Genomic DNA, 278,821 nt, shown 5'->3' on the forward strand with positions numbered 1-278,821 from the left:
ATCTACAAGGATAAAATGAGTGAGATGTTTAAAGGTGCGTGTGTTTGGACTTCTTCATTCCTGCCAAGCCTTTCCATTCTGCTCTCACACACTGGCATCTACACTGAACCTCTTTAGCTAAAGGACTGATGAATGAATAGTATTTCCAGTTTCTTGCATCCATCCACTCGTGGGAGGTCCCGTTAGGCTTAGGAGACACTGGTAAGTGGACGGCTTCACCGAGCTGGATTAGTTCCACTGAGTCAGACTGAGATGTGACACAACAGTTGATTTCCTGATGAGACGTTAATGTCAGATTTGATTGACCGTAATAGGGGTCCTGAGGACTGGATGTCTTCTGCTAGGACTAAAGAATTCAGGGATGCATAGCAACCGTGGCTCGTCCTTGGTTACGGCTGTGAAATAAACAAACATCCATTATCTTCTACTCCCACTCTCTTTTCTGTCTCTCTCAATTCCCTCGTCCCTTTCATGCCATCATCTTTTTTCGGGGGCCAGGAGCAGTCGCCGGCTCTGATGGGGCATCCGTGGAGGATTGAGTTGAATAGCCAGGGAGCTGAAAGAGGCTGGCTGGCTTCACCTGCCTAGCATTACCTCCCATTTACCTCACTTTCCCCCGCCCGGCTCCCCAGCGGAATAGCGGCTCTCAGGCCTTCATCTCGCAGCTCCCAGATGAAGAGTGTTTTGTTCCCCGTGCACCCCCCACCCCCCCGTCATCTGTCTCGCTCCCTGCGCGGGTTCCTTCGCTGATTCATTCTGGGGAGAGGCCTTAATTATATCGCCCGCTCCCCTGCACCCAGCACCCGTCTCATCATATTAGTGCCCTGAGATGAGAATCGGGAGCTGTTTGTTCTCCAGTTATCACTCTCGCCGTTACAAATGCTGTCGCTGGACAAGTGGCCTATATCTGCATGACGGGGCAGAAACGTGTGTGAAAGCATGCACATTTGCGATAAAGATGCTGGAGCCAAGAGTGAACTTTAGCACATGACGTCAGCCTAATTGTTATTCGTCCTCGGCGTCTCGCCTGCCACGTGACCTTTGACCTCTGGAGCCGTGGCCACATTTATCACTGTTCTCGGTGTATGAGTGGGATGGAGAGGATACTAAGCTTATTATGGATCAAGCGTCACAAACACTTCCACTCAGGGTCATTGTCTGACACCACGCACGCCGACACCTGCTCCAGTTTGTCTCCTTGTGCTTGTTTGGAGCTTTTTCAAAGACTCCCCCGCAACAACCGGCCGTTTAAGGTGTTTCGTTAAGGAAGAATCCTCCAATAATATAATTACTGGCGCCGTGATTATGGAGTAGGGACTCAGGTGAGGGCGCGGATTTGTGTGTTTTATCCAGCGAAGGCTGCGGCGCGTAGCCGCAAATGAGTTTTTAACAGCTAGCTGATAGGTGTGCTTTAAAGAAAGAAATGCTGATTGGCATGATTGCGCCGCGGAGGAAATGCGCGGCCCCATGGTGCGAGAGGACTTGCATTTATCTCCGCGCCGCGCGGGAGCACCGAATCCGAGGCTGCGAATTAGCTCCGCAGGTGTTCTCGAGCACTTTCAGAACATCTCATCATCGTCGCTGCTAGAGACGGTCGGGTAGAGCTTTGCGGCACATGCATCAGCGAGGCCTGAGCCCATCCTGCCTCCTGGAGCATCCTCTCGCTTCCAATGAACCTCTGTCACCTCAGCCTTTTCTCCCCTCTCCTCCCTCTTGCCCATCACCTCGCCCCACCCCCTTCTATCATTCTTCCTCATTATCTTAAAGAGGAGCTCCACTGCCTCCACTATCAGCAAAGTGTTATGGATCTGCTGCTAATATCGGCCTTGATCTTGCTGTAATTTATATACGCGTGTGGTCGTGTGAATCTTCCCTGCAAGATCAGTTCCAGGCACTTCGGCAGCGTAAGAGTAAGCACAATAGATTTTTTTTTTTTTTTATGAAAGTCTTACTATTCTCATTTTTCATCATATAGCGGCTTCCCTCATATTCCAGCAATCTGCGGGTGACAATGACTGGAGCACGAACGTGTAAACAGGACATTTGCATACAGGAAATTGCTTTTTTACCGCGCGTCACTGCGAGGGAGCCGAAACGCGGCCGCGTTCCTGCGGGAGGGAGGAAGCTGAAAGAAGGAGCACGAAACGCAAAAAAGCAGGACGCCGCTAGTCAGGTGCAGAACACTGGAGCATTGTCCTCGGATGAAACGTTAAACCGGCGGCCTCGTCCTTTCGCTGGTGCTCAGACAGACCCACCAGCGAAGCAGCTCTTCGATGAGCAACGACAGAAGCTCTCAGGAACGCACAAAGATTTTTCTCTTTTTAACACCGTGGAACATATGTTTCGTAGACGGGAGGATGCAAAAATGTAAACAAGCTGATGCACAGAGCTTTTTCCTCTGTGGTACCATTTCCCATCATTACCCATGTTGCCAACCGAGCTCATAACTAGTGATGTAATGACCTATTCATTAGTCTGACAAGCTATAAACTGTACACATCTCAGAGGTGCTGTAACAGTCCTGCATCATTTGAAGGAATACACTCGTACACGGTTGTATTTTTAGAAATGACAAAAACTACCAACAGCCATTCATCGATTAAGATGTGAAGCTTAATCGTGCTGATTAATCGCAGAACGTGATTCTATTAAGCGTCCCGATGGGTTCATGCATCACCATTGACCACATGCTCGCCTTTGGCACGCACGCGTTATTTGCCAGCGCCGCCTCGTTCAGCCGGCTGCGGTCGCGGGGAGTGGAATCGTGTGGAAATTGATGCCGGGTGCACTCGTCGGCTAATGTGATCCGGGCGGCTGCCCACAAGCTGAGCTCCGCCGCTGCTCCTCAATCGGCCGCGGCGCCGGCGCCATTAACGCGGCCCACGGATCCGCAGAGGCTGCTGCCGTCCGTCCGCTGACGCTCATTTACCGTGCTGTATGGGCGCCGTAGCAGCAACGCCACGGCCCACACGCCTGCCCCCCCCCCACCCCCACCGCCCGGATGCCCAGAACACATGCAGTAATCCTGCTTTACACGTGTGATCTGGTGACTGGTGTGTATTTATGTGACTGCCAGGAAGCTCAGGGTCTGTGATGCGTTCTCATGTTTGTGTGTGATTCAGGGAGACATAGAGATGGTGCATACTGTACATCAGGCTCCCTGCCTCTCATCATGCCCTGTGCACTTGACACGGTTACTTTTAGTTATTTTTGTGTTTTACAACTTGCTCTGACCTCACATTCTGAGCTATACATGACACTGTATTAGATGCTAAAATGATACGGTACCAACAGAAATGAAGTATCTCAGTTTTGAAGTAGTGTTCTGTACTTGAACTGTGATATTATTTTTTCACTATTGTCACAATACTGTGCTTTTACTGCAATGAAACAGCACTGACTGCTGTTTTAGTTTTTGCCCACTGTCTTATTTCATAATTATATACAGATAGCTGCACTTTGTGCTGAGGGGAAACATCTGATCTGTTTCAGTCCAAAACTTCAGAACAATCCCACTGTTTGACACTTTCTGATCAACACAATTTAGCTCGTTTCCTGGTTTCATTTGGAACCTTGTTTTAAAGTTTGCACTTTCCATTAAATTCCTGCAGACTGCACCAGCTGGGCACGGACACGGGAGCTACAGTATAGAAAATAAATGAATGAGCATTATAATTCTAAACATAGTCCCTAATGCCAAACTAGTGAGCAGCCAGTGGTTCATCATCTGTTTCATGTCATGATATGAGCACATGGTATAAATCTACCCTACAATGTAAATGTGACCATGTGTCAAATGAAATGTGTCACGTATTGTTACTCGTAGATTTGTCGTGTTGACGGCAGCGCTGAGCAGCAGTAATGGTGTTACAGCGCGCGGCGGCAGCGGCTCCGACATCCCATGATTCCATTTTTTCGACTATTGTCGTACTGTATCAGCGTATTTCTCTTTGTTTCTCCAAGCAGGGTTAGATTAATGCACTGTACCCTTTTGTTCAGTGTTACACAAAAGGAGCGCCTGTCGCCGGATCCACAGGGAGCTGTGATGGTTTCACGTCTACGGAGCAGATGACAACAGACTTTCATCAAAGCTAATGCTCGCTGCTGCTTGTTAACCGCGGCGCAGTCATCACAGAGACACGCGTATATCACACATGTACACGCGTGTCTTTTATGGTATGAGCCGGGCACACTGTACCGTACAGTATGGGGACTCAAAGCGTCTCGGAGGCTGAGCTGAGTGCTCAAATGCGTGAGAGGAGCTGGGGCCCATTAGGAGGCTTCCACTGTGACTCTCTCCCCGCGTCTTACGCTGCGCTTTCCCCTGAAGTGGCGTCCAAAGCCCTCTTCTCGCCTCCCATCATGCACCTCAGCTCCTCCAGCCAGAAACACCTCCAGCTCACTGTCTCGCACAATGCGTGTGGAGAGACAAGACGAGCAGATCAAAGGGGTCTCTTTGAGGCACGGTCGTCCACCTCAGCCTGCCAGCACTTGTAATTTGAGGAAATGGGAGGTTTTGTGTCATTTATACTGAGGCCGCTAGTATGGAGTTAAAGTGAAAAAGAATGCCCCCCCCCTTAAACACACCCAGATACACAACAGTCATCTGGTGTAATAACTCCCTACATCCAAGGACGTCTGGTGGGGGGGGGGGGGGGGGGTCGTCAGGGTTTTGGAGCTCGCCAGCTGGTGTGATGACACGGGAGGAGGTGAAGCACAGGCTCCTGGACATGTGAATGGAACGTGACATTTCAATCGCCTCCTTAAGAATCACCGCAGGTTCTACATTTAGAGCCGTTTAGGCTCCATATGGCGTCAGAACACGGCGCACCGAGACGCGTCCCGCCGACCGGCTGCATTGTGACATTTTTAAAACAGACTGTTTTCACACGCTGCCTCTCCTCCCCTGTCGCCAGACAACGTCCCCGAGACTGCAGAGGAGCCGCCGAAGGGAGGTGAGTGACAGGATATTTCATGGTTGCCTTTTCACCTTAACACCTCCATTAAAGCACACACAGGCTGAGTGAGCGGCGTAGCCTCGGCTCCTGACAGTGATTCGCCGCGTTTTTTATGCGGCGGATGGAATTGAATGTTTATTCATTCCGGTGACAAGTCGAATCCCAGGCGTGACGCGGCGCAGTTAAAAATACTTAATGTCAGGTGCATTGCCTTACAAAAGCTTATATCCACAGCTAATACCCCGACACCGCTCTCTTCATCTGGCTTACGGCCGCGATGCCTTCAGACCCCCCAAAGCGAGCGACAAAGGAGCTGCAGCGCTCGGCAGCTTGTGCCGCGGCCGCCGCTGTCAGCGCATAATGCTTTTATCGCCGCGCCATCTTGGCACGCAGCCTGTAACTCCCAGATACTGCTTATCAGGATAAACTATTGACATGTGCCTGCGCCGGCGTCCTGAATACGCAACGGCAACAAGGAAAGCATCACAGAGGCGCGTTGTGTGAATGACACAAACAGTCCCGTGAAACGGATCGGCGCCGCCGCCGGCGGGTCGAGGCCCGGCGGGAGTCGGGGGCCACCTGATGATGCGGGGGCGCCGGGGCCAGGGGCTTTCCAGCTTTTATTTCTGCCTCGTAAGTCACTGAGCAGAGAACGGCGTTCGTTTTATCGTCGGTTCGAGAAGGGGTCACGTTACGAATCCGAGGTGCTATCAAAATGTTTTTCCTCCCAAAGTCACCCCGATGATTTGCCAATTACACGCATCTGTGTTTTCAGTAAGGTTTCATTCTGGGTGGAACATAAAAAGGGCCTGTTTTATAACTGCACAGTAAAATGTGATATTCCAGAGTGAAACAATGTAAACCTAATGGTTAAATCATAAAAAGCTGGCAGGGAGGGTCCAGAGTTGCTCCTAATGTTAGCGCCCGTGTGCTGCGCTCACATTCCTCCCCGGCTTTTCCACATACAGTATAATAGCTTAGCACCAGGCCACATCAAGCCAACTGAAATAACCCCTGATAATTTCTAGCCCTGTTGAGTCGCGGTGCCAGCGCCGCCGCGGTCCAGTTTGGCCGTGTTTGATGGGCCTCGGCGCTGGTGCCAAGGAATGGCCTTTTATTCTGCTCCATCAGCCGGAGTTTGCAACAGCGTAGGCTGGAGCCCATTCAAAGCGTCCGACGACTGCAATTCTCACATGGAATAGCGCCTTTGTCCCCGGCTGCGCTCTGGAGTTGGTGTCAAAGCCGCTCATTCTCCCCTTCTGTTCCCGTGGGGGTCATATTTTGTCAGGCAGGTACACGGCAAAACAGGGCGAGAGCCGCGGAGCGCTCCCACCGGCTCTTGTGGCGCGGCGAGCCCAGACAATGCAGCCACGTCAGACTCATCACTGCAACCGCGTGTCTGATTTGCCAAAAGACACGTTTAAAATCAGCTTTTATTTGCCTCGTTTGCAGACGAGACGCCACCACCTGCAAAATCCACAGCCAAGGAGGAGAGTGGGGACGGGGACAGAGGTAAGTGTGCCGGTGAGCGCTCACTCCCACGATCCACCATCATTACTGATATACAGGGGGTAATGAAAAAATGGTTTTGTATGTATGAAGCGTGTTGGTGGTCAGTAATCTCTTGCTCTTTGGTGCCAGGTGCCTCTTTGGGGAAATGAATACAAGATGAAGCTCGGTCTCTTTTAAAAGAATGTTTTCTTAGAGGCAAACTTGTTTAAGAAGCCATTATCTGGCTATTCTGCAGTTTCAGCCCCTTTGGATGTGTAATATTGAAACAATTATAGGCTCCTCCGATACGATGGACCAAAGATAATTAGATTCTTACACTGGAGGGTGTTAGTAGGCAATTAAAGTTGTACACCATCCATTTGTCTTCGAGCCTTAAGGTTGCGGGGGATTTTTGATGGTAGCAGTCATGGTTTGTTTTCCTTGGGAGGAACGCTTCCTGCCGCTGCTTCGGAGAAGCCGGACCCGGCGCCGCAGTCGCTTCAAGGGCGCCGATTTGTTTAGTGTCGTTAAACAAAGCGCGATCAGTCATTTCCCCTCAACTGCTCAACACACCTTTCCACGATCCACAGCAGTAATTCAATATGATTCACAAATTCAATCACCAGCATTAGGAGGCCATAAGTATTTTGTAATAATCTTTATAAATCCTAATTTATCAGGCCCGGCAGCTTAATAGTAACTAATCCATTCACAAAAGGCCTTGGCACAGCTTTCTAGCATGGGAACACTCAGTCCTTGAGACAACCTCTTCCTCACAGGAAAGGAATGAAATGATGTCGTACTGGCTGCACTGTAAAGGTTAGGTCTGGTTCGATGTAGCACCTAGGAAGGATTAATCATAAAAAACACTCAGATGTCAAGATAGCACAGAGCAAAGGCGATGCACACTGCAAAAACAGCCTGTCAGCCATGTAAGGCAGACATTATAAGATGCTTGAGAGTCTCATAACACCTCCGTACGCCTTTGTTGGGTTTTTTTTTTTTTCTTCCAGCGAAAACACACCATATTTCTCCAGCCTGTCTATATGGAGCCAGCAAAGCGGGTCAGCTGTTTAGTATATTCAATATGTGGAGCACTTTTTTAGAATAAATTACGCTGTGCGGCGGTCGGTGAAGTGTGTCTGACAAGATGCCTCGGTGTGATCCATCGCATCCATCACCCTCCCCGGGGGATCGCCCCACCCCCCACGTCCGCGGGTCAGCCGTGAGGGGCTTTCAGCCACACCACCGACGAGCAGAAAACATGGCTTTCTTCGGCGCGGTTTCAAGACGAGTACAATGGTGTGTGGACCGGAGGTGATTATAGGGCTGCTTTTTCCCACGCACACAACAGCAACGGCTGCATTTACAGCTGCGGTGCCGCCACGCAAACACAGAGTTCAGGCTGATGGAAGAAAAGAGTAAAAAAAAACAACTCATAATTAACAGAAATCAGAACTAGTCAGCTTTCATATTTTCTTTAATTGAATCCCGCTTTATTTCTTGTGTTCGTTTTAATCTTGTAAATGTCTAATGAGAACCTAACATGTACATGTTCCTGTGAATGATTAAACACTATAATGTAGGTTCTAATATTATTTATTCAACAAACCTAGAAAGTGGTGAATGAACACACGAGCCAAAAAAACATCTACATAACCCTGGAGTGTGTTTGCAAAAAAAAAAAAAAAAGGCTCTCAGATTAACTGTGTGCGTGCGATGAGCTGTGTCGTGATGTAATCCACATGAAACAGTAGCGCGGCGTCCGCGCGCTGGAGGCTGTGGAGAGAGACACAAAGGGCAGGTGAGACATGCGGCGGCACAGTGGAACCTCTGTGAAGCGCACCTGAGTTGGCCGCGAGCCCCCGCGGTGTCTATTATTTGACATCAGACCGGTATTAGGGAGATTAGCGAGTGTCGCGGGGCACGGGCAAGCGCGGACGTGGAGCCAGGGATCGATGCCTGGCTGGCTCCGCCTTCAGGCGTGCTGAGATTTTTCTGGGAAGGAGCCGATGACAAAGCGAGCGCGGACGGACAGGCGGATTAATAAGGCCGCTGGTGAACACACAGGCCGCAGACAGTAGCTGCACCCTGTCGAGCGTAACACGGCCGCACGCGCGTCGCTCACACGCTAAAGGCCCTTGAATGATAGCCGCCGGTCACCTCAGAGCCCATTTTCCTTTACACGTCTCATGAATTTTTCAAGTTCCCCCCTCTTTTATTTATTTTTTTTATCTTTTGTCGTTTGCTCCAGTTGCCTTTAATGGAAGGAGCAGGAGGCAGGCCTGGGGGACGAGATAGCTGCAGTGCTGGAGCGCGTGCCGCTATACCGTTGTCGATATTGCTGCCGCCGCTGCTCGCCTGGAAAAAGGATCATCTGCGCTGGATGTTTATTCAGCGCTCGTGCAAGCGGAGCGCACGGGGAGAGTTGCATATCAGCATCTGAATACTGAATGTCCATGTGATGCTGGACCCCCAATAACCAATAAATCATTGAAGTGTCGCGTCACTCCGTCAACACAAGTGCAGGCCGCTACTGAAATAATCCTGTTTGTTGTGCAGCGCCGCATGCTAGATGTGACACAGGTCTGGAGGTGTGGACGGCGGTCGGAGCTTCTCTGCGTGAAGTGTGTCAGACACGGTGGAGGACAGTGACGTGGGGCAGGAAAGCTGGGGCGATGCTGCCACCTGCTGGGTGGGAGCAGCGCAGCAAGCGGCCGGACGCCCGCCTGGGTTCTAATTGAAGTTAACGTGAAGCCATTATAAATCGCATCTGCCGTAGTCCAGGATCTTTTGTAGTTTGGTTAGCGCTAGCACGTGTCCATATGTGTGTGTGTGCGTTTACCCACAATCTGCCCCCTTAGCATCCTTTATGGCAAATTGAATACTGCTCCATTCAATAAGCCCAATACGAATGATCAAATAACAGGGAGGAAATTACATTCAGCCTTTTGTCGAATCCGATCCATTGTTGCTGGGGATCACTTTAGACAGATGCAACAGTCATGCATAATTTTTAAACAGAGAGAGAAAAGGTTTAGGGTGACCTCATGGCTGCCGAAGCATTCATCTTAACCTGTTTTTCCCAATGAAGTATTCTTTTCAGCCCCGCTGTCTGTGGCTCCATCTTAAAATGCCAGTCATGATTAATAGAAAGGATTGCCATCTACTGTGTGTCACCAGCATTCTGTGTGATAGACAGAGGCACTTGAGACAAACATGCAGCACTGGTAGAACTGTCCTTTTTCCCATTTAATAGAGGCTGGCATTTTTATTGTTCTGAGTGCAGGGCAAAATTGCATAGATATGAAAAAATGGTTTCTCTCTGCAGCTTGTTAAAAAAGCAATTATGGAAGCTGCACAATAGCCATTGTCGAGCATGTTCTCTTATTGGTGTCATGGCTTTCATTTACTCAATTTGTCCCAAATGTCATTGGTTTATGTGTGTGTGCGCGTGTGTGCGCGCGCACAAACGATGGCGGGGAGGGTTGCAGGGATTAAAGCTGAGTGTCCACTGGACGCCTTCTATCCCTTCCTCACATGCATTTAGCCACACAGCATGAGGAGTGTACAGTTAAACATTTAAACATCTAAAGCAGAAACGTTTTCACAGACGTCACATCAGACACTTTAGCATCACAGTGCTTGTCGCCGTGTGCTAACTAGCTAGCTACGACGGCCACAGCAACATGCCGCTGGCTCTATTTCTAGGCAAACTAATGATGTTTCCATGAGACCCAGGTGTGCTTTAAAAGTAAGACCTCATTGATAAGGACAGGGCTTTGGTACATGGCCACTAACCTGGAACACCTTGACATTTGTCACGTTGAACCTTTTCGGACCGACAAGGAAAATGCGACTCTCGGTCAACTGGGCGAGGCGGGACGGATCTAGACAGGAAGTGGCCGGTCTCATACGCGACACCGGCTCTCACTCCGGAGACGAAGGGTTTGCCATCGCTGCCGCGACCGGTGCCTCTGTTGTTCAGAGTGAATGACTGGCACTATTCCCACGCACGCCTGCAGTTGGCTGATAATTCATTTCCCTCCGTTTTCAGGTAAAGAGGAAGCAGGTGCCAAAGGAAAGAATGACAACGGTAATGTAGCTCTACGGGCCATTAACACATGTTTTGAGCCTCTTGGCTCCACTATCGCGTGCTAATGTCATCTGTCATCAAAAATTGAATTTCGTATTCGCTCCAGTTGGGTTTTCTATCCTGTGTGTCACCACTCTAGCAAAGAAAGAAACTTCGCTTATCACAGAAGCTTGGAACAAAGAAATCCCTCAATTATGTATGGCTTTAGAAGTGACATTCTTTTCCCTTCTTTTTTGTCACTTAATTTATGCATGTCTTTGTGGTTCCATTGCTCTCATACTGCGGTACAAAGACAAAGCTACACAAAGAGATGGAATGAAAAGGCTGTTTGAGGTGATATCGAAGTCAATTCAGCTGCAGGCGCTCGCACTGAACTGTTTTCCACCCTTTTGAATTTCCTCTTCTCCTCCCAGGTTCCGCGGCGAGCGAGGGGAACGACGTGCCGATGGAAAGCCAGAACCCAGGTACGGCGCTCGGGCCGCGGAGCGCGTTGATCCGACGAGCCGCGCTGCAGGTTTCCGCCTCGGCTCAGTCTGATTAAAGATCGGCCATGATCAGCCTTGTTAGCAGCAGAGGAGTAACTGGTACACATAGCTTTAAATGGACCTCATGACACGTCCCAAAGCTCTGATGGGTTTCGCTGCGCTGGCGATGAACTGGGCGCGTGGACGTGTGTGCGTTTTTGAAGGGGGCAGCCATTAACTTTGAGCCAGAACCATTTCTCTTCCTCTGAATATCCTCCGCGCTGCCGGTACATAATTAAGATTCCGCATTTGCATACTGGCAGCGAGCGGCGCCTTCGCCTCCCCTCTGTTTTTGTTTTATTCAAATCCCTTCCCATTGACAAAGATTTGACAGATAGAGCCTCTCGGAACGTGCATTTTGTAGACATTCTGTGAGAGAGTTATAGCGAGCGCAGCCCTGGGACGCCGTCCAAGACCTGAGGTGTGCAATTATTTTCTCATGAGACACAAACAGAGAGGTCGGAACTAGGAGGAGCACAGGACTCCAGTTTAAAGCAACACCTGTGGGCCAAAGCAAAGCATCGGCACCTTCCTGCACTGTGTTTGTATATAATAGGTGAAAACCAGAGACCACAGATCAATAAGTTGTTCAATATGTGGTGTCGGGTACTTTGTAAGGTATAACCTTTGCACACAGACCCTCATTAGCATCTTTATTTACAAGTACTGCTTTTTACTGTTGCTTTGACACTGGATACTGTCTACACACAGAACATTTCCTTCAGAGGAAGCTGCCGGGGTTTTTTTTTCTAACGTCTGGAAGTCTTTGCGTGTCTGACAGCCTTTGAGCCGTCGCAGCCTGTCAATGTGCACATTTTTTTTGAAAGATGTCTGGTATTCGCTCGTTTCGCGCCACGTGCCGTACGATTTGACGACCGTCGTGTCTCTTTCCACTCCAATGTTTGTCCGTCCACAGATGACGATGGAGGAAATGAGGAAGAAGGTCAAGACCAAGATATGACTGAGAGCAGAGATCTCAGCGGCAAAGATGAAGACAAGGATGAAGACAAAGGCACGGACAACGATATAAACAAGGAAGCAGTCAAAGGTATGTATGAATCAGCCACTTTAACGCATGAAATCCTGATTGTTGACAGGCTGGCAGCAAAACACTGGGAAAACGTGAGTCATACACATTTGGTGGATGGATCACTAGCAATGTGGAGGAAGGGTGATTTTCCTTAACTGGGTTTGAATCTATGCGATTGTACAGAAGAAGCAGCTGTGGAGCTGTGCTTGTAAACAGCCTCCCCGGTCCTGTACACCCACATACTGTACGCACCCATACGCAAGAGCAGGCTGATCTGAGGGCAGATGTGTTACTGTAGGTCAAGGCTTTTATTTTGGAGACGCACACGCTCACAAACCGTACCGCTCGGCTTCCTTTTGCAGAGGAAGAGCAAGCCCCTGCACAGAAAGCAGACGACAACCTAGCCGAGCCCACTGTGTCCATGGAAGGTAAGATCTGATTTCCTCCAATTCAATTTCAATCCGACTGACTCTCAATCAATAGGAATTTGGTATATTTCAGCCCCGCTGTATTGGATTAGTGTGGTCAGCATCATTTTTGTCGTCTGCGCTTAGTCAAATTATTTCTCCTTCCGAATCAGTCTCAGTCTATCTAAGGTCCCCGCTTTATCGCTCATATCACTTTGTGCAGGAAGGACTCGGGCAGTAAAGGGGCCATTAAGTGGCTCGACACATCCAGGCAGCCACAATAGTGCTGAGAACAGCCTTTCGCAGCAGAATCTCAAATTATTTTGGCCTCTTCTTTCATTCCAGCCCCTTTCTTCGGGGCGTCCGCGATGAGACCTTCCTAGTGTGGCGTTAATGCGTCTAGATTTGCAAAGGCAGCAGTGACACAGTGAGCAGTCTGGAGGTGTAAAGGTACATTCTGCAGCTCGGTGCCACAGAGAGTGGTTGATGGTGTGAGGACTGCTCAGGGTTTGTGTCTGACTGTAATAGCGACAGTCATGAATGATGCTCGGGAGGCTTTCTCATATGTGCCTTTGTTTCTAGTCGTGGTGTTTTCATGACATTCCACGACTGACCTCTACTCAGCCGCCCGTTTGTTTTCTCTTTTACACTTCGGATAATGTGTCTTTATTCCCCCATTTTTCTCCGTCTCGCATCGTCACTGATTAAGAGCACTGGATGTTGGGAGTTTTTGTGAACCCGTTCCCACACGGCTCAAGCACAAAGGTTTGAGTCACACTCTCACCTCTATTTCACTTTCTCTCTGACTGACATTCAATTAATTTAGGGTGAGAGTGAACATTCCAGATAGATCTATCTCAGATAGCTTTCTCCATCCGCTCTGAAAAGCCATTGGAATACGTCCTGCAAACACTACAGGCTTTCCATCAGTGGAAAGCTTCAATCCGGGCTGTTGATTGTGTCCTGGCTGAGCCCGCCAATGCCTGTCACTGTCTAGGGTTACCGTTGGCTGGGCTCTGGCACTGTCAAGCAGTAAACAGTGGTGTCAGTCCTGATTGCAGGCAGATTGCATTTTGTATAGAGGAGCGGGGCCCTGGACAGAGCGCAGACCCAAACTGTCTTAGTTATTGAATCTCATGGAGGCCAACACGGCACAGCTTAGCCATGTGTAAGCAGTTATTCACTAGACAAGACCGAGTGATTCCAGAGTCAATACCCTTTATTAAAAATAATAACTGTAATCAGGCTGCCTGCTCGCGGTCACACAGGTTAAATCGCTTTCGCTGAAAGGACTAATAAAATGGCTCGTAATGATGATGAGCAGCGAATCCAACGGCCTGTGGACAGACGATGTCATACCGCACGTGCACACGCCTGGTGCCAGTTAGTGGTCTTTGTTTCTCCGGGTCTCACAGAAACAAGGAGTCCAGATTCTAGTTTACGTCTTTGATGGTTCCAATCGAGTGCTAATCTGCAATCACAAATAACACGTTCTTCTGTGTCTTGTCCTTAAGTAGTCGTGGGGCTTCGACTAATTGCCAGTGTGTTTCTGTGAGGCTCACTGTCCAGTGGTTCCAAGATCTCCAGCACAGCACGTTCTCCTAACACGCGTCCTGATGCGCCGCTGGTTAATGCCTCCGCAGCGCCTGTCGCGTGTTTGCATCCACGTGCTCCCAGTTGTCAGCGATGTCTGTTGACACCCCGCTGTTCTCGCACAGCTCGGTGTCGCACATATGGAAGTGTGTATCACAGCTAAGTATCTCAGCCCCAGCTCAGTCACACTAAATAATACGAAGCTAAGGAAAACAGCTTTGCGTTTTATTCATTGGCACTCGTCGTCATTATAACTTGTTAGCGTAATAATTTATTCCGTCTGCAAACACTGCCTTCTATTAGACGAGCACAGGTCACCTGCTGAAGTTTCATCAGCTCCCGTTACAAGACGGAGCCATCTGTTGTTTACGTTGCAGGTCGTTCCGAATAAATATGCAGTTATGTTTAAGTATTTTCCCGTGATGTCGAGAGCCGCATGAGACGAACTATTTCCTTTAGCAGCGATACGAGTGATGCGTGGGGAAGGAGGCTGATGAGAGATTATGTATTTCAAATCAGGAGAGCAGGCTCCACTGTGTGACTTAGACGTATTAGTTATTTGCCTGCACAGGCGTTGAGATCCTGAGTGCGATATTTGGAATCTCATAAAGGTTCCCCAAACCGAATAAGGCTCCAGCAGCCGCTCTTTATGAATATTCATAGCATACTGGTTACAGAGGCTACAGTATTGTACTACTGTGATTGATATATCTACCCAGCATGCCTCGTTCTGATAACTTGAGGGAATAGACGGCCGCTTCAGTAGGCACATGGAAAACCCATAAATTAAAATAAGACTGACTTTGCCTAAAGCGAGGAACGAATAAATCTGAGTTGTGAACAGAAATTGTTTTTCTCTTCATGCACCCTGATTCTCCTATAGGAGTCAATAGTTACAGGCTTTGCTCCAAAGGTGACACTTAATGGCGGCCAATGACTCAACAGCAGCTCGTCCTTCTTCCGTTTCTTGTGCTGCTGAGCATCGGAGCTTCGTGCGGCGCGAGGTTTACGGCGCCGCAGCCGGAACGTCGGCTGCGACCGACGCGAGCCGCGCGTACGAGTGCGCGATGAAGCCAGAGGCCGGCTGCGGGACGACAGCGGCTCCTTGACGATGGAAGGATGCTGGAGAGAATTCTTTAAAAGGGCGGCCTTTAGTGAGCGGAGCCCAGACGAACAGGCAGGGGACAGACTGTAATAGCATACTAAAGCCAGGCAGGAGGGAACCTGCAGGGGAGATGGAGAGAGAGACAGGCCCAGCAGGCCATCACAACAATCTCAGTCTCAACACAGCACAAAGACAAGGCGCTATTACATCAGCCCACAGGCTGCTGGAGCTGACATTCCCGCTGCCTGATTTTTCTTTTGTTGTCTTCTTACACCTGTTGTTAAAAAAAATATCACAACCTTCAAGTAAGTATAGTTACTTGATTGTTTTAACGTCGTTTCCCCCGGAGGCCGGGATGTCAGGCTGCTTTATTTAGCGTCGCCACTCGGCGGATGCGAAGTTGCTGCTGCTGCTGCTACACGACGCCAGCATCGCGTCGTCACGTGTCGGGTACAGGAGCCGCAAACGATATGAGGAGAATCAAAATGGAGGCGCGCCAAATCTAACAAGTGTCATGAGAATTATTTTCACTCTCTTGTTTTCTGGAATTATATGGGGGGAAGTTATTGATTCCTGCCCCGGTGGAATAGGAAACGAGCCGCTGCCATCGGCAGTGGAGCCATCGCGGCACAGTGACCCTGTGCGCGCCTCCCCCCCCCCGCAACGAGCACAACACGTGGACTCTCTTCGCCAACCCACTAAAAGCCGAGAGCTTCATTTCCGCCTTCCTAGCAGTTTGAATAATTTATCCCAGAATTAATTGGGATATCGCTCTCCGAATCCGCAGCCCGCCGGAGTGCGCGTTCATTTAAGCTTCTCCTTCTACAGCAGCGAAAGGATTTGAAGCATGGCTTAATTGGTTGTTGTGTGCCCTTTTGTCTTGGTCTTTAGTGAACAATGGGATATCGGTGATGTAAATCTAATTCTGCAGAGCAATGCGGTCTGTCCTGTGGCTACGACTTGTCAGCACACAATTAACTTTTGGCGTAACATTGTATACTGTAAGTCGTGAGTGGCTCCTCGGGGAGCAAGCTGCCACAGGCTAAAAGCATTAGGCCACGCTTGTGTTTTATGGCTTTTTTATACCGACTGAAGGTCCGGGACCCCCCAGAGCCTCTGCATCGTCCCTAACTAGGCTTTTACGGCCACGTTCCGTTCGGCTTCGCTCCGCGTTCCTCACCTCCATTTGCCTCCTTCTTTTAACTTGCTTTGCTAATTTTCGAGTTATACAAATATGAACCTACGCCTATTTCCTGGTGATTTCAATATGAAGAACTTTCTCGATTCAAAATAATGGTTTTCCGCGGATCCCTTGGAGTCACAGTGACTCTGGTTTCTATGCCATCATTCCCCAGCACGACGGCGCCCTTCATCGTATTGTAATGTCTTCCTTTTGATGAGAAATGCAGGGCTCTGGTCATTTAGCTGCAGATGGAGAACAGACAAATATTGTGCACAGTGTCCATTAAGCTGGTCCCCTCTGGCCCTGAAGCCTGCTTCAGACGGAGGGGGCCTAACTAACCTATCTAACAGGCTACAAGGAACGCAATGTTTCTGCCGTCCTTTGAAGCCGTCTTTTGATCAGCGCTCCTATTCTGTCTCGAGCCCCGTGTTTGCTTCTCAAAAGCAGCAAATGAATCAGCTCTGTGTGGAATCAACCAGCAGAGATGCAACAAATACGTATTTGAGCGCAAAAATACATTTTCAGCCCGCGCCTCGCACACGCGTGAGCGACGAGTGATCTCTGCGTGAGACGCCTGTCTGTTGGAGGCTGCGAGGGAGATGTGACGCGAGCACACGAGCCCACGAGAGACACAGGCGTCTGCAAGACAATATTTAGGTACAATATCTGCCACGTATGGACACCAGTAGTTACTGGTTGGGGCGTTTGGTGCCTTTTAGTGTTTTAATTTAAGCTATGCTTCAAAAGGGATGGAAGCAAATTGATCTGTGGTCGAAAGCACTGGGAGAAAACTCAGCAGTGGAGGAAATTCGTGTTCCAAGGTGTCATGAGAGGAAACTCTGAAGCAACATCTACATCCTCTATAATTATATCTCCATTAGGCCCGCGCCGCACTGCTAACACGCCGTACCGCTGCAGCCGCTCTCCTACTGACCTTTCGCTGATAGACAGCTTCTCAGCCAGGGACCCTCGTTTTCACTGCAGTCTAGACAAGCTCTTTGATTATATTGACCAGTCCCGTCCATAATCGCTGGTGGAAAAACCTCGCTGTCCAGACGAGGCGTCGCTGAATAGCTGAAAGATGCCGCCGCCCCCCCTCCGCCGCGGCGCGTCCCGCTTTGACGCGTTGAAGGGGCTCCTGTAGCCAGATCGCCGGCCCGCCTGCGCCCTGATACAGTCCAGCACAATAGCACTGACGACAGCGGGCAGTTTCCCACAGCGGGCGCAAGGAGAGTCTAAAGATTATGTAAAGTGATTCAGCGAGTGATGAGAGCGGAGCAGGCCACCACTGACAGCAGGTTTAGCAGGTATGTAGGTCACACAGGGGGAGGCCTCCTTTGCATTTTCCCCCTCCGTGTCTATTTTTGTGTTGTCTCCCTCTCTCACTTCATCACTTAATCAGTTATTCACTTGCGCCTTTCATCTCAGTGTCTCCGTATATTCTACATAGTCTGACAGACCACAGCGAGTGTCTCACTCCACCTTGGACACGAGCAAATGGAGATGTTGGGGTTTTTTTTTTTGGCTATCCTCCTTCTTTCCCTCCTGTGTTGGATAAAAGCTTCGCCACTGGTCATTTTCCCATCATGCTTTCTAACATATGTTGTCAACTATGCCCTCTTTTCTCTTGCCACCTCTCTCTGCCTTCTAATCATTTTCACTTTCCCTGAGCTGTGGCTTAACCCCGAACCAGATGGTATCCTGTTCTCTTCTCACTCATTCAGAGCACTTTGTGTTTTTTCTCCTCTTGTCAAGCACGGCCCAGCCTGTGTAATGAGCTCGGGCCCTTTCAGTCTGTTTAGAGGACCTCAACCCGACTCCAAGCTGCCCCTCTACATAAACCGGTGCAAGGTTACTCAAACCCACGGGGGAACAACAATGCTACTTAGTGTCCACAAACCCTTGGCCTTTTCTTTTGGTGGGGAAGAAAGGCAGAATATTAATGAAGATGCTCGGCTCCTCGGGAGGGGAGCGGTGGAGAGGGGCAGTTGCAGTGTTTACCGAGCAGGCTTGTTTTCATCTCCCCAGCCTTCAGGTCACAGCTCAGTGCTCTTTAATTGGCTCGGATTGTCAAACAGCGTTCCATCTCATAGCAAAGAAAACTCCAGCTCTCGACTGGTGATCCGTCCCCCTCCGTTCACAAAATCCTTTCTCCTCTGCTTTGGAGAGCGGCGGCTCATGTAGCTAAGCCATTTCCCCACAAGCCCACAGAACAAACTTAACATTAACATATGAAAATGGGTTGCTTTCTACATTTACCAGCTCATTAGTTCTTTTGCTCGGGCACTTGTTGAGGTCCACCCGCTCTTGTTTTGCTTGAGCAGGGAGATGATTAATTATCTTTGCAGCAGGCATATCAGCCACAAGGCTATTAGTCCATGCATAGCTCAATGAGGAGCTCTTTGATACTTGTTTAATATACATGGCCCGGTGCAGATCAGGCCCAAGTCTTCACCCAGACCACCCAAACTGTTCTCTCAAATGAATTCTGCTCTCATCTCCTGGAGTGAATGGACCGTCTGAACAGATACTGGTCCTGACCTCGACATGTTCCTGTCCTGTTCTCTGGAGCAGAAGCAGCGTCCTCGAACCACAGGATCCAGACATCTGTTGTGTTGAAGTGCTACTGTACATACGCATGCAGGGTTTGTATGTCATCAGTAGTTCTTTGACTGAGACGGTGCCTGGTTTGAACATAAGCATCTGCACACCTGTGTGAGTCGGCTGCAGAGGATCAAATGAACAGACGAGCCGCTCCTGGGGAAATGACACTGTAGAGCGCCATCGATTTTTGTTCTTTAGCTGCTCGAGAGAAGAGGAGCTGAATAAAAACACAGTGAGATGTCCTGTGACTGAGGGACAAAAGGAACCTCCCTTTTCTGCCTGAGGCTCTTGTCTGTAGCATTAAGCAGGGACAGGTCCCATGATGCCTCGTGGGTGACCCGCAGGGACCAGCTCCCTGTGGGCCGACTGAGTGACAAGAAGAAGTGTGTGTGTGTGTGTGTGTGTGTGTGTGTGTGTGTGTGTGTGTGTGTGTGTGTGTGTGTGTGTGTGTGTGTGAAGCAAAGTAATGAGAAAATAAGCAAATGCTAAAGCGGATATCATAGAGTATCTATTTTATTTTCTATCACTTCTTACTGTTCAAGCTAAATTCCCGTCGCGGCTGAGGGTTGTGCTGCACATTAATGCTGACCAACACAACGTTAACTACCTCTTGTCTAATGAATGACTTGAAGGTGGTGGTGGGGGGGGGGGGTCTAATTTTCTGCTTGTCTGCGTAGCAGGGTGACTTATGCCCCATTCTCTTCCTTCCTCTCCCTTTCTCGCGTGTGCGTAAATGTGCATGCACACACATTTCCTCATACTCCCTCATCGTGGGTCTTTTTTTTCCTCCGGGATGATTTCACTGAACTGCTCAGAGGCTGAAGTGACGAGGAAAGTCAAATAACGTACATATTTGGAAAGTGTTTTCAATTTTGATCCGTGAGATGTTTGATCTCTGGGCTCAAATTATTTTATTGAACTTCCTTTACACAGCCAGGCGATGGAAACTGTTTGAGCCCAAAATGGAGAGTAGGAAAAAGCATGAAGGAGACCCTGAGGGTCCGGGCTTTAGGAACCACTGGTGTAAGCTGGGTAGTTTCCTGCTGAGGGAGTCAATCCATTCTGCTGTTTTTCTCCTCCTTTCCTCATCAGCCCTCTGTGGACCATGACTCTGCTTCGCCAGAACCTTGACAGAGGCCTGTTTTTCTCTCTCCCCCTATCTTGTTTGTGCGTTTACCACCACACACTCGCATCCTCCCTTAAATGATTGCCCCGCTACTGTCAGCACACAGGAGTCAAATTAGCGAGCGAGACAGACCGGCGGAGCTGTTCCCGCCGAGCTTGGTGCGGGCGGGGGAGCCTGGGGAAGGGAGGGGGTGCGGGGGTGCTAGCAATCAGTTGAAATTCTGAGCTTTTTTGCTTTGTTTTGATCAGTGCGAGACATTAGAGGAAGCGGATGCAACCCTAGTGCCAAGGCTGTGCTGTTATTACCTGAGAGGGACGTCTGGAAGGCGGCCAACGCTCCAGCGAGCCCCCGCTGCTGCACACGGCCATGCTTTGCTAGCTCGCAGAAGATAAAGGCTCCGGTCCAACATCCGGCACCTTCCATATGTCCCTTCGTCAGCTTTAATAACTGTAATGTGATTAGGTGGAAGAGTGTTATCGGTCCATGCCCATGCATAATTCACCATATTGACCCCGCGCACCTGCCTCTTGTGCATACAGTACACGGGAGCGTTAGCGCATACGATATCACGTTTAACCCGAACTTCGACCCGGTCTGAGGTTGCTGTGGCTTCGTGCTTCATGCTTCCTGCCTTGGAGCAGACCTCCAGTTCCTCCGCTGACTTAGCGAGCGGAAATTGAATTCTGATGTTTTGCGAGAGATTCAATTAGCTTTGTGGGCGAGGATGCTGGGACACGCGTGTTGTCCACCGCTGGCAGCCTACAGGTCAGAATCTGATGAGGCAAAAGTAGTAATTAACGCCCAGGCTGCCTACACGCCGGCAGTAGAGCTCATCCTGTTCCTACCAAACACTCTGCGTTTGTGTGAGGGATAATTATGTCGCAGTTTACATCATGCCGACTGTCTGGGGACTTGGGTTGTTTCTATGTGACGATGAAAGACGTGTGACATCACAGGTAAGGGGGGAGGGGGGGGGGTTGGTCTCAAGCTGCCTTAGAGGGATGGAACTCTGTAATTAATTTTCTCCCATCTCGCATTTGTTTAGCTGCTTTTTGAAGTATAGCTCTTTAGGAAGGTGCTCAGTTCCCAGGCATGAGAGGCTGTTCAAAAACACTGCAAATATACATGTGGGACCATCTGTATATAATTGCTCCCACTTTCCTGGTCAGGCTTTTTAAGCGCCAATTACTGTGACGATAGACTGAACCTGACTTTCAAGATGAGTAACATGCTTGTGTCTCTGTTCCACATTACAGTTGCTGCAAATAACACTGACACCAGCAATGACGGTGAGTAAGGCTGTGATTTTTTTCCCCATGAACGACTCCGGGGATGCGTTGAAGCGTCACAGAAACGCAGCCCCCGCGTCCCCTCCACCGCTCTATGCTTTCCTGCGTCTGCTGGTCACGGTGCAGACGCTCATGTAAACACGCTCGCCCGGGCTGATATGCTACTGTGGATATGCTGGATTAAATATGAGCGTCAGCCGCTCTGGCCAGCGTCAGGCGTCAGGGCTGAAAGGGCCAAGCTGACGAAAAGCCAGAGGGCGAGAGCGACTGTGGCATCGACAGTCGACCGTAAAACCAGCAGGAGGTGGTAGAACATACGATGAAGTATAGTCAGTCAGTTACAGACCTGGAAATCAAATCTTACCTGTTTCACTGTGAATCACTGTGTCTTTAGCAGCTTTACCGGCCTATTAGCCTCAGTCAACCAGGACGCGAGACCTTTAGGGACCCCACAGAGTGTAGGTCATCAGTAATTCCCCTATCAGGGTATTAAGTATACCTGTTTAACGGACATTTACAGCCGCCTCTGTTTAAGAATATGTCCTACAGAAGTAAATGACAGGTGCTCCTCGCATTCACTGATGCTGAACAGTGAAAGGCTTCCAACATGCTGATTCAGCTAAAAAGTCGACATCGGGGTGCTCACTTGGTGTGCCATGACCTGATGTAGACTCTTGAGTTTAGATACAGACATTCGCATCCCGTTCCATGCAAATGTAAAGTGAAAAAAACTCATTTTATCTGATATCTAACTATAAACCCACTCAAGCTTGATTCACCACGGCAGCCTGTTAAGGTAAATTGATGCTTTTCTGCCCTGGATGAGGAGCATTGCTTAATTATGATTGCCTCTCCTCATATTATTCCATTTCTGCCTCTCCGCATGCTCCAGAGGAGATGAAAGATTCTGTCAAGAGCGCAGAAGAACCCGACTCCATTCCGACTGTCAGCATTCAGCCCAAAGGTGAGAGCATGAAGGAAGCGCACTCATCCCGTACACATCTCTGTTTATGAGCGGGCTCTTATTAGTGGCCACAGCTGCTGAATTAAAACTCGCTTCATCCGGAGAATCCTCGGCGCCGTGCAGCCAAGTGTTACTCAGCTTCGCCCTCCTAGTCTCTCTCTCTCTCTCTCTTTTTCCCCCTGCCTGTCTCTATCTCCCTCGCCCTGTAGGGGCAGGCAGCATGCAGCCGCTCCGTACCGGCTCCTCCGGGGCCAAATGCACCCGTAAATCCTCTCCACACGTTTCAGATCTGCAGCTATGACCCTGATATTTTGGTTTAAATGTGTCAGCACGTTTTGCCGATTGAGTTTGATGAATTACCCACACTCTCGACTATCAGACGTTTAATAAATCAAGCGTGCAATGCATATTGCTTTAACATGCAGCCAACACACGGGCAGGGGCAATAATCACGCCAATAAATCATATCTGATAAGGATGCCGCACTTATTATTCTCAGGTCTGCATCGACGCTTAGGGTAATAAGATGGCCTTTAATGTGAAAGCAGACGTCTGTAGCCGGTGCTGAATGTCTATATGTGCACTTGTTCCGGTTTTCTGTCTATGGGCTTGTTAAGCCGAAGCATGGGAGTCAAATTTGGCCATGGAACATTTTCCAGGTAGAAAAAAAAAGAATTCAATAAGCAACTGTTGTGAGCAGATTGTCAGGGTTGAATAAATAGGACAGGCTAGCAGCATATGAAATAACTTGGCAGACCCGAACGGGTTGGTGGAGAAAGGAGGGAGCCTGAACAATGGCAGACAAAGCGCGGGGGAAGAAAAGGCCTGTTGTTGAACGACGGCGTGCATCGGGTGGGATCGTGTGCAGGCAAGCAGGTAGGGGGAGGTTTCAATTAGCCTGATGACGCGGGGCCATGACAGGGGACCCGGTCACTTCACTATGCGTCCTATTCTGAACTATTTCCATCGAATGAGACTCTGAGTGAAGTGACTCTGGTCATTATATTATGTTCATCTTTGAGCTGGTTCGGCTTATTTTGCTTGGCCGATTGCTCAGAAACACAAAACACAGCCTTGAGACAAACTCAGCGAAATGATTCTTTAGTAGGAAGAGTCACGTTCTTCCATTAGGTTTTAATTCAATAGCTTTTGAAAAGTACCAAGGTCACACCTCTCATATGAAATGACCTTTTCCTTTAAAGAGTGACGTCCTATGGTACAATTAAAGCAGTTGTGCCGTTTACATCACAAAACCACTGAAAAAAAAAAGATTTGCTCTGAACTAAAACCAAAATGATGAGGTGCATGGTCCAAATCATTCAGTCATCTAGTGCCTGGCACGGTGGAGGCAGTGTTATACGCCACTTTGTGGAGACCAAGTCAGTTTCCCAGTATTGACAATAAACAAAATCAAAGAATAAATAAAGACAGTTGAGCATACTGGTTTGGATTCATTATTATTGAATTGTGGCTATTATTATTATTATTATTATTATTATTATTATTATTATTATTATTATTATTATTATTATTATTATTATTATTATTATTATGTCTGTAATTGCCTTCATTTCTGTTCTCTCCAGAAACTACTGAGGATGCAGAGAAGAAGGAATGACCGGCTGAGGGGAAGACAATCAACCTCATCTGACAGCCAACAAACTGTGCGAAGGCCAACCGCACTGGTGTCAGTCTGGCGTCTGACACTGGCCCAGGAAAAACCAGTTTCTCACACGATGCTCACATTCCCGACTTTACTTTTCCCGTCTTTGTTAAGAATCGACTCATCCCTGAAGTATGTATGTGCTGTATATGTATGTATGTACAAAAGCTTACTCTAGGACTTGAACATATCAATCAGAAAAGACGAGCCATACCTCACTGTGCGTTAGCGTCATTCGCCCTCTCCCCAGCTGACAATCCAGGTTCTGATCCATTTACTGTGAGCGCATGGCTGCTGCTGCGTTGCCAGGACAACCGCCACAGCCCCTACACGTCGACACCCGAGGCTGGGTGACGCTCCGCGTCACACGTCCTTTCGTTCTCCACACAACAAACACAGTGATGATGACATCCCACCTGACAACACCTGCATTTAGACGCATCCTCAGAGAGTAACACGCCGACACCTGCCATGTCTCCACACGCGCTGCAGCAGCTCGGCCCTGCTCCTCCGTCAGAACCCACGCGGCCCGTGAGGCGGGCGCCTCGGTCCCGCCCGCTTTATCCTAATGGTGTTCCGCCGCCCGCTGCTTCTCTAACCGCAGCAGGAAGCTGTTCTTCAGCACAGAGGATGTGTGGTCTTTTAACAAACACACTCGTTCCTTCCTCCCTCCTCACCTGCTCTTCAGTGCATGCCGGAAAAAAAATTGCTCTGAACGTCACAGACATAAACGGGAATTATGGTCTCCATCGCTTTCGCTTGTCTCCTTACCAGATAATCTATAACTGTATTGAAAGAAAATTTGCCTTATTTCATATCAAACTACAAAAAGCGCGCTCACAGACGTACGGTGATGGTCCAGGTATGAGTTCTTGGTTGGGTTTTGCTTGCAGATGATTTGTAATTTTCATTACATCATATAATGGCTAATACCTGTTGTTAATGATTTGTTTTTCTCCTCGGTTGATTTAGAAATGGGTTTGGCTCCTTTTTAAATGTTGTTATGATTAATGAATAATTTTCAGTGGTGCCACACTAAAGATCAGACGACTTACAGTTCTATGAAAAGATGCCTTCATACTTTGATGTTTGCTTTGCTAAACTATAACGAATAAAGTTTAAGGTGAAAGCTTTGATTGCAACTTGTGCTGCCTCTTGTTTTACTCATGACAATAGATGATATTCGTCTGATTCTCATAGCAGCTACTGTATTGCACCTAAATCCCACTGAATCCACCACATGGAACTGTGTACCACAGTGATGGGTTGTGTGTTCCTGGGTGGACAGGAACAAATAGCCTGCCCTGTCATCTCCAGGATGCTGCCTCTCCTGCCCTCGGGCGCCCTCCTGTAACGAAGACGAGGAATCTCTGCCTCGCTTTGAGAGCCTCTCCATCGTCTGGAGACCTCACACGGAGGATGTCAACAAAGACTCAGCAGCTCCCAGAGCGGAGGAAATGTTACCTTGGCAACTTTACTATATTTGTGCTTGCTTATGCCCAGAGTTCGAAGTATCAAAGGTTGTGGCTTGCTGCTGTACTGTTCTTTGGCTGATGCCCATACGTTCTTTAGGACAGAGCAGCAGAGCAACAGGCAATTAGGACAATTAGGATCCAGTGGTGCTTAATGTAATTGCTGGCTGTGGAGCATCCTCATATGAGACTACCGCACAAAGTATGAGGGTCGTGCGTCCATGACAGGACCGAACCAACCAAGGTACCATCATTAACACACACACAAAGTTCTGTATACTAAAATCAGAATATGCAGAGAAATTACTATAAACAACAAACTCAACTTGTCTCATTATGATGTCATTCACTCTTACCACCAAAATACCAGAAAATATCAGCTTCACATTCTGCGAATCCAGAACAAATTCTGCTAAACGTTCTTTACACTCGTTATCGCTTCAATCATATTTAGGAACAGAGTGCTTCATAGTTATGTTGTCAAGCTACTGGGAACGGCCCAGTGTCCGCAAGGCATCAACAACACGTTTCTCACTGGAAAAACAAGCTTTCCCTCCGCCGTGTTTCTGTTCCATTAACATGTCGCATGCAGGCAGATGTCAGCAGCGATCGTCCCTGGAACAGAGACTGCTGAAATTTTAATGTCTTCATTTAAATGTTGCATGTCAGAGCGGAGGGTTCCCTGAACTGGAGCTGCAGGTAGCGTCGGGGGGGAGCAGAACCGCTCTGCGCGGGCCGGGTCGCATACAAATGCCCCTCCACCACAGCAGCCTGCCGGCCTAATTCACACCCAGTTTCTCTGCGTGCGCTGCATGCGATAAACATAACGTCTGCTGACCCGTACGCAGCCGTGTTTCCGTCTCACAGGTCTGATCACACACCCGTGGGCCGATATAATGACTTCAGTTTATTCTGTTTTTCAGATGAAAGCCCTGCGGACCTCTCCTTACACAAACATGTGTTACATCGCTCTCGCTCTCTCCAGCTTCTCCCACCGCAGACGCCGCTCTGAAAGGACCTGGCACCACGCTGACTGTTAACGCGGCACAAACAGACGCGAAGCTTTAAATCCCAGCGCCAGATAAGCTGTTTTGTTTTTTTTATCTGAAGTACAGTGTTTGTCCTTCATGAAAATTCATCTGCCCCCACAAGAGGCGGAGGCAGCACTATAGGTGAACTAAGCTGAGATAAACACTCTAATTGGGAGGAAAATTGACACCATTCATTATGGAAGCCTGCCTTCAAAGGCAGCGAGAGCCACTGAAAAGCCGGGAGGAAATTGACTTGCAGCGCCGCTAGTTTGCTTTGAACAAATAAGAATATGTCGATTAAACTCCAGCCGCACAAGACGGCGATGCAGATTACATTGTTGTTTGAGGAGAAAGGCACGTTTGTCTCACGCCAGTGGCCCCTCGTGAGGAGAGAACGGAGGAGGAGGAGGATTAATAAACTAATTCGGCGTCTTTCGCTCCCTGTTGTTGCTCTGATCAGCTTGATGATTTGCTTTTTCGGGAGGTAAAGCGTATTCTCACCCTTCATGTAGTTATAGTTGAGGAAAAAGAGGCCGAAACCCTCACCGACCTACAGCACGAAGCCTCTTGAATGAAAGGCGGCTCTTTTAAGCGTTTCCTAATGGCTGAACTGTAAACCGCTGATGTTTTTTCCCATCAACCTGCTCAGAATAACAACTTAGTGATAATTCACCAGAGCGACAGCCACACCTGAATTCATCTGGTCGTTCCCTTCAAAACAAAACACAGCTTGGTTCGGCGTTAAATGAGAAACGTGGATGCGTTATAAAACCTAATGTGTTTTGGAGTAAACTTTATTTTGTATTTTACTGGTTGAACCCCAAGGGCTTTTAAAGGGGCAGCTGGGACCAATATACGGCCCGGTGTGTAATGTGTGTAGAAGCCCATCAACAATGTGTGTTCCATCTTCAGTGTTGGCTCTGAGATGTCCTCATCTCATTAACCAACAGGTCACTGCTTCAAATATCTTAAACTCGGTGGAGAGTACACAGTATTTTTGTACACTACTTTTGCCCACAAAGACGATACTATACTAGACGAGACGAGACTAGACGAGACGAGACGAGACTAGACGAGACGAGAGATACGAGATAGACTATAGACGACACGACACGACACACACATACGAAACGAGACCACACGACACAGACGAGACGACAGACACGAGACGACGACACGACACGAGACGACACGACACTACGACACTACACTATACCACACTATACTACACTACACTACACTATACTATACTATACTATACTATACTATACTATACTATACTATACTATACTATACTACACTACACTACACTACACTACACTACACTACACTACACTACACTACACTACACTACACTACGACAGATTGGGCATTTTAGAGTTGCTGGTTTCAGTTGACTTACGGGTGCTTACTCGTCTAAATTGAGCTCAGGGACATGGATCGCTACCATATTCACAACAAGTCTGGTTGAAGACCGCACAGACCAGTAAGATACTTATAAATAATAAATACTGAATATTTAGAAAACCCATCAAATCTGACTTGGAGCAGCAGGAGGGAGGCAGGAGCAGGCTCATTCCAGACTGGTCAAATTTTTCTATGACCGTGTCTAAACACTAAAACTAAGTACATCTCAACAAGTGAACGTGTCCATGTGCAACATGCAGGATTCAAAAAACATGACACTTTATAGAAGACTAATAAACTGAGTGCAGTTAGGAGAGAAATAAAGAGTCAACGTGTTGCTGCCCTTGTTAATGAATTTACTTCAGAAGTCATTAAAAATCCTTCCATGTTGTTTTTCCTACAGGAGCAAACGCCCAGAAAGCCTAATGAAAGAAAATCAAAAGCAACAGCTCTAAAATGCACCGTAATTAAACAGGACATTAATAAATGCATTAGCCTTATTTAGCCATAACTTTGAGAGCAGTTTTGGTTATGCTGATGTTCTCTAACTCGTTAAAACAAAATGTCACCTGGATCTTTGGTTTCCATGGATGCTGGGAACACATCAGCACTGTGTTTAAAGATCAGGACTCACACTGAGGGAGTGGGGGGCTTCTCCCGGAGCCCTGCTGCTTTCCACTCCAGCCTAATATGCAGCACTTCAAAAAAGTAATAATAATAAAGTGGTAGCAGAGCAGTGCAGCAGCTGGGGTCAGCTGTGCTAATGCTTTCTACTCGCCAACTTCTCGCAGATTCAGAGACAGTCTTTGGACGTAAATGACAAATAAATATGGCACAAGGCGACGCAGACGGCTGCTATACAGCACGTTAATGCTCCATGATGTGCTCAGATGCACTCACAACCAGAACAACACGCCTTCAACCACGACAATAAACCATCAACTAATATTGTTACTGAAAAGTACAAGTCTTTTATTATCTGTTCTATTGACTGATGCTCACTCTCTGGCCCCAACGCCTCCTCAGGAGGCTTTCCACCTTCCTGAGAAAGAAACAAAACTGTTTATCAAAATAAATATAACTATTAATACTGTAATTTCGTGATTCATCGTGACAGTTCAAACACTGGCTTCCTTTTAAATGCCACTTCTGAATCACATGAATCACAATCATGTTCTTACCATTTGTAGTCCACTTAATATCATATAGTTTCCAGAGCAACAGACTTTTCACCACCTTAATTCATTGAATCTTTACTAAATGATCAGTGCATTTTATACACTGCTAATGGTCTTCGATGCGGTAGCTGCACTTTACAGCATGTTGAACTAGTGGAGCCTGTGTTTGAGTTTACTGTGGTAATATTGTGCATTTTGCTGGAGATTGGCAAACTGACAGCACTAATCAGCGACATGAGTCGCCGTAGTAACAGCTATTCAAATTAATCCTGGCAGCAGCCTCTGCCTGTGTGATTAACCTAACCACTAGGCAACGTCTTGGCCACCGTCACTAATTACTGTTGCCAAAAAAGTTGCCACAAACCTAAAGTAACAAATGCGCCGAAACTCCACTAATTCCTGAGTCCTGTCATAATAAATCTGCTAGTCATTCTGATTCTGATGTAAAATACCACATTCACTTGAATATTCCCCTTAACGAAAAAAAATAATAATATTTTTTCTCCATCCTTCCAAAAATACAGATAATCATGATTGCTTTTGCATTTCAGCATCTTGTCTGTCAGCCCTGATGGGCTGTGGGTTGTTGCCGTAGCAACAGGCTGCAGCAGGTGAGGCCCTGGATGCGTTCAGTATGTGCTGTTTGTCTTGTCACTTAAGCTAATCTCTTTTGTCCATTGTGAGAGGTACAGTGGGACTCCGACAGCATCAGGTGGCTTAGTAGCCCAACACACGTCAGCGGTGCAGCTGGGACCCTGCTGCACGTCACGCACGCTCCCTTTCCCGATACTATCAAAAAGTAAATGTCAAAAAGCACCTTTTTGACAAAAGGAAATCAGAGCCAGACCCTCGGGTGGTCAAGGTGACGTGCTCCTCTCTGAATCCCAGCGCGATGTCGTCTATCAGCAATGTCACATACCAGAAAGGTGGTAGTGGGCACGAGCAGCATAGAAATGACATCAAATACATTTATTTAACAAAACACTGTTAAAAAGTCATTAACATCCGTCCATGTGGTATCATGCTTTGATTACTTTCTACTTTTAATCAAAATATTCTTTGACTTTATTTGCATACTTTTCTATCTTCTTGGCTTGCGTGTTTGATGTCAGACTGGAAACCTCAGGGGCTATTGTGTTCCAGCCGTCAGAGGACTTATATCAGCTGCACGTCCTGTACGAGTCGTCCTCTCAGAGTCTGGGCACCGACACAAGTGTCAGTTGTCAGGACGGCCTTGTCCTGCGTGCGTATTAATTCAAAACTAAGAGTGGAGCCGCTCCTTCCCATCAGGATTCATTATTTTCAGTTCCAAACTCCTGCTGGTTATGTTAATGTATCATGAATTTCCATAACAAAATAGGCATCAAAGTAGGTAGGAAAATCACTTCAGCACAGCATGTGATTTAAATTTGCCATTTCGCTACCAATCATTCAGCAATGAAGTGTGGAGGGTTACGCATAGACACAGAGTCAGTCCTCTCTGCAAGCTGCTGTGGGGCAGGTGGAGAGCAAAGGGCGACGCGCGCTCCATTTTGTCCTCTCTGTGCCTTTCATCCTCATTAAGCTGTAAAACGCCACGCGCTTCATTCAAACCCCAGAACCGTCGCACGTCGGCTGCAGCGACGACGGGGGGAAAAAAAGCCGCTCGCGATGCAAAACGCCAGCGTAATCATGCACAGCTGTACGAACTCCATTAATAAATATGATTCATTTAGCATCATTGTCAAATTGCCCGAGCTGTTGGAGAGGCGCTAACGAACGGGAGCGAGCTGACGGAGATCACTACGACGACACTAAAACCCCGCGTTTTAGGATCCGAGAAGCAGCTCGCACCTCCGACTGAAACATGCGGCGATGTTTTCTCATTCACTGTTAATTGGCTCATTTATTCCTGTGCAGTGGGGGGCGAGCATAGATTAAACAAACTCCACTAACAAAGTTTGGAGCTCGTCTGACTGGAGCTGACACTGACATTAATGGAGAGAGGCCACGGCGTCTGCAGACAGTCCGCGCCACCTGTCTCCCGCGTCTCCAGTCTAAACGCCTCTTGTCACAGCTGACAACTCCTGCAATTGATTAAGTCAGTCTCGCTGACAAGAAGACACAAGGTCACGATTATGATGAATGCTGTTTATTCTTTTGATATCACGGAGACTTGGGGGCGGGGGGTGATTTCTGTCTACCTGTCTTCAAGCAACACGGGTCTGTACACATGTGATAATACTCATGGTGGAGAGTGAATTATAAAATATATTACTGTGAGATTCATCTCAAAACACATCACTGAACACTGCAACTACTTTTCCCCTGGCTGTAGCAAGAGGAGTGAAAAATTCAATTTCTGGGGCTGAATCAGTTTATTCATTGCAGCGTTGCATTGTGCATCTATCAGTTCACCGATCTATTAATGTAGCCCGTCAGATTTAGGCCCAGGTCCTTCTCACCTTCAGCTCCTCTGCGCCTCAATATCTCCCATCTCTCCACTTGTTCATGGCCCAATAGGCTCCGCTCTAATATATATATGACCGATCCTTTCAGAAGCCAATTCAGAAGCTAACCACCACATTCCAGACTTCTATCAGGCCCTGATAACGTGGGGTTTGACCATCTGTCAACACGGTGACTGCTGGCTATAAACTTCACGCTCTGTCTTTTTATTCATCGGGCTCTCGGAGGGGAGATGCAGCCGGTGCCTGGGAGCCACAGGCGGAATCAGAGAGGAGAGAGAAATCAATTACTGCCTTTGCCTCTGCCTAAAACAAGCCGTGTCAAAGACCATCTACGGAAAGAAGGACAAAAGGGGTCCGTGGCCCCTCCGACTCCTAAATCTCAGGAGACGGGGCGGAGAGCATCCTGTCATGAGCTCTGACACCCAGCCATCACTGCCACCGGCGCAAAATAGGCCCCTGTCACGACTCAAAATGGAATCTGGCCACTTCATGCGCAATCAGACCTACATCAGTGATTGATGACCACAGAGTAGAATATGAGAGAAGACAGCAAAGAAGTGGCCATTGCAGAAAAGTGAAACCATTTCCGACACTTTCTAACAGTCTAGTGTTCGATCAAAAGTTGGACAATAAGCTGTTGCCAGAGTACAGTTAATGAAATGACCCCTCCAAGGGAGCTAAACAAAATGTGTTTTTGTCTGTTGCTTCTAAAGGAACAAAACTCTCCACGGTGTTTAAGGTATCTGACCACTAGTTAGTAGTGTAGTCTAGTAGAACACTAGTTCTGCACGTCCTGTCTTCACCGCACCATTTCTGACTTGTTACATCGCGTTCAGAGGTCCGATCAACAACACTCATCCCTCACGCCACACATTTTTGTAAACTTTACACCACGTTCATTCTATTTCCTTTTACTTTCCAGTGATGCAATGTGCAGCGCAGCCGCCACTGGACCAATTCCTTTTTGACATAATGGAATTATTTATTAGCCAGAGTTTCAATCAAGTGTTTAAGTGCCAATAGTCCTGTTCATTAGGGGCCTTAAAGTGAAGTTCACTGGCTAATTTGCTCAGGTGTGGTTTGAAAGCGCAAACCACAAAAGGGTTAATGACGTTGGCCTCAAATCAGTGCATCAATAAAAGATTTTAATAAAACTTTAGTGTAACTTATTTCACACTTGGTTCTTTTGTAGGCGACAAAACTATAAATGTGTTTAATTTGAGGTGCAGGAGTTCCAGATGGTTGCGTGTGTATTAGGGCAGAAACAACCCATATAATCAGTTACATTGGAATGAATCCTTGCTTCACAGTGTTTACATTCATCATGCTTAAATAGGCCAATCTCAAAATGATAAGACAGTGTAAGTGTCAATTATAGTGATTTCTGTCTGATTGTTTACTGGTATGTGTGTGGCGAGCGTGTTGTTGATGACGATGCTGATTCCCATTAACGTCGTCCTGTATTTGGGTTGAAGGAACCTTCTGAAGATTACTAATAAGAGCACATTTCTGATTACAATCAGTGCAGCCATTTTTAGAATTAGCAGCCTCTCATCGCTGTGCGTCCGATGCCTTCAGGGACGATACAGAGTGTAGGTCGTCAGCCTTTCGGCCTAAATGGCTGAATATGATCCACCCTCCTGATCCTCACTAGTACAGAATACATAACACAGGACCGAACCTAAGCAGGTCTACCTTGTATAGGTCTTAAGTAATGACTTTTCTGACATAACTTTCTATAAAAGATTATTTAATGGTAACCAATGGTTTAATCAAGGAATTAAAACTGATCAAAAATCTCAACAGAATGATCCGCTAACTGAACAAATCATCATTTGAATGACTAATTACATGAGTCAAATGTCTAGACTAAGGCTTGGCATTTAAGTCACAGCTAGTACTGTTTCATATGATAAGTAAAGGCTCATTTGTGACTTAAATGTCTGTAACAACTTGAACTACACATTCGGCAGAAAACTCACAGCCAAGTCAGTGAAAAAGAATCTTTTATACTGATGATCTGATTACTTAGCACTTTTCAGTCAGGAGGAAACCAGAATGAACGCAGAGCAATTTCAATAATACAAGTCAGACATCTATATTGAATATGAGAGCTCCTATTCCACAGATACAAGCACACGCTGGTGGCTCCAGACACTTTGAATGATGCATGCATCCTGCAGTAACCTCGTCTATAAAGCCACAGTGTGACTTGAAACAGAGCTCTCCTCCACATAGTTCAGTCAGAGATACCAACGCTGCGGTACCGCTCTGCTCCATGTTCTCCTGCCAGCTGCTGAGGCCGAAGACAGAACTCAGCTTCAGGCAGGGGAGACGGTGGACCCCCACCACAGCAGGACTTGCTATGTGTAAATGCAGAAGCATGCGAGCAGACGAGTCAAACATGGCCGCCTCCGTCCACGCGCCACAGACAGCGCGTCCATCGGCTTTGCGTGATTATGGACGTGAGCGAGGCTCTGATTGTCGGATGCCGGAGCGTGAAGTCACTGGAGGGGAACGGAGAGGGATGTGGCACAGGCCAGAGCGAAGGGATGGAAGAATGGGGGGGAAGCCCAGCTGGCGGCTGCTTCTAATTGAGCCGAGCAGGTTTCCATGGCTGACCAGACTCATATGCAGTGCAGATCAGAAGAGAGGGGGAGAGAGAGAGAGAGAGAGAGAGAGAGAGAGAGAGAGAGAGAGAGAGAGAGAGAGAGAGAGAGAGAGAGAGAGGCAGGGGTGGAGGTGGAGGGGTGTGGAGCGGGCAGGCGGGTGAGAGGCTGGTCACACTCCAGCAGTCACAGCCTCTTTGTGACACGGGGCAGAAGGAGCCAGCTGTCGCCCACAAACACACACACACAGACACACACACCGAAAACACGGGCTCGACGACTACACAAAAACAGAAGCACGACAAAAAAGAAAGCCACTTATGAAACAAAACAGCTACTTTAATCAAGGCATCCGGCACTCACTGGCTGAGGAAATGAATAGGGCGCAAACAAAGAACAGCCATGAAAGACAAGAAAGGAACCTTATGAGGGGAACCTGGGAGTGCATTGCAATCTGCAGCCAGTTCCCCCAGCAGCCAGGCATTTACCGCGTGCCACCGCAAACAATTAGCAGTGATTACAACGGAGGTGAACACGCGATTCTCCCACTATGGCTGTCAGGTGGAGCGGCTGCCGCGCCTCGCTCTCCTGGCAGCATCATATTCTTCCTGCCCACACTTTTCTTTTGGAACTTCATCTGTACTTGCATCGACCCCCTGGGGTCCGCTTCGTCACCCGTCCGCCGTTCAGCAGCACAACAGCCCGGATGCACTTAGGCATAAACGCTGACACCAACAATAAATGTAGCAATAAGGATTATAATATTGAAACAGAATATATGTTTGCACGGTACATAAATTCTTGGAGCGTCATTCATAGGTCTTTGTTTTTATTTATTCATTCTCTTTACAGCCAAGCAGATGTCTGGAGGGCAGACCACAATCCTGTTTATGGGAAACGAGAGAGGGGAGTGGAGCCTGGCGCGGCTCGCTGCTGCCCCCTACAGGTCAACACCGAGCCTTGGCCCTGGAGAAGCCCGGATGCTTTCAGGAGGACAGTCATAACTTCCTAATATGTTCTTATAGCCTGAGGTCTCAAATCTCATTTCTGTGCATACAAATGAACTGAAAGTTTGAGCGCATGCAACTACAAATGCCAAGAGTGTCCATAGCAACAGTGCTCTATTGTTAGTTGTGGCTACATCCCACAGCGGTGTTTGGCGTTTCCTTTTTATGTTATTCAAAAGCTTAATTATAGATGAAACACCTGCGCTTCGTCATATTCCTACCCAGCGAACGTATCTGTTTAGGCGCGTCGTTAGAGCAAGTGGAGTGACTGCGGGAGTCCCCGGGGAGCCGCCGGCGACAGTAAACCAAGCCGCGAGAAAATTCAGATCACCTTGAATTTGCATAAACAGTCTTCAAATGGCTGCACGGAGGGTGTAAGTGTTAGCCATCCGAGCCTGAATAACTCCCCGCCGCGGATTAGTATCAGGTTCACCCAGGTCATTTAACACTTAAGACAGGCTCCAGGGACACATGGGGAATAATGAGACTATTCTTCATTTGCTTTGAGCAGAACCGGCGTCTTGGAGCTTATGAAAAGTGGAACACAGACATTAGTGAACTGAAATGGAAATGCTAAAACTTTGCCACCATGTTATGAAGAGATTTAGATAATCACCAAATTAGCAAATACCTACTCTAAGGCCTTGTAAACGCATGAGGGCAGAGAGATCCTGGTTGGTCAGATACATTAGTCTCCACTTCCCTGCTTCGCAGCGACTCCCACAAGGCTGCAGAAGTATTTTTGCTCCCACCTGCATCAGGTGAACCGGCGCCGCTCCTGGTCCAAAGCAGTGATTATTATCCCTGCAGAAAAGCAATTGGAACAAAATGCATCCCCAGCTGAATATACTATGACTGTAAAATAGATTTGTTGTTAACTAATTGTGCTTTTCCCGCGTAATTTATAACACAGCAATGCCTCCAGTAACACTTAACTTCTGGAGTTTGATTAATGGCGCCGTGCTGGAAGCTGGAAACCTAGAAATAGGAGGTGCGGAGACGGAGCTCGCACTGCCGGCATCAGCAGTCTGGACCTGCTCCTTCTGTCACCGCTCTCACCCACTTCCCATAAAAGTAAAATGCAGCAGGTTTGGAAAACAGCCTTGTCCCGTTTGTCAGGGGGCGCGTCGTAAATATGGTGTTTGTGGAGCCCCGGAGGAGAGCGCTGGGGTGACGGCGCTCGTCGCCGCTCCTCGTCTGCTGCTGCCAGCGACGCTTAGTGCGAAGGATTGTTTCAGATAGCGCTAATTTGTTGCACCGCGAAGTGATAATCATTTACTCGCGGCATCAATGAGTTGCATTTTTATATCTGATGCGCTTGTTAATCAAATTAGCTGTAATTATTAATCATAGGTTGTGGGGATGCAGATTCGTAAGTCGCCGGTTTTGACTTGCAGATTAAGGTACAATACGGGCAAGTAGTCAGATATTTAGCAAGCGAAGTGACAAAGCACTATTATTAGCATGACACACTGTCGCTATGTGGATGTTTAATTATGTTTCTCTAACTCTAGTCTGTTGTAAACATAGACTTACTGCACTATTACTGTAGCTCTGTGTGTTTTAAAGTCTCAGCTGCATCAATGTTGATGATGTTCTATACAGTATATACTTAACACACAGGCTTCTTCACATTAAATGCAACATATTCTGCATTATCACTTAGACCTGCACTAGTGTTTCCAGCTTGTGTAAGAAAATGTCCATGGTTCTATACATACTGTATATATTACTATGTAGTCTTCCTACACGTCTGGTCGACCAATCAGAACGCAGTAAGATGGGAGCTGCATTAACGTCACAGCCCAAATGAGCTGTTTTAGTCTCAGGCCCAAAAGGAGGTTGCATAACGGGGCAGCGTTACAAGCATCTGCACTTGAAAATCATATCATTTAGTTTAACTAGCCCCAGAAAAACATAAACCCCAAATTACTCATGCTTTAATCCTGCGGAGGGTGAATCATTACTTGATGACCTTTAATCATTTTCTTTTCCAGAAATCTTGGAACTCGAAGCTCATCAGCAAATATTTAGCAGGCAGTTAATTTTGTCATTTAATGTTAGTGCCGTTGTGCAAATCAGTGACTCACTGATAATGTGGTAAATGTGTTTTTGTACGTTTCACTCAATCCCACCGGAGACACAAAGATGAAAAATCATCACACATCCTGCACGAAAACCTAAACGAGCCAGTAAACCAGTGTTTTGTTCCAAATCTGCCGTCCTAAACTCCTTTACAACTTATTTTATGGAACATGTGAATTCTCTCCGGTTGCGCGGCGCTCATGAATATATGAAGCTGCCTCTCTTTCTCAAACTTATATGGGAGTATAAAAGTAGATCCACCGAGAGCAGCGGCTGATCTGTGCTGATCTCCCGCACAGCACTTCCCCCTTTATTGTACTGGAACGTGTTCAGAAGTGCAGCTTTCCATTGGTTCAATGCACATTCCCTCTGTAAATAAAGCAATTACAGCACAGGAGAAGATGCCAATTAACTGATGCCGGTGATGCTAACCACCTTTAAAGCGGCAGCTATAAATGTAGACAGAACTTTTAAACCAAATCAAAATATCTCATATGCTCAAAAAAACTCAACTTTAAGAAAAACTGGCGTACAATTTTTTCCTCCACCTGCTCACGCAGTTGAGTTATTCTCCCAGGCATTTATACACTTCCAGTTGCCTGTCTGAATAGTCCTGATCCAAGTAATCAGATAGTTGGAAAGCTTGTGAGGGCCAACCCTCGTCTGGGACACACGAGTCTCAGTAGAAGCCTTCACATCCTTTGTAAATACCAGAATTGTCACCGGACCGGCAGAAATGGCAGAAGTGCCAAGTACAGTCGCAATCAACAGATGGTGAGCACTGCTGCCCCCCACGGGGGAACAGTAAAAACGAGCGCGTGACATCTGTCACAGTTCGCGGTGGTAAATGTCTCACGTTCCCCGCAAATGCTAATGAGGCAAAGTCCAAAGCGGCGCAGGGGAAGATGGGCTCCCGTTTTAAAAGTCCTTCTACAGAGTTTCCCCGAGTCCCCCCCCCCCACGGCCCACTTTCCCCACAGCGGCCCGCTCAAACACACCGTGACATTTAGGCCAACGTGGCGTCGCCTCCAACAAACGCAATGGTTGTGGAGATGAAGCCGATGTGCGGTTTCTTTCCTTTTAAATCGGTGGGGAGCTCCACATAAAACAGCGCCACTGCCGCAGAGCCTTCAGAAAGAGAACCCTGATGCGACTTTGGCGGTTATTTATTAATGAACGCACCCAGACGTCCTGCCGCTCCGCATCACACACTCGCACGCGGAACGCTGCAATTACCCGCGCCAGCGTTTCAGTCACTCTCCCAAAGTTTAGGACAAATGCGCAGCAGTTGATTAAACAGCGCGAATCCGCTGCAAATCGAAGCGCGTGCGCTGTGAGCGTAATAGTAACCACAGCCGTCATCCTGAAACGAGCATCGCAGCGTAGTCGAGCTTGAGGAATGTAAAATCGCGTAATGAAGTGACTGGCGAGAACATGAAACCTCAACCCAACTTCACCTGATGCGCGCGAAACGGCACCAGATCCCCAAAACTATTTACTTACACACATTCTAAATCACAGGCTAATGCCCTGGAACAAATAATCTCCTCTTATGAGAGGTTATGTTGCATGATATCCACCAGTGCGTAGGTATGTGAGCTTAAATTGGTATTGGGTGCAGCCTGGTGTGGCGGTAGCGGGGCGAAGAACGGGAGCTCAGCAGTTTCATTGTAACTGGACGTGGAGAAAATATGAATGTGTTCTTATCAGGCCGGCGACAAAAGCCACGAGGACGACACTTAGCAGCCACTACAGCACAATAACGACGGGACCAGAACACGTGCGCGACAACGGTGGTGTCGCTTTCGAGCCCCGGTCTATAGAAGACGCAGATAAATTTAATTGCCACCGAGTCAACAGCGTGAAGATGTCACAGCTATTGTGCCTAAAAGCCAGGCAGCCTAACCTCCGCCACTTCCGGAGCGTAACTCACAATTAACGCCGTCGCAGTGGTGGCACGTGGATAACAGCAGCTCAGCAGAAGAAAGCATCTGTCAGCACGCGCCGCGACGCTGCCAGGAAGGAGGGCAGCAAAAGCGCACACGCAGTGGCGGCGCTGGTGGAGCCGTGGAGGCAGAAGACTTCAATTATTCAGCAGCGCGCGCGCGCACGTTTGTAGCTGTTCTAGAAGAACACGTGTATTTAGTCTCATTCTGAACACGCGCCTCCGACTGTTTTACTCCTGCATGACCTTTAACCGATGACCCTAAACTCTTGGGCTCTTCCTGCGGTGACGTCACCACATTATTACCCCGCATCTGTAAACATCGCCGAGCGCGTGCTGAGAAACAAAGTTTCCCCGTTCACACCACAAAGGTGCTAAAGTACAACGCGCGGCGCGTTAACAGCGTGAGGAACATTAGCATTGGAAGATCGCGCGACGGGCGCCTCGAGCTTGATGAGAGCCGCCGTTCCTTAAACACGCCGCCGAGCCAAGAATAAAGACGTTAACGGGCACTTATCTTGTTAAAGTGTGACAGCGGTCCCGCGGCAACGCAGCACAGAGGACGGCACAGCTGTGTCACACCGTGGGACACGCACTCTCAGCTCACGCATCACAAGAAACGTCAAGCTCCCCCGTCATGCAAAATTCTCTTTAGTCATTTTCATACACCTTTGCTCCGGGCGACCTGTGCACGCGCAGCAAGGAGTTTTGAGGCTGTTGGTGCACATATTGGGCAGTGGCACATTTGTAGATGGTTTAGCGTGAACATTTGTAGACACTTAGGAATATAGGAGCATTAAAGGGACGCTGGACTGCAGGTGGGATGGTGGCACGTGCCATCATTATATAGAACTTAAAAATACAGCATCACTCAGTTTTAAAGTGTCTCAGCACAACTTTGACTTCATTAGATGTTTCTGTCTAGAATGTAGAGAAATCACTTGTGGATCAAACCTGTGCATTTTTAAAGACAACTCGAGCGAATTGTTCGATTTTTAACAGCTAAACGCCGACAGAACTGACTGGGTCACGTCCACACGCTCACGGAGGAGGAAAACAAATTATCCCGTTACGTGCTGTCAATGACGGCGCATATTAGGCCGGAGAACCCAGTGGGAAATCACACAGTAATGATTAGACGCTCGCCGCTTGCCAGTGGGAAGTGCATCTGCTGCGCGGGCGCATGCGTCTCCCTCTCAGGCAGAATGTGCCCAACCAGAGCCTGCATCCGTTCCAGACGCGAACCCGCCCGTGAACGCAACATGAGCATCGGCGACGTTTTCCACCTCGGCAGAAACATTCGACGCGCTCTCCGAATTGCAAAACGCTTGTTTTTTTTCCCTGCATGCACTTCCTCGCCAGTATCAATTATTGCTCACCAGCTCATCGTTCAGAATCGGCTGAGGGCGTCGCACATGGTAACAGCCAAGGCAAAAGGTGATGTTGGCCAAGAGCCTGAGGAAGGAACGCACTCCACAGCCCACAGTCAACATGGTAAAAGCAGGGAAACTTTTAAAATCACCAATAATCAGTGTTTTATTCCACTGGAGGGAGAAGCCTGCTGAACTCGTGTTTGCAAATACTGAGTACCTTTATGGATTTAACTGCAGAACGACACCTGCGGCCTCACACCACGCAGTCTATATTAAACTAATCAGAACCTGCAAAAATATTTGGAATACTTTTAGACTGGTCGTAATCTAAAAAAATGTGAAAATTAGCGAGTGGAAAATTAAATCCATAACTCTAATCGTTTCCCCGCACATAAGGCTCTTTTCGCCCGCGATTCGCCTGCCTTTTGTTTTATTCGCAGGAAGGAGCGATACACAGGAGATGGCTTGAATGCCAATTACCTGTCTGCAGCTAAAGGGAAAAACAACCCTTTCACACCTCGGAGCTCTCTTCTTGGCTCGAAGCTCGCTGATGTGAGAGATGCGGCGCGTTTCTCCGTTCGAGGCCAAAATCCCCGTCCCACATGCTGGAGCAGAAAAGACCGCTGATTGCACCATATTGGCCCCGTAATTTTCCGCGGCGGCCGGGGTCACTGAGCCGAGGAAGCGAGCAGACATGCTTTAGCGCCAGCTCTCGAGATGTGAAGCGGTTCTCATACAATAAACATGTCCCGGAGAGGGCGAACCTGATCCGCTGAGCAGGTTGTTGTGAAGAGGAAGTTCACCTTAACCTCAGACGAGGAGGTCAGTGTCTCTCTACTGGAGAATGGCAATGCAGAATCAAGTAGTCCTAGTGCGAAGGCTCCAAGAACCGAGACATGCGTCCGGACAAATGACAACATATCAGAAAGACTAGTAAATACATCAGGCTCCAGCTCAACTAGCTGTTCTCAATTCTTGTGTGGTAAACAAGACCCCAGGGCGGATTTACCTTGCTTTTATTTATAATTCGTACAAAAACTAAGTGTCATGTATCTCACACACATATTCACGCACACACACACTTACAGTAAGATCATTTGAAAAATAGAGAATCTAAAATCTTCTAAAATATTAACAAATGAAACTGATACTGCACTTTACTGACTGTAAAAACAGATTTCACTTACAGACTGCAAAGCAATGAAAACAAACAAAAGGGACAGTAGTGAGAATAGAAAAAAGAAAAAACAAGGACACAAAAAACAATATGCTTTAAGAGTGGTGACGTCCTTTGAACTGTCTGCTTCGGATGCACTTTTGCCATTGTCAGAGTTTTCATGCTGGGCTGTTCATTACCGGCCGCTCAGCCCTTGATCAGACGTTTGACAAGTGATTAATCAGGCGGGCGGCCTCGGCGGAGCAGCTGAAAGTTAATTTCCACACTTCTGCATCTGGAGGGGAACTGGAGGCGTGTGCAGACGGACCAGCGGTCCGAGTCGCGCCTTCAGGGTGACCCACGGCCTGCGCGTTGGCTAGGATCACATCCAGTCCGACAGCGCGGCGGTCGCCTTCATCGCACGGCAGCACGCGGCGTATATCCGAGCGTGGGCGAAGGGTTAGGCCGCGGAACTGGGGCCGACGAGGGGCCGGATGAAAGACGGCGTCCTCCTGCAAGAGTCCAAGGTGGGTGTCGGTGAGCAGCAGCTGGGCCAGAGACCCGGGGTGGGGGCTGGGGCCCACGCGCACCCCCACACTCACGTACAGCAGCATCTGCACGTCTCCCAGCGCCGCCGCTTCTCCTGACTGGTCCACGCTGCAATGGAGAAAGTCAACCAGATCAGCGAGACTCTGCTGGAACTCGCAGCACACGCGTAAGCCGGCGTCCAGCAGGAGGTCGGGTACCGACAGCTCCCGGCTCAGGGACATCTGCATCAGGTCGCCGTGGAGCAGTGGGTGATGGGAGGTTCCACCTCCAGGGCAGAGGATGCGGAGCAACGCGCAGCACAGGTCTTTGGTGATGCGCTGGCTGTGGGTGTAGACGCCCAGGACGCCCTCCTCTGCAGCGCCGGTCAAACGCAGGCCGAGGCCTGCGAAGCCGACCTGCACCTCCTTCAGCTGCACCAGGGGGAGGCGGCGGAACAAAACCAGAGGCCCTGAGTCGGCGGTCAGGACGTAAAGGTCGGCCTCCGTCAGCAGGAGGGCGGCAGGGCGGGGCTCGGGCCGGCCGCAGTCGGCCACGTTCAGCCGGAACACAGCCACCGGGTTCTGAGACGCCAGCGCCGCGGGGGGGAGCGCAGGCCGCGCCGCAGCCACTGTTCTGGGCAGCGGCAGGTCCAGAAGGACAGCAGGAAATTCTATTAGTGATTGATGGGCGATCGGGACGTTGTTCTGCAGGTTCTGGCCTTCGCTGGTGGGTGGGCCGTCCGTGTGCTGCTGTGGAACCTCTGCCGATATGTTGTCGCCGCCAAAGGCTTGAGCTGGGAGCTGCGTGGGCTGCGGGTTCATGCGGCTCTGGATCATCTGAGCGGCCTCCTGGAGCTGGAGGTGCTGGTTGATCTCCTTCTGGATGTGCTGCACGAGGGGCAGGTCTTTGACCGCGGAGACCACGAAGCTGTCCATCACCAGGGAGAAGACGAAGCTCCGTCTGACCACGGAGAACGCCAGGCTGTCCTTCACCACAGACAGGGCGCTGCTTCTACTGACCAGCGCGACAACGTGGCTGGACAGACGAGCTCCCAGAGGCTGGAACCCCTCCTTCCTCACCTGCTGGAACACGGCGGGCGAGTCCCAGAGCAGGCGCCCTGCGTCTTGGACCATACAGGAGACCGTACGGACCAAGGAGCGCCGCCTTGTGGCCTCTGAGGCCTCGGTCGCACACGCTCTGGGCGTCTCCTCCAAACCGTCAGATTCCTCCATCCTTCCACACCTGGTCCGGCCCTCGAAGGCGCTTTCCTCAGGTGGACAGCAGGCCTCCTGACTGATGAGGGGCTTTTCGCCGAGCTGAGGAGCGGCGCTGGTCTGTGGGAGGATTGGCATGGGGCTAGTTCCTCCGCCGCCTAATGAGCTCCCACCAGAGCGAGGTCTTCCCTCGTAGCAGTCAGCCACAACACCTTGGATCTCATTAGCATTCCCCTCTGGCTGTGTGTCACATCCATCACCCGGGCCCAGGACACTTGTCTGCTGGAGGTTGGCATCCCCCGGCCGATCCTCTCCCTTATAACTTGCAGCTCCGGCCCCACTCAGGGCTTTTGCCTGCGGTTCCTCAGACACGAGCCGCAGCCCTGATTTATGACACGAGTCCTTCTCTTGCTCCTGGCCATCCCTGGTGCTCACACCACCCTGTGGTGCATCTCCATCCAAATCAAAGGTGGTGTTGAAGACGGGATATTTTCCAGGTGTAGCCTAGTTTACATGGTTTGGGGAAAGAAAAAGATTTCAGACAGTAGCATAGAATCCTATTTTGCAGTTTACTGAATAAAAATGTAAAATCATTGCCATTGCAGAGAAGGAACATTAGCACTCTGTTCGATTTCTTTAAAAACTATATCTTCACTTAGAACTTAATTGAACGCTTCAAGTACAAGTAAACTGAGCAAAGAATAAACCATGTGTAACACCAAATATTTCTGCAGTGTTTTTATTGCAATATGCTTTCACAAAGTGATTGTCATTTCCTTTAAAACCCTGACTGGAAACTGTAATAGGGTTTAAACATGTGCATAAAAAACAAATGTAACAAGCCAAGGGAAAAAGTATTTCATGCCTCATAAAAATCTGTATTAGCTCCAACTGGAGAGAGGGACATAAAGACATTTGCTGTTTTGCACAGCCAAGAAAGGGACCAAATATTTGTACTATAGCAAGTCTTACTAGAGTCATACTGTACAGTGTTACAGTTTAGTTCAAACATAACTAGAATAAACTTATATAATCACATATGCCATGTGCTTTAACAATACAAAGTGAATACATACTGCAGCCATGAGCTCCTCTGGTGAAGCACAGGTGAGAAAGGACTTGGACTGTGGTGTGGCCTTCGCATCCACACTGAGACAGAACAGAATACAGTTCATACGCTGCAGGAAGGCAGAAACTGTGACATGTAGGCATGTACAGCTGTGATTATATGCGCATACATGCTGCCTGGCTTTGTTCTCAGAAAGGCAGAATTAATTATTTGTTGCAGTGAAACATTAGAGACCTCAAACCGTTTACAGGCAAGAGACAAGATTGCCTTAACTCCCCCAAACATCCATTAGATTTGAAAAGCAAACAGCCCAAATGGTTGCATGAGATTAGAGCCACTCTACTGGCTGTGAAATTAAATAGATTTGTGCATGTTGATTTGAGGATTTACATACAATACTCCGCACTCTAGAGGGGGGGAAGCCGAGCCCAAATATACAGCTCAGAATGATTTCCGACAGTAAACAGAGGCTTTGACTGAGCCCCGTGTGTTGCAGCCGAAGCACTAAAGCACCGACAACATCAACAAGGAGGGCACGGTGCAGGCCCTCGTGACAGTTCGGGGGATTTTTTGCGGATCCTCGGGATCCCGTACGCCGCGTTTGTCGACTCGCATCAGTAAATGGAAAAACACTGATCCGGGCTCGAGAGTTCAAGCAGCCCAGCAAATCGTCTCGGTACCCCTCCTCCCTGCACTCGCACAACAACCACATGCGGAGATTCACAATATTCCTGCTGCGGAGATACTGACCCACACCGGAACACAAACAGATTTAATGCCGCCCCCCTAATTTACCCTCAGAGTTTCTTCCAACTCTGCCCCCGCTGCTTCTCTTTACAAGGTTTTGATGCCGTGGCACTGATGCCAGTTGCATCTGTTCAAGCTTCCTTGAACTTGCTGCATGTCGCCACCTGCTGCTGGTTCATCCTTCCTTCACAGCATAGATGCACACGCATTTATGAAAAATGCCTGACTTAAGAAACAAACGTTTATTTTTATTGTTTTGTGTTCACTTTACTCCGTTCTGGCTGTGCTTCTTTGCTTTGGTATTTTTTCATGACTAAGAGCCCCTTCTGAAATTAGCGGCGCCTTTAATATTACAATTTTCAACATCTGCCAAACATCAGCATCATTCATTCTTGCTCTGAGTTATGTGAACAGGCTGAGTAAAGATGGATCTGTACATACACCTGTAAGATTAAGCAGCATTTTGAACTTTCGCAGTTCTAACACCACTCTCGTCAGGCAGCTCCACGTGAAACATTAGCATGATCAGATTAAGAGTGTGTCAAATCATTCACTGTTTCAGCAGGTAGTGAATCACTGGAGAATTAATTGGATTTGGACACTAATTTAATGAGCAGCTGACATGACAGATCAATGACCTGTCCCAGATCCAAGACGGTGGTTTAATACTGCTAATAAAACAGTACTGACATTTTATTCCAAGAGGCTAAGGAGCAAACACTGATAAATTAATACATGGAAATGTTTATTAAACCACTGCACAGGAGTTTTAAAACTATCCTAATGACCTTGGGGATAGAAACAGACACTACATGTGAACTGCTACAAATCGGTTCAATGGTAATTCAGCAGTTTTGAACAACCTACATCTGGCGTCAGTGTCTGCATCTGTGTCTATCCATCGTGCTGCTCTCAGTTTAACAGTCATATCAATATTAAATGCATACAGTCCTATGGTCTTAAAGCACAGATGCCGCTCTCAGTCAGTGCTGTTGATTTGGAGTTTACCATGAATCTTACCTTCAGGTGAACTGCAGTCATTTGGAAACGTGACAAGGGGCAGTTCGTTACCGGCCGAGCTCGAGGACGTTTTGTGGGACACCTTCAGTTACAGAACGCTTGCTTGGTGTGATTCCTTCTGGCTCAGCATGAAGCACTTCACAGCTTTTTGAACGTTCCCAACCCTTTCCCATAGAAATGTTGCCATGATGTGCGGCTTTGATTTGCTGTACATGTCTGAGGAATGCTGCTCAGTGAGAAGGCACATGGTGCAGACCGGAGGTGGAGTGGGTTCAGCTCTGCTTAAGTCAGATGGTGCATAATACATAAGACTCACCCTGGATTGTGTAGCATCGCCTTGGACAGATTCTCAGTAGATGAGGACGTGTCAGTCAAGGACAAGCTCGATTCAGGTGGCAGCCCATTCTGCAGAACAGAATGAGACGATGTAAATCAGAGGCAGAGATGTAAATCTCTGCCTATACGAATTGACTGACAGCTCATTCACATAACACTTGACTTATACATGCACCACTACAAATACTGTTCACCATCGCTATTCATTACAAGAGGAGACTGCTGGATCTTAACGTCTAGAGAAATGTTCTAAATATCTGGAATAATCAGAGCTTAAAATGAGCACAAGCTGAATAAAGCCCATTATGCATTCCTAAAATAAAAGGGCCAATAATTTGATGAGCAATAGAGCAGCTTTAATCTGCGTTTCAATATACTTTTACAGTTGGTGCCATACTCCACTTTAAGTGCTTCCACATTTCACTCTAAAACTAAGAGGGAACATGATAGAATTTGTTGCCATTGAAATCAACTATTTAAAAGCCATTTCATTACACACCGGCTACGTGCATTCTGGGTGCGCTAGCACATATTCAGAGCGAGCAAATGTGGAACTCTCGAGAGCATCTCATTTGGAATGGCGGTTAAAAATGAATGGCAAAGACTTTTCTTGGAATCGCAGCGGAGCCTGGATGTCTGCGCTTTGCTTGGCTGTAATGCTGTGCCACTTTTAATAATGCAGAGGGCACAGAGTTGTCAAAAAAACAGAAGTAAAGCTGTGCCTATGAAGCGGTGTGTGAATTCAACAGCATAAAACGCTGAGAGATTCAAGCAGAAGCTTAAAGGGAACCCAATGATGTTGCATTCCTTAGTGTTTTAATGGCAGAGTCATTTCCTTTCCTGTACTAAAAGATGCCAGTATCACATAAATGTCTCATACTGTATGTGGAAGCTAGATGTCCAGGCCTACAGGCTCGCACACTGCAAATATACATAGCTCCATTACCCTTAAACTGAAGTAGCTGGTTCTACTGAGCTATGAAGCTTCACTGCAAACTCACTTCATGTTAAACATTTATGCACATCTACAGATAAGGAAATCTGAAAAAAACAGTGTCTGTGTTTTAATACTAGACTAATTGTAGGGTTTTTGCCCATTCAAACAATGCTTACACACACACACACACACACACGCGCACACACGCGCACACACGCGCACACACGCGCACACACGCGCACACACGCGCACACACGCGCACACACACACACACACAAAGTGAGCATAAACCAAGAGGGAGTTGCTGCAAAATGGATGAAAAGCAGCCAGGTTTGAAAGCCGCCGCACCTGGCCTCCTTTCAGGAACCATGGAGAGCTTTTCTAAGGTTGAAAATTGTTCAACATTATGAAGCGTCAGCTGCTCCGCTGCTTTTCTCTGGGCTAAATAATAAGAATGAAGCAGCGTTTAATGCTAAACAGGCCACAATAGCGGCTTAGAAGCGAGCTGAGAAAGACTCGGCATAGATCACACTAGTGGAGCTCTTGTTGCCCGTCTCGTGGAATTACGTGCGAATATATGAGCAGTGTTTGCTGAAGGTGGCAGGTATTACAGCTGGTAGTTATGGAAACAAAGTGCTGACGGAGCTGGCGTTGACTAAATTACCAACAGGAAATGCAGCGGGGTCACTTTTAAAAGACGCATAAGACGGCAGGCTCAGCGTTCGTACCTGTCGTTCCTCTTTGAGCCGGGCAGCGTCGGATGGATGGTTGAACCGAAGGGTAGCGCCTCTTCCCAGTTTTATGAGTGCACCTGCATGGATAAGGAAAGCATGCATAACCAAGCTGAACTAACCAAGAGCAACAGAGGCTAAATGTGATGCATCTCAAACACGTGCTGGTGACAGTAATGGTGCAGAGCGGCCGCCGGGAAAGCTTGTTGCCAAGCGTCATCTAGAAAAAGGCGAGGAGCTAAATTATTTGCCCATGGTAATGTTGTCTGTCTCCAACTCCATGTGAATTGTTTCTGCACTGGACTTGTGCTGAACTTGACCAATCGCACTAGAAGTTCACCAACATTTTCCCCTGCTGAGATAAAGTGAATAAATTGCTATGAGGAACACAATCTCCAGTGTGATTGGCAGCGACCAGGACCAGGGGGATGATTTACCAAAGAAAATGGACCAAGGAAATTTGAGAAGCTTGTAAAGCTGTAGAATTGAAGTCATATTAGGGTTTATTTATCAGACCCGCGCTCATGCGGCCACATCCACAGATTTTCTTGGGGTCTCCTCTCCTCTCTCTCCACACAGCAAATACTAATCTTGCTGCTACTAATGACTTCTGACGAGTGACAAAGCACCTGAAAGGGATGACTGTGATGGATTCCAGCTGCAGTTGGACTGGAAATTACTATCATTTGTTCAAGAAAATGGCTTCAGATGCAGTCGTTTGAGGGGGATATTGGCTAAATTGAAATGGTTATAAAAAAAAAAAAGGAGACCAGTGTAGCTCAGGCCTGTGTGGCCCGGTTCTGTGTGCAGGTTTTATCTCTGGGAAGCAAAGCAGTGCGAATGAGCAGGGAGCAAGCGGTGAGAGTTCCAGGCCCTGGCAAGCAGAGTATGCTAACAATGCTCAGAGGGGCAGGAGTTTTAACTTCGTTTGGCTCCGTCCTTTGAAAGGTTAATGCTCTGGCCCACTTCAAACCTGCTGGCCCCATCAACTCCATCTGCCAATTAACTGGAGGGCCTGGGGCTTTGTCCGGGGCCTCTTCTTCTACAAAATGTTTAGCCAGATAAATGGCATCTGCCCTATGGAGAGGGCTGTTCGCAATCCACTCATGTCCTGAGTGTGCTGCACCAGGAGGGCCAGGGATATAAACAGGATTTCATTCGCAGATGCGATGTAGCGATTTCACAGAACTCCATTTAAAATGGATGAGAGTGTTATTACCTCCGACGAGCCAGAGACTTCAGAGAGCGAAGTCTTCATTATACATTATTGCGCACCCTGCTCTCCCCCACCAAATGTCACGAGCATATAGGGTCTGCAGAAATGCTCACCATGAGTCAGCTGGCGGGGGCTGGTGACCTCGGCGCCGTTGACGGAACAGCGTGCGCCCTCCTGAGGGACCAGTGCCACGGTCCCCGCACAGCTCTCGAGCACACAGTGCTCACGGAGGACGCCGGGCCCATGAAGCACTGCAAGAAGAAGAAAACCATGCAAAGTAGTATTATTTTTTATTTATTACTTTTGAGGAATGCACGCACACGATGATTGCGACATACCAATCTGCTGACTGAATGAGACTTTGTCACTGCCAATCATGGTTTTGCCATCCTGCAGAAGATCGAAAGCTGTGTGAATATAAAGCTGTGCTCCTTGGCCAAAAGTTTGAGGAAAATACAGAAATGTGCACGCACTTTAATATAATAGAGGACTATCCCAGTGCTGAGTGGATCTTCATCCAGGCTTATCAGATGAGGCAGCCCACAGTCCAGGACCCCTGCACTCCCTTTCTTTCCAAGAGCCACAGTCACTTCCTATAGGACACGAGAGAATATACGGTGACGGCAAAAAAAATAATCTTTCAATTGCCCTTAGCTGGGAACAGCACAATATAAAACAAGAATGCTGACAGACATTTAATGGCAACCAGAAAGAGACTGAATTCTTTACGACTGCTCTTCCTTGCCTGAAGGCCGAGTGGAATAGCAGCAACCAACCATGTGTCGCCACGAAGCAGCCGAGTGGCTAATGGCAAGAGAGACGCCATAAATCATTCAGATTATAGTGGCGAGTCGAAGTCTACATTGTGTTCGGCGGGTGAAACAGACGCCCACACAGGTAGGTTGTATAGCTCGCACCATTGCATTTAGTGATACACTGCTATCAACTCTATGCTACTATTAAAATAGTCTCGAGCCAGTAAAGAGTGTCAGTTTAGATAATGGTAAGTGGCTCGAGCAAGCGCTGTCATTTACAATGTGTCTGAAAGAGGCATGTGCAAGGTCAAACTTTGATAGTTGATGGAAAGTGTGAAGCTTTTTTTCCCCCCCACAAATACGATAGAGAGAAACCCATAAAGTAAGTCTTAAGACCATTTAATCTAGATTCTATGGGCACATAATTGCTCACAACCACTGTAGTGAAACACTTCCATCACAATTTAAAAAAGGTGAAGGGGTCTGGAAGTAAAAAAAAAAAAAAAAAAAAAAAAAAATTAATGCCGGCATGAATAAAAGAGCAATCTATTCAGAATACTCAATTCACTGCTAAATATGTATCTAATGGTGTTGCAGGACCTCTCCACAGAAAAGCGATTAGCAGAGACACAGATTTAATTCTTGAGAGCCGTTCCTAAAGCTCCACACAGATGAAAGCGCCGATCTGCTCCACACACACCGCTTCACTGCCTTTGACGGTCCCACCATCATACAGCAGGTGTCTGTCAACGTACATGCTTTTTTACATTTCACGTCTTGCTATAATTAGGTATAAATTACGATGATACACAGGAGATGGATGAGTTAGTTCAGTGGTTTACTAACCACTTATTCAAGAAGTGATTAAACACTTAGCCTTGGAAGACACGGGGCGTTCAAAGAGACATAATTAACCCATAAAGAGAGACTCAAGTCTCTGGGCAAGTGTTTAAAAATCGCTAACTTTTCCTCTCAGGGCGATGGCTGCGGTTCAATAACCCAGAGTCTAGCCAAGCGCGAGTGGCCCTATCAGGAGTATTCTTCTGCTAAGCTGGTGGACTCCCGCCTCACATTGCCGTGGATTATCATAAGTACCTCCCCAGGAGGCTGAGCAGAAAATCCCGCGTATGGAAGATTCCCAAGCAACACTCTGCATAAACTAGTTCCGCTCTCTTTCAAGCCCCTCCTGCCCTTTGGTAAGACTGGCGCACGGCGAGCCCCACCTCGCTCATCGGCGGCTGCGAGACAGGAGCAATGTTTTTTTTTTTCGCCTCCCCCTAATGAAGGAGAGGCATCGACCCCAGCCTCTACTTAATTAAAAGGGATTCTTCACAGACTTCATTAGGGGTGAGGTGTAGCCTGGTAGATTAATGCACTGTGTCACTTTCCTCTGACACTGGGAACAGATGAGAACCTCTTCCATTCCCCTCACATCCCACGGAGAGCTACTCTTCACCACACCCAGTCAGTCAGTCAGCGCGCGTGTGCTGCGAGGACAAAAATTCAGCTTTCAGGTTGAGGCAGCTGGTGAACATACTGTAATTAACTGTGGCCTAGACCAGCAGCCAGGCTCAGGCAGCATTTAGGCTTCCATTAAAAGCCATCATCTGTGGTCGGGCAGAGTTTAATGGATTTTTCTCTGCGCTTTGATAGTCCAGGTTTCCAACTTGGCTACTGTGAATTTTAAAACACCGCTACACTGGGCCACCTAATCGCTCTTCTCTGGCTGCCCGTCGGCCTCGTCAAGTGGAGCAACTCGCCAAAACAGCGGATAACTGCCGAGGCCAGAACAAGGGAAATAAATCTGCATTCGCATCGCTCTGTTACATTAGCCGCTTAATTTCCATGAAAGAGTCGGATTCATATTCCAGATCAGCACTCCCTATAAAAAAAAAAAAAAAGGTTCAAATGGAACAGAGGGGGAAAGTCGTTATCAAAATGCCAGGAAGCCTTGATTGCAGTGACTGGTTAAAGAGTGCAGAGGTGCCAGGATTTTACAGGAAAGTACCATTCTGCAGTACGTAAATGAAATTAGGTGCGGAGGCCGCTTTAAACACTGACGGAACTGGGGCTAAATATTGAACAGGTCCTCTGACCTCTGATCCTTGTGTTAATGACCAATTTTCCTGCATTCGTTTGAGAAAGGCAATCTATTTTAGACCCAAGCGTTACTCAAAAAGGTCAAGAACCAGAGGCAAGTTGCTGACGATGTAAATGTCATCAAATGTTACCCACCGACTATCTGCTCATAGGAGGCTCTAGACAGAACGGTGAGCGCATGCAGAGCTCAAGCTGCACCTTTGTGCTGATTACATTATGTTTGGCAAACCAGTGACTAGAAGGATCAAAGCAACGCGCTGGGTTCTCATGCATTACTGGGGGGAGGTTCATCCCACCTCGTTGCCTTGGAAGTCGACCTAACAGGGAGGCTGCAGGAGCAGAACGCTGCACTTACGCACAAACAACTTTTCACTTTACGCCCTTCCTGCCTTTTTGTTCTCTCAATCTGTTGCCGTTTCTGTCTGCTGAGAGGCTGCTCTGGAATCCATCTCATATTAATTACTTTCTCTCTCCCACATGCCCTGTAACCAATCTGGGAAGCTGACGATGAATAACTTTGCATTCGAAATCCGCTTTGAATACAGAATTCTAAATTCTGTTTACGTCGCTCTTGGTCATCTCGTCTCCATACAGCCGGCGCAGAAACCTCCTCTGGCAGCAGCTGAACTGAGCGCAAAGCGTGAGGCGCGAGGAGTGGAACACTGACCTTCGTTTAAAAACTAGAAATTCTAGACAGAGACGTGCGCAGTTTAAGGTTGGGATGTGGATGCCATTTTCCAAACGACTGTGTTATAGAGCGTTGTTTGCTTTATCCAACCAGGGCTGAATGTGCTTCTCTGTACTGAACCAAAGCAGCATTCGCACGTCTCATTTTTCACCCAGACAGAATGTAAATGCACAGGAAGACAAATGCCAAACCTACGAGTCATCCATCAAAGCCTTAGTTTGGTTAGACACCAGCCGGCCTGTCGTCACCGTACAGGAGCCTTTTCACCGAGCCGCTCTCTCCTCTGTGTCTACACAGATGATCGCCGCTCTGAATGAAGAGCATTTTTAAGTTACAATGAACAGTTGCCTCAGGGCGCGAAGTCGCTGCTGCTTTAACATGTGTGCAGAATCACAACAGAGTCTATAATTAATATGCTGGACGGTCAGAAACAAAAGCGCCATGTGTCAATAATCAAAGCCTCTTAATTAGGAGGAGTGACAGCTGGTAACGATTCCATTACACTCATGACTGAAGGGCTGCCAAGCCATTAAATGTCACCTGCTAACCACCAGAATAAAGTACAATGTTAATTATCTAGAACAGGCCAAACCTTAACTTACAGGGTATGTTTATAATATTAAACACAAAGAGTTCACTGTAAATCTGTAACCCATACGTCGTAATGAAGGTACTGTGCAAAAAAGGAATATACACATTTAAGCCCAAACTGAATTCTGCTGCACAGAATTCACTGCTACCACATACAGGAAACAAGTCACTCACACTTTTCATTACTCGCACACTTCCCAGTTCAATGCATTATGCAACAGGCTGCTTGGCTGAACATGGTGAGTCCCAGCAAAACAGATGACATTTGGCGTTTTTTGAGAGATCGGGCACACATTCAACAGAGGAAGAGAGGGCATTGTGAAGCCTGGATTGGCAAACAGAATGTTTTTTAGCTTTGAGCTTTTGAGTCTTGTAAAAAATGCTGCTGTTCTGTCCCAACCTCAGAGAATCCCCACTGGGTGGAGAGGCTCTGCTTCTCTTTTTCAATCTTCCTCAACACTGTCACATAGCAACTTCACAATCATTACTAGAACCTGGTTCTGGGTGCCATTTAAAGTCTAAATAGATGGAAAATTTTAATTTAAATGCCAGGTGGACTCTTCTCATTACCCTTTTCACTGCATGAAGTGGCAGTGGCTGTTCACAAGACTTGCAGTGACACCAGCTGGTAGGATGTCCGAACTGCACACAGCTTCATTCATTTAATGTCACAAAGCAAATCTGCGCAACATGTGCTCAGTGGTCTAGTGTTGTCTTTCTTACATCCTGCAAATCAAAGCTTACTTTGGACGCCACATACAAGCTGGATAGATGGGCATTGATGAAACTGAAGATGGGGCGAGTGTAGGCCATGAAGCGCAGGACTAAGGCTGTTAGAGATAACACACCAATATACCTGTAGAATGCGATGAGTGTCCTCCCATTTGCGGGTCCACTCCTCCGTCAGCGCAGAAACCTGTGGGAATATCAGAAAGAGTTGTATTATTTACAGAGGATGGCATCAAAACACTTCCATTCTCTACTTGGCAGAGGATAACTCGCCTTGGCCTCATTTTGATGCAGCTGCTGTTCCACCTTCACAGTCGAAGACAGACCCCTGTGGGAAGCCTGAAAAGACAGCCCAGCCTACATTATAACCTTTGAATAAAAGACCACCAGCGTGCATGTTGAAGTCGCTGCATGGTTGCCTTTAACGCAGGTCTGGAGATATGCGGTACCTGACTGGCTTCTTCCAGCAGCCCCTGAAGCCTGGCAACCTCGGCCTGCAGCTCTCTGATTACCTTCACGCTGCCAACCTCGTTCACCGTGGGAGAGTTCACTATGCTTTTAGCTCGGCTGGCGTAGCGCAGAGTGCTCAGCGTCTCCCCGTAGTTCACATCAGCGGGGGAAACCGCTGCCGTTCAGAGGAGAAGCAGTGAGGGAAACGTAAACAAGTACCTGTACATGGTACATTACTGCTCAAAAACATTCTAATAGAGTGCGTATTCATACTCGCTATCATTGTAGTTATGGAATTGCCACCCAGGCTGTCCTTCAACAGCCACGTCAGCACCGAGTCTCTGTACGGAATGAAGATCTTCTTCCTTTTTGCCGATGGCCCTCCCACGCTTAGATCAGCTGTGAAGTCAAACAAGCACAGGCTTAAACCAAAGTCACTTTATCTACATCAACTCTTAGACCTCTTTTTTTCAAATTCAACAATGATGTATTTTTTAGAAGATATTAAATACCTATTTTACTGGCAACCCAAAATAAACTGTTGTAATAAAATTCTATGATAAAACTTATTTATTGGTCCAGCTGTGATAATTTGCTGCCATTTACCCAACGCAGAGATCACACTGCCCAGGGTGACGAGTGACTTGTTGATGCTGGCGCCTTCTTTCAGCCTGGTGCCTGTGGTGCGCGTGGCGCCAGCTCTCTCGCTGCCCGCTAGGTCAACCAGGTGGATTTTACTCAGCGTCTCACGTGGCAGCGACACATCAAACCAGGCCTATGGCAGAAAATTAAAAAAAAAAAAAAATTTTACCCGTGTATCCACACAGCAGCGTTGTTTAAACCGCTCACCTGGGTGAAGGTTATGGTGAATATGGCGTGGGAGCGGCTGCTGAAGTCGTTCATCCCGGTTCTGGCTGTGGTGCGGTTGGTATTGCCAAGGATGATGAGGTCCTCCATTTCACTGTGGTTATGGACCACGTGCTTGGACAAATCTACACATGTAGCAGTTTGGAAAAAAAATAAAAATAAAAAATCACTGTGCGTACAGTACAGAATACAAACTGAGGCGAATAAAGTCTTACTCTCCACGTAGGGCCCGTCACTGGGATGCTCTCTCACTCTCAACACTCCACCACTCTTCAGAAGATCCTGCACTCGCTCATTGTAAATTTCTAAAAAGCTAGAAACAGAAAACTCAAGTGTAACATTCGGCCCAAGATTGCACAAAAAAGGCACAAATTGCATAAGAGTCTCGGTGTCGGTATGTAAATGGCACCAGGCCAAGAGGGAATAAAACGAGCTCCTACTCACTGTCAACTATGAAAAGACATCCACCGTTTAAAAGCTAAATTGTTGTGGGTGCGTTGGCAAAGGTTTTGGCAAAGCACTTCAATCATTTCTGCAGTGGATGTGTGCAAGAAGTAAAAAGGCCTAAACTGAGTGCTCCATGCCTGAACTGTTCCTAGATCAGCCAGTTGCACAACAGCCTGGCTGCAACCAGCACACTTCTATTAAGAAAAGAATATAAATATTTATGTTTAAAAAAAAAAAAATAGAATGAGGCACCACCACATTTTTGTTGAGGTCTACTCTGGTCTCCTACTGCATATGCCTTGTGTGCATCAATATTAAAGCATTCCTTTCACCAGACCCAGTCTATTAGTACCCCACATCTGTGTCCTCTCTCAAGAACACCAAATCTCTCTATTTTACATGTCAGCTAGCATAAGGCGTTTCCTATTAAGCTTCCAATTTCACTGGCGTTCACACTTTTCGGGAAAAAGAATATTTGAAGGACAATGTGCAATTCATTTTTCAATTCATTTCCAATCAAGGTTTCTAAGGAGAGTCGTTCAAATAAAAAACCAATTCTGGACTTGAATTAAACCCAAATAATGTACCAGGAGCACATGCTATCAAACGGACGAATAGTAGTTTTACAGCAGCTTAAAATCATCATCTCCGAACATAATCGTTTAGGACTAGAGCTTTGACATAAAACTGCTATTGAGGAGACTAAATATTAGATTACAGTAATAAAGATCTAATGCTGTCTTTTTTTAACAGTACAGTTAAGTCAGATAATTTAGAGTTGTAGGACTGATCCAGTTAAATGAACTTTACACATCTTTAACTGCTGAGCATCACGTCTAAATAGAGGTTTGCCTTTTAGTGTTTGTAGTATTTCTCTGTGGGCTGTGCTCCTACCTGACCTCCGTGCGGTACGACACGCCGCCAATTCGGCTTCTATCAGACATTTCCTGGAACAGTCCCTCACAAATCCGGGGGATTAAACCAAGATCTTCCTGGGATATTGAGAAATTTAGAACGCATTACAAAATAATTACACATACTGTACATGTAAGTGACAATTTCATGTTGCTCCCGTTATGCTCTCTTAATTTGGGTATCTTCTATGCTGTAAGGCTGCCGAATAACAAACGGCTCATCTGATCTGGAGTTACTGAAGCATAAAAGCAATTCCACCCTGGGCTGCATGCCCTCTTGTTTTAATTACAAAGTAACAGATAGAAAGCATTAAGAGCCATATATAATTATCTGGGATGTTGACAGCAGCGTTGCTGATAACCTTGCACAAGTCTCCTGGTAGACAGGCAGAAGCCTCATTGGTAATGTGAAATTTCCATCTCCGTGCAAGGTGAGGAGAAAAAAAGCTGCGGGTTGCTGCCCTCATCACATTTTCTGATTAGTGGAGAGAAATAGGGAGGGGAGGGGGCATCTGGCGAGACTGCCATCACTTGGTTTTCCTAATGCAATGGTATGAGGAGTCAGTCCTGCATAGGACTTAATCCATTTTGCACACTTGAGTTGAAGGTTTCATTTCAAAAAGAAAACTTTGCACCCCCGTTTACCCTGTATTTGGCCACATATCAGCTCTTTTAGTCCCCTAAATGCCAACTGAAAAGTGGCACGTATCAGCTGAGTGTAGGTTCTCTAAGTCCCTTTGGGACCCACGTCTGCGCTCAGGACTTTTTAAACCGAGTCCAATCAATTCACTTTGCCGTAGGTGGACACATTTCAGGAATCATTAATGCAGATATGATAAACAAACAAGTCAATGTTAAGATGGAATACCACATTTGCAGCAGCAGGCAGCAGTGGGAGAGTACACAATAATTTAGTATATGGCAGCTTTTAATTATAGTTCACAGAAACATTACTTACTTTATGACCCATCATGGTGTAGGATTTTCCTGACCCTGTTTGGCCATAAGCGAACACGCAGGCATTGAAACCCTCAAACGCTGCTCTGAGGACGTCAGACCCCAAGTCATGGGAGATCTGAAGCAGAGACAAAATCGGTCTGTCGTTGCATCAAGCAATAATTACGTTTAACATAATGGGACAAATACCCGCTCCTGGGACGCAAATGCGGGGCTTCCTGTGTCAGTGGAATCATAGGAGAAGTCAAAGGAAAAGCTCCTGCCTCTGTCCTTCAGTTCGTCTCCTCGAACAAGTGGGGACTGAAAAAAGATTTAGCTTTTTACTAAACTTTTTATTGTAGTGCGTCAGGAATGTTTGTGCAGCTTTCTATATAAAATACCTTATCGATATACGTAGTGTTCCCCTTCACACGAATGACCACACTCGACGCTAACTGCTTTTCTCTGTGGAAAACAAAGGCAAGTGTCGGAGTTCAACGCTCGTTCTGAGAGCGTGGAGGAAATCATTCCACCAACCTTTTGTTCAGTGGACGGACCCGGACTGCTACTTTCACCGAAGCCATTATCAATCAGCATCAGACGGAACACATCCAGCTGTCACTTCCCTCCAGTCTGTCCTCTCCGTCTTTGAAAAACCAAATCTATCTTCCTGACGACGGCATCCGCGTGAATATCAATGCAACGTGCTTCACACCTAATTATTACACCTGGGGCCTGCTTTGTCGATGCACTCCACGCAACAGCCTTTGGGCGGGATGAAGAATCAATAAACACGATGTACCACAAACAAAAATCTATTATCAACTGATTGTCATTTGTTATTTTGCTCTGAAGTGATAAATTTGCTAATTTGTAAAACTGTAGAGTGTAAATGCTCTGATAGTGAAAAAGTATATATCTTTATTTTTTATTGGCGTGTGAATATTGGAAAATTATAAACATTTCATATAATATTAATAACCTTAAGATTTCTTCTAATAATCGATCAATCCAATAATATTGAGCCTTTAAATGGGAACCATGAATGCGGCATTTAAGACACACCGGAAAATACACTGGTAACATAAAAAAGGCAATTTTAAGGATTATTATTATCTATCGGTCTTTGTTTTACGCTTCAAGGAGAAAAACCTTAATGCTAAACTGGTTTTCACTCTCTTTTGGGCTGTTGCATTAAAACACTAACTACTAACTGAACTTCTGAAATACAATAAATTTAAATAGCGGTGGTCAGAATTCAGCAAGCTATACAAATTATGTCTTAGTTATAAACCTAACCTTCACTACTACAACAATATGCGCGTTTGGAGGGTGTATTAGCGCTTATGGACTGGGCAGATATTTTTTAAAATAGGGTTCTGTTGGTTCTGTTAACGTCGAGCCTTTTCGTGTATCTTGAACGCAGCATTGCTTTTCAACGCTTCCCATGATGCAACGCAACAAGGACCCGGCGCGGACATTCAAAAGTATGGCTGAAGTTTCTAACGTAGTAAATCTAACAATAAACTCAGGAAATTCGGTAGACACCTCCACTGGGGATAGCGGAGAGAGCTGGGTGAGGATGCGCCTGTCGTTTTCCGACGAAAGCGACCCTAACACTCTGAACCAAGCGAATACGGTGTGTCAAAACCCGACATTACGAAGTGCTTCCGACTCAAAAAACGCTACGGTCGAACCGTTTGCGGAAATCGCCGAAGGACTCTCGACGTCGACTATAAACACACGTTCAACAGCGAAAAATGCAATCGAGCTGGTGGAAGACGTTTCCAACCAACAAAACAGAAACAAAGAGAACTGTGTGCACAACACAGAGGATAAGAAAAACAGCGCAATGGCCATCACAGCCAACCCTTCAGGTACGTTGTATAAATAGAACGTTGTGGCTTATAATGTAAAACACACAATAGTCAAAATTTGGAACACTGGTGGAACATGTTTATTCTACAGCCTAACATTGCTTACATAACGATTTGGGAGAAAAGGGAACAATGATTTTAGGCATTGCTTGATTACATTAAAAGACAGGACACATCATTGCTCATTTTATTGACATGATTCTAATGTTTATCTGAACAGATGGTCCTCAAGAAGACTCCAACATGACTGACCATGAACAACACAGTCACGCAGAGGTCTGTGATGCTGAGGTGGCCAGGAGAGCACAGGAGGAAGGCTGTGTCAGCGTGGTCTTCCCTGGCACTGTAACTCAGGAAGGCTGCTGCCGCTTCGTCAGTGAGATCCTCAAGTGCATTCTTTATCAGAGGCAGCAGCTACCTATGACTTATGACCAACTGGTGTACTCCCAGAAGAAACAGCAAGCCTCAATGCAGGTGAATAGAAAAAGCGGAAAATCCAATAACAGTGATTATAAACAACACGTGCCGTAAATTTGAGATGATTTTAAAATATTTTTACTTTTCAGGATAAAGACATAGTGAGTCGGAGACCGGTGCAGGCTGCGCATATGGACTGGCGCAAGCGTCAGCAGACCCTGCAGGACTTAGAGGAGGTGTTGCAGCAGTTGGAGGTCCTGTTTTCTCTCAGCAGAGTCCCCCGGGTGTTGCTGCTACTGGGTGGCTCCCTTGTCTTGCCCAAGGAGATGTATGAAATCAACATGGAGGCACTGGTGTTGTCTGGTGGAGCGCAATGTCTCCGGGTGTCATCGTGCTTAAGGCAGCTTTTCCGCACACTTTTTGTGGCTGATCTGTTGTCTGACACCAGACCTGTTCATTTAATGTCCACTGCCGTTCTAGTGCTGGCCCACAGGAATTGTGGAGTGGGTTGGTTCCGCCCTAAACTTCAATATAAAGTGCCAACTCGTGTAAAGAACCAAATTATTGCTCTGTCCACTGATCCCAACACATGTAATGAACAAAGGGCAGATGGGTCCGACTGGCAGGATTATGTGTGGTTTCAGGCACCTTTGTCTATCAAGGGCTTCAGCAACTAACCCAGAAAGTTGCCTGAGATTAGATTTTTTTTTTTCCTGAAAATAATTAAATTTTAATAGTTTTACAACTACATTTTCAACTGACCTGTATATATTTTATTTTATATTTTTTTTACTTTGTTTTCTACTTATGACTATAAATTAAAACAGCAGAGTTAATTCATACAGACTATTAATATTCACTTTTTTATATGAAACTATGCGTGAAGGTATTTAAAACTATTTTACATTTTGCATCAAAAGATTTTTGCAACACCTACTTAAAAACACAATATTGGTGCAATATACTTTTAATGAACATAACTTGAAAGGTTTTCTGAATCGTACTGCTGTCTTTAATCTGCGGAGACCATCAAGTGCCAGTATCATGTGTATAAGTTTACATTATTAAAACTTGAATGCGATTTCAACAATTGTTTGGATTTTGTAGGAACGCTGAGTAATGTAGTGTGCTAGGGATGTTTGCATATGTATTCAAGTTAGACCGAACAAGCATCAAAGACATCAGGATAACAGAATAAATAGCTGAAATAATCATACAAACATGTGGCAAAATACTTCTCATTCACCCTGTTGTTAAGATTAGTCCTGAAGTTCTCTCTTTGTATAAGTTCATTAAGGAGACTATGGAGCTCATGCACATTTATCAAGACATTTACAAAAGCGTTTAAGGTTCAATTCCAGTGAGCAACAGTCTCAAATCCATTTGTCTATACAGGTTTTAAATTATGAACTTGTACCTCTCCTGTCCCCCTTCTGCCAGATCACTGTCCTTCATATATTGATAACCTTACTAAGATTCCTTTGTGACATGTTCATCTCCATTCTCCTTACAGAGAGAATCTTAAACACTCCTTTGTTTTCAGACAAATACAAGCAGCAACAGTGCTATCGAATCCAAGGTAAGGAGGATAGCTGTCTCTGACCCCATTGCCTATTTTAGAATGACATATAATTGAGTCAGATAGACATTTCTTAATCCTTGAACCTTCAGTTTGTGTCTCATTCTGTGAAAATAACACTGCTCCCTTCTGAGGTCAGCCTGAAACATTTGTGGGTGTGTGCAAAAACAACATAATTTACGTGCAAATGCAAAAATTGAGTTAAGTGTAGATGCCATATCCATAGTTTATACTGTGTCCATCCCTGACAAAGAACAGTAGAAATCAGTTTAAAGTAGAATTTTTACTGATGACGTTTTCAGATTGTGAAGCAATTGTGGAAACCCTGACCCTGATGTCAGCTTTCTTACGTGATTACAATAGGTTCATAATAAAATCATTTCTGTTTTTGTTTCCTGATACACTTATGCGTGAATTCCACACTTTCACTCAGAGTTTCGACTCTAAAATCACTGGTATCACCCATGGAATGACTTTAGAAAAGTTAGAAAGAATAGCTGTTGACAGCTGCTGCTATGAAACTGAAATTAATCCATCATGTTTGTTAGAACCTTGTTAGAACTAGCCAGGGAAGAACAGACAAATCAAACTTCACCCTGGTTGTATGGCAGAAGGAGCCAGGCCATCCAAGCGCGAAGGTTTCACCTGATGATAGCCACCAGTAGATTGTATCTGAAGGACAGAGGTCACCCGTTTTTAATAGCTTCATATAATGTATCATTAGGATTACTACTGGAACCATCAGTACTAGGATTTGAAAATTAGAAAACACATTTAGCATATAAAGTATATCTATAAAACTCACTCACATCTAAACATTAGATAATTTGACAGGCGTGATGTGATGGATGGCACCTTTTACATTCCCTAACTGTACCTGCCTTTACTGTATGTTACAGTTTTAACCTATGGTGTCAGTGAAGCTTTTTTAGAAGGTTTGTTAAAGTTGGCTTTTTTGGATAAAACCATTTTATTTTAAACCCACTGTTTTTAAATTTATTTTCTCAGCGCACGCGTCTACCAGATACTGTCTGGCTTGTTTGCGTTGCAGAGTTTTGATTGGCTATCAGGCAGGCCACGCCCACAAGCATAAAGCTGACGCCGTTGTTTATTTGGAAAGCAGACATCGTCTTCGCTTAGTTGTTGACCGTCTGTAGTCGGAGGAAATAGGATGTGGAAGAGCGTTTTGATCGTCTTTTCAGCCCTTTTTGCCTTCGAGGCAGGGGCGCAGTTGATGGGAGGTTGGACGACCATAGATATCTCTGACCCAGGGGCTCAAAATGCCCTGAACTTCGCCGTTGCTCAGCACAACAAAGGCACCAACGACATGTACGTCTATAAACCAACCGTCGTGACGAAGGTTCAGAGACAGGTCAGTAGCGTTTAATCTGCATTTACTCATGGCCACATGATTTATTGCTTTAGCTGAGCCCCATCCAGTAAAACCGAGATAATCTTACTATTGCGTTCAGCTATTAGCATACAGTAGGACGCCTAAACGGTGACGTCACTAAAAAAACAATCGCATTCGAAATAGCTAAACTGAATACACTCGTTATATACTGTGTACATTCTGTTTAAACCTGTACACGGCAAACAGGGTCCCCAGTGAAAACATGGGCCCATAATGTCTTCCGGCTTAATCATGTTTTATAACAGTGGCTCTCACGCCCAATCCGCAGGCATAGCTGAAAAACAAGTATGTGGGGAACCGGTCTCAACACGTGAGTGTTGAACTAATGCCCAGAAAGTGTGTTTATTGAGTTTTTTCTGTCGCCATCTGTAAAGGACACTACCCGAACACAAGCACACACTTTGAGTGCACTTTTGAATACCCGAAAAGTTTTGTTACAATTTGTTACTGTATTATAAGGTTATTATTATTCTCTGTATTTGTAGTAAGTCTGAAACATTACTGTCTACAGTTGGTTGCTGGCTACAAGTACATCATCAATGCTTTAATGGAGAGGACCAGCTGCAGAAAACAAGTTGCAGCCGAAACGTGTGACACCATCCAGGATTCACCACTGGCCCGGGTAATGTCTTCACTGAATCACTTAAAGCTTTATCTTCAGTTTAAATAAAAGTTGTTACACCTGGTTTCCTCTCTCTAATTGTTTTTATATTTCAGTATTCAGATAGATCTTTTATCAGTCTCTGACCCCCGTTGCATATTTTTGGCACAGCATAAAATTGAGTCAGATCAAGATGTTTCTTATTTCTCTAGGAGGAGATAAGACATTTCTTCAGCCTCTAGCCTCATTCTGTAAAAATAACACCATTTTCTTAGGTCAGCCTGAGATATTTGGGCAGCATGTGTCAGGCAAAAATTTAATCAGTCGCAACTATAAATGGAATATCCACAGTAAAATGTTTACTGTTGACCTGTTAAGACTACCAGCTGCTGTACCAGCTGTCAGATTGTGAAACAATTGTGGAGTGGAAAATCTTACTACATGTCAGCCTTCTTAAATGATTACATTAGGTTTATAATGAAATCGTGTTTAGAATTTTTCTGTTTTTGTTTCCGATATACTCACACGCATATTCTAAACTTTCTCCCTCAGAGTATGGACTGTACATTCACTGTGTGGTATCGGCCATGGGACAACTTCATCAAGGTTACAGATCAGTCTTGCCAGACAAGCGAACAGCCTTCTTCAGTCTAAGCATTATTTGCCGAATATCTTTCGTAATAAAGCAGTATTTTCATTAAGACAAACTACCAAAATGATATTTACATTTTGCTCGTGCTATTGCACTGTATGCTAGAAGTCTGACTTTTTAAAGGCACTATACCTCATTCCCAAATAATATCTCATCCCATTTCATACTCTACACAGAATCATGACAATTTGTATTTGACACACATCTGGCCAGATGCAATACACTACTGATCCAACAGTTACAAATAAAACTCAAAAGAGGTGACAATCAATGGATTTTTTTTTTCTTTATGTTGCTACTGCTTTGTAGTCACAGCTATGTCATTTACAACAGCTCAAAATAGTTTAACATTTAATGTCTTCCTAGCTTGTGTAGAGTATGAAAGGGGCTTTCAGAATAACCTCTGCAGTATTGGTAATGTTAAGAAGTAAAACTGCTTTTTAATTCTCTGTAACTAATTGCGGCAAATAACAAAATCAAACTAATTAAAGAAGCATTTGTGAATTTGTGTGCGTGTCTTATTCAACTCAGCATTCAGTATATGGCATTATTGATCAGATTTATGCTTGTGTATACAGTAACAACTGTGCCTTCTATCAAATGTGGCCAGGTAAGTTTTGAATGCTATAGAATGCATAGTTTTGAATGTAGCGACAGTATAAGTCATTAGTAAAAATAATGAGTTTGACTTAATTATGATTTGTGCAGATAAAGTAATATTTCATGAAATGACATTATTCTTCTTACATTGTTTTTATTTATAGAAGGTAACTACACAATAACTTATATGTTCCCATCTAATTATTAGAGGAAAAATATAACATCACCTTTTTATTCTCAAGGTCTAAAATTTTTAAGCTTTATTGGTAACCATTTGACTAGAAAGGTTATATAACTGCTTTCTTTAATATGTGAACACAGTATCATCAGTGTATGTTAACCTTCATTATCATACATCACCTTTGTGTAAACAGTTCCTCAGTTCTACATTAATTAATGTAGTGTGAGGGATTTTTTTGTATTATGGGCAATTTAGTGTGATTCTTTAAACACAAGAACAATAATTAGAACTGAACATTGGTATGAAAAAGCTTCAAAAAGGACTTAGGACTTCTCCACCTTTTTTACAAACTGGAAAAAATCACTGGCCAACAGCTGGGGCTCCTCAAATGCTGCGAAGTGACCACCTCGAGGCATAAAAGTGTAATGGCAGAGGTTTCGGTACCTAGTCTCTGCCCAGGATTTAGGGCAGTGCAACAGCTCTGCAGGGAAAGCTGCCAATCCAGTGGGCACAAAAATCCCTGTCCTAAATCAGAGAAAGGAATCTTATTAGGGTCACTGCAAATAAGATGAAAAGGCTCTCAAATAAAAGGAGGCTCTGCCAGTTCAAGCGTGGCTACATACCTTCCATCCATTCTGTAGCTAGGATCACTCTTGAAGTTCTCTTTGTAGAAGCGCATTGAGGAGACTATGGAGCCTGTGGTCCAGTAGATCATGACATTTGTCAAGAGGTCATCCAGGCTGAATTTCCTGATCAAAAACAGCCACTTGGATTAAATTCCAGTGTGCAACAATCTCAGGTTAATTTCTCTTTACAGGGTGTAGCTTCTGAACTTGTACCTCTCCAGTCCACCATCTGCCAGATCTCTGTTCTTCATATCGGTCCAGGTGGAGAATTTCTCCAATATGTAGGCAGCCAAGCCCACAGGAGAGCTGTTCAATCCACAGCCTGTCAGCACACATTAAGCTGTATTGAGAACTGAGGTATCGCTAAACTCATATTACAAAACAAAAATTAGAAACTAGCATGGGTTTATTTCTAGAGTGTTCATATAAATACTTTGCAGAGCAACAATTTCCCGATTACTGGTGGAACTACGATACACAGCTTGTTTACTCATTGTTTATCTCCCCACCTGCAGTGTCGGGTTTTGTGCTTTGAATGTGCATGTAGCCCGACTCCTTCAGCATGTTCCAGACATTTTTCTCCATATAAGGAAACAATCTGCGGACGTCCTCCCGACTGAAACCCACCAGGAAGGGAAGATAAGGACCAACTATGAGGGACAACAGCAACTTGAACCCTCTCATTACCATGCACATGTTCAAGTGGAGACCCTTCACACACCTGAAACAGAAACAGAAAATAGCAGTTTTCCTCAATTTCATGCATCCAGATACAAGTTCTTATTTCTGTGGCAAAACATTGTTTCTAGCCGTCAGTTCCCAGGAATTTCTAGAGCTGATACTTTGTTAACTAGTGCATTTTTAACACTGCACAGCACTGTTTCACAAGTAGGAACAGCACAATGCCTGCTTTAAAAATAAGCTATTTGTTGGAAATTCCACAGCAGTAATAACCCGTATCAGTAGGAGCTTGTGTTGGCAACCATCTTACTGAGGCTTCATCTGTGACATGTTGGTGGTGATGAGGGAGCCCCAGTCTCCTCCCTGCAGATAGAACTGAGAGAATCCCAAACGCTCCATCAGTGTGAGGAAAATTCGAGCAGCAGCAAGGCTGTCGAATCCTGGAGAGGTGCGGAAAAACAGATCTGTAAACAGGTGCTGAAACTGAAAAACACGCAAACATCTGTTCAGAATATTCCACCTTGTTTGTGAGAGGCTTCTGAGAAACCGTAGCCAGGGATGGACGGACAAATAACCTCAAATGCAACACCATCCTGGCCCTCTGTGAGAAGTGGCAGGATCCTGTAGAACTCGTAGAAGGAACCGGGCCACCCATGCACAAGCATAAGAGGCAGAACCTTCTGGTTCTCCCGGTGCGGTGGCCGCACGTGGATGAAGTGCACATCCAAACCTGCACACACGCAGCTGATTGTAGGTCAAACATCCAAACCACACGCATTCAACGTGGAGCTGCGTGTACCTTCTATTTTGGTTTTGAAGTGTGGATATTTGTTGAGCATTGCCACCTGCTTCTTCCAATCGAACTCGTGCCTCCAGTAGGAAACCACCTTCTTGAGATAAGTGGAGTTGAAGCCATATTGGAAGCCACTATCTTCCAAAGGGTCGGCGTAGCGGGTCTTGTCAATGCGCTCATAAAGGTCCTGTCAAATAAGAACATTGCTCATGAATAAACATTATGCGGTTTTATTAAAAGTACTTTTACTACTTTAACCTTGGTCACAGGTGATGATAAGTATAATAAAACAGCTCAATATGACCTGAATCTCCTCATCTGACGTTTTCACTTGGAAGGGGTAGATCTTTTGATCCTCTGACAGTAGTTTCTCTCCTGCTCCCCACCATCCTTTACCAAGAGGAATAGTCCTAATGGCTTTCCTTTTGTGCAACAAGTATGCCAGTAGCCCTCCTGCAGCCACGGCTGATCCTATCAGAACTTGCTTTTGGACAGCGTCCAAGCCAAAGAAAGTTTCTCTGCAGGATGTGGGAAACATTGGTAAAAAGCTTGGAGATGTTCGAAGCTCTGATAACAATAAACACATATGTGGATGAAATGGTGTATTTAAGAATGCATAAGAATGGAATAAAATGGTGTATTTAAAAGCCGTCTTACTTCAAAACGTTTAGCGCTCGCATGGCGTCCAAAGGTGGGCAGGATTAAACCTGTAGGGGAGAGGTCACCGTTTCATTTCTAGCATTGCAAAACTTTCAAAGTTTTATATACAAAGCGTATGCACGCGCTAAAATACAGTCACTGTGCGTTTACCTTGTAGATGTCAGCTTTAAACCCTTCCTTTAGCTAGAATTCACAGTAACTGGATTAAGGATTATCCCGTCTGCAGGCGAGGCTCTTCACGTCTGCACCAAACCACGCAAAACTGTGTGTGGCGCAGGTTTGTGCTGGGCGGACTTTTGATTGGCTGCGAGGAATGATGACGTCGACGCTTGCGTAATGGGGAAGGACCGTCAGCCGGCGCAGGTGTGTCGTCGCTTGATAGCTCGACAAACGCACCGACGAGCCGCTCGTTCAATACATTTGTATTGACTTGATTTAAAAAATGTTTAAAACCCCTAATTTCTGGAAAATAGTTTTAACTGTGCTCAGTCCTTTCCTCCAACCATATATATTTGGAGTCATGTACAATTCCCTCATAATTTCTGAAGATAAAAGATAAAACACAATGAGAAAATACCACTGAACACTAATCTTGTGACCTTCAGGTTGTGAATCAGAATTCAGTCACAGTCTGTGCAAACACACTTTCAGATGCACTGAGAATTGTCTACTTAAGTGATTACAATGGGTAAATAACAAAACAAGGAGTTTTTCCTATGGTTTAATGTTGTTTTTATCAACAGCACATTTGTCAAGCAAATAAATGAGGCCTTATGTGAATTTCATGTTCTAATCAATTATTGGTAAATGGCATTTTTTTGAAGCCATGAAATCAGTTTTAGTGTTATTTGTTCTTTAGTCTATTTTGGGTTTGTTTGTTATTACAGCATCCTTGTCAGTAAACATTGGCCAATAAACATGTATGACAAAATATTTGATTTATATGATTTGTTTGGATTTTATTTAGATTTTTATTTTTATTTTTATTTTACATTTTTAAGGATCACCAATATCTTATAAAATGCTGCATTACAGCTACATTTTCATACAAAAAATAGAAAATGACAACACACAAATTTGTAACTGAACTTGAACTGGAAACAGTGAAGCTGTGAGCTACTAGACAGGAGTGGCAATAAATCGAATTGTGACACTTTTATAAACCTATTAGGCTACTAGAATAAATGCAACATCACAGTTTTCGTATAACTATACACAACTCCACAAGATTGTTGTTGTAAAAAACAATAAAACCAACAGAGATAGTAATATAGTTTAGTAACATACCTGTGGTGTGTCTTACACAAGTCATCCAATCACAATGTTTTTGTGGTTGTGGAAATCTGACAACCAGATGGAGCCAGCACTGATTAAAGAACTAACATCATCAAATACCTGAAGCATAAGTCACACTATCACACACACACACACACACACACACACACACACACACACACACACACACACACACACACACACACACACACACACACACACACACACACAAACACTACATGCCGAGTCAGGCTGGAATAGTAGAAGCTTTTACATTTCTCTCCAAACGTCAAACTGCTGGTGGCCTGTAGGTGGCGACGTGTCCAGGTACTACTGCTAAATAATTAAGTGCAGAAACAACAAAAGATGTTGTAATTAATTAAATTAATTATTGACATGACATTAAGTCATATATAGATAAGGAATTCTAGCACATCTCACTTTCTGCTACATCACCCTCTCATCACCTTAAGCCACAAAACCCGTCTTTTGTGTGACTGCTGTATTGGAAGATTCAGATGTTGTAAATGAGTGAACCAGCAAAAAGCATACAGAGCTCTAAGTTCAAGCTTAGTTTTGATAGTTTGATTATTGGGGATGATGAAGAAGACAACAAACGAACAGAGGGACGTCCACAGAAACATTAGATCTCGTTTGATCGTGTATCAACCAGCTGCTGCTCAGGCTCCTTCAGGTATGTGTAGCAGCTCATGTGTAGACAGGCATGAAAATAACAGATGGAGATAAGTTCACATTTTGACAGTCCTCTTAAAACAACAGCTGCATACCTGTATGAAACTGTTTTCCTCACTTGTCTCCCTAATGAACCCCTCTCATACTGCAGTTGCCCTGGAGATGAGCACAATTCAAAGTTGCCTTTTGTAAATAAAGATAATGTAGCGCATTAAAGGTTATTAGTAAACACGTTGATTGCAAGACTGTATTTTGTATTAATCATGTATGAAGCTCCTGAAGGGCCGTGAATCAAATGAAACAGATCGGTCGGCTGTCAGAGCTGATTTGTTCTGGATGAGGCGCTCAGATTGTTTAAAGGGTGAATAGACAGTTTCAAACCCCATTAAGCATAACTCAGGCCCAGTTGTGCTACTTTTTCAAACCCATAATGAGCTGTTTTAGTGAAATGCAGTTTTCAAGTGAATTAAATTGTCTGACATTTGTAAATTGAAATTTCCCAAATGAACATTTACGTTTTTATGAGGGCCCATTTCCAAAGCTATCAACATTGTTTCCTATTCACACTCTGAAATCCTGACAGTGTAGAAAATTTTATTCCATTTAAAAAACAACTTATTTGGTCAAAAAATAGCATCACTTTTTACATTCACTTTAAGTCTTGGCACAGTCTTTACATATGATGTCCTACAGTAGGTAACGCTTTTTCACTATTTTCCCTTTGAAACAGAGACATTATGTTGTTCAGCAGTCAGTGTCTTCTCCTCACGCGCCTCCTGCCTCATAAACGCACTTTTCCCTCCACGATGGCATCATACAGTTCATCGGTCACAGCCTCGTAACGTCCGGCGCGACTGTTCAGGAAATAAATCTTCTCACTCGCGTCTTGCGGCTTGTATCCTTTCCTCTGCAGCCGCATCTTCTGAATTTTAAAGGTGCCTGTGGACACAATTCAGTCACAATCAGAGTTTGTCATTCGTCACCCTTGTGTGCGCTTGTGCGCTCGTGTCCTACCTGTAGTGTCAACGGACGGCATGATTCGAAGGAAGACGGGGCACGCGTACGAGGGCAGGGCCTTTCGTACCGAGGACAAGAATGCATCCAGGTCCAACGGGCCTTCATGAGCTATTGCTGCCATCCCAGCTTTCCCCTCCACAGCTGCACACATCCAGACAATAAACGGTGAAAGGTAAAAACTTCCCACCCACAGTGACTGTGTTTTTCTGGCTGTCCTGCCTCAGCGCTCGCTACCTGGTACAGACACTCCATAGACTGCGGCGTCGGTGTGTCCCAGCAGCGCGCTGAGGACTCCCTCCACCTCTGTGGTGGAGACGTTCTCCCCTCGCCAGCGAAACGTGTCGCCGCTGCGGTCCTTGAAATAGATGTAGCCGTAGTCATCCATCACCATTATGTCACCTGTGAAACAGAGAGACTGAATCAATCCCAACCATCAGCCTCATCATCGCGATCCTTAGAGGACACAGATGAAAACACTGATTCACCAGGACAGATTTACAATTATAAAAGTGATGTCAGACTAAGATGAGAGGACATTAGCTGGATACACACAGTCTGTGATGGGGGTTGAAGGGACTTACCTGAGACATATGCAGAGTCTCCCACACTGAAGACATTGTGAGCTACTTTCTGCTTAGTAGAGTCCAGATCAACGTAACCATCAAACCTCCTGAATGGATCATTGTGTCCGATGCGTCCGACTACCATACCTGGCTCGCCTGCACAAGAAGAGAGAAAGGGAAACATGGACGATACTCTGTGTGTGTGTGTGTGTGTGTGTGTGTGTGTGTGTGTGTGTGTGTGTGTGTGTGTGTGTGTGTGTGTGTGTGTGTGTGTGTGTTCGTACCAGGCAGACAGGGGATACAGAGTCCCTGTGAGTCCCTCAGCAGCTCTCCGTTCTCCTGCACCCTCACTAGTCTGACGGGATAAAAGCCGGACATGATGCGGCTGCTGAAGCCACACGCTCCCACCTGGACACAAGGATACGACATGAGAGGATACAGGTGGGGGAACTGTTCAAAGGGATCCTACACTCATACTGTACCTTTCCATCTATGTTGATCAGGCTACAGTTGCACTCCGTGGCACCATAAAATTCCCCCACCTGTTTGATTCTGAATCTGTGGACAAACTCCTCCCACACGGAGGAGCGGAGGCCGTTGCCCAGGGCAACGCGGACCCGGTGAAGGGCCTCAGACTGACGAACTGGCTGCGCCAGTAGGTAGCGACAGATCTCACCTATGTACTGGATTACCTTGATGTACACAAATAGAGACAAATATAGAAATTACTGTCTGCAAAGCATCAGCTGCAAACGTGGACACATTATGGGAGAAACACTCACGGTGCAGTTGTGTTTAACGCAGTCGTCCCAGAAACGACTGGCTGAGAACTTCCTCTTGATTACAACAGTCAAACCGAAGAGCAAGCACTGGCCCACGCCCATGACGGTACCTGCAAACACGTTGTCTAGAGCTTATAGTGGAGCCCAATAATGAAGTGACAGTGATATATAAGAGTGACATTAGGCTCGTACCGGCAGAATGGTAGAGAGGGAGGCAGTTGTAAATGATGTCATCGTGCCGCAGGCCAAAAGAATGAAAAGTACTGGAGACAATGCGATAATACCTGACAACACAAACTGGAATGAACCACTTGATAGAAGTCATTACTCCAGCACAGCTGAAAAGGACTGAGTGATGGTTACGACTTTAAACCTAACACTTGGTAGTAAAATGTGACAGATCATGACTTGCTGACTAGACATGTTGTGGGAGAGCGCCAACAATCTTGGATAAATAAACACACACAAAAAACTGTGTCAGTCGTGTCAGGGCGAAGCCCCACAGCTAATAAAACAGCTCAGGCATTTCGCACCAAAGTTGCTACTGTGTTGTTTTGAAATGTACAAAAGTGTATTTTTGCAAATTCCTAAAATAATTGATTGAATTATTTAGTGAAGTTCCTTTTATAAATCTAATCTAAATAGACTCACCTGCTGTGCACCACCACGGCTGCTTTTGGCATTCCTGTCGTACCAGAGGTGTAGATGTAGAAGAGTCTGTCTGCATGAAAACAGTTACAAAACAGGTATCAGTAAGTGTTTATAGCCGCTGGGACACTTTGTTCACCTCTGGGCTTCGCTTTGGCCTTTTTGCAAGCACAACAATGGACCCGGACGTCCCCATCATTCCTTCAACATATTTCTGTCTCCCCTTTCACATTTCAAGGTCTGACAAACTGAGCAAGCAAAGACTTGAAAGGAATTAACCTGGAATGTTATGTGGGAACCAAAAAAAAAAAAAAAAAACATAAAAATAAGTATAAAAAGCCACAAAAATATCTAATTATAACAAGTGTTTAAATTAGAGTTAATTATGTTATTGAATAAAAACTAGCCCATGTTTTCTGTTTGGAAGTTAATGATGTGTTTGATTTGGATTGAGAATCAGCTCATTAGAAAATCAGTGAAAGTGACAGTGATGGCTGTTTGTCATGTTGCTGTTTACTCCTGCAGGCAAAGACTTGCTGAAGCGACGGAGGTGTTGCAATCGCACCGTAACGGCGTGCGACACGGGGACCGCGCATGGCAGCGCTGCAGCCCTACCGTTGAAGCCCTTCCTCAGCGTGTAGCTGGGCGGCTGTTTGGGGCAGCGGGCCAGCAGCGCATCCAGGCTCTGGACGCGGAGGCTCCAGAGGTTCCCCCCGTCCTCCTGACGCTCGCCACAGCTGAACAGAACCATGTCGGGCTGCAGAGAGCCGCTCACCTCGCACACGGCTGGGGGGACACGCAAAAAACAAGCGCACACGTTGTTCGTTAGTATGTTATGAAATGTCTGTTTGCAGTCTTACACAACAGAGTCCCACCTTCGCTCATCTCTGTCCCGAACACCATCGCCCGAGCGCCAGACACGCAGACGCAGTGCAGCAGCGAGCGCTGGCGGAGGTTGTGGTTGATGAACGCGGCTTCTACACCGACCGTGGCCAGACCCAACCACAGAGCCACCACTGAGGGGTGGCTGTCCATGTACAAGGCCACGACATCCCCCTCGGCCCAGCCTTGGGCCAGAGCCCAGTGTGCCACGGCGTCACAGCGCTCCTGCAGCTCCCTGAAGCTCCAAACCTGGAAGGTGCGACACAGCAGAGCAACGTGACCGATGGAACGGCTCCTCCAAAGCTTTATTCGGCAGCCCCGGTGAGCGCTCACTTCTCCAGTGGCCTCATAGATCAAGGCAGGTTTGTCCGGGTGCAGCCCCGCCGTCTGAGCAAACAGGGCAGGAATGGTTCTTCTGTGTTTCAAATTCCAACACATGGAAACCCTCAGTCGCAGAATAACAGCCAGGCACCTTTCGGAGCAACAAGAAGCCAGAGGAAATTCAAACTGTCCAGCCTGAGAAAGCAATGTCACATATGGCAATGGAAGAAAAACTAAAATACATGCACAATTTTAAGAACCCACATCAAGTCTCTCTTGATGGTGCGTAGAGCGATATAAATCAACCTCCAGGAACCGGTCCAGGCCAAGCAGAGCCCCAGCCCCACTGACATGCTGCATATCCAGTAGAGGGACAGCAGCTTTACAGCCCCCAACACACCGAGGCACAGTATGACGCCGCTCATCCGACGCATAGCGCAGTCTGTGGAAACACAAAGGGGGTGAAATTCAAGACATCACATAGAAAGATGGTCTGTGAGAGGAGGCTTACCTGTCAAAACTCTGGCTTCCGCTCTAAAAAGAAGTAAAGAAATAAACAGAAGCTGGAGACCAAGCTTGTATCCGTTAAAAGGTTCAGTCAAGCCCCCGTTTGAGCAGCAGCTACGTGCTGCCAGATGTTCACAGAGCAGTCGTCACAGGTAAAATTCACGATGAGCATCAGCACGTCGCGGAGCAGGTTCCAACACATTAGCTGCCCTGCGTCAGTGTGATTCATGTCTCTGGGAGGAAACTGTCATGTAGGACCCAGAGATTCAGAACCCACACAAACATGGATCCAGTTCTCCTGATAAGAACATTCTATGGGATATGAACTAAATAAAATGCAGCGCGTCTGTACACATGTGCTGCAGCTGCAGCTGAAGAAAGCTACAATGACAAATGTAAAGAGTTGTTAATTTCTGATTATTGAACATCATATAATAACATAATATTTTATTCATTGGGCCAAATGGGTAAAAGTTTAATTTAATAATAGGTAAAAACAAGAATTATTTGTATTTATTTATTTCTCATTTTTTGTTGTGTTTAGTCATGATTATAAAATTTTGTCTTTTCTAGTGCTTTTCTATGCATTAGTAGATTATAGGCACAGACTGCACTGGGTGGTCCGGTCAGCAGGGAAGATTTTTGGGACTGAGCGTCCTTCCGTAGAACATCTGTACCGGTCCAAACAGGCTGAGTATGACTGCTGACCCCACACACCCCGCACACTGACTGTTTAAGCTCCTCCCATCTGGCTGACGTCACAGAGCTGTGGCCGCCACAAGCGCCAGACACAGAGTCAGCTTCTCCCCCTAGGCTGCGTCTGAGCTCAACTCTCCAATCACAGAACAATGAGTCAGTGCAATAACCATAAATGTGCAATAACTAGAAAAAAATGTGAATGTGATATAGTTTAAATAATTAAACATACATATGTTAATAATTCTTAGTAGAGAGTATGAAGAGATGGAGTAGAACCGAATCATGCTTCTTGCTTGTCCCGTGCAAACTTGACAATAAGTTATATCATTCAGATTCTAATTATTATATGTTTAAATAAAGTTGTTTTAAAAAAACTTCCCCGCCCCTTTTCGTGTTTAAATGGGACCGACACCGAAACAATCGTTCAGTCTGTACGGTTGTCTTGTGCTCTTATAGGATCATGGAACTGACCGGGGATCAGCTGAAAATGGCTGAGAGCCAGCTGAAAAGCTATTTGCCGCGGTCACAGCAGGTCGGTGGAGTCACATGTAACGTTGCAACTTGTTTATAGCGTTTATTAAAGCACGAATAACCCCCGAACTGCTTCAAGTCACAGTGTTGACGTTTCATTTTCAAGGCTTACGGATGTCTGGTTCTCAAAAACAGACTCAGATCGGACCCTGCAAAGATTTTAGTGGACGCATGGCCAAAATTCAGCGTGATTATCTACAAACCACTGCGTGAACAGGTACTGATCTTTGTCTATTTGAAACATACATTTTAAAGAATAAATGTCTTAATATTGAGATTTCTTGCAGGAGGGAGATTCGTTTAAAGACTTAGTAGTTTTTGCTAACGACGACGCTGTGCTGGAAAAAGTCATAAGGACGTCGTCCGTTATTGACTGGACTAGTTTCAACTGTGTGGGTAATAATAATAATTTTTCACTGTTAAATATTAACGTGACTCAGTTTGTCTCCGTTCTTCTATTCTCTCTAGTTCCTATGGTCACTGAAAGTTACCAGAACACAGACACATTGTATTTTTATAGTTTGCTATAATAAAATAATTTGCCATTAAATTTAGGTTAATACATATTTAATAAGAATACAACAAAGCAGATCTGCTTTGTTCAATTCGAGTTTGCACTGTTGCCATGTGGCCATGATTTAATTGTTATATGATGTTCTTTTTGTTCTTTTACAAGGTCCAAAGTCCTTTTTGTAGGTATCACATCTGAAACACAAAACACAAACTTTTTTTGGGCCAATACTAAGTTCAAAGCCTAGATTATTGAAGAAATTATCATAAGAAATACTTTAAGATGGTAAGTATTTGCAAATATTTAGTCTGAAAGAAAAAAGGAAAGAAGCCAAAAGTAGGAAACATTGACAATATTTTATTAAATTACTAATGACTTGTTAAAACAGTGCATATATCTAAAAAAATCACCAAGCTTCTATAATTCTGTAAATAGAATTTTAATACTAAAATAACTTCATTACTTCTGTGCAAGGACTCAATGTTCACCAAATGGAGGTATTTAATGCAGTGGCGTCAGAAATGAATGTGCCCACCAAAAAACTCTCTCTGTGTCGCATAATGACGATGGAGGATGTGTCCAGGCTTCCCACCATAGACAGGTACAGTAGAGCTTATTGTACAGTGATGTATTTGTTCCAATATGAAACAAGTGCTTATTCCAGTTCATCATTCTGCTGTCTTCTGCATCAGCTCAGGGATCTCCTTGAGCTCCCTGGATGAATCACACATTGCCTTGATAAATCGAAACTGGAAGTTTGGAAATAGTAATCACGCCATCAGGATGATCCGCAACATGGTTACAAACTTCCCATCATGCTGTGTGCTGGATGCGGAGGGAAGACCTGTGTCCTGGATTCTGACCTATGCGTCCTGTTCCATGGGGATGTTGTACACGCTCCCAGAGCACAGAGGGAAAGGCTACGCTAAAGCTGTGATCGTTACTTTGGCCAAGAGACTCCAAGCTCAGGACTATCCTGTGTACTGCTTTATAGAGGAGGAGAACATGGTCTCATATAAGCTCTTCAAAAGCCTTGGCTTCACACACGACCCCTCATACAGAGAAACATGGGGGGCATTCAATTATCATTTGAAGCACTTATAAAGCTACACAAGTAACTTGTGGAATATGAGCAAATTGTTGCACAGAAAATTAAGAAATAAGTACAAAACGGTAATTTCAGAAACTCTGAATGTGAAAAACTATTGTTTTAGCCTCCTCCTGCACATGAGCATGGACCTCACACCTTTTGTGAAAAATCACCAGATGCACGACTGGATCTAAAAATGAAAAGGCAGAATTTAATTACAGTAAATGTCTATAATTGTATTGTTATTTAAGAGGAAAAAATATTACATATGACAAAGACTGCACTGTTCTTATTCTTGAAGATGACATTATTAACCACAAACAGGTAATATATTAAAACCAAAGTACAAATGTGTGTAAATCTATTTTTAAAAAGATAAAATAAACTCTTCTGACTGCTTCACCTTTGTGTGAAGTCTTCAAGGCGGAGCAACCAAGTTTGCCAGTACCCCAGCATCATCTCTGAGCTCAGCTGATGAGCATGGCCAGGTGTGCCATCCTTGTAGGCTACAACAATGAGTCCATTTTCCACCTGCAACCAGAAGAAAATGAGCAGAGTATAAAGAGGCTTGTAGATTGTATACACTGGCAACTAAATGTGGATAAATAAAATGTATTTGACCTGGTATTTGTAGTTGCCATCGTTGTTCAAAGCCCCAGCGTAGGCTGCCACTTGAATAGGGTTGTCATATGTGTTGCTCAGGAATGGTTTGGGCTTATCTGAAGTCTTCCAGTCAATAACACATAGCACACCTCTGCGCACAAAGATAGGCGGTGAGCCAAGGAAGTCACAGTCCAACTCGTCTGCTATGAACAAGCTTCAGAATCACCACATTTACCTGTAGCGAGCGACACAATCCACGATTCCCACATAGTTCAGGGTGTCATGTTGTACAGTGCTCTCAATAGCTCTCACTGCACTGACATCCTCCAGTATGTGGGAAACGCTCTCTATGTATCCCTGCACTTCAGGTGGACACGCTGGTGGCTTTTTGTCCTCCCACTTTGCACCAGAAGTCAGAATATCCTCCAAGGCTGAGTGGAAAGCCTTCCCTTGCCTAAATAGATCTGATCAAAAAGAAATAAGGGTCACTTGAGAAGCTGCAATGACAGGTTAGTTACACCTATGATAATAAAAAAAACTTACTCTGACTGTATTCCTTAAATCCATCCTCTCCAAGCTCTGCGATCATCCTCTTCTTCCATCGTTCCAAGTAGAAGGTCTGCTCCGGTGAGAGGGTCTGCTGAAGAATACGGGTCACACTCGGCACATAAGGCTTGCTCTGATTCCTTTTTAGCAAAATCCGGGCTGGAGTTCCTGACTCTGGCTCCTCTGTGTCCACAGTCGCTTCAGTGTCAAAGAAGGGATGCGGAGTTTGGGGAACCCTCCTTTCTGGTCTCGAGGTGGAGGAATGAGCTTTGACAACAGGTCCATACACGTTTTCGTCTTCGTCTTGGAGGGTTTCAGGGGTTTGGGCGCTGACCCTGAAGGACATGACGGACTTCACAAGAGAGGAGTAGCGCTCGCCGTCAACGGAGCTGTATGGGCTGAGCTTTTTGGGGGATCTTAGGCGAAAACATGCTGATAAGTTTCTCACACAGTGGGCGGTGCTTTGAGGGACAACGATGCCTCCAACAGATAGTACGCGTTTAAGACTAAACATTCTGGCGGCTACTGTAAGATACGCTAGAAAACAATAATTTATGAGTGACGTAACTGGACAAAACGTGTACTACTAATATAGTTTAATTTATACTCCATTTTACCGACAGTACTTGCCCCAACATGTCCCACAGTAAAGATCAGACCGGAAACAGTTCCTGGACGATGCACCTTCTCGGTTGCACAAACTAACATAGCAGAGAATTAAAGTTCCGGGTAAGGTCTTATGAATGCAGTCCTTTAAGTAAAAACTACATTACCCATGGGATACTGTGCGTCATTGAAACGCTTCCGTGTAGCAGTTTTTAATGTTACTGATTGCTGATTCTGCATGTGTATATGTGTACATTTACTATTTCACAGCAGCAAACGTTATGAGCATAATTATAAAAATAGTTTCAAAAAGCTTTCGCTGTCCAAAAAACGGTTATAGAAATGTAATATGACTGATTAAGCGAGAAACAAATCCCAGCATTTGTAAATTTCACACTGTCCAATCATCTTGATGTAAAGGCGGGCTCTATTCTTTCGTCATCAGGACGGGGGGGATGAAAAAACGATTTGACAGCTCGTCAGCCAGGCAGGCAGGCTGCGGGGAGACGCTTCCTGCATTTAGTTTGTTTTATATCTTCCTTGGCCTGTTGTTTTTGTTGTTTCGACTCAGTACCATGATGACATCCACACCAGACGAAAATAACAAGGACAAGGTCAGTTAAATGGGTCTTTGCACGTAAACTGCACTAAAGCTGTATCCGGGTAGTAGTAAGACAACGTTAACGTTAGTTAGCTAGCTTTAACACTGACGGTTGTCTTCTCGCAAGTGTTGAGCGCTAACTTGTGTTGTTTCCCTGCTAACATTACACAAGCACACAAGTTAGCCGTAGCTACACTTTAACTTAACGTCGCTGACAAAACTACAAAGGCGTGACTGTCTTTGAGCGAGAAGTGTTAAGTTTAGCGTGGATCTGCACGTCACTGTAGTCGTTAACTATGCAAATAAGAATCCGACGCTTTTGTACAATTGTGACAAGTTAACCAACTAGCTTCACCTAAGTTAGCATGTGCTGTTTCTGAGTGGCAATGCTACCACAGAGCTTAATATAAACTTAATGCGCTTTATACTGTCTTGTCCATGTTTAATGTCCTGACATTACGTAGTTAAACACGGGGAAGTGGTAGCATAATTGAATGGCAGTAGAAGAGCGCTGTGGTACATACTGTATGCCAGTTAGAATTTGCATACAACTTTAACACACTGGTGCCACATCAGTATTTTAAAAGGTGGCGCTATCTGTTACAGAATTGGAATGATAGCCATCAAGTTCTATAGGTCAGTGAAAAACAGCTGCATACCTTTAGCCAGTGCTGTTGTAGTCAGTCACTGAAGAGGAAGGGTGGGAAGAGGCTCCTTATAATTAGAATGCTATGAAAGACTTATTCATTTCTGCTTTACAAGCTAAGACTTTGTTGACTTTGTCATATACGTGAATGGACAACATAAATTGAAAGCATTGTCTGATTATAAATTGTCAAATGGAATTCATAACCTAGTCAAATTGTGACCGAATATCACAGAGCAAAATAACACAGGAGGAGCATTTTAAGATCAGATTGTCTGAGAGTGACTGCATCTAACTCTGTTGTGTTATTGTTCCTCAGATGCGCTCTGTCTCTGTGGATCTAAATAATGATGCCTCTCTTCTCATTGACATTCCTGATGCACTTTGTGAGAGGGACAAAGTGAAGTTCACAGTCCATACAAAGGTGAAAGTTGTTTGTGATCCTACGATAGTTGAAATGTTTAGATGGTATTGTTGACAGAATTTTAGAACCCTGTTTCATGTTTCCAGACCACGCTTAGCTTTTTCCAGAAGCCAGAATTCTCTGTTCCCAGGCAACATGAAGACTTCATCTGGCTGCATGACACTCTGGTTGAGACAGAGGAATATGCTGGCCTAATAGTGAGTTGGATTATTTTCTGAATGACATACATATAGTAAATTTAAGTAGCATTATCAATATCTGTTTTTATTAACTGTTTTCTTGATGCAAGAACATAGAAAATGGAACAGAGACACTGCTTTTGTGTGTTATTTACAAAGGATCTTAAGATATTAAGAAATATGGTTTTAAAATATGTGTAATTTATAATTTTTTTCTTTATTATGATAAGATTCCTCCGGCACCCCCAAAGCCAGACTTTGAGAGCCCGAGGGAAAAGATGCACAAACTAGGTGAAGGTGAAGCTACTATGACCAAGGAGGAGTATGCTAAAATGAAGCAGGAACTGGAGGCGTGAGTGTAGCACTCAAGCAAAAAACAGAATAGTGAAATTTATTTTTTTTATAGCGTGGATCTTGAAGCATAGTTTATTATAATTTATTATTTGTTTAATTCTATGCTGTTTCATTTATTTCAGTGAATATTTGGCAGTGTTTAAGAAGACCGTCCAAGTGCATGAAATCTTCCTGCAGAGACTGTCCTCGCACCCCATTCTGAGCAAGGACAGAAACTTCCAGATTTTCTTAGAGTATGACCAGGACGTGAGTTCCTCATAATGTTGACTTCCTTTTCTGAGTTGTCCGTTGAACAGGGAGGAAGTAGAGTTTACTGGACACTTGTGACTACACAGCTTACATCCTGCTGTGATCAGCAGTATTGCTTATCTGTGTAGCTTTAGACAGTAGCTGTGGGGTTTGTTAATATAGATGACGTACTGGTGATTCTCAGTCATGCTCAGTTGTATCTCATCATATACTAAAATTGGGCTCCATTCAAAGATTAAATTAATTTATGTATATTCTAAATCTTGCCATTTTAGCTCAGTGTGAGAAGAAAGAATGCCAAGGAAATGTTTGGAGGATTCTTTAAAAACATGGTAAAGTCAGCTGATGAGGTCCTTATTTCAGGAGTAAAGGTGGGTGTGTGCTTACAGTATTACAGTATATAAACACAGCAATGGATAAGCAGCATCATAATCACTTTGCCAAATAACTTGCCTTTTTTATACTACACAGGAAGTTGATGATTTTTTCGAGCAGGAGAAAACGTTCCTGCTCGACTACTACAGCAAGATAAAGGATTCCACTGCCAAAGCAGAGAAAATGACCCGCGCACATAAAAGTATCGTTTTTTACCAATGTTCTATACAGTGATATTTTAAGTAGTACTGCACTTTATATAAACTAATTATTTCTGTTCTTATAGATATTGCAGATGATTATATTCACATCTCTGCTACTCTGAACAGTATCTCTGCTGATGATACTACAGCGAGTAAGAAGTGAGTGTAATATGTAATTTAATGATTGTTTATGTAAAAACACAAACTTGTTGATGAAGATTACAAGGGGAGGTTCTCTTTTATTATTGTGAATAGATCACCACATTCAAAATGCTGATGATAATTATATGTTATGCAATTATATGCAAAACCCAGTATTTTTCTGTTATGTTTTCCTTTTTTCTCAGGAACCTAGAGAAGTTGTCAGACCTGTTTGAAAAGCTCAGAGTAAGTAGTCCAACATTCCTTTAGCAAAATAATAAAAACCTGTACTATGACAGTTCATTTCTATGCTTATTTGTGTTTGTGCAGAAAGTGGAGGGAAGAGTAGCATCTGACGAGGAGCTAAAACTCACAGAGCTGCTTAGATACTACATGAGAGACATCCAGGCTGCCAAGGTTTGACATCTTATGGTTTTATTGAATCTATGTAGTTCACTTGTCTTTTGTTTTACTTAAGAAGCTGCTTACTTATCATCTTACGCATACAAACAGCTGGTACCTATTCCTGGGGTTATCTTTCACCATCTTGCCTTCTCATCTTGCTTCTCTGTTGTTTGAGGAATTGATATTACTTTGTCATTTTTCTCCATAATGTAGCTATTCCCTTTCTTCGTGCCACCTTACTAAGCTCAAATCATAAATATTGCTATATAAATGTGTGTGTGTTTTTTCTAAAATTAAAACAAAAGTTTTATGTTTGCTTTTTGTTTCTCTATTAATTTGTTCTTTTGTTGAAACGATCCGATAGGACCTTTTGTACAGGCGAGCTCGGGCATTAGCTGACTATGAAAACTCTAACAAGGCTCTGGATAAGGCTCGACTGAAAAGCAAGGATGTTCCCCAGGCGGAAGAAAATCAGCAAAACTGCCTGCAGAAATTTGACAAGCTCTCAGCGTCTGGGAAGAAAGGTTTGTCCATCCGTGTGTAATGGATGCACACCCATTCTGAACCCGACTTTTGTGTATGTGTGTAAAATGGTTTGCACTATGCACTGTTTTCCTCTTAGAGCTCACCAGTTTCAAGGGCAGACGTGTTGTGGCCTTCAGGAAGAACCTTATAGAGATGGCTGAGCTTGAGATAAAACATGCCAAGGTGAGCAGCACAGTACAAAAACATCCTAATATACAAGTGGGTTTTGTTTGTTGTGTTAGAAATGATGTGCATCATACCCTGCCTTACGCTTAGTGTATCTGATCGTTAGACTTGTTTATTCAGCGCCGGGGAACTAACAATGTTAGGCAGATGGTCTAGTCGTTATGCCTGATCTGTATAAAAGTTGGCACTGTTGAGTGATGATTTTTGTTTTGTAGATGAGTCCACCTTTACTGGTACTTAAGGGTTTTTGACACTACTTCGCTCATTTACATATAGTACACGTACAGCTGCTATGCAGACTCACATAAGCCACCTAGGGGTTCAGTATCTTGCCCAATGACACTTTTATCTATGACGAGAGGCAATAGGAAAACAAACCAACAATCCCACAATTGGTGGGATAATTGATGATTGATGATTGGATAACAGCTCTACAGCTGTCCAAAAGATACCCTCAGCCTCTGACAGGCTTGTGGATAAACACTTCTGCATAACCTGCTGGTCCCGCTACATCCCACACAAACGAGTGAGATAGTTTATGACTGCGTGCCACCCCTGACCGCCTACTTCCTCTGTGGGAGAATAGAATGAGTATTGGCAATGCTATTGAAGCATTAACAGTGTTTTCCCTTTGCTCCACAGAACAATGTGGCAGTATTGCAGGGATGCATCGACCTGCTTAAGAGCAACTGAAATGTTTTCAAGTGTTCACGTGACACAAGGCCTCCCCCTGCCTTGTGTCAACATGAATCCAAACCCTGTTTCTGCTCCCTCCCAGTGGTTTGGTGTGGCTTTAAACCCCTGCACGAGACCAAGTGTCTTGTAAGAGCAATGTCTGCGTGTTTACGTTCATGAGTTCCTGTTTTCCTGTCCGTGGTCCAAATGTTTTCTTCTTTTCATGAAAGCCTAACTATATGTGAATGCCTTCAGATAATGAGCCTGCCAACCTTAAGGTCTTCCATAGTTTTTGCAGCATCAACAAGGTTGTTTCTAGTAATTTGTTGAGTTTCTTATTTTTACATTATGCACATAAATATAATATCTCACCTTTGTAGCATATTTCTGACTCATTTCCTTCCTCATACATACGTTTTAAATACCTATTTTAAAAGGCTTACTGATACATTTTTTTCTGCTCAATCCTTTATTGTATATTCATATGTTTAACTTGTTGGGCCATTTTCTGTTTACTAATGGAATAGTTTTACAGATGCAAAACTAGTGCCTGGAACAAACATCCTCATGCTGTGCATTCCTGGGGGCTGACATGAATGTACACCCAAACTAAGATTCCACTAATGAAAGCCGTGACTGACAAGACAATTCATCTTTAAAGGTTCAAAGATAGCTGTATTCTACTTCAGAAATGGACAGTTACTTTGGTCCCCATGTTTAAGCCTTGGGAGAGGTTTCTGACTTTAAAAAAGGTGCACATTAGGTTTCCTAAATATGGATGGATTACAGCAAAAGCCGCGAGGGTGATTTGTTTGAGTTTTGCCAGTGAAAAATCACCAATACTGATGACTGAGTCTTTATTTTAAAGAACATTTTCAAACAGGAATCATAAAATGTCTACTCTAAGTACTTCACAGCTTCTTCTTTGTCCTTTGTAGTGTCTAATGCTGTTTTTCATTGTGTTGTCCTGAATCCCCCCTTTTTTGACGGGATCCGACTTGAGAGTGTCAGACTTGATATATTTTTCTGAGCTTCAGTTTTAAGCAGGTATAAAAACTGTGAAAAATATTTTACAGTCTTGATCAGGCTCAGCAGAGTGTAATAATGCATAATAGTTTTTTAAGAAACCGAATGTATTTGTAATGGATTCCAATTGAATTCCTACACATAATGCTTTTGGTACAGCATTTTATAAATTTGTAATGATAACAATAAATAAATCCTATATTCCAAAATTGTAATCGGTGCCTTTTGGTATTTAATTCACATAATTCATGTAGGGTTTTCATACATTAATTCTGTATTATGAAAAGCTGTTGAGCCACTAGATGGCAGTATTCCATTACTCACTATTCTGTTTCCATGAGCATTTGAGAGCCCTTGAACTTAAACACAGCTGTATTCATGTTTGTGTTAAATCCATTGACCACTGTGGATTCTGGGATGGGATAGTGGTGTGTATTAGGTAAACTGAGGAAATGCCAGAGTGCTCGTGGGAAACACCACCACCAAAATGCATACTTCCTACTTTATGAGCAGCACTAAGCAACATGACCTAAGCAAACATTCACTGTGAACTGATAGTCTATGAGAAATGCAATTAAATATTGATTGTGGTATCAGAATTTTATAAAAGTCAGTGTTTCTTCAAAAAAAGCATCTAAAGACGAAACATCTGGCAAACAGGCATACACTTGGGAATGGGAACTTTTTTTAAATTTTTGCCTATACCCTGTTTCTATAAAAAAGAAATAAAAATGACAGTGCTGCAAAATCCTGAATGAAACGTCTAGGAGTATGTGCAATAACATTATATTCTACCTGCCTGTGATGGATTAGTCAATATTGACATCACCAGGCACACAGTCACACTGACCTGTATAGTTTGGTTGACTCGCTGATTGGCTGAAATGGCAGCCCTCAACCAATAAGCTCATGACACATTATCAGTACAAACACTTTATTTGCTAAGTGGGATCTGAGCAGTTTGGTTCTGCAAACAGTTTTTGAAAAGCACACCAAAAATCGACTGCTGTGGTGGATCCTGAGGATAAGATCATTTCAGGACCATTTGAAGAGTTCATACACACTTGCTGCTCCCATAAAAATGTAAAAACAATGATCAACACATATTAAAACAAACACACCATATCAGATTTTATAGTTCTAGAAGGGGGCCTTTGAAGCAATGCATGCTGGGAAGTGACTACTATGCTAGTTTTATTTTCTCTGAAAATTGCATTTTTTCAAATAACCACATATAATGTCAACATCAGCAGTCTTTCAATCTTTCTAATTTGTGTGACCCTTAGGTCAAATTCACAGAATCAGCCCAGGAATTTAAGAATGTGACTAGGATGAAGATAACAAGAAAGACCAGTGTGAAGTCAGTAAAATAGGCATCAGTTTGAGTCTCACCGCTATGTTTGCCATCACATGCAGGAGGCCACCTGCAAAGAACCAACATGCCAACATCCTATACATGCAGATGAACCTGACAAAGCAGTAGCTTTATGTTACTTTATGTCACATGCAGACACAAAGCTTTGGGGCAGGCCTGGAGGTGTGAAGCATGAGGACCTCTTTAAACAGACCCAGCGTTTGGGAACCTATTATAAAACCTGCACCTGCAGGGCTTGCTGACGCCACTGAACTGATGGTGCTTCGCTTGTGAAACGGAAGGTGATACTGTTTTCTAAATTCCAATCAGGTATTGTTTACACAAAACAATGCACTTCAGATTTTCGTTTGCTTTCGTTTCTTCATAAGTGAAAAGAAAGTTAATTGGTACTGACACAACACTTCAAAGTTTAAATAAATAAAACATTTTATAACTTGCATGCGTTTCAGCCTAGACAGTCATTTGTTACATGCACCCAATAATAACAATTACCTAATTACCTTTTGATCATTCTGCACATTGTAGGTTTACACTGCCTAAGCAAATAGGCTACAGCCTTGTTGTTATCTGTTTTTGCTATTTGGAGAGAGTCCTTTTTAGATTTTTTAGGTGAAGGTAGAATGATGAAGATTGAGAATTCCCAAGACAGTAATTGAACCATTTGATTGTTGTACTTCTTTATCAGTTGAAACCAACTTAAATGAAGAATGGGGTGTTGTCAGAGCAATGTCCTATTCTTAGTGCAGTAGAACAACATATTTAATAACACATTAATATAATGCTAAAACAATAATGCAAGGTGTGGTAAACATACCTTTCAAGAAATGTCAGAACTTGGACGTCACAACTGCTAACAATGTTATCCTGCTGCTTGAACCTTACTGTAAGTGACTTTCCAGGTGTGGCTAATGACGACTGTTGTTGAACTCTGCTGAAAATCCTTAATCCTCAGCGAGTTTAACAAAGAACAAAAGGGGGCAACACCTATAAGACACAATGGCAGTACAAGTATCTTTGTGTGTGATGAGTATTTGATATTTCAGGCTGACATTTGGTCAGAGTTCCATTTACTGTTGCTGGATACTTCACTTGGACTATAGTCCAAACGGTAGAATGTGACAGTACATGCCAAACTAGCGTCTGTAGGACTAATGGAAAAAATGCAGGGTTCTCCTAGTTATAAAGAAATGTCCCCACAAGCAGCGAAATGCATCAAGACTGGGAATATTAATTCCTATAATTTGTCATAAATGCTCTAATTTACTCAAACAAAACACTTTTGTTTCCCGAAAACTGCCCAACTGAAGAAGCCGGTTGGCGTGAGTAAAAGACTGCATTTCCCAGTATAATTATTTCCGGGTGGAGTGCCTCGCAGCCAATCAGAAGCCTCGGCTGGATTTATGGCAGCTATCTGGGGCACGGGGCCAGCACGTCTAGTCAGCTCAAAGTGCCACGACTTCACAGTAGACCACGGATTCTCCAGTGGAGTGAGGGGGGGAGCACAGGAAAAAAAATACATCAAGTTAGCCTGATCTGGATAGATCTAAGTCGGCAACTTGTACAAAGCACCGCTCATCTGCTAGCAAAGCCTTTTAGTTCCTGTCCATTTCTTTTGAAAAGCCAGCAGACGTAGCTACATCCTTAGTACGGTGAGTGTGGGAATCTTGGAATTTTTTATTCATTGAACCAGCGGCAGCTAGCTTGGAAAGCTACGTTCTCTCTGCTTCTCTGCTAACTGCTATTACAGCGAGTTAAAGTTGTGCGAATTATTTTATTTGTGCGTAAATAGTAGCTACTTAAATCCCGCAGTTTTGCGTCGTGAAGCGACACGTAAGACTATAACGCGTAGGAGGACCACAGCCAAGTTTATTGATTCATAGTATTAGCTGCAATGCTAACATCCAAATATCGATTAAAAGGGTACTGCATTAAAACAAATAGAGGGTTAAAGGGTCTTTCTGTGTATCGATGCGGTTTATAAGAGATGGCGATGATGGGTCCGTGACGTGTGAAGCATGATCATGGTAGTGTTGGCTGGATATGAAACTATTTTTAAAGTCCGTTTCTTTTTACGAAAGTCTTGAAAAAAATCTTTTTTGTGAGAACATTTCGTATCTTTTATCCATTTTATTCACCATCCGTGTGCATCTCATCAACCAAGAATCATAATAGTTGTAATAGTAACCATCCAGTTATTTTTACATGATAGTTTTAGGACTTAAAGACACGAGATGCTCTTCTGTTCTCAGTTTCAACCTGAGCGAGTGTCCATGAAGTAAAGTTCTTGTCTTCGTATGAGGGGAGATGCACTGACGTGTGACAGAACAGATTACGGGGCAGCACACACTCCTGCTTTTCACTCACTGACTTCAGACCCTCCAGTGATCTGGCACTCTGGACCCTAACGTTCACTGAAGTAGCGTCACCGTTTTTATCCACGAGCCCTCAAGCTTGTTTTAATCAACAAAATATCCAAGTTCCTCATTGCCCGTTGCGTTGTTTTTTATGATGACATAAACATTAACAATGCTGCAAAAAGGAAACCAAAGCTGAGCCAACCGAACCCTACAGGCCAAAACCCCAGTGCAGGGTTTGTAACAGTAGCCTTTAAGAGTCTTAAAGGGAAGGTTAAAGGGCCCTTTAAGAGATATTTTTTTCTGAGAAGTGGGAAATTGCGACCAACTTTCAGCCGACTTATGGAAATTTTGTCTTTGTGTTCTTTTTTTCAGTTTTTCCCCTGACTAGCGTTGATATTAAGATCTCAAGTCCAATTGCACAGTACATGCATGTGGATGTTTGTATAAAATATATGTAATGTATATTTTAAATAACAATAGTTAAAGGTTATATAGTGCCAAATCATCCAAAGTAGCATTTTTATTTTCAAAGAAATATACTTTTTAAAGAAAGAAATGCAAATTAGGTTTTAACATGAAGTTAATTCATTAATCACACAGTAATGTGTAATGAAACAGCATGTGTTATTTGGTTTTGTAATGTAAGCTATAACCACAGGGAAGGATGTACTGTATAACTAGGGGTTTGACCAGCTGCTGTTTCCCATACCCCGTGCTCATCTGGTTTGCTGGCTTTTACGTAGCCTCAAGGCAAAAGTTTATGGGAAGAACAGTGACACCTTCAGGATGTGAAGACTAAATGTAAAGACTGTAGTTCTTCCATATGTAGCATTTTCACACTTTTTTATCAGATTTTTTTTGTAATAAGATATTTCTGTTAAAAAAAGTTATTTTGTTAAGAAGTCTGTCTTTCTTTTTCTAGGTTAACTCAAACTGGGAGCAATGGATATCTATGACCCTCAGACCCTTGGGATAATGGTGTTTGGTGGATTCATGGTAATCTCTGCTGTTGGGATTGCTCTTGTCTCCACCTTCTCCATGAAGGAGACCTCTTATGAGGAGGCTCTGGCCAAACAACGCAGTGAGTTGGGCAAGGTCCAGCCTGTTCGTTCTGATAAGAAGAAGAAAGACAAAGTTTCTGAGAAGAAGAATCGTGGAAAAAAGAAAGAAGAAAAACCCAATGGGAAGATCCCAGAGCAGGAAAACAATGATGATGCTGAAGCTGACGTACTTATTGAGTCTACCACTGTCCAAGTTGTAGCTGCAGCTGCTGCTCCTACCACCGAGCCTGCCCCTGCATTTGAGGTCAACCCACTTTCAGCACCAGAAAACCAACCAACCCCTGCTCCTACTGAGCCCTCTCCTGTGCCATCCCCTAAAGATAAAAAGAAGAAGAAGGGGGCTAAGATTGACGAAGCCTCTACCCAGCGAGCCCCCCTTGTGTCTCCACCCGCACCAGTCAAGTCCTCTGTAGACTCTGCATCAACCCAGGTCTCGGTGCCCCCCCAAGCCAAAGCAACTACACTGCCCTCTGCCCCCGCTACAGCAAAGTCTGCCCCTGTCCCAGCCAAGTCCGCCTCAGCTCCTGCTCCAGCTAAGGCTGCAACTAAGGGTGCTCCCGCCCCTGCCCCGGCTAAGGGTGCTCCCGCTCCAGCTAAGGCTGCCCCTGCCCCTGCTCAAGCTAAGGCTGCCCCTGCCCCTGCTCAAGCTAAGGCTGCCCCAGCTCCTGCTCCTGCTAAGGCTGCCCCTGCCCCTGCTCAAGCTAAGGCTGCCCCAGCTCCTGCTCCTGCTAAGGCTGCCCCTGCCCCTGCTCAAGCTAAGGCTGCCCCTGCCCCTGCTCAAGCTAAGGCTGCCCCTGCTCAAGCTAAGGCTGCCCCTGCTCAAGCTAAGGCTGCCCCTGCTCAAGCTAAGGCTGCCCCTGCCAAGTCTGACCCAGCTCAGTCTGCCCTAGCCCCTGCTCCTGCTAAGGCTGCCCCTGCATCAGTGAAATTGTCTGGAGCAGCCAAAAATTCTCCTTCCTCTGCTTCACCCAAGTCTACCTCCATTCTGGAGACTGCCACTAAAGATGTCCCATTGGCCACTGCTCCTGCTGTTGCAGTAAAAGCGCAGGAGCCCAAAAAGAAGAAGAAGAAGGCTGAGGCTGGTAAGCAGCCAGGTTTTAGAATGATCTACTACTTACCTTTTTGTACATTTAACTTCATGCAAAATGCATCAATACAATTAATTTAAGATTTTGACATAGTTATCAATGCAGTGATACATCTACAGGTATGTTTAGCATAGAAGCACACATATCAGTCCTAAATGTCCATTGGCAATATGTGTTTGACAAAGCATCTGGATAACCTGCAGTTTGAGATTTGACCAGTAAACAATCTAATGTAAGTGGAAATGCTCCCAAATGTCAATATTCTTTACTCGAGCTACATTCAGCTAATTGATCTACACCACTCCAAGATCCAAAGCTGTCTATGTTTTTAGTAAAGAATACTATTTTTCTCTCATTAATTGATGGAAATGCAGGTAATAGTTCTAGTTTTAGTATTGGACGGGGCATTTCTCTACAATTGAGTCCTAAGCGTATTTACTACATGAAGTAGTAATACCCTGTCAGTACTAATGAACTCCTTAAATGTGTATGCCATGGAAAGAAGTGCCACTGGCAATAGTGGGTAATGGCTTGGCTCTGGAGTCCATAGCCAGCTAGTCCAAACACCACTGCCCTGTTTTGTTGATTGACAAAGGCTCTTATTTCCACGACACTGGGTTGGGAGGGGGGCTGGACCTCTCTGTTGCCTAAGGCTTGTCTCCGCCTGGTGCCACTGTGCCCAATCATTTTGTCAGCTGAAGTTGCCCAAGTCACAACCTTGTTCTCTTCCTGAAGCAGTGTAGGAATTCACATTACACAATGACCATACGCGTTTCAGGTTAAACATGACAACATAACTTCCTTCATTCCATTTTTTCACTGAAATGAATTTTGTTTTGTGTTTTAGTGGCAGCAGGCGATTCTGCAGACGCTCCACTGCACCTGCCCTACAAGGCTTTGGTGTCCACCATCAGCAGCATGGTGTTCAGTGAGGGAGAGGCTCATAAGCTCATCCAGATCCTGTCTGCGAAAGCTGGCATCATTCAAGACTCTTGGCAAACGGTATGAGGGGGTTGAGCACCAGTGGGAGTCACTGGAGTGTACAGGCCACTTACTGTATACTCACTAAATGCATTTGGTCCTTGAATGGAGAATGGCTCTATTTTGTCTGAATATGTCTGTGTTTGCACTTGCAGGCAACACAAAAAGGAGATCCCGTGACTATACTGAAGAAACAACTGGAGGAAAGGGAGAAACAACTGGCAGCAGAACAAGAGGATTCATCTGCAGCAAAGAACCGTCTGAGAGAGCTTACCAAGGTAAGCCATTCATCTGAAACTGTCTGTAGCTACGCTGGCAGGCATTTTATCTCATTGCTTTTTGACCATGCTGTAGATGCTTCAGTGAATGTAAATGTGCTGTCTTTCTTTTGTTAGGACCTGTCTGTGGAAAAATCCAAGGTGGCCGGTGTGGAGACGAGGCTGAGTTCCCAGCTGAGTAAGAAGGAACAAGAAATGACTGCTCTGCAAACACGCATGCAAGCCAGTTACCAGGACCATGTAGCCCAGACCCAAAGACTCAACGCAAAGGTTGGTTCTCAAGCAGGGTTGAGTCTGAGCAACAACCTAAAGTAAAATTACAATAACAACAATTTTTAAAATGGCAAAAACCCTTCTTTCAGATCCTCAGCCTGCAAGAACAACTGGAAAAGGGACCCAATGCTCAACTTGCCCGTCTTCAGCAAGAGAACTCAATTCTTCGTGACGCCCTCAACCAAGCCACTAGTCAGGCTGAGAGCAAGTGAGTCTTTCCCTGTAACAGAGAATTAGAGAAGTAGAGATTAATGTCACAGTATATATTGTGATTGATAATAAGAAATCAAGACGTGCAGATGTGTGCAGATGTTTTAATGAAGCATATGCCATGAATCCTCACCTTTTTTATCTTTGTCTTTCTCTGTCGTAAGACAAAATGCAGAGCTGGCCAAGCTGCGTCAGGAATGTGCGAAGTTAACCAAGGAACTTGGAGAGAAGACAGAAAGCCTGCAATCTGATGAGCAAATCAGGAAGGGGCTAGAGGCCAAGGCTTTGGCTACTGAGAAGCAACTCTCCGTGCTGCAGGTTGACCTGGTTTAGGCGATCACTACACCATAAATTACAGAGCACATGATCAAGTTTATGGATGGAAACTAAATTATTACATTGACTAATTGGATGCTCAAACATCAAACAATCATTACGAAATAGTTTCAAAATGCAAGTCTAGACCTAACCCACATATCAACACTGGCACCTTGTGAGGACTTTAATAGCCTTGTAATCATGAAAGCCACAGCTTAAATACATCCATAGTATAATGGAGCTGTAGAGGAAGTGAAATGTGTGTCTCTGGCCTTCTTTACATGTCTAACGCGTTCCTGTGTTCTTTTGCTGATGTCATATATACATACGTACATATGTAGACACATGCACCCACCAGCCTGTCCAGTCTCTGGAATGCTGTTGGTATGAATTACGGAAAGTTATGTGGAGCAAGCGAGTCAGCACTTCCTGACAGTCAAGTGCTCATCTAGTTTAATCATTTACTATGATTGCACCCAGCAGTTTAAACAGGTCTATAAACATGTTATGCAATGACTTCATCAGCCAGCGTTCACTACACAGGTCTCTAATTTACTTGACTATAGATGTTACCTTTGTGAAATGTGTGTGTTTTTAAATAATCAATTAATATTCTTATGAAACATATCTCGGAGGCACAAACAGGCTTATTATAATTATTATTATAATATATGTTATAATTCAATGCACTTTCAGCAAAACACAAGGTTCAAATCTAAGCAAACTGCCTGATGTAATGTTAACACCAATCTTACGTTCTCTTATCGTCCCATACATTTGTAAAGGTATTTCCTTCAGAGATAGTTTGGAGCACATAAATGCCCAAGCAGGATGATCAGTGAATCTTTGCTGCCCCCTGCTGACATTTTGTGTCCATTGCTGTTTTCAGGCCAGTCATGCAGAGAGCCAGCAGGCATTGCAGAGGAGACTGGAGGAGGTGTGTGAAGAGCTCAGGACAACACAGAGCAGGAACAGCAGCCTGCAGGCCACTTTGGACAAGGCTCAGCAGGACAGCAGCACACTGTCAGGTCAGACTGGGGAAGGAAGGAACAGTTACCAAACATTGATTAACTGGACCTAATTTTGATAGTAAAAGATACAAGAAACAAACACCGTTACTGCAAGACTTTATTGGCTGTATCATAGAATAGAACATGTGGAAAAAGTTGTGCTCTCTTCACTTTGCTCCTGCAGAATTTCAAGTGCGCATGGGGAGTTTGGAGGCCGAGATCAAGGAGCGCTCTTCTCAGGTGGATGCCCTTACTGCTCAGCTGGAGGGCTCACAGGCAGAGAAAAGCCAGCTTGTACAGCAGCTGGCTACTATCAACTCACTGCTTGAGGCCAGTCAGAACAAAAAGGAGGAGGAAAACAGTCAGGTAGGACACACTCCATGTGACTTGCTGTACTTGACCACACGCAGTCACCCCAATGAAAGCGTATGTTGTGTGTTTCAGCAGGTAAATGCTGCAGAGCTGGAGCAGCTAAAACTCAGGTAAGTGTTGTAAGATCCTTTTTTTTTTTTTTTTTATCAATTCCTTTTTTTCCAAGTCAAAAGTCAAAACCTCATCCAGATTTAAAGACTGGTTTTCCCCTGCAGCCTTCAGGAGAAGGACAGCCAGTTGAATGCACTCAATGAGGAGCTGAAACAGCTGCAGATAAATAAGAAAGCTACCGTAAGTCTGGCAAATATTTGAATCTATTACCCAAGAGTGTATATAACTTATTAATTATTTATTATAAATATTTTATTCACAGAAATATGCAGGAGGTGTAACTTTTATTCTTAATGACTCTTATGTTCTAACAGGAGGAGACTATTGGTGAACTCGAGCAAAGAAATAAGAGGTATGGAGCACTTTTCTCTCTTTGGCTGGGTGTCACACGCTTTTTTTTAAATTACTATTGTTATTATTATTTATGCATTTTTGTTCTCTGTATGAACTGTTCCTTTAGTGAGGATGCCAGTGTCATCACATCACTTCAGGATGAACTTAACAACCTCAAAGAAGAGATGGTACAACTCAAGAGCACACCAGTAAGTGCACATCTCAACATGTTGCATGATCCTGACACTCATAAATCAGATTAGCTCAGTGTGTTTTTTCCATTTCCTCCCTGTTTCAGCAGTCAGATAGTTCTGCAGAGCTTGGACAACTACAGAACAGGTAAATGAGTCTGGGATTTGAATAGATCAGTCTCAACTGTTTTGTCAGGTCTGTTATTTAAATCTTTGTTTTTGTGTTGCTAGTCTGACTGAGAAGGATGCTCTTGTCACATCACTACAAGAGGAGCTGAGGGAAGTGAGAGAAAAGTTGAACAACGATGCGGTAAGATATTTTTCAGTCTTTAGTGAGTCGGCTTTACTACTTTTCAATGTATTGATTTTGCCATTTATTGTTCTAGAAGAACATTATGGCACACCTGACAGCTTTTCAAAATGAAACCAAAGAAACTCTACAGACGCTCTTCCCACAGATACCCTTAGAGACAGAGCAGGTGAGAATGGTGGACTTTTGATTATATCATCAAAATGTGAAAATTTAACAAAACACTAGGTTTGCATTGTAATGTATTAATGTCTGTGCTTTGTGTGCTGATTTAGTCTAAGTGGCTGCAGGTATTTTCACAAAAGGCTCAAGAGACTCTCAAGCAGCAGAGCCAGGAGTCTCAGTCTAGTAAAGCATCGCCGGTATGTATAGCAATTATTCTTTTGCCATGTCTGTATTTGATTTGGACCCGCAGAAGAAGTTCTGAGTCGGTTTTATTTCAGGAGTTGCTTGAGAAAGTGAAGGAGGCTGAGGAGAACCATGCCTCCCTACAGGCTGAATGTGAACAATACAGAGCAGTCCTCGCTGAAACAGTAAGGGAAACGCACGAGGTGGTTTGGGTTTGTTGCTGAGGGGAGTCAGTTTGTACAGCTCATTTAATCCTGTTTCCTTCTGTCTTTAGGAAGGGATGCTAAAACATCTGCAGAAGAGTGTAGAGGAAGAAGAGCTGGTCTGGAAGTCCAAAATGGCTAACTCAGAGGAACAACTTTGTGTGGTAAGTAAAACCACTACTACCACGAAACCACTGTTTGTTTTTTTGGTTCTGCCTTGTGTGTCTCCCTCTATTTTTATTTTCTATTTATATTACTCTACCAGGCTCTGGAGAAGGTCAGCAAGCTGGAGGCAGAAAACCAAGGTGTAGCTCAGGTGGGGATTATTTAGATGCATGTCTAAACTTCCTCTTCATGCAAGCCTACAGGTTTATAAATGTCTTTGATTTGTTGTCTGCAGTTGAAGGAGCAGATGATGCTTCTGGAGGCCCAGTTGGAGAAGCAGTATGACAACCAGGGGATGTCTGAGGAGATGGAGCAGGTATGTTGGCTGGACTGACCTGCTCCAAATAAAATGTTTGGTTTTTTTTTTGATTTATTTATGTAATATTACTGTTGCAAAATGCTTTATTTCTGTCTTACACTGTCTGTAGCTGAAGCAGCAGCTGTCACACTATCAAAATCAACTGACTCAGGCCCAGACGGAGAGCCGGAGACACAAAGAAGAGCTTGCACAGGTGACTTTACTGCTTCAGCTTTCTCGTCCCATCCCCTTAACGATGACGCCTACACATTAATTCACAAATGTAACTGAGGGGACAGGCAGATGTGTTATTTCTGAGACGTTAATGCCCAGGAATTTGTGTAAATTCTTCCTTAACCTACACAAGCAGCTAGGTGAGGGGTCAGGATGGAGAATTCATGGATGGAGCTTGTATAACCAGTGACTAGTGACGACTTCCATTGCAGGTCAGAGAGCAGCTGGGCGAGGTCACAATGCGGGCTCAGCAAGAACAAAATGGTCCCGCTGAGGCGCAACACAGTCAGGTCACGGGGAACCCTTTACTTCCTGTCAGAGAGCACTGGACAGTGACTGGACCTTATGTGCTTAGTCTTTTTAGAAAATAATCAAGTGTTGTTACCTTACTTCCAAGTCCTGATCTCACTAATCTCAGTGTGGCCATTATACATAATTATTTCTGTATTGTCAGTCTGTCCAGTTCTCCTCTGACACTGCAGCTTTCTTCGCTAACCAGTGTTTGCACTGACTGAGTGGACTTGACTCTAACCACCGTTTTTTTTGTTTTGTTTTTTTCTCACGGTTTTACAGCATGCTCTCGCCTTTTTTTTCGTTTTCAGATATTTTGCCGTAAACGTCTTACCGGAAACTGAAACTTTGTTTGTCCTCCGCCTTTTCAAGTGAACTAGTTTGAGAGGAAACTAACTTGGTACACAGGTTGAGCAGCTTTCGTGTGTACATGTGTGCATGTGTTGGTGTGTCACCCTTCTGCGTTGGTGCAAAATTGTTTGCATAACCACACATGTGCATGTTGACTGTTGCTCTGTGTATATTTATTCTCTGCGTGCTTATGCTTCTCCGTCATCAGGTCCAGAAGGAGCTGAGTCAGACAACAGAGAAACTGCAAGCACAGGAGACTCAGAGGCAGCAGATCTCAGAAGAGTTTGAACAGGTACCAGTGCCCTCTGTGGTATTTTCACACTTATGGGTCACAGTAATGGATAACAATATTGTATGATGTTAATCTTTAGGCCCAGAAGATTATAACAGAGCTTCAGGCACAACTGGATCTTTTAAAAGTTGAATCACCACAGACTGACACCGAAGACGTTGTTCAGCTGAAGGTGTGTTAACAAGAAAACTCACTTATGTTGTAATTTTTCAGGCCTCTTATTTTATTGTGGTCTGTTTTGTTTCTGAATGAAAGCAGCTTATAGAAGAATATAGAAGAAGAATAAATTCAGACTAGCAGTAAAAAACATCCACAAACTGCAATGTTTGAACAGGAGCGTCTGGAGAAGGAGAAGAAGCTGTCTAAGGACCTGGGCCAGGCAGCCACCAAACTCCAGCAGCTTCTCAAGGCCACTCAGGAGCAGCTGACCAAAGAGAAGGCCACAGTGAGAACACTACAGGAGTACCTGGAGGGCAAGGTGAGACAGCCGTCCATACTTCGAAATGCAAACCGCTTTCATGTCTTTGTTTTTTTAAGCTAACCTATTTTTTTTTTTTGGTTTTAAAGGGAGAGTACGTGGAGCTAAAGGAAGGAACATCTGTCTAAGAAGTTTACTGTGGACACTACACAAAACTGCCAAATATGCCTTATTACCATAGTTATGCATTCCAAAGCCTGTTCTTTGTTGTACTGTAGCCCATTGCATTTATTGCAAGTGTAGTTTGATTTTATGAACATTTCAGATTAAGATTAGAGGAGAGGCGCCTGTTGCAATCTTTATTGAAACCCACATTCCATCAACCATTCTGACTATGTCAGAATTTATTTATCCCCCTGCCTTGTTATCAACCCCCCCCCCTAGTTCAGTGTTAAAAGGGAAACCGATTGTACGTCAAACGTACAGCAACCTGTGCAATTATGTTTTGTCTTTTCTATGTGGCTGAATGATGGGAACATTTTATGGTTCAACTGTAGGGCCTGGCTACCAGTAACACACATTGAAGTTGTATGAATGAATAAACTACAGTGTAGCTCTATGTAATGGCTGTTCATTGTCTCCGTTATGCACTGATAAATACAGTGGTTCAGGATGAGTACAGAGTCACAATCTCAATCTCGGAGATCTGACATGATCATAACCGTTAACAAAAACCGGTTACACATTTGCTGCGTAGAAAATGCTTTTGGATTCTGACGGGAAGTGTTACAACATAGCGACAGCCCACTGCAGCAGGCATCATCATAAATCAAAATGGAGAGTAAATTTCTAAACATTATCACTCTGCACTAGCTCAAATGTTAATCTTTTCGAACGTTACTCACATTTAGCTCATGTAAAATCGTGGCACTGCTGAAACATTTACACAACATAAGGTTACGGTTGCATCAGTGGTTACAGACACCAGGAAGTAAACTGTTAGGTGGAGTTTGCGTGTGAGGCTTGTTCAAATACCATTTATAGTTTTGTTTCGGGTCTGATTTCTGACTGCGTGTCACCCTGAACACGCCCACGTCACTGAGCGTCTGAAACAAAACGGCTGCATATAAACTAAACTGCTCTCAGGAAGCTGAAATTATACGCTTTAGGTTTGCACAGACGCGGAAATGGAAGTCATGAATGGCAGGACACCTGCCAACACAGTTAACTCCCTATTTGGCTTGAAGGAATGTTTGATACCATGTCTAAACTAGACTGATTAACCCAGATAGGCCTGGTGATGAGCTCAAGACTTGGATTATTGAAAGTTATTAAAACCACTGGATAGAAAAATTCTAGTATTGAGTGTGAAGCACTCCACTCTACAGCCTTCAGTTACATACAGTGCTCAACAGCTGTGACAGTGTTCTTTCCTCCAAGGTCAAACTATGGCTTTCATGTTGCCAACTGTGGACCTTGAGGCTGCAGTTATGGAATATGAATTTAAAGTGGGTTGGGTCAAAAAAATTTAAAATCCTACGCACTCACAGGTTTTAATAATTAATCACTAGTCCAAACTATGACTAAACAAGATAATGGATATGTATGTGCAGTTTGAGGTCTAAAACTCAAACTTTGACTGCAGCAGTGAAGCCAGGTATCAGTTGTGATTGACAGAATATAAGGAGTAAGTAATGTCAGGACTGGTCAAGGAGCCATCCAAAAAAAAAAAAAAAAAAAAAAAAAAAAAAAAAAGGAGAAACATTGTACACATATGGTTGCATTGAATTTATTTGACAAAATGCAGTGCAACAACTGCAAACATTGTTTTTTCTCTTTGTCAAACTACTCTTTACAGCCATCTACGCAGGTGTAACAGTCTAGAACAGATTTGTCATGTTTGTAGGCCCATATATAAACCATAATAACTGTCCAGAATATTTTACAGCATAAAGGTGCATGGAATGAATCAAATCAAGATACATGAGTGGTCTCTGATGGAATACGAGGGTGATTTAAAGAACATGCATTTACAACCTTCCACATATTTTGCGTGGAACTCAGGATGAACACAAGGGCATATAACTGGGCAGCTTAGCAGGGCACTGGCTGAGATTTGTGTTATAGAAATCTGATTCAGAGTCCAAAAACCATCTTTTAAGCTTTGTTTAACCGAGCAGAAAAGACAAAGCCATCATTTTCCTTAAGTGTATCTGGTTATGGAACAGAAGAAAGACTCTGTACAACTCTTACACCTACTAACACCTCACAGGCACACCCTCAAGGTGGGTTAAATTCTTCCCCAGCATTTGTGCAAATTGGTCCCTGTTATTGCAGTCCGCCAATTCATTGATCTGCATCTCGTGTTTCGTACCTGTTGAAGGCACAAGAATTAGACTTAGGTCACAGCTAAACTATCTATTTAAACCAGTTGAAAGTGAAATGCTGGAAAGACGTTTACCTCCTATGGTTTTCTTCAAGGCGTCTTTAGATGAGGCGTACTCCATCTTCTTTTTGATCGGTGCATCTTCAGGAGCCCTGATAAAAAAAGGGGGAGGAACGATTATTTTGACTTTTCATTCATGAACCATCAAAATACTTTAGTCCTTATAACGCATGAAAACTGATTATATCACTAGTTTACCAGTCTGCACATAAAAAAAGGACCTACCACATGACAAAGACAAGCTCCTGTTTTACGCCGGTTTCAGAGGTGTTGAAGTGACAGTCATACAGCAGGTAGCCGCACACCTTAGGTTTCAGCAGTTGCAGGAAGAACTGGTAGATGTCCTGACCTTCCAGGCATTTTTCCCGGTGGATCTTGGCAATTTTAATGTAACCGTCGGCTATTTCCAGCTGCACGAACCGTATTCTCTCTTTTGGGTCCGAATCAGCTTTCACTACCTTCATTTCATTAAAGATGTCCTTCACCTCATCGCAAACTTTCACTCCAGATGCCTGTTGGGGAAAAAGACATGCAAGGGTTAAAACTTGATGTTTAAAATGATAATTTAGTAAATCATTTTAGTCTGGACAGATGCTGGTGCACTAATGAAGATGAACATTTTAAATTTCACAGCAGCTCTTTTCCTAAAACCCTTCATTGAAAGTTACTTCAGCAGCAAGTCAAATTAAAGCTTCGTGGCCAACGTTTGGGCCTCGGCCCCCATTTTGAGCGCCTACTCCTCACTTGCACGTCGGTTTCAAGAAAGCAGAACTCAACAGATGCAGGAACAGGAAGTTCCTCAACTCTAGACTTGAGAAGCGTTGGCGCCATTTAAGCTCATTTCGTGTGCAAAGATTTTGGCTTGGCCCCCAGCGGACGCACCGCGGCTGGAGCCTCTCAGTCGTCAGGGCCTTGGCTCTGTCGCATTCCACACATTGTGGAACAAGTTAGCACAAGAAAGGCTGCCTCAGGGGATTGACTAAGAACAAATTTGAAGCCCGGACAAAGCTCCTTCCATTTTGGAGGCACAACCACACCTTGAACAAGCCCTTTCAAACACAGCCCTGTGTTCACATAAAGCGTTTCCCTCACACCAAACGAATCAACCACCAAATAAAAAGCTTACAGGCAACTTAAACCTGCAGCCTGGAGTCACTGACTTTCAACATTTTCACACTGTTAAACTTCACATGTGGCACCTTTAAAAAATACACCCCGCGAACGTTCACGTCCCCTGGGGCCCACGCAGGAGACCAACAGGGCGCTACTGGACCCAGAGCAAATGAAAACGTACTCACCATTTTGCTTCTGATGTGTGAAGGAAACAGGCGGCGGAGAAAAATGGCAGCAGCAGTGCGACTGCGGAAGAGTAATAAGGAAGGAGAGCAGGTTGACTCACAGAGGAGGAGCGCCGCTAAATGCGCACACCTCCTGAAACCCCCCCTCCCCGGTGCCAGGTGTGACTCAGTCGTAGCGGCGACCTCAGCATTTGCCTATCATCTCATTACACCCGAATCCTAAACACGAGCAGATGTTCACCATTAATTGCGTGGCGTAAAAAAGGCAAAACAAACAAATTGCCCTTTTCGCCTGCTTTCGTTTCGCGGAGGCAGGCGTCTTTGCGCTCGACCAGGTGAGTCGCAGCCACTCACAGGCAGCAGTTGAACGTTACACCCTTGTATGGCGAACAAACCAGTTCCCCTCCTGCTGCCCAGGTGCGTTTAATCGCCTTATAAGGTAAAGCGCGGATGTGACAGGAGCGTTCAGCCACCGCCGGGAAAAGCCTCGGACTCCCCGGTCATAGTTAGACGTGAACGTGACAACACGTCGGAGTCATTTATAGGCGTCATTAAAATGGCCACGATTTACACAATCGGAGGTTTGATCCCGAAAAGCTCCGAAGAGATCAGAGAGAAACAGAGGACAACATGAACAGATCTGTCTGTGTGCAGATAAATGAAATCTGAAACGTCTCTGAAGTTTAGAAACGTAATAACTCATCAAATACACTGTGATGTTGTAAGGTTGTAAACTGGGTAATTGTGCACGCTGAGTGGTTTACCTTTGCATATTTTGTGAGCTTATTCATACACTGCACACTGACCCACCGTAGGTTTGCATCCTGGGTTCTGCCTGGAGTTTGTATGTTTGTCCCACGTGTGCATTGGTTCTGTGATGGACTGGAAAACTGTCCACCTCTTTCCCAATGTCCCCACAAGGACGGTTAGGTGAACCCATGGATGCACGTTGGGTAAGCGATTGTGAAGTACTGATGTGGATTTAACATTTATTAACAAGTGGTGCAACCTGTGGTCTGGATTTTATACCACACACCCGGTCCTTGTTGCTGCTGTGTTCCTTTCAAATGTTGCTATATAAAATCCATACTTATATCCTGCTGAGTATTTTCTGCATAGTGTTCTCCACATAGATCAAGTCCCATTTCAACTTTAATAGAGACTAAATGTTTCTCCACAGAGGCTATTTTTAAATTCAGAAACTTGCTTCCTCACCAGTCACCAGAGTCCCCCACCCCCTCCTCATATCCTGTTCCAACTTCTATCCACGTATATATATAAAAAGTAAAATTTATTATCTGTATGAAGCAAGATTTTCATAAAACCTTTCAGTTTAGCTTGATTGTGGATTTTATTCACTGTTCACCAGAGCTAACGGCAGCGAGGAGCTGCTCTGACAAAGAGGAAACGCAGCTCTGAGCGACACATGACAGGAAATGGCTGCTGCATAGCTCTGAGTTAAAGCCTTTCTGCTGCTGCAAGTCTGGCCACAGCCCAAAAGGCTGTAAAGCCCAGATCTATGACTGTTGTGACATCTACTGGTAAATTCTTGCAGGCACTCACTGTGTCACATCTGATATGGACGTGTGGGTTAGACTGAGCGTCGCCTCTCACATACATTCGGTTTTTATGTCTATTTTACACAGTGGGCTTGTACATTTATATATGCTGTTGTTTCACTGTCTTTTCCTTTGATGCCTCATTCACACCCTCTATGAACACAAAACACAAAAATTCACTATTTTAACATTTTGCCCAATTTTTAAAATTGTGTTTAATGGATGTAAAGAGGCGATACAGCTTACCATTGAGTCTTAGTACTTAGTAGCACTTGAGGCAGATATCAGTAGAAGTGCCAGACAACATCCTAGCATGGATTTAAGTAAGTGCACTTTTATTTTCATAATGCAAAACAAGCTCAGAAAAACCCTTTGCTTTATTATTTTCACTTAATACCTTTAGTCACCACCTGAATCCTGCACTTAAATTCCACACAGATATGATGAATTAACTTTAAATTTCTTCCACCACCATTATGAGCTGCTCGTTATGGGCCACACCTAGTTGCTATGGTAACAATATGAGCGTGCATTCGAGTCAATAGGAAGAATGTTGAAAAATAAAATGTAAAAAAAATTAAATTGACATCTAGATTGAACATTTGAAAATGAGTGACATCACTGCTGTAGTAGTGTCGATGACGGCTCTGATTCGCTCCAGAATTAGTAGATGGCCAGACACAACCACTGAAAAAGAAAGAGGTATTTAATGACTCAGAAAGACTGACAAAACAGAAGCTGCTGTTTTCTCACGCACCTGCTGTAAGTCCAGCTCAATCTTGCCTGAGTTGTTTTTATCCAGAGACTTGAACATTTCTGGTCGAGAGACGCACAATTACAAATCATCCAAACACGCAGCAGCTCTGTGATAAAGCTCAGCGTGAGGCATGAAGTGGTACTGTCATGTTTTTGACACTTACTGAAGAGCATCTCCAGTTTGATGAGGCAACCCACAAAGCTGTCAAAGTCTATGGCGTACTGAGCGTCAGCGTAACGACTGACGATCGCCTCCACCACGGCACTGTTGATCTGGAAACCTGGGAAAGAATAGGAGGCACAGCTGGTCATCACTTTCTGTCTGTCGGGCAGTTTCATACATGTGTAATATTTCCAAAGGACGTATACAGTATATTTAAACATAGAACCAGAGATCAGAAAGGTGAGAACAGAGGATTCAGTGACCACAGCCACACCCAGGCCCCTTGTGTTGATGAAATCTATATGCTGAGATGAAGTCCTCTAACTGCTTCATCAGCCTGCTATTATCACATAAACACTGTACCGACTCAGGTCGTACAACATATAGGCCCAAAGCTAAAAGCTGCCCTACTCAATGTAGGGAACATTAGTACAGCTAATTTACCTGCTTCAGTGACAGCGTCTCTCATCTCGTGTGAGCTCATGGTGCCAGAGTGGTCTGTGTCACGGTTCTTGAAGATCTCCTACACGATGCAGGCATCCATGTGTTGCATTAAAGCATGCATATGTAGTAGAGATTCATGTCAAACAAATATGGCTTACCAGGTATTTCTGCAATTTTGTCCAAAGCACTTGAACCTCCAGTGGTCCCAGTGTGTTATTGTCATCTCTCTGAGGAACGTTAAGGTTTACGATAAAGTTTGTCCCTAATAATAATAATAATAATAATAATAATAATAATAATAATAATAATAATAATAATAATAATAATAATAATAATAATAATAATAATAATAATAATATTCAATTATTCCTGAGGATACATCCAGCAGACTGACAATGAGGCGACATGTCTCCAGGCCGAAGCCATGTGTCTTGACATCAGTCCCTACAAATTGTCACAACACATACAGTATCACTGTGACTCCAGCTGTCATACCAGTTAATAAGCTACACTCATACTATAAAAGGAGATTACAACTATACATTTTGAGACGACCTTGTTCAAAATCTCAAGCAATTGATGGGCAGACACTTCATTGTCCTGTTCGAAAAACAATGATTATTATGTGTAATATTCATCATGTGAAGGTGAAGCATTTCATTAACAGTGGGTCTGTTTCCTTTCTACATACAGAACCAGCAATCTGCTTGAAGAGCTGCTTGAAATAAGGATCCACATTCTTCTCGAAGGTCTCCTCCTGTGAATTTACATTACTGTAAGTCTGCTGCTGTAAAAAATTAAATTTACATTTAAATTTGACCCTTGTTGTTAGAATTTAATTACCTCACGTGTTTAAACCTACTTTACAGATTCATATAGTTTCACATCAGGGACGTGCGCAGGGGGGGGGGGGGGGGGGGGGGGGGGGGGGGGGGCTCGAGTGAAGCGCCCTTTTTCCGATTCTTTTCTCACTCCACTCCGGGTTTTAATTTTCTCGGTCGAGTCCAAACTGTCAGTCACTCCACCTAATCCGTTCCAGTATTTCCCACTTACTCCCAAACACAAGCAGTCAATCAGAAAGTCGCTGCCGCCGGAGCTTTTTTGTTTTGTAACGAAAGTAACGAAATATTGGAGTCTTTAAACGTTCCCTTGTCTACTCAAAGAGCAAGTAAAGTATTATAAAGTAAATAATAATGAAATTGCACGTAATTGCCTTCATTTAATATAAGACAGAGGGCGAGTGAGGGAGTGAGGGATCAGCCAGAGCAGCAGTTACAGGTGAGATAATTATTTGACCAGAGCCCGAGTGTGACTGGATGATGGAAACGTATGCATTTAAATAAAAAGCTAGGCTAAAAACGTATATGTTTAAATATATTATATTTTAATTTATATAATGTTTTTATGATTATTGCAGAAAGGTCCTTTCTCTTTTATTTGGATATTGTGTAACTGCCCTTTTTTTCGGACCACTGCCCTTAAACATGTGTGTGCACGACCCTGATTTACAATAATATAAGACCACTTCTTACCACCACCATCTTAGCACCGATCTCCGCCTCCAGGGGACTAAAAACAGAAATATAATTATGAATGTGAACCTTTTCATTCGACCACTAGATGGCAGCATATGTCCCCATCAGTCAATGTGGAACACACCCTTACCTGGCTGGAGCATGCTTTTCAGAAAACATCCTGAGAGTAAAAGAGCCGTTTTTGTGAGGAAGGAAAGTGGAGGGAATGATGACGTATTCTCCTGGAGGGAGTTTGAAGCGTTCGCACACTTCACGTTCCTTCATAAAGCTGGACATGGCAACAGGGTCCTGCCCCAGCAGGACGTCTGGACCTAGACGCACACTGCTGCTGCCTTTGTACTGAACAACAGGAGGCTGAAGTGTTAGACAGCGAGCCACACGTTCACAATGCAAAGCAGATCATTACTGTAAGTGCAAATAACAAATACAAACCCCATCTGGGACCTGCAGTGAGGAAACAGACAACATTTTATAAACTTCAAGTTAAAACACATTGAGGATTTATTATTAGGTTTTAGGAATTGTTTTAACGTACCTGATAGATGGCGTAGCCAATGGGTTCAAACTCTCGGTTCAGCCTCCTCTGCTGACGTGACTTTTGCATCAGCCCCACCAAAAAGGTGCATCCTGGTTTCCCATCCAGCGGATGATCATCTAAATCCTCCAGGCGCAGCACGAACTGGGGGTTGAATGGGAATGTGGCTGAAAGAGACGCAAACGTGGGTCTGAAGAATTTTAAGAGAAGGTTATCAAGGACAGGACATGAGTTTGTGTTTGCTTTACCTGCGTGATTGCGGCAGCCCCCGGCAGTGGAGCCGGTCCTCCACATGCCTTCAAACTGGTAATAGTTCCAGCGGTGAACATCCTCACTGGTCAGAGTGTCTGGCGTCAGGTTACAGATCTCCACCCTGGAGAAGTTCTTGATGAAGTCTGAGTAGGACATCCTGAGGAGAAAGACAGAGAACAGGGGCGTTTTTTTCCGCACCGTCTCCCCAGTTTGTCTATAATTAAGAAGAGAAATATTGAAGTGAAGTAAAGGTCAAAGCTTAAAGATATAGGTTTTACCAAAATTCTCCATCTTCAGACACATTATTCAACCTTTCTTTCTCATCTTTGCTGATGTTGTTCCATTCAATGGATCTAGTTTTTATAAACAGTCAAGACATCATTATTTAAAAAAACTGTTATCTGATGGTTTATGAACAAAGAGTGTAAAAAGTGTTTACCCATCGCTCCAGGGACCCGTCCACTCTACCTCACCCCACGGGTTTCTGATGCGAACTAGCTGAACCCCCTTGCCTTGGCAATGCACCTGAAGAAGAAAACAAGAGTTGGTGGAGTAACTATCATTTTGTCTAACACAAAAAAAATGTTATTTATGTGATACCTCTTCGGCTCCGGTGACTGAATACCCATGTGCTTTTACAAGTTTGACAGCTCTAAGTGTCTCCATATCATAGGTACTAGTATCCTTGAAGACGAAGAACAAACATGTCAGATGAGTATTTATTTGTTTGCAAACGACTATGCAAATCAGTATGAAAACTAGACTTACATCAATAGAGCAGCCCATCAGCGAGCCCAGTTTCAGGGCCCTCTGCATGAGCTGGAAGAGGTTTGGCGGTGCCTGGCTCAGGGAGTATGTTTCTGCAATTCCCCCTGTGAAATCTTCAAAGCCCTCAGTGGTGCTTCCACCTGCAAGGGCTTCATAGGAGCCGTACAGTCTGTCGGACAGAGATACGCTGGGATGTGAAATAATTCATCAACCACACATTTGCACACACTTAGACTTAGATTTGTATTTTTTGATGCAATAAAACACGTCAGAGGAACGATCTGTACTTAGCGTAGGCCTTCTCCAGCAGTGCGCTCCAAAACTCTGAGCCCTCGGCTGAGTGGACAAACAGCAGCTTCCCATCCTTGGTGGGTAAACGGTCATCAACCACAACGTCCACCCACTCACCGTACTGCCATATCTGAGAAGACAGAGATACAAGCAGCTGCTAAAACCAAAATCAATGAGGCAAAAAACTTAAAAACACCAAAAATAACTAGAATAAGTAATTTCTTGACGTGGTAAAGCTGTTCCATTGCTGAAAAGATGCCAAACACTGATAAGTTTCTGACGTCAAGACATCAAATACAACAAAACAATGACAAAGATTAAAAAGATGACAAAGATTAAAAAGATGACAAAAATTACAAAGTTGACCAAGGTAAAAAGGTAACAGATTGAAAAGATGCATCGTTGCCGACTAAAGCTTGTGGCAACAGTCGTGATTTCAAAATCTGTCTCCCAAACGCCCGCCGAAAAATTACCATTAGAGTCTAAGGGGGAAATTTAGGATCTGTCTGTGCTTTGAGGCAAATAGAAAGTAGAGATCTGGTGGCTTAGCTAGACACATCATTAGAAAGTTAGAAAAGTATGACTACGACTGAATGAAAAAATTATATTGATAGTGTGAAAATTGTGGTTGTAGTGAGGAGTTAAATACAGTTTTGAAAAAAACGTGCCCTTGCACTCTAGCTGTGACATCACACACTGTAGCTCACACAATACACATCAGTGAAAATGCTGAAAATTTACCAAAACACACCTGATATTTGAACGCTCACAAGGTAAGAACTTTAAAAGATACAAGTATGATGATTTACACTGAAAACAATAGGCGCTTTTGAAGTTCAAATGACATTTTTATGCCAAAGTATGACAATGACAGAAGCTGATGAGCTGTGATGTACAATATCACAACTACCATAATAAAACATTATTAATAATGATAACAATAAATGGCAGCAGTACTTACAGCTAAGATTAGGAAGCCTGTTTATTGGTTCTGGTGTTGTGTGTCCCACTACAAGGTTAGTAAAGCTGTAACATAACATTGTTCACCAAAAGGGGAGAGACAGGTGTTAGTGCATGAACAAGGCCACTTGGGGAAGCCAGGGTGATGGGTGTAGGTCAGATGCTACACCCAGTTCAGCAAGCGGTAAGAAGAGAGCCTACATACCTTCAGTTCTTGGAGGGCAAGTGTCATGATCCGAGCCGCCCACACAGAACCCCCCAGCCTGAGCCACAGCAGCCACAGAGAAAACACACGAGGTCAGAATGGACCACTTGTTGGATCAACCTGTGCCCAGAGAGGGACCCGCCCCCAGTCCACCACCCCCACAAGAGCAAATCGGGGCCCACCCCATCAGCCCGACCATATCCCCTGGTGCCATGACGGTCCTGCAACAAAAAGCTGGCAGTTGGTGGAGTCAGCAGAAGAGACCCCTCCAGGCAGGGGAGTCACGCACCCTGAGTGGAGAACAAATCCCCTACCGCACCACATACATTGATACACACACATATATAGACACACACTACCACAAACATCAGTCAGTCGTTCGTGAACCCATGCGCTCTCACCTACATGCTGACACCCACACCATTAACTTCTTCTGATTCTTGGGGAGGGCAAGGCTCGGGCCCGCTGCCTGTGAGGCCCCAGGCATGGCCCGCAGCACCTCTAGAGCCATGACCCTCCCTGCCCAACCAGGGAGAAGCAGAGGACCGCAAGAAAGGCTACCAGAGCCATGGTCAGCTGGCCCTACTGTAAATGTACTGTATGTGTATGTGTAACTTTGGAAGACCGCAAGTTCCCTGAGGTCCCAGAGCCACCCTCCTTGCTTTGTCACACCTGCACATTCTTTCTCAAGCATGCTCACGCTCGCACCGTGTGGTCTTCCTCTCTAACCTATACTGTGCAGCTGTGCAGGGATGCCCAACCCCAACCAGGCTATAAGATTTACAGTTAGTAGGAGAACAGGTAGAGTAGGGTTTTGGCATAAGCCATTGATTTTTATATTAACTGAGCCAAAGATGGGGAAATACATGAGGAAAACAAACCTTGAATTATAGCAGTTACAGACATATCATCAAAGTCAGGCTCAGTGGTTTGATGGGAAAAGTCCCCTGACCTGGAAGTGAAATATTCCAGCATAGTTTTGAGAGAAATTCTGTCCAGGTGGAACCACACGATCCAGGAACTGCTGGTCTAGAGTCAGGGAAGCTATGGCAGCCAGGAGCCAGCAGTCACCTGTACAGTGGGAGCAGATGCACCATCTGACGTTGTGCAACACAATGCAACTGTGCTGTAAACAAGATGAGCCGACAACCCCTCCTGAGAGTTTCATTGTTTCATATAAGAAGCAAAATAAAACACTCCATACGTCATCCACCATCCTTCCCTCCTTCCATCCAAACTTATCTCTCACTTACCCAGAACTCCTTGGCGAATATCGGTCCTCGTGGCTCCATCAGAAATGAACTTTGGGTTAGAACACAGCTCCTACGCAGAGCAGAGATGAGCATCACAAATATTTAGATTCTTAGCTGACGCGTACCTGATGCAGACTGAGAATGAGGAGCTAATTTGTCTCTAAATGCAGCAGAAACAGGTTTTAAATGATGACCGTTCAGTATAACAATCCTTCAACTGTCAAGTCATCATCAGACGTAATAATAGTAACATAATAATGATGTAATAAACATTTTTACTTGTTACAGTATTTTGGCATTAAACATGTTTCTTTTCCTTACCGTTGGCCTTTTCCAAACTACTCCCCTGGTCTTGGATGAGTACGGTCCCAGCTCATTGTAGCCCAGTGACTTGGCTTCTGCTGGAAAGCAGTCGTCTTCAAACAGCCGTTTGCTCTTCACACACTGCTGTTGCAGAGCGTCAAAGTCCTGCTGAGAGTACTTGGTTGCGTTCTGGTTGGTACCGATGCCTTGGTCCAGGTCCTGCTGACGAGCTACTCTGTCTGCCCTGGATGTCATCCCTGCGTCTCAAGAGTACAGGATTAACACTCGCTGCCTGGAGGGAATGGATTTCACCCTGTGTGAAATGAGCTGGTTTCACGTTTCTTTGTCGCGGCTGGTTTTTATACAGTAGTTACAGTACAGGATGGAAAGGCAGGGTGGGCCCTCAGCCAGGGAGGGGCGTGTACAGGTGAGGCGAGCAGGCAGTAGTAAACAAATACTGTACAGATCTACTAGTGAGATACTGTACAAACACAGACACGCCTAAACTGGAACCACCACTCACATTACTCTGCTGTGTCTGTGACTGTTCGCATACAGTACAGTACATTACTTATTTAATGTAGTTAAGCAAATTAATAATACTAGGAATCTAATTTAACAACTACTGACCAACAAGGGATATATTAGTACACAAAACAAATTGTAAAATAGTTTATTAAAAACATTGCATCTTATGATTTATGTATGTGTATGTACTTTAGAGGGGCGTTTGCACGTTCTCCCCGTGTTTGCGTGGGTTCTCTCCGAATTCTCCGGCTTCCTCCCACAGTCCAAAGACGTGCATTAGGTTGATTGGCTTCTCTCCATTGCCCGTAGGTGTGAGTGTGTGAGTGAATGGTTGTCTGTCTATGTGTTGCCCTGCGATGGACTGGCGACCCGTCCAGGGTGTACCCTGCCTCTCGCCCGTAGCCAGCTGGGATAGGCTCCAGCACCCCCGTGACCCCCCACTAGGGAGTAAGCGGTTCAGAAAATGGATGGATGGATATGTACTTTAAAACGTTTAAACTGACTCTGTTTAGTTGTATGCTTATGTGTTTCTTGGCAGTTGTTTACGCCTACTGAGCTTAACATTGAATGCTTTTTAGTACCTAGCAGTACTATCAGCAGATATCAGTAGTGTGGCAATTGGCCTTTCACGCCACTAGGGGCACTCCTGTGTTTTCCTTTTTTTTTGTTGGTCATTTCCTGAGCCCATTTCCTATCAGTGCTCTGTAATTAGGTGATGCTATCCACCTGTTTATTGAGTATTTAAGTCATGCCTTTTGGTTTCATTGTCGGTGGTGTGTACCTGGTTGTAAGCTTGGAAGCTACGCCAACATTACAAAGTTAAAGAGAGGAGTTTTTTGTGTTTTATCTTTAGGTTTGTTTGCCAGTTGTAACAAAGCCTATTTAATTTATTTAAAGTGTCAGGTTTGGCGGTCAGCTTGACAGAGCGAACGCACTTCCCCGGCACAGATGTCAGCAGGTTTTGGTACAGAGTCTTTAATGGTACAAGGTCTCGGTACAGGTACAGCACAGTCTGGTGACTTACGTACAAAATCCTCAGTGACAAGGAACAGACAAAAACGATGGTCAGGCAGGCGAGGTGGGCAACAGTGAAACTCGGTGGACAGCACAAAAGAATTGGGGGAATCAGAGTCAAGGTACAAGCAAGGTCGGTATCCAGCAGGCTCGGCTGAGGTACAAAAGGGGAGGCCAGGGAGACGTGTAAGATTTAAGAGTAAACCGAGTGTTTTTTGTAGTGCGACATGGTCGCAGCAGTGTGCTGTTTGTATGTAGGTCGAAGCGCCGTAATCCTCCGCTCTGTTACGAGCGTCCTGTCCAGCTCTGAGAGAACAGTTAGTTCCGCGCCCGGGTGTCAGTTAATCATTCTGCTTCCACAGTATCTCCTCTCCTGTTTCCAGGACCCCATCAAGCCCTGCGATTGGGAATTGACGGGGGGGAGTTTATGACAAGTAGTGGCAAACAACATCCTACTGTAGCATGGATTTTATTTCAATATCAAAAGAAAGTTTAGAAGAAAATATTTTACCTTTTACTTTATTATTTTTCTTTTGGTACCTTTAGTCACTACCTGAATCCTACACTTAAATTCCACACAGATATGATGAATTAAATTTTTTCCACCACCATTATGAGCTGCTCTTTATGGACCACACCTAGTTGCTATGGTGAAAAATATGAGCGTGCATTAGAGTCAACAGGAATAAATGTTAAAAAATAAAATGTAAGAACAAAATTGACATCTAGTTTAAAATCCAACATTTGAAAATCACTGCTGTAGTAGTGTCGATGACGGCTCTGATTCGCTCCAGAATTAGTAGATGGCCAGACACAACCACTGAAAAAGAAAGAGGTATTTAATGACTCAGAAAGTCTGACAAAACAGAAGCTGCTGTTTTCTCACACACCTGCTGTAAGTCCAGCTCAATCTTGCCTGAGTTGTCTTTCTCCAGAGACTTGAACATTTCTGGTTGACAGACGGACAATTACAAATCATCCAAACACGCAGCAGCTCTGTGATAAAGCTCAGCGTGAGGCATGAAGTGATACTGTCATGTTTTTGACACTTACTGAAGAGCATCTCCAGTTTGACGAGGCAACCCACAAAGCTGTCAAAGTCTATGGCGTACTGAGCGTCAGCGTAACGACTGACGATCGCCTCCACCACGGCGCTGTTGATCTGGAAACCTGGGAAAGAATAGGAGGCACCGTTGGTCATCAGCCACAGAAGCCACAGAAGACAAAAAAGAAATTGTGCAGGATTCCTGAATGCCTCCCTGGGGAAGTGTGATGCCCCTATAGTTTCTTCTGTCTCCTGTCCCCTATTTTATGAAGAGGAAGAAACCACCCCGGTTGTCCAGTCCAGAGGAACTGTCGTCCACGCGTTGCACTGGCGTGCCACCCACGACAGCCCCAAAACATCCAGAGACTTGAGGTACTCAAGGAGTACCTTGAGGTACAACTCAAGGAGTACCTCAAGCGGATCTCATTTACCCACGCTGCCCTGCCACCAAGGAGCTTGCAAAGTACCTCCGTGACCTCAGCCTGGGTATGGGTAAGTCCACTTCTGAGTCCTCTGCCTCTGCTTCCTCAGCAGAAGGTGTGTGGGAGGGATTAAGCAGATCCTCAAAGTACTCCTCCACCAGCTGATAACAGCTGCAGTCAAGGTCAACGGCTCCCCACCTCGACTGAACACTGAGTTGGTGAAGGACTGATTCCCTCTCTTGAGGTGTCAAACGGTGTGCCAGAATTTCTTTGAGCAATAGTCCTCCTCCATGGCCTCTCCGAACTCCTCCCAGGCCCGAGTTTTTGCCTCTGCAACGGCACGAGCTGCAGAGCTTTGGCCTATCGGTAGCCATCAGCTGCCTCAGGAGTCCCACAGGTCATCCAGACCTGATAGGATTCCTTCTTCAGCTTGATGGCACCCCTTACCTCCGGCATCCACCACGGGTGCGGGGATTACCACCATGATAGGCACCGGAGACCTTGCGTCCTCAGCTCCAAACAGCCACGTTGACAATGGAGGTGGAGAATATGGTCCACTCAGACTCAATGTCTCCAGCCTCCCTCTGAATCTGGTTGAAGCTCTCCCGGAGGTGTGGGTTAAAGATCCCTCTGACAGAGGGTTCAGCCAGACGTTCCCAATAGACCCTCACAATACCTTTTGGCCCGCCAAGTTGTTCCAGCCTCCTTCCCTGCCAGCAGATCCTACTTGCCACCAGGTGGTGATCAATTCACAGCTCAGCCTCTCTCTTCACTCCAGTGTCCAAAACATGACTACAAAGTCTATCATCGACCTCCGGCCTAGGGTGTCCTGGTGACATGTGCACTGATGGACACCCTTTTGTTCGAACATGGTGTTTGTTATGGTCAAACTGTGCCTAGCACAGAAGTCCAATAACATAACACTGCTTGGGTTCAGATCAGGGAGGCCGTTCCTCCCAATCACGCCTCTCCAGGTGTCACTGTCCATGTGGGTGGAGTTGTCAATGATAGATGACAGCTTGGCTAATATCCTCCTCTCACTCACCTCCTCCACAGAGTCCAGTGTACATCCAAGGACAGAGCTGATCTTTCTCACAAGCCTGGTCAGTCTTTTCACATGTTTTCCTGCCTGCTCCCCAGCAAGCAGAATAACAGAGGCTACTACAGAGACATAGAATGTCCTTAACATGGGCCTGAACACTCCAACAGACCTGGGCTGGTCTCATCCACCGTCCCCACCAAAATAATATCCCTCTCAGTTTTAACTACATTAACCATACAGCATACACCATCCAGGACTCTGGAGGCTGCCTCCCTGAGGACCAGCGCATAGCGCCTTTGCTTAGATGGCTTTGTCTGCTGGACTCATCTGCGGAATGGTGGTCTTCCAGGGTTCCTCATACCCGGCACATACACATACATTTAGGGCCAGGGGATGGGCTCTTTCACTGGCGCCTGCAGGTGGGGTCCAACTGTGGCCTTACCCACCAGCCCTGGTGGAGAGGATCACCACCCGGTTTTAAGTCCACAATAGACATTTACAGTAGGGTCGGGGGAAGTTGTCCAGGTGAGACGTCGTCAACCAGCAATTGTGCTCCTGGAAATTTCCCCCACTGCTGCAATCTAGCTCCACACCCACATTATTCAAGTTGGGCTGCATGGCACTGTGGTGCCTCTCCCGCTGTCTCCTGCTTCTCCCTACTGTGAGGCCACACATCTCAGGAGTTGCCATGGGCCCTGCCTAAGGCCCCCCAGGTAGCGGACCAGAGACCTACCTTTCCCTTGAATGAGAATAAGTGATTGGTGTGGGTGTAACTATGTATAGAGTGCATGAGTTCATGTATGATTGAGTAGATGGTCATGATGTGTGTGTGCTGCGGTTGGTGTATGGGGAGGGATCTGTTCCCCACTTGGGGTGCATTGATCTGCTGCCTGGGTGGTCTCTTCTTCTGCTGACTCCTCATGCATACGGTCGGGCTAATGGGGGAGGCCCTGGGTCACTTACTCCATTCTCCTTACTCCAGCTCCATTCTCTCGGTCTGACCCTTCCACTGGGGGGGATTGTCTACCTCTTGAGGGGGACGGCTTAGACCCAACAGTGGTCCGTTCTGACCTCGGGTGCTGTCTCTGTGGATTCTGCAGCTCTGCCTGGGAGACCTGTGTGGGTGGCTCAGGTTGCTATGCCCTGCCCTGAAGGTGACACTGAAGGTATGTGGGCTCCCTGGCTACTAGGTTTCTTCCCTCCACTTGTTGGTCTGGGTGCGGCAGCCAGGTTCCTCTCATCCCCCTGGCTTTTATAAGTGGCATTGTTCATGCATAAGCATCTGACTCACCCTTTTGGTTACAGCTTTACTAACCTTGTAGCAGGACATTCAACACCAGAACCGACTGAGCAGACTTCCTTATCTTAGCTGTAACTACTCCAGCCATTCACTGATATCACTATTAATAATGTATGATTATGGTAGTTGTTTTTTTATATGTTGTGGTATTATGCGATCATGTGTAAAAATATATATGCATAGATGTATGTGTATGATTATACACAAAAAAACCCCACTAATTACGAGGAGTATATATAATCCTTTTTAAAAAGGCAAACTGTCCTTTAACATACGACATCCAGCTTAATACATGCTGCTTTTTGAAGTGTTGGATAGGACAAAAAAAGAAAAAAAGCTGCCCTACTCAATGTATGGAGCATTAGTACAGCTACAGTCTTTACCTGCTTCAGTGACAGCGTCTCTCATCTTCTGTGAGCTTATGGTGCCAGAGTGGTCTGTGTCACTGTTCTTGAAGATCTCCTACACGATGCAGGCATCCATGCGTTGCATTAAAGCATGTGTACGTGCCCGAGATTCATTAACAGAAAAACAAGACTTACCAGGTATTTCTGCAGTTTTGTCCAAAGCAATTGAACCTCCAGTAGTCCCAGTGTGTTATTGTCATCTTTCTAAGAAGGGTTAAGGTTCATGAAAAAACATTGTATTGCCCGTTATTTATAATTCGTAATTCTGAGGATACATCCAGCAGACTGACAATGAGGCGACATGTCTCCAGGCTGAAGCCACGTATCTTGACATCAGTCACTACAAATTGTCACAACACATACAGTATCACTGTAACTCCAGCTCTCACACCAGTTAATAAGCTACACTCATACTGTAGAAGGAGATTCCAAATTTACAGTGTACTTACATTTTGAGACAACCTTGTTCAAAATCTCAAGCAATTGATGGGCAGACACTTCATTGTCCTGTTTGAAAAACAATAATTATTACCTGTGTAATATTCATCATGTAAAGGTGAAGCATTTCATTAACTGTCGGTCTGTTTTCTTTCTACATACAGAACCAGCAATCTGCTTGAAGAGCTGCTTAAAATAAGGATCCACATTCTTCTCGAAGGTCTCCTCCTGTGAATTAACATTACTGTAAGTCTGCTACTGTTCAAAAAACCTTTAAATTTGACCTACAACAATTTGTTAAAAATTAATATCATGTTTAAAACCTACTTCACAGGTAGAATAGTTTCACATTAATTTAAGACCAGTTCTTACTTCCACTATTTTAGCACCAATCTCCACCTCCAGGGGACTATAAACAGAAATATAGTTATGAATATGAATTAAAACCATTTAATTTGACTACTACATGGCAGTATAGGTCCAAATCAGTGAACATGTAAGTTAATGTAACACATCCTTACCTGGCTGGAGCATGCTTTTCAGAAAACACCCTGAGAACAAAGGAGCCATTTTTGTAGGGTAGGAAGGTGGAGGGAATGATTACATATTCTCCTGGAGGGAGTTTAAAGCGTTCGCACACTTCCCGTGCCTTGTTGAAGTTGGAAATGGCCACAGGCTTCTGCCGCAGCAGGACATCTGGACCTAGACGCACACTGCTGCTGCCTTTGTACTGAACAACAGGAGGCTGAAGTGTTAGACAGCGAGCCACACGTTCACAATGCAAAGCAGATCATTACTGTAAGTGCAAATAACAAATACAAACCCCATCTGGGACCTGCAGTGAGGAAACAGACAACATTTATTAGAACCTCACCAATTTAAAATACACCAGTGACCTATTATTTAGTTGAATTGTTAGAGATATCAGGTAAGATACCTGATAGATGGCGAAGCCAATGGCTTCAAACTCTCGGTTCAGCCTCCTCTGCTGACGTGACTTTTGCATCAGCCCCACCAAAAAGGTGCATCCTGGTTTCCCATCCAGCGGATGATCATCTAAATCCTCCAGGCGTAGCATGAACTGGGGGTTGGATGGAAAAGTGGCTGGAGGAGACACAAACTGTTACAAACACCAAGACCAGACAGGACAGAACCCAAAAGCAGTAACAGGCGAGGATGGCAGAATACAAAACGATATATTTATTATACTACACAAAACCAAGGGTCACTACAGAGTAGGCAAAAGGTACATAAACTAAACTGAGGCGCACTGCGAAGCAGGGCCAAACAAACTAGACAGAGGAATAATACAAAACAGAAGCCACTACCAAACAAAACTAGGACACAAAAGGTCGCTGCACTGAGTAGGCAAAATAGGAATAACAGGGCTGTTCACGATCCAAACTAAACACAAAACCAACCGTCATATAGGAAGCCAGATGCAAACTGAGAGTCCACCATAACACACTGACAACTGGAGGAGTCTCCATCCTCCACTTAAATAGTCCCCAAGTTAATAATGTTCCCGGAAGGAAACAGTTACTCAGTGCCGCCCTCTGAGGTTGGGAGGAGACTCACAACAGAGCCCCTCCCCCAACGGTCGTCCCCCGGCGACCTAGGAGGGTTCCGCAGGATGGTTCCGATGAAAGTCCCCGATGAGACCCTTGTCCAAGATGAACCTCTGCGGCACCCACTGCCGGTGTTCGGGGCCATAGCCCTCCCACTCCACCAGGTACTGGAGCCCCCTGCCCCGCCGTCTGGAGTGCAACAACTCCCGCACCGTATAAGCCAACCCCCCGTCGATCACCCGGGCGGGCGGAGGGCGGTCGGAGGCGGGCGCCAGATCACAGTCCACCACCGGCTTCAAACAGGAAACATGGAAGACAGGATGAACGCGCAGGGAGGGAGGGAGGGCCAGTCTCATCGCCACAGGGTTGACCACCCTGGTCACCTCAAATGGTCCAATGAACCTGGGTGCCAATTTCCGCTTAGCCCCCTTCAGGTGCAGGTTCGAGGTGGAAAGCCAGACCTTGTCCCCTACTCGATACTCCGGAGCTGGGGACCGACGGCGGTTAGCCCATATGGCCGCTCTCGTCTGGCCCCGGAGAAGGAAGTCGCGGGTCCTGGTCCAAACCACCTTGCACCGCCGGATGAAGGCTCCCACCGACCCGTCCAGCCCCTGGACCTGCTGAGAAGGAAACAACGGGGGCTGATAGCCATAGCCAGCCTCAAAAGGGGAACATCCCAGCACCTGTGAAGAAAGAGTATTGTGAGCGTATTCGACCCAAGGAAGCTGCCGGACCCAAGACGCCGGCCTGGTGGACGACATACACCGCAGCATAGTCTCCACGTCCTGATTCTTGGGCTCCGTCTGTCCGTTGGTTTGAGGATGGAAACCAGATGACAAGCTGGCGGAGACACCCAGCGCTGCACAAAAATCCCGCCAAACAGCAGCGACAAACTGCGGACCGCGATCAGACAGAATGTTCTCCGGAATGCCATATACACGGAACACATGGACAATTAGTAGCTCCGCCGTCTCCTTGGCCGTGGGCAACTTGGTCAGAGGAACGAGGTGGATGAGCTTGGAGAAGCGATCCACAATGGTAAGTATGACGGTCTTACCCTCAGACGATGGCAAACCTGACACAAAGTCAATTGAGATGTGTGACCACGGCCGGTACGGCACTGGCAGTGGACGCAACAACCCTGCGGGTGCGCGATGTGGCGTCTTGTTCCTCGCGCACACGCCGCACGCTGCCACATAACGTCGAACGTCCAGTCTCATTGAAGGCCACCAGTAACGCTGCAAGACCAGCGCCAGCGTCCGGGACCCCCCCGGATGACATGCCAGCCGCGAATCATGGTCCCAGCGTAGAACCTGGGTGCGCAGAGGAGGCGGGACAAACAAGCAACGAGGAGGACAGCCAGCAGGAATGGGCACCGAGTGTTTGTAGGATCTCACCCTCGTCTCAAGGTCCCAGGTAACCGCGGCCACTGTCAGCGGGCGCAGGATGCGGTCCTCCTCTGCTCTCGGCTCCTCCTCTGTGACCTCCTCAAACTTCCGAGACAAAGCATCCGGCTTCCCGTTTTGGGAGCCGGGCCTATACGATAGGGTGAAATTGAACCGAGCAAAAAACAAAGCCCACCTGGACTGTCTCGTGTTAAGCCGCCTGGCCGTCTTGATATATTCCAGGTTCCTGTGGTCCGTCCAAACCATAAAAGGTTGTTCTGCCCCCTCCAACCAATGTCTCCACTCCTCCAACGCCAGCTTAACTGCTAGCAGCTCCCGGTTGCCTACGTCATAGTTCCTCTCTGCGCAGTTCAGTTTGCGTGAGAAGAATGCACATGGATGCACCTTACCATCCTGTTCGCTGCGTTGTGACAGTACGGCCCCCACTCCGGTGCTAGAGGCATCCGTCTCCACTATGAATTGCCTCTGAGGATCAGGGAGACAGAGGATGGGTGCAGACGTAAATCGGGACTTCAGTAGCTCAAAGGCTCCCTTCGCGGTCGCCGACCAAACGAACGGAGCCTTCGATGAGGTGAGGGCATTTAGAGGAGCCGCCACCTTGCTGAAGTTCCTTATGAAACGCCTGTAAAAATTGGCAAACCCCAGAAACCGCTGCAGCTGCTTACGATACCTCGGCTCCGGCCAATCTGTCACAGCCGCCACTTTTCCTGGATCCATCGCCAGCTTCCCTGGTTCCAAACAAAACCCTAAGAACGAAGTCTTAGCTGTGTGAAATTCACATTTCTCAGCCTTCACAAATAGCTGGTTTTCCAAGAGTCTCATCAAAACTGCTCTCACGTGCACCTCATGTTGTCGCGGGTCTTTGGAAAAAATGAGAATATCATCTAAATAGACAAAGACAAACCTGTTGACCATGTCCCGCAGGACATCATTTACAAGGGCCTGAAAAACCGCAGGTGCGTTTGTCAAACCAAAAGGCATGACCAAATACTCGTAATGCCCCGTGGGAGTATTAAATGCCGTCTTCCACTCATCTCCCTCCCTTATACGGACCAGATGATAGGCGTTACGTGAGTCCAACTTAGTAAAAATAGTAGCACCCTCTAAAAGTTCAAAAGCGGATGCAACGAGGGGAAGTGGATAGCGATTACGTACAGTAATCTTATTAAGGCCCCTATAGTCTATGCAGGGACGGAGACCGCCATCCTTCTTCCCTACAAAAAAGAACCCCGCTCCCGCGGGTGATGATGACGGACGGATGAGCCCCGTGCGAAGCGCCTCCGCGATGTACTGGTCCATAGCCTCCCGCTCCGGTTTAGTCAGTGAGAAGATTCTTCCCCTCGGCGGCGTGGAACCCGGTAGGAGGTCAATCGCACAGTCATATGGACGATGAGGCGGAAGCGAAGTAGCGCGAGCCTTATCAAAGACGGCCCCCACGTCATGGTAACATGCAGGAACCCGGGTCAAGTCGATCTCTGCATTAGTTTTAACCTCAGGCTCCTTAATGATCCGCCCCGCCGCCCGCAAACAATTAGCCAAACAGAAAGAACTCCACCCCACAATTCTCCCCGCTGCCCAGTCAATGTGTGGGTTGTGTGTCCGTAACCACGGCATGCCCAGCAGTACAGGTACCTCCTTACAATCATAAACATGGAGAGAAAGTTCCTCCCTGTGATTTCCCGACACAGTCAAACTCACCGGCGCCGTGCGATGGGTGATGCGGTGAATGACCTGTTTGTCCAGCGCTTGGACCACCACGGGGTCCTGTACTGGAATCAGCCTGAGCCCCAGCTCCTGAGCAAATTGCCTGTCTATGAAGCTTCCCTCAGCTCCGGAATCCACAAACACGGGAAGCTCTCGCGCCGACAGAGGTCCTGACAGAGTGGCTGGAAACAATGGTTTGGAGAGGGAGATTAAATTCACGGTGAAGCTCGTCAGCGCCTCTCCACCGGCTGACGAGCGTTGCCGTTTAACGCGCACTGGTTAGCGCGATGACCCGGACCCCCACAGTACAAACACAGTCCGGAGTTGAAACGACGCTGTCTCTCCTCCGTCGATAGGTGACCTCGTCCGATCTCCATTGGCTCCTCCCTTTCTGTCATCAGAGCGCCCTGGGGAAAAGCCCCCGGCACCTGGCGGGTGGGCGGGGACGGATGACGTGGACATGACGTAGGGAATTCCCCCGCGTCGGCTGCAGCTTGGGCCCCTGCGCTCACCGCTCGTCGTCCTGGAATGAACGGCTGAACCTGCCCGGTTCCGCTGTGGTGTGAAAACCCGGCTGCCGATGGAGGTCGGCTGACGCTGCGACGGAGCGCCTCGCGTTGAGCGAAACGCTGGCCGATCGCCACCGCCAGCGCCACAAGATCTCTCAGTCTATCCGGAAGTACATGCCCCGCCAACTCATCTTTGATCTCCTCCGCGAGACCGTCATAAAAACGATCGCACAAGGTCTCTTGTCTCCAATCCAACCCGGCCGCCAGCGTGCGGAACTGTACCACGTAATCCGTTAATGAGGAACGTCCTTGAAACAGGTGGAACATTTTGGCTGCCGCCACTCGGCGATGCGCGACGGGGTTAAACAGGGAAGTGAGTTCCTCTGCGAATCCCTCGAAAGTGGCGACACAGGCTGCGTTGTTCTCGTATTCCGCCGCACCCCACTCTAGCGCTTTTCCTCCTAGCAGCGAGATGCAGTACGCCACCTTCTCCCCTTCGGATCGGAACAGCCCCGCTTCCACTCTAAATTTTAGCCGCAACGTGGTAATGAAACTCTGGCAACGAGAGGCATCCCCGTAAAACTTGTCGGGAGGGGCTAATCTAACCTGGGAAGACGGGATCGTCTCTAAAGACGCCGGTTCACTGCCGATCTCCCGCAGAGTACGCAAGGCCTCAGCTCGGGCTGTAGTGCGTGGGCTGTCTAGTAACAAACGAGCACTGCTCAGGCTCGGAACCTGCCAGGCCTCCTCTCCTGCTGCTGGGTCCATGTTTGGGTCAGTGTGTACTGTTACAAACACCAAGACCAGACAGGACAGAACCCAAAAGCAGTAACAGGCGAGGATGGCAGAATACAAAACGATATATTTATTATACTACACAAAACCAAGGGTCACTACAGAGTAGGCAAAAGGTACATAAACTAAACTGAGGCGCACTGCGAAGCAGGGCCAAACAAACTAGACAGAGGAATAATACAAAACAGAAGCCACTACCAAACAAAACTAGGACACAAAAGGTCGCTGCACTGAGTAGGCAAAATAGGAATAACAGGGCTGTTCACGATCCAAACTAAACACAAAACCAACCGTCATATAGGAAGCCAGATGCAAACTGAGAGTCCACCATAACACACTGACAACTGGAGGAGTCTCCATCCTCCACTTAAATAGTCCCCAAGTTAATGATGTTCCCGGAAGAGAACAGTTACTCAGTGCCGCCCTCTGAGGTTGGGAGGAGACTCACAACACAAACGTGGGAATGAAGCAGTAGTGTTTAACAAGACATGACATCAGTTGTGTTTAACTTACCTGCGTTATGGCGGCCGCCGCCGGCAGTGGAGCCGATCCTCCACATGCCTTCAGACTGGTAATAGTTCCAGCGGTGAACATCCTCACTGGTCAGAGTGTCTGGCGTCAGGTTACAGATCTCCAGCTTGGAGAAGTTCTTGATGAAGTCTGAGTAGGACATCCTGAGGAGAAAGACAGAGAACAAGTAATAAATAGGTGTTTCTCATGCATCAACGACCCCCCAATTTATCAAGACAGAAATTTTAAGGTGAAGTAAAGGTTAAAGGTTAAAGACATGGGATTTACCAAAATTCTCCATCTTCAGCTATGTTGTTCATCCTTTCTTTCTCATCTTTGCTGATGGTCTTCCATTCACTGGACCTAGTTTTCATAAACAGTCAAGCCATCATTATTTAGAAAAACTGTTATTTGATGGTTTATGAACATGGAGTGTAAAGAGTGTTTATGTTACACACTGAGGGACAAAGTAGACTAAGAGGAGGATCCAAATACACGACCCACAGACAGGACTGACAATAAATGGGTTTTAATAAACAGCAGATCGACAGTACGAGCAAACAAACCTGGATGAGGACTGAACACAACCACGAGGCACAAGTGAACACAGGTGAGAGCCATGTACCATTGTTGGTCGAACAAACGAACAACAACTATACTCAAATTAGGAACCTAAATACTAAATACACAGGTGGAAATAATGACACTAATTACAAGACAGGAAACAACTTGGAGGTGACATTAAACACAAAGGAATAAACCCAAGGCGCCCCCACAGGCTGGAGGGACGAATTGTAATAGTTTACCCATCGCTCCAGGGACCCGTCCACTCTACCTCACCCCACGGGTTTCTGATACGGACGAGCTGAACCCCCTTGCCTTGGCAATGCACCTAAAACAGAAAACAAGTGTTGGTGGAATAACTAGCATTTTGTCTAAGACAAAAAAAGTGTTATTTATGTGATACCTCCTCGGCTCCGTTGACTGAATACCCATGTGCTTTTACAAGTTTCAGAGCGATAAGTGTCTCCGTATCATAGGTACTAGTATTCTAGAAGATGAAGAACAAACATGTCAGATGAGTGTTTATTACATTGCAAACTTCTGTGCAAATCAGTATGAAAACTAGACTTACATCAATATAGCAGCCCATCAGCGAGCCCAGTTTCAGGGCCCTCTGCATGAGCTGGAAGAGGTTTGGCGGTGCCTTGCTCAAAGTGTATGCTTCTGCAATTCCCCCTGTGAAATCTTCAAAGCCCTCAGTGGTGTTTCCGGCATCAAGGGCTTCATAGGAGCCATACAGTCTGTCAGACAGAAACGCGCCAGGATGTAAAATTATTCATCAACCATACATTTGCACACACTTAGACTTCATCTGTACTTTTGATGCTATAAAACACGTCATCAATTGTCAGAACAATCTGTACTTAGCGTAGGCCTTCTCTAGCAGTGCGCTCCAAAACTCTGAGCGTTCGGCTGAGTGGACAAACAGCAGCTCCCCATCTTTGGTTGGTAAACGGTCATCGACCACGACGTCCACCCACTCACCGTACTGCCATATCTGAGAAGACAGAGATACAAGCAGCTGCTAAAACCAAATAAATCAATGAGGCAAAAAACAAAATATAAATATGCATAGGCACAACAAAAATGAATAAATAAAGATACACCTTAGGTAGACACATCATTTTGTAAAAAATTGCAGTAATGTTGTTAACTGTTAAATTAGTAATAATACTATTAATAATGTTAGGGCGTGTGTATACACATTCATAAATACATTCATATACATACACCTATGCATATATATTATTACACACATAATCACATAATAGTTAATAATGCCGTGATGTACAATATCACAACTACCATAATAAAACATTATTAATAATGATAACAATAAATGGCAGCATTACTTACAGCTAAGATTAGGAAGCCTGTGTATTGGTTCTGGTGTTGTGTGTCCCACTACAAGGTTAGTAAAGCTGTAACATAACATTGTTCACCAAAAGGGTTAGACAGGTGTTAGTGCATGAACAAGGCCACTTGGGGAAGCCAGGGTGATGGGTGTAGACCAGACACCACACCCTGACCCGTGAATGGTAAGAAGAAACCTATTAGCCAGGAAGCCATCTTACCTGCAGTTCTGGGAAGGCAGGCGTCGTGACCCGAGCTGCCTTCAGAGAACCTCCCAGGCAGAGCTGCAGCAGCCACAGAGACAATACCACGGGCCACTTTTAAGGCAATGCCAGTCCTACCCGGGAGAATTAGGGGCAAAGATCTCCCCCAGTGGTAGAGGGTCAGCCCAGAGTTGAGCACCCACGGTTCGTAGGGAGCTCACCAGGGGAAGCCCCCTGTGCCCAGAGAGGGACCCACCCCCAGTCTGCCACCCCCACAAGAGCAAAGCTGGACCCACCCCATCAGCCCGACAGTATCCCCTGGTGCCACGACGGTCCTGCAACAAAAGGCTGGCAGTTGGTGGAGTCGGCAGAAGAGACCCCCCCATACACCCGCTGCACCACATACAAAGACACAAACATCTACTCAGTCGTCCATGAACCCATGCACTCTCACATACATGCTCACACCCACACCATTCACTTCTTCTCATTCTTGGGGAGGGCAGGTCTCTGGCCCGCTGCCTGTGTGGCCCCAGGCAGGGCCAGCAGCACCTCTAGAGCCATGACCCCCCCTCCCCAACCAGGGAGAAGCAGGGGACACCCCAGGGCCATACAGCCCAACTTGACTATGAGTGTGTGATTTAAAAGTGGGGGAGATTGCCAGGAGCATGGCAGCTGGCTGACGGGGTGCCTCCTGGACAGCGTCTCCCTACCCTAGATATCTATTGTGTAGTTAAAACTACACAATAGATCCTCTCCACAGGGGCCTGGAGGTAGGGCCAGCTGTGGCTTCACCTCCAGTAAACCTCCAGTGAAAGAGCCCATCCCCCCGGCCCTACTGTAAATTTATGTGCATGGGTATGAGGAACTACCTCCTCCTTGAACCGCCGCCTTATCGTGGTGGAGGAGTTTGTGTGACCGAATGACCCCGGGAGCTATGTGATCGGGGGCTAAATGCCCCAGGTAGGGTCTCCCAAGGTAAACAGGTCCTGGGCGACGGGCCAGACTAAGAGCGGTTCACAAACCCCCTATGAAAGGCAAACGACCAAGGTCAGAGACGTCGCCCGGTATGGCGCAGCCGGGGCCCCACCCTGGAGCCAGGCCCGGGGTTGGGGCTCGTATGCGAGCGCCTGGTGGCCCAGCCGGGCACAGCCCGAAAGAGCGACGTGGGGCCGTCCTCAAGTGGACCCACCATCCGCAGGAGGAACCGTAGGGGGCCGGTGCAAAGTGGATTGGGCAGCAGTCGAAGGCGGGAGCCTAGGCGACCCAATCCCTGGATAACCAGTCTGGCTATTGGGACATGGAATGTCATGTCACTGGGGGGAAAAGAACCTGAGCTTGTGCAGGTTGAGCGGTACCGGCTAGAAATAGTCGGGCTCACCTCCACACACAGCCTGGGCTCTGGAACCCAACTCCTTGAGAGGGGCTGGACCCTCTTCTACTCTGGAGTTGCCTGCGGTGAGAGGCGGCGGGCTGGTGTGGGCTTGCTCATATTTCCCCAGCTTAGTCGCCATGTGTTGGAGTTTTCCCCGGTGGACGAGAGGGTCGCTTCCCTGCGCCTTCGGGTGGGGGATAGGTCACTCACTTTCATTTGGGCTTACGGGCCAAATGGTAGTGTGGAGTACCCGGCCTTCTTGGGGTCTCTGGAGGGAGTGTTGGAAAGCGCTCCAACTGGGGACCCCATCGTTCTTTTGGGAGATTTCAATGCTCATGTAGGTAACGACAGTGATACCTGGAGAGGCGTGATTGGGAGGAACGGCCTCCCTGATCTGAACCCGAATGGTGTTATGTTATTGGACTTCTGTAGGGTGTCCATCGGTGCACATGGCACCAGGACACCCTAGGTCGGAGGTCGATGATAGACTTTGTAGTCGTTTTACCTGACCTTCGGCCATATGTTTTGGACACTCGGGTGAAGGGAGGGGCTGAGCTGTCAACTGATCACCACCTGGTGGTGAGTAGGATCCGCTAGCAGGGAAGGAGGCTGGAACGACTTGGCAGGCCCAAACGTATTGTGAGGGTCTGTTGGGAACGCCTGGCTGATCCCTCTGTCAGACGGACCTTTAACTCACACCTCACACCAGACGCTGGGTCTCCGGTGCCTGTCGTGGTTGTAATCCCCGAACCCGGTGGTGGACGCCGGAGGTAAGGGACGCCATCAAGCTGAAGAAGGAGTCCTACCAGGTATGGTTGACCTGCCAAGCGTGCTGCAGCCCGTGGCGTTCCGGAGGCAAAAACTCGGGCCTGGAAGGAGTTCGGGGAGGCCATGGAGGAGGACTATCGCTCGGCCTCAAAGAGATTATGGCAAACTGTTCTGCGCCTCAGGAGGGGGAAGCAGTTCTTAACCAACTCTGTTTTCAGAGAGTGGGGAGCTGTTGACCTCAACTGGGGATGTTATTGGACGGTGGAAGGAGTACTTTGAGGATCTCCTCAACCCCTCCGACATGCCTTCTGCTGAGGAAGCAGAGGCAGGTGACTCAGAGGCGGACTCGCCCATCACCCAGGCTGAGGTCACTGAAGTAGTTAGTAAGCTCCTCGGTGGCAGAGCAGCTGGGGTGGATGAGATCCGTCCTGAGTACCTCAAGTCTCTGGATGTTGTGGGGCTGTCTTGGGTGACACGCCTCTACAACATCGCATGGACGAGGGGGACAGTTTCTCTGGACTGGACAACCGGGGTGGTTGTCCCTCTTCACAAAAAGGGGGACAGGAGAGTGTGTTCCAACTATAGGGGGATCACACTTCTCAGCCTCCCTGGGAAAGTCTATGCCAGGGTACTGGAGAGGAGAACTCGGCCGATAGTCGAACCTCGGATACAGGAGGAACAATGTGGTTTTCGGCCTGGTTGTGGAACGCTGGACCAGTTTTATACCCCCAGCAGGGTGCTTGAGGGTTTGTGGGAGTTTGCCCAAGCAGTCTACATGTGCTTTGTGGATCTGGAGAAGGCATTCGACCGCGTCCCTCGTGAAATCCTGTGGGGGGTGCTCCGGGAGTATGGAGTCCAGGGCTCTTTGCTAAGGGCTGTTCGGTCTCTGTACAACCGGAGCAGGAGCTTGGTTCGCATTGCCAGCAATAAGTCAGACCTGTTCCCGGTGCATGTTGGACTTCGGCAGGGCTGCCCTTTGTCACCAGTTCTGTTCATTATTTTTATGGACAGAATTTCTAGTCGCAGCCAGGGGCCGGAGGGGGTCTGGTTTGGGGACCACAGGATAGCATCTCTGCTTTTTGCAGATGATGTTGTCCTGTTGGCTTCATCAGGCCAGGACCTCCAGCGTGCGCTGGTGCGGTTTGCAGCTGAGTGTGAAGCGGCTGGGATGAGAATCAGTTCCTCCAAATCTGAGGCCATGGTTCTCGACCGGAAAAAGGTGGTTTGCTCTCTCCAGGTTGGAGGACAGTTCCTGCCCCAAGTGGAGGAGTTTAAGTATCTTGGGGTCTTGTTCACGAGTGATGGAAGGAAGGAGCGTGAGTTTGACAGACGGATCGGTGCGGCGGCTGCAGTACTGCGGTCGGTGTATCGGTCCTTCGTGGTGAAGAGGGGGCTGAGCCAAAAGGCAAAGCTCTCAATTTACTGGTCAATCTACGTTCCTACCCTCACCTATGGTCATGAGCTTTGGGTCATGACCGAAAGGGCAAGGTCACGGATTCAAGCGGCTGAAATTAGCTTCCTCTGCAAGGTGGCTGGGCGCTCCCTTAGAGATAGGGTGAGGAGCTCTGTCACCCAGGAGGAGCTCGGAGTAGAGTCGCTGCTCCTCCACATCGAGAGGAGCCAGTTGAGGTGGCTCGGGCATCTGGTTCGGATGCCTCCTAGACGCCTACCTGGGGAGGTGTTTCGGGCATGTCCCAATGGTAGGAGGCCCCGAGGAAGACCCAGGACTCGCTGGAAAGACTACGTCTCTCGGCTGGCCTGGGATCGTCTTGGGGTCCCACCGGAAGAGCTGGAGGAAGTGTCCAGGGAGAGGGAAGAGTGGAACTCTCTGCTCAGACTGCTGCCCCCGCGACCCGGCCCCGGATAAGCGGATGAAAATGGATGGATGGATGGATGGGTATGAGGAACTTTGGAAGTTCCATGAGGTGCCACCCTCCCTCCTCTGTCACACTTGCATATTCTTTCTCAAGCATGCTCACGCTCGCATCGCGTGGTCGTCTTCTCAAACCTATACTGTGCAGCTGTGCATGGAAACCCAACCCCAACCACGCTAATAATTTACAGTTAGAACAGGTAGAGTAGGGTTTTGGCATAAGCCATCGATTTTTATATAAACTGAGCCAAAGATGGGAAAATACACGAGAAAACCAAACCTTGATTTATAGCAGTTACAGACATATCATTAAATTCAGGCTCAGTGGTTTGATGGGAAAAGTCTCCTGACCTGGAAGTGAAATATTCCAGCATAGTTTTGAGAGAAACTCTGTTCAGGTGGAACCACACGATCCAGGAACTGCTGGTCTAGAGTCAGGGAAGCTATGGCAGCCAGGAGCCAGCAGTCACCTGTACAGTGGGAGCAGATGCACCATCTGACGTCGTGCAACACAATGCAACTGTGCTGTAAACAATATGAGCCGACAACCCCCCTTGAACATTTCAAGCAAAATAAAAACACTCCATAAGCCATCCTTCCCTCCTTCCATTCCAATTTTCTGTTGACTCACCCACATCTCCTTGGCAGATATCGGTCCTTGTGGCTCCATCAGAAATGAACTTTGGGTTAGAACACAGCTCCTACGCAGAGCAGAGATGAGCATCACAAATATTTAGATTCTTAGCTGACGCGTACCTGATGCAGACTGAGAATGAGGAGCTAATTTGTCTCTAAATGCAGCAGAAACAGGTTTTAAATGATGACCCATCAGTATAACAATCCTTCAACTGTCAAGTCATCATCAGACGTAATAATAGAAACATAATAATAGTGTAATAAACATTTTTACTTGTTACAGTATTTTGGCATTAAACATGTTTCTTTTCCTTACCGTTGGCCTTTTCCAAACTACTCCCCTGGTCTTGGATGAGTACGGTCCCAGCTCATTGTAGCCCAGTGACTTGGCTTCTGCCGGAAAGCAGTCGTCCTCAAACAGCCGTTTGCTCTTCACACACTGCTGTTGCAGAGCGTCAAAGTCCTGCTGACAGAACTTGGTTGCGTTCTGGTTGGTACCGATGCCTTGGTCCAGGTCCTGCTGACGAGCTACTCTGTCTGCCCTGGATGTCATCCCTGCGTCTCAAGAGTACAAGATTAACACTTGCTGCCTGGAGGGAATGGATTTCACCCTGTGTAAAATGAGCTGGTTTCACGTTTCTTTGTCGCAGCTGTCTTTATACAGTAGTCACAGAACAGGATGGGAAGGCAGGGTGGGCCCTCAGCCAGGGAGGGGAGTGTTCAGGTGAGGCGAGCAGGCAGTAGCATAAAAATACTGTACAGATCTACTAGTGAGATACTGTACAAACACAGACACACCTAAACTGGAACCACCACTCACATTACTCTGCTGTGTCTGTGACTGTTCGCATACAGTACAGTACATTATTTATTTAATGTAGTTAAGCAAATTAATAATACTAGGAATCTAATTTAACAACTACATTAAAAGACCAACAAGGAGATTAAATCAGTACACAAAACAAATTGTAAAATAGTTTATTAAAAACATTGCATCTTATGATTTATGTATGCATTTGTACTTTATATTGTTCAAACTGACTCTGTTTAGCTGTATGTTTATGTGTCTCTTGGTGATTATAGTTGGAGTGATGGAGTATTCACACAGTTACCAGCTGGTTACAAATGACCTTGACAGTTGTTTACTCCTACTCAGCTTAACATTGAGTGCTTTTAGTACACCAGTACTATCAGCAGATATCAGTAGTGCCAAACAACATCCTACTGTAGCATGGATTTAATTTCAATTTCAAAATAAATTTTAGAAGAAAATATTTTACTTTTTACTTTATTATTTTTTATTTAATACCTTTAGTCACCACCTGAATCCTGCACTTAAATTCCACACAGATATGATGAACTAACTTTAAATTTCGTCCACCACCATTATGAGCTGCTTTTTATGGGCTACACCTAGTTTCTAATTGAGCGTGCATTAGAGTCAATTGGAGCAATGGTAAAAAATAAAATGTAAAAAGAATAAAATTGACATCCAGTTTAAAATCAAACATTTGAAAATGAGTGACATCACTGTTGTAGCAGTATCGATGACGACTCTGATTTGCTTCAGAATTAGTAGATGGCCAGACACAACCACTGAAAAAGAAAGAAGTAGTCAATGACTCAGAAAGACTCTTTCTCCAGAGACGGACAATTACACATTATTCAAACACGCAGCAGCTCTGTGATAAAGCTCAGAGTGAGGCATGAAGTAATACTGTCATGTTTTTGACACTTACTGAAGAGCATCTTCAGTTTGATGAGGCAACTCACAAAGCTGTCAAAGTCTATGGCGTACTGAGCGTCAGCGTAATGACGACCACAGTGCGGAAATTCAATTGCTTGAACAGCCACAGAAGACATAAAATAAATTGTGCAGGATTGCAAGAACAAAGGAGCATAAAAAACAGTATAAAAAATCATTTTGGCTGCTTGTGTCTGCGATCTTCCCTCACCTATGGTCATGACCCAAAGCTCATGACCATAGGTGTCACGGCCTGGACTTTGGTTTTCCATTCCCTGTTTTTCCTTGTTTTTATTTTGACATTTCTTGTTTTGGTTTTTCTGGCTTTTAGTTCTCGCTTTACTTTTGTGATCATGTGCCCCATCAGCCATTATCATTCAAAAATTAACGGTGTATTTAGTTCCCAGTTCGTACCACAGTTCGCCAGATCGTAGCGTGTCATTACCTCAATCCAGCGTTTGATTCTCGGTTACTGTTCAAGTAAGATCCTGTTTTGTTTTTCATACTTCCCGTCTCTACCTGTTCCCCGTCGGTACTTTTGCCTGTGTGTCCTGGATCTCCTGTTGCTGACTGCTACTTGTCTGAAGCTGAATTTTTGCCCGGAGTGATGTGGAGTGATTCTGCATTGAACAACCTCCAAGCTAGTTCTGTCTCTGGCTGTGCATGTGGGTCCTGCATCACGCTTGTTTCCTGACAGTCCCTAACAATAGGTGAGCGTAGAAACGTAGACTGACCCTTAAATTGAGTGCTTCGCCTTTAGGCTCAGCTCCGTTTTCACCACGAATCTGTACCCCGACCGCATTACTGCAGCCGCCGCACTGATGCATTTGTCAATCTCATGCTCCTTCCTTCCCTCACTCATGAACAAGACCCCAAGATACTTGAACTCCTCCTGGGGCAGGAACTCTCCTCCAACCTGGAGAGAGCAAACTGTCTTTTTCCGGTCGAGATCCATGGCCTCAGTATTGGAGTTGATTCTTATCCCAGCCTCTTCACTCTCAGTTGCAAACCACCCAAGCGTACACTGGAGGTCCTGGCCCGATGAAGCCAACAGGAAAACGACATCTGCAAAAAGGGGAGACGCAGACCCCCTCTGGCCCCTGGCTGTGCCCAGAAATTCTGTCCATAAAAATAATGAACACAACCAGTGACAAAGGGCCGCCCTGCCGAAGTCCAACATGCACTGGGAACAGGTCTGACTTATTGCTGGCAATGCGCACCAAGCTCCTGCTCCGGTTGTAGAGACTGGCCCTTAGCAAAAGGCCTTGGACGCCATACTCCCGGAGCACCCACCACAGAATGCTATTAGGGACGCGGTTTAATGCCTTCTCCCGGTCCAGAAAACACATGTAGACTGGTTGGGCAAACTCCCACAAACCCTCGCGCACCGTGGTGAGGGTATAGAGCTCGTTGTAGCCTCTGTCCAGGGCATCGTCCAGGACTCTGGAGGCTGCCTCCCTGGGGACCAGCAGATAGCGCCTTTGCTTAGATGGCTTTGTCTGCTGGATTCCTCGGCTGAATCTTGGTTTCCAGGGTTCCTCATACCTAGCACATACACATACATTTAGGGCCAGGGGATGGGCTCTTTCACTGGCGCCTGGAGGTGGGGTCCAACTGTGGCCTTAACCACCAGCCCTGGTGGAGAGGATCACCACCCGGTTTTAAGTACACAATAGACATTTACAGTAGGGTCGGGGGAAGTTGTCCAGGTGAGACGTCGTCAACCAGCAATCGTGCTCCTGGAAATTTCCCCCACTGCTGCAATCTAGCTCCACACCCACATTATTCAAGTTGGACTGCATGGCACTTGGGTGCCTCTCCCGCTGTCCCCTGCTTCTCCCTACTGTAGTTGTGTGAGGCCACACATCTCAGGAGTTGCCATGGGCCCTGCCTAAGGCCCCGCAGGTAGCGGACCAGAGACCTACCTTTCCCTTGAATGAGAATAAGTGAATGGTGTGGGTGTGACAATGTATGGGTTGCGTGAGTTCACGTATGATTGAGTAGATGATCATGATATGTGTGTGCATGTGTGTGTGTGGGGTGGTTGGTGCATTGGGGGGGTCTGTTCCCCACTGGGAAAGCATGGATCTGCTGCCTGGGTGGTCTCTTCTTCTGCCGACTCCACTGCCGGCCTCATGCTGCGGGACAGAGGATAGCAGGGCAAACAGTCGGGCTGATGGGGTAGGCCCTCCCGACACTGAAGGTATGTGGGCTCCCTGGCTACTAGGTTTCTTCCCTCCACTTGCTGGTCTGGGTGCGGCAGCCAGGTTCCTCTCATCACCCTGGCTTTCACAAGTGGCATTGTTAATGGATCAGTGTCTGACTCACCCTTTTGGTTACAGCTTTACTAACCTTGTAGCAGGACATTCAACACCAGAACCGACCGAACAGACTTCCTAATCTTAGCTGTACATGTAAGTACTCCAGTCATTCACTGATATCACTATTAATAATGTATGATTACGGTAGTTGTTATTTTATATGTTGTGGAATTATGCGATAATGTGTAAAAATATATATGCATAGATGTATATGTATGATTATATTTATGTATGAGTGGATGCACACTAGGGAACTAAAAGTTGAAATATAGTTATGAATATGAATTAAAACCATTTTCATTTGACCACTGGATGGCCGAATCAGTGAATGTGGAGGTTAACGTACCACATCCTGACCTGGCTGGAGCATGCTTTTCAGAAAATACCCTGAGAACATAGGAGCCATTTTTGTAGGGGAGGAAGGTGGAGGAAATGATTATGTATTCTCCTGAAGGGAGAAGGGTGTTCGCACACTTCCCGTGCCTTGTTGAGGTTGGAAATGGCCACAGGCTTCTGGCGCAGCAGGACGTCTGGACCTACGCACACTGCTGCTGCCTTTGTACTGAACAACAGAAGGCTGAAGTCTTAGACAGCAAGCCACACGTTCACAATGCAAAGCAGATCATTACTGTAAGTGCAAATAACAAATACAAACCTCATCCAAGAGGGGAGAGTCCGGGAGGGCGGACAGGAATGGGAGCTGGGGCGACCTCCTCCTAGAGGCTGAGAGGGAACGGAGCTGGAGCGACCTCCTCCTGGAGGCCGACAGGGTACGGAGCTGGAGCGACCTTTTCAGGGCCGACAGGAACTGGAACAACCTCTCCAGGGCCGACGGGAACTACAACGGCCTCGCGACCTTCTCTCTGGAACCGGCAGTGCTGCTCGCGGCCTCCTCTCTGGAGCCGGCAGTGCTGCTTGCGGCCTCCTCTCTGGAGCCGGCAGTGCTGCTCGTGGCCTCCTCTCTGGAGCCGGCAGTGCTGCTCGTGGCCTCCTCTCTGGAGCCGGCAGTGCTGCTTGTGAGCGTCGAGCTCGACTGAGAAGAAGCCAGGCCTGAAGAAGAAGAATTGAGCTTGACCAACATGTTGTGCCACCTGTCTGGGACAAAACTGGAGCTGGAACCCGAGCGTGACATGGCTGATCTGAAACCTGAGCGGGACATGGCTGATCTGACTGAGACACAGAGACGGATGTGTCTGCTGGCTGCAGGCCTGGGAGTTCCAGGGTCTCACGCAGGGCAGGTTCGCTCAGGATGAGAGCGGCTGCCTCCTCAAACAGGTATTCCCTTGTGCCCTGGTCAGCTGTCGAATCAGCGGTGTTCATAAGAAGGGCAAAAAGAAATAACACTGGAGGAGTACATTGGAGGCGAATGCGCTGGATGACGCTGTCTGGGAAGCCTGCTACTGACGTGAGACCGTCAGCCGGGGAACCAGAGAGATCCTCTGCCGGGGAAGAGAGCCGTTCGGGCACAGCAACCGAGGTCTCTGGATCCTGGCTCTTGGAACCATGCCCCCGCCGACGTCTTCCGGAGCGCCTGCGACTGACTGGCAGTGGAAGGGCTCGGAGCGGCGCGGGCTAGGTTTCCATGACTGGGTCTGAGTGGCAAACAGAGACGGCGGCAGGAACGGGAGCTTGAACCGCTGGAGCGGCGGCAGTAGCAGCTAAGGGGACATAGACGGACGATGCGCGCAGGGCGCCTGCCGAATCCCTCTGCAGTAAATGGAGTCTGTCGTAGAACGCCTGCACTCCGGGATACTCACGCCACCAAAATTCAGCCGTCAACAACTCGATGCCCAGCTTTACTTGGCGGAGACGGACCTCAAGGCTGGGTGCTTCCGCGTACTTTTTAGCTAACCTCTCGAGGTCTCCGCGGAACTCCTCCAGTAAACCCGGGCAGCAACACTCCATTCTCCGGCGCGTGTGAAGTGCACGCAGCCGAACAGACAAGGAAAAAGGAAAAAACAAAAACCAAAAACAGTCACTGACCTGGACGAAGGCTGGGCACTGGCTGGGTCCAAGTCTGGCCAGATTGTTCTGTCAGACTTGGGGCAGAGATCGGACCCACATGCACAGTGCAAGGACACGAGGTAGGTGGTGAATAAAACAAGGTTTAATGCAAGAATCCAAATCACACAGTCCAGATCATAAACGGGCAAACACAGGATTGAGGCACAGAGGAAGCAGGCATAATCGGGTCCAGTAACAGGCGTGGGTCAATACAAGAAGGCTCAGATTTCCGTGTTAGAATCAGCAGGCGTAATCAGGTCCAGTAAGCAAGCAGGGTTCAGCAACAGAATCAAGTAGGTTACAGTACTGGTCGGGGTCAGGCGAGAATCAGGAACACAGAACAGGGTCGAAGACGAGATGAGCTGAAACTGCTGGAACGTGACGACATGCATACACAAGGATCTGGCAACTGGCTATGGTAAGCACTGCCGCTTATATACTCTGAAGACTGATTGCTAAATTATTGACAAGTGTGCATGGTGAACCGGGAGTGACAGGAAACAGGTGTGATCAGGATGAAACAGAAAGACCTTTTCAAAATAAAACAGGAAACAAAACCAAAACCCGACAGCAGCCCATCAGGGCCCTCTGCATGAGCTGGAAGACATTTGCCGGTGCCTTGCTCAAAGTGTATGCTTCCGCAATTCCCCCTGTGAAATCTTCATATCTGAGAAGACAGAGATACAAGCAGCTGCTGAAATCAGATTTATCATCCATCCATCCATCCATTTTCTGAGCCGCTTACTCCCTAGTGCGGGGTCACGGGGTGCTGGAGCCTAACCCAGCTGGCTACGGGCGAGAGGCAGGGTACACCCTGGACAGGTCACCAGTCCATCGCAGGGCAACACATAGACACACAACCATTCACTCATGCACTCACACCTACGGGCAATGGAGAGAAGCCAATCAACCTAACGCACGTCTTTGGACTGTGGGAGGAAGCCGGAGAACCCGGAGAGAACCCACGCAAACACGGGGAGAACGTGCAAACTCCACACAGAAAGGTACCAGGGCCGCCTCCGGGAATCGAACCCAGAACCTTCTTGCTGTGAGGTGACAGTGCTACCCACCGTGCCGCCCTCAGATTTATCAATAAGGCAAAAATATATAAATATGCATAGCGCAACAAAAAATGAATAAATAAAGATACACCTTAAATAGACACATTATTATGTAAATAACTGCTGTAATGTTGTTAATTGTTAAATTAGTATTAATACTAATAATAATGTTAAGGTGTGTGTATACACTCATACATACATACATTTGTATACATACACCTATGCATATATATTATTACACATAATCACATAATAGTTAATAATGCCGTGACATACAATATCACAACTACCATAATAAAACATTATTAATAATGATAACAATAAATGGCAGCAGTACTTACAGCTAAGATTGGGAAGCCTGTTTATTGATTCTGGTGTTGTGTGTCCCACTACAAGGTTAGTAAAGCTGTAACATAACATTGTTCACAAAAAGGGTGAGACAGGTGTTAGTGCATGAACAAGGCCACTTGTGGAAGCCAGAGTGATGAGTAAGAAGAAACCAACCAGGGAGCCATCATACCTGCAGTTCTGGGAGGGCAGACATCGTGACTCGAGCTGCCTACAGAGAACCTCCCAGGCAGAGCTGCAGCAGCCAAAGAGACAACACCACGGGCCACTGTTAAGGCAATGCCAGTCCACCCTGGGAGAATTAGGGGCAAAGATCTCCCCCAGTGGTGAAGGGTCAGCCCAGAGTTGAGCACCTGCGGTTTGTAGGGAGCCCACCAGGGGAAGCCCCCTGTGCCCAGAGAGGGACCCGCCCCCAGTCTGCCATCCCCACAAGAGCAAAGCTGGACCCACCCCATCAGCCCAACCGTATCCCCTGGTGCCACGACGGTCCTGCAACAAAAGGCGGGGTCGGCAGAAGAGACCCCTTATACACCTTATACAACCAACCCTTATACAACCAATGTACTCTCACCTACATGCTCACACCCACACCATTCGCTTTTTCTCATTCTTGGGGAGGGCAGGTCTCTGGCCCGCTGCCTGTGAGGCCCCAGGCAAGGCCCGCAGCATCTCTAGAGCCAAGACCCTCCCTACCCAACCAGGGAGAAGCAGGGGACATCAAGAAAGGCTACCAGAGCCATACAGCTCAGCTTGAATGTGATTGTGTGGAACTGGATGTGATTTGTGGGGGGGATGTCACGACCGCTGTCTGACAGAGTGCCTCCTGGTCAGCGTCTCCTGACCTTAGATGTCTATTGTGTAGTCGGTGGTGATCCTCTCCACCGGGGCCTGAGCTCATCCCCTTTCTGTAAATGTATGTGCATGGGTATGAGGAACTTTGGAAGTTCCCTGAGGTGCCACCCTCCCTCCTCTGTCACACTTGCATATTCTTTCTCAAGCATGCTCACGCTCGCACCTTGTGGTTGTCTTTTCAATCCTATATTGTGCAGGTGTGCATGGAAACCCAACCCCAACCACGCTATAAAATTTACAGTTAGTTGGAGAACAGGTAGAGTAGGGTTTTAGCATAAGCCATTGATTTTTATATAAACTGAGCCAAAGATGGAAAAATACATGAGGAAAATAAACCTTGAATTATAGCAGTTACAGACATATTATTAAAGTCAGGCTCAGTGGTTTGATGGGAAAAGTCTCCTCACCTGGAAGTGAAATATTCCAGCATAGTTTTGAGAGAAACTCTGTTCAGGTGGAAACACAGGATCCAGGAACTGCTGGTCTAGAGTCAGGGAAGCTATGGCAGCCAGGAGCCAGCAGTCACCTGTACAGTGGGAGCAGATGCACCATCTGACGTTGTGCAACACAATGCAACTGTGCTGTAAACAAGGTAAGCCGACAATCCCCCCCATCAACGTTTCAGCAAAGTAAAAACACTCCATACGCCATCCGGCATCCTTCCATTCCAATTTTCTGTCGACTTACCCACATCTCCTTGGCAGATATGGCTCCTCGTGGCTCCATCAAAAATGAACTTTAGGTTGGAATACAGCTCCTACGCAGAGCAGACATGACCATCACCAATATTTAGATTCTGAGCTGACACGTACCTGATGCAGACTGAGAATGAGGAGCTACAGTAATTTGTCTCTAAATGCAGCAGAGGCAGGTTTTAAATGATGATGGATGAGTATAACAATCCTTTAAGTGACAAGTCATCATTAGACGTAATAATAGTAACATAATAATGATGTAATAAACATTATTACTTGTTACAGTATTTTGCCGTCACAGCTGTCTTTATAGTTACAGCACAGGATGGGAAGGCAGGGTGGGCCCTCAGCCAGGGAGGGACCTGCTATGCACAGGTGAGGCGAGCAGGCAGCAGCTAACAAAATACTGTACATAGTTTTATGTACTATTAAAATACTGTAAAAACACAGACACACCTAAATTGGAACAAACACTCCCATTATTTTGCTTTGATTGTTTCGCAAACAGTACATTTTTTTTTTCACGTAGTTAAGTAAATTAATATTACTAGGAAATCTAATTTAACAACTACTGTAAAAGATCAACAAGGGAATTAAATCAGTGCACAAAACAAATTATAAAAATTGTTTATTAAAAACATTGCATCTTATGATTTATGTATGCATATTGTCATAAACCGGCTTTAATCACCTTTAATACAGCTTCACCCTCTAGCACAGGTGTGCTGCATTGATGCCAACACAGCTACACCCCTGTTCCTGCAAAACAAAACACACCCAAACCCACCACAAACCATATACAGGCTGAGCCTGTCACTCTGCCCCCCATAAAGGAGGACCCTACAAGACTAAAACGCATGCTGACCCGACTTTCAGTATGCTGGCCCACTTAACCTTACACAAAAGCTCCTAGCAGTCAACACCTGGGATATGCTGAATAACCAGATTGTATGATTGCAAAAACAGAGCCCAATGCATGAGCCTCTGATTTGGATTTTGCAAAGAGCTCAAAAATGTAAAAGGGTTGTGATCAGTCTATACCAGAATAGGGTTGGCAGAATCCAGATAGACCTCAAAATACTGCAAAACTAAGAGTAGCGCAAGGGCTTCCTTCTCTATTACTCAGCTACACTATTCAGCTGATAAGAAGTGAACTTTTTAGAAAAGAAACTCACCAGATGCTTAACACTCTGCTCATCAGCTTGCAGTAGCACAGCGCCTGCTCCGATATAGCTAGCATCTACCTGCAGCTTGAACTTTTCCAAGATATGTGACTGTGGCTTTTGCAAACTCACTTTGCTAAATTCACAGTTAAATTTGCATTCACAAAGCATTTGAATAAAGCCTTCATATGCCTCACATGCTCCTCCCAGTTGTCGCTGTATACGACCACATCATCTAGGTACACAGCACAACCCTCCAGACCATTTATAACCATGTTCATTACTCTTTGGAACGTAGCGAGTGCATTACGAAGACCAAAGCCCATGACTGTATATGAAAACAAAAAAAAAGCAGATATTCCCTGTGCTTTTGGAGTAAGTGGGACTTGCCAATACCCTTTTAACAGATCAAGTTTACTTACATAACTTGCTGAACAGATTTGATCAATATAGTCTTCAACGCGAGGCAATGGATAAGAATCTGGCTTGGTCGCCACATTAACCTTCCAAAAATCTGTACACCAACAAACAGGGAGATGCCCAACTAGAAGAAGGTACTGCTATGTTGTTATTCATCATGTACTTCACTTCAGCATCCAGAATCTTTCTGTTCTCTATGGAAACCCTGTAAAATTGCTGGCGAATTGGAACTGCATCTGCAAATAACTGCAAATTAATAATTAAGATGCAAATAATTATTGGGTAATCTTCCTAATTCCGATCGTTGTACCTCCTGCAAATGACCAAGTAGCCTAGATTCTTGAGGCTTTCAGAGTTCTTCAAACGGCCACGTAGTAACGAATCATCTGGCACTCCCACTTCCTCCCCCCCAACAAGCGGTGGCTGCACCAATGTGCAAGCAACCAAAAGCGGACACACACCAGAGGAAGACGACGTTGTCTTTTGAAGTGCATTCTGTTATTCAACACGAGCATAATATGGTTTGAACAGATTTATGTGCCATAGTTGATTTCCTTTACTGCGTTTCGGTGTAGCAATAAGATAATTTTGCTCTGACTGACCTGGTCACGCTCACTAAATCAACATGACTCAGCACGGCAAACAAACCATTGTTTCATTTCGGCTTGACTGATCAGCATCCAGTGTTTTGCCAACAGACCGTCCACATATAGTCGATGTCATTAACCATTTACATAATCTTAAGTTCTGAGGCGGTTGTTTTAACTTCCATTCCGCCCTGAAGAACTGCTAGAGGACCACGCACCTTATGACCGAAAACCAGATCATTTGGACTAAAACAGATTGTCTTGGCATACTTCTCCTGCAGCCAACAAAAACCACTGCAGTCCATCCTCCTAGTCACCCTGCATCTCTGCAGTAAGCTCTCAATAGGGACTTGAGTCTGGTGAAAATGCTCTAAAGCTCCTTGGCTCTGTGGATGACAGGCAGATGTCTTGTTATGTTTAATGTTCAACTGCTCCAAAACTTGCAAAAACAAACGTGCTGAGAAACTGGAACCTTGATCCGTCTGAATGATTTTAGGTATGCCAAACAAAGAAAAAAATTGAGTCAAGGCTTTAACAACTGACTTTGTTGTAATAGAACGCGGTGGATATGCCGCAGGGTAGCGAGTAACAAAACACATCACAGTCAGAAGATACTTTGCTCAGCTGAATGTGACAAAAAGGGAGGCCACACATAAGTTCAAGGGTTCAATGTAATCTTTACTGAAAGGTAATCAATTAACCCAGATGTGTAAATGGGCAGATCAGTGTGTATGCAGTGCTTGGATGCTAGTGAGGTATAAACTAGCACCAAATACAGCTCTAATAACATCAGACTATCAAACCTTTTTTGCCAAATTAAGGCTACTTACATATTATTATCCACAGAGAAACACAATTACACACCTTAGATTAAATAACTTTTATTTACAATAAAACATGGACTGTGATCCTGAACAACCACGAATTTGATTTTCAGTCAGTCTGCTCTGCAGTTCTCACACACAACCAGGAGATGTCGTTGTTCTGACTGTGTCATATGATGTGGAGCAATGTGTCGATTTCAGCCCAACTGTGTCATAGTTGCTCAGTGATTTATGAGTCTTCGATTTCGCCATCTCTAGTATAAACAGGCAAATGGTGAGCGCAGCAGGATAGCCAAGAAAAGAGAGAGAGAGCGAGGAGTGGACTGCAGGGCCTTTAATACAGCTCCACCCTCCGGCACAGGTGTGCTGCATTGATGCCAAAACAGCTACAACCCTGTTCCTGTAAAACAAAACACACCCAAACCCACCACAAACCAATATACAGGCTGAGGTTGTCACAATATGTACTTTAGATTGTTCAAACTCACTCTGTTTAGACAAATGTTTATGTGTCTTGTACCTAGTAGTACTATCAGCAGATGTCAGTAGTGCCAAACAACATCCTACTGTAGCATGGATTTAATTTTGATTTCAAAATAAAGTTTAGAAGAAAATATTTTACTTTTTACTTTATTTTTCATTTAAAACATTTAGTCACCACCTGAATCCTGCATATAAATTCCACACAGATATGATGAATTAACTTTAAATTTCTTCCACCACCATTATAAGCTGCTCTTTATGGGCCACACCTAGTTGCTGTTAACAATATGAGCGTGCATTCGAGTCAATAGGAAGAATGTTAAAAAATAAAATGTAAGTAAGAAGAATAAAATTGACATCTAGATTAAAATTAAACATTTGAAAATGAGTGACATCACTGCTGTAGTAGTGTCGATGACGGCTCTGATTCGCTCCAGAATTAGTAGATGGCCAGACACAACCACTGAAAAAGAAAGAAGTATTTAATGACTCAGAAAGTCTGACAAAACAGAAGCTGCTGTTTTCTCATGTACCTGCTGTAAGTCCAGCTCAATCTTGCCTGAGTTGTCTTTCTCCAGAGACTTGAACATTTCTGGTTGAGAGACGGACAATTACAAATCATCCAAACACGCAGCAGCTCTGTGATAAAGCTCAGCGTGAGGCATGAAGTGATACTGTCATGTTTTTGACACTTACTGAAGAGCATCTCCAGTTTGATGAGGCAACCCACAAAGCTGTCAAAGTCTATGGCGTACTGAGCGTCAGCGTAACGACTGACGATCGCCTCCACCACGGCACTGTTGATCTGGAAACCTGGGAAAGAATAGGAGGCACAGCTGGTCATCACTTTCTGTCTGTCAGGCAGTTTCATACATGTGTAATATTTCCAAAGAACGTATACAGTATGTTTAAACATAGAACCAGAGATCAGAAAGGTGAGAACAGAGGATTCAGTGCCCACAGCCACACCCAGGCCCCTTGTGTTGATGAAATCTATATGCTGAGATGAAGTCCTCTAACTGGTTCATCAGCCTGCTATTATCACATCAACACTGTACCGACTCAGGTCGTACAACATATAGGCCCAAAGCTAAAAGCTGCCCTACTCAATGTAGGGAACATTAGTACAGCTAATTTACCTGCTTCAGTGACAGCGTCTCTCATCTCGTGTGAGCTCATGGTGCCAGAGTGGTCTGTGTCACGGTTCTTGAAGATCTCCTACACGATGCAGGCATCCATGCATTACATTAAAGCATGCGTACGTAGCCAATATTCGTTTAAAAAAAACATGACTTACCAGGTATTTCTGCAGTTTTGTCCAAAATGCATGGAACTCCAGTAGTCCCAGTGTGTTATTGTCATCTTTCTGAAGAATGTTAAGGTTTACGATAAAACTTGTATTGTCCCTAATAATAATAATAATAATAATAATAATAATAATAATAATAATAATAATAATAATAATAATAATAATAATAATAATAATAATAATAATAATAATAATAATAATAATAAATTATTCCTGAGGATACATCCAGCAGACTGACAATGAGGCGACATGTCTCCAGGCTGAAGCCATGTGTCTTGACATCAGTCCCTACAAATTGTCACACATACAAAGAGGTACAGTAGTCTCACCTCAGTGAATATACGTATAATAGAAGCTACACTCAGAAGGAGATTCCAACTTTACTTACGTTTTGCGACGACCTTGTTCAAAATCTCAAGCAATTCGTGAACAGAGACCTCATTGTCCTGTTTGGAAAACATTAATTGTTACCTGTGTAATATTCATTATGTAAAGGTGAAGCATTTCATTAACTGTCGGTCTGTTTCCTTTCTACATACAGAACCAGCAATCTGCTTGAAGAGCTGCTTGAAATGAGGATCCACATTCTTCTCTGAGATCTCCTCCTGTGAATTAACATTACATTGTAAGTCTGTTACTGTAAAAAAACATTTAAATTAGACCTATAATAGTCTGTTAGACTTTAATGTCACACAGGGGCGCTGCTAACAGCTGTGGGCCCTATGAAAAACTCTGAGGTTGGGCCCCGCAATTTAGAAACACTACTACTAGTACTGGCCACTAAGTATTATCTTGCTGGTGAAGTTGGATAGAGTTTAATGCTACAGTAGTAATGTCAAGGTTGTGAGTTTATTTCTAGCTGTAGGATTACTTTTATGTTTTGATGATAACAAAGCAGTATTCAGTCAAAATCACATTCATTTAACTTTTAATAGTTTTTATGTCTCCATGAGTGGGTAAATAATTATAGATCTGCTCCAGGTGGTAAGGCTAAAGGTTGGCCCACGGAACAGAGTTTTGTCCGTACTAGCAGTGCAGACAAAGGTTACAGATATCCGAGCGCAGCAATAAAACGGCACCTGTCAAAGGAGCGCTCGCAACGTTTTTTCAGAGATACAGGGAACTTAAAGGGTCCTGATGTTGCGAAAATACGTTAGAGCAGATTCTGCCACCAGGTCTGGTTAGTTCCTTTCTTGCTGAGACGTCCGTGAAAAATAGTTTAATCTAGGGTTGGAAACTGCTGAACTTGATGATGAGTGCATTTCATGTCTCCATAACTGGGTAAATAATTAAACAATGATTAAGAGGTGAGACTAGATATATAGTGAAAATGTACTGTATTGAATTAGAGTGTGATGCCTTTTGGGTGAGAAAGAAAAGTGTTAAAAGAAAAAGAAAGGAAGATACAGCACTTGGCTCTTGGTAAGTACTATTCTAGTTAAATAGCGCATCTTGTACATATTTTCCCCGTCTGTAAGTTAGCTTTAGCAGTAAGAAGATGAAACGTCAGCAGCTCTAAAACTTGTACCATGTATAATTATGTCTTTGTAAGTATAAATTAACTTTTTCAAGTGTACAAGCTTTGCAGCTTAGCACATGTGTAACGTCAACTTAAGTCATTTGTTAATTGGTCCTTTTCTGTTTATTTATGCTGTTGGCTGACTGGTTAACAGCACATGCTGCAAGGACAGGAAGTAGAATGTTCGTGGGCTCCTAGAATCAAGCGGCGCCCGTGATGTCACATGTCAAAGGCAGGAAAAATTCACATGCTGTGTGGATATTCTCACCTCCACTATTTTAGCAGTGATCTTCGCCTCCAGGGGGCTAAAAACAGAAATATAGTTTTGACCACTAGATGACAGCATAGGTTCCAATCAGGGAACGTGGAGGTCATTGTAACACATCCTTACCTGGCTGGAGCATGCTTTTCAGAAAACACCCTGAGAACAAAGGAGCCATTTTTGTGGGGGAGGAAGGTGGAGGGGACAATAACGTATTCTCCTGGAGGGAGTTTGAAGCGGTCGCACACTTCACGTGTGTTGATGAAGGTGCTACACATGGCCACAGGCTTCTGCCGCAGCAGGATGTCTGGACCTAGACGCACACTGCTGCTGCCTTTGTACTGAACAACAGGAGGCTGAAGTGTTAGACAGCGAGCCACACGTTCAAAGCAGAGCAGATCATTACTGTAAGTGCAAATAACAAGTACAAACCCCATCTGGGACCTGCAGAGAGGAAACAGACAACATTTATTAGAACCTCACCTCAAGTTAAAATACACCAGTGACCTATTATTTAGTTTAATTGTTTTAACGTACCTGATAGATGGCGAAGCCAATGGCTTCAAGATCACGGTTCAGCATCTTCTGCTGACGAGAATTCTTTTGCATTAGCCCCACCAAAAAGGTGCATCCTGGTTTCCCATCCAGCGGATGATCATCTAAATCCTCCAGGCGCAGCACAAACTGGGGGTTGGATGGGAATGTGGCTGAAAGAGACGCAAATGTGGGTCTGAAGAATTTTAAGAGACTGTTATCAAGAACAGGACATGAGTTTGTGTTTGCTTTACCTGCGTTATTGCGGCAGCCCCCGGCAGTGGAGCCGGTCCTCCACATGCCTTCAAACTGGTAGTGGTTCCAGCGGTGAACATCCTCACTGGTCAGAGTGTCTGGCGTCAGGTTACAGATCTCCACCCTGGAGAAGTTCTTGATGAAGTCTGAGTAGGACATCCTGAGGAGAAAGACAGAGAACAAGTAATAAATAGGTGTTTCTTATGCATCAACGACCCCCCATCTTATCAAGACAGAAATATTAAAGTGAAGTAAAGGTTAAAGGTTAAAGACATGGGATTTACCAAAATTCTCCATCTTCAGACACATTGTTCAACCTTTCCTTCTCATCTTTGCTGATGGTCTTCCATTCAATGGATCTAGTTTTCATAAACAATGATGTCGCTGTCATCAGTTAGAAAAAAACTATTAGTTGATGACCAAAGAGTGTAAAGTGTGTTTACCCATCGCTCCAGGCACCCGTCCACTCTACCTGACCCCACGGGTTTCTGATGCGGACTAGCTGAACCCCCTTGCCTTGGCAATGCACCTGAAGCAAAAAACAAGAGTTGTTGGAGTAACTATCATTCTGTCTAAGACAAAAAAAATGTTATTTATGTGATACCTCTTCGGCTCCGGTGACTGAATATGCGTGTCCTTTTACAAGTTTGAGAGCTGTAACTGCCTCCGTGTCATAAGCACTAGTGATCTAGAAGCAGCATGAACACACAGATCAGATCAATTCATTACTTTGCAAATTTCTATGCAAATCAGTATGAAAACTAGACTTACATCAATAGAGCAGCCCATCAGCGAGCCCAGTTTCAGGGCCCTCTGCATGAGCTGGAAGAGGTTTGGTGGTGCCTTGCTTAAGGTATATGTTTCTGCAATTCCTCCTGTGAAATCTTCAAAACCCTCAATAGTGCTTCCACCTGCAAGGGCTTCATAGGAGCCATTCACCCTGTCAGACAGAGACACACCGGGATGTGAAATGATTCATCAACCACACATTTGCACACACTTAGACTTAGATTTGTATTTTTTGATGCAATAAAACACGTCAGAGGAACGATCTGTACTTAGCGTAGGCCTTCTCCAGCAGTGCGCTCCAAAACTCTGAGCCCTCGGCTGAGTGGACAAACAGCAGCTTCCCATCCTTGGTGGGTAAACGGTCATCAACCACGACGTCCACCCACTCACCGTACTGCCATAGCTGAGACGATAATAATTGCAGAACTCTGATACAAAGTACATTTAAACGTCTTTCATCATGAACTAGAGAGCCTTGATTATATGTCTGGTTCTGTACGTAAAACCACTGCTCGTACAGAGCGCACTAATGTGAATGAATAGCCTTTGTAACTAAACAATATAATGTGCTGTGCTGTCATTAATATGATATGACCCTCTTCTCTACTTTTATCTAGCAGAGCTGTTTAAAATTTGCTTGCGGCTATAAGATACTTCCTTTAAAAGTTGGAGAACAGGTGGAACTGGTTTTTGGCATAAGCCCTTTATTTTGTATAAACTGACCCAAAGAAGATGGAAACACATGAATATACAGTAACAAACGCTAAATTAAAGAGAAGTTACAAAATTAAAATATCATTAAATTCAGGCTCAGTGGTTTTAATGGAAAAGTCCCCTGACCTGGAAGTGAAATATTCCAGCATAGTTTTCAGAGAAACTCTGTCCAGGTGGAACCACACGATCCAGGAACTGCTGGTCTAGAGTCAGGGAAGCTATGGCAGCCAGGAGCCAGCAGTCACCTTTACAGTGGGAGCAGATGCACCATGTGACGTCGTGCAACACAATGCAACGGTGCTGTAAACAAGATGAGCCGACAACCCCCCTCTGAACGTTTCATTGTTTCCCAACGGTACCGTGGGTGGGGCGTTCAAACCACAGATGTCTGCGGTTCCCATGTAACAAGCAAAACAAAAAGGCTCCATAAGCTGTCCGCCATCCTTCCCTCCTTCCATTCAAACTTTCTGTTGACTTACCCAGGGCTCCTTGGCGAATATCGGTCCTCGTGGCTCCATCAGAAATGAACTCTGGTTTGGAACACAGCTCCTACGCAGAGCAGAGATGAGCATCACAAATATTTAGATTCTTAGCTGACGCGTACCTGATGCAGACTGAGAATAAGGAGCTAAAAGACGCGTGAGTATAACAATCCTTCAACTGTCAAGTCATCATCAGACGTAATAATAGAAACATAATAATAGTGTAATAAACATTTTTACTTGTTACAGTATTTTGGCATTAAACATGTTTCTTTTCCTTACCGTTGGCCTTTTCCAAACTACTCCCCTGGTCTTGGATGAGTACGGACCCAGCTCATTGTAGCCCAGTGACTTGGCTTCTGCCGGAAAGCAGTCGTCCTCAAACAGCCGTTTGCTCTTCACACACTGCTGTTGCAGAGCGTCAAAGTCCTGCTGAGCGAACTTGGTTGCGTTCTGGTTGGTACCGATGCCTTGGTCCAGGTCCTGCTGACGAGCTACTCTGTCTGCCCTGGATGTCATCCCTGCGTCTCAGGAGTACAGGATTAACACTTGCTGCCTGGAGGGAATGGATTTCGCCCTTTGTGAAATGAGCTGGTTTCACGTTTCTTTGTCGCAGCCGTCTTTATAGTTACAGCACAGGATGGGAAGGCAGGGTGGGCCCTCAGCCAGGGAGGGGCCTCCTATGCACAGGTGAGGCGAGCCGGCAGCAGCAAACAAATACAGGTCCACAAGTGAAATACAAACACAGACACGCCTTAAGGCAAGTGGAATCACCACTCACATTACCCTGCTTTAACTGTGAGTGTATTGCATGTATTATTTATTTAACATAGTTAAGTAAATTACTATTACTGGGAAATCTAATTTAACAACTACTGTAAAAGACCAACTTGCAACAAGGGGATTAAATCAGTACAAAAAACAAACTGTGAAATAGTTTTATTAAAAACATTGCAACACTAAGCCTGGAGAACTTACATCATAGCCAGACCTTATATCCTTATCCTGCTCTCACATCCTAGATGCAAACTACAGCATACTGAATCCCTTGTCAAACAGCCTTTAATCTGCATGTCTAGCTTGTTTAGTCAGAAGCTGAATACTGGCTGTTTGATTGCATTTCTGAAACAGGCAATGCTCATCATGTACTGGTAGCGAATGCCAGGGTCTCTCCAGCCTTGTGTGAAATTTCTTAATGTGATTGTCGCTTATACTGTATATGTGCCAGTGAACAGTAGATAACTATTGATTAGCTGGCTGCTAATCAATGTAAAAAAATATTAGCTGTAATCAGTCGTCTTCTGATGACTGCATATTTCCCTAATATTCTCTCCACACTGAGACACATCCTGCTCCTAAACAAAAAAACGCTCTGAAAGGTAATTTGCAGTCTATTTGGGGCTAAGTGTTTGAACTCGTCTTGGAAACTGGTGGAAGGGTGGATCATATACCACTGGATGTGTCTACACAGTCCTGTCTGCGCACATACTGTATTGTACAATGATGAATGAGCGTCAACAGCAATTATATCCATCTCCCTTTTAAGCTCAGGCTTAATAATAAGTGTGCAGAGGTTTGCGCAACAATAAGCTCTTCACGTTGTAATACAAAACGTTAGTAACACTATAATGAGCCATAGCATCAAAAGTCTTAACTGCTGTCATGTTTTACCATTTTCTTCTTTATATCCTAACACTTGCCTTTGGCTATAATAAAACATAATGCCAGCACTGATATTACTAGGCTCATGCCACATTATGAGTCATTAAATATACATGAGAATTTAAAAGGATCTGTTCACTGCCATTCATGTGAAAGTATGATGCATTGCAGTCATACACTAACATCTGTAAGCTATTCTGAGCACATTTGATTAGGGTTTGTCATAATAGAACATGTAGCTTTTCATGTTCTGCTGTTGTCACCAGCTAGTTTCAAATGACCTTTGACCTTGGCAGTTGTTTACTTACTAGATACACGCACATCTCTGAGTCACCAGTGTGTAACGTTGACTATGAGTTGAATTTCAACCAGTTGGCAGCTACTTGTGCTATTTATGTCTGCTTTCAACTAATCTATACTGTTATCGCGCAAATATTATTGCGGATAGTTTATTTCTCATCTAAGCTTCCACCGTTGGGTTCAGTGTTGTTGGGTGTGGTTTGACACCAGCCGGCTGTGGTGCACTCTCGAAGGACCGCTGTAACGTTCACGGGACTGGTCACGTGATCGACTAACGCTCGCAGACACGTTGTCAATAGTTTTAGACTTTTAGATTCAACAAAAGGTTCGAGTCTTCTAATAAAGGTTAGTTCAAACTGAGCAGCGTGTTCAGTGTGATACATATTCCAACGTGTCATTGTTTGTAACATCATAAAAATATCTTTCTAGACATAAAAACATAGTAATTATGTATTAATAATTTAATAGCATGTGTATCATTTATGAGTATAATTGTGTGTTCGTTTCGAGGAGACTCATCGTACAAAGGCCCAGTACCAAGGCTGTTCGTGCCTCACCGGCTGGCTTCGCCGCATCACGTGACCCGCCTCCGCGCACGTGGTAGCGGTCCGTCGAGAGCTTCTCCTCCTTTAGGGGCTTCTGGACTGTATGCGCGCGTGTACGTCTGCGCGCGCGCGCAGTGGAGAGGGCTGGACGCGTACTCCTCCCGGCTACCAGCGCCGCTGTCCCCTCTCCCAACATTTCCACCATTATCAATATCCGACCCAGTGCGGAGGAGCTGACAGTTGAAGCGGCGGTGAGTGTAGTTCGCGTTGCTTGTTTCATTTGGCTCAGCTCCGGCTTGAGGTTAACGGTGCCTCGTGTTTTATTGCGGCGCAGGCCCGCAGTGCGGTGTGTTGCCTTCAATGTCCTGCCAGCTGTGCCGTTACGATCTAACGCGGCCTCTGCCTTAACACTGGCAGTGATTGAATTCAGCTGTGCGTGTTGGTCAACAATCGTGTGCGCTCAGAAGTCCTCCGGGCTGACCGCATATCAGTGCGCGTGCAAGGACAGGCCTGCGTCTGAACAGGTGCCGTGAACAATCTTAGCCTGTGCTACACGTCCGTCATACTCGGAAGTTTTCCACAGTTGCGGGCAACAAACTTAGAAAGTAGTCAACACGTTTTCGCTATTTTTTAACAAAGTTGCGCTATCTGTGCGGTACTTTGAGACTGTTGGGCTGTTTATGGTGCTGTTGAGGTCCTATAGATGACATCACTGTTACAGGACTGCTTGGCTCAGCCTTTCTCTGCTCATCACAGAGATATTCTTTTAGTCGTTAGGCTGCAGCAGCCTTTCTCTGGCTGTCTGGCATTCCTGCAGCCTGCACTGTGGAGGCATGTGGGGCCTCACGGTGGGGGGACCGGCCCTATAAACAATGTTCTTGTGTGCTGAACTGCCCGTATTAAAAGTTCGCCCTGTTTTGCACTACCGCACGTTTCATTTTACACTTTCAAGTAGCTGCCGAGTCTTCCAGGTTTTCCTGCTGGGAGAGCTCAGCTGATTGGGATTTCAGCAGGCAGTCTCATCCTGGTTAGGCTGCTTAGTACCCACTCACAGAGGGAGGACCAGCAATAAATCTGACGTCCTGCTGTGTCGTCTTTTCTCATGTTTTCTCTGGGAGACACACAGCTTGGTCCAAGAAAAAGCTTCAGGGGAATGAACCCTAATGTCCATTTCCACCGGCTTACAAGGACGCGGCTGAGACCAGCTTCTGCATAACCTAAATTATTTGACAGAAAACCACTTTACTAGTGTTCAAACATCAGTGAATGACTGTGTCTCTTTTGTCTCTCCCTCGCAGCCTGCCTTATACAGACAAGGTATCAGATTTCCAAGTTTTCTTTTTGTTTCCATTGTAGTATTTTGTGTGACATGCTCTTTGTGTCTCACATGTCTGGGCAGTCACCTTTCTTCTCTATATGCTTCTTGTATGTCCGTTATTTGTCTTATGACCTTGAAGTATAATTAAGTATAAAGGAAATATAGTCCAGTCATTGAAATGTAATCACAGTTGTTTGTGTTATTCTGCGACTCACCCTTCCCCATCACATTATCCCCACTGTAACTCGCAGACTCGAGCGTGCAGCTGATTAGCATTCTGCTATTTATAGACTGTATGTGCAGCCACCCACCACCCACTCACTCATCAGCTCCGCATTTCAATCTTGTACCAGTATGTATCCAGTTGGAGGGATATCGGCCACAATCTACACCAACAGGCTCCGGGCAGAGGGCATGGGCTCCAAGGAGCAGGCCGTGCAGTTCGCCAACCAGGACTACGAGGCCCTGAAGCAGGAGTGTGTGGAGTGCGGGTCTCTCTTTGAGGACCCCTGCTTCCCTGCTGCTCCCCCATCGCTGGGCTTCAAGGAACTCGCTCCCTATTCAGCCAAAACTAAAGATGTGGTGTGGATGAGGCCCGCGGTGAGCAAACCTAAATATGAGCATGATCATAGTCGACTTCTAAGATCCCTTGATGTTGCACAACTGCCTTTTCCTGCTGTTTATGACACAGACTTGGCATCGCATGTAAACAAACCTATCCATAACACTGTCTTATTACACGTCTGGAAGCCTAAACAGCATAGGACAAGTTTGAACATGGACCTCTCAGACCTCCGCAGCTGTTGGACCACTCCCACACACTGACATTTGCTTAGTGTTTCACGAAAGGCCTGGACGTCGCTGCAGGAATAGCCGTGCATTCAGAGACGTGTTGCTCCACGTCATAAAATGTGATGACTTGTCTGAATATTGTGCATTTGTTTGTGTGCATCCAAACACGAATCTCCGCGCAGGAGCTGACGGACGATCCTCAGTTCATTGTGGGTGGCGCCACCAGGACAGACATCTGTCAGGGGGCGCTGGGTGAGTCTGTGGTCATTATGTAATTTCAACTGTCATGAAAACAGCAGCAGGAAGCCATAATTAGATGTCGCTTCCTAACGCCGTCTCCTTCCTGCCAGGCGACTGCTGGCTCTTAGCAGCCATCGCCTCTCTCACGCTCAATGAGAGGCTTCTTCACCGTGTTGTTCCGCACGGTCAGTCCTTCCAAGATGACTATGCAGGAATATTCCACTTCCAGGTATTTTAATATCACCCTGTCCCTTGCGGTCCTAAGTATAAGGCAAGCTGTGGAATTTGAAGCGACGCTCTCCTCTGTTATTGCCCTGTGCTGCAGTTCTGGCAGTTCGGCGAGTGGGTGGATGTTGTGATAGACGACAGATTGCCTGTCAAAGACGGGGAGCTCATGTTTGTCCACTCAGCTGAGGGCAACGAGTTCTGGAGTGCTCTTCTGGAGAAGGCGTATGCCAAGTAGGTATTGAAAGACCCCCCCCCCCCCCCCTCGGCTGCCTAATTATCCAGTGACTGGATTGCTGATGTGTGGTATTTTCAGGCTGAATGGCTCCTATGAGGCCTTGTCTGGAGGGAGCACCACCGAGGGCTTCGAGGACTTCACGGGCGGCGTGTCTGAAATGTACGAGCTCCGCAGGGCACCCAGAGACTTGCACAGGATAATTGGCAAAGCTCTGGAGAGAGGTTCACTGCTGGGCTGCTCTATTGACGTTAGTACTCAACACACTCCACTGGCACGCTGCCAAGACATGCAGATCAATGTTGCACCGTCTCAAAAAAAAAAACAATTACATTAAGAGCACTTCTGCATATTGCTTAGCTCAACGATGTCCACTCATATGTATTAATTGTGTTTTGATATCAATACAGATCACCAGCGCCTTCGATATGGAGGCTGTTACTTTCAAGAAGCTTGTGAAGGGTCATGCCTACTCAGTCACTGGATTGAAGGAGGTCTGTCATCTTCTGCCTGTAATTGGTTATATTCAATATAAACGCCGCTTGTCCTAAGATGCTCATCACTCACTGCATCACACAGGTTGATTACCGTGGCAACATGGTTCGCCTCATCCGGATCCGTAACCCTTGGGGCCAGGTGGAGTGGACTGGTGCCTGGAGTGACAAGTGAGTGTGTGCAGCAACAAATCATTCAATATTTACCTATTTGTTAAAGGTCTTCTTTTTGTCTAAGTTTTCTTGGAGTATTTTATCTATTTCTTTGTTTATTGCTTTAAGTTCTCCTGAATGGCATGAGATCGACCCTTCTGAACGAGAAGATCTGCACCTTAAGATGGAAGATGGAGAGTTTTGGTAAGTTGAGATATTATTTTAAAGGGTTTGTTTGATAATAGAAATGTTTATTTTATTGTCTCATTGCCTGGATGATATAAACTAAAGAATGGCAGCTTAAAATCCACATTACTGTAAAAGCTCAGTGTTTTCTGTTCTTCCAGGATGTCCTTCACTGACTTCCTTCGCCAGTTTTCTCGGTTGGAGATCTGTAACCTGACTCCAGACGCCCTGAGTGAGGATGCTCTCAGCCACTGGAACACCATGAAGTTCTATGGCACATGGAGGAGAGGCAGCACAGCGGGGGGCTGCAGGAACCATGCCAGTGAGTGGTTATACACAGTACCTAAAGAAAGAAATGCCCATCACACACTAAGGTTTAATGTCATTGCACCATCTGCGTAGACACGTTTTGGATCAACCCTCAGTATAAGATCACACTGCTGGAGGAGGATGATGACCCAGAGGACGACGAGGTGGCGTGCAGTTTCCTGGTGGCTCTGATGCAGAAAGACCGTCGTAGATTTCGCCGCCATGGTCAGGACATGCACACCATTGGCTTTGCTCTCTATGAGGTGAGAACAGAGACTAAAGAGAAGGGTTGTATTTTTGCTTCTCTCATCATTTATGCACATTTTACACTAAATATCTTTTTATATTATGTCACTTATCACATTTTCCTTTCTCCTTTTTTTGTGCAGATTCCAGAGGAGGTAGGCAGAGCAGTGTATAATGTGCATATCTCATTTCACGTAACTGCACTTGTGTCTCAACACATGTATTATTTTTGCCGCTCGTAGTACAGAGGCTGCCAGAACGTCCACCTGAAGAAGAACTTCTTCCTGAGCCACTCGTCGTGCGCGCGCTCAGAGACCTTCATTAACCTGCGTGAGGTGAGCACGCGGCTGCGGCTGCCTCCCGGAGAGTACCTCATCGTCCCCTCCACCTTCGAGCCCGGTAAAGAGGCTGACTTTGTGCTCAGAGTCTTCACCGAGAAACAATCAGAAACAGAGTATGTGTCTTGCCATTTTGGTTTCGAGAAGCAGTTTATGTTTGTAATTTGTAGAAATGGAAAATCTCATACGGACGTGGTTTTGTTCTTTGCAGAGAATTGGATGACGAAGTTTCTGCTGATTTAGGAGATGATGTAAGTATAATGTGATGTTGCTGTAGAAAAAAGTGAAACGTTACATACAGTAGCAACAAATTACCACAGAATGAGTAGGATCTCGTACATAAATCAAAACATCTGTTCATACATACATACAGGAGGCTATAACAGAAGATGATATTGATGACTCCTTTAAGTCCATGTTTGCTCAACTAGCTGGAGAGGTAGGTGTTTGTGACAGATGACCTGTCTTTGATTGCACTAGTTTTAGGACTCTTTATATTGCAAACAGAATTACAGTAATACTGGTTGTGTAATTATTGTAATATTTTATATCATGTTTTAAAACTCTTTACCAGGACATGGAAATTTCCATTCGTGAGCTCAGGACCATCCTAAACAGAGTCATCTCCCGGCGTGAGTTTTCCAGTTATTTTTAGTAGCTGCTGGAAAGTTTACATATTAGTAATACATTTTCCATTACAATAGCAGATTCCACTGTAGTGCGTTTAACTCTCATTTTCCTCGGACTGCTTCTTATAAGTTTGAGTGTGACTAATTGTGGTTAAAACTTTATCTGACGAGTGCATTTACTATTTCAGACAAAGATCTGAAGACTGATGGCTTCAGTATGGAGTCTTGTAGGACCATGGTCAACCTGATGGATGTATCCTCTTAAGTTATAAGGTGTGGAAAACTTTCCAACTGACTTTTTAGTAATAAATGTCTAGCGTTAGCGTGCGTGTAGCTTCACTCCTTGACACTGTGTTTACCAGAAAGATGGAAGTGCTCGTTTAGGGCTGCTGGAGTTCCAAATCCTCTGGAACAAGATACGAAAGTGGCTGGTAAGACTGAGTCAGTGACAAAGGAGTACTGTGCCGTTGTTAACACTTCATATTTCTATTTATATCTCTGGCCTTTTCTCCAAGCTTATTTTTAGAGAGTTTGATCTTGACAAATCAGGAGCCATGAGCTCGTATGAGATGCGTCTTGCGGTGGAGGCAACAGGTATAATACTTTTCATGAAAATGCCCATATTCACGTACATTACACACACTCACAGCAGACAAATGCACTGTTTTAACGTTTTGTGTTCATTCGTAGGATTTAAACTGAACAACAGACTGAACCAGATTCTGGTAGCGCGATATGCAGAGAATGAGATGATTGACTTTGACAACTTTATCTGCTGCTTGGTCAAACTTGAAGCCATGTTTAGTGAGTAATAATTGTTATAATGAAATAATATAATCTAATGTTGTTATAAAGTAATGTAGTAATAATATAAGGCAAAGTTAACACCATATTACATATTATTACAGTGGGTTTTACCCCATTAACAAATCATAAAATGTCCCAATTTTAACAGGGTCTTTCCAGCAGTTGGACAAGGATGGATCAGGAATGGCTGAGCTGAATCTTACAGAGGTACATTTTTTTCTAATAGAAAACAATACATTATAATGTACTTACTTTAACCTGTTTCCTACTATGTCTGTTGTCAATGCTAGTGGCTTTACCTGACGATGTGCGGTTAAGAAGAATCGTCTTCATTAGGGAAGCATATAGACCTGAGGTACAGTGGCTACACTGAGTCAACCTGGAGTCCTGAATAGCCTTGAGCAGCCTCTTAAAATAGCAAAACAGCTGTAAACTGAAGTCCAATCAAGCCAGATGTCCCAGCTGAAATGTAGAAACTATGCAGACCTCTGAAGTAGTCACTGTGCCACATACTTTTCACCCATGTATAAACAGCATGTGTGCATGACAAAAATCACTTGCTGTAATGTGCATTACACATTTTAGTTTTGCTGTCTGAGTTTCAGTTAAGTTATGTCAGAGATTTTTTTTACTGTAGTGCTGTTTCCATTTAATATTATAAATAAAATATTTGAACAAATAACCTGTTTTGAGTTGGTAGTTTAACTACTGCACCTCTAGATGGCACTACAGACCTACTCTGATGCCAGTGTTCAGTTCAAGTCAAGCAGCTCAGCAATTAGTTATAATCAAACTGCTTATGATTGTCACATCACATTGTGTTTGTTCATTGCCATTACATTTGCAGGGATAACATAATACTGAATGCCTTATGATGCCATGATGTTATGAACAGTGTTTCGTGAATGTATTTTGTGCCTTCAATAAATAATTGTAAGGTTTCTTTCTCAAGATAATTGTGCTCATTAAAAAAATAAGCCTGCACAAACTGCCCCAGAAATATTTTTTACCCAAGACATGTTTTAATTTTATTGACAACATTCATGTTCATGTATTTTCTAATGGATATGACTGTATATATCAAACTACAACAGAATTTCCATGTTATTAAACAAACGAACTAGCGATAGCTAACACTTTAGAGTATTCTCCCTCCATTCTCCGTAGATGGCTAGGTAGAGGGACCTTGATCCTTGTTCCTGTTGGGTTCCCATTGTCCTCAATCAGAACAACATTGTTTGAATCAAAGCGTGGATTCATGCGTTCGCCGGGCATTTTGTGTCCAACAATTACTGCTTTCTTCTTCTGTCCTTTGATAGCAAGCAACACTTTGTCACCAACCTTTCCTACTCCATTCTTAGTGTAGACATGGATTACTCGTGGCGGACGATGATACGGTGTATTTCCAAGACTGCTGTTGTCCACAACACGCACCCTTGTCATTTTTTGAATTGCTGCTGCAACAGCAGAAACACTGGCAGGAAGAGACAAAGTTAAGAGGTTATCTACAACTACTGCATTGCACTACTCATTATTTACACCTACTGTGACATTACTATTAGAAAGTACACCTCAGGCAGCAGTCAAGCAGAATATATATTTTTCTATGAGGCAAAACGCAATAATTTTTTTTTGTTATTTTTTTACTAAACACTGGTCATCTATACTGACTGTAATGTTTTTTTTTTAAATAATTTATGAGGCACAAAACAGGTGTATGAAATTGTTTCCAACATTTGCTATGTTTTTTATATAATTTCCAGAAATATAAGCAAATTATATTCAAGTAAATTATTATTATTACTATAAATGGAAGTTAAATTTAGACTGGTGGTGTTCAGAGGATATGTCAAAGTTCGTACAGTTACAGATCATTTAACGCTTTAGCCTTCAAATAAGTCATAGTGAATATTCTTCAGTTGCCCTTTAAGAATTTCGCTCTTATTATTCAGATCCTACTTTATGGAACCCTGACTAGTCACAATAAAGGGCTTTGACAATTAACAGAAACCTCTCTTACCTAAAGCTCCTCTGGTGAAGACAGGAAGACGCCTCAATAAGAAGCCCAGTTAGGGATCTTGAAAGCTGGTGGAGAGCCATGGCTACAAACACTATATCAACTGGACACAGAAGTCAGATGTGGTTAGCAGCTAGCTAGCTAATAGCCATTTAGCAACAAGAAATATCACGAGGTTAAGGAAGACGTCCTAACAACAGAGAGGAATAATTCCGGATTATAGCGTTTACCTAGAAGAAAACAAGTATAATAATAGCACCCAAAAATCATAAACATAGTCAAGTTTCCACTAAAAATTATTATTTTAGCATTACCTTTCTTCACAGTACATACCAAAGTCATCAGTGTGACGTCGTCTTCTTCGTTTGTTTATTCTTCTTCGTTGCTGTTTTGTGACCGCCAACATCCATTGAGTGCATTGCTGCCGCCTTCTGGAATGGTTTATTATGCTACTACTCTCAAATGATTTTAACCATTAAAGTTACCATCAGAAATCTAAACAGCCACGTTTACCCTGCCGATACCCTGATAGCATTTCTATTCTTCTTACTTCTGCTGGTACAGTAATGACTCACTTCATACAAATAGGCAACCAGGGTGAGACTGTTCACTTAAAGAGTTACATCAAATATTATTTTATCTATTTTAACCCTAGAACACTTTCGCTATTAAAAAAAAACTTTTGCCGGGTAATTTTTATCCAATATAATATACCCAACAAAGAGTACTTGTCATAAAAAATATATCAAAACATGACAACACAGGATAAATTCGGAGCGGTTTTCTTGTATTTTCTGTTTTTTTTCATACTGTTGTATGTGTAACAAAATGAAAAATAAAAACAGGAACATCCATAAAAAAAATGCTTAAAAATTACTGAAAATTTTATTTAAAAAAGAGAGGATCAAAAATAGTACTTTTTTTCAGTGGGTAAAAATGATCAGTTGATTAAAGTATTGTTTTCAACATGGAAATTCACTTTGAAATCACCACTTTGTGATATAAAACCATAACCACTGCACTAAATAAGGCTGGCATACACATTCCAGGCACAAACTTACTTACCTATTCCTTACATGCAGTCAGAACATGCAGGGTAGTAATGGCGTGGACACACCGGTCGACGGCAGTGTTTTCCTGTCCTATTGTCCTGTCTCATTTGCATGTGTGCCAGGGGTAGGGATGAATGTTGTCACGCTTGACATGTAGCAAGATTGCCTGATTTTATACACCAACACTATCACTGGGTGAAATACACAAAAAACGTACTTTATCCTCTTTCCATTCACTCGAGAGCATACCTGTAGAAAAAAGTGAGCATGGGGGAAGGTAAACACCCACACCTTCAACAATGTCAAAAACAATGGTGAAGCTACCCAGGCACCCATGACACTCAGAAAAATGCAACATATTGAAAATTTTAACTTTTTTTGGGACACTGTAAAACAAAATATTTTGGCTGCTGACATCCCCCTGTGAGACTCTGAGAGTATGAACATGTGTGATTCTCCCATGTTTATATAACATTATTCGTCATAATCTTCATTGTGACATTCAAACCAGTGGGACCAGGCCTCATCCTAGAAATTAATCTTTTCTTTTATTTCTCTTATTTCCCCTTATTGCTCCATAATTTCCTATGGGTGGCATAATAGGTATGTTATCAGACTTAATTTCCCAATTCTTATATGTTCTTCATTTCTTACAGTAATTATATTTTTAGTCTCACTTTGATGCACTATTTCTCTATTTTACTGTTGCACTCTTCACAGATCTGTCATGTGAATTCAAAAGTCCCCTGAGTTAAGTGTGTTTAAAGATACATACAGCTAAATAACTGTGGTCAGTTGTAATAACTGTCACTATAAACCTTTAGCTGTGGTAAAATACAACCATATATACAACCATATATATTTAATCTTAAAGGCTTTATCACACATTTACCTTAAGAAGATATTCAATTTTAAATCTGTTTATTTGCCTTTTTATGGTCCCTCGTTTAAATGCATTTCTCTTTCTCTTTCAGTTTCAGAGTTTCTCTTACAGTAATAACCCATAACACTTCATCATTCACTGACCTTTCGGAACTTCCTTTTAAGAGATGTATCGAAGGTTTATTGACATATTTATTTGTTTAGTGCCTTTTTACTCACTTAACAAATAAACCATTCAGTTCTTTAATCTTCAATCTTGTTCAATTTTTCCGGGTGCTTTACCCAACATGTTTAATACAAATGTTTGGTAGACATAGAGATGCAGAAGCTAGAAGGGACAAAGCTAAAACTAAGAATGAATATTCAGAATGTAACTGTTGAGCTGTCAGTGTCTTCACTTCCCATTGGTTTGTTGTATTAGTCATAGTTGTTAAACTTGAATGACAATCGTTGCTGCTAATGATGTTTGTTCATGAAGCGTCAAACAAGCTCTTTAAGACTGCGCAGTACATCTACATATATAGATATACTGCCCAGTCTCACAAGTATACAGATGTGTAAGAACACTGTTATTATTAAATTTGTAATCATTTTGGTAAACTAACACAAACAAATAAACATAATGAATTTCAAGATATAATAAACAATAGCATACAGCTATATTTTTTTATTGTAATTATGAGAGTCAAAACTAAAAGCATACCTATCACATATTAGCTGCAACGTAAAAGTGAACACATTGATGAAACAATAATTGTAGGGTACTACAAAAACTAAATATATAGTTTGATGTGCTTTTTATAATAAAGATAATATATATGCTTTATAGTAATACTAGGTTTATTTAAATAATACATAGTCCACACAAAATATCAAATTAGGGCTTAAAAACTCAAATGGGACGCCTTCATTCCACCAGTGACGTAAAGCTGCAGGACAAACCCGTCACGTGACTCTTCCTTCTGAGCTCGAGCTCCTTCCCAATGTGTTCATTGGAAGTGCGCTTCACCGGAGTCAAACGAGCGACGGGGCTTCAGTATTATCCGTCTGTCTGTACCGGCGATTACCGACAGCCAGGCCGTCTGACGAGCTTCAACCGTTTGGATTTTTTTGCGTTGATGTCAGGGAGGTGGAACGGAATTTAATTTTTTGTGACTGAGCCTCCACCTGTTATTTGCCACCTTCGACGTTAGCTAACGTCAACCCTACGGTTGACTGCTAGCTTACATTAGCTAATTGTGACAGTTTCTGCCCCTGCTGCGTGTTATAGCACGGTAAGTTGGCCCATGTATGGCGTATGTATAAACTCAGTATCTTCGTATTTAATGCCGTGTTTGATAGTTCTACACATGACTGGCAGCTCTCAGCCGTCTGCTCTAAACGTGGGGCTGTTGCTTTTACGGGTAAACACGCCTCATGCTAACAGGGCGAACCTGCAATATTAGGGTTGACTTAGCACTGTCAAAAAGGCTTAACATCAGTGCTGTCTCGTTTTCATTATGGGTGTATGGTAGTTCTGTTAAACTTAGTAGGGTTGCCAACAGTAAAGACGGGTTTGCTGTACAACTGATATTCATAATTTATTATCTAATTATTTGATAAGTTCACGAGCCTCAGTTTTTGGTTCTCAATTGTCAGTTACAAAGGTCCTTAACTTGTTGATATTGACCTGTTCTCATTTCAGAATATTTTGATTCGGTACAATAATAGTTGTCCTAAATGGTTGTGTGTCTGCTGTTGGGAGGTTGCTTGTATTTAGGTTTACATTACACTTGTGATGCAGTTCTAATATTTATCTCTTAGCTTTAGGGTTTAGGTCAGTATTTTAAAGTGCCTCAGATAAGTGGTAGGAAATCAATATTCCCAAGCATACCTACCCTGTCTAATGCTAGTAGCTGAGTAATGTTATCTAGACAAAAACAGAAACTGTGCTGCATTCACTCCCATGCACCTCATTACTAACTGATGACTAGTCACAGCATTGGCTGTTAGAGCTAATGCTTAAATGTTTCCTTGTGCACGGCCTATAAAGGGGGGAACACGGGCTGGGATCGTATCTAGCAATATATTGTTTTCATCGCCTGGATGCATTGATGAGTACGAATAGGTTGCTTATTAGTGCTTTCATAAATCCAAAGAATAATTCAACTGGTTCATATAAACCACCTTTCCTAAATGTTATGGGTATTTCCATGAATTATGTCATTATAGAAAACTGAACTCTACTTTTAGCACGGTTTAATTGTATGTGGTTATACTTTATATAATGTAAAAATGTATTTTGCCCGTAAGGCACTGGACAAATTGTCAGTGATTTACAGGCTGATACCACAAAAGCAAACATGCAAATTTGCCTTATCAGCGTCACTACTACTGGAAAAATACAGGTTTGATAAAGTTGTGAAGCATTTTAAACTATAAAAATGTAAATCATGTTTGTAAGATCTCAAGATAACTTTATTTACGTATTGGTGTTTCAAGGAAAAACTGACAGTGGATAATTACAGTTACAGTAAGTGTTAAGGTTCTACCAATGTTCATGATTTGTGCTTTGTAAAAACTTCACTGTTTGTGATTGTTACGAAACAGAGCTGAAAATGTCAGTCATCAGTCATCGGGTTGCTTCTGTTTCGTTCTGGAAGTACCTTTGAACATAGTGGTAGTGTTAGTGGAAGTGGAACTTCTTCCACAGGGAACACATAATAGTTTCCACTGCAAGGGAGTGGTTGCTTGACCTACTCCATCACATGATCATACATAACATTACATTAAAAGTCAGTCTGGTTTAAAGACAACTCTAGGTAGGAGTTACAGAAAACCTATAAAATGTGTATTTGTGTCCCTCCTTCGTTAAATTTGAGTTTAATTAGTTGGTAAAGCAAGGTGGAGCATAAACATGCACATCCCACGGTTATAAACCATTGCTCAACCTGTTCAAATATTTAACATGAATATAAAACGTATACATTCAAATGCAAAACAATGTAGGTTTAGTTCCACAGTGGCTTACATTTGTGTTACAATTTTGTAAAAAAGACCAAGCTGCTGGCAGGCTTTTTAATAATGTAGTGCATTAATTGCTATTTTACATTTGTTTATTTAGATATTTTTTCTCCAGTATTGGTTTTTAAATAGAAACAAAGCAAATATTGCTTGTAGAGAATAAGATACACTAAATCATACTGCGTTTCTTGGTTAACTACTGTAAGAACAAACCACAGACTCACTGTAAATTGAATTTGGATGGATAAGCGTAGGGTTTCTCTTCTACAGTGGCTGCTGTTTTTGTTTTGAGAATATGTAGCAGACTGATGGTACCATAGCAACTAGCATCAGGTGGAAAGGTGGCACAGTCTATCCTGCTGAGTCATATTCTAATTGCACAGCAATGTTAAACTACTTTAAGACATGATATCTGCCAAATTTCTATACTGTTACCCTTTGTCTCTATGTTGATTGTTAAATCAAATGTGAAATGAAATCAAATGAATATTTATTTTGTGATGTGCAGAGTTGCAACATCAGCTTGTGCAGTAATAACAGAATTCTGTAAACACTCCTGCTTTACTGTATCTTATCTGTATTTGTTAAATGTTTCAGATCACAGTCTTCATAAATGTCTTATTAACAATGTAGCTCTAGAATATTTTAGAAGGTGGATTTAAATTTTAGAAAACACCAGTTTAGAAATGAGACATATTTCCTATTTAGTAATGTTGTTGTAATGTTGTATTTCCTATTTAGTAATGTTGTGCCTCGTTTTAACTGAACATTTACTTCACTGCTGTTAGGACTCACAATTTGTGAGAGGAGAACCCAAATAATATATGAAATACATAGCAAGGTTTGAACTGTGCCAAAGAATTTTTTTTACAGATGTTGGTGTGGAATCTTAAATAGTCAGAACTGTGCCATTGGGTCCAGGATGTGCAGCAGTGTTGTTGAAGGCACAGGGGGGTATGTTGTGTCCTCCTTGGGTTGAGACCGGTCCATTTGAACCCTGTGGTCTCTTTGTTTGGCCATTGTTCTGGCTCTGTCTCTCTACACTGATGTCACAGCATTCCCGAGTGTGGATAAATGACTTAGTGTTAGGGCAGATGAGTAGCATCGTGAATGCTGGCAGTAGTGGGTCAAAGGGCAAGAAGTCTAGCAATGCAGCTGTCCAATCGTACTCTCCACACCAGCCTTCTGCTGGACATTTACAGTACATACCTATAGGCCCATAGTTTTATTTGAATCTTGAATGAACGTTTTTGAAACAGCTGTAGTTGTGCTTCTGGCAGTAGGAACTTGTTCATATTTTGCAATGACTGGACTACTTTATTGGATTGTTGTTTGGTGTATCAGCAGATAAAGGTATTGATTGGACGGCTAGTGTTTATTCTAAGCCCTGCCTCTCATATATTTGCTATGCTGTTTAAATTATCATCCATGTCTGTTTGCTGACCAAAAGTTGAGTTCAGTTGAAGCTTAGTGTAGAACGACTTACCAAAAACTCTTTGTACTGTAGACCAGGACATTAAAAGGGACTTTATGCACATAGTCGGGGTGTTGTTTATACACATTTCCTATATTACTTCTTGTGCCTCATGCACTATTAATGTTTCAGTGTTCTCCATTATTAGCCTTTAGCTGTTTGTTGTTCCTTAGTGAAGTGCATCAGGGACCAGCAGAACGTTCTCTGCTCATTATATAACCCCACATACACTGTATGGTGGAGTCACAGTTCACATTAAACAAAAAAGGAGTACAATGAAATAAATTCATCCACAGAAATTATCTTGCTAACATGGTTGTACATTCTGTCGGCTAACCATGAGTAGGAATTCTTTAAATGAATTGTCACACAATTTAAGTTTTCTAAACTAAACTAAACTAAACTAAATGATTTTTTGACAGAAATTAAAAAATAACAATACACAATAAATGTACAATTAATTCTATTACAGTATATTACCTTTTGAACACTGTTGTCTGTCTTTTACAGGTTGGCAACATGCTGCAGTGAGTAATGCACAGAGTGTTGATATTAATTATGGCCATCTGGGGAACGCAAGGATGCTCAGATTCGGAGAGCTGCCCTACACAGGCGCCAAATTCATCCGACTATTGTTATTCGGCTCGAATTCGCAGCACAGTGCTTCAGGGCTTGCCGTTTGGCGGGGTACCCACTGTCCTTGCTCTGGATTTTATGTGCTTTCTGGTGAGTCTGCCTATCAGTCAGTTTGCTGCAAATGATTTACATTTCTGCACCATTCAGTATTTGTGGTGGAAGTAAAGAAGCTGCTGTTTATGTTGTTCTTCTAGGTGCTGCTGTTTGTTTTCTCCATCTTGAGGAAAGTAGCATGGGACTATGGGCGCCTTGCTCTGATGACTGACGCTGACAGGTAATTATGTAACATTGCTTGAGAAGGGAATGTCTGGTACCAGGCTCTCTGACTCATCATGGAAACAAAAACATTATAGCCAGTGTGTGTTGATACAGCATATCAAATGTGGTTGAAATTTGAGACAAGAGCGCAATCGTTCCTTTTAACAGGTAGCAATGCTGTTGCACAGTAGTGGGTAGGGGTTAATATTTGTAGTACGGCTATAACAGAAATGATCTTCTTGCACTGTTTTACAATGGTTATTACAATACAACAAGAACCTACTTGATACTGTCATTGCTGAGCATTAATAGGATTTTAGTGGGAGTAGTATCAGTCATCATGACTGGCTGCCGTTATTGATTTCTAACTCATTTTTATTACTATTTAGCACTTGGTGACAGCTCATTCTAGATGTTAGCTTGTTGCATAATTTGTGCACAGCGTGTAGTGACATTGATTTTCCAAGGATGGTGCTCCAGACAGGATTTTAATGTCAGCCGTTTTGCTGCTCTGCACTCTGTTATAGTCTTGCTGTGTTATTTGTTACATGTTTTGCATTGACCACATTTTATTTATATTCATAGGAACTGATGTTGACTGCATATATATCATAAATAGTTTATAACAAGTTCTTAAAAAACACAAGGCCTGATGCAAAAAGGACATATTGCAACAGGGTTGAGTATTATCTCTGGAAAGTATGTGACACAGTGCTCCGTCACCTACATCCCCCCGCTGTATTTTTGTGATGCTACAGTTACATTATTGTCACAGCTGCATGTGAGCAGAAAATGGGGCTGCAGCATGGTGGGGTGGGGGGCATGTCTCTACATAGAAAACTGAAAAAAGCTGCCTTCAGATCATTGTCTTTTCAAATATTGTAATTGTAATGATGTTGACTAGAATCTCATTAGAAATCATAATTGAGGTATTCATTTGATGAGTTTGTTTTTTCAGTTCCGTACTGTACCTCATGACACAAATCTAAAACCTCTGATCATTTTATTAAATAATAAGCAAACAGATGCTTTTATATGGCTGTATAATTGAACCTAAATAAACAGAATGCCTCATTTGTAGTCCTGTGGAGTAAACTGCCTCTCCAGGTTTTCTTTGAATCCGCTCTCGTACTGGCCAGCAGGGCCACTTTGCCTTAGCTAAGTTGAATGTGTTTGTTTTCCTTATGTTTTATAGCAGAAGAATGAATGAGCGGTACAGTCGTCTGGATGACCAGGAACAGTATGTTATCTCTCCGCATAATAGACTTGCTTCAGTTTTCTCTCTTTCTCTCTGTAGTTAAACTCACTCATAACTTCAGTCCATTCTGTCCAGGCCGCTGTGGAGTTCAGGCTCTTTTGCACTTTTGATGCTTCAGTATTCTCTCTCTCTTCTAGGCTTTTTCCAATGTTGGGCTTGCCTCTTCTTGTCACTCTTGTCTGCTGTGGGTGCTTCTGTCCTTTCTTACTAATCAGATCTATGTTCTAATCTGAGTATTGACCTCTTTATAAAGCACAGACTTGTCATGTGTGGGTGCATCGCATGAACTGCACAGACAGGATGATTGCAGGGGCAGGTAATATTGCCTTGATCTGTGGTTGTTTATAGACAGGCCCTAACAGGGTGCATTCATATTTGGTCTACCAGAGCAGCTTCTCACAGGAATGTGGAAGAGAACTGATGGTGGATTACGGCCACAGGCTCTCTCCTGATCCCAGTAGAGGTCTATTAGATCCCTGGCAATATATAAATATCAGCCTTTCATGTAGTAATGAATATTGTAGTAGTTATTGGATTCCAGCAGATCTTGTATTTTTACCACACACACTTTGAGAGTGTGGTTAAATTAATAAAAACCATGTAATGGGGTCTTTATGCTGTTTTATACACCAGGCAAACCTATAATTCTGCCTCTTGTTGGTCACAGGGGTTGTGTTGTTTTTTTTCCTGTAGAGTTTCTCTGCCTTTCAACCTTTTCCCCTCAACGGACAGTGGTAGTGTGTCCAATCTGTGTGCTATTTTCTTAACACTGCATGAAATGTGACTGTAGGGATTTTTGGTGTGGTTGACCATAATGCGCAGCCCACAGAGGGTGCACAGGGTTATCCTCTTCAGTCCATTTCAGGGCATGAGTGTCAATCTTTCCATACTGGTAATGGTAATACATCTGCTCTGATCTCTCCTCATGGTAGGTATGCAGCATCATTGAATTATTGTTTTGTGTATACAGCGTGTCTTCTACCGGGACATCAGACCGATCAGAACGATATGAACGCCTCACCTCAGTTTCCAGTTCTGTGGACTTTGAGCAGACAGACACAGTAAGTCTGACGTACAGGACAGAACAAAATAGTTTCCCATCAAACAGAACATGCAGTGTGTTGCATGTAAAAACACCTTCTCTCCTGTCTGCCTTTCTTCCTTAGGGTTTTTGCTCCTGGCTAACGGCTATCTTCCGTATCAAGTGAGTACAACCTAGTGACATCATACTGCAAATTTTGGAAAAGTGAATAAACTTGATATGACTTGTTTCTTTGTTGCAATCCCCTTTAGGGATGACGAGATCAGGCTGAAATGTGGCGATGATGCAGTGCACTACCTGTCCTTTCAGCGCCATATCATCGGACTCCTGGTGGTGGTAGGAGTCCTCTCTGTGGGAATTATCTTGCCTGTTAACTTCTCTGGAAGTCTACTTGGTAAGTCTAGAATTTACTATCACAGAATCTACAGAATGGAAGCACTTTTAATGTTATACATATTATACAACCATATGTGTTTCTCTGTATGTGTGTGCTGTACTGTATATTTTTTTTTAAAAAGTGCTCTTTTGTTTGTCCCGTAGAAAACAATGCATATAGTTTTGGTCGAACCACTATAGCAAATTTGGATGCCAAGTAAGTAACACTTACACATTTGTGCTATTTAGTTCATCCTGCCTTATGTTGTGTCACTGCTTTCTAATGCCTTTACAATTTTTTCCTCAGCAATGCACTATTGTGGCTGCACACCACTTTTGCATTTCTTTATCTGTTACTGACTGTGTACAGCATGAGACGACACACCTCCAAAATGCACTACAAGGAGGACGACCTGGTGGGTGGCTCTGACAAATGACCGGTTCAGATCTAATTGTTGGTGCTAATTCCTTTCTTGTTCTCATTCTCATACAGGTAAAACGCACTTTATTTGTCACTGGAATCTCCAAATATGCAGAAGAGAATGAGATAAAACAACACTTTGAGTAAGCAAAGCATGGGATCCTTTAGACTGGCACTAGCCACTTCTAACAATGCTTGCATCTGTCTGCCTGTAAAAATGATACACTGTTCTGTTGCATTGTCAAGGCAGTAGGATGAGCCATAACTGTATTAAGGTAATTGAGAGCCATGCCTTTTCCTTCTTCAAGTGTGGCTGTATTGTCCTAATCCATGGCCAGATCAGACAATGATAGACTTATATCTGTAATTGTCTGTAATAGAAGCCAGATGAGCAGGAACATGCAGGTCATGTGGTAGATGTTTGGAGCGGGTGTTTGGCTTAACTCCTCTTGGTTGAGTTAAATATTTTGCATGGCAACTTTACAAACCTGCTAAATAAAATAAATTTGTTTTCTGTCGTTTAACTTTCATCTTTTTTGAAGCCTAATGTTATTATGTTGTTATACTGTACAAAAAAAAGCAATAGTAATATAAACACACTCTTGTTGTCAGGAATGTAAGTACTCCAGTATGACATTCATAGTCTTTTAAATGCATCCATTGTTTCTCCCCCTCTTTTAGGACTGCATATGAGAACTGCATTGTACTTGAAGGTCGTATCTGTTATGATGTGGCCAAGCTGATGTATCTTAACTCTGAAAGGTACATGTTTTCCATCCCATGTTGAGGAAGTGTAAGTCAGATGATCGTCCCTCAGTCTAACCCATGTTAATATGTCACACAGAAAGAAAGCAGAGCGCAGCAGGAAATTCTTTGTTGACCTGTTCAACAAGGAGCATGTTCCCACCATGATCAACCCAAAGCCCTGTGGCCATCTTTGCTGTTGCGTCATCAAAGGCTGTGAACAGGTCAGACTGACATTGTGCATCTTACAGTATAACAGCGCATTGGTAAAACCTGACAATAAAACAATATGAAGAGCATTTTTATAGGAACATGCTAATTCACACAATAAAATTCATCTTATAGATAGCTTGTAGATCCTAAAAGCACAGCTGTGTCGAGTTTTATAGGAAACTCAACAAATTCCATTTGAGAAACCTCCAGTAGACCCAAGCTGAGAGTTAGTGGCTATCTGCCTTGACCAGTTGGCACGTGAGAAAGGAACAAAAAAATTACAGAACTGTCAGCAGACAAAGCACAGACAGATTTGATTAGGCCATCAAATGTAACTGGAAACACGATAACTCAGAGATTTTTCTTTTTTTGATGGAGCCAGTAACTATAGGCCATATGTTTGTTATTACTAAAATGGTATAATACCTTTTTTTATCATAATCCCATGATGTCTGTATTACATCAATTACATGTTTTATTCAGTTCAGGAGGCCCATGATTAAAAAGCTACCAAAGGGTGCTTCTATGAATGAAGTCATATGATACAGTATATTACTCTTAATATAACATATTATATCAGTTATAATGTATATTAGGACAAAAATGTAAACATAATCTTCACCAGCAAAATTGTTTATTTTTACAGGAAGAGGCAGTGAACTATTATACGAAGCTGGAGCAACAGCTAAGAGAGAACTACAAGAAGGAGAGAGAGAAGGTCGACAGGAAACCCTTAGGAATGGCCTTTGTCACCTTTCAGAATGAATCCATGGCTGCAATGTAAATGGGACATGTTTTTTACCGACTTATTATTACAGTACAATAATTGATTACATATTACATTGCTGTCTGTTTGCAGAGTTTTGAAGGACTTTAACGCCTGCAAGTGTCAGGGCTGTCACTGCAGTCAGGAGCCCAAGAATTCTCAGTTCAGCGCCAAGCTTCACACGCACAATTGGACTGTCACCTACGCCCCAGATCCACAAAACGTCTATTGGTAAGAAGATATTTAAATCCACTGTACTGCTGCGATCATGCAGGGGAATACGTAAATGTGGTCCCAGTTTTGATGATATTCTCACACAAAAAAAATGCTTTTAAGCAAGAGTATCAGTTTACTAGGCAGCTGTGTCCATAACTGTGGGTCATCACTCAGTGTCAGTCTAATCCCTACATAACCTTCTCCCACAGGGAGCATCTGTCAGTGGGAGGAATCTCCTGGTGGGTCCGATGCTTTATCATAAACAGCGTCCTCTTTCTCCTCCTCTTCTTCCTTACCACCCCAGCCATTATAATTTCCACTATGGACAAATTTAATGTAACCAAACCAGTGGAGTATCTAAATGTGAGTATGAAAATAGTTAAAGCTGCATCTGTCTGGTGAATTAATTAATTTGTTTTTTTATTTATTATTTAAAGAAATGTAGTTTGTTCATTTCATTAGAGAAACCTCCACCTTCACTCACTTTTATAATACAGCATGTCCATATCTCTCTGTCTCTGTCCTGCAGAATCCGATTGTCACCCAGTTTTTCCCCACTCTCCTACTGTGGTCTTTCTCCGCCTTGCTTCCTACCATTGTTTACTACTCTGCTTTCTTCGAAGCTCACTGGACACGGTATGATTTTTCCCTTCCTGCCTTTAGGAATCCATTGAATCAACATGCATTGTGTTGTAATGTGTGTAAATGTGCCATTTGTCCTTCTAGGTCAGACGAAAACAGGACTACAATGCACAAGTGCTACACTTTCCTAATCTTCATGGTCCTCTTGCTGCCCTCTCTAGGACTCAGCAGGTATGGCTTGTAATGGATTTCTGCCATGTGGCCTATTGAAAACCTAAAGATACATCTCATTTAAATCTAATAGTATTGTTGATTCCTGTCTTCTTTAACTGCTGCAGTTTGGATGTTTTCTTCCGCTGGGTCTTTGATAAAAAATTCTTCGCAGACGCCAAAGTGCGATTCGAGTAAGTAGCATAATTTTATGGACATTTCAGTAGTGCTCTGTTACACATAGGACATAGCAACATGATGCATGAAACAATAAATATACTGTACAGTCCGGTCTCTTTTTTTATAGCATAACTGCATTCTGTTTAATGAATGTGTAACACAGTTAGTTAGTTTGTCTCTCAAATAGAATATACCTACAGTATAGCAATTACAAAATTAGAAATAATTGTTAGAATGATAATTGCATTGTCGCACTTCAGTGAGAGTCTTTTTCAATGCTTAGTGCTTCTCACCCTGTTCTTGGCTCTTAAGGTGTGTGTTCCTTCCTGACAATGGAGCTTTCTTCGTGAATTATGTCATTGCGTCTGCATTCATTGGTAATGCCAATGACCTGCTGAGGATTCCCGGTCTACTTATGTACATGATCCGACTCTGCTTAGCTCGCTCTGCCGCTGAGAGGAAGAACGTCAAGAGGGTTAGTGTTTTCCCTGTATACAAAGTTAAAATCACTGACCAAATGTGGTGGCATTAATTCCACTTTTGCCCATCATGCTCTGTTTAAACAGTTTTTTGCTTATTATAACTAAATGACTAGTCACACAAAGAATAAAGTGGGTAACAGCATGAAGTTTTATATATTCTGTTTCTTCAGCACCAAGCCTACGAGTTCCAGTTTGGGGCAGCCTATGCCTGGATGATGTGTGTCTTCACTGTGGTTATGACCTACAGCATCACTTGTCCAATCATCGTCCCATTTGGTGAGTTCTGCTGCCTGTTAACTGCTGTTTCACATCAAGATAGTGTACAAAACAAATGCAACCTACAGCGATTCTGTTCTTATCGCCAAGCTCAATGTGATTATTTCCACTGATTTGTCTTGTGTTCTTTCTCTCTGCAGGGCTGATGTACATGCTGCTGAAACACCTTGCGGACAGGTACAACATGTACTATGCCTATTTACCATCCAAACTGGACAAGAAGATCCATTCTGGAGCTGTCAACCAAGTGGTAGCTGCACCTATTCTCTGTCTCTTCTGGCTTCTGTTCTTCTCCACTGTTCGTACTGGTAAGAAGAGGCCACTGTCATAAACCTCATGTTCTAACATATTTTCATACTAAAGACTTGATGAACTACTATCATCTGTCAAACAGTTTATCATTTTCTCTCTACCAGGTTTTTTAGCTGCAACATCCATGTTCACCTTCGTGGTTTTGGTCATCACAATCATTATATGTCTCTCTCACGTCTGCTTTGGACATTTTAAATATCTAAGTGCTCACAACTACAAGGTAAAAAAAGAAGTCATCATTATTTTGTGCATATTTCTGGAGCTTTCTTGCATTCTGCAGTTCATTCCAAACGTGTGTCCTCTGTTCCAGATTGACAGCCAGGGTGTGGATGGTCTGGAAAATGGGGAACCAGCGTGTGCTCCTGCAACAACTGTATGTATTAATTCACAGCACAAGATATGTTAGAACTGTAGAAAAAAACATTGTTATGAACCCAACGTATTCTAAAACATGAACACAGACTACAGACTAACTACATTTTCATTTTCGCACAGCAGATGTACATTGCTCGGGTACTTCAAGACCCAAATTCAGATGAGGCTGGTTCTGGCAGCGGTGAGGACGACGGCCAGGGCTCCTCGCAGGATGAGGAAATAATCAATGTTGAAAATGGCCTGAATGAGGATTTCCAGTCGGGTGAAGACTGTCTCATTGATAATGAAGTGCGACACTGACACTGCCTGGAACAGAATAAAAACGTTTAACTCAAGGAATGCACTGAAAATGTGACTTAAACTAGGAACTGACCTACCATTCTCCAAAGCATCTCATCCTCCATCGAGGGACTCTACACTAACATAAGATCACTGTCTGCTAAAAATTAAATGGATTGGTTGCTCAAAGCCTGCATCTCCTCCACTAGGTCTCACCAAAACACATCTTAGGTGAAGATGCAGAAGGAATCTACTCAATGCAAAGGCAGCAACGTCCATCTGCCCTGATGTACTGTACCCACAACACTGCACATATAACCACAAACAAAAGACACTAATGCACACATGAAGAATTTATGCCTTGTCATGTAAGGAGAGTCTTAATCTGTATTTGATTAACATTGCACTTCAAAGAGGGACCTGTGCTTTAAGCTGAATTTTCACTGAGGTACTGTAGTCCGGCATGCCTTCAACTTCAAAGGGTGGAGAGGTTTTCCTTTGACCTTTTGTTAGTATCTGCAATTGTTTGCTCTAAATGCTTCCCCAAATAATCAGCTTATGTGAATGAGAGGAGTGTTCTACACGAGATAAGTGCTTGGTCTGTGCAGATGGGGTGGTTTCATAATAGTTCTTCCAATTCTATAGAAGCCTATCACTTAAAGAAAAAAAAAAAAAAGTCATTGCTATGAACACTCCTGGATGCTTTAACCCTGGACAGCTTCAAACCTCTGGATCTGTTTAAAAGCGTTTTTAATGTGGTATTTGTATGTGGGCACGAGTTTAAAATGCCACCAGGATCGATATGTCATAAACTGCAGGATAAGATGAGAATTCATGTCCTGGCACACTACATGGATAATGATCTTTTTGGCGTTCCGTCTCTGAGCCTTTGTTGGGACTGCTGCTATGGATGCTGCCCCCAGGACAATCCTTGCACAGCTGCTGCAGGAGGACTGGAGGCCAAGAGCCTGCTGAATTCTTCTAGGCTGCTCAGAGGAGGAGAGACAGACCTCTGTGTGTTGTTTTTGTTTCTTTCTGGGTCAGTTTCAGACGATACACATTATGACTATTTGTTAAATTTATTTGCTTTTTTTTTTGTTAATATGTTTACATTTACAGTTTTATGTAGAGTTTAAAACTAGCATTCAGTTTAGTTGGCTACTGGTAACTTTATAATTGATCTAATCTCTAGATTCATCACTCATACCTCTGTCAAATCTTATTCAATGTTAACCTTTATGTAATTAGTGAGCGCTGTGATCCAGTGGACATTGAGCATTGTTACAGTTTACCATCTACTTCCGCTCCTTGAGTGCTGAGATGGTTAAACTCAAATTGTGCAATTTTGGTTATAACTTAAATTTTTAGGCAAGTTCATATGAAGTTAGGTACTGTAGTTTAGCGCTTGTGAATGAAATCCAGATGATTTTGCATCTGTAATATTCTTAAACCATTCTGTATTCATGACATGCTTCTTTTCCTTGAGAAGTAATGAGTGTTCCCAGACGACTGTTAAACTTGAAAATCCAGTTCCCAGCTTCGCAAACCTCTACCAGAGCAGGAGAAATTAACTAGAACCTGTAACAGGAAGATTAAATTAATCTTTTCAAAACACTTTAAGTAACTGGACACTACAGTAATTAAACCATTCTAATGTCTGATGCACTGGCCACACAATTATGAGTTTTTCATGATTGGTTTAGTCTCCTTCCCTAGCCAACACAGCACTATGAGCTACCCCAGTAAACATAAAGATGGACGTTGGCAAAGCAAGACAAAGTACCACTACTGTTGGACCACAGTATGAAAATGTGTCGTCCAGCTTCTTATAGAACTGTAGGGAAAAATGACTACTAACCTTACTTTCACTCATATGATTGACGGGGTAGGATGGCGAGACCAAACCCATTCCAGCAACCTCTCTGTGGCTGTTTTGGGCCATTTATGGGCATATTGTTGTGGTACTGGGAGTAACGTGTGACACCATCGAGTCCGAGCTCTTCCTGTCTTGATGAGGTGATTTTATTTTTTTATACCTTTTTATACATCTGAGCTGTGAATTTCTGAATGTCCAAATTGCATATACTGTCCAGCTCTGAGCGAGATGTGTAACAACTTTTTACATGCTGTTTGTAAGTTAATCCACAGCTTTAGGTGAAATTAAAGCGGCTAAAGTTATTGTGTGATTGTTGCATTTAAACAGCAGCAAAACGATCAACCAGAAACTAAACGTTCTCCACGCTTCATAAAACTGTTCCATGTCATGGCATTTCATTTCAGTAAGTTCTATATTTGTCACAATGGTTGTGATTGTCAGTGTCTGTTGCTTATTCTGTGTTTAGCATTCACATAACGAGTCATTTGTTTTAGATTGTCTTCATAATAATAATAATAATAATAATAAGAATTATAATTATTATAATAGTGTGTGGATGGTGGAACTCACTGGAAATGGGTGGATTGTTTTTGTTAGTCTCAGCCTCTTGGAAAGGATTTCTCAGTCTGTTCTTCCATCATGTTCAGAGTGGTAGCAGCCTCATCATTGCTTCATTAGGACGCTGTTGTGTTTCTTTGTCCTTCATTTTTCGAGATAGGAAGAATAAAAATACCAGATGTCACCATCGGACTGTCTGGTTTTATCATTCCTGTCAAAAGGCCGTCTAAAGCAGAAATGCTGTATGTGTCTGTACTCCCTTGCACCAATAAATCTGTATTTAACGAACTCTATTAAGAGTAAATGTTTCTATTTAACGTTGGTTTTTTTACTGGGTGCGTGCGTCGTCACGCGCACAACTGTGTGCATTTTCTGCAGTTCGCAGTCAGCGCCGCTAGTTGTCGCTGCTGCTTTTATAGCGGCGCTATAAAGTTGCCCAGATGGAGGTGCGACGTGGAAGAGCAGCAAGCCGCTCGTGTCTTAACTGGTCCCAGAACTGAACGCCTAGAGTCTGGACGGAACCCGAGATCCCACCTCCAGCTCACTACAATGTAGCACATCGACAGCTCCGGGTCACTTCACGTGTTAAACAGCGGTCGTCAGCATGGACGGAGGACTGATTATTACTCTTATTTCGGTCGCGATGTTTATAGGTTGTTTTTTACTTGGATTCATCCCGCTGTTGTTCCGACTTTCTGAGGTAAGCGTTTGATTTAATGCTCAAACTCTCCCATAATTTAAATACATTAAATATTTAACTATACGTTATATTCCACATTACGTATACACTTGACGAGTATAATAATTATTCGGTCTACGCTAGATGTTGCTTTTATCTGTGTATTCTATAATCAATGTGGGGAACATTCCCGGCGATCGGCTGAGAAACGATGTGTTGATCCCCTCAGAGAAGCCTCCAGTACGTCTCCATCCTGGGGGCAGGTCTCCTGTGTGGGACAGCGCTGTCCATCACCATCCCAGAGGGGGTGAGTTTACTGGAGGAGTCGTGGGGAGGTGAGCACACGTTCGCACATTGCTCTGATCAGACGCCCCCGCACCCACGGAAACCACACCTGCGTGTGAACGTAACCCTCTGAAGCGCGGGAACAAAGGCTCAGCCAAGCGAGTTCAACCCTCTCGGGGTTTTGTGTGGATGTGATCAAACGCGACCTTCATCTTTCTCCCTGCAGGAGCCTCCTCCTCCGTTGAGCCGCACGCTCTGAACGCCAGTGACCGAAACGCCACTTCCCCAGAGACGGACCCCCCTCGCTTCTTCATCGGGGTGACCTTGACCCTGGGCTTCGTCCTGATGTTCGTGGTGGATCAGATCGGAAGCTTCATTTCCATGCGTGGCAAGTTGCTCCCCTCCAGCTCCAAACAGCACCGATGTTTGCGTTAATCATTACAGCGCCGCTAATGTCTCGTTTCAGGACAAACAACCTGTTTATCCAACAGTGTGGGCATCACTGCCACTTTGGGGCTGGTTATTCACGCAGCAGGTACTTACACAGCTGAACATTACTCATGTTTGCGCAGGGTACACAACAAAGTTTGTGAACGTCATTACTGGAAAATCCACTAAGCGCCACGTGACTCCGCCTACAAGGAATTTACAGTACAATAATCCAGGTAGATTTGTCTGCAACCAGACTCATTCGCCTGCTGGGTTCCTGTCCCTTCAGCCGACGGCTTCGCTCTGGGAGCTGCTGTGGCCACGGGTCAGGAGACCGTGCAGGTGGTGGTGTTTTTCGCCGTGATTCTACACAAGGTGAGGCTCCCGGACGGACGCCGTGCAGCAGCGTCGTTCGCGTTGTGGAGCCGATGAGACCTGAGCGTGTTCCTCTCCTCTCAGGCGCCTGCGGCCTTCGGCCTGGTCTCCTTCCTGATGCACGCGGGCCTCGACAGGAAATACATCCAGGGACACCTGCTGGCCTTTTCAGCTGCATCGCCAGTAGTCGCTATCGCTGCGTACTTCATATTACACGCAGTAAGAAAGGGCCCAAACAAACTGACATCTCACTGGTTTGAGTTTGAGCTTCACTTGGGTCTGCTGTGCTTTCTGTCCACAGTCTGGCAGTTCGGCTCCCAAGCAGCTCAGTGCAACAGGTGTGGGAATGCTCTTCTCCGCCGGGACCTTTCTCTACGTGGCCACAGTGCACGTCCTCCCAGAGATCAGCAGCAGCAGCAGCAGAAAGGAGAGCCAGGCTTCGTCCGACCTCCAGGAGTACAGTGGAGCCGAGGTTCACCCGCATCGCTACCTGGGGCTCCTGAAGAGCCTCACGCTGCTCCTCGGGGTCGGGCTCCCCACGGTGCTGGCTCTGGGGCTGCGTGATGACTGAGACAGGGAGGCAGGTTTTTATGGTAACACCCCCACGCCGGAAAGGAAAACACTGAGCACCTGCACGGTTTAGCACCGGATAATAGCAACCTAGACAAGGGTAGTGAATGCGACTAATTTATTGTTCTTTGTAGATTATTTTTCTCTTTTCCAGGAAATGAAGGAAGTCAAAAATTGACCAAAAGCCATGTTGAAAGATGAGATTCTACTGGACAGACAGAAAACAAAAGAAGAATGAGATCTAGGCCACGCATTATAAAGGAGTTTTTATAGCTGCAAGCATTTCCTATTTACTGTTTAACATTGTGCAGTAGACTAAATTTTCAATGCAAGAAGGTGTTAATGGTGTCAACATTCCACTAGTATTAGTACAACGAAAACTAAATCTGTCAGAAATCCAGTGGGTGTTTACACAGACAGGTGGCACCGGATGCTGCACATAACTGGAGGCTTCCACGGTTCCAGTGTCCTGAAATAAAAGCATGTCTGCTCATGTTGAGGCTCCGTCCGCTGCTTAACGTAGCGCCGTCGTTACTTCGCTCAACGGGTTTTATTTCTGTTTCAATACGGGCTCCTTGTTGTTCTGCGTGATGTGCAACGTTAAAGTGCAGCGTCGCTTCCACTGCTCTTCCCCTCTCGCCTGTGCGCCGTCAAACCCAGAACGCATCCAGTTATTACCGACCCACATCCAACCCCTTTATTTTCTGGCCACAATGACGGCTCGCGGCTTGAAGCGGCGCCCGTGTTCAGCCCAGAGCGGAGGCAGGGGTTTGTTGACGTCACAGCTTCATGTGACTCATGGAGGCCGTCAGCTGAGCCTCCAGAACCATCTTATCAAAGGTCCGACTGTTCGTCTGCCGCCTCACGCTCTCCCTCATGTGAAAGGAGGCGCGCGTCAGCCTCCGCGCCTCCTCCTGTATCTGCTCCCTCTGCCGTCGCAGCCGCTCCCTCCTCCACTCCTTCCCCGACACGTAACTCTCCCTCCTCTCCCTCTCCTCCTCCTCCGCTCTCTGCATCTCGTCCCGGAGCCTCTGGTGCCGGAGCCGTCGCAGTCCGTTGCGCCGCCGCGCCCGACTCGCTGCGCCGCGGCGCCGCGTCCAGACCCGCTCGGCGGCTCTCTCCGAGCGGCGCCGGCTCAGTTGGGCCAGGTTCTGTTTGCGCGCGCGCTCCCGCGCGCTCTGCCGCTTGACCTCGAGCTGCGCCCGCTCCGCGTGCGCCTCCTCCCGGGCCGCCCGCTGCTGCAGCTCCCTCCGCCGGGCCTCCTCCACTCGGGCGCGTTTTTCCGAGGAGCGCCTCAGCTTCGCCTCAAGGGCGCTCCTCAGGCGCGCCTCCGCCTCCTCCTCCCGCTGCGCCACCTGCTGCCTCAGCAGCGTGTGTCGTAGCAGCTCCCTCAGGTTCTCCTCCTGCAGCCTCCTCCTCTGCCTCGCCTCCTGCGACTCCTTGCTCCTCCTGGCCTTCTGCTCCTTCGCCATCGCCACCTGTCGCTCTCTCTCCTGCTCTCCTTTCTCCACCTCCTCCTTCTCTCTCAGCAGCTTCTCCTGGTACCACTTGCGCCTCGCCGCCTCCTCCCGCGCCGCCTCCATCTTCACCCTGCGTTGCGCCTCCACCTCCTCTTTCAGACGCCTCCAGCGGCCCTCCTGCAGCAGCGCCTCCTGCTTGAGTCGCGCCGCCTCCTCTCTCTCCCGGCGCTCCCTCAGCGCCCGCCGTGCCTCCAGCTCCTCGTGCCACCGCTGGACGCTGTGCTTCAGCTTCCTCCTCCTCCTCTTCTCCACCTCAGCCTGCAGGGCCTCCTCCTGCCTGTGGGCCTCCTGCCGCTCCCGCTCCTCCCGCTGACAGAGCTCCAGGCGAGCCTGCTCCTGCTGATGCTTCACCAGCATGAGATCTGCTATCTTGCGGTCTCTCTCGGATACCGTGACACACATCCTCCTGTTGAGGGTCTTCGTGGGCCTCTGGAGTTTCATCCCGGAAGCGGGGGACGGCCTGAGGTCTCCCAGAGTGAGGCTGCAGGAGTCTGGGTCTCTGGTGCCGGCAGCAGAACAGGAGGACCCGCATAGAGACTTCCCTTTTATGCACAGATCTGCATATGGGAAGGGCCCTGCATTGTGCCTGTCCACTGGGTGATGATCCAGGCCCGAGGCTTTATCTCTGCCCGGCCACCTGCCTCCGTCCGCCTGGATAATCCTCTCTCGCTCCTGTTGACACATTTGTAACAGCTTCGTTCTCTCCTTTTCGTAGGACTCGTGCATCAATCTGACCGCCTCAAACGGCAAATCACGTTGTTCGGCGACCAACTCGTTTAACGACCTAATTAGAAGCTCAACTGGTTTGACGCCGAGTCGCGCGCAGGACGCCAGTGAGCGGGGGCTCGTTAGAACGTGCCGACTGCTCTCCGCTTCGGCCGAGTCAAAGTTATTCAGGTCCAAACGGAGGGCAGGGGATGTGGACCTCAATCCATCCATGATGAACACTGGTTAAATCACAGAGATGTAGAGTTCAAACTGCTCCTGCTCCTGTTTTGTCGCACACTGGCTGGGATTTCCAGGCACTGATGAGAGGTCATGAAGGGATAAGCTGCTAAGGTCTAAGTGTCCACCTCTCACAACATGACAATACAAAATAACTGACACCAAAAAAGTGAAACGCTGACATAAACCAGTTGAAAAACTACAGCACTGACTTTTGTGCAATAAATTCAGGCTGCGATATTTTATATTTAATTTAAAAAAAAAGATTAAAGAAGACTTTGACATTGTGAACTAACTCACACCTGTTTATTTGAACAGAACAATGTATAGTTACATAAGCCCATGTAAGCCCGTGTTTGTCAGCCAGGGGTGACGGAGGGAGTCCCTGGTTTCCATGACAATGAATGAACGAGCGTCTTTTTCCTCTCCTCTTGGTTTTTAGTGCGCCACCTATCGGTGCGTAGCCCTGAGTCCGCCGTGTCACTGCCTACGCGCTCTGATTGGCGATCAGTACGGAAGTTGGTTTCACCTTGGTCAAACGTGCAAATCTTTCGTTGTTGAATTCTACAATCGTCTTTACGCCTTCAGTATCTAAAAATATTCAATGTCTATTTAATATAAGACTCCAACTGAAAATCTAATAACTTAATACAATTTAATTATGCTTTCCTCTGCCACTTCCTGCAAATGTGTTTATTTTATTTTGAAACAGGATATTGTCCCGAGTTGTTCACAAATGCGTTTCATTAAATATATTTAATATTGCTTCGTGTTTACATGTATGTCCTTGTTATTTTAATATGGATTTTGTTATGACATTTTCAGTTTTCAGTTTTTTTTCTGTAAAAATCGACGGACCAATGAAAACCTAACTTCGTGTATCACATTACGAGTTTTGGTACGAGGTACGTTGAAGCTATTCAAGACAAAATCGATAGACCTACTGTAAAAAACGAGAACTAGCGCACTTGATGAGTTTTGAGCGTACCCCTCACCAAGATGGGCAGTGTTTCTTTTTTAGCCAAGTAACTAAAAAAAACTAATTTCGCTAGCTAACACTGGCTAACTTAGCCTCAGACCAAAGATATTGGTGACTGAATGAGATAGAAACCTGTTTGGTACATCCGTGTTTGCCTTAGTCGTTGGCCTAGCAGGCGTTTTTTGAAAATCGAACCTTTTTTGTTTGTCTTTTTTGATACTATGAAAGTACACTTGATAAGTTGCAAAAACTGTCCTTAACTACATTGATTCTGCGTGGATTTAACACAGACAAAAATAATTTAGACGATAGAAAAAACGGTATGACGTTAATGTCAGTTGGGGGTTACTGTTAAAGCTAAAGTATAAGATTAAGAAGATATAAGATTACTGGTTTTTATCACATATTCTCATTCAACTCTTCTCTTGCAACATTTTTCCTCGGTAATGACGTTGGTAGGTTTCCATCTTGACTTTTTAACGTCTTTGGCTAAACTCCACTTAACTGGCACTTCGATTCGACGTTGTCGTAAAACATGGAAAAATACCGCCAAACAACCTCACAGCTTCTCTAGGGGCCACGTTATCTTGTCATTCTACCCTCGAAAGTCGCTGTTAGAAGGTAGTTGCTGAGTTATAACGTCCACTCGCAGAAGCATTGTTTGTTTTGAGGACGTCGAGCGTGTTTCGCCCCCGGACCACGCAGCCCGTCCACCGAGTCGACTGACGATGAGGAAATCCAGGGGCGGCGGTGAAGAGGAGGCTCCCCGGCAGAACGGTGCCACTGGCCGGAGGCGAGGCAGCCAGCTGCAAAGTGACGGCGTTGACGGCGACTCCGCCATCGGCCCCTCCGATCTGCAGGACGACGAGAACGACATGGGTCTCAGGAGAGAAATACGGAGCAAGTACAGAGACCTGATCAGCTCAGTGCAGCGTGAGTGAGACGGACTGCAGGGTTGTTGGCATTGTTGTTTACATGTCGACAAGTTACTGATGTGTGTTGTTTCTATTTATCAACCAGAGAACAGAGAAGACATGCTGAGTCCCTCCAACAATAAGCTCACGGATGTCTTAGAGCACGCCAACAGGCTGTTTAAGGATGGTAGGTGTGATGTGCTGAAGCATGTGTCACCATCATCATCGTCATCATCCATCTCTATAGACTGGTCAGCTTCATGTGCCTGTGATCTTGCGCAGTTCGCCAGACGAGAGAAGCTGCTCTGGATGCACAGCTTCTGGTTGTGGCCACAGACCTGGGGAAGGAGAAGGCCAGCCAGCTGTTTGCAGAGGGCAACGCTTTCGACACCGCTACTTTTGCTGAACATCTTGTGAGTCCATTTTGTGTGTGTACTTAATATTTTTATGTCTTACCTTGTTCAGGTTGAAGCTGCACACATTTGTTAGGAGCTAATATCTTCAGGGCTTCACAAAGAGTTTAGAGGCTTTGTCACAACCTTTCCACATTAGGTTTGAAGCATATTTCCAGTGAATGCTTTATATTAAATATTTGGGTGTTGATAGACATTGATTCTAAATAAACTAATCCAAAATTTAAATTGCACCAGGAATGTAGAAGAAAGTTTTAAAGTTGTTTATACAAAGTGTAACAAACCAAACTCAGGAAATATAACAAAATATAATTGAAATCTATCTAAGATAAAATCAAGTTAAAACGTTATACTATATATAATCTGTTGAATTATATATAACGCTTAGAAAGAAAAGATCAGGCGAATAAGAGTTATTATTGTTATTACCTTACAAACAGACATTATGACATAACAACTGTTACCATGTATTAAAAGTGGAGCTCCCTCCTCTGACACGTCATCTATTTATTATATAGTTTTACTAAATTTCTTGTCTTCTTAAGAAGCAACAATGTGACAACATTTAGCAACAGGCAGTGTGAATGTCAGATCATCATACATCACTGAGTTCATGTGGAGATGTCTCTGCTTCTTTGACAGCTGTCGTTCATGGGGCTCAACCGGCTCGAAGACGAGGAGGATGAGCAGCAGAACGAGCGTGGGGCTGACGGCTACCTGCCCCAGGATGCTTGGCACAGACTGGCCAGGAGAACAGAGTGCTGCTTCAGGACTGCGCCTACTTTTCACTATATGTGAGTGCGTCAGCGTTTTGTTTTTAGAAAAGACTTTATAAGATTTTATAAATAAAACTCTATGATTTCAAATCTCAGGAGACAGTTCACATTAAGTCCCCTGTCCCCCTAAGTCTTACATAGCTTCTGTTTGGAACAGAAGTCAAGCTTTCTTGATTTATCATTGTTCTGTCTGTGTTGTTTTCCCTCCTGTGGTTTGTTTCACCAGGATGGGTTCATTCCATGCGGAGCCGCCTCCTCCAAAGCAAAGGATAGAACGACAAAGGAAAGTTCCCAGTGCGGAAGCCAAAAGGATAATGCCAACACAGGTAGCTAATTCTACACATCAGGTTATATCTTTATGTCAGCGTTTTGCTGCATCATGCTCATGTTGCCTTGCAGCTGAAAAAGATGGAGGAGTCGCATCAGGAAGCAACAGAAAAGGAGGTGGAAAGGATCCTTGGATACCTGAAGAGTTATCATCAAGACGATCGTGAGTTTTAAGCTTACAAGCTTCAGGCAAATACATCATCACTATGGCGCCATCCTCAACTATTGTGTCTTGGTTTTTGTTGCAGCAACTTCACCGATATCCTATTATGAGTTTGTGATCGACCCAAATTCATTTTCCCGGACAGTGGAAAACATTTTCCACACGTCTTTTCTAATCAGGGTGAGGTGAATGTGCTGAAGGAGCTTGTCTGTCGTCCGGTGACCGTCAGCTGGTGTCATAATGTCTCTGTTTGTGTTTCAGGATGGTTTGGCTCGAATGTATTTAGACAGTGATGAATTACCTTGTATAGGTAAGAAGATCCTAACATTATGTTTTTTTTATTCTGACGGAAACAAGAACAGGAGTATTTAATAAATACACAATTGTCTGTTTTTGTGTCTCAGCTCCAATAGAGGAGGAGGAGGAGGTGGCAGCTGCAGAATCATCCAACCGTAAGCAGTGTATCGTGTCCATCAGCCCAAAGACATGGAAGGTTTGCAGCTTCTGTGTTAACACAGAGGGTTAACACATACACAGAAACACACAGATCACTATAAAAGTCTTATTTTGTGCTTGTTTTACATTTTAATATATGTGTTTGTTTTATTCCAGGAGCTCATAGATGTTTTCGAAATCACAGATACAATGATTCAGCCTGCGACCGCAGAGGATGAGTGATGGACTTACTGTACTAGCTGCTTTTGTTTGTTATTTAAAGTCAGACATAGATTTTTTAAGAAGTGTTTTTTTTTTATCTTTCAATACACATACACATTGTTCCAGTTAAATTTAGAGTTGTAAACACAGAGTTGCATTCAAAGTTAAACATTCAGTTTTAATTTTTTTACGGATTTTTAAAAGTTTGAATAAAAAAAGACCAATAAAGGAAAGTTTGTATTTTCATGTATGTAAGAATCCGTCTTTATATCAATATAATACATAATTCTGTTTTTATGTTAACATTATGTGCATTATTAACATCAATATACCTTCTACAAAGTCTTTGGACTTCCTCTAGACATGTTAGTGCTGTAATTAACGAAAAGCTAAACCCTAGTTCAACTGGTTAATTTATGCTCATTCAGTATGAAGCTCATGAAAGATAATGATAGTGTACAGCGCATGTGCACATGAAGCCCCAAGACCCTGTTTCAACTTTTAAGAACATATTTCTAATCAGAGAAATAACTAATTAGTTGTCAGATACACATACGTGCTTACATTTATTTTGCCACATTCATTTGATTCTTAGTTAATCAAATGATGCCTTTAAATAGTCAGAGAACAGTAAACCCAACTCTAAACAAAAGGGAAATCTAAAGAAAAATGCCTTTATTTTGCTTCATTTTGTCTGATTGAACTGGATGAACGCTGCTATATGTTCTCAACATAGTGATGTACACAGTCATGCCTGCTTTCTTCTGGCTCTTTTAAAGGGACAGACACATTTTATTCTGCCTCCTATCTCTCCCTCTCTCTCTGTCTCTGTGTTTTTCCCTCCGTATCAGTGCTTCAGCCTGCTCACTCGTGCAGTGATGTGAAGCTAAACCGCACGCGCGGCTCCGAGGAGTATCTCCTCTGATTAGGCTGGATCCCTTATGTAATGAGGGATTTTTTTAATACAAGGATGGCTTAAAGATGCATGTCACAGGCGATGCAGGGCACAGTGTTTATTAGTCACTGAGGCTCGGATACCGACACAGAGGCGTGCACACACTCACTCTGTGGCTTCAGCAGAGATCTGCCTGCTTGGGCGATGCTGAGTCTGACTGACAAGGATGCAGTTCTGCAGGAAGGTCCTCTGCCAGCCGTGTAGTGCCAGAGTCACTTCACCCGAGGAGGACATGGAATACAAGATGGGGAGCTGCATCGGAATCTCACGCAGCCAGGTAAACAGAGGCTGTCTGCCGCATGGCGTCAATGCCCGTGACTGAGGGAGGGAGCGAGACGAGAACGGAGCAGATATTTCCTCTCAACAGCTGAGTGTTTGCTCGGGAACAGACTGAGAGGGAAGGTGTGCTCTAGTGTTGGAGGAGGGGCGACGTCAGCAGGGGAAAGGAGCTGTGGAGAACAGAGGGTGAGGGAGGGAGAAGATGAGGATAAAAGTGAAAGGGTGATGCTGCTTGTGGTGGAGGAAGATGGAGAATGGGTGCAAGTGCTGTGATAAGGAAAGCCAGAAGGAGGATAAGTGAATTAGAAAGAAAGTGTGTTTACATGAGAGCCTGATCAGATCACGTTAGTGATATTTATAGTTACTGTGTGATGCTCAGCCTGGTTTATACACAGACTGCATGCAGGGAGAGCATCACCAGGGAGAAGATGAGAGGGTGAATGAATGGGAAAATCTGGAGCTTCCATGGTTTGTTTGTGGAAACTGTTACTGTAGATTTAGTCCGACTGCTCCCTGGTCTCCGTCCGCCCCATTAACACCTTTAGCATTCATGGCCTCCCCAGCTCCGGTTCGGCGCCCTCCCCTCCCCTCTGCCCCGTCCCCACTCTGGCCCTGTCCTGTGGCCACTCTCCTCTCCTCCCACCGTGCACGTACTGCGAAAATAGCAGCAGAGAGTGTGAGGCTCCTCAGAAGAGAACAGAAACAAACACTGGCCTTGACTCTGACAGTAAACACAAACCCGGGGGGTTTGTCAAAACATAGAGGTGGATACAGTGTGGGACATTCTCTGCTTTGTAGTGGTAAGTGGCTGATGATTTGCAACAGTGTCGTGGATTATTCATCAAATGTTTTATACCTTTTAGTAAAGAAGTAGGTTTAGGAAAATGAACAAAAAACAGATAAGGCAGGTTTGACTGAAACTCAGATTTCCCTGTACTTACTACATTTGCCTTGGCTCGATGAGTGAACATGCTTTAAACCAGAACTTTGTGCAATATGTGTTCACAAAAGTTATATGATTGATATTATATGAGAAACACTGTAAAATATTGTCTCACAAATATATTAGAAATACAGAATTCTGTTCAGTTTTGTCGTGTTGTTCCTGCTGGGTCAAAGATAAATAAGTGTCAACAGACACTAACGTTATGCTGAAGACATCTACAAGTGCTCATCCAAACCAAAGAGATTAAAAGATGGCTGCCGTCAAGTGATGGAAAGGCATATGATGAGGCGGGAGAGACCTGGCAATAGTCTAATCCCATGATTGGTCCCGGCGATGGGCGCTTCAATTCCGGCTAGCCAAAGCACACACGCATCCACTGTGTGGGGGTTGAAATTACACCCCATCCACACAAATAGCGAGCAGGCGGCCACGACCGAGGAGCTGGCACACGGCCGCGAGAGGAAGCACATCAACTCATTTCCCCCATAGAATTAGTATTAGCAGGAAATAATAACTCACGGGTTAAAGGATAATTTCATAATTCATAACTGAAACATACAGGGCAGCAACAACATTGGTTTGAAAATGAATACATGACAAATTGTGCAAGGCTGGAATGAAGTCTAACAGCAGTGGACGAGTCAGATCTCTATTTATAAAATGCTGTGTATCCAGGTCAGTGCTTTGTGACTAAACACAGCCACCCTGCAGTCATACGAGCGCTCGCTGCTCAGCTTTACTGCATCCTTTCATACATTGGTATGAAATGTGGGTCCAGCAGCCTCTGCTGTTGTGTGCCTTCTAAAACGGACTGCTTGTGTAGAGATGACCCATCGGATGAGGGTGTACAGCCGTAACCAGCTGGAGCCTTCCAGAGGAGAACGCTGCTGGGAGCGCTGGGACCCAGTTTGAGCCTCAGCTGCCCTGTCAGTATGTTTCAGGGACATCACATGTGCAGCCACAGGGTGACAGAGGCGTCCTTGTTATCTCTAATAACAGGAGATGATGCTATTTATTTAGAATAGAATCACCAACTGCATTTAATAGTGTCTTGGCTGCTCTTAAGCCCACATCATCAGGGCTCCAGCCTGCACTTTGGTCCGGGGGGAGGTGTCGGACCACAGGTCCCATAATCTCAGCACACACTCTTACTATTCTCTCCCCCACTAGTTCAACCTTAAACCCAAGACCTCTAATCCTGCAGAGAGTCTGAGGGACCACCTCTGCCTCTGTCAGTCTCCTGGTCGACTGTGCCGGTGCCTTTCAGCCGGCCGACGTGAGGCGCCGGCCGCGTCATGGGGAACGAGAGCAGCACCACGGAGGCGGCGGTAAGGACGCGCCCGCCGGCTTTGGAAGGCTGTTGTTGCTGCTTGCAGAACTCACTGCTGCTGCACATGCTGTGAAGTCCTTGCATGGAGGACTAACAAAAACTAATAGCTGTCTGTGTGATTACTGACGACCACAGAGCCTGCTCAGATGATGGACGAGGTTAAAGTGTCTTATCTCGCTCTGTTTGATTTCTTGCCTTGTAAAATAGCCATCACTTATGATGTTTGAAAGGTCGTTTATGCTTGTGTGCGTGTAATGGACAGCTAGTAATTTCCACATGTGACTGGGCAACCTCAGGAATTCAGGATTATCCTAATAGGATTAAAATAACCATTCTTCTCATGAGCTATAGGCGCTGAGCACATGCTCCGGACCTCACTGGTACGGAGAGGTTTAACATTGTTCATGTTGCTTCCGCTGCAATGGTTGAATGGATGTGTTGTCAGTGTGCGTTCGTGGGTGCAGCAGGTCTGCTTTTGAAACTCTGCCATTCCCCTGTTGCAGCCAGAAGAGGGCGCTCCAGAAAAGGTTGTTCTGTTCCCACCTCAGGACAGTCCAAATGACTCCATGCAGGTACACGTGTGAGTGCGAGTGTGGATCGTAACCTGACACGGTCATTTCAAATGAAGTGAAGTTAGTTAAAGCAGGTGGGTCCATTTGTTTTCATCTTCCAAATGTGCCACAGCCATGCAGGATGATGTGTGTCCATGCAAAGTAGCCATGTGTGTATGTAACCAAATACTGTTGGAGTTTAACCTGATCCCCTCCCAGGGGGTCAGCGGGGGCCCGACCCTTGGCCTACTTCCCAGTGTTCACCTGCAGAGGCACTGTGAGTGTGCCAGCGCCGTCAGCAAGGAGAAAGGGGCTGCACGGGAGCAGTGGGGAGGAGGAAAGAGGACAGAAGGAAGAAAAGAGGGAAGGGAGATCCTGTAGAGGAGGAGGGGATCGAGAGAGAGCTGAGTGGAAAGAGTTTACAGTAGAGGGGGGAGGAGAGTTCTCAGCACTTCCCTGCAGTCAGTCAGCCTCAGCAGCAGCAGCAGCAGCAGCACTGTGTTGGTCTGACTGTGGCAGTGTAGTGTTTCTAGACTCAACAAACGCCGCGAGGAGCAGGGGAGGCTCGTGGAAATTTAACAGGGGAGTGGCAGCGTGGAGGAGGAGGCGCGCTGAGTCAGCGCAGGAGCGTCGGGCAGCATGTGTTCCAGCATGTTTGCGTGCTAGTCTGGCCCCGCTCTGAGCACACGGAGCCCTGCAGAGGCGGCCCGTGCACACAGTGAGCGAGGAGTCACCTTCAGCACGCGGCCGGGTAAGTGCAGCACGCGGAGGGGGAGGTTCGACGGGTTCGGAGCCTCAGGCCCGGGACTCGGCGGCGTGAGCGAAGGCCTGGTTCGTCTCCTCTCTGTTTACAGCAGTCATGTGTCAGGCATTCGGGCGGCGTTAGCACATGGCCACTGTCACACTGAATTAACTGCTAGTCTTCTGTGCTGACTGTTTCCAGGCAACCTCAGCTTGTTTCGGGTTAATTGATGACACACAGCATTTGCTAAGCGGGAGTCAAAGTGAGCTGTGCCTGAGCGTTAACATGGTTGAACAGTGACCCCTCTGATGACCTTTTAAAGGGCAGAGGAGCTTTTCTGATCTTCATTCGTCTTAACATGACGACAGTGACAAGGTGAGAGCTTCAGAGCAGGAAACATGAAGCCAAAACACACCAGCAGCATGTTCTCATGGTCATTTCTGTAGCAGGGGGTGATTTTGCTCTGGTGTATTATTAATAGGGGAAATAAAGGCAGGGAGATCACAGATCCAGAGTGACACTCCTAACTTCTTGTCAAAGCTGCAGCTTCTTTCTCTCTGTGGTTCTTTTAATGTTTTGCACAAACAAATGTGTTGCCGGGTTCTTTTGTGCACAAAATGCAGGACTAGTCTGAAATAGTATGTTTAAAAATAGCATGTGCTGGAGGCTTTAGCTTTGCTGTCATGGATAAGTGATCAGTCATGTCCAAGATCTTTTATTTGAGCAACATTCACCTGTGTTTTTTGTAGTGGTGACACAGGTACACACTAACCCCTAAGTGAAGCAAAGGCTCCTCTCTACACACACACACACACACACACACACACACACACACATCCACAGAGGAACAAACAGGACAGAGAGTTTGAGGTACTTTACTAATGTGGTTGATGTTCTGCTGCATTAATGCAGTCAAAGGGTTTGAAGAGCAGATGTAATCACACTTTCTGCTTGTTTGCAGTCACACTGTCTACCACTGGCCCATTAATAATGAACGAATGGATTCGGTTCAGAATCTCAGCACATCCTCAGCAGTCGCGCCATCTACGTCTGCGAAGGCTTTTCCTGCTGCAAACAGTTTTAACACAGATGTTCCACACACGCTGACGTGTGCTGCGTCCGTGTGCGCCTCACTTTATTTCGGAGTCAATAAAACTGAACTATAGAAATCGTTCCACCAGCGATCTGAGGCCAGAGAGGCAGACGTTCCTCACCCTGAAAGCTGCCTGCTGATGGACGACGCACACACAGATTTAGTCCCATGTGACTGTGTTTTCTTGTAGTTTACTCGAGAAAGTAAATGAGCGAGTTCGACAACTTGATCATTTAGCCTTTGATACACATCTGATTGTGCTTGTCACAGTCCAGCAGAACCAGTTTGTCTTTTATGATCCCACTTTCACAACATGAGAAAAAACATTACAACAAACTTCCTGGTGAGGCGTTGCTAAAGGTGACTGATGGTTGATACACTTGTTGTTTTTAGAATAATGATTATTTGATGCATCGGTCACAGTGTAAAGAAAGTAGAATAGGTTAGATTAGAAATAGAGAGCATGACATAAATTCTAAGCTATGAATTAATATAAATGCAGCTTTAATCTTGTAATAATAACTGGCAAACAACGGTGTGAGTGGAAAAGCCATCACATTAACCTGATATTTCATTGTCTTACAGGCTGAGGCGTCTGCAGAGACTTTACTTAAGAGAGACAACAAATCGCTGCTGACTGAGTCCTCGACGGTCCAGCAGAGTCTGCAGTCGGAACCAGTGCCCCCAGACATCCCAGTTGCCGAGGACAGCGGAGGTGCCGGTGGAGAGCAGGAGGACAAGGAGGAGCTGGAGTTTCCTCATGACCTGCTGCCCAGCCTCGACTTCAGCAGCGAGCTCGACATCTGGGAGTCCTCGCTCGGGTGGGTTCACGCGCGTGAACACATGAACAAGCAATCACGCACCCAGCGTCTGTTTAAAGGCCTAAATCAAACTGTAACCTGATATTGCAGGGAGACAACAGGTTTGGGGGCTTTTTGTGGATGCTTCAGTTCGTCAGGAAATGTGAATCATGCAAATGAACTACAGTTGTTTGCATTCCTTGTCAACTTCCTGAAAAAATACATGGGGGGCAGTAAAACCAGTGGATTGAAGCTGTTGCCTCGTAGAATAACGAGATCTAAAGGCCGTGACAATCAGCTTCTTAAAATGAATGAAGGACAAAGAGGGCGGCTTCCTATGGGGTTACTTTGTGTGACGGATAAAGAGCCTTTGATTACGTTTTTAGAATTTCTTGCCTGAATGGTTTAAAGCGCTTCAGGCTCAGTAGGAAAAAGCATTGCAAAATAAGTGACATCACAGACGTGTTCACCAATCAAAGGTCAGGAACACTAGGATCAAATCATGATGGCCGCTGCTGATCATTCCTTTATCTTGCAAACAAACATTTTGCCACAATTTCACAGTGTACCTCATCAAATTATCTGTTAACACAGTGGTGACAATTTAATAATAATCATAATACTATTAATAACATTTCAAAGTCAGGAAATCTGACTCGCAACATCAAAACACAAATCAAAACACAAATCAATTAATAGCAGAGCTGTCACAAATATCCAATTGACTTTTCCTCAAGGTATGTGGCCGCATTTATACCTGTCTAGTGAAGGTGAGTGTCCATTGGGTACTGATTAGTGTTGTAAGTGAATGTGTGTTTGTGCGGTAGCGGTGCTACTCAGAAGAGCTCAGGTGAGAGGAAACTTGAGCAGAACCCCCTGCTGGGCGGTCTCCAGCATCACATGGACGCCAGTCAACCACTGGCTCCCAGTTCAAGGTACCCGGTAGAGAAAGGAGCATGAAACGAACGTCACAGGACGATGGAGTGTTTCTAACCTACATTCTGCTGCCGTGGATTTAGCAGTTAATGCATTGGCTGAGAATGAATGCCTGCCTGACTCTCTGCCTGACCTCGGTGTGGAGGGGAAATGCATCATTTCTTTGAGTTGTATAAACACTTTTGATTAAATTGTTGTAAGTGAAGTGTAAGTGATTTTCACTATATGTAAAAGCATCAGTTACATGGATTTAAATGGCCAACCTGAAAATGAAGGTATTTGTGCTGATTGAAATCTACACAGGTTTAAAACACCTGGTCAAATCTGACAGGCAGCAACTTGCAGCACAGTCAAACTTGGCAGCTGCAAACAGTTGAGCCTCTTTAGTGTTCCACCCTTTAGCTGGTGCCAAGTCTCTGCTGGTGAGGTGTCAGGGCAGAGGTTGTGATTACAAGGAAATATCTATGTCTTTATGGCTCAATGATGGGACTTGACTGACTAATCACACACCGCCGTTGTTATCTGACACACATTTATGACATGTGGGCTGGAGTTATGGCTCTGGTTGCTGCCTTGTCTTGTGTGGGAGTTCATATTATCTCTAATGTGATGTGACTGAGTAGGTCCATTCACCTACTGGGTCTCACAGCTTTCCTGTGCTGCCCTCTAACGGCTGGACAGTGACTCAGCACTTCCTTAATGTACTGTCTACTCATTATTGTCATTTTCCTACTCACTGTACTTTAGCACAGGGCCTCTCTTTGAGATCTGATTTATGAGGCCATATTTATTTACTATTTCTATGTCAAAAAGCATTTTATCATCTGCCATCACATAGAAAATATAAATAGTAATGCACAATGTTTCTGATTGCAGTAGATAAAGGATGTTGTGCTCTACGCTATAATATGGGGCACGTTGGCATTTGAAGGCCTCCGTCTATGTCTAACTGTGTGAGTGCATGTGTGACGCCTCTTTAAAACCTGTGCCCTGGTATGAACAGAATTGCATGTTCAGTAGCAACCATATGCTCAGACACAGCTGGTATTATGGTATTTCCTTTGGGGGCGTGTGGTGTGGTGTTGCAGTGCAGCCTTTGAGCACGGGCTTCTCTACACTTGCTGTGCAGCATTGTGCACTGACGAGCTGTCTGCCTGACGGCCCAGACTCTTAATTCTGTCACCCTGCCCCCCCCCCATCTCAGGCCTCACACCAGCGACCCAGTTCCCACAAACACCCCGTCCTCACCTCAGCCCACTGCCACACCTCGCCCAGATGTCCGACCCCCATCCCCAGCCGCCACCGCGCTCCTGGACTGGGAGCTCAATGAAGCCTTCCAGGAATGTGAGGAGCAAATGGCCTCTCTGGGCATATTTAATCCCTCACGGCCCCCTGGTAACGCGCCTGAGCTGGCGATTCACGAAGGGAGGCTAGCTGGAGAGGTGATGGTTAAATCCAGTGAGTCACCGTCACTGCCTCCAATCATAGCACAGCAAGGACATAGCAACCAGGGCCATGGAAACAGGAGTACACACGGAAACAGTGAGGCAGCAAACAGTCGGAAGGGGACAGTTGTGTTTAGTTTCAGGGATTACATCCTGGGAACTGAGAACAGAGCCTCAGCAGCAGAGACAGACAGTGACGTCAAAACAACACTCTGTCTGGGTAAATGTCCAGAGATGATCCTGGAAAAAGAAACACAGATAAGCGAGGGGAGGGAAGCACAGTTACAAACAGCTACAAATGCAGCTGGAGTCCAAGAAGCCCCACAGTGTAGTTCACATGAGCCGAGAGAGGATGAAAAGCAACATGAAGATTCTAATGCAATCACAGAGGAAGCTCAAAGATATAATATAGCAATTAGGGAAAAGGAAACAGACAAAACCAGAGAGCCTGTGGACGACAAGAAGGAAAACTGTAATGATGAGACCAGTAATAAGGTTTATATGACGCAGTCTGTAATGAAAGATGGTTCAGGTACTGAAACACTGGGGAGCAGTCATCATCAGGCTGAGGAACTGACGGGAAGAGGTGAACACAATGAGGAGGCGGACAAAGCCACGAAGAGGAAACACAAAAAGAAACAACGGAAAAAGAAAACAACGGAAGACAGTGAAGCCAGGGCGGTTACGCAACCTGTGAACGATGAGCTTGTGAGAAGTGTGAGTACTCGCACCGATACAGACGCCGGGTCGGTGTCGCAGGCTGACGCGACTGTGATTGGTGCAACGCGATCTGAAGATGGGTCCGATTACGAGCGGCAGCCGAATCCCGGGGGGAAGCCCTCCTCCACCGACCCGCTGCCCCCCTCTGATAGCAGGCAGGATGGTTCCAGTGACCCCCCCCGGTCGCCTGCCTCCACCCGGGCTCCTCCACAGAGGCCTCATCCGTCAGAGAGCTCAGGCAGCAGCCCACAGCTCCAGCAGCGTGCACCCGGAGCCGTCACCGACGATCCAAACACATCAACGACGCCTGCTTTGGATGCACAAACGCAGGCAGCTTTAGTTTCCACAGAGGCGCCCGTACTCACGCCGGGGAATCTGAGCCCACTCACCGGCGGCCAAAGTTGTGTGGGAGCGAGATGCGCGGAGAGCGGCCTTGAAGAGGCTTCAGCTGCGTTGCCACTGACAACACCCACGATGCCAGGAGCGGTGGAGAGCGAGGGAGAGGGAGAAGGCGCGAGGCGTGATTCATGCGAGAGCGTTGCTACAGCGGCGGCTGGAGGCAGTGAGAAAGTGGCAGCAGGAGAGGAGCACTTGGAAGGAAGCGAAAAGTGCCCGGAGAGAGAGGACGGCCTTCGTCCGCTCGCCTTCATCTGCCCGTCGGCCGACGAGGGGCCGGCCGCGCTCGAGGGAGGCCGCAGCGGCAAAATGCCACACAACTCAGCGGAGGCTGACGCGAAGGGAGCGAGGGAGGCGTCCATTTGCAGCGCAGACGCTGAGATCTCGCCGCCTGAGGAGGGGGACGGAGAGAGGGAGCCGTGCACCGGCGCGTCTCCCCCCGGGCTGCTCGCCGCTCCTGATTATCGGCGCGCTGCAGGATTGCAGGGAGGAGGGGGAGGAGGAGGGAGGCTGGAGGGGAGCGCAGCGCTGGCCACGGAGCACAGTGCGCGCAGCCAGCCACAGGGCTGCGCCGGCGGCGTGTCATCGGCCGGGACGGAGGCGCGTCCGCCCATCGGTGCTGCAGAGTCACAGCTGAAGTCACGGGGGCCGACCGCTGCCTTCACCCAGAGTGTGTGTCTGTCTCCAGCCTGCAAGGAGCTTCCACCTCTCCCCACTCAGGCGGAGCCAAGCTCCAGCAGCACCGATGGACGGGTGAGGAATGAGCTTAGGTCCAGTTTGATTTCAGAGGAAGCACTGTCTCCGGGAGCCACTTGTCAGGAGTCATCGATAGCAGAGACAGAGAGACACCACGGCCAAGTCGTCCCGTCTTCTACCGCGCCTCAGCCTTTGACTCACTGCGTTCAACAGGTCCAGCCTGGGATTAGCAGCGCCGAAGCCTCCAGTGCAGCCGGACCCCACGTCCCAACGCGTGACAGGAGTGCAGCTAAGAACAGGGTTCACTTCGAGGACACAGTGAAACGAGGGGACGGTTCCATGGCGGCGCCAGCGATGGACTGCGCCTCTCTGCCGCCGCTGACCGTGCACGAAAGTCTGCACCATCCTGTCGTTGAAGCCAGCTTCGTTTTTCCAGAGTTCCTCAGCCCGAAAAGGTCAGACCTCCCCACGAGTGCGGCCACTGTCAGAGCTGAAGCTGCAGCGCAGAGTCAAAAAGCGTCGGACGGAGACGGTCTGGAGAGTGAAGATACAAAGGAAAGTGTTAACACACGTGGCGACACGTTGAAAAGCTCTCTGGATTTACAGCTTGTGACCGAGGGCAGCGCCGAACAGCTTCCATGTCCTACTGGGAGGGATCACGCTAATAAAGACGCCTTTGTCCTTTCACACGCAGAAGGAAAAAGCGTCTCCGAGGCCAATCAGGTGCTGGCGGAGGTGACGAAGCGAGAGCAAGCGGAACCAGAGGAGCGCGTGACCAGCGAGAAGGAGCTCCATGTGTTCGATGCTGAAGCTGAAGGACCGGTGGAGAACCAGCAGCCTGAGGAGTCGCCTCCAGAAGATGACCAGCATCCAGCATCCTCCCATTCAGCGCTCACAGCTGATGAAGGCGTGACCTTGACCTCAGGCGCCTCTCTAACAAACTCCAGTGGCAACAGTAGTCCACCTTCTACCAAATCTGCCCAAATACCTCCTCGTGGACCAGCTTCTACAGGTTCCACTAACGAAGAGGCTCCAGCCACTATTCACTTCACTGATCTGACAAAGGATGAGTCCGAGGCCTCAGAGGTGACGGTGCCTGACCAGTCAATTTCTCTTATCGAGCAACGTGCCAGTAATCCTGCTGTGCTGCAGCCTCCTGGGCCAATGTTGAGTCACGTGGACATCATCGCTGACCGTAGAGACCTCTCTCCCTCTGAGCAGGTGGATATAAGCTCTGCTAAGGGTGACAGCGCTGAGGCCCGTGCAGAGGGGGACAGCAGCAGGAGCAGAGCAACGTCTGATGTCAGCGCTAAAGCAGACGAGGCGTGTCGGAAAGTGGACGAAGAAAACGATGCATCATTTAAAGACAAAGAGCCGTCTCCTCGAACCCATGAACCGGCACAGGATGCGTCTGATGATATCAGCTCTGTTTGTACTGGCATTGAACCTGTTATTAGTGATGTCTCCACTGGAGATGACCTCGTCCGTGTCAGCGGCCCCCCTGTGCCCACCCACCTGCCTCATGATGAAGTGAACATAGACAACGCGACGGACAGACATGAAACGGGAGAAGGGGAGTCGTTAGAGGAGGAAACGAAACGCGATGAGGGGACGACGGCGAATAATCAAAAGGAAGCAGCGAACGACGCCAAGCTGCAGTCAGGAAAGGCAGCGGCAGCAGCACAACACAGTAATGGGCCCGATAAAGAGGCTGTAGAGGAAACTGGAGCTCTGCAGCCACCACATGACCATAAAGAACAAAAGACCGAACTACCATCGAGGGAAATGAGGGAGGAGGAGGAAAGGAAGACGGCGTCCCCTGACAAAGCTGCAGGGTCGTCTGAGGACACGCTAAGTGCTGAGGCAGAGTCTGCTCCTGAGTCGCGGACTGTTTATTACCCGAGTTCGTGCCAGAATCCGGTTGCAACACTAGAAAGCAGCTCTGACAGGGCACCAGATTTGAGTTCAGCTCTTGGCCAATCACGGCCCTCAACAGATCCAGACAAGGTTTCACAAATGCAGCAGTGTCCGGAATGTAGCGGTGGAGAAAGCCGGGCCAGGCAGACCCGAGCGCTTGTTTCAGGGATTAAAGGGGAAGTGGAAGGACCAGAATTCAGGGACGAGTCCACTAATGAGTACAGCAGAAGCAATGAACGAGTGATGGAGCCAGAGGAAGGTGATGGAGAGGGCGCTGTGTCAGGGACCAGCAGGGTCTCTGCTGAGAGGAACCCAACAGCTCACACAGAGATAGTAACAGCCTTCTCGCATGTAAGAGAAACTACAGAGGGAACAGATGAGAATAAAAGCCTCCGGTCACAAGAGGTCGGGTCGGGCACAGATTTATTGCCCGGCGCTGAGACAGGGAGTGATTCAGGTTGCAAAGGTCAGCAAACGGGCGAAGACCAGCAAAGACCTGAGATCTCCACACTCACTGGGGTCTGTGATGAATCCACATCACAGCAACGCGGGACTTCACCTCTCGGCATCTCCGTTCCATCAGAGGTCAGCGCAGACGGTGGAGGCATTCATCTCAGACAACCAGTAGATGTGGAAAAGGAGTGTGAAATTCAGGATACGGTGTGTGAGCCTGTTGAGCTGCAAGCCTCCAATAAAGCATCAGCAACACAAAGCAGCCCAGCGTTAGAAAGTCACATTAAAGGCCCTGAAGTGGAGGAGATCACAGAGGACGATAAAGCTGCATTAAAGGAACACAAGGCAGAAGGCAGCGCTCACCCTGATGTGTGTCCCACTAACACAACAGATGAAATAACCCCTTTGTGCCTGGAAGGTTTGGCATCGACCGTTCCCGCAGCCTCCGCCCAGTCAGAGCAGCCGGAAGAGCAGGTGTCGGGTTCGAAGCCACTCCAAGGAGTGACTGAACATGTGCGTGTGAATAAAGAGCCTTCGGAGTCGTCAGCGGTTCAAACCAACCAAGAGCCAGAATCAAACTGGGTACAAGCTCTGAGAACAGCTGCGTCCTGTTCTGAACGCGAACAAGTGAATGCGGTGGAAACGTCCAGGTAAAACACAGCAAATGTGCAAAAAGCCTCTCTGTTTTATCATCAAGCACGATAAAAATAAGTATCTTCATATTAATATTTCTATGGGTTGTAAATGTGTGATGTTGAGCCTTATTATTCAGCGATCCTTAGAGTTTATTGCAGACTTCACACCATGTTCAGCCTTTGTTCGGAGTGATACACCACAATGAATATGAATGAGGAGGTAAACACAGAGCTGCACTTTGTGTTGACACGGGTCAGATGACCGCGCCTGGTGAAGTCTAATGGAAGTAATGCAGCCCTTTATGTCTGCAGATGACCTCATCTGTGACATCGTCTCTGGTCCCCAGGGCAAGAATGAGCCTTTTCTCACACAAAACACACGCAACACATTCAAACCCAAGCCGGTCGACTCAAATGCAAACACATGTGCCTAGAGAGGCTTGTTGTACAGACTGGAGCCCAACCAGCCCCACAACACATTCATCCTGTCCTGTCTTCTGTTTCCAGACCCCTCCCGTCTCTGGAGTCTCCACAACTAGAGTTTCTGACCACGACTGAGGAGAGAGCGGCTCCTCTGAGACAAGCAGAGGTCCTGCCACTGGAGCGAGCGGCCGAGACCACGACGGAGATCCTGACCGTAAACCGTGTGACGCAGCCGGTGGATCTACCCGACGCTTTAAAGACGACCACGCAGATCCTGGAAGCACCGCAGGAGGTGGCAGAGCTCAACGAACCAACACTGTGCACACAGCAGGAGGTCCCAGAAGAACCCAAAAACCCACCAGCGGGTGAAGAAGAGGCACCTGTGGACCAGCTCCCAGAACCCACAAAGAAGACTGACACCTCAGGAGGAGGAGAGGAGGAGTCACCATGGTTACCAGAGCCAACTAGTCATCCCATCACAGAGGAGCTCCCAGAAGCAAGTGAAGCAGAGGTCCCAGAGCCAGCGCAGACGGATGAACCAGAACCCGCGGACACAACAGAGCCGCTGGAGTCGGAGGCAGAGCGGATCAGTGCAGCGGTGGAGCGGTTGGTAGAGATCCCAGCCCAGGAGCCGGTACCGGTGCCAGCTGAGGAAGCCGCAGTGACAGAGACTCTACAGGACAGCGGGTGAGCGTCAGTAGTGCTTGAAGTTACGTTTCTGCTTTTATTCTTTCTTGGTTATTGAATGATGTGTCCATTTTCCAGTGAAAGCCTGCGTTGCTAGTATAAATACTGTGGGAAGTCATGCTTCCCTGTAGAGCTGCTGCCACAGGACAACAATCTGTCAGAGCTCTGGATTACAATAATACGGATTGAAGCCGTCTACCATTAGGAACAGGCTTACAGGCAGACCAGTCATTTTGTAATAGTGGTTTCTAACAGGAAACCAGACATGACTTTTAATTTGAAGTTCTCCTAAAACCCGTCCCAACGTTTCCACTACCTGTGGTGTATCTGGGACTAACTGGTGTGGTGTGGAGGGAGCCGTCAGGGGGATGTGTGCTTTTCAGCTCAGCTCGCTGCTCTGCCTGTCACACGTGGAAGATGGATTTCCATGCGCCTGCAGAGTGTTTGCTCGCGCCGTTTCACACACCTCCAGGGCGTCTGGTAGGTTGTTCACGTCCCCTGTGGTTAACCAGTGTCTGACTGGACATGCAGGAAGGAGAGTGGGAGCTTTGTGTGGACCTGGAGGACTTAATAGTGTGAAACTAGAATGAATCAATACTGGTTATCTATTTTACTGTCCTGTGTCATGCCCGGGTTTGTCACTATGGCATCTCCTGCCGCTTGTTGCATGCCCAGGAGCCATCCCACATGCCTGAGCAGCACTTGCTGCCTGTCAGTCACGACACATGTCCGACCGCTGCTGTCGGAGACGCGGAGGTTTGTTCGGACGGTGCTATTTCCGCTATAGGCTTCATCAATAGATAAAGTTACACTCGCATATGTGCGAGGCAGAGACTGCATAGTTGGTGAAGAGTGTGTGTGTGTGTGTGTGTGTGTGTGTGTGTGTGTGTGTGTGTGTGTGTGTGTGTGTGTGTGTGTGTGTGTGTGTGTGTGTGTGTGTGTGTCTTATTCCCCGCCCCCCCAGAGGCTGTCCTAGCTGTCAGTCCTGCTCAGTCTGTGCAGCTCCGTGAACTGAAGCTTGTAGTGGGAGGAATTTGGGCAGGCACTCGGCCCCACTGAAGTCATTTGCACAGAGCAGACACAGTGGAACAAAAGCCAGAGTTCAGGGAAACACTGAAGCCACACATTCTGTGGCTGGAGTCGGCCAGAAGCGAGGGACGGGACGAGTGGAGCCGGGGACGTACATAAACCTGCTGGAGTGTTTATTCAGGGCAGCGGCTCAGCTGGAGTCCCTCCCATCACTCCCTGTGGTTACCGCTGAAGTTATGTGATGGATTCCTCCGTGGCAGGAAACCGGGTGAGTTGGCAAGAACTCCTGCACCATAGCTGCCCTATTTTCCGCCGCGTGCGTGGCTGCAGTAGGCTTCTGTGTCTAAGCCCATCCAGGTGGATGCAGCAGATGGTCTGTAGGTAACTGGGGCTAATTACGCTCTGCCTCTGCTGACCTCACCAGATGGGCGGGTAGAGACCAGCACAACCATGAAGGGACAGACGGCGCATCAGTACTAAACGTTACAGGTTCCAGCATGCCACGCTCGCACATGCTGTACTTTATGTAGAAGTTGCCTAATTGTCGGTTTCTCCCCGGTGGGAGTCAAACTATTTGCTAACAGTTGTGAGTTCGGTGGAGGAGTCGTACGACTGTAGGCTCTGCAGCTAAATATATGGAGCATGTAGGACAATTTTCACCTGTGCTTTTTTGGTAAAACCCAGTAGGATGTGCTATAGCCCACGGTAGACTGTAAATAGAGCGGTTGCCATGGCGACTGTAGCTTGATATGCTTTTGCTGGCACACGTGCGGCGGATAATCTCACGTCTGTCATTTATTCAACCGTGCACGTCCGCTTCTAAAGTAATGGTTAAAACTCAGCAGTGGCAGGCATAAATCAGTGGATTAGTGGATTGTGTGTGTGTGTGTGTGTGTGTGTGTGTGTGTGTGTGTGTGTGTGTGTGTGTGTGTGTGTGTGTGTGTGTAATCACCCATCACTGCAGAGACTTCATCTGGTTTTATTTACAGGCCTCTGTTGATCGTTAACTGCTTCCTCCAGATCACACTAAATGTGTGTGTGTAACACTTATATTCATTAATAACAATAGACAGTAGACAGTCTGGTTTGTTGGCTTGACTAAGATCTAAAATACAGTGTATTTCTGGACTGGAAGAATCTGATGAAGTGCCCTTGAGCAATACCTTGCACATGGCTGAATCACCAGCAGTAAAAATGATATTGAACAGCCTCCAGGTGATGATTCCAACAGTATAACTGCACTGACGTGAAGGAGTGTGTTGCTGAAAAGCAGCACATGGGCTCTGTGTGACTTGTTGCATTCATTGTTGAACCAAGCTACAAATCTCCAGTTAACCCGAGCGGGTCAGCGTCCGCCCAGTAAATACACGCTCCCTCTTCCTCTCCTTCTCTCTCTCTCGATTTATGCTTTTCCTTCGGCTCCATGACTGTTTGGAGGCGGCCATATTCTGACCTGGTTGCTTCTATTTCCAGTCTGCTTGTGCCAAGTTGGCCACAGATGCTGACACACAGCACTGTACTGTATGTATAAGTCTGGCCTGCTGCTGGAAGCCGTGATGCCGGTTTTAAAAGGCGAGAGCTAATAAAAATTCATACATGTGATGATGTATGGGGCCTATTAGAACATTGATGGGTTTTGCAATGGAATGATAGGAACCAGACCTGTGTGAGTAACTGTACTCGCTACGCCCTAAAGAAAAGCACACGCCCTCGTTAAACGCTGTCAGGGTCTGCTTTTACTGGAGAGAGGGCGAGAGCACAACAGCGGATTCCTGCTGTAAACGAGCTTGGGTTGACGGCATTGTTGAGGCTCTAATCTGGAGGAGAGGCAGCTGGAGTATTTTTAGACATAAACAAGAGGCACGGCCCAAGTGGGGAACAGCTGCAGGGGCGTCCACGGGCCCCGGACTGCAGATTAGAGCGCACCTCCGATAAGGCCGTCCTGGAGCGGGGCCGAATCCACTCCAGCAGGAGGCCAGTAATGACGGAGCCAGCCGCACTGGGCCAGTGGGGCAGACGGGGAACATGGGCCGTCGCGTAGGCACAGTTGGTGCGGGATGGTTGGCGTGAGCTTGTTCTTCAAGTCCCTGCTGGGTCTGGACTCCGAGCAGACGCCTCCGTCTCCCCCGGCTCCGGGGTAAGTTTCCGTCGCGCTCCGTTTGCGCCGCGGAAAGCGGAACGCGCGCCGCCCTCGGAGGGTTTTCCGGGTCCCGGCCGCTCGTCCTCCCTCCCTGACGCGCTGTGTTCCCTTCCCCCTGCAGGCCCTCGCCCGCTGAGAGGGGGGACTGCGCTCCGGACGCTCCCCCGCAGCCGACCGCCGAGCACGGCCTCCTGCCCCCCGCTCCCCCCCCCCTCCAGCTCAGCGCCGAGTTCCCCACTCCCCCCCCCACACCCCCCGGGAGGCACGCGCCCCAAGACCTCCCGACCCCGCCTGCATCTCCCTGCCCCTCCCCTCCTCCTCCTCCTCCTCCTCCTCCTCCTCCTCCAGCACCGGCCTCCCATCCTGCACCTCCTGCTGACCAGTCTGATGAGCCCTGTCCTCCTCCCGCACCCCACCTCCTTCACCTAAGGTACGAACATCATTTATTCTCCCTCAAGCTTTATGTCTTATAAATGTGACGTGTGCCGGTGTTCCTATGAGTGTACAGACATAACAGTAGACTTGCTGAGTGCTGACACTAGTCCCTTTAGCCTCTTTGATGAAAAGTAGCCCTGTCCTTATCCTTTCAAACCAGTCCAGGTCAAATTAGAGCATTACATTGACATCTGGCGCACTGAAATACCTTCCAGACGTCATCCAGTGCTCTACATATTAGTGCACTTGTTTTTTTTGTTCCTAAGATTATAGATCAGTACCAAGCAATGTTTATATGTGTACCTGATGCTGACTCAAATGACTCAGCTGTGACCTGCTTCTCTCTAATGGCAGAAAAAAGAACAAAGCACCTGAACAGGACTAGTGTTTCCTGTTTTTACACTTATTTTAACTATACAAACAGATGATGTGTCTCAGCAGGAAGCAGGTTCCCTAAATATCCATACATTACTATGGCTAACATACAGATACATGCGTGTTCTATGATTCTCAGACATAATTTAGAAGTAGGATTTGATAACATATGAACTTTATAAACTATTCACCAGGTTTTGTTCAACAGATAATGCTGATTGCGTCCAGTTGCTCGTTATCTAACGGTAATGTTTTTTTCACCATTAATTCCAAACATGCCGCTCCTTCCTCTTTGCTTTGGCAGTTTAGTCCATAAAGGAATTAGGAGGGAATGACTCAGCCGCTTCGCTGTGCAGTGTCATTAACCACCAGCAGAGGGTGTTTTCCCCTCGCAGAGTCTGCGGTGAATGTTTTATGAGAAGCTTGTGACACTCAGCTCTCGTTTGACTCACTATACACCAATACTGAATACAACATATTTGCTTATGGTTGGTTTTACAGTATAATGTTTTGTATATGCTTTTTCTTCAGTGATTCATAATTTATTTTTAAGTGAAACGCTGGAATAGAGAGGTATTTAAGAGAATCTGTCAGTGACCTACAGTATACACGGTTTATTCTCATGCTTTGTGTCACCAAGACAATCCCTGACAGGAGAGTGTCAGCTGTCTGATTTGATGAGGAGCCTTTCACATTTACATACAGTATATTCTTCCAATAACTGTATCAACAAAGTGCACGTATAAATGAGGATACTTTCACTGGGTTCATATGCAGCCTTTAGTGTTCTGTGCTAAACAAATAGGAGGGGTCGTTACAGACTTTATTTAAAATCATCCTCTCACATAAAAGTCAACAAATGGACATTTTCCATATTCACCTATTTAACATGTCCTGCAGGCTTGAGCATAGGCTGCTCATGACCCTGTTTCCTCTTGAGTGTTGCTATGAATCTTTCAGAGAAATCAGCCACAGCCACATCTTCCAGCGCCTGAGTTTGTTTAATTTTTTATTTCTTCAGTCTACAGTTTAAGCTGCAGTGCAGCACCAGACTTAAACAAAGACACATTTTTATGTCATTTTGCCTCTAAAGGAACTTTACATCACATACTGTAAAGGGGACATGCTTTACTGTCCTACATAGAGTATTTTGACTATAATGGGGGTCTGGATGGCAGCATCAGTCAATATTTTTGCTTCAGCAGGGGGTGAAGCAGGGTTTTTACTTGCCTGAGACTAAAACCAGGTCAATAATCTGTGCAAGCGACAGTTAGTGGACTTTATGTTTACATGCCAACGGTTCCTTTTTTAAATGTTTAGTTTTACGTTTCTGTCACTTTATTGCAGATGCCCAAGTGTGTTCTGTGTGTTTTTAAGTTGAGGTGTGACACCTGAACCCTTCTCACAGCGGGCCGAGGCTGCAGGCTGCAGCTCCTATTGTCCTGAGCCCTCATTTTCCCACTTTCCCATGAGTATAGCATGGATTTCTTCATCTCCTATTTCATTGCTCTTTCACAATCGATGGGAATTCCACAGAACCTGTTACTCACATTACTGTCCTACAGGAGACATTTCTTCTGTCTGTTAGAGACATCGAGTAGACAGAACATCATCGGTGCTCTTTCTGTCCTTGATGCAGTTCAAGGTTTGATGGGAGTGCCCCTAAATTAGATCACCAATCCATTCCATTGTCCAGGGATTCATCACTGAGATGCTTTTTATTAGAAAGCCAACGGATGGAAAATGTAGATGCACTGATGTCATGCAGGATATTTGTCTGCATCTTAAAGCAAAGAATGACACTCTGCATTGCTCTTCTCTTTGTCTCCTTACTTCTTGTATATTAAATGTGATCTTATATTATAAAATGGCTATAATATTTGAAAGATTGGATTTTTGTCTCTGTGTTTGGTTTTCAGTGGCTAGTACAAAGTTTCTCAGTAAATCATACACATGCATGCTCTCAGAGTCTATTGTTTACATGGTGCATCACTCTGGTTGGCCACGTCGAATGCTGGAGGCTTCCATTGTTTGAAAAGGAGGCACAACAATTACACTTCCGCCACGCATCTGCATGGGAGAGGGCGCTCGTAGAGGAATGAAGGCAAAACTGAGAGCTATGCTTGAAAGACGGGGTGACAGAGGAAGCGTTGCGGTTTTGGGGGGTCTGCTATTGTTTGGCTCCCCTGCATAGACGCCGGATCGGATGAGGGGAAAAAAAAAAGCTGCTTGTCTTTTTAAAAGCGCAGGAGGCTGCTGTGAGGAGAGACAGCGGAGGAGAGAGGGGGGAGGAGGCAGTGAGAGCAGCGACAACAGAGACGAGGCACCTCACACACTCATGCACACACAGGACGGCGAGAAAGCAGGATTATTGTTTCATCCATCCTGTTTGTTGTGGATTTTACTCCTCCCGTTTTGTTTGGTTTTTGGAGATTTATTCCCTCTTCTTTGCATTGTTTTGCCATCAGATGCATAGGAGGGTTATCTGTAGAGGAGCAGAGAAGCGGAGATGCTGGTGTATAAAGTGAAGAGCTCTTAATCATCCGGTGTTTGGCTCCGGATGCATGCCGGACTGGCTGGTCCTCTGCACTGCAGCACCGTGAGCCTCTGACACGGGCTTCCTCTGCAGGGGTAAAGGCAAAGCGAGAAGGAGCTTATTTTAAGGGGGCAGCAGGTGGATGTGGAGGGGCGGCTGGAGAGCAGGAGCAGGTGGGGGGAGGGTGGGGGGCACACGGCTAGCTGAGGATGGGAGCCAACGAGTCCATGGAGCAAGGACAGACCCCCTGTCCTGCTCAAGAGCACATGTGAGTTTATCTTAAACACGCTCTTAGTGTTGAGAAACAGCTTTGTCTGAACTGCATTGGTTTTGTTATTGTGTTATTTTTTTATTATTTGTACCGTGCACCGTGCAATCGCCTACTGTATTATAATAATTTTTTTTGTGTCATGAGTGTTAAATGAAGGTGTTTCTTCATCAGTGTTTGATGCATTTTTGCTTCCTCTCACTCAAACCTCCAGTGCGAAGAGCTGAGCATGGCATTGTTGTGCTGTCTCTGGTAATTCAGGATGAGGTGGAGCACGTGAGCGGACACGTGTGCATCAAACACGGCGCAGATTTGTACAGATGAAACATAGCAGTACAGTAGGTGCTGCTGGGAGGATGATGGGGTGATGTTTTGCTCCGCGCGAAGCAGCGCGTCATCGCTGCGCTGGGAGGGAGCTGGTGAGACACTATTTGCTGGTGGAAGACGATCGCTCAGGAAAATCGGGAGCGAGAAGCGGAGCTGGGGTTGGAGAGGGACGGAGCTGAGTGCTCCACTTTGCTGTGTTTTATTTATATCTCGGTCTCACTACTGCATGGGGGACACAGGACCTGGGGAGAAAGGGGAGTGGGATGAGCAAACATGTGTGTGTGTTTGTCATGCAGATGTGAATGATTCATAGTCATTTGCAACCGTTTTAGCAGGAAGACATTTTTCCTACAGCTTTACAGAACAGAAGCACCCCGACCATTGGATGGAAGCATCCCAACCATTATTAATACGCTTTTTGACTTGCCCCAATGAGTTGTGTAACACTGTCAAAAGCACCAGCAGATCAGGGAACAGGACTCTGCTCTGGAGCTCATAGGCATCATTATATGGTTACAGACCATTGCTGTCATGGGGGGTGGGGGAGTGGGGGTTGTGTACTCTGACTGTCTTTGTTGCGTCTCTCCTCCAGTGATTAGACGCAGCCTAGAGTCTGATCTCGTCACAGAGAGGTGTTTTCACCCCCTCCTGGTTGTCGAATGTGCCATCTGCTTGCAGTCAAGATCTCAGATTAGACTAGATGAGGTATTACTCATAGACATTATCCTAGTCTGCCACTCTTTTGTCTCACAAATGCCTTTGTGCTGAGATTCAGTGGATTTTTTGGACAAAGGGATACACAACTCCACAAAGTAATCCTTTTTTAACTTGGAAGGTGACATCACCACAACTGTATAACATCTGCCCTGTGATGTCTGTTTGTCTGCATTATGGTCAGATAAATAGACATTGAGACTAACAGGAATGGTTTGCCCTAAATGCTGGAAGGCAGACAGGTGGTGCTGGGTTCATGTGGCAGAGTTGCCCACTTTCTCCATCCTCCCCAGGGCTGCCGATGGCTGTGCTTCCAGTGATTTGGCTGGAAGCAGAGCCACGTCTGGCTGTCTGCTGCTGCAGCGCCTCCCTGCCTCACGCTGCAGAGCTTCTGTCTCCAGGCAGTCATCTTAGCCTGTGATAGGCTGCTATTAACTGCTGCTCTCTTTGTTCCTATTCGCCCCCTTAAGCAGCCTGCTCACCCACATGCTGCTTCTCCTCTTTCTATGTTTTGTGTGCCACTAGGTGACAGAGCTGACGAAGACGCAATTGCATTTTATTCACCATATACTGAATTCATTCAGAGATGAATGAATGAATGTGGCCCTATTACCATAGCAACACAGTGTTTGATTGATAGTTGAACGAGAGATGTCCTCTACAAGGACGTAATCACAGCACTGAAATGAGACCGGATTAGCTCATATTCCTCTGTTGTAACCCCATCTAACCACTAACTGGTATTTAAGTACTGCCATGTTATTATACACATCACAACAAAGAGAGTGTGTGTCTTTATTTGGTATTTAGTGCATATGATGCTCTACAGTTGGGTCCTGTCCCCAGGACTGTTTGACCATCTGACAATATCATGGCTGTTCCAAGAGGCTTATCTGGATGGATCTCCAGCAAGGCCAGTCTTATCCTGGTGAAATGCCGAGCACTTGCAGGGATATCAGCACTGACTTGTTTTCTTGAATATTTTCTATATGATATGAAAATGTTTCAAAGAAAACAAATAACAAATAAGCAGCCGTACTGTATGTGTCAGTAGCGCGTATTGCTGTGGAAGCAGATGTGTTACTGAGGTCATATATGCTTTGCTGACAGTGGCAGAAGCTCTGCCGTGATGTGACCTCAGGGATGCTGGGGTAAATGGCTGTACTGGCCCTACTGGAGGGAGATGGTGTTTCAGGTCTGTCATGGTGCAGCCATTTATGTGATCCATATCTGTGGGCACACAGAGAAATGGTATTTTTAATGGCTTTAGTGCTGCCTTGAGGTAAATGCTCATAGATTGCCTGGATTAATCCAGTGCTCAGAGTTGCTATTGGCCTATAGAGGTCATAGCAAATAGTAAGAAATAAAATACTGTCTATAGCTTTGATTTCACCATGTCCCTGAAAATACAATTGCAATTATTGACTCTGGACGTGTCACTGACTCAAGTTTATAGTTTTATAAATAATAAACAGGTTTTATTAGAAGAGGAAGGACTGGTGGGCAGTACACTGTATATGGATACAACAAGGTGAGCGGGAGCAACGCAGAGAAGGAGCGAGAGAAAGAGAGAGAGAGAAGGGGAGAGGGAGAGTTAGCCAGAATACACAGTATGCAGGCGGTGGGCTTCTGCAGCCAGTCTGGAGAGGAGAGAACACTGATGTGGATGGAGTGACAAAGAGAAGGGACGTGAAGATTGTAGATCAGAAACAAAGGCAGCTGGATATTAGACTGTAGAGAAAAAGAAGGAAGGAGACAGATTGGGTCAGACTGTCTTAGCCATCATCTGAGGGGGAGTCGGTGGTCGTCTACCTGCGTCAGGCACCAGCATCGCGGTGCAGAGAGGAGTGGTCCACCGGCAGCCATGGCAGTGAGTGCGTGGCAGGCTCTGTCTCCACTGCAGTGGGCTCGCTGGGGCTGGGATACGCTGCTGGGAGGGGCGGGAGATGGGGACAGCCCAGGCTCCGATCCAGCTCTGGGGCTCCTTCGGCGTCTGTCCTGGGGCTCACGTCATGATAACATGATCAGGGATGCTGGAGAGGCGGCCAGACAGAGGTGAGACAGGATGGAGGCTGGGGCCACATATGGTCACGTAATACAATGATGACAGAGAACGCAGCTCAGTCATCAGGGTGTGTGTTTGTTGTATGTGTGTGATGCTCAGGAATCAATGCAGAGGCACTTTATTTTCCTATTGTTATGCTGAAATCAATAATTTGTTTTTGTGTAGCTTGCCCTGTTTCTCGCTTCTCTGCGTTTCGATTTCACAGTTGTTATATTGGGTTTATCTTCTCTGATCTTATCGTTGGACCTGGAGGTGGTTTAATGTGTATTTCCATTGTAGTGAAGATGGGGTGAGTCTGTGTCGCAGGTGGGCAGCCATTGACCACGTCACTGCAGATTCATTGCTGCAGAAAATCACTAGAAGATAACAAAAATCACAGTATTACAGAATAGCACAAAGGTCGATTTTAGGATAAAAATAAGATCAACCTTTTATTACTTTTTTTCATGTGCTTATCTTATTTTTTACAGGAGCTCAGACTCTGATGGAGCATTTGAAACCCCTGAATCCACAACTCCAGTGAAAGCTGTTTCTCCCTCAGAGCATCAGGGTCTGCAACTGATACCTGATGACAAAGGTACAGTAAGAGCTTTGTTACAACATGTGGGCTTTCACACGTCATGATACTATTAGCTCTAAGGGAGAAAAAAGATGGTCTTGCTCTACCATCTAGTGGAGCAAAGGAGTATTTCATATATGGCTGCTGAAGTGTTTGTATGTAGCCACCAATTAAAATTCCTTGCAATATGTCTCATCTTTTGCAGTAGAAGACAGCTCAGTCAGTGATTTTGTCTTTGACCTGACCTCAACTGAGGCACCGTGTCGTTCCCCGTCCTTTGCCTTTGATGAAAACAAACCCATTGCAGCCAGTGGCACATACAACATTGAACTGTTCTCTGCAGATTCAAACAGCCACACTCTGACACGTTCCCTCAGCCTCCAGGGAGGTGAGCTAGACAGTTCTGGTTCGTTGGATGGAACCACAGCGGGAGGCTTTCGTCCACATTCAGAGTCCTTCAGTGTGGGCACTGAGAGTGCCCCAGGGACCCTCCGTAAACCCAAGAAGGTCCGTCCCGGTTCAGTAAAGAAGAAGCCTCTTCTCAGACAGAACTCCAACCCAGAGAGTCCAAGGCCAGCCTCGTCCAGCAGCACCCCAGAGACCAACAGAAGGACAAAGGCTAGAACTGCTCAGGAGGAAACAGAGGGGGGAGGATCTGCCACCCCCAGCCCCGGAGGAACCCTCAGAAAGAACAGGAAGAGTCGTGTTGAGACTCCGCCTCCTTTAGTGGAGGAGACAAATCACAGTGGTCAAGGGGAGAGCCTTGTTGCCCCTGTGCTACCTCTGTGCCAGGAGGAGAGCCCTGTCCTAAGTAGTCCAACCATTAAAGACGAATCTCCTATCCCACCCTGTGGTTCTTACAAATGGGATCCAGATAATTTTGAAAACATCAACCCTTTTAAGACTGGAGGTAGTAAAATCGCCAACTCCCCTGTTCTGGGTCGTAAGGAACCTGTTTGTGCCCGCATTCCCACCCCTCCAGATAGTCCCCCTGTCCCTGCAACACAGCTTCCAGCTCCTCTTGCTGAGCCAGTCACTAACCCTGAAGAGCAACCCATACTCCCTAATCGCCAGCCAGTAAGACTGGAGTTTGACTATTCTGAGGAGAGCAGTGAGGCGCCACACCAGGCCTCTCCCCCACCCAAGAAAGTGGGCAAGAAACCCGGTGCCAAAATGCCTCTGAGGAAACCAAAGCTTGGAGTGAAGAAGGCTCCTCCAGCACCAGTGGAGCAGCTGGACAACGACTTTACAAGGACGCAAAATGGCAACGAGGAAGAACTCTCTATCCCTACTGCAGCTTATAAGTTTGAACCCGACAAGTGGGAAGATCCAAACTTCAATCCATTTACTTCTAAAAAAGGCCTCGCCAATTCCCCCAAACTGTCTCGTCCATCTTATGGCTTCGACGCCGATAACTTTGATGATTCCATAGACCCTTTTAAGTCCACCATTAAAATGACAAACTCCCCTCCTAAGGCATCTGCTTCCTTCGATCTGTCCAATGACTATGACAATGAAAACGACAACATCGGGGAGCTGGAGGATCAAAATCAGAACAAACCGGCCAAGAAGAAGAAGACGCCCATCAAATCGTAAGTTCACAGTTTTACCAGACACCATGTCTTCATGCGCAGGAACGTCTCCATTTCCCTCCGTGAGCGTCTTAGGCTGCTGTATATTTCTACTTGTCTACTTGTCCACTATGCCTGTCTGTCTGTCACCTGTGTCTGTGTATTGTCATGTCACAGGAAGTCCAAGGGTGTGTCCTCTCTGTGTTGTTTGTTGTAAGTACAGGGCAACCATCCACCATGACTGACCCCTAATCTCATGAGGCTTTGCTTTTAAAGCAGCATGTTGCCCAGCAGTTCCCATTAACAGCAACAGCTTAACCCCAGTCCCATTTAAACTTATTTCAATTCTGCCCATTTTTAAAACCACAACAAGCCATTCACTGTCTCATTTGTAATCTGCTTTAAAAAAGAGAGTATTACTGCTCCCCCTAGTGTTCACTGGGTTCTTTGAAGGCTTTTGTTAAAAGAATACAACTTTCAATAAGAAGAAACAAAAATCCCCTTCTTACTAATGCAGTAATGAAATATGACTGTGTTAATTAACTAATTCATGTAATTTGTGTTGCAAACTATTCAAAACACCAATTCAAACCCAAAATAATACAGTATGGCTGTATTATACAAACAAGCATCATGTGTCATTTCTACATGTACCAAATAATTTTCACATCACTTTTGTGCCATAAAGCTGTCAGTCTATTCTGGAATCGGTTGTATTTTTGTCCTGTTGAGGGACTGTGGATCTTAATAACTGATCATTTCTCTTTTTCTCAGTAATACTTTCAGAGTGAAGAGGTCACCAAAGAAATCCCCACTGTCTGATCAGTCAAAGGTGCGTACACGAAACTGCATAAATACACCGGTCTAGTCCAGTCGTATTTGTTCTCTGTCCTCTGACGCTGTCACTCTCATCTCGTCGTGTTGCAGGATCCCACATCCCCGGACGAACCTACCTCCCTCCATCAGCAAGACGACCACGCCACTGACGAGGAGAAGCTGGCCTCCTCCACCAGTCACAAATGGGCAGCCCTGCACGACATGAGTGCAGACCAGAACTCTGACCAGCCGGACTTCCCTCAGCCCAGCGACCTTACATCCTTTGTAAATGCGAACAGTCTCTCTCATCAGACTGAAGGTGAGTCTAAACTCATACCAATGATGATTATATCACAGATGCTCGTGTTTGGATTAACCATTATATGCTGGACCAGCTGGTTTAGCTTAATTCATCTAGCAACATTATTGACTTTTTCTTGTGGCTCTATAATAAGCCTGCTGGCCCAGTTCACTGCTGCTCTTTGACCCTTAGAGGCTGGTTCAACCCATGTGGGTCAGAGATGAAGCAGAGAACAGATAGCCGGGCCTCACTCGCAGCCTATTAGTCCAAAGTTTAACACTGAAATATCTCTGCATCTTTTCATCTGCATCTGAAACGTGTTCCTTTATCGGTCTTTGTCAGTTCAAGACTATGAAATTGAGTACATGGAAAAGATTGGCTCGTCTTCGCCTGTAAGTATTTGACATTATCAAAGGCTTTTCTTTCTGTTTGCTTAGTGAGGTGTTTTAATGATTTAAATATTTATATTGTGTTTTCTGCAGCCACACTCTGTGAAGAAGCCATCTTTATACCTGAACTTGGACTCAGTATCTGAGTTAACCAAGAGTACGTGTGCACATGGATCTGAACCCAGCTCTCCATGCACAGGGTAAGCCAGACTCTACTGAAACATGCTTCTTTGTACTGTAAATCTGTGTAGTTATTAGTTCATGCACTGTATGTAGTGATACAGCAAGCTTTCCTTCACTGTCCATGAATTGAGTCAGATGCCCATGTCACTTACTATGCGCAGGAGTTTCGAGGAAATGGAGGCCCAGATCACAGCAGGCATGAAGACGCCAGTGCTGAGCCCCCGGCCTGGACCCGAAGGCCCGGCCGGAGACAAGGGCAGGAAGCGGGAAAGTGAATCACTCAGCCGGACGCAGAGCTCAGAGAGGGACGAGCAGGTGAGTCAGCTGTCGTTTCTGTGTCCTCTGAGTTCCACGTGCTTTGAGGTCGAAGGTGGCTAGTCCACCACACGTTTTCCAGCTTCAACTCAGGGCCTCATGTCACAGAGCTGCCACTGAAATGAACACTCAGCGCTTGCTTTCCATGCTCACATCAGCCCTTCTCCCTGCCCTTTGCCTACTCCTCCTGGTGCCCTTGTAGCCCCCTGGCCAGGGACCCGTGGAGGCCCCTGCTCCTGCCCTGGCCATTCCCCAGTTAGACAGGCTGTCTGAGTGTGACGACCCCCTGCAGTACATGGAGCCTGACCTGGCAGAGACCAACCCCACTGCATTCGCCCAAAAGCTACAGGTGTGTTGACAGACCCCTCGATAAACCCTGTACACCTCGAGTCCTGTGGCTCTGATATGTGTAGCGTGTGTTTTCGTGTGGATGGTCACCATATTATAGGACATACTACCTTTACGTCATCATTTTCCTTTGACCCAAGTTGCAGTTTGTAAAAGACTCTGTGCAACTTTGGTGGTGTGTGAAATGTAGGCTGCACCAAGTGTGTGTGTGAAACTCAAGTTTCTATATGTTTTCCCTTTGCTCTCTCATCCTCGGGCCGCAACCCTCCTCCCTTACCCCCCCCCCCCCCACTCCCCGTGTGTGCGGCCCAGGAGGAGTTGGTGCTTGCTGCCCTGAGGATAGAAGCTCTGCAGGTAGCAAAAAGCATCTCTCAGTGTCCCTCCCTCTCCAATGTAACCCCCCAGGTACTGCGCTGAGTCAGCCTGCACCTGCAGAGAGCGTGTTTGAGAGTGATGAAAGAACTGAGATGGGTGATTTACTAATAGTGGATGCATGTGACGGCTGTGTGTGTGTGTGTGTGTGTGTGTGTGTGTGTGTGTGTGTGTGTGTGTGTGTGTGTGTGTGTGTGTGTGTGTGTGTGTGTGTGCATGAGTGTGTCTCAGCCTGCCGATCCCTCTCCCCAAACCCTGCGAGTGTGATCGTGCGCCTATTGCCTCCTCAAAACAGCGGCTGCACCAGTGCATCTGCAGTCCTGCCTCCTCTTCAGTCCCCACATATAAAATCTCTAACATGGCTTAATGCGTCCAGCTCCTCCAGGTTGTGTCCTCAGGAACAGTGTGCTGTGCATCTTACCTCCCTTGCCTTTTCTATGCATGTTGCCTGTCCGTTCATGAGAGGCTTATTCTACATGAGCATGAATGTGACTGGGTATAAGTACAGTATATGTAGAGAAAGTGCTTCAGGTGCTTTGCTATCATCAACCCAAGCCCCAGTCACATTCTTGTTCTGTGATTTTCTCCCGGCACTAACAAACAGCTACATCAGCTACGTAGGTGTCAGTGTTCACTTCCAGCTGGTCTTCTAACTAGGACCGGGGAACTGGGTCTTGCACTTGCTATAGATAAAAGTTGGAGAAACTTTCTCAAGGGTTGGATCAAGGCAGGTGCTTCCTGGACTCATTGCTTTGTTCCATACGTTTTGCAGTCGCGACTCAAGAAACCCAGCACTCGACGGTGGAATATCAATGGTTCACCCTTATTTAAAGTAAGAGTAACCTTAGGCCATTGTGACCCTTCCTCCATCTGACAAGGTGCAGTGTGGTCCAGGTATTTGACAAGACACATGTCCCTGTTAATAAACAGATTTTCACATTAAAATGATTTAAGTGTGCAGGAGCCAGAGCCTTCTATCACACTGATTCCCTCACTTTTTACCAAATTTGAAAAACTTTCATAACTTTTATAAAGTCCTTAAGTTCTTAAATGCCCCAAATACCTCCACACTGCACTAAACACACAGAGAAGTTCCTGTAGGTCCCAAAGCCCGTTTAGTATTCAGAGTCTCTGCCTACCAAAGTAGCTGTACTTTGCCTTTGTGAGTAGTTCCATCTAGTATTCCCTGTATCCCACAGTTGTTTGTGTACTTTATTGTTGTAGTACTTGTCTTTAGCTTGTGCCTTTTGTTTAGTTTCTGGTTAATGTCAGTCTTTATCTACAGTGAACTATAGGAATTTATTGATAAACATCACTATTCTTGTCCCTTGTGAGTCAGATTTCATCATGTTCCAGTGGAGGCTTAGGGAATCAATTGTTTTTGTAACTTCTTGTATTAGTTAGGACCTCTGTACTACATTGTACCACACTCTAAACTGAGACTAACACCGATCCCCCATGCTGCCCGGTCCATGTCCCCATTCTCCCTCCCCTGCACACAACACAGTTCTTGGCTGTATCAGCTGCCGCCCTCCTTCCTGTCTGCCTTGCCTTGACCCAATCCCATTAAAGCTGCTGTGATGAACAGGCGATCGTTAAATCTCAGCTAGAGGCTGCTTCAGCCAATCACAGTGGCTGATACTGTGGCAATGAAGACTGCTTCGTCCACTCATGTGGTGGCTCACCAAGTCTTCAGGAACATCACTAGGCTGCCTTATTTACATATGGTGTTTGCTGTGTGGTACATTTTAAACTAGTTTGATGCTGGCCTTGCCGTTTGGTTTAGGAATCGTGCTGAGAATGTGCGTGTGGGCCCGAGGGTGAGGGCTTCCAGTTTGTGTATTAGTCTAGTTTGTAACTGGTTATGTTCCCTTTCCTATCCCTCGTCTCTTTTCCTTCCTGGAAGCAGCACAGAGATGTGTTATCACCAGTGGAGACCGTCATGTCCAAGAACTCACTGTACACCAGGAGCACTGCCACCGCCTACATCGAAGGGGAAAGCCCCCACCTGCCTGCGGATCTGGACCACTCTCTGGGAATAGCACGTGAGGAGGTGCTTTCAAATGTTGTTTTATCTTAGTCATAAGTTCTAATGACTACTAGATGTACTAAAACATTTTGGAACTGAATCAACAAATGTGACAAACTCTTTAGATTGTGACAAAGGAGAAAGAAGTGCTGGAATGGCAGAAGAAGTACGAAGACAGTCGACAGGAAGTGGTGGAGATGAGGTAAGATCACCTTCAAACTCGGGGTTAATTCATTCATATTTACAGTATATCAGTTGATACTGTAAAGTCTGAGGAATGGTTAATACTGATGGTTAAAGGAGACAGTGGTATCCAGTACTTGCGGCCGGTTCACTGTCAGCAGGTGGTGGATGTGGGTCCATCTGGCCTCAGCTCACATAGCTTGGATCAGGCACGGCTTATCTCATTTGACTTATTGGGTACAGGATAACGAGGGGCTAAGGAGCTAGTGGGGAGGCACGGCTCATTAATCCTCTTACCTGTAGCAGCCTGTTTTTCCCTAAACAAAACTTACAGTACTGTTGGACCGTGCCGCTTCTTGGCTCGTTGCGTAGCAAATACAAAACTGGGAAAAGTTCTGCTGGCCTCACATTTTGTTGCTGGGTTATTCATCATTTAATAGCCTCGTTAAAAGTCATTGCGACCAGTTTCTTGGGCCAAGAACACAGATTGTTTGGTGGATCCAGAACCAGATCCACACTTAATAACCAGCCATTTGTGGCCTGTTGTAATTTGGAATGCCTGTGTTTTCACAGCTAGCGCCGCAGTTGCATAAATGTCTACTTTGAAATACCTTGTTATAGCTCTAACCCTAATTAACCAATGATGCTTAATTTCTCAACCATAGGAGGATTGTTGCTGAGTACGAGAAGACCATTGCACAGATGATCGGTGAGTTGCAGGCTTTCTACAGACCTGAGCGTCGCTCACAGGTCACTTCTACCCCTTCTGTCTTTCCAGCACATGTGAATTTTCTTTCAAATCTGCTACTCTGGTTCCACAGCCACTACTCTTTGCTTCACTCGTTTATTGGCAAACTGAGAAAACTGTGCTCCAGCCGTGTGTGTATGAACATTTTTTTGACACAAGCTACTTTTGCTATGTGCTTGCATTCATGTTGGATTGAGACAAATGACTCCTGCTGCCGTGAAAGGAGGAAGCGACCTGTTGCCCCTTCCTGTCCAGCTTCTCTGGACTCATGGACCTCCACTGCAGGCTCACTCTGCTTTATCCCTGCATTCGCCTGAGAAAAGATCAGATGTCTGATTTCATGTCGTACTCGCATAAGAGCACTGTCACATAAAGAAACGATCTGTCTGCCTGTGTTTAACACTCGGCTCTTTCACATGTCTTGCCCTCCCAGCTTGACTTAACACAGTCCCTTCTTTTCTGTTCTGCTCCCATCTTTGCCCCATACTTTTTGATAACCCTGATAGGCATGCCAGGTGAGTAACGCTGCTTGTCCTTCACCTCGCATCTCTTCATTCGTCCATCATGGAGGAGAGTGCGTGTCCACTCCTCCTTCATCTCATCCAGTGTCTGTTTTGTCTCATTTCGGTTTTTGTCAAAGCTGTTTTATGCAGTTCAATTCCTCAGTTAGATCAAAACCACTTAGATTTACTGTAAATATACGAGATGATTAAATAGAAATATACTGTACATCTGGACTGGGTGCAGTAAAGCAAGATGAGTGTGTGAAGCTATAAGGTTTGCTATAAAGAGAATTTGTGTCTGGAAGCCACACAAAGCAACCCAGCTGTCAGACCTATAGCCAACAGGTGTCCCTGACTTCCCCATTGTTCAGTGTTTTTGTTTGCATGCTACACTGTTCAGTCTATTCTCATGTGTTGTAAGAAATGAACTAGATCAGTGTAGATCATTAAACCACGTGGAGGCAGAATACAAGTGCATGGACTCATGATCTGTATGTGTGTGTTCGTTAGAGGACGATCAGAAGGAAAAGTCTTTGTCCCACCACACCATCCAGCAGCTGATCATGGAGAAGGACCAGGCCTTGGCAGACCTCAACTCCGTGGAGAAGTCCCTGGCTGACCTCTTCCGACGATATGAGAAAATGAAAGATGTGCTGGAGGGCTTCCGCAAGGTGAGCATCGTTCATGTTCATTGGCCTTTTCAGTGCGATTGGTCTTGTATATCACAACATTTCAACATTTCCCACTTCATTGAACATTCAGAATGAAGACGTTCTGAAGAAGTGCGCTCAGGAGTATCTGTCCAGGGTCCGAAAGGAGGAGCAGCGCTACCAAGCCCTGAAAATTCACGCGGAGGAGAAACTAGACAAGTGAGTCTACACGGTACACACTCAGCTTACTGTACAAAGGTTATGACGAGGTGTGCTGACTTTCACTGTGTTGCTTTGTTTTCTTCAGGGCCAATGCAGACATTGCTCAGGTGAGAGCGAAGGCCAAGCAGGAGCAGGCCGCCTACCAGGCCAGTCTCAGGAAGGAGCAGATGAAGGTGGACTCTCTGGAGCGCACTCTGGAGCAAAAGGTCAGCGGCGGCACGTGTGAAAGCGTGACATCAGACTACAGATCCGTGCCATCCAAAATATTCATTTTTACCAACTGCTTTGCAGAACAAAGAAATCGAGGAGCTGACAAAGATCTGCGATGAGCTGATTTCCAAGATGGGGAAGAGTTAGCAGCCACACAACAGCAATGCCAAATGTCACGAAGCAAGTGGGGACTCCACTTATTAACGAAGCAGTAACGTTTACCACTGTTCCAGGGACTGATGGACGTCTGAGGCCAAAGTGGATCCGCCCACTGCAGGACCCACGGGGACCGCTTCTTCCTATTCACTCTTAATCACTCTTTTCGATGTGTCGGTGTATCGTTCTGCATCAGGGGTCAAGTTTCACCATATCACTATTGAGAGTGTGTGTGTGCGTGTGTGCCTGAGTGTGTGTTTGATAACGACAAGGTGTGAGCTTTGTTTGGGGGTTAAGTTATCTGTAATGATTTCGCCATGACAGCCACTGAGGGACAAGACTGTTTACCCACTCCTGTTGTCGTCTCCTCTGAATACAAAGACAAAGAAGCAGAGACTTAGACCCGTCGGATAAAATGTTGATACACAATAGCGTACTGCATGTCAGACACAAACATACACTTGTATTGTTCATTTTTGTACATACTGTAGCGAATTCCGGGTCTCTGCGCTTTTATAGTTCTATTAGTTCTTCTGTCCGCTTCCCTCATGTAACCTTGTAGATATTTGTCATACCTGTCATAGCTTCTCGATGAAATCGTGGGACTTTATTTTTTTGGATTTTATTTTGATATAAAGCAAAGTAATCGTGACTGTATTTAGTAGTGACCAAGAGTAATTTTAATTTTGGATGGATGTCCTAGTCCTGCTATGGAATAATGTGGCACAGCTACTGTACAGCATCTGCTTACAAAGTGCAATAAAAGATGGCAATACAGCGCCGGGCTTCACGCTGCTTCTGTACCTGCACAGCCTGCTTTCTTTGCACATCTTCCACCTACAGTATTTGGGTTTAGGGGAAAGTCTGCACTCAGGATGGGTGTGGCTGGAGCACGGTGGGGAGGTGAAAGGTGCAGGACGAATCTCTCGTCTTCGGGTCATTAGAGCTGAGGCAGCAGCTCCTCATGCATGCGGGCAGAGCCGAGGGCCCCAGTGCAGGGGCTGGTAATCTCCCAGTCAGGCCAGGAGGGGATATTAGCTCATCTGATGGCTCAGATTAAGCTCAGGAGGCTCCGGGAACAAACAACCTGCTTTTCATTGTGTGACCAGCGCGAGCGAGGACCACCAGTGCGATGAGAGCTGTCCAGCGCTGCCCACTGCTCCTGCTTTCCATTGTTCTGTTCGCTGCCAGGAGTAAGAACTTCCTTCTTATTGTCTACCTCCTCTCTGCCTTCTCTGGATTTGACTGGCTTTGCATTCCATTTATTTTGTTCTGCTCTGCAGTCTTAGTCTTACAGTCTTCGACTATTCATATATAAGACTCCTGTTACCTGTCATACCTGTTCAGTCTATAATTGCTCAAAATTTGCTCTAAACATAGGAAATATTTTCTATATTCCTCTATGAAAAAGACACATTTTATTCATTGATGCACTGTTTTGCAGTAGAACTTAAGAATTCCTGTTCATTTCTGTGAGCACAGTCTCTCTTCGGTCTGTTACCCTGCGGCTAATCTCTTAATAGGCCTGGAGTCTAATGCAGCCTGTGTGCGGAGTGGCTGTGGTGTGTGGATAGATTGAGGTCAGCTACAAACAGCAGGGGGCATTTATTTGCCATGTCAGCACATAGGAGAGTGTATTACAGCTTTTTTGCCATCGTTTTAATGTTAAAGTCAGACATTTTTGTAATTTGTAACTTGGAGCTACAACAATAAATGTATTTGCTGACTTGAGTTTGCCTCTGAAGTCAGCAACTATCAAAACCGTTTGAGTTTGGGCAAGTTTTGTCCGTCACAAGTTCGTGGTCGAAGGAGGCCGGTTTGACGGCCAGGACATAAAGAATCGCTGCTGCAAAAAGAATGTTTGAAGCTCTGAGTGAAGCCCTTTTCTGTTTGATCCGCTTAGGAAGCAGCGTCAAAGGCCGTCTCTGAAGGGCTGCTTTAGAATTTAGGAGACGAATGAGGGTTTTGGAAGGGAAGTGTTAAAGCGATGTTTAAAAGGTCAGCTCCCCTACGTCTCAAACAACCGGTCCTGGTTCCTTTGGAGGGGCTTCAAGTGTTTTATGTGCTCTCCTGAACCTTTATTTGAGGGCCAGTAAGGCTGCACAGATGTGTTCTTAAATCTGAGTGAATTATTTTAGCTGTGCAATTAGTGAACTCTCTGCACCTTTCTCTCACTGCGCCTGTGGAACAATGTCACACATCAGAGCCGGCCAGACGTGAATTTGCCAGGCCTGCTTGTACACGCTCATTAGACTCAAACTCCCTGCGTTAATAGGATAAAAACATCCAGAGCTGAGCGCATCTTAACCAAAAGTAGCTTTAAATACAGAATCTGACAGCCGGACCTGAGCGTGATGCACACGTAGCATAGTCTTTACCACTAACTGCTTCTGTTTCCCTCAGGTGAACCTCTGCGATGTTATACCTGTATGGGCTCTAATAACGACGACTGCAACCGACAAGGCTCTAAGTCCTGTCCTAGTTACTCAGACGCCTGCACGGTGGTGGTGGGCCAAGACAGTGAGTCCAGCAGTGATAGTGTACTAGCCTTTTTTCCACTGTTTATATCTGCACATGGGTGTGTTAGTGTGTTTTGTAGGGGCTGCTGTCTGCAGACGCGGGGGGTCTGAGGCTTTAAAAGGAATGAAGAGCTTTGCTGCTCAGTCAATATGCCTAATTGTGGCACCATGTGTTCATGGCACCAGGACAATTCATCCTTACAGGATTAAGCTCACTCATTTTCCATATTTAATCCCGTGCAAAGTGAGATTCAAAAAAGTACAATAGCAGTGATGCTAGATAGAAAGCACAAGTGCAAGATCAGCGACACGTATTATTAAATGAGGTGTCACCCAACGTTATTGTTTGACCCAGTTTAGTTAGAAGAAGTTAGATTGTCTAGTGAGTGTAACCCAGTGTGACTCCTGTCTGTGTCTCTTCATCAGGTGGCGTCATGAAATCCTGCTCCTACAAGTCTTTTTGCAGCCACGCCAACAATCAGGGCCACAGAGCCCCAGGGGTCAGAGTTCACTGCTGCTACTCTGACGACTGCAACGTGACCAGCTTCGCCTCGCAGCTCCCACGTCTCAGCTATCTGCTGCTGTGTCTGCCTCTGCTGTTCCACTGCTTCTTCAAGTAGATGGAAAACCCGCAGAAATCCAGCGGTCTCACAAATGCCTACCATTGCTGCTCTCAGTTCCCTGACATAACAATATGATGCCCTACTTTCTGCTGGTTGGCTTTGAGGTGGTAGGTGAGACTGGGTTGGACCGAGCACACACAGGACCATTAAGCAGTAGTAATACTGTACATATGCCATTCCAATGATTTCACTAAGGCGATAAGTAGCGGATCCTAAGACAAGTGCTAAAACAACATGATTCATTATTGTCTTCCTACAAGAAATAGGCAGAGATGTGAATAAAGTCATCGGTTGTTCGACCTGGGTTTGATGCTTTGCACACAGCTTGGGAAAAACTACAGCAAACGTCATTATGGTGAGAAGTGGCAGTGGTGCCATAGCTAGTTGTCTGCCTGTCAGTCACATGTCTTAAGAGCTGTGTGGTTTATTTTAGAAGGTGGTGGTGGTGGGGGGGACTCCTCTCACTCTCCAAATCCACATAAGGCTTTAACAGTGCACATTTAATACTCTGATGATGATAATCCGCTGCGTTTGAAGCCCTACAGAGTCTACAAGCAGACCCTGAACCCTCTGGGACGGACTGCTTTAAGAGTAGATGCTGCTGAGTTATCTGTGCGTGTCCAGAGGGTGACATTGCAACAAAGTAGTTGGTTTGGATGCACATTAAATACCTGCAGCCACCGGCTTCTTTATACATTTTACATGGACTATAGACATTCTAGCATTAATCACAGTCAAATGTGACTCTGTATACACTCTACATGTACTACATTTTTGTTTATGGGCATGACTTTACAGTTCTGTTGGGTAGTTTCTAAGGAAATACATCCTGCTTGGACAAGATACAGCAGTTTGTGCTGAATGTGCACATGTTCATCCATTAGCAGGGTTCAGGTCAGTCCCAGGTGTCACTGGGAAGAAGGTAGGGCTCACTCTGGACAAAACAGGACATACACAGAGTTTACACCTATGAGAAATTAAATTATTATGTGAAGGAAGCACAACTGTGCTGCTCCCTGTACAGATACTGCAGAGTAATAGTTTATCATAAATATATGTAAATACAACTGTGAAAATAAACTCCATGTTTCCATGTTGTTTCTGATACAATCTTTGCTTTGTGATGATGCTTTTGAGTCTGACTAAATCGTAACAGCAACATATGAACTTGTGTGATGTGACATGAGTTCAAACCTGCTGATTTGAGGTACAGTAGATCAGTTCAAGAAGATGTAAAACACATCTATGTATATATTTTTATCCCACATTACCACATGAAAAAAAAAGCTGTAATACCAACATCATTAACTGCATGTTGACCCAATCCCACTGCAAATGGAACAGCTGTGTTAGAGCAGCTGTTGTCATGCGAAATAATATCAACACATTATGACATACAATATTTGGCAGAGACATCTTGTTCTGATGATGTTCACTGTTTACAGAACAGCTCCGACACATTAGTGAAGTGGATCCAGTGTGATGATACATCAGCTGTGACTGGAATAAACACAGATTGGGTTAAATATATTAACTGTGTGATAATTATTTTAGATCACACTGTACATTGGGAGTAGGGATCTGTGAACACGTTCAGCAGTTAATTTTAAGAGGAAGCTGTCTAAGCATTATAAGGAGCTGGATGTAGGATAATATAATTGTGTTATATATTATATATATTAATTTGCACAATATTCCTTTTGCATTCATATTTATGTGGGTGCACTGGCCTGTCACTCACTCCTTCTCCACTAGGAGGCAGTCAAGCCCCACTTTTAACTTGAACACTCAAGAGCCAAATCCACAACTCTGCTGCAAATCGTATTGACCAACCACACCTCATGGGTATGGCTGAGATTGGTCTGACTCAGTGGTGCTAATATTAGCTCTGCTTTATTGCTGTCTGCTGGGTTTAGCACGCTGCTGTATTTAAGCATATAAAAACTCTGCCTCTGCTTCTAACTTTGTGTTTCTCTGTCCTTTTGCTCCCTCTCTCGCTCTCTCTCTCTCTCTCTCTCTCGCTCGCTCCTGCTGCTCTCTCCTTTGACAGGCAGGTGTGAGAGTGTGAACAGACTGCCCTGGAGGGGGATAGACGGTGACCCCAAACCGTGAATCTCTTGGCCTCTTCAGCCGGATCCTGTTCCGAGTGCTCGCGCCCGCAGACAGCCCGGAGAGTGGCCCCACGTCAGCCCTCATCAGCTTTATTTGAAAAGCTTCCTCTCCTTAATGAGAGGGAGGTTTGCCTAAACCTCATAGCGAGCCGACGGGTCCAGGTGCAGCTGAGGTGCAGGTGAGGGTGTTCAAAGTTTTTTTTTTATAGTTTAATTCAAAGTGTTCAACAGTGCTACGCTCTGGAGTCTGAGGGACCGTCTGCGCTGCGGTGTGAAATGCCACCCGCACAATCCGCCAGCCGACGCGTTCCGAGGGTCCGAATTCATAATTTGATGGAGGATTTGAAAGCGCAATCACGGCCAAAGCCCCCGCTGAGTCGGAGCGTCTCTGGACAATAATGCCAGCCACTGTATTCCCCCGCGTGTACGCCATCCGAGCTAAAACTGAAGGTCATCGCCATGGCAACGTTGCTGTTTAAATTGGAGTATGTTTAATCCCAATCCTCTGGCACCTCAAGACATTATCACTGCAAATCCCACCGTCAGTCATCAAAGAGATGAGCTGGCTGCCCTTTAAGGCGGAAAGTAACATTAGCTGTAAAAAAAGCTCAGGTCTACAGTAGTTTCCAAAGTACAGCAGACAGGTTTCAGAATGCCATGTCCCATACGATGACATGTCTGTCATATTTTGATGAGTGTGTGCATGTCTTACTGTTATCAGAGGGGATTTATCAGCTGTTGAGCATGTTTACATTTCTCTGTGCGACGGGAAGAACAAAGCTCTCCTCCCATCGCTAACAGTCACACCTCTCTGCTCCTGCCGAGATTTTCCGTTAAGGCTCTTATTGCGTTGCTCTTTTTTTTTTTTTTTTTTACACGCCTGATGTATTGATTGAACGACCTGCTTGTCATTCAGCAACCAGCAGCGGGGCTGATAAGGCCGGTCAATAAGAGAGGCAAATAACCTACACTTGGGCTACTCAGTAATGATCCATTTTTGCCTGTGCTCAAATCCCGGCTGTGTAATGAGGGATGCTGACATCACCACATGGCCTGGTTGGAGGTTCTCTCCAAACGGGGAAGTTAATGGATTCAGGCCCGGCCCAAAAAAGCAAACCTGTTCATCTAGGACAGTGACCCCTCAGGAGGAAGAGCGGTTTTCAGCGGAGGCGGGACAGGTCAGACTGCTTTGGCAGCACCATCAGAAGATCCCAAGGAAGAAACATGGCTTTAATGAGATGTGTGTCCACCTATAAATCATTGATCAGCTGCTCTCGGCCAAGTGACAGTCACTGACTCGGATGGACATGACGACTAGTGGTTGCAAAAACAAACAAACACATGGGAGCGAACAGAACACACACTGCTGCACAGCAAATGTCTGTGCCATTGTGGGGAGGGAACAAAAGCTCTTAGGGGGAAATGAGAGCGTGTGAGATGATGGCTGTGTTTACAAGCGCCCAGGTCCTGGCTGGTCAGCCCGGGTTCACCCGGCGGTCACCGGTTCTGAGGTCTCCGGGTCTTGGGCCTTTTTGAAAAAGATCTGTGAAGCAGAATTAAAGTGATCTACCTCCGGACGAAGGACCATAAGGGATTTGGTTTCCAGAACGAGGAAGAGGAACGATACAGAGGGGGTGGGTGGGGGGGGGTGTGTGTGCGGGCCGGCCAAAGAGGGAGCCGGGGGGGAAAAGAGGAGAAGAAGAATTATGTGTAATGAGTGTGTTCCCCTGCCTGAGCTACTTTGAAATGTGTCTAAATGGCCCACCTTCTGCGAGGCCGGGCTCTGGCTCGAGGGCAGCGAGAAGCCTGCCGAGAGAAGCCGGAGCCGACAGCGCGCGGGTCTCGGGAAGTCCACGGCGTGCTCGGACATTTGGATGATATTTCCTCTAATAATCCCGCTGAAGAAAAGTAAAACAAACTGATTAGCATGGATGTAACGTGCTTGAGATGAAACGCAAGCTTCATTCAGTGTAATCCCTACTATGTCAAATCCTTTCAGCGAAACAGTTCTGTGTGTTTGTCTTAAGTTCCCGCGGTAATTAGCTCATTTCACATGCTGAACCACAGACTTTTGTAACGGCGAAGATTTAGCTGATAATTATCTCCTTTTAATTGAAATAAAAGCCCTAACACGGAGAACACCGCTCTGGAAACAGATTTCACACACAATATGAGCGATTCCCCTTCATAAACAACATATTTCAGATGTCATGGCTATTCATTAGTGGATAAATTCCAAGTAAACACGCTTTGAGCCAATATGTGGCATTGTGAGTCTCCACCATATGTTCTGTGCAGTTTTCACCTCCTTCTCCATCGCCTCTCACGAGGAGACACTTCTTTTTCAGCTATAGCTGTGGTACAGGCTGTCTATTTTTGTTATCCCCCACAGAACGAACAAAGAAACAGGATTATATACAGATAGCGCAGCTACTATGAGGCATCTCTGTCGAATTGTCACAGTTCTGCTAATTCCGGGTGACTTGCAGAGAAGAAGAAACGAGGGGAGCGACTGCTGCGCATGTTGCCGTTAAAGGCGCAGGGCTGAAACCTTCATTAACATTTATCAGACAGTTTCCAAAATGTTAACAGAACAATATTGCACGTGGAGAAACTATGAAAAAGTGGTACGAAGACGGGGTCGACCGCGCTGAGCGAGGTTAGCGGGGATGGGGGGGGGGCGACAAAAGGGAGGAGAAGAAAGCGGAGCTCGGAGCCAAAACACAATCACATCAGTAACCGCTGTGCCCTGGGGTGAGGGCAGGCTCAGTCAGCCGTGCCATGCAACTGGGATAATTAGTTTTGGAAAGGAATATCAACTGATATAATTGAGCATTCTCCGCTAATGAAGATCCTCTTGTGTTGTCACTGGTGAGGCGCTAATTGATGGGAGAGGAGCGGGTGGGGTGGGTGGGTGCAGGGCCGAGTGGAGTGCTGTGCAGGATATGATGGTGGAAGTGCTGCCCACGCCGGCGACGCAAACTTTTTCCAGGCTCGCACATCTCCGCCGGGCAGGTTTTATTTAGTGGTGGCGTGACTCACCGTCTGCTTTCGTTCTCACGCAGCTCCGGTGGCGCGTTCGGTGGCCGCCGCTCGCCGAGGTTCGCCAGGATTCGAAAGGGAGCTCGCAGCGGCCGGCCAGATGAGGACGGCGGAGGACGAGGTGGGGCACGAACGGGTCCACCCCGCGGGGGGTGGAAGCAGTTCAGGGGTTGCGCAGGTCGTGTTGGGAGCTTCGATCGAGGGAAGAGACGGGTGGAGGATTTGTAGAAGGAGGGCTGCAGGGAGGGGTCATGGTGAAATCAGTTGGGGGAATAATAGGAAAGCAAATTGGTTTTGACAAGTTTGGGGAGCTGGAAGTAATGCAGTCCTTTTAAAGGGGAGATGAGGGAATATCCAGCACAACTATGAGATAATCAGGGGCGCCGTTCGGGAGCGGGGGTGAGGGGGAAGGACCTGAGCCAAAACACGGGGCCTGCTGATGACCCTGAAGGAGCGGCACCACGGGGTCAGCGCTCGTCGGCCGCCTACAGGGGGCAGCAGCTCGAAAGCAGAGTTCAGCTTTTCGATGGAAAACTGCAACTGGCATCGACACTGCAGGAAAAGGTCCTGAAACCTTTTCAGCAGATGCAGGTTGTATTGATTAGGCAAATGAGGCGCTCGCCAAATGGATTGCGCTGTTTATGAAGATGTTTAAGACGCCCAGGAAGTCAGAGACAGACGGGCAGGCAGACAGAGCGACAGGGAGGATGTTGAGACAGACGAATATTCAGGGAGACGCGCAGAAGGGCAGGCAGCCGCGCAGACACCAAATACCAATCTACCATCCGCTGTCACACATCTCTGGAGTCGGGCGTCGTCCCCAGCAGCGGGCCGCCTGCCAGATCAGCTCCGCCGGCAGCCAGCTCGACAGAGCGCTCGCAGCCGCCAGCTCCGAGACAGAGCGAGCGGCGGAGGTGTTTGAACACAAACAGAGGATTAACAGAGTCCTGGGCGCGGAGGTGACAGTAAATAAAACACCAAACAGGCCCGCTCGGCAGGACAGCGGCTTCAGACAGACAAATGATTTCACACTCATTTCAAATTAATGTCGCGGGGTAATGGAGTCATGTTTCAACTTTATGCTGTCTAACTCTAAGCCGGAGCTGATTTAATAGCGCGAGGAGCCCCAATAAGGCGAGTCACAATAGGTTTGTGTGGTTGTTGTTGTTCTTTTTAAGGAAATGTACTTTCCCTCGGCGAGATGTAAAAGGCTGAAGATGATCTATTGTTAGGCTGGAATTGAAAATTCCTCATGGTGTCAACATGGCTGAGATAAAGTCAAATATTCCCCCTGTGCCTGCTGACACCTGCATGGCTTGGTCTCCTTTCAGATAACATCACAAATACAGAGCAGGGGGGAAAAGACACATGGGTCTGATCCAAGAATGTTGTCTCGACCCGTCAAAGCCAAAGTGTCTGATTCAGATTGGATTTTGCTCATGTTGTCAACCATGCGATGACACACACACACACACACACACACACACACACACACACACACACACACACACACACACACACACACACACACACACACACACACACACACACACACACACACACACTGTACATCTTTGTGCTCCCTCATCTTCTAAACACTGAAGTTAGCAGAACTGATTGGACCCAGGTCAGAACCTCAGGCTGCGGCCACGACCCGACCGCATCAGGGTCATTTTACCGTCTCCATCATGACATCATGAGACCCAGCAGGACGCCGCGACGCTCGCCGTGACGCGCCCGCGGGTCACTCTTCCGGGCCGCGGCCTCCTCCGGGTTTTCCATGTGACTCCGTATCCCTTCACATTAGTGCAGTCCGCTGCAAAGTACCTGCAAGAATCAGCACGCGGTCAACTGTGGCAAGGAAAAAAGAGGGGAAGAAAGAGAAAGTATTTAAGGCCCTGCTCCCTCTGTCAGCCTTCACCTCCTTTCGCTCCTTGTTCTTGTTTTCGCAGCCCTTAATCCCGGCGGCTCCAGTGCCGAGCGGTCACAGGTTTTGACAGCGGACTGTAATGACCTACAGTAAGCTGTTCCCCGTGGGGGGTGAGGAGGGCAGTTTGGCAGGTGGCTGGGGAGGGGGTGTAAGTACGGATGGAGGAATGCTTAATGAGAGGAGTTTAATTCAGTCCTAAGTGTAATGCAGTTTTGTGCCTCAGCCACCAGGGGGTTGAGAGTCCTGACGTATCAGGTCAGTTGTTATCTTGTCAATGTAATGTTACAAATTGAATCCAATCCTGAGCATCTTTTTTTTTACTGTGTTTATTTCCTGTTTATTTGATTTTTTTCCTCAATTCTTTATGAGAGTCAGATTTGATGAGAGCAGCGAGCAGACAAATCATTCTGTAATGGAAACAATAAGTTATTGCTTGTTACGTAGTTGGGTTTCTCCACTGGATCTAACCCAGACAGTTCGTTGGGTACGTTGGTTGCCATGCTAACGTAGGAGGTCAATAGAAGTGACCAGTTCACCACCAATACAGCCCATGCCATAATGTACCTTATCCACTTGTGATGGGATACTTAGGAAAAGTGTTGCACTTCTGGCCTGAATGGAGTTAAAGATGTGACGGCAGGTGCAACTGACTCACTGTGGGGCCACTAAAGTACTGTAGCGTGTTCCTACCAAAAGGCAGCGGTGACACAGTTTCCCTATGGGATTTAATGTTGTTCTAACCTTTAAAGTGCAACCTTTAAATTACAAGAATAAGAGTTTCTCCTTCTATGGTGCCGCTTTTTTATTGCCCATGTGACACTAATGGACTGTTAGTGTGCCAGCAGTGGAGTGGTCAGTAATGCAAAGGAAGCTTGGAGCTGATAACAGTCATCAGCTCCTTCTTTACTTAGAGTTGAATGACTTGGTTGTTTACAATAAACCCAGTGCACGCTACTCGGATCAGTAGCGTTTTCATCATCATCATGGCGTTTGTTTATCTATTAGTTTGGCCACTAGAGACTACTTACATATTCCTCTAACGTTGTGAACATGCTGCAACCCGCTACAGATGTCGGGGCCACGATGGTCAAGTTAGAATAAATTGCGGTGGGAACCGACAACCTGGAAAGCAGCAACACGTCTGCACAAACCTTGCAATCGAACCCAACAGCAAACGCTGCTGAGCCAACACGTTGAGACGTTTGACGCTTATTTCACAGTAGTGCTAGAAGTTCTAAATGAAAACAATGCATCACAGCCCAACTCCCAAGTGCCAGATAAATATTACAATATTGAAATTCCAACTTGTTCACCCACAAAAGATTTGTTCTTCACTGCTGTTAGTGTAATTGCTTTCTGCCCCCCAGCCACTGAAATAAAATGTCCAAGGTAATAAGAGTTTCCTTTCTACCACAGTGTTGCCGTGTGCAGGTGCTGGGATCGGCTCCAGACACATGCATTTGTGCATTATTTCATCCAATAGGTAAAAATACGAGAATCCTTATCAGCAGTGAGTTGCTCTGTTTTGTTGCTCGTTTCCATCTCGCCCTTTGTTCCCCGGCGTTACCGTCTTTACTTCTACCTCTGTTTCCCAAAGCTAATCTCATTAGTTCCCATCCCTCCACAGGATGACTCGCCGTCACACCTCCTTTTTATTAAGATCCAGGCTCGCACGCCTATGCAAACTATAGCCCTCGACGGGTTTGATGTTCGCGTTATAAAGAGCCATTCCCTCGGGCTTTGCAACCGGTCAAATCCCAATATGAGCTAGAGAATGGTGGCCTGTCCCTTCTTATATATCAATCAAGTAGATAAATAAAGGTTTAATTAAGAAACGCTCCTCAATGGGACTATGGGACCGAGGGGTTGGTGACTGGAGGGGGAAGGGGATACGAAAGGCACTTTAAATACAAAAGCAATACTTGAGCTTCACCTATGGAATAAAGGGATATTAACAGGATATTTATTAAATATGTGAGAGCCCACAGGCTATTGGATGTCTCAGTCTACGTAGGCCATTCATAATGAAAAAAAAAATCCATTAAAAGGAAAATAAACATTACAGCTTGGTCATTACAAAAATGTATAAAATAATCAATCCAATTATTTTGCATTTTATCACGTTCCCTATGAGCAGAATGCATCTTATAGGTGAGGCATCAAGATTAATTGCTGTGGAAATTAATTTGAAGAGTAATTCTCATTATGTGCAAAATTACATTTTGCTTTATCAGGATGAGTCAGGTGTTTTGTTGTGCGGATGTCCTTCCTCCTCTGCTGATACCACTCTGTGGGCAGAGAGACTCTCAGACAGAATGCAATCTTTTATAGCCATGCTATTAATTTGGATGTTTTGAAATGCCTGGATAAAGAATATTCTGTCAACCAGTCAATCATGCACAGTTAATGAAACTTGCAGACAAGCAAACAAGCAAAAAAAAAAAAAAAATCATACAGTATGTTTACGAGGAACAAACAAGGAGAGGAAATGTAGAAGCCATGTTAGAAATACTGGACACTCAGCATTGGTTCTAACTACAGCTGCTTTTAAGACGTGTCCATGTGTATTGACGTTCCATAGTTTGCATGGTCACATACTGTAAAGCGTTGCTCACACAGATCAGACCTACTGTACACACTGTACCGCATCCTCTCCACCAAGTATTCTTCTCTCTAACTCTCTAAAAGGTTTGTTGCTCATTTTCGTACAGTATATTAGTTTTCTTTTTTCACTTGCATGTAAGTCACAGTCTCATGGCAACCATCCTATCACAACCCAAGACTTCGCCAACCTCGCTGCCATTACGCAGTACTTTCCATAAGTAGAGGCTTTCTACCCCATTGTGCTGAGTGATTATAGAGCCTGTTCAACGATGTTCGATGTGCCAATTGGAAAGGTGTAGTTCCTTTTTCAACTGATTTAACTATTGACTACAACTTGTAATTGCCATAAAAAAATAACTCTTCTGTAAGTGCAGTGATTTTCTCTGGGTGCCCGGTCTTTTAACCTGAAATCTGAACATGTACTGTACATGTATGTCAGAAGTCGCAAATGTTACTGTACGGATCAGTTTCCTGTACGATATATATCCCGAATGAAAATACATCGTCCATCTACTGCTATCTTCAATATACAGTATCTCTCCCCCCCTCTTCTCGCACATGCACGCACCACAATGTGTTCAGTCACTCAAACGAATGTGGTGTGGTCAGACCCCACTGCAGCGTGTCACACGGTTTACGAGCCTGCTGGCTTTTAAGTGGCCTTTTAAGCTGTTCTGCTGTGCCATTAGTGGCCTTTTACCATAAAACTACATAATTAGGCAGCTGCAGGTAACTGGCTGAGTTGAGCCTGTGCCCTTAAAGACTGATGTCACTAAAAGTAGGTCTGTACTGTACATGTGGTCGGATTGTATGCGCTGTATGTCAGTGTAACAGAGACAGTGGGGTGTATTTATTTATATTTTTAAGACAGGAGGAAGGGAACAAAGGGCCTGGTTGGCTTTTGCCTGAGGTGACTATGGACCTCCATATGTAGCATGTCCATCTACTGATTCTCGGTCCCTGCACCATCTCCGAAGGGGCCCCTGGGATCCAAGTGACCCTCCTCCATCCTCCATCCTTCGTCCACAGCCACGCAATGTGTAGCTCACACCGCCCTCGGGCCACTGCTGACTTTCTCTGCAGTTTGCGGTGATGTAGCACGCAGCGCTGACAAGCCCTCTCTTCCCTTCTTTAGTCTCCCCTCGGAGAGGGGGGAGCGCTAGGCTTGACCGATTTAACAGCTGCTGGGTAATACACAGAAAGTCATTTGTTAAAATCTAATTGATCGCTCCATTTCCACCTCTACACTCGGCGGATGTTCTGGCCATTGTGCGAGCATGGCTGAACAACAGATGCTGTCTGTCCTGTGTAACAGCAGCGAGACGGTGGGAGGACAGGATGAAATGACATGAAACGCCGCGCTGGCTGCAGCCCTGTGCGACTTCACAGCATCACAGGCTCACAGGTACGAGCTCATCCGCTCAAGCGTCCGCTTCCTGATGCCCACCTGACGCATGGATGCGGTGGCAGTGGGTTACGCGAGCAGTCCAGAGGCCTTCCCAGGCCAGATGATGCGTTGTCTCACCCACTAAGAGATAGATGGAGCGACGCGAAGAAGAGATGCAGGGAAACGGGGGGGTTGGAGACACGAGGTGCCCTTTCATCTGAGCCAGCATCTGCCTCAAAGTCTCTTTTTTACACACACACACACACACACACACACACACACACACACACACACACACACACACACACACACACACACACACACACACACACACACACACACACACACTGGATGCCCTCAAACCTCTATGTGACATCCTTCATGATTAGGAACAACTCCTGGTGTAGAAGGATCCAGGGCCTTGTGCTACTTTACTGTAGCTTCTGCAGGCAGCCTGATCATGGAAGCCTTTAACAGCAGGTGTCCAGGAAGCACAGCATCCTGATCACATTTCTGTCTCCTTTTAGGACCAAAGAGCATGCGTCAGCCCTGTCTCTCCAACCCCCCCATGCAGTGGAGATCAAAACTTTGTCCTGTGGCACATTGTCTTGCTCATCATCGCGCTCCAGTACAACACCTGCAAAACTGCAGATGCTTATTACTCCACCTCGAGCTCCAAGGTACCGACTCTCGCCGCAGCTGTTTCACAGTGGGCTGCGAACTGCTCCAGTGCATGCTGAAACTAATGAATGTTGATGTAATGAAGCCAACGGAACCAAGTCGTCTGCACAACTGCTCTTTTTTTTAAGAATGCAGCAACAACGGCTTGCAACCAACCAACAACTGCAGATTCCACCTCTCTTTTCTTACTCACGTGCAGTAACCAGTGCGTTTCCTTCGCTCTGGGGACTGAAGGGCTCATTAACCCTTCCTGCACACATTTCTGTTTCATTTTCACCTGCTTGCCAGCACTAAGCCCTTTTCATCCATAAAACACATACTCTCATCCACAGACAGCTACATGTGCCCTCAGCCCTCCCCGACCCTCTGGGAGCCAACAGGGCGCAGCGCCGCCTCACCAAAGCCCGCTTGGCCGTGTGACAACATGACCGAGGCCGGGCCTGCGGAGCCAGTTAAAATGCAATCATTTCACATAAAAGCAATCAGCCACCAGCCCCAGGCACAATTCTCACCCACCGAGCGGCGAGATGGCGAGAGTTATGTACACACAATCGCTACGCTGCCCACCGCCTTCCCTCGCTCCTTCCCAGCGCCAGCGCGACCCCAATGAGCACACATCACCGCCGACGTCCACATTATCATTAGCGGAAGCTCGCGCTCCTCGAGTGCCTGCAGACCACGCGCACTCAGACGGAGGCTCTCGCTCGCCGTACATTAGCAGACGAGAGCAAGGAGCTAATTATAAAACCACTCTGGGTGCCGGGTTGTTCCTCGGCACCGCCGCTGCGCCGCTCCATGCAGAGTGGGGAAAATGAGCCTGTCAGCCCGGTCCCAGGTTGCTGTGATGAGTGCAAATGAGGTAGGGCTGCGGATGCCTCTGGGGGAGCTCATGAGGGGAGATGGTGCTAGAGGGTGTGTAAATACACATATACCCCCAGCACACAGCGCACAGGCCGATGCCTCTGATTTGGGAGCTCTCGGGCAAAGTGGGTCAATATGTGACAAACACGAGGGACTTTCAGAACCTCATGCACGCCTGGCTCGGGATCAGACACCCGAGCACCCGCAGAACGCATGAGCTACCGTCCCCTCTTAATATGGAACGTGTGATAATAACATCCCCGCTGAATACTTCCACGGCGCCTCTGTTGTTAATCAGAGACAACGGCGCTTTGTTCCTGTGTGAACGGCGCTGTGTAACCGTTGCCAGGTCCGGCTTGTCATTATGGAAACGCGGGAGGCTGCAGCAGTGCCCGAGGAGGCAAACAGGTGACGGGAGACAGCCGAGCGCCTCTGATGATCAGGAGGCGCCGCCGCCTCCTGGCTCGTTCTGTCATTAACTTCCATCAGTGTCTCAGCCCGTTTGACACACACTGCCTGCATCACAGCCGCACGTGTGCACGGGCCGGTTAGCTCTGACACCAGGCGCCTTTCATTTATTCCTTCTATAGTTTTCCTCCTACCATTTCCTCCCAGTCTCAGTATTAGCGGTCGTACAGAATTCTAATATCCCCCCCCCCCGATTGGCAGCCGTGCCGCGCCTTCCATTCATTTCCATATATGTCGTGGACTCACTATTACCGGCCCCTGATGGTGGTGATTCCCAGCTTGCCGCGCCTGAATTAGTATGCTCCAGCCTGGCAGTCACGGCTGCTAATCAGAGGCTGTGGTGAAAGGAGAAGGACGGCTTCAAATTACATCCTTCACAGTCAACAGGAGGCGCACATGAAAGTGCGACGTCCTGCCGCTTTCCTCCGAGCTGAGGAAGTTTGCAGATCAACAGTGACAGCACCCTGCTTACCTCTGAGACACCCACTAGAGCATCTCCAATTAAAGGCCTCCTGTGATTTCCTCTATTAATAATAAATGCCTCAGAGCTAGCTGATGCGCGTGTCTGTGTTGCTTTTTAGCACAGGCACAAATGCGTGTGAGCAGCGTATTTGCTGGCCACCACGGCTGTGAGTGTGTGTGTGTGTGTGTGTGTGTGTGTGTGTGTGTGTGTGTGTGTGTGTGTGTGTGTGTGTGTGTGTGTGTGTGTGTGTGTGTGCTGTTTCATGTGCATTCACTCCGGTGTTCTGTTTCATGTGGTCTCCATCTCCTGTCTGTTGTGGTGTTTGCCTCATAATCGCGACTGAAAAGCCATAATGTGGCTCTCTGGAAACTGAAGATGCCACATTGGATTTCAGCAGGAAATCTGAAGAGGTGCCTGTCTCCTCGCTGCTGAGGTAGATGCCGGGAAGCCGGAGACGGTTTTCCTGGAAAAATGTGTTGCTGCAAACGCCGTCTGTCCCCGTGACTTCTGCACAAACATTGATCAGGTTCCAGAACACCTGGCAGGCTGTAGCGCCTTATTAAAGGCATGACTGCGCTATTGTTGCCATGATTACGGATTATGGGCTTCATAACCACCGCGTACCCTGATAAAAAAAGGGCATTCTACGGGAGGTGGAAGTCAGAGCACATCACACCCCATCATAATAACAGTAATTGAGGAGTCACTGACATCTAAGTGGAGGGCAAGCCTTTTTTCAGAATCATTTGCAGAAATGAAGTGAGCCAATGAAGTGGATAGGAACCTTCCCATAAATAACCCTAGAAAATGTTTTCACAGAGGACAATGGGGCTGTCTGGTGCAGGCATGGCTTCACATGACTCATCCACCTGGTTGCACCGTTTCTCATTTAGCAAACGCAGTCCATCATGGTGGTGTGTAGTAACTTCTCAGGCTGAGGCTAATGCAGCCTGGTTGCTGGTGCACTGACGTCTCCTACCAGCGCTACCTGTGTTTATTAAAATGTCTTTAAACGTCTTTCACGGCATTCGCTCCGTTCTATTTTGCAGATTCAACTGATTTTCTGGATGCCTTTAGGACTTAATCAATATGCACGGCTCGAAGCGTCTGTTATCAACACACAGTTGTTTTTCAACTTTATCTTTCTCAGGATCCTGATGTGTCTCTGAATAATGCTGCTTTTAGATTGGGAGCAGCAGTGGCGGGTAATTAACACACCTTCGCTGTGGTATGTGATGTTCTTGTGCTTCCCTGAGCACAGAATGCACACTCATCACCATGGGCTGAGACATGATCCAGTTTAGTTTCTATATAATAAAAGCAGCTTTTTGCCAGAACAATGATAAGAGGTAAGAACACCTCCCACAAAAGGGTCTTTTGTCTTTTCTTATTGTTGCCACTTTTGAACATATTTACTTTCTTTAGTAGTTTTTTGAGTACCTTGCAGTGTTTATTCATCCATGTCCACATACTGTACACACTGTGCATGAACAAGAAACAGCTCATTGCAGGTGAATACTTCTACGACGTCCTGTTACAGAAACCACAAACAAACTGCTAACCCACTAACAATAGGTTTTTCTACTCACTGTACCATTTTGACTCATATTTTTTGAGATGCATTGTAAGAAAAAAGTAAATTTCCAGATGTCAGTTACAGACGTCTTGTTTGTTGGAGATGGATATAAACAAAGAATCAAAGAATTTGCATTTATTCAAAAACCAGACTGTGTATATATAGACTGCAGGCAGATTTTTTCTTCAGTGTCTCTGTCAATCTGTGTAAATGGAAAAATGCTCTTAGCAGCATGATGCCAGCGTCGTCTGGTATCCTCTGTGTTGGACCAGATCTCGTTCAGTCTGCCGTATGTGGACATTACACACAGAACCCCAGCAAACTGAAGCAGCTGCACGCAGGCCATATGAGCGACGTTGCTGCTGTTTCCTTGACAACATTACAGTACTGTAGGTCTACACCAAATGTTTCAAATGAAACATTAAATGATTATAAAATAATATATTACCTGCACCTATTGCAGAGTCATCCAGCATAATTTATTACTCTCTCTGAGTCTGAAGTCTCTGTGGTCTTGTTACGCTGAAGCACATAGACACATGCGGGAGATGAAGGATGAAGAGAATTAACTTGTGCATATTTACAGTGGTGATGTGTTAAAAACTATACAGTGTTTGGCCAGCTGGTGGAAAAATGAAATGAGCTTTATTTCATACACCTACAGTAAAATAAAAACAGATGGCTCCTGTTCACACAGTGGAGCAACTCCAGGGACGTCTGAATGTTAGTAACACACAACATATTGTATACTGTATAAGAACCACACAACTTTGGAACTATTCCTTGAGCTTAACAGCCTTTAAACACAGACAATGGCATCTTGTAGAATTTTTTTCTTTTCAATTGACCAAATGTGCATTTGCAGCGATTTCCACAAAGGAGCAGGAGGTTTCACGTTCCGATGACTGTGCCTAATAATGGATGCTGCTGCCGCGTTGCAGTAATTTCTTCCAATCGCAACTACGCGAAAGTGGACCGTGGAGCGAGCGTGAGTGGATGCGTATCGTGAGCTGACGAAGCCTCAATAGGCCAGAAACAGAGCAGCCGCAGGACGTAACTAAGGGCAAAAGCTCTCACTGCAGCTCAAGGTGAAAAACTTGTCTTTCCGCCCACAACATACATGTTAAACGCATCGGGCTCACACTCTGCTGCCGCTCGGTTTGATTTGCCCACAACCAGAACACAGCTCTAACCATAAACTCTCTCCTGCTATGTGCCCAATGTATAGCATTTATAAGGAGGATGGTCTCCCCAGACTCTTCCTGTGAGTTGTCACTAAAACTTCAACAAGCTCTTGTTATTGGCTTTTCACAGCACTAAGCACATTATTAAAACTGACAGGGCTTTATCTTTTTCCTCAGCGCAAACACGTCCCAGCCGTAAGAATGACAGGGTCAACTGGAAGCGTTTTAGGTGTTAAATCATACAAACGCGCCACCGCGTACAGTACATATGCTTTTTTTTCAGTTGACTGAGCCTTCACAATGCTGCCGGGTTCCCACAAGCCACAACTGATTAATTAAATTAATTTCATTTCTTAATTAGCTCATTTCTCTCCCTTGCTTCAGTGCAATAGAATGTAAATGTCAAAAATGGAGCTGCCACATTAATCAGACCTTGTTCTGCATCAGACACAGAAACAAACAAAATGTACTTTTCTTATCATCATGTCAATTCACCCAAACAGATGTCAGAAGCAAACAATGATGACACTGCTACTACTTTTCTGCATATGCATAACACAGAGATTCGAGATCCAGCCAAGTGAATGCAATTCATCTTCATTTTATTTATATACCGATATGAGTCCCACATATTGACAGACATGCATAAACCAAAGTAACTGATTTCACTATTTTGTTTAGCTCCTTCAGCAAGTTGTCATCATTTAGTCAAATTCAGAGCTGCCTGTCAAGTTGCAGCGATGTTGACCATTTCAGCGTCATTCTGTAGGACAAACCACAGCGTCAGAGCATAGAGAGCTTGCTGTGAATTTGGTATGACAGCATGTAGTATAATAGAAGTGTCTGCTCTTGTGGTCCTTGTTAAATGAAGAATGGTCCTTTGCCGTCCTTTTGTCTGCAGGAGAGTAGTATGACGTGACCTTTAATGGCTGGCAGACCAGAGGAGAGCATAGGACTTATAAGAAATGGCATATCTGCAGCTGACCTTTAAAAAACTCTCATATTGCATTAAGACCCTTTGATCACTTGGATTATCCACTGCTGCAGGGACCGCACTGGATCATTCTGACCAGCTAGTCTGTGTCAAGGTGTTAAGGAAAAGAAAATTACACTTCACACAACAAAGGAACATGCTCGCGTCGAAAAGTGTGACTTACAATCAATATTAACTTTGCCGTATTTCTAAGGCTACAAAACTAATTTAAACACATGATGAAACACGGGCTCATGTGTTCGCCCTATTTAAGTAAATGAACATTAGAAACGCCCCCTATTAAATGATGCACTCCTGCACAACTCAACCTTCGACGACTTTCAACAAAAACGAGAAATTATAACCTTGTCTGCTGTTTTGCATCGCATTAGACTGTAACATACATGCATATCAGTGCTACTGTAAGTGTACTTACTCACCAGAGAGCTGCACGAATCAGAAATCCAGCATCTAACATGCACCGTAGGATGTCTGAGAGTGTGAAAAGCTCTCATGACTGAAGAGATGAGTTTTAAAGAGTGTAATGCATTTAAACTCTTATCAGTCAGTTAAAGTTTAATCTTTTCATGAGAACTGCAGATCATCTGAGATGATGGGCCATTACGTAAAAACAAAGATAGAGGTTTTCAGTGTTTCCTTTAATTAGAAGAAAATACGTCAACCTTGTCAAGTGGCTCCAGCGGGCACAGTAAGACGAACAGTACTGTAGCTCATAGGTAGATTTAACAGAAATGCATAGATAGGTATAATAATTGTCTTCTGGAGGAGAAGCAGTGGAGGAGGATAGCGTGTGATCAAACATGACGAAGCCTTGGTGAATACAAGGATGTGCAATGTGTTTAGTGTTTTATATATTATTCTACAGTAACAATGAATTATTAATATATAACATCTGTCATTAACTTCCTGTTGGACAGACTGTAATTTATCATGAGTAAGAAGCGTATTTAATGGTTAAAAAGCTACAATGGATTAATCAGTTGCTTCTTTAACACCTGCATCATATAAAAATATATTCCTGTGATGTTTGGGAGAATCCCTGGAGATTTTAACAGCCCTTCTTAGACCCTGTGCTTTGTCTTCCATCTCATTCCACCCTGACACCTCCGCCACAGCTATCACACCCAGCCCAGCCCTGGATGGCAGTCAGTCAGGTGTTCATAACCTTAGCCTTGAGGGACTGGCTGCTTGGGGGGATACCTCTGTGATACATCCCCTTTGCACTCGTCTCCACCCTAATGTGCGAATCACCGCTGTCCCATACGGACGAGGTAATTGACTCGGTGATTTAAAGGCAACCTGACCACTTCCATTCTCTGCATGCGTCTCGGAGATAAAACATAAAAGATCGTTCTGTTAATCTGCTCGTAGTCCTCCTCCGTCTCACCCTGGAAATCCAGCGACCCGTCAGCAATTCTAGATTACCGTAATTTGAAAATCTTCCCATTTGCCATAATTACCATGTCACAAAGGGCTGTCTTAAATTACCCCAGGAATAATGGCCTTGTGCAACGGGAGTCCAGCTATTTGTCTGTGTTTCTGTGGTCACAGACGTATGCTCCATGTATGAGATGTGCCCAGGATGCGTTTAAAAGCACGCCTTTGTTTCCGTTTTCTGTTCCCATTCTCACACGAATGAGCTCGTAGTGGATTTGACGCGTTCTCTGAGAAAACCCGCGGACGTTTTCATAGAAAAAAGAAAAGTGAAAATGTAGTGGCGCAATAGGCAACTGTGATTCTCGTGGCAATTATCACATACTTAAAAGGCTGAAACGCAGCAGAAATGAATGTGATTTTGTCAACACGTTTTGTGTCTAATCAAGAGGAGGTGAAATAACAGGTATCATGTCTGAAGACCTGTCAAGTTCCACTTAACAGGATCCGGCCAGGTTATTGTTTGTCATGAGGCGACAGACAGACGGATGATTGGCCTGTTCCCTCTTCATCAATGGAGGCACAGCCTAAATCATTGTATTGTGTTTTTTATTCCTTTTAATAATTTTTCCTACATGACATTTAGAACCATCTGCTTTTCATGTGTATCTAATTTCAACAAACATTTTCCATAGCTGGTTACTCAGCCCATCGTCTATGCTCCTGCTCTGATTTATGCGCTTCCCATTTAATGGCAGGTTTGGGAAATGCCCAGTGGCAATTGGCATGTTCTGACCCGGACAGAAATTACAGCCGTTCAAAAGCAATGAATTTCAATCACCTTTCGTGTCCGCTCTCTAAATTGGCTCTGCATCAAACTGTCATTAGGCTCAAACATTTCACAAACGTGGGTGTAGGCATCACTCATGTGAACCCAATTAATCAATCATTCAATACGGCGCCGAGGGCAGACGAGAGAAGAGACGTCCAGTGACTACATAGATACTGTGGGCTGTACAGTAAACGCCTCAGTACTTACCAGAAGTGGTACAAATACACAAACTTTTTAAAGTAATAAAAGCATTCATGTACTGACAAATGAATGATTATTATTAAGTAAATGAAATGAAGAATCTGAGTAAATACAGTAAAGTCACATACTGTATCTCTGCTGCTCATCTGTGTTTGAATGAACATGGGTTAAGTGGAAACCATGACAGCCACCTAACATTAAAGCTGATAATGCACAGACGAATACTCGCAGCGTCTGGAGCGAATAACCACCAATTATAGGTATGTTAAAAGTTTATTATCTTTCTTATTTCATTTTCAATATTCTTCCCGACCGGTGGTCCAGTAACAACCGATTCAATTATCTAAAAACAACTGAAAATGGCTTCATTATTGTCAATGCAATTATGTACCAGTGTTCAAGAATCATAAAAGAAGAAATCATAAAAGGACAGATTATATTATCTTGGCTGGATGGTATTAAACGATAGCGGCGTCACGCTGCATCCAGGCCTGCTGGGTTCTGATGCAGGTGCGGTTCTTTTTGCTTTGCTCACACTGGGCTACTGTAGCTCGTCCTCATCCTTCATTTGGCATAAACGTGCATTAAAACCTGAAGTAGCGCCTCAGGGCCATGTTATTATATCCTATCTAAAAGAAAGAAGATAATCCCGGGTTGCAGCTTAAAATAAAACTCCTGGCTTTTCTGGGGAATGTGAAGACGCAGCGATGTGCAGCGTCTTCCAGTGGAACGGCTTCATGTTCGCATCCACTCTGCTTGGTGTCACGCCGTGGGAGGAGGAAGGACAGTGTAGCGGTGCTGTTGACGCTGACCCCCCCACCTGTGAGATTCTTCCAAACATGACAGAGTAAGTCTGCCTCTAAGCTCTTAATATGTGTCCCTCCTGCTCATAGATCCGTCCTGGAAGGAATGAGACTCGGTGCACAGTGGGCAACAAAGCCAGGAGGAAATCTCTGCCTTGACTGTTAATGACATTGCTTAGATCAATCCCCCACAGAGCTCTGTATATTGCTCCCTCACTAGCTCCATTTCTGTTCATGCCTGTGCTGTTTTCCACCCTACTCCTCAGCTACAATGTATATATATATATATATATATATATATATATATATACTCTCATATCACAATTTGCTCCAGCTGCAGATGTCTCGCTGACCTGTCCATTTTGCTGCGTGCGCTTCCTGTCTCCAGACAAATCGAATGGGTCGGCCTGTCTCTCTGATCGCGTGCGGCGCTGAACGATCGATGGGCATCACCGTTAATGCCCTCTCTTGTTTTTGTCGTGTTGTGGAATGTTTGTTGCCCGTGGATACGACCGTCGGACACTTTCTTCTCCGGCCGGATCGAGGTTTAGCCCCGGCGGCGGGGGACAGCCTGTCAATCGTGAGCTGCTCAAAGCGATCAGAGTCACCGTTCCTGAAAATCGATGGGCTTCTCCTGCTCCGCCAGCTTCCTAGTCTACTATCGCCTTACGAGATGGGAGAATTTTTCCAGTAGGTCTCGGATCAATAAATCAAATAATTAGTGAGCTCGGCGGAGCAGGCAGGGTAGAGTCGCCAGGAAGAAAAAAGCTAAAGTCAAGTCAAAGGCTAGGGTTCCAGGTCATCAGAGAACACAAGTACTACCAGCAAACTACCAGCTATTTATCTCTAGTTTAATTGAATGATTTTATAAAACTAAACGCAAATACAAATTTTGAGTTGCACAATTATTCAGACAACTTGACAGAACAAGCACTGATGCATATTATAAGCCTTTATTCACGCTCCAGAGACAGACAATTTTATTTTTTCTGCAAAACAACCCCAAGTTAAACATGAAGCTGTCCCATTACATATAAATGACGAATCACATTTACGGGTTTATAATTAAAATCTTATAATGACTAAGCTGTTGTTTATGTCGACAATATCGAAGCTGTGCGTTATCTCGGAACAACCGGACCTCGCGAACGTGAGTTATTTGTTAAGAGTGGGAAGAAGGGGGAGGGAGAAAAATGTTGGTCAGAATTGAAGCGCTCTCAAACATAAATGTGTAGAGGTGGCGTGACCTCTCCCGCTCCCTCTGGCCCAGCGATACATCTGCAGCTGCACACAGGCCCTCGCTACAGAGGCGCGAGTTTGTTCCAACCCTGTAAGCCAGTTGTGCTGCACTTAATCCCATTTCAACCAAAGCCTGGAAGGTCTGCAGAGCTGATTACATTAAGTGTGTGTGTGTGTGTGTGTGTGTGTGTGTGTGTGTGTGTGTGTGTGTGTGTGTGTGTGTGTGTGTGTGTGGAACATTTAGTTTATGTGTGTGTCATATAAAAAAATCATGTGGGGCCCAGGAAGCTGTGCAGCTAAAAACAGCAGAACCGAACGTTAGACATGAAAAAATACGTCAAAAGTAGGAAAAGAATGAAACGAATAATAATAAATAATAATAATAATTACAATGACATTAAGAGAGGACTGTAAGAAAGTGTATCTGCAATCAGCATGACTCACCTGTAGCAAACAATAATTATTGTTTCTATGTGTGTTTCCAACACAAATGATTAACTAGGTGACCTTTGCAGAGTAACCACCTTTAATAAAGCACTAATAAAGAGCCCCATTAGGAGCACAAAGCTTCCAAATCAATAGGTCCATACATTTAGGTCTCCGCTGGAACATTCAGTACTCATTACCGGGCTGGTGACAGCTCAGCAAAGGAAAGGTGAGTTATTTTTACACTGAGGGAAACGTGACGTCTTACACAGAAGCTGCAGACAAACTCTGAACTTAGACTTTCAGGAGGAAGGAAATTGGGGAAAACTGAGATTGACATAGAGCTTACATAAAACCAATCAAATATTTTATAATATGGGACAGAAATATATAGATGATAATAAAACAAATCATAAAGGAAATACTCTAATACATGCTGTCTGCTCAAAGACTCTAATTAAAGGGATCGATATCTTAACATTTCAATGCAACATAAAACATTAAATTCTTTACAGTTTCTCCGTTCACTTATTGCGACGACCGCCTGTCTAACGACTGCTGCAACCTCCTCAGTGTTTATCATGCACTTGCTACATGATAACACATACAGGCGCATATTCAGTGTGGAGAATAGACGCTGAGTGAAAGCAGCTGCTGCCGCGCGTGTTGCCTTTATAATCCTTCGCACCCTGATCCATTTGCATTGAACTTCTTTGAGGTTATCACAGCACATTTGTTACCAAATGCGCTGTGATCCGTCTGTGTCGCTGGGTTTTTTCTTTGCCCTGAGCCCCGGCTCGCGCTGTGACTGTGGCTTTCCTCACTCACACTACACACATGGCCCAGTAAGCGTACGACAAATGCACCACCTGGCTTCCAAGGCACCTAATGATTTAAATCTTGACGTTTCTGGAACGTGGCCGCTGCTGTTGCAGCTTCGCTGCAGTACACCACATTCGTGGACGCCATTAGTTCACTTGTTATATATGTTTATTTGCTGCTATATATAGAGCGACCGTTAAAATAGTTTCCGTTAACTTTAAATCAGCTTATGCATGGATTTAGGATGCATCATCTACTGTAGCGGATTTAAATGCTACTGTGCTCTATACAGTAGCTGACGAACAGCTCACAAAGGAGCATCAACAATCCCAGTTCTACTTTCAAGAACTAACTAAAACTTCTGTAAAAAAAACTTCTACCTCATAGAAATGTGTAAATTAGTGCCTACAATAAATGACATTGTTTTTCTGTAGCTTCCTGGATCTCACAAAATGATTGTCAGCGTTGATTAACACCTCCCTGCGAAGAAGTTCCTCCTTTCTCACCTTTGGCAGATCCTAAACTTGTTGTCTCCACATGCAAAATGATACGTCACCACCTGAATGAATTCATTATTTATTAGTACGCACGCAGCCTAATGTGCTGCAGCGTGGGTTATATGGCAGCTTTGAGTGTCAGCCACTCGTCGGCTTCATGTTTTTCACCGCGTCCTGCAGATTACATTAAGTGACTATACAGCAGGCGCTGTAATGTATTCGATACGCTGGCTGACAACAACAGCAGACCTCTGTGTCCTTATTAGAACGAAGTAAGGATCACTAATGCATCAGATTAAAGAAACCAGCCACGCCAGCAAACGGCGAGGGATTCGGGGCACGCGTCGAACTCTCCTTCAGCAAAAACACATTACATCTCTGTAGAACAAACAGCCAAACAGCAGCATTCACGTCAGTCTGTCCCACAGGATCCTCTGCCGCGTCTTTCATCTCCGTGTTGGACTTTTGCATCTGAGTAACTTCGTTGGCAGCGTAAAACAAAAAAAAAAAAAAAAAAAAGGGAGAAAGCCGCTTCGGATGCTTCAAAAGCAACACGGCCCAGGCGCGCGCAGCTCACCTCGCTGCTACCTTCTCCACAATGAAACATTACTCACGCTAAAAGCAGCTTAGAGAAATTAAATCACCATGTGTCCCGACAGCTCAATAGATTTGCGTCTCCACTTGGATACACAAGAAGACGCGATTAATCCTCTGGTGTTTGGGCGCAGCGCAGAACTCTAAATCACAGTAATTACTATCATCTATGCCAATTTACACCGGCACAATGGGAATCTCAAAAAAACCTAAACAACTCTAGTAATTACACAACAATCCTGTCATGCACAGACGTCTTTAGAGCTGTATTATTTCCTTTGTGCTTAGGCTCGTGTCTGAGCCTCCATCAGCTCCACGTTACAGGACGGCTCGCTTGTTCCTGTGCTGACTGTGCTGTGACCAGAATGGCGGCTGGCGACGCCGGCGCCATCAATCTGGGAATTCGTCAAAACCGAGGCCTCGTTCTGACCGGCGTGACCCCCAGCTCGTGTCCGCGGTGGCTCCCGTCTGCGTGGTCATTAGAGGCCTCCTCGCTGTCAGCGTTACAGTCCTTCTGGCTGCAGGCATCCTGTCGCTGCGGTGGATTTACTGGCAACATGTCCCCCTCCCCGCCCGGCCGGCTCTTTAATTACCCCGGCCTATTGATCTTCCCAGGGACACGCACTCTGGAGCTGAAGCTGGGCCTGCACCAGTTAATGACTGATTATTCCTTGGTGGGCCCTTGGGAGCAGCCGGGCGGCATGGGGACTGAAGGAGCCTGAGAGCGCGGGGCCTGTTCTGCTCCTCAGCAACATATGCACTTTTCATTACCTCACCTGATCCCATGGAATGGCTCCGAATAGCATATTATGGGCTTTGCCACTAAAAGGGTGATAGTATGAGAAAGTTTTGCATCCACTCATCTTCATTACATGCCAGAGACCCAACTCACTAACTAACTCTGACTTGTTTTTTATTCCAGTCTTGGGTTCTTCACACATCTCACCTTCTTAGATGGTGTGAGATTATGAATATACATCATAGTGATGGGCACCAGAGTTCCAGCCAAAAAGGAAGAGAAGAAGAAGTAATGGGCACACGTTGCCTTTGAGAAGCCCGACTCTTTGCATTCTTGCATAGAAAGCGAGACTCGCGTTTCTATGGCTGCAGCCCTGCAGGGAAAAAGTGAGACAGAATGAAATGAAAGCTAATGATTACAGGGAAGCATGTGAAAGGAAGGAAGGAAGGATGGTCGTGAGACTATGAGGTGTGGATGGAAAAGAGTCCCACTCAGCCATAATGTTAAGCTATTTTTTCCCGATAATCATCTCACACTGTGTTCACAGCCCAGCGCTTTTGTCATACTTACCGCCCTCCTCAACATGTAAAGTCACACAGGCTGCATTCGAGCACCGCGCGCCATGTTTAATGCCCCCGGCTATTAGAGGTTTCAAACTTATTTTCGCTAACTTCATTTTCTTCTCCTGGCGACTCGTTGAGCGGAGACGTCTCCAGAGGTGTGAAATGAAAGGATCTGAGAATTCCTGGTTTTCTTCAACGGGGCAGATGATAATTAGTCAACGGTCGCTCCCGCCTGTGGATGACGACAAGAGGACGAGAGGAACGAGGCAATGACATTTGACTGACAGCCTGGATGATAAAGTTGCTCCATTTTCTTCTCTTCCTCATCCGCGTCTCGTTCTCACCCTTCTCTCGTTTCCCTCGGCAGCCGGTAACCGTCTTTGCTTGGCAACTTAGTCTTCCTCCTGCTCTCCTGAGAGTGGACCTGAGGGGAAATAGACTAGTGTTCATGAAGAGCGATCTTTGCCCATCACTCCTCTGGGAGCAGATCCGTGAAGCAGGGACGTGAAGGGGTGAGTGCTAACTGTTTCAGAGGAGAATGTGAAGGGAATGTGACATATCAGATTCAGAGATAAACAGCAAAGGACGAGCCTGATGCTGACCCATCACGATCTCTGTGACCCAAAGCACTAATACGATACCAGAAATGAGAACTGCTGAATGATAACTGCAGCACTTATATTACTGATCCCGTTTTTACTGCAGTTAAGTTGGACTTGCACATTTCAGTTAATGCAATGAACAACAGGAAGAACATACATTTTAAATATCCTGTGGCGCTGAACGTTAATCAGGTTCGGCCCCCGATGACACTATCGATCCTAATCTCCTGAGAGCTTTTCGCCCTTCACTCACCAGCGTCAGAAACGCGGTGGAGAATATAGAGTAGAAGAACACGAATGGAGGCAGGATCTGTTGGCTTTGAGCTTCTCATGTCCCAGCTGGGGTTAGTTTAACAGTAACTAACTTCTACTTTCTTACAACAGCGGTGATGTGGTGATAATGGGCCCTCATTCCTGAACACAACCACGTAACAGCATTACTTATACAGTGACACTGTTGATATCATGAAGACGTCAAAGTTCACACATCACACGTCGGCCGGTGCTTCGCGTATGACAGGGGTGCTTATTGTTTCATCCTGAGCCCTTTGTATTTCATTGTCAAGACTTTTATTTCCCCTTCTGAGCCCTTAATTTGAAATCATGAATGTTAATGCGACCGTTCACGTTGTCGTTTGACTTTGAGCCCAGCTGCCCTTGTTGCTTCGCTCCTCTGCGCGTCTGTGACTGAAAAGCAGAAGTAAAGCGGGCATAGCAGCCCAGCGGCACAAACAAAAGGGGAACATTTCGCAAACACACGCATAAGATTAATGTTCCTACACATATCATCCATCCGCGCTGCCTGCTGCTGTACGCTATATTACCGAAATCCAAGGCCTCACAAGATGAAGCGGTCTGTGTGCGAAATACATCTTTGAGTGGTGCACAGAGAGATTATTAGAGGAAGGAATTAACAAAAAGCCCCAAAAAGAGCTTTTTCATTTAGTCATAATACATAAGGCTATAAAATACATGTTCTCTTTATTTGCCAGCGCTGTTTGTTGCGTTAGGCAGCAATGTGAATTATGTGATAAGCAAACGGTGGTTTGCTGTGCTGCTAATTGTTGATTACAAGATATGTATTGCTGTGTTAATACAGTGTGTTTGCTCCCATGTCTGTGACTCAGTAATTATTGTGTGCTAGTTCTAATTATCATTAGCCACAAACAACAATAGAGATTAAATAATTGGCTGTCTAATCTTGCTTTTCTTCGCCGTCTCCCACTTTTAGTACCCTCCCCCTCGTTCCATAACTTCCTGTCGCCCCGTGTTTAACAATAAAACATTCATCAAACCAACGTATCTGATATCTGTTCAGCCAGTAAATTCGGATACAATACGGCAACTGCTTCACTCAGCTGCAGAGAGCGAAGTAAATGAAACTGTTTTCAACGGCGTGCAACTCGTTCGCGACATGTTAACTGAGTCCCAGTGTCTAATTGCAGCCATAGAAGATGACATATATGTATAAAGAGTGGAAATGCCGCAATGTTTACAAAGAATACGTAACAGTCACATTCGATAATTAAATTGAATGCACAAATAGATTTGAAGGCAGATGTGATCATTTACACTGGACAAAATATTTAATGATTTATTTAGAAACATGCAGAAACGCTAAGTCAGTCATGAACTAAGTGAGATAGGACGTGTTGTCTTACCTTTGCAGTAAAAAATAGTTTGACCTGTGTAGTAAAAGGAGCCGTATGTAATATTTTTACAGTGTACCTGCCTGGCTGCTACCCCAGTGATTCAGTGTGACCCATGGGTAGAGACAGAGACAGGCTGTGCAGACGGATGGCTTTTTAACGATGCTGTGTGTCTGCAGCCGGAAGAGTGATGTGCTCCTGACAGAGCTACCTGCAGCTCGCTGGACTGTACGTGTCGCATTGTGCACGGCGGCGACGGAAGCGGCGTAACCGCCGATGTGAGGTATAAATACTGCATTACTTCAGTCGTCTGCTGTTGTTCCTTCCTGTAAACAGACGCCTGAGGAAGAGGGTTTAGACCTGTGCCAATTTGCACAAACACACTTTTTACTTTGATCGTCGCACTGTTGACACCTTCACTGTCAATTACTTCTGTCATTAAAAATAGTAAGTTATACGTCAAGGAAAAATAAGTCTACTTCATTGTGTCTGCCAGGACTGACTGGCCCAGCACAGGCTGAGCTCTGATCACACTATTATGTCGTTCGTAAATGCATGATGGAAAGTCAAACCGCTAAGCTATACAACAGAACTCAAGGTTTGCTTTGGAGGACTGTGTAAACAGGCATGATTGAATTTTTAAAAGAATGAGAGCTATGCATTGTAAATGTGAGCGTATGCCTTATGAATGATAATGACACATCAATAGATAGAAAAGCATTGGCCAATACTTATTCCATATCAGTCGTTTAAAGTATTCAATCCAAAACAGAAAGAAAACTGTACATCTTAGTGTATTTGGGAAGAAATGTAGCATCCAGATTTTATATTATAACAAATAAAGTAAAACTGAATGTTATGCAGATTTTACAAGCTTGTCTTAAAACAATAAATTAATACAGTGGAATATATACATTTCATTAAATACATTTTTATGATAATTTATAGACATTTATATTCAGAAATGGTTTGAAACTATCAGGCTGGCTCAAAAGCACGTTCACGAACTACAGATTGGAGAGCTGCATCACGTCTTGGTAGGTAATTACTGTAATACGTGAGACTTCATTAGTGAGACCTCAGATTTCAATGACAGGTTTTAGAAAAAAGTATGTTTGAGGAATAAAAGAGGAATATATGCGAATGAGAAGCTCAAAGAAAGTCTTGTAAATAATACATTTAAATAACCAAGATTAAGGAAATATATCAAACGAAAGCCCAAAAATCAGCGACAATGCTTTGCAAATGAGTTTAAATGTACTTTAAATCTAGCAAAATACCATTTTCAGTTTGTGCTTGAATCTATCAGAAACACTAGCTTAAAGCTTTATTGAGGACCCAAGGGTGCTATTAAATTACAGACTGCAGACTGTCTAATGAGCACCGCAAGTTATATTCCACTACAGCATGTTTAATGACAAACTTGAGATGTACAGTGGGAAGGAAGGTTAACTTGTGAAACAGTAATTGTTATTGCTGGCATTGTAGCGGCGCTGTATCGGTTTTATTTCTTATTTAGTGACATATTGTACTTTATAGCTTACATAGACAGTTACTGTACACATCATATGTGTGACTAGATAGTATTATATAAGCTGGTTCTCAACTTCATGAGGGGTGAAACAACGTGATGCATTGTCACCCACATTATTTGCACTTTATATAAATAATCTTGTTAAGGAGATCTTGTGTGGGAAGGATAATGCCAATGAAAAGTCTTCCGCACACAGAGGTACTGTTTGACTATCACGATCTACTGTGAAGCAAGAAACGATAATAATAAAGTGAAAAATACAGAAAAGTGAAATATTTATCTTTGATCATTCCCCCCATACTTCAGTGTGAGGGAGTACGAACCAGTGTTGGTTTTGTGTTGGAATGTAGGAAGACGTGCGTTCTTCACTTTTAGCATCACTTATCACTGTGAAGAGCTGTAACTTAGACACTGGCAACATGGTGAAACAGAGGTTGGCACCGTTCCCTCGGCAACACAACTTGTTTTACTGCTTTTTTCCTGCAGGGGTCCTCTGGTTTGTACAGTAGGTGAATGTGAGTGAGAACGGGGCCTGATCACAGCGCAAGGATTCGCAGAGTTTAACAGATAATAACCCAAAAGGCTGAGCTGAGGACTGTTAGGCCAAGATGAGACATCCGTAATGTGCTGCTGACTGAAACCCGCCACCATCCAGTCAGCAGAGGGGAAGCAGTGTGACTTTCACAGCTGGTTTGTTGGACACTGTTAGGCCCGTATACGACCAGCTGTAAACCTGGACCCCGCTCTAACTCTAATGACTCATCGTTTCCCCTCTTTAGATTTTTAAGGAAAGCTAAACGATGCTTCCAACCCACATTGTCTGCTGCCGACTGTTAAACATAGCAGCGGAGCTGTAATCGCGGGGCCGGCTACTGTATCTACTGGGGATCATTAGGTCTGCTGATTGCTCCGCATGATTGCATAACCGCCGAGGAATATGAGGCTATTTTACAGAAGCAAGTGCCCCCCGCTGTGCGAACGCTGTTCCCTCGTGATGCTTCCATATACCAATATGCTAATGCCGCGACGCACGCTGCTAAATAAATTAAAAAGCGGTTTCATGAACGCTGGGAAGAAGTCACACGTCTTTTAATTTGCTGGATCTAAACATGATGGGATCATTAGGGTTTTTTCCCGGCACCGGATCCTGTTGTTCTCTTTTTATTGCACCATACGCGGCGCGTGACGCAGGATGACGCACCTTCTCGGAGCTTTTGGGTTGCTCTGAGGGTTACGTGCCCCAGATGCTCTGCTTTGCTGGCGCTATTCAGCTTCTGGGGTCTCATTTATTTATTTAATTTTACGTTCTGCATGTCAGAGGCGTGTTGGAAGCCGCACGCTGTTACTGAGTAATGGCAGCTTATTCTGCGAACAAGTCCTCCTTCGCTTCCACACTTAGTTTCTGCCCCCAAAGTCTAAATATGAATAGGTACCTGCCTGCTATAGGTGCATGATTTATGATAGTGGAGTCTCATTTGTGCTCTCCATGCAGAGCAGGTGCGCTTTGTTTGTTGCTCTTTACTTCCCTGGACTTGTCACTCGGCAGCTCCGCTCTTTCCCACGTTTCCCATTTTCTCTCGGAAAGCTGCAAGTCACCGAAGCGCGTCACACGTCCCCTCCTCTGGAAGGCGGCTTCAAATGTTTCATCTTTAACCCGTGAGACAGGCCGTAAACGAAACCAGCTCCGCGTTTCATTAAATGACTGTTCGCTCACACCTTCAGAAAGCGATCTTTATTGATAAATATTAAGCAAGCAAGTTTCTTAATAGATGTGAAAGCTAAGCAAATGCCTCCAGGAACAGCGGCGGCTCAGTTCTCCTGCTGTTTCCATTTGAGAGTGAACTATGTGGAAAACCCATCCAACCAAATGTGGAGCTCAGGGTCTGACTGCAACAATCAATCACTCTGAGCCAGATGTCCTGGTGGGAGAGCGCTGCAGCGGGAATAACAGGTTTGTCATTATTTGACACAGTTTGAAATTTTGAACCTTTTAGTAGCAAATTACCACCAATAGTTTAAGTAATAATTGAAGCTCAGTTTCCACAGTGTTACTAAAGTAATACATGACACAGTATCTGAAAGATGGGGCTAGTATTGGGAGGCCTGCACGTAGCTGGGGGTCTGGGCTCCACGGACGCTCGTCCCCAGAACGGGGACTGTTACCTTATCTGTTACAGTGCCAGGCCTCCCCTGGGGTATTTCATCAATGCCTCCCACAGAGACGCCCAGCACCACCTGGCCAATCCTATACTTTTATGATGCTGATTGGCCGCAGGGAGGCTGCGGCGAGCTTGCCAAGGTCCAAGCCAGAGCAGCGTGGGCGTGGCATGGGGTTTGGAGGAGGAGAGGGCTGATGCTGGGAGTGGGCATAATTAGACTTTAGGGAGCCATGGTGATAATGGCTGTGCTCAGAGCAAGGCAGCACGGGGAAAGCGCTTTAATTGAGATATAAAAGACTTGGTTCCAAGGGCACTTCACAGGGAAAGTGATGCCAGCTACAAACGCTTGCTCGGTGTAAACACTAAACAACAATCCCCAGCTCATTGGCCTGTATTTAGATCACTGTTTATAAGACAGGATGCAATTCATTGCTAATTAATGTCAAAAAGACATGCTAACTTCCCTAATGTTGAAAGAGGGGAAGGAACCAAACAACACACGATTCATCCGACATTATTTGCATGAGCACATTTGCCTGTCTTTACAATCAAAGCGATTGTTGCCAATTGGGTGCAACCCCACTCTCAAACCCTGCTCTGAATTTGACTGAGAACGTCAGAACTGAAAACTGAACCGATCACAGGGGACGTCGGTGCGTTCTACTGTTACTAGAGGTGCCTTTAGAGGCTGGGGATGGGCAGGTCCAGGGCCCCCCCCCCTGCAGGCTCTCAGCTGTGGTCCGTGACAGTGAGCCACGACGTGCACAAACACGGCGACTACAAGCCACGCATCTGCAAGTTCAGTTCATTTGCAAAAGTGATTTTTGCAAATACTAATGACAAATATTTCCTTGTTTAGTTAGAGATTTTTGCATATGCCTTCAGGCTGAGAGAAAAGCAGCGCCACCGGTTCCCCTGTTTAACATTTACAACCAGTGTGGCTCTGTTTTTCTGCATTTGCATACAAATATTGTCTTGTCCTGCCTGGGCACATTTTTTGGTAATCAAAGCCTAATATTACTTAATTCCTGAAATAAATGTGTGCGGTCTAATATATTCCAGCTGACTTCATTTGGATTTCAAAACACAGCAGACAAATACAGCTGAACGTGGTGTTAGCTAACAGAAATTTACATAGAGAGCACATGTTGCTTAGATGCAAACACAGAAGTTTGGGAGGTTTCCAGGCCAATATTACAAGACCAAATCTCACAGGTATTGTCTGCATCTCTCTCTCTCTCTCGCTCTCTCTCTCTCTCTCTCTCTCTCTCTCTCTCTCTCCCTTTCTCTCTCACACACACATACAGCTGCCCTTTAAAACATGCATTAACACATGCAATCCCAAACGCTCTCTTCCTCTCCATCTGTCTCCTTCACACACATATGCACACACGCTTAGCCTCCCTTTCCATTGAGTCACTTTGGTTCGGGACTTTTTTTGTTCCATTGATTGAGCAAGGCCATCAATAGCTTTCAAATACAGCTACCTGTCTGAAGAGGATCTATGGAGCATGAACAGTAGCACCTCAAAAGATTTCCCGCTAACACTCCTCTTCCCTGGGTGCCCGATGCGCCCTGCTATTATTTCCAGCCTTTTGCCTTCGGCGATTTCTCTCTGTTCGGAGGTGAGAGGGCTTTGTCGCCACACGAATGCAGAGCCACCAAGACACCTCACGGTGTCAAGGTAGAAATGTTTCCATGGTACCCAGCTCAAGGTCATCTGGACCACAATATAAAATTAGCCCTCCTGGGACTAAACCTCCTCCAACGCCTCCACTTACAAGTCTCGTTTTGCCACTAGTGATCTTTCACTCACTCACACACACACACAGCGCGCTCAATGGATTTTTTTGGGCGTGCTCCTGTGGGACCTGGCTGAGTAGAAGAGTTGGCACCTGCAGGGGAAGGGGGAAGGAGCAGCCTTGGTTGAGGTGGACAGAGTAATCTGAAGCTTGAAGGAGAGCGGAGCAGCTTGGCAGTGGTGACTGCATGGGTCTCTCCGGCCTGGTCTAATGGCCCCACTTGGCCCAACCTACTACTGGTGGTCAGATGGTCCGCTCCACTACAAGTTGACAAGGCCAGGGGCACGCTTTCACATTCACTGCAACCTGTCTTTGTCAAAGACTCTCAATGACTTTCCCAAAATAGGCAAGTGGGAATTAAACCATGGGGTGGGGGGGGGGGGGGGGGGGGGGGGGGGGGCAGAGTCTGAAATACGGGGAAAAGCAGTGAAATAAAAGCAAGCCTTAAATGAGGAGGTGCAAAGGAGCAGCATATGCGGTTTTAATGCTCTCGTTACGTCCCCTCTTTTCTTTCCCTAATGCCCTCAGATGGCTCCTTCAATTTACAACAAGCTTCAAAATGACAAAGAGCCCTGCTTTTGTGTGGGCAGCGCAAATGAGCATTTACCTTCAGCTCTCTGAACAGCAGGCTCAGTAAACGGTGCCGTGGCTAAGAATGCAGGAAAAAAAACAACAAAAGGAGATAAGCAGCATGGTCTTAAGCCAGTCACATGAAACAAAATAGTTGATGCCATATCTCAAACTGTGCTTTTTAACCGTGCATTTGAGACATCTGATGTTGTGTAATTGTTTGCCTGGCGGGTGCTGTTTATCTCGGCGTGGCAGACCGGTATTCACGACGAAGACATTACCATTGCGACAACCGCTGCCCTCTTTGCTGCCTCAGGACCCCGGTCCCCGTCAGTCGCTCATCCCTGGAGTACAAGGCTGATGATTCTTGGAATTCCCTGCAGGCGCCCGTGGCTCAATCTCATGTGGATGTAATCCTTGTGCACTGAAAGGCGCTCGCCGCACCTGCAGCGCCCCAGAGCTTTCACAGAGGACGAAGGCCCGTCAAAGGCTACCAAGTTAGACATGAGTGTCAATCCACTTAGAGCACACGTGTTGAATGAACGAACAAGAGAAAAAGAAGAACACCAGGAGCACTGAATGTAGTCATAACCCAGGAGGAAGTGAGAGGGAACATGTGGAATTGGTGAAAATGAGAATCCATACATTGCCTAAGGATACGGGAGATGGGATGTGACCTGTGTTAACTCCGTCTTCCAGCCGGCTCAGAGCCAAGCCTCCCCGGGCTTTGCCCAAAGGGCTGGATAAATGTTGGCTTTTGTGGGCTCAGTAGATAGAATTATCCTGGGTATCACCAGATAATGAACGACTTGTTAGAATAGCTGCACTTTTTCCTAATCTATGCCAGATATTCTGCACTTTCTGCCTGTCTATGAGAGTGCAGGGCTTCTCGCTGTGTGGATAAATTGACTGCTGGCATGGAAATCACACGGGCTCCGCTTGGAAACACATGCATACACAGTCACCTCAATCAGCTTGTCTGTTGCCTTCTGCAGTCAAATTCAGTTAGCGTTAACAAGCATGAGGGAACACATCTCCACTCCCCCTAAGCTTATTCTATAACAGCGCCACATATTCTATTTAAATGCCCGGGCTTTCATAACGCTGCGATTTTCCCTCTGTTACAACCTGCATTTCTTGTTGACCTTCAAATCTCCTGTGGAGACCCCCAGCACCATCATTGTGTCAGTGTGTACAAGCATTAGTTGGACTCTTTCCTGGATCCTGCTTTTCTAATGAGGGATATCAGCACTTTGGCACAGCTCACTGGCAGCGTGCATAAAAATGGATGGGGTGCAGCTTGACAGAACTGTCCCACAGTGTTGTTCCAAGAAAACGGTGCCCGGAGGATTGGGTCGCGTTATAAAATTCAAAAATATGCCCATTATTTTTGCAGTTATATGTAATCTCCAAGCGCCTTCGGTGTCCTGGTTATTTGCAGATAATAGGGGCCACATTGTTTGTAGAGGGGCATTTCATCCCATGTCGGACAGCTGTAGGTTATCGTACCACCACTTCACATGCAAACAGACCCCCTTGATTCTAGACACTCTCATACCTACAGTAAGACTGTGGTGCTTTTGAACAGACATCTGATGTGACTGTGTACCGTACGGTGTGTAAAGATCACAGACATGTGATATATTCAGGGGTGCTACGGACTCATTATCTTGTCATGTGTCATAAAACAGGCTGGTGACGGGAGGCCTGTGCACCGGGTGTCCTCGCTCCCCTGGCCCCTCCTCAGACGACCATGGGCTGCATCCGCACACCTTGGTGAGGAGTATCGATCGTCTCCCCGGCACCTTCCTCTGAGAGGTCTCATTCTGTCTGTCACACTCCCACACAGCCACACAAACACAGTAACGAAGCAGCACCCACACACACAGTCAAACACACAACTTAGACAACGTCCGCCGCCCCGCAGGGCTCTGGGTTTTGACATCTCGCTCGCTGCGTGCTCAATTAAAGTGTGAAAGTGTGACGTTAATGCCTTAAACCATTAACAACACTAGAACGTGTCACTCTGCAACCCCCCCCGCACACACACTCTCTGTCCTGCATGACTTTGTGACTTTCGAGCAGGCCTCTCTGGTGCCCAATCTTTGTCAACACGGAGCCAGCGGGCTGTAAAACACTGGCGCTTTACTAGTCTCTGTCACTCAGAGTGAGCACAAAATATCCCCCTATTAAGCTGGGGAAGAATGGAGATGATGGAAAGTTTACCACCCATTTTCTCTCACTCTCATTTCATTGGTCATGGGTCTGTGCATATGCGCTGGGGTGCTCTCAACTGATGACAACTGAATCACTGGGAATATTTTTTTATTAAATTCTCATTTCACCATTGAGCTTCCTTATAGCTTTCCATTGGCAACAGCGTAACCCCTAAAATGATGCTTTTACTGCTTTTATGGCCTCATAATTTCAAATACGTCATCCTAAATCATTATGAAATGCACCCCGTGCCCCTCGACTGCGATACTAATGTCGTGCCATGTGATTTCCATTTTACTAATGTGTGCTGACTAAATCGTGCAACAGAAATAAATTAACACCTCCGTGAACCACAATATAAAGGTACAACATAAACATGTGCATGCAGATCCCCAACACATGTGGGGGAAGAGTGTTAATTGACAAACCTGTCAGACAATTATTGCTGGTTGACCTCATAACCAAAATGTGTTTCTGATTATCATGCTTCGGAGGTTCTGTTGTCAAGGAAGCCGTGTTTTAAACTGTTTAGACAGCACCTTCCCGGGTCCACGGGGGACTGTTCTCAATCAGGCGAAAATGTAATCTAAGCTGCAAACGAATGGAAATGGAAATTGAACATTTTTCATGCTTTTTTTGGTTTCTGAATTTGATTACTGAATTCTAATTATATAAAGCTCAGGGAATGGAAATGTGATTTACATCTAACCAATTTATTTGTGGTGTGGACCACAGACCTCTCCTGGTTGCACAGATATCATATCTGGATTCTCATGCAAAACATTTTCTTCCCCTACTGTGAACGGATTATTGAATTTTTCACAAGTGTGCGTAAAAGTCTAAACAACTGCGTAATAAAACTGAATGAGATACGACTCAATCAAGGAATGAAACTGATGGCTTAGTCTTTTTACTTTTAGAGGCAAATTGCTGGCGGGGTAAAAGGTTTGGAGGCGGCGGCTCCGCAGCACGAACAAAAATGTCAACATCCAGACAGACAGGGAAGGAGCTTTGTGAGATGAAGATATCTCCGGCAGAGCAGGGGGGTGAAGATGCAACGTGTTTGTCCAGGAGATCATTATCCACGCACACACACACACACACACACACACACACACACACACACACACACACACACACACACACACACACACACACGCGCGCGCGCGCTCCCCGGGGATAAACACAGGCATGACAGTGTTCTAATAATGTTTCACTTTTATCAGTGCACACGAATGTGCACTTTGTGTCCGTTTGCTTTCTGAAGCACAAGTCATACCGCAAACGAAGACAAACATCAAGCGGTGCAGCAAATTGGAAATTCCTTTTTTTCCCCCATATCTAAATCCTTTGAATTCTCCAGGTCCCCAAAGTAATTAGAGTCTCAGGCGAGTGGGGCTCATAGGGGTGCCCAGAGTCCCTCTACTCAAATAGAGGGACTGCCCTATGCCTGGCCATAAGAAAATGATGTCCCAGCCTGTGTACATCAATTACCCCCTGCCACAACATTTGCAGTTTGCACAACTGTACCTGGCTTCAGGCAAAACTGGACAAAATACATGTTTCAGCATCAAACTCACTTCTGCGGATAATTCACAAATATCATCATCTTGTGTGTGCTGGCGATAAGCCTGGTGCAGCCGTAGACTCACAGGATGTGACCGGGGAGGAGCCGGGGTGCCTACAGGCTAAATGTTATCTGCTGGGCAGTGGGCAGGTGTTCTACAGGACCCCCGGTGGCCCGTCCTCACCTGGCCTGGGGCGAAGCATCAAACCCCCCGCCAGGGAAGGACCAAGCCTGGCTCGAGTGACAGGAACTAAGAGTGAGGGTCGTGACTTCCATGATGGAAGCAGCGCCTTGTTAAGCGTGACCCTGTTGCCTGTCAATCGCCTCACATGCCTTCTGTTCATCTGACTGAGCCTGACACGTGTGTACGGTAGTAAACAAACGGACGCAGAGGTGAAGCTGCAAAGCTGCAAAGCTGCAACGGACAGATGCCAGCGGGAGATAATAGATCCGCTTTGTTTAAGCATAAATAAATAATGCAATTAATGTCAAAAATAAAGATAACAGAAGAGTTTGGACTTTGTTCTCCATCCGTTCCTCAGCCACTTCATCCCTTCTCTAGTCCATTGTTTCTGCATAGATCAGCCTCTTATTACCTCATTGTTACATCGTCATGCCTCTTTTTATCCCCAGCTGCTTTTTCCTTTTCCTTTTATAAGAATAAGATCAATATTCAAGTGGACCATGAGCATATTTGCTTTCTTCCCCCTCTTTCATCCTTCCTCCAGCCTCACCCAGCCTCACTACATTGCCTCTTTGTTCCTGTCTTCAATTCTTTTCCTGGCCCCATCCCTCTTTTTCTATTTTTCCTGTCAATGGACTGATTTCTTTTCATCCAGGAGCGCAGCAGATTAACAGATATTGTATCATGGCCAAGACAGGCAAAGCCCCTCTCTGTCCCTGACATCTAATTAATGGTAATCCTTTAATCTGCTGCTTGTAGTGCGGACCCCTTGGTCGCCGTCCCATTTGCAGCGGCAGAAGTGAGTCTGAAGCAGGGACAGAGATAGAGTGGGGAGAGAGCGGGTTTGCTCACTCAGCAGGTCGAAACAACTGGGCTGCTTCGGACAAAGCGACATGAAACACAATGAGATATAAAGTCAGGTTTTTTTCTTTATTTCTAGGGATTACACACATTTCACCTGCAGTGAAAAACTAGAACCAGCTGCTGTTGAGCAGCAGGTTTAGCTCTATTACAAAACACAGGTGACAATAACACTCTAACCTGTGCTTGCACACACACACACACTGTATCAGACATCTGTATTTACGTCCTCGACCTTGCGCTGTATACGTATAGATGTAATTAACAAGGGGGGTGAAAAACGTGAGCCCCTGTTGTGAATTACATCTGTCATAAACAATATGCACCTTCTCTCTCGGTGATGGTGACACCACAGATGGCGCTTGGATGTCACCTGACGCGTTTGCAGCACACAGCGTCGAGGCGGCAGCGCTGTCTTGGACCTCCAACAATGACGCCGCAGCTCCCGACGGCCCCGTTCAGACATACAGACATATGTACGTTCAGGCTGCAAAGACTAATCAGCCTCCTCGCAGGAAAAACAGAAAGTCACGCACGCCATCTGCAACGCGCTTGTGCGATGCGTCTCGGCTTCGCCGGGGTAAAAGCGCCGTCTGGGGACCTGGTGTTTGCAGGTAACAGCCAGGTTGTACGCGGTAATTAACAGGAAAAGTTAGCGACCGGTACGGCGGTAGAACGGCTCTGCGTCTGAGCCAAGTCCGAGAATAGAGTGAGTCCCGGCACGAGCGTGCTGTAAATGTGGTGGACCTGCAAACAGGACCGGGCTGGAGGTCTGGGGTGCAGCACAAACACAAACGGAGACACAAACGCACCCAGCGAGTGTTGACACGCTGGTCGGGACGCCGGGGGGGCGGCGGCTGTGATTAATGCGTGGGGCGCGGGGCCCTGCTGTAGCAGGGTGCCTGTGTCTTAATCACCCTCTCAGCGTGTTTCATTAGCTCCGGATGGTCTCTGATGAATGAACTTGCCCTGGGTGACTCGCTGTCTGTGCCGGGGCTGTCACACAACCACTTCAGAGGTGCAGATCAATACCAGCCCCAGCTTAGTCCCCCCACCCCCCGCAGAGAGCACCTCCACAGACTGGCAGGTGTATCTGTCAGGCTGTAAAAGATGCGACGCCCGCTCCTGAATTCATTAACCTACATTTGAAGGATAATTCAGACACCACTCACCAGCCATATGCGCTTTGATTGCGGGATTCACTCCCACTTTTGGGATTTAGCGCAAGACGACAAGGGGTTTAATAACACATGCAGGCGGCCTCCCGCGTCCCCTCGTTCTCACCGCGGTTGAACCCACGCTGCACCCTTCGGCCGCGCCGCTTGCTTCGCCTTTAATATACTGCAAATGCCTGCGAACGCCGGCGCCGGTTATTAGAACGCAGCCCCGCATCCAATTACAGGGCGTCTTCCAAAGTCATGCCTATTACGCTGTTATGTAACGGCACCAAAACAGAATTGCTCATCTGTTCGATGTGCATAAGATGTAGAGATAATAGTTTTGAGGGATGCATTCGCGCATGTTTGGCCACGTTTCATTGCTCATGAAAAGGCTGTCCAATATGTGTAATGTCTCCTTTATTTCTCTACGTGATGGTGAATATAGCACTCGAGGAGAAACCTGAGGCCGTCCTCTAGGATCTGTAGTCAGTAAATTACCAACTGTGGGGCATGTTGTTTTGTTATTAAAGACAAAAATGAAGAAGCTTTGCAACGGGCCTACATTGGGTGAATAATTGCAGCGTCAGGGTGTGTCGTGGGCTATTACCCTCTGTTTTAAATGCCGCCGCAGCGATTGTTGCTGAGGCAGGCAGTGCGGCGTCGGGGCTCGGCGCCGGCAGCGCAGTCCGCCGACTCAGAGCATCACGGGGACGGGGGAGAGGAGGGCAGAGCTGCCAGCAGGGGCTCTGACGCTGCCAGCGTGGTGCAGATTAACCCCGCGTCGCCCACACGGGGTCTGGAACGCGCCCGTTGGTCCACTGTCTGTCCAGCAGGCCTCGCCTCTAATGACAGTGCTGTCCTATATTAATGCCAGAACGCCCTTTAAGACAGGTCAGGACACCGGCAGCCAAATGTCTTTGGGAATTACATCCATACTAGGGGGTCCCACACCTCGAAATTGATGTGAAATGCCAAAATTTAATGCAAATACAGATGTCCTTTATTTGGATGTTGGTAAATAAAAACAAGGGAAGGTCTGTTAAGACTTTCCTGTCATTTTTCTATAATTAATAGCTTTAGATAAAATGCAAAGCATTTTATTGTTTGGCCTGAAATCTACAATAATTTAAAAAAATAATCTAAAACTAAAATCAACTAATTGTTAGGATGTTCTTGAGCTGATTGTTCTAACTGGTTCACTCGCATCACCTCCATTATCATTGTTTCCAGATGCAGCAGGCGGCTGGTTTCAGCCAAACTCGGATGAAGCCGCTGTACATAGTTAGCGCCTCTCGGAGCCGCTCATCACAGAGCAGCATTTAGCAGCTCTAAAGAGCTAGAAATTCCTCTCAGGACTGGAGGGAATCGCAGGACGAGCAGAATAGCGATTCGTCCTGTGGCTTCGAGTCAAATTCACACGGCAACAGGCCGAAAGGTATCGATCAGGATTGTGTTTTCAGTTCGCTTCTCCTGTTTGAGTGGCCGCGCATGCACGGAGGAATCGAGCCTCTGTGCGTTGCCTGTACATGATTTTCAGATTAACGCAAATATAGAAATTATCATAATAATCTTGTTCTCCAGCTTTCTCCCTCAGTCCATAAACGTGCAGTCAAGTCAGTGTTGTGTTAGTGGTTGTGTGTCTGTGATGTCTGCCTGTCTGTCTGTACTGATACAAGTCAGTCAAAATTATAAATATGTGCTGTAAAGGGGAATAAAAATGAGTGTCCAACGTTCCTCTAATGAATTTTGAATCCATAAACATAATCTTAAATATAGTAAAAAAAACTGTGCCAAGACAGCAGGTGTGAGGATACAGAGGAAGGCTGGTCTAATTAAAGAGTCTTGTGAAATGCTCCACCTAACCCAGCTTCTGCACCCCCCCCATACATTTCATCTTCTCCCCTGCTCTCTCAGCCCTATCCTCCTTTTCTCCTCTCTGTTAATTTGCTTTTTCCTTCTTGCGCCTCCCCTCCCCGTCCCCCTTTGTGTGCTGTCTGCTTCTTGGAGTCTCACCAATCCCCGGTGTTGTTTCGCACCAGACTGTGCAGAAATGACTAAAAATATATGTGTTTGGTCCTAGCCATCCCCAAAAGGCAACTTTATAGAAAACAAAGGAGAGCAAGATGGCTCAAATAACTCGCGGAGAAGGAGAGGATGCTGCTCGCGGGGCTCTGTTGCCCCACAGACGAACATTATTACTGGATTATTGATTTACAGCACAAAATGGATGGAACATAAGTAGGGTTAAGCTCATTAATCCCCCTTCTCGCCTCTTTTATGAAAATGGACTTGTTATCAGTGATTATTCTAATGGATTGTTATGATCGAATGCTATAGTGTAGTGTGTAGTGCGTTAGGGCGCAGTGACGGCAGAGGTGAGCTCCGGGAGGCAAAGAACGGAGGCCACCGCTAAAGCGAATGCACCAAAAAAAAAAAAAAAAAGAAAAAGAAAACAACCTCAAAACACAGACAGTGGAATTGCTGACATTCTGGTGACATTTGGTGCGTCAGTGGCATTTCACAAGACATACGAGCAGGTAGCTGGGCTCACAACAGCATGAGATGGAGCCGCACACCCTCTGAAATATTCAACCCCACGCTGAAGCATATGTAGAAGGACTTTTTTAGTGGGTGGGACGGAATTATCTCCGTTTATCGCCATTGTTTTGATTCGTCTTTTCCTCTTATGGTTCCTAATGAGTAATTTACAGTGATAAAAAACTGCAAGACGCCCTGACCTCAATCCTCCCCCCTCTCTCTCTCTCTCTCTCTCTCCGTCTCCCTCTCCTCTCGCCGATCCGTGTACATCCATCAGGGAGTGCTCCAGTGGAGCGCGGCGGGTCCAACGATTGTCCTCATAAATTGTGTGCGTGTCGGGGTGCAGAGGGGCTAAGTGAGCAGTAAATAACAAAGGGTCCCGCCGCCATCCGCTCGCCATCGCCGCGCTTCCGGCCACGCAAGATTACCCAGGATGCTCCTGGGGGAGGGTCTTCTTCCTCCGCGTGATGAATGGACGAGAAGAGGGATGCGCGCGCGTTCACTAGCCTGCGTCTGACAGAGAGGAGGTGATGTCCAGGAACCCTGCTGATATAAATTGATGACTGTCTTTATTTCACTGTAAAAAAAAAAGAGAACGATAGAAGCTGTTTGTCTCCTTCTCTCTGTAATAACAGATCGCTCGGTAGATATATTTAACTGCCTCCATCCTTCACAGTCAGTCCTCTTTCTCTCTATCCCACTCACTTTCTCTTGCTCCCTTGTGCCCTTTTTCGATTTTTCCTCTCCTGCCTATTCTCTGACTCTCTATTGACTGTGCATTCATAACTGCTTCTGGTCACTTAGTTCTACCCTGTACCCTGTACTTTTCTGCATTCCCGCTATTTTCCATGGCTTCCCCCCTGCGAGCTTCCTCCTAACTTCTCCTAATAAAACACCGGAGGAAGTTACCAGAAAGGCGATCATGCCTGAGAAGTGCCACTCACGCTTTTCATATGAACCACTCATGGTTTTATAGATGAACCCTTTATTCACCTTTGATTGATTTGCTGTTTCTCAGGCTCCAATTTTATATATTACTGTTCTCGGCCCAAAGCTGTCTTTTATCGTGCTGTGTTCTGTACATCTGCTGTAACTTTTCCTTCTTTCACTCCTGCCTCACTTCGTATTTCCCTCTGCATACGTGCTGCACCATTCCCCCACACTCCCCTCTCTTTCTTTTCGCCATTAGCCACATCTACACCTGGCACGCTGAAATCTCCATTTTCAGCAACACCTGCTTTTGTTTTTTAATTTGCCATTTCCCTGCTAATAAAGACTGTGACAGGTTTATTGTACATTCTGTGATTTCGCTGCAGCTGCTCCCCTCCGTTGAATGACACGCGGCTGGCGTGTGAAAGAGAAGTTAATGCTAGGTTTCGAGATAGTTGGGTTTGATGAGCGAGATGCTGCGTGACTGCCGCAGCCTCTCAGCTAGAGGAGTTTTCTCTCCAAATGTTGACAGCCGTAAAAAAAGGGAGATGAATAGGTTGAAAATGGGATGTTCAGCCTGTTTTCTGAGATATTCTTAACGTGGCTTATGTAAGGCCGAGTTGTAGGTATCCCCGTTAAACGCTGCCTTCCCTCTTTCCTGGTTTTGTACGGGAGAGAACATCATGTCAAACAGCACGGCGCAAACGTTAAACTGTCAAATGTTGGCGTTGAATTTGACAGGATGTTCTTGAGAGAGAGAGAGAGCGAGCGAGCAGTCATCAAGGCATGTGGCCAAGTGAAGCAGAATTATTTGCCTCGCTCCCACACCTACTTTGCCATGTGATACTGTAGGAAAATCATAATAATGAGAAACATTTCTTATCTCTGTGCCATATATAGGACAACGGTAACATATCTATGAATTTCTATATAAGCGCCACATATCACATATGGATCAATAAAGTATTTAACAGTTTGACGTGTAACCTTTTTAAGAATATCGATTTGCGCAGAGTTCTGCATGAGGACTCAATTTGGAGAGTATCGACTCTGGTGTTGTTGTGATATGGTAAGGCTGGGCCTCAGGCTCCGGGCAGACGCTCTGAACGCCACAGTTATTGACCCTCTTGACCTTCTTCATGCAAAGACAATATAGGCATGTCTGTTGTGGTGCCACTATATTATATCGGCGCTGCAGTGGTTCCGACAAAGGCAATCAGTCTGCACGGATTAGGGCACAGAAAGCGAAAATGCTTCTGCTCATAAAGCGTTCCCACTAGAGCAACACGTCAAGTACTATTAAGATACCGATATAGCCCACAATTACTGCAGTATTAAGTATTACATAGTCCTTGTGCATATGCAGGTTATGTAAATGAAGACCTCAGGACTCAGACAGGATCACCTGTAGGCTAACGGGGGCATCGCCTGCTGCTGAACTGATGATGTACCGTCAGACTTTTAATGCTCCGATGGACACTGCTCTTAGTGGAAATGAGTTTAGTCTTTCTCATAGTCTTAACACTCATTATTATTAAATAATTTTGCTGCAAATTTTATTGTCTGATTTTAGGATAGTAGTTTTGACCATTTTATGTACTTTTACATATTTGTAGGTCAAGATTTTGTCAAAAAATTAGCAGTTTTCTTATCATTTCTGCATGTTTTAGAGCCGTTTAAACGATTGCGTCTCAAATATTCAGTCACACTGCAGAATAAAATGTGTTGAAGGTTCATACACAAAATGTACAGTTCAGTATCAGGTATTACAGGTATTTGCAAGCTTTAAGGGAAACTTGGACTGTAGCCAACCTCAGTCCAAAACATTTCCTCTAGTTTTCTCTCCAGAGGCTTGGAGCTGGATTTAAAATAAACCCAACTGTCTGACAACACCACATATTGTATTTCTGCTTGCTCCAGCACTTTGTTGAAGCTATATTACACTATTGTGCATATTGAGTGAAATATTCCGACATAAACTGACATTTTCATGACTGCACTATTATATGAAACGGAAAATGAGATGTCTGGTACATTGTTTTAGGCACATTTTCCTGCAATTCAGTCTGACATTTTTGATTTCTTCCGAGACCACAGGTTCTTCCGTACAATTTCGTTTAAATTCAGCCGGCTCCTGCACAACACAAGGTTGTAATGATGAACCCACCACGAGCCCTGTGTGGTTAAAAAGGCAAATGTTTCGTTTTATTTCACCAGCAAACTGTACAGCTGTGAAACCAAATAACAATTACTTTTAAGAGATGACCAGCTGGCATAGGATGGATGCTTGATATATCTCTTCAGTGCTGTTATCCCCTGTCCTCCCATCTCTCTCCCTCTCTCTGACAGCCTTCATGTGGTCCCTCTACCCTCCTAATGCTGACTCGGGCATCAGTGCAGAGGTAAGCAGCCTCCCTCGACTAGAGGTGACCCCACGGACCCTATTAACTTCACACACAGTCTGAGTGGCCAAAACACACTCCCTAAATGAAGCCTCCTCTCCCCCTCAGCCACCGTCATTGTGAGAGCCTACCACGGGGTGAATTAGATTGCAGGCTTTTTAATACGCCTCTTAATGGTTTATAAATTGCACGTAATGATTCCTCCTTTCCTCTCTCTCGCAGTGGTTTTTATGGCCCCTCAGCTTACCAAGGGAGTGGGTGGGATTTAATATATGGTGGAGGAGGCAGAATGAGGAGGTGAAACTAGAACTGCACAGCTTTCTGCCTGGCCTTAACGCTTCCCCTGGCTACGGAGAAGGGAGTCTCCGAAATAATGCTGGACACTGATACTATCTGGCTGTAGCACATAACGGCTGGGACATGACAGCGCTGCTTGACAAAATGGTCACCGGAGGAGCGCAAATAATCAGGAGTTGTGTTTGGTGGAAGGCTGGGAGTGTGATGAGAGGTGCGATTTCTGGGAAAGGCCGCACCCTGGGGACGGACAAAAATATACACATGCCAACCAGGTGCAGGACCAAAATAGGAAAAAGCAAGGTGTAGCTCACAATATCACCCCAGTGTAAATGCTAATGCGTTTATACATCTCTCCACTGCTGCCGAAAATCCTTGAGCTCTGTTCTCCTTAGTGATAAAGCCAGTCCTGAGACCTGCTCCGGCTTCTCTCCCTTATATTTTTCTATTGGAGCTGTCCACGGGTCACAGTGTAACAGGAGAATCGCAGCATATGCACCGAATACACAATGGCAGCACACTGTTGTACGTGTGGGCGTGATGCAATTAAATTAATGAAGTATTTATTGCACGTATCGTAATAAGCGGCTCGGTCTAACTGCTAAGTTCAACGCGTCTTCCCTTTGCTAGTCAACGCTGTGCATCTCAAGCTGTCTGGAGACAGGTAATTAGAGCTGCGTGGGAGGTTTTCAATTCCTAATGCGGCGCGATATGAACAGTGGCCAGCGCCGAGCCCGGCGTCTGCTTGATGGCTCGCTGGCACTAAGTGAAATTCCAATTAACTGACCCAAATGTCTGTGGGGAGTGTTTGTCTGGGAGTGTGGTGAGAATGCAATTATGTTTTCCATCTCGTGTCTGAACGTCGTCTGGGTGACAAGCAGTTCGCCACTTGTAGTGGGCCCACGCGGTTTTGTAGAGCGGGGCCGTTCACCACTTCACGCTGCGAGTGTGAACACATGAATCGAGGCTCACTGTGACTTTGCACTGGGCAGCAAGATGGTGAGCGCCGCCACTGACTTGATGCCCTCAAGGCGGCGAAGCGCGGCGAGACATACGCGGCCACAGTGATACTAGTTGTGACAATAGTAGCTGTGAATTCCATCCCCCCTGAGAGTCTCTTAGGAAGCAAGGCACCATGGGTAGTGATACGTTCTTTGCCAAACTCCTCCATCCAACTGAGAACAGATGGGGAAGCAATGCTCTGTAACTATAACTGCCCCACACTGTGCTTTAAAGAACCATTCAAACAATTTAGTTTGTCAAAGAGAGACTCCTGCCCTACTTTTTTCCAGCTTTCTGAGGATCTTCAGCTATTCCCTGCGCTGCCTCCAGACCTTTGTTGGGATGAGAACTACTCCAGGGAGAGGGAAATGTGTCTGTATAAATAAATACCTCTGTGTTTAAATACCCTGTTGGTTTGTTGATTAGGTTAAAAAATAAACTGGGTGTGAGCTTGTACTAAAGCTGCGTTTCACATTGGGGGAAAAGTGCAGTAAGCAGTAAGGAAGGAAAGATGAAGCTTTGGTTTGGAGCTGCGGTTTCCGAAGGGCAGACGGTGCGAGGAAAGGTTAGGGGAAAAGAGAAGACGAGCACACACAGGTACACACACAGAAACACAGAAGAGAAGAGCAGCGGGGAAAAGAAAGTGCTGATGCATGATCTGTGTCTTGGAAGACAAAAACAGAACATTGATTCTGTGAGTTCTACAAATGAAAAATCCATGGGGCTAAGGAGCGTCTCGGCCCCGGGGCTCAGACAGGGCACCGCTGGTCAGGCTCCAGTATCACAGCTAACATCGAGCCAGGGGGTCCCAGCGGGCAGCAACGCTGGGTCCACGGGACGAGTCCCAAAGCCAACCCGACCAGCACGACGTTCGCTCAGAACAGGACAAGAAGAACACGTACTCCTATGACTGAAAAAATAATGAGCCAAAATGAAGAGCCTCTCTTTTATGCCTGTAATAAAAAAATAGCCAGTCACTCATTGTAGCAGATTAAAAGATCTCCCTCTGTAAAACCTAGAGATGGGAGACGGGCCGGGGGAGGGAGGCCCTTCCTTCTCATTACCACCCTCTGTCAGTACATGTACACACCACAGAAGCACTAATCTCTGCCCCTGATATGCTAATCTCTCCAGCCCCCCCCTCCTCATTCCTTTTAAATAGCAGCCACACCTAGATGGAGAGAGGGGAAGGCGAGAGGAAGTCATTAAAGTATTCCCTGCAGGAGCCTGCCTGGGCCTGGGCTGATGAGATGGGGCAGGAGCAGCACTTTGGGTGTACATGCATGGGGGGGAGACAAAAAGAGTCCCTGGGGAGAGATAGTGTAGTCCCTAGCTTTACTCTGGTTTCCCCCGGGGCAGCAGACAGGATAGCAATCAGACATGGAGGGTGTGAAGCAGAAAAAAGACTAGTACGTGTGTGTGTGTGTGTGTGTGTGTGTGTGTGTGTGTGTGTGTGTGTGTGTGTGTGTGTGTGTGTGTGTGTGTGTGTGTGTGTGTGTGTGTGTGTGTGTGTGTGTGTGTGTGTGTTTAGGAGATTAAAGGTGACAGTCGTCACTTTGCGTAGACCTCCTCACCTGCCACTGTCTGTCAGCAGCCAAACCTGCTCAGTGAAGTGTACTGCAGCTGTCATCGGTAAGTGTGTGTCATGGTGTGCTCACGTGCACACACTCGGTGTGTGCACGTCTTGCTATTTGATTCAAATGTCTTTTTTACTGTATTTCACCCGCTTTGGTGCAAATACAGGTAATTCAGTCACTCCAAGCTGGCACAGAGCCCAGAGTGTAGGTACGAGCAGATTCTGCTGAATGAGGAGCGCTGGGCTGCAGGACGTCAGCCTGCTCCTTTGTGCAAGAAGATCAGGTGGAGCACAGCAAGAACCCTGCAAAATGGCCTCCGGGAGACCGTTGCTGTGTCTGTTTCTGTGACCGACAGCCACGGGGCGGCATGAGGGCCGTGACATCCTCTAACACACCTTTTGCTCACAGCGCAGCGCCGTGCAGCTTTGATTGGCATTCGCCTGAGAACGGCTGAATTGGCCGGCGTGCCCTTGGCCTCCCGCGCTGCTCTGCAGAGGAGAGCAGGTTCACGCTGAGCGCATGTGACAGGTGTGAAACAGTCTGGAGACGCCGTGGTCAACGCTGTGCTGCCTATAATATCGCCAAGCATGGCGGGTTTAGAGGTGGGTCAGTGATGGTCATTTACAAACTGGGCATCTATGGGACTTCATGCATGGGGCCATTCACCACCACATGAGCATAGAAGATGAAGCTTTAGAAGCTTCTTCAACAAAGAGCTTTGCTGCATGTGTGAAATATGTGAATATAAGCATTATTGTTTCCAAAACGAAGCTGGTTATGAATACCTGAGACATTAGCACCTACCTTTACTGTACATGAGCACAAGCATACTGTTTGTTGCCTGTTTCTATTTCAACTTCTTATATAACCTTATTATATCTGACTTTGGTTTTGCAGTTGGAGAGGGAGAGAAGAAAGGGGACGTAACATGAAGACAGTCAGGCAACATTTCTCCGCCTGAAGCTCTTTAACTGATCATATCTGTCTCCTATCAAACGCTATGAGCTGTTTAATAGTTTGAATATAACCTCTTCATTTGTTACGGACAATAATCACATTGTAGCTCAACTCTAATGGCAATGTGCTCTACTATAATATGAAAACATACTGATCACTGTGTGTGCACATGTATGTGTGGGCGGTGTGCGTTTCTACACATCCCTTATTAAAGCTGGATATTATGACAACTCTGTTTTTAACTCATATTAAAGAATGCATCTCATTTCTAAAGGCCTTTTCTGCTGGAACAAAGCACCTGTTTCCTGACAATCTTGATCTGAGCGAGACATCTGTGAGGTTCCGATTCGCAGTCATAAAGAGAAATAACAACGAGAGGATGAAAACGATGCCGCAGCACATTCTAATGAGCTAACAGGAGATGAGCAGTGCATTTATATGCCCAGCGCATTCACATCCCTATTTCATAACTGCATTTGTTGTAAATAAATATGAGCAATCAGCTAAGAACGCCAATTTAAGAGCCCACAAAGGGCTGCAAACAGTGGGATGGGAGGAAATTGCATTTCTTCACAGACAGACAGATGGAAAGGCAGGGAGAGAGGAGGACAGATAAAACTACAAAAGAGAGGAGCTGCATTCGTTTTTTCTTTGACCTCCCTATCTAAGAACAGCGCGGAGGCTCAGGAACAACTGAAAAAGGTCGTGGTATTTGGACCATTTGAGCACAACCAGCACAGCACGAGGGAGCTAACGGCGGGAAGGCGCGCTGGTCCCGGCAACCGAGAGAACGGGGAGCCAGGGAGAGGCTCCCTCAGCCCCGCGGCACGGGGTCACCTCAGAGACAGAAGACTGAATTACCCAGCAGCCCGCGCCGCTCGCAGGATCAGGGGGACAAGGGGAGAGGACGCGAGGAGTTAATGAAGGGAAGAGACAGTTCAGGCCTCCTGAGGGCCTTTAGGCACCTGCCTGGCAAGCTCCCAGCAGCCAGCGCCGCTCTCATTGGCTAATTATCAACATGGATTTAGCCCAAAGTCAAATCACTGATTGATTGGAGTGTTTTAAATCCATCTTTGGTCTCTCTCTCTCCTCCCGTGGCCGCTGGAGTCCCACTGTGGGAACTCACCCGCCGGCGGCAGCGCGGCAGCGCCGGGCGACCTGTCCTTCCGCATAACGCTGACACATGGCCTCGCGCGCGGTGAGTTTGTCTCTCCCAGGACACGCAATTGATGCGTTAAGTGCTCAATAAGAAATGATTCGAATCTACAGATAATTACCAATTACAGCCTGATAAGTGACAGGACATTTTTCAGACGGCAGCGAGGGATGAAAGGCCGCAGTCTTGGGTCTCATAGTGGGTCGACATCATTCCTGTAATAGATGTTATTTGCTGTTTCCGCGGAGGCTGTGGAGGTGTGATTAAAGAAGTGTTGCCATGTTTCCTTGTATTCATTCATCAGCAATTAAGTAGCTCGTGGTCCAGTAGGAATCTTTTGCCTGGTTCATTAGACTTTACATTAAAAGCCAAAGGGAATTGATGCAGTGCAGCTTATGACTGCCAGTATTAGTCATGACTGTTAGCATGACTTTTGTTTCTCCCTTAAATCCTCTTTTCTTCTTGTTCTTTTCCCACAGATCCAAATGAACTTGTTGGATCCTGCCTACTCCTTCTCTAACTGATATGGCTCACAGCGTTCCCTCTTCAGCGGAAATTAAAAAGACATTAATTCCTACAACATAAGCTGAAATAGTTCATATAAAAGCCGGCTATAAAAGCGCACAAAGAGGAGTTTAAAAATGTTTTTTTTGCTGGTTATCTCAGCATTATTCAAACATGTAACTATGTGGGAGCGCACAAGAAAAGCCTCCTCTTTTGTTTCCCCCGACTTCCTGTGGTTCAAACAGAGTGCATGAGACGCGCCGCGCCGCTGAAGGAACAAGAGAAGAAGAAGAAGCCGCGGGAACAGACGCAGAGCGCGGCGCTTGTAAGTGTGCGAGTACGCGAGTAGGTACATCTCTCTGTTTCTCCAAGTGTCTGATCAGTCACAATCCATTCTCTGTGCTAGGAGGAAACACAAGGGGGTTCAGGCGCTGAGTGTTTCGCACAGTGGGACGGGAACCGCGCTGCCTGTACACAACCCCAGCTGAGAGCTTCACTGGGAATCCTGAAACCCAACCTATATTGGAGGAAACAAGGGGAGCAAAAAGAAGAGGGTGGGTTTCAGGACGTCTGCCTCTACATTGCTGCAGTGCATCGTGGGACAGGACGTCTATAGCAGTCATGGGAAGCCCCATGGGGGGCTGGGGGATTAGAGCTGCCCTCGCTCTTTAGACCTGAGAATTAATTAAGTAATTATGAAAGCCGGGCAGGGGTGGATGAAATATGCATGAACCCTGATTGGGACATTTGTGACAGTGTAATCTAATTCCAACCAGTGGCCGATCCCTGTCAGCCAGGTAGGACACGCGCCAATAATGCTTTCACAGTACAAAGACGCGGATTCTGACTATCCTGTTATGTTAATTAAAATAAGGTGATCAGTGTGGATTAATCACCATAGTAATTAGGATTGAACAGCAGATTATGTTTAGCCTAATCTATATAATTGTATTTGTAGAAGCATGTGATTTATATGCTTGTATACAATTAATAACAAGGATTGATTAGGCGTTTATTCCACGTCGGAGTGTGAAAAGTGTATTTTTGCTTCCGCCTCTGACGATGTCTCTGTTGTTCTAGGTGTTCGGGGATTCACTCCGCTTTTTCTGCTTCGCTGCTGTTTCTCTGCCGTTCTCTTTATCGATAGACCTTTTTGCCGCAAAGAACTCCCGGCGTTCTCCTGAAAGATGCTTCCCGTAGAAGACTCGGAGTCAATAGCAAACAAGAGATCAGTGGCCTTAAGATTTACCCCAACAAACGTCGCTCCCGTTGTCAGCGCCCATTTGCAGCGCTGCCGTGACGCGTACTCGAATGTGGAGGCACACACTTGCACGCGAGGCTCCTGTTTCCTCTCAATCACCTGCGAGTCTATCGACCCAGGTGGATCCTCCTTCCTTTCATTTATTACGCTTTTTGTCTTCCATCGATTTGCATATTGGCGTATTTGGAAAGCTGGAATATCAGGTTCTAGCTTTGGCCATTTGTGTCCTTTTGCCTTTAAGTTCAACAGCCTGAGCTTCAGGCTTAACATCCACTGAACAACGCGGCCTTTTTAAATGCTTTAATTAAAAGAAGGAGAGACTATTCATATAAAAGTGAGGCTAACCTAAAAAGGAGGAAATGAGGAAAAGCCTGGGCTTTTTATGTTTCACTATATGCTCTAGTTCACTGGAGCACTGCATTGGGAGCATCCAGTATTTAAACTGGTCCCCAGTGTTTGAACTCTGCTCAGAAAGCAGCACATAAAGCAGCGAGATGAGAGGATAGATACAGAGAGAGCACAGATGAAAGGCTGCAGTGCGCCGTCCAAAGGGAATATGGGCGCCCGCTAACTCACGGTTTTAGTTGCATGATTGTTCTTTTGTATCTTTTAGCGGCAGAGTCGTTGTCGAGCCGCTTTAAAGCCTGAAGATGGGGAGTAGGACAGAGGGGGCTGCGGGGCTGGAGGCTCACTTCACCGCAGGGTCACTCAGGGGAATTATTTTTTTCTGAACAGCTCGTGTTGAATTTTGTACGACTGCAAATCGAGCGGGTCAGTGCTCGGATGGAGCCTTTGTCCAACTAGCGCCCACTGCCTCATCATTCGCCACATAACGAGGAGCAGGTGTCTCGCTGGCATCAGACGCGCACCTTTTCAAGCCACATAAACAGGTGTGATACTTGCTCATTAAATTCATCGCAGGTTATGACCTGCTTGTCCTTGTGTCTGTCACTTAAAGTTTCTCTACAAAGAATGCTTTTCTACTTTAAAGCACATTTAAAGCTAACTTTTATTAGCTTTAATATATATATAAAAAATATATATATATATAAATTTCCTCCATAGTGTAGTTCAAGTCCTTTGTTTAAAAGCGTCCACGGTTGCTGCTTTAACAAGTAAAAGCTCTACAGCGAATGCAACGGACCGGCCTCATTAACAGCTTTAAAAACGTGCCAAAATCATCATGATAACAAAATGACCTTATTTCATGCAGAGTACCTCCAACCTCCAGATGACTCTTTTGCATCAATTTGACTAGTGGCCACCAAAGTATTTGCATCCCTTGAAAAAAAAACCCATCTCAACTGCCAGGACAAAAAGGTCAAAGAGGAAAAACAGAGAGAAGTCATTCTAGCCTCTGGTTACCACTGCCAATAAATTGATTATTCCTAATTACAGGTTTGTGGAAAGGGCACTGTGTTCAGAGTGCATAGAGAACTTCTATTAAAAGCTATGAAATCCATATTCCATTTTATTTAATAATAAGCATGGTGTGTGTTATTATTATCAAGGGCAATCATATTCATCAGAGATGCTGCACGCTGTTGTTGAGCAGCAGAGAAGCACAATTCCCCCTCATCCTGTTTTCCCTCCTCCTCCCGTTGCCTCTCTCCCAGTCGCCCTGTCCCTGCCAGCTCTGGGTCCCACCTCCAGAAATGAGGTGATATTGGTATGATGGGAGACCATGTCCAGGCAAACAAAGCACGCCCACTCCTGAGCTTTTTATAGGCTAATAAGGTGACCGCTGGCTGACTGTACTGTGGGGTCAGCTCCTGTGTTGCCCATCGTCTCGCTGCAGAAATCCGATCCTATTATTATCAACCTGATTGGCCGTCCATTCAGCTTGTGTGAAGAATGTGGAGGAACTGTCACGCGGCTCTTATTGACTTTCTCCGTGGCTGGAAAAGTAAATCCTAATATTAAGTCCTTTAACTGATACTGATGATGCTACTGTGTGGCGCTGAAGGAACCCCACGATCCATCAAACATCTGGTGCAAAACTCCATTTCTTATTCTTTTTTTTTTTGGAGCAAAAGTGTAAAACACAGCTTTGTGCAGCTACTGAAAACCACTTCAAAGTGTCAGAGAAAGCAAATCATTTTCATTTCAATTTCACACATTAGCAAGCATTTTTGTGACTCTAAGCGCATGCAAAGCAAGGCTTAGCGTAGCATGCTAAGTGCGTTTGCTCCGTGTCTGTAAGTGATGGCAGACGTATGTGTGTTTCCAGGTTAAAGTTCAGCCCCTGCGTTGTAGGCAGGAGAGCGGCGGTGGTGTTTCCATACAGATCTGTCAGTGTTGCCCACCAGATCAAGGCTGCGATTAATAAAACGGGCCTCCTGCTCCCCTCCAGCCTATTCTCACCTTCTCCCTTTACACCAGCGTAGCTTTTCTTCCCGCGTCCACACCTCCATCAACTCCTCTCTCATTATTCTCGATTGCGATGCCCGGGCATCGCGGCTGTTCCCTTTTGAGCAGCGGCATGAATGAAGCGTTTCCTTCCTCCCCCCTGCCTCCCCTCTCCTCGCCCCTCTCTCTCCCCCTCTCCGGCTCCTGGTAAATGATGCATGGTCGACTCACAGCCACTGAGCAATCATTAGTGAGGTGGCACAGGTGAACAGGAGCAATGGATGATTAAGAGAGGGAGGGATGGAGGGAGTAACAGAGGACAGGAAAAGTCATGTTTCCACCCGGAGGCGTTTCCCTGTATCGTCACAAAACTGGAAGTTGTTTGTGTAAAACGCTAGTCTGTGGCGCTTCCTCCGCCAGTAGTCATTAATCTAGCTGCATAAACACACACGCGCACCAAAATTAAGCTATAATGTTGCTCTCACAGATGAAACCCTGACTTACATTGTCCTAAAGCCCCGCGCTACCATAAAAAAACAAGCCTGTGCTCAACTAGCATGGCAAATGTGCTGAGCCGCCAATATTATGAAGTGTACATAATGTTCCCCTCATGAAATATCATCACTCAACAATGCCCCGACGCCCCTCATCGTAAACAAAATTTGGGTTTATAGTTCATATCAGGGCTAATAAACGGAGACATTACTGGCGAAGGCCCCGGGTGGGAGGGCGTCTCCCAC

General features: G+C 45.7%; 22 protein-coding genes and 1 long non-coding RNA gene across 57 annotated transcripts in view; 13 read left to right on the plus strand and 10 right to left on the minus strand.

The window, feature by feature from the left end:
• The window catches only part of macrod2 (mono-ADP ribosylhydrolase 2), a 292,993-nt gene extending 267,824 nt beyond the window's left edge, over positions 1–25,169 (plus strand). The window contains exons 9-18 of one of the 7 annotated variants that reach the window (XM_055502341.1): positions 1–34; positions 4,917–4,955; positions 6,411–6,482; positions 10,507–10,545; positions 10,959–11,009; positions 11,986–12,117; positions 12,462–12,527; positions 21,374–21,406; positions 22,299–22,370; positions 23,957–25,169. The exon at positions 1–34 is cut by the window's left edge and continues 45 nt beyond it. In XM_055502341.1, coding sequence (XP_055358316.1) covers positions 1–34; positions 4,917–4,955; positions 6,411–6,482; positions 10,507–10,545; positions 10,959–11,009; positions 11,986–12,117; positions 12,462–12,527; positions 21,374–21,406; positions 22,299–22,370; positions 23,957–23,988 — 570 coding nt within the window. In that variant the 3' untranslated portion in view covers positions 23,989–25,169. The remainder of the gene's footprint in view (positions 35–4,916; positions 4,956–6,410; positions 6,483–10,506; positions 10,546–10,958; positions 11,010–11,985; positions 12,118–12,461; positions 12,528–21,373; positions 21,407–22,298; positions 22,371–23,956) is intronic. The other 6 variants (XM_029175393.3, XM_055502342.1, XM_029175394.2 and 3 more) reach the window with 6 other exon arrangements.
• Positions 25,170–41,590: 16,421 nt separating this feature from the next.
• On the minus strand, positions 41,591–58,758 carry kif16bb (kinesin family member 16Bb). 2 transcript variants are annotated; one of them, XM_029175278.3, is made up of 19 exons: positions 58,559–58,757; positions 58,423–58,486; positions 58,232–58,342; positions 58,044–58,160; positions 57,066–57,163; positions 55,940–56,037; positions 55,707–55,849; positions 55,464–55,632; positions 55,131–55,256; positions 54,857–55,032; positions 54,681–54,746; positions 54,535–54,594; positions 50,018–50,137; positions 49,883–49,934; positions 49,658–49,795; positions 48,326–48,408; positions 46,641–46,729; positions 44,565–44,637; positions 41,591–43,992 (listed from the first exon to the last, which is right to left on the minus strand). In XM_029175278.3, exons 1-19 carry the CDS (start codon positions 58,603–58,605, stop codon positions 41,965–41,967), a joined length of 3,858 nt encoding a protein of 1,285 aa, XP_029031111.1. In that variant the 5' UTR covers positions 58,606–58,757; the 3' UTR covers positions 41,591–41,964. The 2 variants fall into 2 exon arrangements, with proteins under 2 accessions (XP_029031111.1, XP_029031110.1); XM_029175277.3 differs by having other exon boundaries at positions 55,707–56,037; positions 58,559–58,758.
• A 678-nt stretch (positions 58,759–59,436) lies between these two features.
• Positions 59,437–61,405, plus strand: mad2l1bp (MAD2L1 binding protein). Its single transcript, XM_029175402.3, has 3 exons — positions 59,437–59,898; positions 60,119–60,372; positions 60,465–61,405. Exons 1-3 carry the CDS (start codon positions 59,469–59,471, stop codon positions 60,990–60,992), a joined length of 1,212 nt encoding a protein of 403 aa, XP_029031235.1. The 5' UTR covers positions 59,437–59,468; the 3' UTR covers positions 60,993–61,405.
• Positions 61,406–62,989: 1,584 nt separating this feature from the next.
• cst3 (cystatin C (amyloid angiopathy and cerebral hemorrhage)) lies at positions 62,990–65,065 on the plus strand. Its single transcript, XM_029175421.2, has 3 exons — positions 62,990–63,266; positions 63,820–63,930; positions 64,462–65,065. Exons 1-3 carry the CDS (start codon positions 63,066–63,068, stop codon positions 64,561–64,563), a joined length of 414 nt encoding a protein of 137 aa, XP_029031254.1. The 5' UTR covers positions 62,990–63,065; the 3' UTR covers positions 64,564–65,065.
• A 341-nt stretch (positions 65,066–65,406) lies between these two features.
• ephx5 (epoxide hydrolase 5) lies at positions 65,407–68,407 on the minus strand. Of its 2 annotated transcripts, none has more exons than XM_029175364.3 (10): positions 68,253–68,407; positions 68,100–68,149; positions 67,747–67,960; positions 67,449–67,629; positions 67,170–67,379; positions 66,960–67,089; positions 66,478–66,689; positions 66,182–66,290; positions 65,966–66,091; positions 65,407–65,867 (listed from the first exon to the last, which is right to left on the minus strand). In XM_029175364.3, exons 2-10 carry the CDS (start codon positions 68,120–68,122, stop codon positions 65,666–65,668), a joined length of 1,407 nt encoding a protein of 468 aa, XP_029031197.1. In that variant the 5' UTR covers positions 68,123–68,149; positions 68,253–68,407; the 3' UTR covers positions 65,407–65,665. The 2 variants fall into 2 exon arrangements, with proteins under 2 accessions (XP_029031197.1, XP_055358312.1); XM_055502337.1 differs by having other exon boundaries at positions 67,747–68,009; positions 68,253–68,361.
• A 2,240-nt stretch (positions 68,408–70,647) lies between these two features.
• Positions 70,648–74,968, minus strand: LOC114870538 (long-chain fatty acid transport protein 1-like). The gene is made up of 14 exons (XM_029175340.3): positions 74,795–74,968; positions 74,548–74,725; positions 74,296–74,434; positions 73,956–74,211; positions 73,696–73,866; positions 73,084–73,153; positions 72,625–72,716; positions 72,433–72,542; positions 72,133–72,342; positions 71,935–72,058; positions 71,669–71,806; positions 71,322–71,486; positions 71,085–71,228; positions 70,648–71,009 (listed from the first exon to the last, which is right to left on the minus strand). The coding sequence occupies exons 2-14, from the start codon at positions 74,715–74,717 to the stop codon at positions 70,852–70,854; spliced, it is 1,947 nt and encodes a 648-aa protein (XP_029031173.1). The 5' UTR covers positions 74,718–74,725; positions 74,795–74,968; the 3' UTR covers positions 70,648–70,851.
• Positions 74,969–75,865: 897 nt separating this feature from the next.
• Positions 75,866–78,246, plus strand: si:dkey-76k16.6 (uncharacterized protein LOC566817 homolog). Its single transcript, XM_029175413.3, has 5 exons — positions 75,866–76,021; positions 76,127–76,237; positions 76,308–76,416; positions 77,006–77,132; positions 77,224–78,246. Exons 1-5 carry the CDS (start codon positions 75,950–75,952, stop codon positions 77,633–77,635), a joined length of 831 nt encoding a protein of 276 aa, XP_029031246.1. The 5' UTR covers positions 75,866–75,949; the 3' UTR covers positions 77,636–78,246.
• mgme1 (mitochondrial genome maintenance exonuclease 1) lies at positions 76,869–79,490 on the minus strand. 2 transcript variants are annotated; one of them, XM_029175406.3, is made up of 5 exons: positions 78,768–79,486; positions 78,460–78,688; positions 78,243–78,375; positions 78,025–78,152; positions 76,869–77,811 (listed from the first exon to the last, which is right to left on the minus strand). In XM_029175406.3, exons 1-5 carry the CDS (start codon positions 79,282–79,284, stop codon positions 77,772–77,774), a joined length of 1,047 nt encoding a protein of 348 aa, XP_029031239.1. In that variant the 5' UTR covers positions 79,285–79,486; the 3' UTR covers positions 76,869–77,771. The 2 variants fall into 2 exon arrangements, with proteins under 2 accessions (XP_029031239.1, XP_029031240.1); XM_029175407.3 differs by lacking the exon at positions 76,869–77,811 and having other exon boundaries at positions 78,021–78,152; positions 78,768–79,490.
• Positions 79,491–79,828: 338 nt separating this feature from the next.
• On the plus strand, positions 79,829–85,580 carry snx5 (sorting nexin 5). Its single transcript, XM_029175378.3, has 13 exons — positions 79,829–79,990; positions 80,943–81,047; positions 81,134–81,244; positions 81,457–81,578; positions 81,703–81,826; positions 82,105–82,200; positions 82,301–82,406; positions 82,491–82,566; positions 82,755–82,794; positions 82,879–82,965; positions 83,318–83,477; positions 83,576–83,661; positions 84,307–85,580. Exons 1-13 carry the CDS (start codon positions 79,832–79,834, stop codon positions 84,355–84,357), a joined length of 1,323 nt encoding a protein of 440 aa, XP_029031211.1. The 5' UTR covers positions 79,829–79,831; the 3' UTR covers positions 84,358–85,580.
• Positions 85,581–88,137: 2,557 nt separating this feature from the next.
• Positions 88,138–98,852, plus strand: rrbp1a (ribosome binding protein 1a). 9 transcript variants are annotated; one of them, XM_055502313.1, is made up of 28 exons: positions 88,140–88,389; positions 90,020–90,783; positions 90,892–91,240; positions 92,094–92,248; positions 92,383–92,505; positions 92,623–92,775; positions 92,868–92,986; positions 93,153–93,306; positions 94,196–94,334; positions 94,501–94,682; positions 94,761–94,798; positions 94,904–94,979; positions 95,114–95,151; positions 95,260–95,341; positions 95,431–95,471; positions 95,555–95,633; positions 95,710–95,802; positions 95,909–95,995; positions 96,077–96,166; positions 96,256–96,348; positions 96,450–96,500; positions 96,585–96,665; positions 96,778–96,861; positions 97,094–97,171; positions 97,732–97,815; positions 97,895–97,987; positions 98,150–98,293; positions 98,383–98,852. In XM_055502313.1, the coding sequence occupies exons 2-28, from the start codon at positions 90,040–90,042 to the stop codon at positions 98,419–98,421; spliced, it is 3,489 nt and encodes a 1,162-aa protein (XP_055358288.1). In that variant the 5' UTR covers positions 88,140–88,389; positions 90,020–90,039; the 3' UTR covers positions 98,422–98,852. The 9 variants fall into 9 exon arrangements, with proteins under 9 accessions (XP_029031121.1, XP_029031119.1, XP_040929850.1 ...); XM_029175288.3 differs by having other exon boundaries at positions 88,138–88,389; positions 90,020–91,240; positions 95,434–95,471; positions 95,713–95,802; XM_029175286.3 differs by having other exon boundaries at positions 88,139–88,389; positions 90,020–91,240.
• Positions 98,853–100,006: 1,154 nt separating this feature from the next.
• On the minus strand, positions 100,007–102,136 carry cfl1l (cofilin 1 (non-muscle), like). Its single transcript, XM_029175419.2, has 4 exons — positions 101,978–102,136; positions 100,905–101,191; positions 100,695–100,771; positions 100,007–100,607 (listed from the first exon to the last, which is right to left on the minus strand). The coding sequence occupies exons 1-4, from the start codon at positions 101,978–101,980 to the stop codon at positions 100,492–100,494; spliced, it is 483 nt and encodes a 160-aa protein (XP_029031252.1). The 5' UTR covers positions 101,981–102,136; the 3' UTR covers positions 100,007–100,491.
• A 772-nt stretch (positions 102,137–102,908) lies between these two features.
• LOC114870587 (calpain-2 catalytic subunit-like) lies at positions 102,909–111,334 on the minus strand. 3 transcript variants are annotated; one of them, XM_029175425.3, is made up of 21 exons: positions 111,020–111,333; positions 110,699–110,768; positions 110,398–110,516; positions 108,277–108,410; positions 107,990–108,158; positions 107,822–107,905; positions 107,661–107,746; positions 107,500–107,574; positions 107,218–107,378; positions 106,970–107,136; positions 106,867–106,878; positions 106,565–106,773; positions 106,432–106,468; positions 105,591–105,656; positions 105,442–105,499; positions 105,279–105,343; positions 105,058–105,126; positions 104,900–104,978; positions 104,457–104,573; positions 104,294–104,352; positions 102,911–104,223 (listed from the first exon to the last, which is right to left on the minus strand). In XM_029175425.3, the coding sequence occupies exons 1-21, from the start codon at positions 111,254–111,256 to the stop codon at positions 104,200–104,202; spliced, it is 2,097 nt and encodes a 698-aa protein (XP_029031258.1). In that variant the 5' UTR covers positions 111,257–111,333; the 3' UTR covers positions 102,911–104,199. The 3 variants fall into 3 exon arrangements, with proteins under 3 accessions (XP_055358298.1, XP_029031258.1, XP_055358299.1); XM_055502323.1 differs by having other exon boundaries at positions 102,909–104,223; positions 107,822–108,158; positions 111,020–111,334; XM_055502324.1 differs by lacking the exon at positions 110,398–110,516 and having other exon boundaries at positions 103,677–104,223; positions 111,020–111,158.
• A 1,806-nt stretch (positions 111,335–113,140) lies between these two features.
• LOC114870586 (calpain-2 catalytic subunit-like) lies at positions 113,141–131,098 on the minus strand. Its single transcript, XM_029175424.3, has 21 exons — positions 130,778–131,098; positions 130,457–130,526; positions 130,177–130,295; positions 125,117–125,250; positions 124,825–124,993; positions 124,657–124,740; positions 124,496–124,581; positions 123,978–124,052; positions 123,693–123,853; positions 118,135–118,301; positions 118,021–118,032; positions 117,719–117,927; positions 117,570–117,606; positions 117,360–117,425; positions 117,209–117,266; positions 117,035–117,099; positions 116,895–116,963; positions 116,736–116,814; positions 113,597–113,713; positions 113,434–113,492; positions 113,141–113,363 (listed from the first exon to the last, which is right to left on the minus strand). The coding sequence occupies exons 1-21, from the start codon at positions 131,012–131,014 to the stop codon at positions 113,340–113,342; spliced, it is 2,097 nt and encodes a 698-aa protein (XP_029031257.1). The 5' UTR covers positions 131,015–131,098; the 3' UTR covers positions 113,141–113,339.
• An 11,423-nt stretch (positions 131,099–142,521) lies between these two features.
• On the minus strand, positions 142,522–151,753 carry LOC114870532 (calpain-2 catalytic subunit-like). The gene is made up of 22 exons (XM_029175332.3): positions 151,347–151,753; positions 149,110–149,348; positions 148,825–148,894; positions 148,472–148,590; positions 147,901–148,034; positions 147,614–147,782; positions 147,447–147,530; positions 147,286–147,371; positions 147,127–147,201; positions 146,842–147,002; positions 146,591–146,760; positions 146,486–146,497; positions 146,183–146,394; positions 146,060–146,096; positions 144,812–144,877; positions 144,661–144,718; positions 144,496–144,560; positions 144,261–144,329; positions 144,103–144,181; positions 143,660–143,776; positions 143,497–143,555; positions 142,522–143,426 (listed from the first exon to the last, which is right to left on the minus strand). The coding sequence occupies exons 1-22, from the start codon at positions 151,612–151,614 to the stop codon at positions 143,403–143,405; spliced, it is 2,373 nt and encodes a 790-aa protein (XP_029031165.1). The 5' UTR covers positions 151,615–151,753; the 3' UTR covers positions 142,522–143,402.
• On the plus strand, positions 151,462–158,882 carry LOC114870535 (calpain-1 catalytic subunit-like). Its single transcript, XM_029175336.3, has 23 exons — positions 151,462–151,585; positions 152,633–152,651; positions 153,006–153,252; positions 153,627–153,696; positions 153,795–153,913; positions 154,010–154,143; positions 154,226–154,394; positions 154,555–154,638; positions 154,724–154,809; positions 154,921–154,995; positions 155,139–155,299; positions 155,380–155,549; positions 155,676–155,687; positions 155,775–155,986; positions 156,082–156,121; positions 156,244–156,309; positions 156,445–156,502; positions 156,688–156,752; positions 156,862–156,930; positions 157,015–157,093; positions 157,190–157,303; positions 157,455–157,513; positions 157,597–158,882. Exons 3-23 carry the CDS (start codon positions 153,007–153,009, stop codon positions 157,621–157,623), a joined length of 2,115 nt encoding a protein of 704 aa, XP_029031169.1. The 5' UTR covers positions 151,462–151,585; positions 152,633–152,651; position 153,006; the 3' UTR covers positions 157,624–158,882.
• mrpl14 (mitochondrial ribosomal protein L14) lies at positions 158,307–159,798 on the minus strand. 2 transcript variants are annotated; one of them, XM_029175417.2, is made up of 3 exons: positions 159,657–159,798; positions 159,327–159,426; positions 158,307–158,780 (listed from the first exon to the last, which is right to left on the minus strand). In XM_029175417.2, exons 1-3 carry the CDS (start codon positions 159,727–159,729, stop codon positions 158,414–158,416), a joined length of 540 nt encoding a protein of 179 aa, XP_029031250.1. In that variant the 5' UTR covers positions 159,730–159,798; the 3' UTR covers positions 158,307–158,413. The 2 variants fall into 2 exon arrangements, with proteins under 2 accessions (XP_029031250.1, XP_029031251.1); XM_029175418.1 differs by having other exon boundaries at positions 159,638–159,725.
• Positions 159,799–162,211: 2,413 nt separating this feature from the next.
• tmem63ba (transmembrane protein 63Ba) lies at positions 162,212–177,086 on the plus strand. 3 transcript variants are annotated; one of them, XM_029175321.3, is made up of 24 exons: positions 162,212–162,531; positions 166,245–166,460; positions 166,565–166,644; positions 167,824–167,868; positions 168,857–168,947; positions 169,053–169,090; positions 169,180–169,322; positions 169,469–169,520; positions 169,611–169,719; positions 169,797–169,867; positions 170,406–170,486; positions 170,569–170,692; positions 171,328–171,461; positions 171,541–171,678; positions 171,873–172,026; positions 172,193–172,299; positions 172,390–172,476; positions 172,584–172,649; positions 172,948–173,110; positions 173,288–173,393; positions 173,534–173,701; positions 173,810–173,925; positions 174,016–174,078; positions 174,201–177,086. In XM_029175321.3, the coding sequence occupies exons 2-24, from the start codon at positions 166,269–166,271 to the stop codon at positions 174,378–174,380; spliced, it is 2,508 nt and encodes an 835-aa protein (XP_029031154.1). In that variant the 5' UTR covers positions 162,212–162,531; positions 166,245–166,268; the 3' UTR covers positions 174,381–177,086. The 3 variants fall into 3 exon arrangements, with proteins under 3 accessions (XP_029031154.1, XP_029031156.1, XP_029031155.1); XM_029175322.3 differs by having other exon boundaries at positions 162,213–162,531; positions 174,204–177,086; XM_029175323.3 differs by lacking the exon at positions 167,824–167,868.
• A 132-nt stretch (positions 177,087–177,218) lies between these two features.
• LOC114870576 (zinc transporter ZIP9) lies at positions 177,219–179,580 on the plus strand. The gene is made up of 7 exons (XM_029175412.3): positions 177,219–177,493; positions 177,702–177,807; positions 177,984–178,145; positions 178,224–178,292; positions 178,476–178,561; positions 178,646–178,780; positions 178,863–179,580. The coding sequence occupies exons 1-7, from the start codon at positions 177,398–177,400 to the stop codon at positions 179,130–179,132; spliced, it is 924 nt and encodes a 307-aa protein (XP_029031245.1). The 5' UTR covers positions 177,219–177,397; the 3' UTR covers positions 179,133–179,580.
• Positions 179,581–179,617: 37 nt separating this feature from the next.
• Positions 179,618–182,682, minus strand: LOC114870541 (coiled-coil domain-containing protein 177). Its single transcript, XM_029175345.3, has one exon. It carries the CDS (start codon positions 181,588–181,590, stop codon positions 179,911–179,913), a length of 1,680 nt encoding a protein of 559 aa, XP_029031178.1. The 5' UTR covers positions 181,591–182,682; the 3' UTR covers positions 179,618–179,910.
• Positions 182,683–183,057: 375 nt separating this feature from the next.
• On the plus strand, positions 183,058–186,075 carry nsmce4a (NSE4 homolog A, SMC5-SMC6 complex component). The gene is made up of 10 exons (XM_029175405.3): positions 183,058–183,508; positions 183,596–183,676; positions 183,772–183,902; positions 184,545–184,696; positions 184,905–185,004; positions 185,078–185,168; positions 185,254–185,348; positions 185,430–185,478; positions 185,573–185,661; positions 185,781–186,075. Exons 1-10 carry the CDS (start codon positions 183,304–183,306, stop codon positions 185,844–185,846), a joined length of 1,059 nt encoding a protein of 352 aa, XP_029031238.1. The 5' UTR covers positions 183,058–183,303; the 3' UTR covers positions 185,847–186,075.
• Positions 186,076–186,668: 593 nt separating this feature from the next.
• tacc2 (transforming, acidic coiled-coil containing protein 2) lies at positions 186,669–221,051 on the plus strand. Of its 13 annotated transcripts, none has more exons than XM_055502282.1 (25): positions 186,670–187,057; positions 189,210–189,333; positions 189,839–189,907; positions 192,307–192,542; positions 193,349–193,456; positions 194,662–199,734; positions 200,227–200,829; positions 204,120–204,428; positions 211,189–211,295; positions 211,483–212,869; positions 213,026–213,061; positions 213,623–213,680; positions 213,776–213,983; positions 214,308–214,357; positions 214,448–214,554; positions 214,699–214,852; positions 215,055–215,201; positions 215,513–215,605; positions 217,482–217,625; positions 217,727–217,803; positions 218,450–218,493; positions 219,546–219,706; positions 219,798–219,904; positions 219,993–220,113; positions 220,199–221,051. In XM_055502282.1, exons 2-25 carry the CDS (start codon positions 189,301–189,303, stop codon positions 220,262–220,264), a joined length of 9,498 nt encoding a protein of 3,165 aa, XP_055358257.1. In that variant the 5' UTR covers positions 186,670–187,057; positions 189,210–189,300; the 3' UTR covers positions 220,265–221,051. The 13 variants fall into 13 exon arrangements, with proteins under 13 accessions (XP_055358253.1, XP_055358257.1, XP_055358260.1 ...); XM_055502281.1 differs by lacking the exon at positions 186,670–187,057 and adding an exon at positions 187,296–187,859; XM_055502278.1 differs by lacking the exon at positions 189,210–189,333 and having other exon boundaries at positions 186,669–187,057; positions 211,486–212,869.
• Positions 221,052–221,195: 144 nt separating this feature from the next.
• ly6pge (lymphocyte antigen 6 family member pge) lies at positions 221,196–224,954 on the plus strand. Its single transcript, XM_041073924.2, has 3 exons — positions 221,196–221,466; positions 222,677–222,793; positions 223,219–224,954. The coding sequence occupies exons 1-3, from the start codon at positions 221,406–221,408 to the stop codon at positions 223,410–223,412; spliced, it is 372 nt and encodes a 123-aa protein (XP_040929858.1). The 5' UTR covers positions 221,196–221,405; the 3' UTR covers positions 223,413–224,954.
• A 511-nt stretch (positions 224,955–225,465) lies between these two features.
• LOC114870589 (uncharacterized) lies at positions 225,466–235,502 on the plus strand. The gene is made up of 3 exons (XR_003788357.3): positions 225,466–225,705; positions 228,592–228,689; positions 235,017–235,502. It is a non-coding gene; the product is annotated as an uncharacterized LOC114870589 (long non-coding RNA).
• Positions 235,503–278,821: the final 43,319 nt, after the last annotated feature.

Source organism: Betta splendens, chromosome 15, assembly GCF_900634795.4.
Source record: "Betta splendens chromosome 15, fBetSpl5.4, whole genome shotgun sequence".
Lineage (NCBI taxonomy): Eukaryota > Metazoa > Chordata > Actinopteri > Anabantiformes > Osphronemidae > Betta > Betta splendens.

Coding starts and splice junctions, on each gene's coding strand:
- kif16bb (XM_029175277.3), bottom strand. CDS start 58,605: ATGGCTTCGGTGAAAGTAGCAGTCCGGGTCCGTCCACTGAACAAAAG. Junction 55,257..55,463: donor CAGTGTGATCTCTGCGTTGG/GTAAATGGCAGC, acceptor TTGACTTCACAG/CTGATCTAAGCGTGGGAGGG. Junction 48,409..49,657: donor CCCCCGCCAGCTGACTCATG/GTGAGCATTTCT, acceptor TTATCCATGCAG/GTGCACTCATAAAACTGGGA.
- mad2l1bp (XM_029175402.3), top strand. CDS start 59,469: ATGATGCAACGCAACAAGGACCCGGCGCGGACATTCAAAAGTATGGCT. Junction 59,899..60,118: donor CATCACAGCCAACCCTTCAG/GTACGTTGTATA, acceptor TTATCTGAACAG/ATGGTCCTCAAGAAGACTCC. Junction 60,373..60,464: donor AACAGCAAGCCTCAATGCAG/GTGAATAGAAAA, acceptor TTTACTTTTCAG/GATAAAGACATAGTGAGTCG.
- cst3 (XM_029175421.2), top strand. CDS start 63,066: ATGTGGAAGAGCGTTTTGATCGTCTTTTCAGCCCTTTTTGCCTTCGAG. Junction 63,267..63,819: donor TGACGAAGGTTCAGAGACAG/GTCAGTAGCGTT, acceptor TACTGTCTACAG/TTGGTTGCTGGCTACAAGTA. Junction 63,931..64,461: donor AGGATTCACCACTGGCCCGG/GTAATGTCTTCA, acceptor TTTCTCCCTCAG/AGTATGGACTGTACATTCAC.
- ephx5 (XM_029175364.3), bottom strand. CDS start 68,122: ATGCGAGCGCTAAACGTTTTGAA. Junction 67,961..68,099: donor CGAGCGCTAAACGTTTTGAA/GTAAGACGGCTT, acceptor CACATCCTGCAG/AGAAACTTTCTTTGGCTTGG. Junction 67,380..67,448: donor CTTCAAAACCAAAATAGAAG/GTACACGCAGCT, acceptor GCGTGTGTGCAG/GTTTGGATGTGCACTTCATC.
- LOC114870538 (XM_029175340.3), bottom strand. CDS start 74,717: ATGCGTCGGATGAGCGGCGTCATACTGTGCCTCGGTGTGTTGGGGGCT. Junction 73,867..73,955: donor CGGGACAGAGATGAGCGAAG/GTGGGACTCTGT, acceptor GTGTCCCCCCAG/CCGTGTGCGAGGTGAGCGGC. Junction 72,543..72,624: donor CCCTCTCTACCATTCTGCCG/GTACGAGCCTAA, acceptor ACGTGTTTGCAG/GTACCGTCATGGGCGTGGGC.
- si:dkey-76k16.6 (XM_029175413.3), top strand. CDS start 75,950: ATGGAACTGACCGGGGATCAGCTGAAAATGGCTGAGAGCCAGCTGAAA. Junction 76,238..76,307: donor ACAAACCACTGCGTGAACAG/GTACTGATCTTT, acceptor GATTTCTTGCAG/GAGGGAGATTCGTTTAAAGA. Junction 76,417..77,005: donor GACTAGTTTCAACTGTGTGG/GTAATAATAATA, acceptor CTTCTGTGCAAG/GACTCAATGTTCACCAAATG.
- mgme1 (XM_029175406.3), bottom strand. CDS start 79,284: ATGTTTAGTCTTAAACGCGTACTATCTGTTGGAGGCATCGTTGTCCCT. Junction 78,376..78,459: donor GATTGTGTCGCTCGCTACAG/GTAAATGTGGTG, acceptor CTTTGTGCGCAG/AGGTGTGCTATGTGTTATTG. Junction 77,812..78,024: donor CTTGAAGACTTCACACAAAG/GTGAAGCAGTCA, acceptor TTTCATTTTTAG/ATCCAGTCGTGCATCTGGTG.
- snx5 (XM_029175378.3), top strand. CDS start 79,832: ATGAAAAAACGATTTGACAGCTCGTCAGCCAGGCAGGCAGGCTGCGGG. Junction 79,991..80,942: donor ACGAAAATAACAAGGACAAG/GTCAGTTAAATG, acceptor ATTGTTCCTCAG/ATGCGCTCTGTCTCTGTGGA. Junction 82,966..83,317: donor GAGACATCCAGGCTGCCAAG/GTTTGACATCTT, acceptor ACGATCCGATAG/GACCTTTTGTACAGGCGAGC.
- rrbp1a (XM_029175286.3), top strand. CDS start 90,040: ATGGATATCTATGACCCTCAGACCCTTGGGATAATGGTGTTTGGTGGA. Junction 94,799..94,903: donor CTGGAGCAGCTAAAACTCAG/GTAAGTGTTGTA, acceptor TTTCCCCTGCAG/CCTTCAGGAGAAGGACAGCC. Junction 98,294..98,382: donor AGGAGTACCTGGAGGGCAAG/GTGAGACAGCCG, acceptor TTGGTTTTAAAG/GGAGAGTACGTGGAGCTAAA.
- cfl1l (XM_029175419.2), bottom strand. Junction 100,772..100,904: donor GAGCTTGTCTTTGTCATGTG/GTAGGTCCTTTT, acceptor TTTTTTTATCAG/GGCTCCTGAAGATGCACCGA. Junction 100,608..100,694: donor CTTGAAGAAAACCATAGGAG/GTAAACGTCTTT, acceptor TGCCTTCAACAG/GTACGAAACACGAGATGCAG.
- LOC114870587 (XM_055502323.1), bottom strand. CDS start 111,256: ATGACATCCAGGGCAGACAGAGTAGCTCGTCAGCAGGACCTGGACCAA. Junction 105,657..106,431: donor TCGGTGCTAAGATGGTGGTG/GTAAGAAGTGGT, acceptor GTAAATTCACAG/GAGGAGACCTTCGAGAAGAA. Junction 104,224..104,293: donor TTGAGCTGGACTTACAGCAG/GTGCGTGAGAAA, acceptor TTTCTTTTTCAG/TGGTTGTGTCTGGCCATCTA.
- LOC114870586 (XM_029175424.3), bottom strand. CDS start 131,014: ATGACATCCAGGGCAGACAGAGTAGCTCGTCAGCAGGACCTGGACCAA. Junction 125,251..130,176: donor CTGGAATATTTCACTTCCAG/GTCAGGAGACTT, acceptor CTGTCTTCTCAG/ATATGGCAGTACGGTGAGTG. Junction 113,493..113,596: donor CAAACTGGAGATGCTCTTCA/GTAAGTGTCAAA, acceptor TCTGTCAACCAG/AAATGTTCAAGTCTCTGGAG.
- LOC114870532 (XM_029175332.3), bottom strand. CDS start 151,614: ATGAAACAAGCAACGCGAACTACACTCACCGCCGCTTCAACTGTCAGC. Junction 147,783..147,900: donor CTGGAGAAGGCCTACGCTAA/GTACAGATCGTT, acceptor TCTGTCTGACAG/GGTGAATGGCTCCTATGAAG. Junction 143,777..144,102: donor AGACGCTGTCACTGAAGCAG/GTAAATTAGCTG, acceptor ATTCTTTCCCAG/GTTTCCAGATCAACAGTGCC.
- LOC114870535 (XM_029175336.3), top strand. CDS start 153,007: ATGTATCCAGTTGGAGGGATATCGGCCACAATCTACACCAACAGGCTC. Junction 154,144..154,225: donor CTGGAGAAGGCGTATGCCAA/GTAGGTATTGAA, acceptor TGGTATTTTCAG/GCTGAATGGCTCCTATGAGG. Junction 154,810..154,920: donor ACTGGTGCCTGGAGTGACAA/GTGAGTGTGTGC, acceptor TATTGCTTTAAG/TTCTCCTGAATGGCATGAGA.
- mrpl14 (XM_029175417.2), bottom strand. CDS start 159,729: ATGTTGGCGGTCACAAAACAGCAACGAAGAAGAATAAACAAACGAAGA. Junction 159,427..159,656: donor ACGTCACACTGATGACTTTG/GTATGTACTGTG, acceptor TTCTGTGTCCAG/TTGATATAGTGTTTGTAGCC. Junction 158,781..159,326: donor CTTCACCAGAGGAGCTTTAG/GTAAGAGAGGTT, acceptor TCTTCCTGCCAG/TGTTTCTGCTGTTGCAGCAG.
- tmem63ba (XM_029175321.3), top strand. CDS start 166,269: ATGCACAGAGTGTTGATATTAATTATGGCCATCTGGGGAACGCAAGGA. Junction 173,394..173,533: donor TCCAATCATCGTCCCATTTG/GTGAGTTCTGCT, acceptor TTCTCTCTGCAG/GGCTGATGTACATGCTGCTG. Junction 173,926..174,015: donor TAAGTGCTCACAACTACAAG/GTAAAAAAAGAA, acceptor CCTCTGTTCCAG/ATTGACAGCCAGGGTGTGGA.
- LOC114870576 (XM_029175412.3), top strand. CDS start 177,398: ATGGACGGAGGACTGATTATTACTCTTATTTCGGTCGCGATGTTTATA. Junction 177,808..177,983: donor ACTGGAGGAGTCGTGGGGAG/GTGAGCACACGT, acceptor TTCTCCCTGCAG/GAGCCTCCTCCTCCGTTGAG. Junction 178,781..178,862: donor CGTACTTCATATTACACGCA/GTAAGAAAGGGC, acceptor TTCTGTCCACAG/TCTGGCAGTTCGGCTCCCAA.
- LOC114870541 (XM_029175345.3), bottom strand. CDS start 181,590: ATGGATGGATTGAGGTCCACATCCCCTGCCCTCCGTTTGGACCTGAAT.
- nsmce4a (XM_029175405.3), top strand. CDS start 183,304: ATGAGGAAATCCAGGGGCGGCGGTGAAGAGGAGGCTCCCCGGCAGAAC. Junction 183,903..184,544: donor CTACTTTTGCTGAACATCTT/GTGAGTCCATTT, acceptor CTTCTTTGACAG/CTGTCGTTCATGGGGCTCAA. Junction 185,662..185,780: donor TCAGCCCAAAGACATGGAAG/GTTTGCAGCTTC, acceptor GTTTTATTCCAG/GAGCTCATAGATGTTTTCGA.
- tacc2 (XM_055502277.1), top strand. CDS start 186,947: ATGCAGTTCTGCAGGAAGGTCCTCTGCCAGCCGTGTAGTGCCAGAGTC. Junction 187,058..189,838: donor TCGGAATCTCACGCAGCCAG/GTAAACAGAGGC, acceptor CCCCTGTTGCAG/CCAGAAGAGGGCGCTCCAGA. Junction 215,202..215,512: donor CATTCGCCCAAAAGCTACAG/GTGTGTTGACAG, acceptor TGTGCGGCCCAG/GAGGAGTTGGTGCTTGCTGC.
- ly6pge (XM_041073924.2), top strand. CDS start 221,406: ATGAGAGCTGTCCAGCGCTGCCCACTGCTCCTGCTTTCCATTGTTCTG. Junction 221,467..222,676: donor TGTTCTGTTCGCTGCCAGGA/GTAAGAACTTCC, acceptor TGTTTCCCTCAG/GTGAACCTCTGCGATGTTAT. Junction 222,794..223,218: donor GGTGGTGGTGGGCCAAGACA/GTGAGTCCAGCA, acceptor TCTCTTCATCAG/GTGGCGTCATGAAATCCTGC.